This window comes from Botryllus schlosseri, chromosome 2, assembly GCF_051294905.1.
Source record: "Botryllus schlosseri isolate E-star chromosome 2, Bs_hap1, whole genome shotgun sequence".
Taxonomy (NCBI): domain Eukaryota; kingdom Metazoa; phylum Chordata; class Ascidiacea; order Stolidobranchia; family Styelidae; genus Botryllus; species Botryllus schlosseri.
Window position 1 is genome coordinate 18,275,150 of NC_137237.1, and position 249,696 is coordinate 18,524,845.

General features: G+C 40.8%; 12 protein-coding genes and 2 long non-coding RNA genes across 22 annotated transcripts; 7 read left to right on the top strand and 7 right to left on the bottom strand.

Annotated features, from left to right (window-relative positions):
* Window positions 1-8,861: 8,861 nt before the first annotated feature.
* Window positions 8,862-11,865, top strand: LOC145433960 (neo-calmodulin-like). The gene is made up of 4 exons (XM_080311216.1): window positions 8,862-9,508; window positions 9,574-9,702; window positions 10,275-10,409; window positions 10,974-11,865. Exons 1-4 carry the CDS (start codon window positions 9,398-9,400, stop codon window positions 11,322-11,324), a joined length of 726 nt encoding a protein of 241 aa, XP_080167342.1. The 5' UTR covers window positions 8,862-9,397; the 3' UTR covers window positions 11,325-11,865.
* A 9,120-nt stretch (window positions 11,866-20,985) lies between these two features.
* Window positions 20,986-25,280, bottom strand: LOC145433963 (proteasome subunit beta type-2-like). The gene is made up of 4 exons (XM_080311218.1): window positions 25,124-25,280; window positions 24,301-24,494; window positions 23,902-24,114; window positions 20,986-21,271 (listed from the first exon to the last, which is right to left on the bottom strand). The coding sequence occupies exons 1-4, from the start codon at window positions 25,212-25,214 to the stop codon at window positions 21,134-21,136; spliced, it is 636 nt and encodes a 211-aa protein (XP_080167344.1). The 5' UTR covers window positions 25,215-25,280; the 3' UTR covers window positions 20,986-21,133.
* A 1,276-nt stretch (window positions 25,281-26,556) lies between these two features.
* Window positions 26,557-29,838, bottom strand: LOC145433962 (uncharacterized). Its single transcript, XM_080311217.1, has 4 exons — window positions 29,739-29,838; window positions 27,336-27,578; window positions 26,879-27,006; window positions 26,557-26,817 (listed from the first exon to the last, which is right to left on the bottom strand). Exons 1-4 carry the CDS (start codon window positions 29,810-29,812, stop codon window positions 26,558-26,560), a joined length of 705 nt encoding a protein of 234 aa, XP_080167343.1. The 5' UTR covers window positions 29,813-29,838; the 3' UTR covers window position 26,557.
* A 6,087-nt stretch (window positions 29,839-35,925) lies between these two features.
* Window positions 35,926-44,440, top strand: LOC145433964 (uncharacterized). Its single transcript, XM_080311219.1, has 9 exons — window positions 35,926-36,330; window positions 37,987-38,120; window positions 39,525-39,648; window positions 39,708-39,838; window positions 41,785-42,543; window positions 42,606-42,755; window positions 43,149-43,294; window positions 43,705-43,810; window positions 43,886-44,440. The coding sequence occupies exons 1-9, from the start codon at window positions 36,212-36,214 to the stop codon at window positions 43,969-43,971; spliced, it is 1,755 nt and encodes a 584-aa protein (XP_080167345.1). The 5' UTR covers window positions 35,926-36,211; the 3' UTR covers window positions 43,972-44,440.
* A 9,173-nt stretch (window positions 44,441-53,613) lies between these two features.
* On the top strand, window positions 53,614-63,734 carry LOC145433967 (ras-like GTP-binding protein rhoA). Its single transcript, XM_080311224.1, has 4 exons — window positions 53,614-53,978; window positions 58,779-58,866; window positions 62,538-62,782; window positions 63,429-63,734. The coding sequence occupies exons 1-4, from the start codon at window positions 53,817-53,819 to the stop codon at window positions 63,603-63,605; spliced, it is 672 nt and encodes a 223-aa protein (XP_080167350.1). The 5' UTR covers window positions 53,614-53,816; the 3' UTR covers window positions 63,606-63,734.
* Window positions 53,987-58,768, top strand: LOC145433970 (uncharacterized). The gene is made up of 3 exons (XR_013913242.1): window positions 53,987-56,708; window positions 56,781-57,443; window positions 57,518-58,768. It is a non-coding gene; the product is annotated as an uncharacterized LOC145433970 (long non-coding RNA).
* On the bottom strand, window positions 63,673-65,646 carry LOC145433966 (uncharacterized). Its single transcript, XM_080311223.1, has one exon. It carries the CDS (start codon window positions 65,324-65,326, stop codon window positions 64,244-64,246), a length of 1,083 nt encoding a protein of 360 aa, XP_080167349.1. The 5' UTR covers window positions 65,327-65,646; the 3' UTR covers window positions 63,673-64,243.
* A 1,211-nt stretch (window positions 65,647-66,857) lies between these two features.
* LOC145433968 (uncharacterized) lies at window positions 66,858-78,856 on the top strand. Of its 2 annotated transcripts, none has more exons than XM_080311225.1 (5): window positions 66,858-67,188; window positions 69,866-69,947; window positions 76,730-76,792; window positions 78,593-78,673; window positions 78,733-78,856. In XM_080311225.1, exons 1-5 carry the CDS (start codon window positions 66,929-66,931, stop codon window positions 78,802-78,804), a joined length of 558 nt encoding a protein of 185 aa, XP_080167351.1. In that variant the 5' UTR covers window positions 66,858-66,928; the 3' UTR covers window positions 78,805-78,856. The 2 variants fall into 2 exon arrangements, with proteins under 2 accessions (XP_080167351.1, XP_080167352.1); XM_080311226.1 differs by having other exon boundaries at window positions 66,862-67,188; window positions 78,532-78,673.
* On the bottom strand, window positions 78,802-111,455 carry LOC145433965 (trypsin-like). 2 transcript variants are annotated; one of them, XM_080311222.1, is made up of 8 exons: window positions 111,304-111,455; window positions 110,982-111,180; window positions 107,036-107,139; window positions 106,791-106,949; window positions 102,225-102,345; window positions 85,428-85,709; window positions 83,681-83,801; window positions 78,802-82,242 (listed from the first exon to the last, which is right to left on the bottom strand). In XM_080311222.1, the coding sequence occupies exons 1-7, from the start codon at window positions 111,359-111,361 to the stop codon at window positions 83,732-83,734; spliced, it is 993 nt and encodes a 330-aa protein (XP_080167348.1). In that variant the 5' UTR covers window positions 111,362-111,455; the 3' UTR covers window positions 78,802-82,242; window positions 83,681-83,731. The 2 variants fall into 2 exon arrangements, with proteins under 2 accessions (XP_080167348.1, XP_080167347.1); XM_080311221.1 differs by lacking the exons at window positions 78,802-82,242; window positions 83,681-83,801; window positions 106,791-106,949; ... (1 more) ...; window positions 110,982-111,180; window positions 111,304-111,455 and adding an exon at window positions 103,966-106,437 and having other exon boundaries at window positions 85,692-85,709.
* An 8,404-nt stretch (window positions 111,456-119,859) lies between these two features.
* LOC145433997 (trypsin I-P1-like) lies at window positions 119,860-123,895 on the bottom strand. The gene is made up of 6 exons (XM_080311274.1): window positions 123,744-123,895; window positions 123,424-123,622; window positions 121,942-122,045; window positions 121,691-121,849; window positions 121,126-121,246; window positions 119,860-120,403 (listed from the first exon to the last, which is right to left on the bottom strand). The coding sequence occupies exons 1-6, from the start codon at window positions 123,799-123,801 to the stop codon at window positions 120,079-120,081; spliced, it is 966 nt and encodes a 321-aa protein (XP_080167400.1). The 5' UTR covers window positions 123,802-123,895; the 3' UTR covers window positions 119,860-120,078.
* A 1,770-nt stretch (window positions 123,896-125,665) lies between these two features.
* LOC145433991 (serine/threonine-protein kinase DCLK3-like) lies at window positions 125,666-178,887 on the bottom strand. Of its 4 annotated transcripts, XM_080311265.1 has the most exons (22): window positions 178,694-178,887; window positions 176,016-176,140; window positions 175,747-175,800; window positions 174,633-174,757; window positions 171,657-171,779; window positions 146,163-146,311; window positions 142,764-142,922; window positions 142,074-142,153; window positions 141,581-141,689; window positions 140,840-141,009; window positions 140,609-140,776; window positions 139,468-139,686; window positions 137,957-137,983; window positions 137,439-137,580; window positions 136,581-136,679; window positions 131,910-132,119; window positions 131,339-131,516; window positions 130,667-130,773; window positions 129,508-129,654; window positions 129,304-129,436; window positions 128,035-128,202; window positions 125,666-127,455 (listed from the first exon to the last, which is right to left on the bottom strand). In XM_080311265.1, the coding sequence occupies exons 2-22, from the start codon at window positions 176,120-176,122 to the stop codon at window positions 127,259-127,261; spliced, it is 2,871 nt and encodes a 956-aa protein (XP_080167391.1). In that variant the 5' UTR covers window positions 176,123-176,140; window positions 178,694-178,887; the 3' UTR covers window positions 125,666-127,258. The 4 variants fall into 4 exon arrangements, with proteins under 4 accessions (XP_080167391.1, XP_080167388.1, XP_080167390.1 ...); XM_080311262.1 differs by lacking the exons at window positions 171,657-171,779; window positions 174,633-174,757; window positions 175,747-175,800; window positions 176,016-176,140; window positions 178,694-178,887 and adding an exon at window positions 149,673-153,873; XM_080311264.1 differs by lacking the exons at window positions 171,657-171,779; window positions 174,633-174,757; window positions 175,747-175,800; window positions 176,016-176,140; window positions 178,694-178,887 and adding an exon at window positions 148,026-149,635.
* Window positions 178,888-180,511: 1,624 nt separating this feature from the next.
* On the bottom strand, window positions 180,512-196,465 carry LOC145433993 (uncharacterized). 4 transcript variants are annotated; one of them, XM_080311268.1, is made up of 13 exons: window positions 196,165-196,465; window positions 190,546-190,715; window positions 190,321-190,483; window positions 188,252-188,431; window positions 186,655-186,873; window positions 185,670-185,887; window positions 185,494-185,608; window positions 184,498-184,610; window positions 184,251-184,390; window positions 184,058-184,189; window positions 183,387-183,538; window positions 183,173-183,324; window positions 180,512-181,906 (listed from the first exon to the last, which is right to left on the bottom strand). In XM_080311268.1, exons 1-13 carry the CDS (start codon window positions 196,379-196,381, stop codon window positions 181,736-181,738), a joined length of 2,142 nt encoding a protein of 713 aa, XP_080167394.1. In that variant the 5' UTR covers window positions 196,382-196,465; the 3' UTR covers window positions 180,512-181,735. The 4 variants fall into 4 exon arrangements, with proteins under 4 accessions (XP_080167394.1, XP_080167396.1, XP_080167395.1 ...); XM_080311270.1 differs by having other exon boundaries at window positions 184,519-184,610; window positions 196,165-196,464; XM_080311269.1 differs by having other exon boundaries at window positions 184,251-184,402; window positions 184,519-184,610; window positions 196,165-196,464.
* A 150-nt stretch (window positions 196,466-196,615) lies between these two features.
* LOC145434006 (uncharacterized) lies at window positions 196,616-207,215 on the top strand. Its single transcript, XR_013913248.1, has 2 exons — window positions 196,616-200,304; window positions 200,721-207,215. It is a non-coding gene; the product is annotated as an uncharacterized LOC145434006 (long non-coding RNA).
* Window positions 207,216-216,769: 9,554 nt separating this feature from the next.
* Window positions 216,770-235,818, top strand: LOC145433994 (peroxisomal acyl-coenzyme A oxidase 1-like). Its single transcript, XM_080311271.1, has 15 exons — window positions 216,770-216,952; window positions 225,896-226,061; window positions 226,126-226,289; window positions 226,556-226,663; window positions 226,726-226,845; window positions 228,654-228,769; window positions 228,832-229,001; window positions 229,890-230,052; window positions 231,059-231,249; window positions 232,068-232,211; window positions 232,273-232,378; window positions 232,442-232,588; window positions 234,959-235,068; window positions 235,134-235,230; window positions 235,478-235,818. The coding sequence occupies exons 1-15, from the start codon at window positions 216,826-216,828 to the stop codon at window positions 235,538-235,540; spliced, it is 1,992 nt and encodes a 663-aa protein (XP_080167397.1). The 5' UTR covers window positions 216,770-216,825; the 3' UTR covers window positions 235,541-235,818.
* The last annotated feature ends 13,878 nt before the right edge of the window (window positions 235,819-249,696 follow it).

A 249,696-nucleotide genomic window follows, 5' to 3' on the forward strand; every position in this document is an offset into this window, starting at 1 on the left:
TTATATAGAAACTCTTTCTGCCGACATAAATCCGGATTGGTCAATTTTATTATGGTTGACTCCAAGACAGACAGATGGAAGGCAGATCTGCATTTAGCAATCACAGTGAACATACTGTCATTGTAATGACTGGCACACACCGGGTAGTTCATTAAATGTTGACCAATTGCAGAGTTGAACGCTGAGACCTGGTTGTAGGAAGCAGAGTCAACCGCTTCCTTACACCGACGAACAAGTGCAGATCGATCGACAGGCTTGTTTACTGACCTAATCGATTTAGGCACATGTTGGTTCACTCGTTCAGCCAACCGCAAAGATGTGCGACCCACATACCGACTATCACAGTGGCATTGGAATTTATATACAATATTACTTGTTTGTAAAGCAGGGAGCACATCCTTGCGAGTTTGAGGCATGAGCGGCCTAGTCATGAACACCACTCGGGTATTTAGCATAAAATAGCACGATTGCACTGCTGACCGGATTTGATTGGAAAAGCCGACCGACACTGACCCAAGCCAAGGGAGATGTATGTATACTGGGCATTTGTCTGGTCCATGAATTCGTGGCTGTTTGAATTGCGACAGTTTCTTTGTGATGGCAGATTCAATTACGTAGTCTGGATATCCATTGTCAATCAACATGGATTTGATTTTATCAATTTCCGCCACGAGCCGAACATCAGAGCATATCATTAGCGCACGGTGAACTAATGACGAAATCAAATTTAATTTCCGTTGTTTAGGGCAAAATGAGTCCCAGCGAATATAGTGACCGGTAAACGTTGGTTTCCTATAAACTGAAGTAATGAAACCGAGGTTGCTCTTTTCCACCAATACGTCGAGAAAGGCGAGTGAGCCGTCAGACTCTTTTTCGATGGTGAAGTTAAGCGACTCGTGCAAGTTGTTTAGAGAAGCTAAGAAAACATTGCAATCGTCTTCACTGTCGAAAATTGCGAATGTGTCATCAACATATCTAACATACATGCGCGGTTTGATTGCATTTAAGAAAAGTTTGCTTTCTTGGAAACCAACAAATATATTTGCCAAGCTAGGCCCAAGAGGTGACCCCATTGCCAAACCATCTATTTGGAGATACATGTTGTTGTTGAAGCTAAATTCAACCGAACGGGTGGCAGTTTCAAGTAGCTCAATGAAGACATTACGCGGAAAAGGAGGTGGATGTAATGAACTATTATTATACAGCGCATCGGCACAGATATTGAATGTTTCACTCAAGGGGACATTAGTAAAGAGACTGGTGATATCAAAGGAGCTAAGGAATGAGTTCGAGGTATTTATATCAAAGTTTCTGATGTTGTCAACGAAGGTGAATGAATCAATAACGCAATTTGAAGAGTAGAGTTTACGCACATGTTCGATTACCGTATTCAGCCATTTGGCCAAACAATGTTGCGCAGAGCCGACCATCGATAATATCGGGCGAAGCGGTGCGTTGCTCTTATGAACTTTCGGCAGTCCATACATGCGAGGTCTTTGTGAGCCAGATGGCCTCACCATCTCGTACACTTCTTTCGGTAACGCACCTTCTTTCTTTAAATCGAGTAATCTTCTCTGTAACTTTTTCTCCAATTTACCGGTTTGGTCATGTGATTCGGCGGAGCCAAGAAATTTAAATTTGTCCTCATCTTGTAGCAAGTGGTTCATTTTTAAAATGTAATCACACTTATTGAGAATAACGACTCCCGATCCTTTGTCAGGTTTCGTGATGTGGATACTTGAGTTGGAGCGTAGAGACTTAATTGCACGCCAACATTCATTGGACATGAAAAAGTCTCCAACATCCACTGGTGTTCCACAATATGCATGAGCTAGGTCACTCAATTTAGTTCGCAACGCTGAGTACTTGTCGGCATCCTGCGCATTATGATGGCGTAGTTGGCCAATAAGGACTTCAAACTCCGCAAAAATCTCTTCTCGTTTAATATTTTTAGGTGGCAAACAAAAATCCAAGCCATGGGACAGGACGAATTCCTCGGTGCTAGACAATTTATAATCGGATAGATTGAAAATAATTTTCTTGTGTACGTCCGATTTGCCGAATCGATGTCGAAATAAAAACTTTTGATTGCGGTCATACTTCGCCTGGTTTTCTTTCTCTTTCTTAGCATCAATTATTGCCATGTAACGGCAAAAGCGAATGAGGTCGAAGAGTGACAAAATTCTACAAACCTCTCGATTGAGAACACTGCGTTTCTTCTTCAGTCGTACAATTGATAGACGAAGTTTCTCAATTTCATCAAATAGAAACGCTCTTTCAATGTTAGAACTGTGTCGAGCACGAGATTTGTCAATTCTATCTCGGAGGAATCGAGGCAAGGTTCGCAAATTGATGCACTTCTTCAAAAATTCCATTGATGCACGGGATGCTCTTATTCTTCCACGGCATTTAAGTAACAGATTAAGTTTCTTAATCTGAGATGCATTGTACCTTTTCTTCAAATACTTGAAAATATGGTTGGCGGTACTAAACTTGAGTATTGCTTTCACAACTACATTCATTGCAGTAAAGAATTTATTAACTCGAAGACTTTTCGTGTGCCCCTTATCGAGAGTTAACGGCACAATAATAAGCATACAGAGAGAGATTCAAACGAAAACCAAAATGGCAAAGTATGACGTAATAATACAATAATAAAAAATTAACGCTAGGCAAAGTCAGCTGTACCGGTAGTCATAACAAGAGACGAGAGAAAATCAAATTATACTATAATACACGGAAGACAACACACAGACAAATAGCGGTATATATTAATGGGAAATTTTGAGATTATATAGAAACTCTTTCTGCCGACATAAATCCGGATTGGTCAATTTTATTATGGTTGACTCCAAGACAGACAGATGGAAGGCAGATCTGCATTTAGCAATCACAGTGAATATACTGTCATTGTAATGACTGGCACACACCGGGTAGTTCATTAAATGTTGACCAATTGCAGAGTTGAACGCTGAGACCTGGTTGTAGGAAGCAGAGTCAACCGCTTCCTTACACCGACGAACAAGTGCAGATCGATCGACAGGCTTGTTTACTGACCTAATCGATTTAGGCACATGTTGGTTCACTCGTTCAGCCAACCGCAAAGATGTGCGACCCACATACCGACTATCACAGTGGCATTGGAATTTATATACAATATTACTTGTTTGTAAAGCAGAGAGCACATCCTTGCGAGTTTGAGGCATGAGCGGCCTAGTCATGAACACCACTCGGGTATTTAGCATAAAATAGCACGATTGCACTGCTGACCGGATTTGATTGGAAAAGCCGACTGACACTGACCCAAGCCAAGGGAGATGTATGTATACAGGGCATTTGTCTGGTCCATGAATTCGTGGCTGTTTGAATTGCGACAGTTTCTTTGTGATGGCAGATTCAATTACGTAGTCTGGATATCCATTGTCAATCAACATGGATTTGATTTTATCAATTTCCGCCACGAGCCGAACATCAGAGCATATCATTAGCGCACGGTGAACTAATGACGAAATCAAATTTAATTTCCGTTGTTTAGGGCAAAATGAGTCCCAGCGAATATAGTGACCGGTAAACGTTGGTTTCCTATAAACTGAAGTAATGAAACCGAGGTTGCTCTTTTCCACCAATACGTCGAGAAAGGCGAGTGAGCCGTCAGACTCTTTTTCGATGGTGAAGTTAAGCGACTCGTGCAAGTTGTTTAGAGAAGCTAAGAAAACATTGCAATCGTCTTCACTGTCGAAAATTGCGAATGTGTCATCAACATATCTAACATACATGCGCGGTTTGATTGCGTTTGATTTCGTCATTAGTTCACCGTGCGCTAATGATATGCTCTGATGTTCGGCTCGTGGCGGAAATTGATAAAATCAAATCCATGTTGATTGTTGATTATAGTATAATTTGATTTTCTCTCGTCTCTTGTTATGACTACCGGTACAGCTGACTTTGCCTAGCGTTAATTTTTTATTATTGTATTATTACGTCATACTTTGCCATTTTGGTTTTCGTTTGAATCTCTCTCTGTATGCTTATTATTGTGCCGTTAACTCTCGATAAGGGGCACACGAAAAGTCTTCGAGTTAATAAATTCTTTACTGCAATGAATGTAGTTGTGAAAGCAATAACCGATATCATAGGCCGATATTATTATGGAAGGAGTAGAGAACAATTTCACCAAAAATATTATATATTAGGCAAGATGGCACTTGTTCATGCCACAGAAAGCTGAACAACAAACGACAAAGCTGATATTGAAAAGAATTATTGCTTAATTGTGCACATTCGTTGAAAGTTGGGATAACCCAAAAAACAAAACATGATACAGAATTGCAGGTCAGTAAAGAAAAGGTAGATTGTAATGCAGAAAGCATAGTTTCTCTGCATCCTCACCCAGTTAAATTCGTCCTGCAAGGGTAAATCTGTCATATATCACCCTTTATTTCGTCGATTTCTTGAGATTGAGAAGACGGAGCATTGAATTTCCAATAGTTTTGAATTTTTTATTAAATATAAAATATCGGCCGCAATATCGGCCTTCATAGGCCGATATCGATAATCGGGAAAGCTCTAAATATCGGCCTCGATAATCGGCCATTTCGATAATCGGTCGAGCTCTACCGCCAACCCGTGGCCCGCGAGGCAATTTTAGAAATTAGTTATATTATCAAAAATGGATTTCCCAGAATGTGTACTTGCTAGGTCAACCAAAAATTTGATTAGTTCTGAGCGCAACTCTTGGGATGTTGATGACTAAAATATCAGCTACAGCGCATTGGCAGATCCATCGGCCAGTCACATTTCTGGTAGATCTTCGTAAATTACAATAAAGTAGAATATTTTACGGTAGATTCCTCTACAGTAAATATTTTCTTCGCGCTTCGCGCAATATATTGTCACTCAATTTCTTGCTTTTAATATTGTTACCCCCTCCTGAAAATGAAAGAACGCCTGTTTCAGATTGAGTCTAACTATATTCGGAATTACGAGAGAAAGTGTCGTCCAACACGCAACCATGCGTTTGCGCTTGCAGAAAGACCGCCGGCGATAAAACCTATAGGCATAAAATGATTGACGCATGTTGGCCGAAGCTTTCGATATCGATATGTCCAGGCGCAGAATAGTCCTATCTTTGCAAACTGAGCCCAGCGATATAATTGAAAATATTATTGACCGATAAACTTTGAAAAAAAAATTCGCGCTTCGCTTCGTCAGTTGCGTGTGGCCCTTTGGCCGAAAGGTTGGCCCCCTCTGTTACATTGTCTTCGTATATGTGTTCAGAGATCAAGTTTAAGGAATAAAATTAGGGAAATCATGAATAATAATCCTATTACTTTTCCATATATAATAATCGTAATCGACTATACTTCGAGATGTTGCCGTGACGGAAATCGTTTTAGTTATCGCGCGTTTCAGAAGTAATCGTAATCGCAAGCGATTATACTAAAGCGGTCATCGTCCCACGTCAGATCACTATTACGGTTTTGGCAATTTGATGACGGTATTCACACCGCACCTTTAATGTAAAGCCGCAATTGACAGAGCGCTGTGCACTATCTCCACGATCAAACCATGAATTCAAACTTAGTCCGCCAAATTCGTGGTTCACCAATGAATATTTTATTTGCTCAAGTATAGCCTATAATATATTCGGATACGACTATAGTTTATGTTACCGGATCAGTCATGTCGTCGTGTGCTATCATTTGTGTATTCCTTTCTCCTGCCATGTTTCAGTTGTTGACGTCGAATCATTAATAAGAGATGAAGATTGAAATCCGCTGTTATCGTCTGGAATCAAATGTGCTATAGCGAAACATGTTGTACATATTGGGAGAAAATTGGGTACTAGCAGCTCCACCACACAGGTTTTATTAGTAGACCCGGAATCACCGGGTCAATTTTTTTATAACAATGGCGTGACGTAACAGATTTATATAGAGTCAAAGAAATCATAATTACAGACGAACTAACGCTGGCCGTGTTCTTTTATTGGAGGTTGTGGGAGTGAGGCAAGCAATATTCTCCCGTCTGGAGCCGTCAGTGGTGATATTGAAAATGAAGATGAAATTTATGGCATTTGAGCAGCTGTATAAATACAGCCCCACCATTGATTGTATCGAATTTATCGATATATTGTATAGTATTCATCAAATGCGACTATTGTCACATTCAAAAATTTGACCGTTATGACCCTGTGATCCCAGAAAATTATTATCATTATGACACATTTAGAATATATACATTGTGCCTGATTTTGCAAATCCTGCCAGGACTCACGATGACGGGCTGATGGATAACATTGAAGGTAATGAGCGAAAGTCAAACAATTACTGCGTAATGCAGCGCAGTATATCGTTTGTCATAGATGATTTTATGTGAAATTGTTTCGTGAATGCAAGTACAGGATATGACATCATTAAGTATGATATAATTGCTCAATTAACCTATACGCAGTCATGGAAGCTATGGTGAAAGGTTCATCAACAAATCCTCCCTGGCGATGCGCACTATTCTAAGCACCGACAATCTTACATGGGTGATTAACTGATCAGGTAGTCATGGTTGTGGCTAAAATTGAAGTTACGTAGTGAATATCTAGTCATTTACAAGTAGCAATGTTTCTAGGTGCGAAATTGGAGGGTGCAGTTTCGAGACTAAAGCGAAAAGACTAATGACACGATAGATTGTTGCAACTTTTAAAAATATTATATTACTCTCATAAAGTACTTATGGTAACCAATACTAAAACTACTTTCTATATATTGATGTCCAAAGTTTAAAATCTAAGTAGCCAAAATACATAACCACTTGAGTAAGTATTGCAAGTAAAGGAAGCAGACTGAGTAATCCGACGTAGTAGAAGTAGCTCCTTAGATGTTATTACATATATATATTAGGCCTATATATATATGGGGTGATGCACTTTCATTTTAAACATAATCTCATAGTTGAAACAATATTATAGATAGGGATCAATCGTATCATCTGATAGCACGATTAGCCACCAAATACCAGTTATAATTTTATTTGTGTTGACCATAGAGACGAAAAAGCAGTTTGTGATTTTCGTTTCACTAAATATCCCCATATTATAATAACCTTACATGGTCAAACCCATACCAACCAAATCTAACGAACTATTTCCCATATCCATGTTGCACATGGGGTAGCCGTAGAGGTGGCAAACACACGAACGACGGTCACTCGCGCAGTGCATACACGGAGGAGATGTGATTCTTTCGTCAATATCTCATAGGTAGGGGTTTTTTTACCTAAAAAAAGAAAAAATTTGACCTAACAAATCAAAATTTTGACTTATTTTTGACCTAACCAAACTGAATTTTGACTAAATTTTGACCTAACGTATGCAAATTAGGTGTTTTCCCACATAATGTTAAAATTGTACCACTTATCTTCATTTCTGGTTGGAACTGACTGTCCTAACGAAGCAGTTTAGCCTGAAAAAATTTTACAGTGCAACGAGAGATACTTTTTTACATTATTGGGTATGAAGTGCATGCCCTTACTAAGAAGCCTGCCAAGGACGTTCAACAGCAGCAGTTGTTGGCCGACAGCACTCAAGTTGTGCGTACACTGCTGGTGACACACCGTGTTGCTCCATTCTGACAATGTTGTCAACATCACATTTTTTCATCATGCGATTCTTAATATAAAACGATGCACTGCCCAAGAAGTCTTTTTTCAGTTAGGATATTGTGGTACGTTAACCATAACACCATGTCTACTTATTTGTTTTATTTGACCGTTTATGATTCACAATAAGCAGACAATTGGCCGCTTACAACGGTAGGCCTATAAAATAGACTACAAGCAGTAAAATATCAAACAATAAGTTCACCGACAGTGCAAAATCTACGGTACAAACGAAATGCAGACGTCAAAAAATTTTGACTTCATGAAAAATTTTCACAAATTTTGACCTAACGCTACAATTTTGGCAAACTTTTGACAAATTTTGACATGTCAAAATAAAACGCCTTACTGGTAGGCATTTGTGAAATCTCGCAGTCATCTGAAGTGTGTAAATGCATATTATGCGCCTCATAAAACTTGAAACCCGCAACTTTAGTCGGGCTGTATGCCCGAGCAAGAACTACGAATCGTATCTTGACGACGGAAGTATACATGGGGAAAATGCGTAATTACACGTTTTTTCAGTTTCGGTTTATTAGCAATTTTTATCCGTACAATACACCACAAAAATGCGATACAAGGAAAAGATGGAAAGGTGTCGAAACGACTTGGAGTAGTCTTTGGAATCAGACACCCGCCTAGGCGTAGGGCTAGGCGATATAAAGAGAAGGCATGTACACTGAATTAAAAGTAAAAGAAGATAGTATAATAAAAGCAAGCGAAAAAAAAGATGGGGTGGCATGCCACGAGAGGCGAGAACGATGGGTCAGGTCGTAGTCAGGTAATTTTGAGGCCGTACAAGTATTTATTTAGCAGAAATTGCTTGTATTTCGACCTGAATGTGGACATGCTCGTCGACTGTCGGATGGCCTGAGGGATACTGTTCCACACGTCAGGTCCGCAATAGAATATTCATCGCAATACATTTCGTTATTCCTTTTATATTCATCTAACTTTTCGATTGACTCTCGTCGGGAATAATCGTCAATACCGCGGTAAATACAAACGCAGTAGTATGATGGAAATGACAATTTGTACCAAATTTATAGTATTTGTATATACCTTTGTATTGACTATTCTTCCTGTCAAGAGTCAATCGGAAAGATTTGAAGAATGTAAAGGAATAAAGAAATTTATTGCGATGAACAGTCCATTAAGTGTAATTTTCAAGCTCTGTACCACGAGCCATTTAGCCAAAACGCGCAATGCAATATGAAAAATCTTCAAATAGGTAAAACATCGAGATTTCATTCAAACGCAATCTCAGAAACAACTGCGGAATTTGATCGGTCAAGTGCTATTATGTCAATGCCGAGAGATTGAAAGAACGCGACGCGTGGATATGAATTATTTACCGAGTGGGATTGAAAGGAGGCAAGAACAATCAGTAAATGACACTTTGTCCAGAAATACATTCCTGCCTTGTCGCAATACTCGATACGGGAATACCTTAAACGTTGAATTATTTCAAACTCGGACGCAAAACGAATCATTTAGCGAGACAAGTCAAAGGCGCATAGCGAATATTTTCCACCGAGCGCAGTTTTCTGCGTCATTACGTTCACGCTGATTTCATTATCCTTTGCGGAAATGTCCCCAGAGGGATTGCCAGTCAATTAATTATTCATTTACGTAGAGAGAAATACTTTTTCGAGACCTTGATAAAGCCGCTCTCTTCGCGATGCCTTTACTTTTGCGAAAGCACCGGTTCTGGTAACACGTCGTGAGTAATTCGCCCGCTATTATGAGTCCTGGGGAAATGACAAATTTAGAGGAGCCCGATTTAAGACTACGGGAATGCAAGCGATTGTTTGATTCGTTCGACATTAACAAAAAAGGTGTCATCGAGCTGCAGGTATTTGCTGCGATTTTGACATGATATCGACATTTTGACTAATAATATATCTTTTACATTGAAAGGCACTGGGAGATATGCTCAGAACGATTGGAATTGAAGTAGACATTGAATGCATCGAGTCGTCATGTGGAGCGAATCAAAAAGTCGACTTTCCAACAGTGCTGGATATAATAAAATCAATCGATTCAATGGTAAGTATTAAATTGCTTGTAATCGCAAGTCGCATAAAGCAGGGTTTACACTCGCGCTCAGAATATAAAAACGGCGTGAAACCGCGGGCCGGTCGACACATTAGACAGACAAATAGTTCTAGAAATATATGATCAGTATCAGTATCACTTTCACTAACTGACGCAGTCAGAGGCGTAGCCTGGACAATTCATTCGTTTTTGGTGCAAAGCAATAGATATTCATGACGTATAGCGTCTCTTATTTCAAATCCCCCCGTTCCATCCTCCCTACGGCTATGGGTACATATTTTGTACCGTACACTTGAGTGACTCATCATGAATAGCGAATCCATAGCTTTTAGGATGTGGATTGGTCGTTAAAATCATTGTATGACAAAACGTTTATTTACCATGTGGCTCCTTGCAACTTGATATGGATTTGTAATTGCCCATTTGCACCGGCATGGACGAAATTAGAAATATATTTCTCGAGACCGCCGTAGGTCGCACATCCCTGGCATAAAGTATCATCTTACCACCTGGAAAAAACTTAAAAATACATTGTAATAACATTCCGCAATAATTAAATTTAGGAATCTCCAGAAAAGGACGCTATGAAATGCATTTTCCGGGAATTCGACAACGACGCCGACGGATACATCTCAGCGAGCGATCTCGAGAGGCTTTTGTTGAAAATCGGTGAACATACATCGGAACATGATTTACAGGTGGGTACTTTATAGTTTATAATGTGGAGCTTATTAAGTACTAACAACTGACGCAAATTGAGCTGCGTGCCAAGAATCTCCTAGAATTTTTGCTTTCTGTTTTCCAAGTAATGTAGAGAGTAGTTCTATACTTAATGTCGATATGTGAGACTTTCGTGACTTGGATATCATTTTCGGAGAAAATCTGCGTTCACATTTTTTTTACTTTCGGTATAGTGGGATGAAATTTAATAGAAGTGCATAAAATTTGGCTAGAAGTATCATGTGTTGTATATGTGTAAATTATAACTACCCAAACGGATAACAGATATCAATCTCTTCGTAGACATTTTAATGACTTCCTAGCGTAAGTGTTGCAATAAAATCGAAGACGTTTCAAACGCTCAGAGACAATATTTCGGGATCGAATGTTAGTATTCTCCCTCAAACAGAAATACAACTCGTATTATGAAATCTGTTCGCGAGCTGCTGATTCCAATTAGAAAAAAAATATTGCGATTGACAGCCCTTCATATATTAGTTAGCAAGAATGCGGTAGGAAACTCATCGGTGTTCTTTCGACAGGCAATGATAAACGAAGCAGACACTGACGGCGATGGGAAAGTGAGCTTCAACGAATTTATCCAGATCATTTCGTGCCCTAACGTCCCTTCGAAGGTAATAGGAACAGAACAAAAATCGGACTCGATTAAAGACGAAGGCACATCGAACAATATTTTCCTGGCGCCGCCGTCGCGAACATCACCCGATGCGTCGCCGAGGATTTGCAAACGGTCCAACTCTGCAAGAAGGAGCAGAAAATATCCGTCTCCGTCTCGAAGATCTTCATACGTTTCGAAAATGCAAGATCGGGCGTCCGAAATCAAATCGTCCATTGTTGCCAAAAGAATAATCAAAAGGAACTCGTGGAAGTAGTGACGGGTGGAAATGATCTTTGATTGAGATATTTCAAAGCGAAAACGATTTATGTTGGCCGATGGCGAGAAATTCGCACGAATTTCGATGCGACTATGACTCCGATTCAGTTTTGAAGTAAAGCGAATCGCTCCTATTCGGACTGAATAGGGACTCCGGCTCTTCCTTATGCAAGCTATACATGAAAATATAATATCCAATTGGGAGTTGAGAAACTGTTGCTGCGACTCAGATTCTCAAGCCTTCGTGGACTCCGACATATCGAATTCCGCGACACTGACAAATTGAAGTTACGACTCTGACTCGGACTTCCTGTTTGGCTCAGGAAGAATGAATGAACACAAACACGGCTCGAGGGACAGGATACCCCAGAATTGGTGGTTCAATAGCACGAAATAGTTATCATAATTTTGATTCAGTGGATGACGACAAAAGGAGCGAGAAATATCGCATTTTCGACTTCATTTGAATTGGCGGAAATTATATTGAATATATAGCCTATATATTTTATATATATGATAAATGAACAAGAATGCAAAAATGCTATTGTGGTCGATGTCTGAACTATAGCGAGTAGCGACCACTGATTTTATGATGACTCGACTTGACTCGAGTCATTTTCTCAAAATACGAAAATGACTCGACTCGACTCGAGTCAATCTGAGTATTGACTCGACTTGGACTCGAGTCATTGAGCATGACTCGAACCAAGTCACATCACTCGAGACTCAGACAAAGACGATCAAGACCGACATTTCATTGTAATTTCGAAGAATAGTAGAGTAACCGTACTATTGGGATTTCGTCTTTTGGTAGTGGTACTTGAAAATGCGACCAGAAACTGTTAAAATTAAGGAAAATTAGTATATTATAAATGCGAAACATTCGATATCACCAAACAGAGTTATAAAAAGTGGGTTAAACAAGACTTTAAAACAGGAAACCGAGCAATCAACACAATGACTTGGACTTGGACTCGAGTCATAATACCATGACTCGGACTCGACCCTCTAGCCGCTGACTTGGAATCGGACTTGAGTTGGTGGTCAATTGCAAATCACTCGACTGGACTCGAGTCAAAACTATAAAAGTGAGATTGACTTGTGACTCGGAGCCTTGTGACTTGGTAACAACCCTGGACTCGACCCTCTGCTCGCTGACTTGGACTCGGACTTGACTCGGTGGTGAATTGAAAATGACTCGACTTGACTCGAGTCAAAACTATAAAAGTGAGATTGACTTGTGACTCGGAGCCTTGCGACTTGGTAACAACCCTGGACTCGACCCTCTGCTCGCTGACTTGGACTCGGACTTGACTCGGTGGTGAATTGAAAATGACTCGACTTGACTCGAGTCAAAACTATAAAAGTGAGATTGACTTGTGACTCGGAGCCTTGTGACTTGGTAACAACCCTGGACTCGACCCTCTGCTCGCTGACTTGGACTCGGACTTGACTCGATGGTGAATTGAAAATGACTCGACTTGACTCGAGTCAAAACTATAAAAGTGAGATTGACTTGTGACTCGGAGCCTTGTGACCTGATTACAACCACACGACACACCACGACGTATGAAGTTTCGACCAACATGAGACTCCGCGAAGTGTACTGCCGAAAACATCGTCGACGAGAAAATCTTGGCCGAAAATGATCGCCATCTTGGCCGCAACCTTCGATATATGCACAGTATATATATAGGGATATATTCCTATGTGCTTGGGATAGCCTACCATATATTCGTGGTCCAAATTCCGGACACCTTTTAGTGTCCTCTATAGGCTAGGGTACCCGTCTAGGTTAAGTACCTACGGAGGAGTCCTGATTTCTAGTAGGCTAAACAACAAAAAACAGTAGATTATACGGCGCGGGTTTAGATTATATATTGAATTGCATTATATATTTGCATTGACGGCTACTGGCGCGAAATTGGTCGTTACAACAGTCATGCTTCTCAATATCCTCAATAGCGATTCTCACCATCTCTAAAATGAACGATCTGGCTTCGATCCGACGCCATATCCGAAAATTATGAATCAGGCTCTGGCCAAAAATGAAAATATCCGACCGGATATCCAACCCGGCTCCGGTCCATGTCCTGCTCTATTATCTATGCATGCATCCAACCAACCAGAATGGACTACAGCGCTGTATTGTCGTTTATGAGGAAAAAATTAAATCATTCATTACTCGCAACGCAACAACATCTTTTTTAAATACAGTTAGAGCAATGCAGTTTTGTGACTGTGTGTTGTTACCACCGGCGAACCAGCAGTTTGTCAGCTCGCCCCCACGAGAAAACGCTGGTTTTGACCCCCCCCCCCCCATATGCTGATCAACACAACAGCTTCCCCAAATCCAGTTCTCCTTTTCTCCTACGGTGCATATTATCACCTCATTTAACATAAAACGTTTACAAAAATAGACGTTTTCAGTAGTGAAACAAGTCTAGCATTTAGCGATTCACAAGCAAGTCAGAATAAAGTGACGGTGAAATTTGTCTATTTATTTTATCCGCTTACTGCAGGCATTTGGTTTCTAGTCGCGCAAGGCGCGAATATTTTTAAAGTTCATAAATAAATTCTGTCAATCATATTGGTTATTCCATATATTATACTGGTAAATTTTCATCCTCTTTCCGTTCATGTTACCAGAATTATCGGTAGAGCTGGTGAAGGTGACGACTTTGAACATGTAAAACACGTAGTTCTATATCTTATTATCATCAATTTTTTTGGAGGGGGGTTGCGGAGCGGCATTTACTGTCTTGATCGTAACGCCTTGTCTACAAACAGTTTGCGCCCTACTTCCACGCCTCGCAGTTTATGAAATCCTGAACTAAAATAAGTCAAAACCTATTGTTTCGTAATCAATATCCAACACGTCACTTATACACATTGCAGACTGGTTTAAGTGGCAGCTCTCTCAAACATTGGTGCCACGTGCCACTCCTAGTGTTTTTACACTAGATTTAGTGTGTTTGGAGTTGACCTAGTGTTTTAGTGTATTTTTTTAATCAAAATTCTGCAAATCTAGTGTCTTTTCATAAAAAAATATATTTAAATTAAGATGTTATTTTGATGTGCTTTATATAATACATAATTCAAGAAATATTAATTATTATGCGTCTACGCTCGCTCATTTAACAAAATAACAAACCTCATACGTAAATTGCCTTGGTGTCACCCATTTCTATCACTGGCAGAGTGAAGCTACCATAGCCTGATACAGGTTTTCAAGTTCAGAAGGAAACCGATGACAGAAGCGAATATGATAACTTGCCCAAATTTCCCGGCCAATTCATGAATGATTGCATATTCTGCGCAGCCCAGGGATATAATCAGTTATATATCCCGGGTGTTGCCAAGTATGTAAATGTCTTGGGGTACAATATTTGAATTGAAAAATGGTGTGACGTCATAATGCTAAAGTCGAATTTTGCATGGGCACTGGACAGTCATGATTGCCTATAGTGATTTGGCTTCGATGTTTTTAAGTTAGTAAAATGTCCCGGTGTAGTTTTCTTTGATCCTTTTGACTGTGGAAAAGCTGGAAAACCACTTATTGATATGTGATTGTATGACACTCCACCAATTCTTATATCGCTCGATCGGATTCGATCGAATGTAGTGGATATTATTTATATTCACGAGATTCTGTTTTATAGTTAAGTGCCGAAAAAATTTGGATTTGCTATGGGGATATTAAAAATCATCGATATTGTCTGATATGAAAAAAGTTGCATAAATCGTGATGAATTTGTCATTTGAACAAGTGATTTGTGGTACAGAACTTCAGAATAACGCGAAACAATAACTGCATATTGTTAATTTATTCGCTAAAAGCTTTTCGACTAACTCTCATCAGTAGCGAACGTTAGTGATGGGGTGAATCAATTTCGAAATGTAAGAACTATTTTGTCTGTATGACGTAATAATAACAAAAACAAACAACTAGTAGACGGGCAAGATACGGTAGTAACGGCACAAAACAAACGTTAACGAGTACATATTCGGTTATAAATAACCGAAAACACAACACATAACATTAATGAAATATTCCAAGAGTGTAGAGGCGTTCCTTCTGGCGACAGAGAATCGGCTTTCGCAGCTTTATGATCGTAGATTCCAGGACCTTTAAATGAAAAAGAGAACGGCCACGAGCAAGTATAGAAAATTGACTGTCATTGTAATGATCAGCACATTCTGGATGGGATAAGAGATGCTGTCCAATAGCCGAATTACAAGCAGTAACTTGATCATAATCACGCAGTGTGTCAACAGACTGCGATGAAGGAGTTGGAGAAACATTAGTTATTCTAATTTGCCGTGGGACATGCTGGCGAATTCTTTGCTGCAAGCGCTGAGACGTGCGACCTACATACCGACTGTCACATCGGCACGTGTATTCATATATATGTTGCTTTGATTTGTCGCAGGTAGCACATCCTTTTGCGTTGCAGGCATCAGAGATTTCGTCATGAAGATTATCTGAGGTTCTACTTGTGAAAAACAATGCCTCACTGACGATTTAATTTGTTTTTCAAACCTTTTGGACACTTTCCCAATCCATGGAAGATGCAAATAAACAGGACATTTTCTAGGTCCAAACGGTTCAACTTTTCTGAAATCTTTAAGTTTACGATCTATGGTCATTTTAATGATATGATCAGGATAACCATTTGACTGAAAGATTGACCGAATGTTCTCCAATTCAGAATCAAGTATGACTTTACTACAAATCATCAGAGCCCTGTGTACCAGAGTACCAGAGTACCAGAGTCATTTGTTGAGTATTCTCTTAACTTCATTGGTGTTAATCAATGCATCCCCCTCATATTTTATGATTTATACAATAAATTTGCCCTAAATTTCCAAACTAGTGTATTTTTTGTCGATCTAATGTTCTTTAGTTGGCAAATTTGATGTTTTTTTTTACGAACGTCGAGTGGTAATATCGGTTTCAACCGCCGGTTCGCATTATTTTTTCTGTCGGTTCGCCAGACATATTAAAATTGTATACCTTAATTTGAAGATGCGACATGTTGAAGGCTTGCCCATTGATTAAATGAAATAAAACATCAAATTTTAAACTTTTTTTTGTAGTATTCATGGTGTTTGTCGACTACTGCCGATATTCTTCATTATTTTCCATAACTGCCGACTTATAGCACGGCCCACCTCTAGGCTTTTTGTAAGACAACGCTTACGCGGATTGGGTGACGAGCAGGAATTCTGAAGTTGACCTCGGTCGGACTCGAACCCGCACCCATTGGTGTTGCAGCCGCGGATTATACCACCGCGCTATCTCGCCACAAATTTTAAACTGATTCGGTACTCCGTGAGGTAACATTAGGCCTGGAAACATGTTCGAGTTGACTTGAAGCTCAAGCCGTTGCCAGTGACGACATGCGAGCGAGAAGTACGAGCTTACTCTGCAAAGTCTGAACTAATCTGTACAGTTTGCACAATCATTCGTTTTCGTTTCATTCATTTTTTGGATGACCCGGTGTCGCTTTTGTCAGGTGTTTTCGTGCGCGGCGCATTGTAGGCCTATTCGTAGTACGTCTGGCGGTAGTGCGAGACGAGCAAGGTACTTTTGGTGGCACTCCAAAACGCCTCTTCTGTGGATATTGTCGAAGAGAATAATAATATTTGAGGATGCGTAGTAGCTTTATCCAAGGCCGTTGGCGCGACAAATTGTAATCGACTCTCGGCGGTAGCACGGTTATATGGGTAAGGCAATTTTACCTCGTCTCAGCAGATTCACTACCGCAAAATTGAATATCATCATGAACATATTTGATTACGAACAAAACCCTCAACATGTCACGATCTTGTAGCCTACCATACTTGCAAAAAACGGCCGCATACTTTAAATGTTGGGTTGAAATCAATTTTTGAAGTTCCATCGATCCGCAAAATATATTTTGAAATTTTAGCGGTCTGCAAAGCCAAAAAGGTTGGGAACCGCTGGTTTGAAGTAGTGGTTCTTAAATTTTTCCTCCAGCGCCCTTTTTCAAAAATTTGCCCAGGACTTTAGACTACTATTGAAAATATTTCGCGCTTGCATCGCGTGTGAGTACCACTCAACTAATTAACGATATAATAATTGTATGCGCTATATTCGGGATTGAATCAAGATTGTTATAACAACCATCGGGTACGGGCTCAGACCTATACTATCTGGTTCGAGCCCGATGTACAGTACACATCCCGAATTCACCTCTGCAATTGGCAATACGTTAGTTAGTTGTATTGCGTTTTATTTTATTGCTTTGTGTGCAGATATGGCCAGTAACGAAGTAGGCCTACTTCTCGTTTTTCGAAGTACTCAAGTAGTTTTCCGCTACTTACTCAAGTAAAGATAACTTCCCGCTACTTTTACTTCATAATATTTTGTGATCTACTTACTTACTTTTCGCTGTTTTCACTTTGTCAAGTAGAAGTAGTTTAATCCTCCAATCAGAAAGATAGTCTGAGGAATTTCGGGGCTGTTTTCACGGAGTGCCAACATTTAAATTTCATAAAAGTTATGTAAAGCCCATAATTTTCGTTGCGCTTCGTGAACAGAAGATATGGAGTGACAAATGTTTTCACAAAAGTATCGGTGACTATAATTAGGCTACGGGTTGCGTGGCTCCGTTCACACCGCAATGTCGCCCATATGAAATATTTTATCACAGTAAATATGACCCATCATGACATATGAAACTGCCGTTTTGCAATCTAGCAATTAGACCTACCTATCATATAGTAATCTAGCAACCCGTGGCGTGTCCTAATCTGGAAAAAAAGACTATGACTTTTTTGAGTGTTAGACCTGTTTTAGGAGATCAACGTTGAAACTTAATGGACAAAAGACCTGAAATATATTTTCCCCATTTGATCATCATACTTTGTGTTCTAATTAATTTTAGTTCTTTTTTCTGGAGAACATACATGTTGAAGAGTAAAAGCAAGTGCGGTCATGCCTCTATTTTCCGAAAATAAAGCTACACTATATGGCATTTTTACGATCCGCCATATTTTTTTTTATTAAGATATAGGCCTACTAATCACACATCGTATCCGACACAACTTCTCCGTATTGCTCTTCGAGTAAACTAGCGGCCTTGTAATATGGGGGAGGGCGCCATGACATGATATTTTCTGAAACGGCGTGCTCAAAAAAACAGAGGATTAGTATCACATTTTCATATCAATGCTATCATTTGCATCCCATGATGCGGACGAATGCTTATGCTGTCGAAGATTGATACCTCCTGGGATGCATCAATACGAATCAAGCTCTCTGCACCACATATCTCAGTAAGTACTACTTCTACTTGAGTACATTTTTGCGACGCTTCTTCTAATGAGTAGCTTTCTTGACTACTTTGACCACCTCTGCTTGTGTGACTAGCATACAGGGCTGTGGAGTCGGTAAATTTTACCATCGACTCCGGCTCCGACTCCGACTCCACACATTTTCAATATACCGACTCCGACTTCGACTCCGACTCCTGAGTCTTTAAACGTACCGACTCCGACTCCTGGGTCTTTAAGCGTACCGACTCCGACTCCGACTCCCGACTCCGACTCCAGCATTATTACCAATTCACTTCGAAAATTATATGCCACATTGTCGGTTGAATGACTATCATACAACCATTAAACATATGCAAACATATGATTAACGGTGGTATGCTAAATTGTTTCATTGTGGCACAGCTCGAATCATCCACTTTGCAATTAACATGAAAGAAAGATTTGCTAAATATCCTTCCTTTTTCCAGTTTTTATAACATGGACTCTCTAATATCCTGAAACGTATGAATCATTCAAATAATGGCAGATATCCAATCCTGTATAATAAAAATGTAGATAAAAAATCCAAGTGTATAGCTCTTGTGTATGAGTTAGCAACTAATAAAGAGATTGAACTTACTAATTTTGTCATTGCACACTATCCTGATTACAAGCGCACACACTTTTACTACTAATAGACATTGGTCATAAATGGAATTTAGTTAAGTAGTCAAAGACCATAGCCTATGTCTAGTCTACATGCACTTAATCAAGTATTCAAGGATTGGGACTTGTAGTCTTTCTTAATCATTTGTTCGACCCACACAGCTAAGCTACACTTTGTCAAGTGGGAAGCATCGTTTGGTCATATTTACATCATTTTTACAATTTTACAAAACCAGCCGATGCATTCGCTCTGTCGCGGTATCATGGTATAATTCCAAAAATTGCTTCAATTTCGACTGCATTGTTAAAACGCATACTGCGATTTTCTTCCCCTGTGCAACTGAGTTGTAATTTGCAAGTATTGTCTAATTTTATCTATATCAGGTGTGGGCAACTTTTTCGGCCAAAGGGACACATGAGATATACGAACCTTTGCGCGGGCAACTGGAATGTTGATACCTTTTTTTTTAGTCGTACGATAGGAGTGAACCGAATTAGGTAACATTGCAAACAAGACTTATATTAATACGCTCTAAAATTGATAACAATATTTCATGCAACTGTGCAGTGCGCAATCAGGCCGTGGTCGCGCGAAATTTTTTTGCAAGATAATGACTGAATTATATCAATAAATATGTTGCTAGCATACATTGGGGGTCGCATCTGTATACCACTGGGCTCATTTGGCAAGGACAGGATTATTCGGCGTTTAGACATAGTAAAATCGACGGTATCAGTGAACTCTGAACATGCCTCTATCATTTTGTGCAAATGTTTTGTCGACGATCACGCTGCGAGCGCACAAGCGAAGCCGCATGTTGGACGACACGTTATCTCCTAATTGCGAATATAGTTAGACCCAATTCTGTTAATAATATGTAGTATTTATAATTTTCAGAAGGTGGCTCAAATACTGAATGCAAGAAATCTAGTGACAATGAATCATGCGAAGTACCGAGAAAAATTTCAAGTCAAATAAATCTGCTATGAAATATTCTAGTTTATGGTCATATACGAAGATCTGGGATAAATGTGGCTGGCCCCTGGATACGTCAATGCGCCAGAACTGTTGTTTTAGTCATCATCAAATTTCGCGGAACATGCTAATCAAATTTTGGTTGTCCTTGCAATTGTACCTGATGTCATAAATAATTTCGAGAATTATCTCGCGGGCCACACCTAACCTTCTCGTGTGCTAAATTTGGCCTGCGTGCCACGGGCTGGCCGCACCTGATCTGTATGGTTATTAATATCAGTGACTGGTGGTACATAAAAATTCGATTGAAAATTCTCTGAAAGCAAATGTTTTCATGATAGAAAAGTTGGAGTCGGAGTCGAAGTCAGCATCATTCTCACAAACTCCGACTCCAGCTATTATAGTTTTCACGACTCCGACTCCATCAAGCGAAAATACCCAGACTCCGACTCCACAGCCCTGATTGGAACCCAGACATAACGGCTGCGAATAGCGTAATTGCTTAGTGCTATAGTCTACACCTGCAACTTCCTTATGACGCACAGCTTGTCGGGCCTACCACCCGTCACCCGTGCCTTCAACAAAACGTCAACACAACAAACCAAACCATTAACAATCTCATTCACATATTCGCATGACGGCGGCATACAAAACATGAATGAACTCCCTTACATGCTCCATTCGAGTAATACAATAGACTACGGGAATTTACGAATCGCAATCTTCACCAGAGTGAACCGTAGAGAAAATTTATTGAGCCAGTGACGCGGGCACTTATCGATATACTTAAAATGGACTGAGAAAAGCTGGAGAGATTTCAGCCCAAAACCAAGCAACACGAAGTTCAGTCCTAAAGTTGTCTGATCCCTTGAACACTTGCTTCAAACAAACTTGAATGCGGGAACGTCGGTAGTTGGTCGGTCCTTTTGCGGAATCGCTTCATCGAGCGAATGAATTCCCGTGGCGTCCACTATCTTCACTCTGACGGCGGGAATTTGAGCTATAAACCTTTGACGAAGCTGCAAGTGACAATAGGTGTGTGTTATAGTCTCACATTAAGAGCTAAGCATCCGAGAAGTCAGACGCTTCGCAGTTTTCATTAAAATCATGTCTAATTACATAAATACCGGTAGGGTAATTCCATGTCTGATCAACCAAAAAAAATTATTTCGTCACCACATAGTGCTCGAAATTTGCTGAAATTTGGCTCAAAACATCATCGCAATCAATCGCAATTTATTTGAAATGAATTACTTGAGTAATTTTAAAGTTATTGCATGATGAAAAACATGCTTTTCATGCCCATTCAACCGTGAAATTGTAGGGCTGTTTTTAAGTATATTTGGAATTGTCGGTAAATGGGCTGCTTTGACCTTAGAATTTTGTTCTCTTTGTTGTTGTATAAATTGATCTATTCTATCATTCAAGTGCGAAATTAATGATTTTTGGTGCACGGCCCAGAATTTAGCTCAAGTTGAAAGACGGTGCCTCTGGAAATCACTCAAGCATGACAATATTTCAGGAGTCTCCCTCTAATTTCTGTCTACTTGAAAAAAGTTATGAAGGGTGGCAAATGAAAGCTGTTGTAACACAGATACCTTAGAAAACAATTTTTTATGTAATATTTACTTACAAAGTTTTGAAAATAGGGTATATTTCAGGTCATGAAAATGTAGTGATTTTCCTAAAAAATGATGTTCGATATTCTAGTCGCTGTGTTACCTTGAGACAAACTCCAGCATGTTACTCATTTTCTAGAAATTCTTTGTTCCAACAGCTTTCATATGACACCGTTTACAAAATTTTTGATGCAGACAGAAATGAGAGAGAGACCCCTGAAATATTCTTGTTACGCTTCAGTGGTTTCTGGGGTTAATGAGTTATATTTTGGGATGTCAACCAAAAATCAGTAATTTTTGTCCTGTATGATAGAATAGATTAATATATACAACATAACAAATAGAACAACTCTCTAATTGTCAAAATAGCTTATTTACAGATAATTTCAAATCAGCCTAAAGAATTACTTGATTTTCGCGGTTGGATGAGCATAAAAAGCTTGTTTTTTATCATGCAATAACTTGAAAACTACTTATGTAATTCATTTAAAATAAATTGATATTTACTTAGATGTACTTCATGGTGTTTTGAGCCAAATTTCAGAAAAATCTGAAACTTAAGAGATACCCAATCCCTTTTTTGATTAATTTAAAATTGAATTACCCCATGGATTCAGAAGTATTTATGTAAAGTTAATTTAGAGGTACTATCCGTCAATTATTAGTTAACAAAACATGTCAGCCATGTTCCTCTCCAAACAAGCTTTCATATGACATGTTACTTTCCAATTTTCGTGTAGACAGAATTACGCTAGATATAATTGAAGTTCATGTTACGCATGAACGATTTTGAAAAATGTCAGTTTATGAGGTGGGTTTTAACCCTTGACCCCATTTGATTAAGTGACAATTTTCCCTTCAATAGCAAGAGTTTCTTCTATTCTATCATTAGACACCATAATCCACTCTCAAGTACTTGACTATGCTGGTTTATAAACGTTACTGTAACAGGTACTGTAAAACTAATATAACTTCATGGTTGGGTGAGCACAAAATGGCCATTTTTTAAAATGCGATAACTTTGTGATGGGTTGACCAATTTTGACAAAATTAAGTTTGCTGCAGTCAGAACTGGATACCAGATTTACCCCTCCATTTTCATTGCAATCTGAGGACCCAGTGGTGACAAGAGCGGTTGATTTGACATGGACTTACCCGGTAGCAAAAAATATGGTGAAGGGTAATAGGGCGATAAGCAATACAACAAAGATTTATGCAGGCTTGAGGCTTACCATATTTTCCTCACCTAAAAGAGGTAATTTTTGGCCGACAAGTAAAACAATAGCTGAATTGATTTAATGTTTTACATTTCCTTGGTAGTTGCAGGCAAAAGATCCAAAAACAGACACAAAACAAATGAAATCAGATTCAGCCCATGAATACTTTGCGGTTCCCATACTTTTGCCAATAGGAATCATTTTTCACGAGTTTGTAATATTGTTTCAAAGAAATATCATTAAAATTACTAATAGGTCTGCCAAGTACAAACCTGCGACAGATACTCGCATGTAAAAATGCCCAGACAACAGAGATTAAGAATTTCAGAATGTTTTATGGCTACTGCAATTTTTTGAAATGAAACGTTTCGCCTAAAAGTCTTGAATAAGTAGAAGCAACCAACTCTTAATGCAAAAAAGACAGCATTTGCACAATTTTGGAGAGCTGACTATTCACTTTTTTCGAGAAAGAGGACAAATCCTCCTATGGTAGGCCTACAGTTACATCTGAGACCAGAATCTATTGCCAGTAAGTTATGGAAGGAATTAAGGTTAAAGTCTTATTTCCTGTTTTTGACAAATCTACTAGTGTAAAATAGCGATTCCATAATCAAACCGAGACATTAACCAGCCGTTGTAAGCCTCCAACATTTGAGTCATAAACAGAGCTCATTGCAACGCGAGAGAAATATACACTAGATAGACAGATGCATTTATTTTGTCATTGGTACCGGGTACGGACCAGAAGACGACAAGATTAAAATTTCTGACACGGAATAATCATTTGGTAACTTTGTAGCAGTACAAGCCTACCTCTTGCATGCATCTGTTAAGAATGTCGACTGCCTCCGCCCGTGTTAAATTCGGATGATAAAGCCTGTCCAGTATTGAAAGGCAGAAGTACGAGCCGTAACCATGAGCAGCAAATGGCACGTCTATCGCAGACGCAAGGTAGTCCATGAAATACAGCACAGGACCGGTATCCGCATCAACGCCCCCGAGTAGAAGGTTGACATAATAAGGAGTCTGTAAAGAGTAGGACACCCTCTAAAAATAAAGCTAAGCAGTGCGTTCAATTAAAATTGACGTCAGCATCATAAAATAAAACTTCAATATTGCAAGCATGCATATATGTGAGAGCTTACGATACTGTTGCTAAGTCTATATTCCTAATTGCAAAGGCATTAACGTGCGAGTAAATTCATCACTTACGCGGCTACGTAAATATTCCGCCAGATTTCTCCTTGTGAAATTACCAGCAGCTACGGATGACATTTCATAGCCGTTTCTTAATTTGTAGAGGGTCAAATTCTTTTGAATATATTCTGAAAACTGATCGCGATCACCAGGCTCGCCGCATATCGCCATGCATGTGCTCGTTCCCAGTTTGACCATTTTATCCTCATCTGCCAACAACATCGAACTTCCACTTTGAGAAATGATCAAAGAAATTTTGCAATATAAAGGCATACATGAATGGTAGCAGAAAATTTGGTAAATTTAAACTGTGTCAATCACAACAATAACGTGTACCAAGTTCTTTCCCATGTTAGGAACTGATTGATTGGCAAAGGATTAGGAAGGCAGTTTTATTTTTGTCTGTATATCATCGTGGTGATTTGATAATGGGCGATGGCGATGCAAAGATACAGTAAGGTTATCGAATTGCGACCATTTACTAAACAATTCATTCAATCAATAAACGTATGGTGATACAATTGTTACAAGCCGACTAAATACGGTTTATGGTAATACTTCATAATTATGAATGTAGGCCTACAATTGAATGGTAGGCTATATTCATATTGAAATGAACCCAAATACTTTCGGCTTACACTCGTCAGGGGTAATCGACTTCAACTAGTAACGTGAAATATGAATGTGCAAAAGAGATATGTACATGTATTACACAATTTCTTGTGTAATCCCGTATGGAGTATCTGTAACATAGGCTCTAAGAATTAAGTCAGTCTTGCAGGTTCACAAAGAATCAAGAAATATTGGAAAAATAGCACTGATAATGTTCAAGACCAACCTTGTTGGAAAACAACAATGCTTCTTGCTGCAGTAGTATCGGCTGCCAACATCACAAAATCTGGTCCCTTGATGCCGATCACAAATTCCATGATATATGGTTAGCTTCCTAAACTTATATATTCTTACAAGAGTAAAGGATTTTGAATTTATGATCGTTTGTAATTTTGGACTTCACTTCATCCTCATAGCCCTCTATGTCTATGGAATCTCGGTTCATTTTTTGAAATAAATCCTGCGTGATGAGTGCTCACATGTCGAGCAGTCTTAACGAGCGTCTACGTTGTAAATTAACATTGTTTCTTCGCTATAACAAAGAGCAGCTCGCACAGGCCAACAAATCGCCAACCAATAGGCTGCATCTCATACTTGGAACACCACCGTTACTGATATATTTCAGCTGAAATAAAGTGACGGGTATATTTGTCTAGTCATATTCTCTAACACACATGTATTACTCAGCACTAATTCTTCAAGTGTAAACGATTTGAAAGAGAGAGAGAGAGAGAGAGAGAGAGATTTATTGACTCGTCCAACCGAAAAGAAAATCACATTGACATATGAAAGTAAAAACAAAAAAATTGAATTATATTTTCTTGTGGTTGGGTGGAATAATATCATAATTTAACTTAGCATAATGAAACGATTGAAACTTGGATTGCAAATACAAAATGTTGACCTGTAAAATTTCACAAAGCACCACATTCGTACACTATGAACGGTAGCTACGTAAGTAAGTTTAAATATTCGCTTGGGTGAAGGAGTTTAAGTAGCTGGTTCATACACCAGCGATTGCGGTTCGAGACCTGACGGACTGAATGACATAGTACTCCGAGTCTTTTCATCATATCGCAATCGTGTGGTGTATTGATTTGATAAAAAAATTAATGAAATCATGATTATGACAAGCATGTTTCGGAGTGTTGGCGGTTTATCTGGGATGGATATATATCATTGATCTGGACTCGTCCTTCCCTGCGTCGCTGTTCTTTCGGTGCCAAAAATCCCAGGGTAATTATAAGGCCCGCTGAAGGACGAATACAAGGAATTGAATGAAAAGAGCAAGGAATGCATAAGAAAGAAATACAGTCCAAAGGCGAAGATCGGTCACTGTTACATCGGGCATTTGTTCTGATTTTTGGTCGTGTCGACATTCTGCTATCTGTTCAAGTAACCTCGCATTGTGTGTTTTGTTTATGTATCGCATTGTACAATGTATATCTGCATGTACGGAAATTGCGGACAGGTTGGAAAACAGGATCAGGATTTCTACATACTGCAGCAGGATCTGATCGGGAGCAGAAAAAACACTATCTGCTCACTTCAACTTTGTCCGCGAGAGAATATATAGAAATATATTTATGACAATTACCATTCGCATGGTGCCGCTACAGAGTTGGAATCACAGTCAATATACCATAATCATACCACACACTCACTCCTGTTGATTATATTCAGCGGAACACCCCTGCCACGGGGATTCTTTACCCATACCCACCAAAGATATAACGAATAATACAAAGGCAATTCCTATGGCTAGTCTCGTTTCCACGCTATGCGCTCCGAAGTACCATTGGTAAAGCTCATCAGAGTGAAATTTCCTGTCAATCCATCGCGACAGGATTTGACCAGGACTGGCATGATCTGCCCACAGAAATCTCGTTGCAGTCGCGGATGCAGTAACTGGATCAACGCCTAAATATGGAAGATCGGGCTACGAATATGGTTCTCATCTCAAAGCACTGCCTTTTATCACCTTCACATTCCTGGAGCACGGCCTTGAATTGCTCCTCGAATCCACGGTGCTCCGCCGGTGTTTCGCCAAATTCTATTGTTTTGCCATCATAATGAGTAGACATTCGCCTTTTCAAATTCCGTCGATAGCTAGCGAGCATAGGTGAAAAATTAAATTAAATCTTGTTTGCCTAAGTTACACTGTGCTGTACAATATCGCAGTGTAGATGCCCTACCGATCCAGGGATATCTAGAACTAGATATCCCTGTACCGATCGTGTGGAGTATGGACTCTGATCTATCATGATTCGCATTTGGGACTGTGTGAACTGTTTGCCGACTTTGCATCAGATACTACACAGGTAGGAACGTGATTAAGAAATTCAACCATATAGAATGGATATCATTCGTTGTGACAATTCACTGAGCTCGTGTAATTTCAATTGAAGATGAAATCTACAACGGCGTGGAATACCTACCTATGAATAATCTGGAAGGATATCTGACTGCACAGTCCCATTTCTTCAAGCCTTTGAAGGATCCACAACCGTTTATTGCCGTCCGTAACCCACAGATTATCATCGCACTCGATTACTGTCAACATGCTCCGATTTTTGACCGTTAACTCTTCAATCGAAATGTTACCACAAAGACACCGTCGGAACAAGTCAACGACATGAAGTCCAGAGGAGAGTCGAGGCGAACACGTTAATCGGGTGAAGCTGAACAGACGTGAGTTATATATGCATCATAATTGTCAACCTGCATGTGCAACTTATTGATAAACGGTTAACCCAAACGCATTGACGTTAGCGAAAGATGCGGGAAAATTCTCTATGAGTATGGTCATAATACACTTTTACCAGTAAAATTAAGATCTGGGCAGCATTCACACATTAATTAACGTATTTATACAGTAGAGACGCTTTGAAGCTTTCTGACCAAAATGATACACCTAATATCCTTGTATTTCAGTGTTACAAAACAGTGTTGGGATCAAGTCCCTTCTTTCGAGTCACAAGTCATCTCGAGTCATTGTACATTTTGACTCGAGCGAGTCAAGTCAAGTCATAAGTCAAGTCAAATCAAGTTGTATTTTTAACGGGACATGATTGCACTTTGCTAACTGTTTTAAATACAGATGGAGGTCCCCATTTATTCAGAATCTAGGGACGAATAAAGAGTTGATTATACACGCAAAAAGCGCAGTATCACTCACGCATACGTAGAACTGCTAAACTACGCATTACGCAATATAGCGGTATAGGTTCGACAGTGTATAATTATCAGCCAAAATAGAGTATAACATAAGAAACATCAGAAAGTTCAAAAAATGATATGTGGAATACCCTACCCACCTATACATATCCATACCCATGATATGCAATTATAAACGTGAAGGATATTCGTTCGACTAAAATCATGCAAGAGTGTCGGTTAAGGTAACCAAGTTTACGATAATTTAAGCTGTAAGCTCCGATCGCTGCGTTTATGATCAATTTATTTGTGATATAGAAAAGCACGCTCGGTAAACGCACAATAATTGAGTGATTGGCTAGCAATCCGAACTTATACAAGATAGAGCGATTTAGTCGACATCGATTACGTGATGACTTGAAACTGACTCGTAAATTTTGCTTCGAGTCACGACTCAATCTGCATTTCTGAAGCGTCGAGTCAAGTCAAGTCATTTTTGCAAAGTGTCTCGAGCAAGCCATGCAAGTCATACGAAAAAGGTGACCCGAGTCACCCCAACACTGCTACAAAATGAGAGTGTCTTCATCGTACCATAAAGAATGATACTGTTTAATGTTGTGATCCACAACTTCCCATGTCCGTTAGGCTATAAAACTATGTGCTGTTTGGTTTGGAGTAATGCATGTTAAAGTTAGGAACTCAGAGCAGTATTCCCTCTATTTTACCGAATTAAATTCGGTCTGAGCGTAGGTATATCACATATTTTCAGTTACTTTACTTACCACACGACAATGAACCAAAACCCCATACACACAGACACAGTCGTCAGAAGAGAGATGAATCGCCGTGTTCAATGATTGTAATTATAGCCGGACATGATAAGCGTTGTTCTGTCAGTGTTTCATAACCTGTGTGGGTCACTGCTGTGGGCCACTGTGGACAACCGCAGCATGCTGTATGTGGATTGCAAATAGCGATGTAGCGTTGTGCATTATTACATCGCTGAAATATTATTGGATTGCAGATACGGTTAACAATGTCCTCCTTTATGAGGATTTGTCCTCCTTTTTCAGGAAATCGAAAATGTCCTCCGACGACGCGTAAATGTCCTCTTTTTTTGAAATTGGCTTTGATAGCCAGGGTATTGACAGGCTGAACTAAAAAACTCCATAAATGGCACGAAATCTGTAAGACGGACGTTCGAGCGGGTCATTCGGGAGTAGGAATGGAAAAGGACATTTTTTCAGTGAAACCACAGCAGGACCGTTAAAAAGTGGGTAATGTGGGAGTCGAGTCGAGAAGATGACCTTTTTTTAGTCAACATAGCAACCACACAATATTTCCAGAACATATCGAACGAATCGAAAAAAGAACCAGCAGTTTTCTGGTCCGGTTGTCTGAATTTTATGATTTGTAAAACGTATTTTCCTTTCCGGATTCCAAAGTATAGTCACAGATTACCTCGAAATTCATACAAATGAAGTACTATGGACGTGCAGCCATACGTTATACGATCAATCAACCATTCACACAGCAAACAATCAGAAATGGACACGAAATGTTCTTCAACATTCAAATATATTTGCAATGGAATTAGAATCCGCGCAAAATATTTGCTCAAAATCTACTCTGTAACAAAACTGTTGAACTGTGAAGGGAGAAGCTTGTTTATTTTTAATGCTCACCGGATACGAGAAGGTAACGCTTTGCCAAATACGGGAGGTACCGAGTGGCTACAACTCCTGCTGCTTCCTGCCATTGCTAGTAATCAAAATCAGAATATTTATAGAAACATTTACTATTCTTGCGTCACAATTAGGTAAATGGATGGCGTTTGTGCCTTCAGCGCCACCCACGAATATCAAGCGAGGTTGCAGTAGCAGCGGATTTGAGATTCTATTTCAAGGCAAGATCAAGATGCACATACATTTTCGTGACATTCCTGAATCCAACTCCATCAACTCCATCCAAAACCGATGCATGGGAATTGAATATTATTGGAAATTCGATGTCCAACACCAAATTGGAAATTAGCAGTGCAAATTCTCATGATGTTTGAGTAGGGTTGCCATACGTCCGGAATTTCCCGGACATGTCCGGAATTTCGCTGAAAAATCTGCGTGCGGGAGGAATTTCTAAAATATGCCTAAATGTCCGGAATTTTGAAGGGTTGAAGTAGGCTGAAAAGTTTTTCGTAAATCAACATAAACAATATTTTTTTTCAAGCAGATTTATGATATTCAAAATTCTTCTTCGCGCTGCGCGCGAGGTAATGACACGTATATTGATATTAGTGTGGGCACCAGGCACCACTTTCGCAAAAAATGCAATCAAAATAAATATAAATTACCATCATTTACTGAAATAAGTCCAATGGTAATCGCAATTATATGCAAACGGTATAATACTAGAGTTGGTCAACGCCGATTAGATGCTTTAGTCACAGATAGTGGTTCCAAATCTTGGGGTCGTTTACCTTTATCTGGGGATCGCGATGATCACCGTCCTATGCCGGGAGTAAGTTTGGGCAAGTTAAAAATTTTTAGCAATCAGCTTATCAAGTTTTTACCTGGGACACGGAACATTTTAAAGTTTGAAATGAGGTCGCGACTATTAAAGGTTGGAAATCACCGGATGTGCAACCTGCTGGTGCATTTTATGGTAGCCTAATGGGAGAATCAATATTATTGAAGAATTCTTTCATAAAATTTCACAGTCAAATGCATATAGTAATTGTCCAAAAAGTTACATCGATTACCCTATGCTGGGTTAGAGATCAGTGCTCTTTTTTTGGGCTGAAGGGGGCGGAAAAAATGTTGTTTCGGACCTGATTAAAATAAAAACACACAATCAGATAGCCGCGCCAACCTAACAGTAGATAGCAGGGCTGTCAAACACAATCCAGACGGGCCAAACACGGCCCGCCAGACGATTTCATCCGGCCAGTGGAGAAATCTATTGCACACCATAGCAAGTAGCAATCACCAGAGCTCACATTTCAGAGGGCCCAATTCATGACCTATATGTCCCACTCCATTCCTGTATACAGTCGTTTGGCAATGCTTTGCTCGTGTGACGTCATATTGACACTCAATGTGTAATACCTCATTTTTACATCCGCTAGTGGACGCTAAAGAGTGTCCGGAAATTGCTTCACAAAAATATGGTAACCCTATGTTTGAGCCTATAGCTGCAAGTCAGTGTTTTGAAAAATGAACGTTAAGAAGAATAGTTTTCGCATTTACAAGACTACAGCGAAAACCTTCACCAGTGCCTTCGACTAAATCGACTCCCTCTCTCCACTTTATAACCGAGATTGATAGAACTAAGAAGACATAAAAACACAAATTCTCCCAGCAGCTGTGACTAACAGCAGCTGTGACTAACAGAACAATATCTACATTTCTCTTATCGCTTTTGCTAATATCGTATTATCGTATTTCACTATTTTGTATATAGTTCTGTCGTATTACATATATAAGACTGTCAATAATTTCATAGGAGTTATAGCCCAGCTAAGCTGATTTTAAACTTTTGTAACTGGACCTTTGCTAAAGATATTTCAGTTCCACTGCTTTAGAGTATACCGATATATCACAAACAGATATTTAGAACGTTGCTGATTTTTATATAAGATTCAGGGCTGTAATGACTCGAGTCAGACTCGAGTCACGAGTTTTTGGTGACACGACTTGACTCCAGTCATTTTCTTAAAAATGAAAAATGACTCGACTCGACTTGGACTGGAGTCATTGCGCATGACTCGGACCAAGTTATATGACTCGAGACTGGGTCTACCAAGACAGGCATTTCATTGTAATATCGAAGAATAGTAATCACACTATAGTTATTTCGTCTATCGGTACGGGTACTGGAAAATTAGTATATTCTGGAAAATTAGTATATTATGAATGCGAAGCTATGGATATCACCGAGCAGAGCTGTAAAAAGTGGGTTTCACATGACATTATCTCGGAACTGATCAGTCAACCCAATGACCTGGACTCGGACTCGAGTCAAAACACCATGACTCAGACTCGACACTTTAATCCGTGACTTGGACTTGGACTGACTCGGTGGTGAATTGAAAACGACTCGACTTGACTCGAGTCAAAACTATAAAAGTGAGATTGAGATTGACTTGTGACTCGGAACCTCGTTACTTGGTTACAACCCTGATAAGATCCATAATTTAGGGTTACCATCAGTCCTCCTTTAGGAGGATTTGTACCCCTTTTCAGGAAATCGAAAATGTCCCCCGAGGACGCGCAAATGTCCTCATTTTTTATAATTCGTCCTCTTTTGTAGTTTTCAGAGGCAGGCGATTTTAGGCACAAACAAAACACGCCATTAATGACGCCAAATGTAGCATCGGGACGTTCCAGCGGGTCTTTCAAGAATCGAGATGGAAAAATGACCTTTTTTCAGTCAACACCAGATGCATAATTTCCTGTAAAAATTTTCAAATTATCCGTTTTCTCGTCCGATATTTTAGATTTTTTGATTTGTAAAATGTGTCCTCTTTGCATTATCTTCAAATATAGTAACCCTACTTAATGGAGATTTGGTGGCATGCTAAGATGGAACTATAGGAACAACATCAAGTCCGACCTGTAGCAATCATGGGTGTGATATGAAATTAGGTATTGCCGATGCATTACCTATAAGTATTTGACCGAACTATACAGAGGTAGTCAGTAACGAATTACTTCTACTTTTTCGAAGTACTCAAGTAGTTTTCCTCTACTTCTGGTACTTACTCAAGTAGACCTGATTTTCTCTACTTCTACTTCTACTTCGTAATATTTTGTGATCTACTTACTTCCTTTTCGCTATTTACAGTTTGTCAAGTAGAAGTAGTTTAATCCCCCAATACGAAAGACCGCTTGATGAATTTCGGGGCTGTTTTCACGGAGTACCAACATTTAATATTCATAAAGTCAAGTAAAGCCCAGAAATTTTATTGCGCTTCGCGCACAGTAGTTATGGAGTGACAAATATGTTTTTTCACGAAATATCAGTGAATTTAATTTAGGTGCCGGATTGCTATTTGGTTCCGCTCACACCTCATTGTCGCCCATGGTCCACCATAACGTTTCAAACTACCGTTTCGCAATCTAGCAATTACCTATCCTATCGTTATCTAGCAGCCCATGACGTGTCCTGCTAATCTGGAAAATCCGACTTTTGGGAACGTTACACCTGTTTTAGCAGATCACCTTTAAAGCTTCATGGACAAAAGATATGAAATATATTTTCTGCTTTTTAGAAGTGGTATTTGTATTTCACCTTCAATTCCGAGTATCATACTTAGAGTTCTAATTACTTTCAGTTCTTTTGTCTGCAGAACAGACATGTTGAAGCATAAAAGCAAGTGTAGTAATGCCTCTATTTTCCCAAAATAAAGCTACAATAAATATAAATTTTACGATCCACAATATTTGTTATTAACGTATAGTAATCGCGAAAAGGGTTGAAACCGTATCCAATACAACTTCTCCGTATCGCTTTTCGCCTAAACTTGGGGCCTTATGATATGGGGTAGGGCGCCATTCCATGATATGAAGTACTTCTACTTGTACTTGAGTAGATTTTTTCGTCGCTACTTCTACTTCTACTTGAGTAGCTTTCTTGACTACTTTGACCACCTCTGGAACTATATACGCATTGACTCAATGCAATCATGTAATGTGTCAGTGAGGCTAGACTTCCCTGTAATTGATGCCACAGAGCCACATACTTTTCGTCGCTTCGATCGGCGTGTAATGGCATTGTAATGTACTGGAAGATGACAGAAGCTCCGAAAGTTTCCCCGCCCAATGTACGGAGCCCATGCAGCTGTTTTGTTTCAAACACGGATCTTCCAATTTAACCCAAAAGTCATTCTCAATATGACGAACAATAAGAATATGCCCATCGATATCGATTTCACCATCCACTATAATCTATTTCCGCAAAAACACTGAGGTGAATAACTATTAATATGACGCCGAACTGTCGTTGAAACGCAACCAGCGTACTAAAACTGTCAAGTGCTGGCAAGCGCTCAATTAAGGTCGCGGTTTTACAATGTGAGCTAATATATGTTTTTCAAGGAATTCAGGTATTTGCTAATCTGTGATTTTCATTCTGAGGATTTAACTTTTTCCGCATTCTGACGAAGACCGTGGTGCAACCATTCTTATTGGCACATGTGGCTTATTGACTGAAACTATGTCTGGTCGAGTCAGTACTTTCGCAGCGGACCCATGATCAATTGGGAAGATATTCATCTCATCTGCGTGTCACAATGACTTTAATTCAGCAGCATTACACATCCATCGTATCCTGGTGTGTAAGATTCTTCATAAAGTCCGTGTTCAAGATACAAGTTCGTATTACGTATGCTATACTTGTCTTGTAATGGAAAAGGAATTTTTCGTCGTATTATTGAGATGAGTGAGATTTCACTTAATTGGCTGTTTGGATTGTCGAAAACAGTTTCCCCCAAAGAACTCTGCGATGCTACCCCTTTAAAACTAATACACTGTTTGCATTTTTAGTTCACACACGGCGCGACCATTGAAATTTCTCAATACCTTTGATTTTCGTAGAACTGATTAAAGAGATCACGTTCAGAGGGCACGCGGAGAGTGTTCAAATTTGAGAATATATCCCGCCATCTTATCGTACTTACCGATGAAATATATATACATTGTGCGACCTATCGACTTAATGTGAAACCAACATGGTTTGTACTTGCTAAAAAAATAGACAACGAAACTTTCAAGCACAAGTAAAATAAATATGTATATATTGCTGTAATTAAATAAATCATTCTTGACAATATTCAAATCAAAGCAACTACTCAATATTAGCCTATACAACGTATTTCAGTTTCAATCTCAATCTCAGAGATGTAATATGGACTCTAGCGCGTATTGTGTTAAGAAAGATGTCTTGACGGACGTAACAACAGCTTTCAATATCTGGTTGTAAAAATCATGTTTTGGACATGTCTACATGGATGATGCTTAGTTGGAGTGCGTGTTATCCTGCTGCATTTGCGCGGACCGCGATTCACACGAGGACGATAGAGGTGCCAAGATGACTCGTGCTGACCCGACACTATGTGCTACGTGTTGACATGGGATGACTCACGCAGATTAGTGGAGTCGATTTGGTGTGAGATCAAGTTACAATCCTGATAATAGGATAGCAGCGAAGGCCTAACCTAAATATTTACGCTAAAGCTCGTGACACATGCTCTTCTGACGACACCGCTATGCTGGAATACAGGAGGGCGATTATTACGCCACACTCGCTGCGAGTAAACTTCCGTGCATCAAGGATATGATGGACATTGGACATATACGTTTGTACACAAGGGAGACCTTCTCCTTCGAGAGATTATAATGTTGTGAAAGCCATCAAGAGAATCTATGATTATTTCAATGAATGTTTATGGCTACTCCGAAACCAAATTCATATCGCTCTTACATGTGTTTTCGTTGTAAATTTGTAGTCTGATGTCGGGGTTTTCGGTGTACTGTAGCCCATCAATCATCCATAGTTTATTCAAGTATTTTGATAGGCCTATAAATAATATACCATCCGTATTGATGTATTTTAAATTCGGATGCGTCGCGATCAGACAGTTAGGAATTTCTGGAGTGCTGAATATTATCAAAATCGTAAATTCGGCGAGGTGTTATGTTGTTTATTGTATACATAAAGACTGGCACAAGAGCCCCCGGGCAAGATCGCTGTTTTAGTAAATCCTTTATTGGAGACGAGCACTATGCAATGGGTGAAAACAAATCTACATATCGACCATGTTCTGTCGATAGTTTTAAGATTGTCTTCTGGGAATGAAGTATATTTGAAATTCATCTGAATGCTCACTGCTCGGTCACGTCAAAAGATTGACAATACGCTTGTGCGGTCTCGGTGTCTGAGAGAGTATAGCTAAACTTAACTTGTAAAACGTCTAATCGTTCATGACCTCAAGACAATGTAAGCTGCTTTGATATTTTGGGGAGATTACTCACGAAGTGCTGGAGTAAGCGGAAAATATATGTCTGGTCTCATAAAACCGAGAACCATGTGAGGATGGAAACATCATTTTTTTTCCTGGTGTGATGAACCCGATCTCTACTATACGTGATCAGATTAGAATATGTCTATAACGGTAAAACGACTGTGGATTATGAACGATCGGCGTTCGACCAGTTCCTACTGTACAAAATGCAATTTTCTTCATTTACGAGGAGTTACTGCGAAGACAAAAGTAATGAGGTGAGTGAATTTATCTATATCAGGGTCCTAAAATTCTTACAGACAGTGCGACTTGGATGCGTGTCAGCCGTCTCAAATTACGACAGTTAAGTTGCCGGTATAGTATTAGCTTGCTAGAGCGGATCCTCTGTTATTAGCATTTAGCATTATATGTAATATGCACTAGATATTTGAGTATATTAGTGATGTAGCAACATACTAAATAAAATTATTTCTCATGGTGCAGTGAGAATAACGAGTGTGATTCCTGTCAAGTTTTCCTCGTGAAAACACAAACAGGATGGCAAATTGACAGAACGATTTCGGCCCTGTGGGCGGCAAATGCTGAATATGATGTTATTAAATTGAACTGAGGCTGTGAAATGAGTAGATTTCACAATTATTATGACAGAACAAACAATCTGATAACCCGGCGGAAATGAAAAATAATATGGAAAAACTGGAATTTCATGTCGATTATATGTCAGGTCACAGAGTATTAAAACTTCCTTATTTCGCACTTGAGTAGGGTGCCAACTGTTCTAAGATTTGAAAGTTATCATGTTTTTCACATCTCATCGTTTCTACATATGCAGTATCGTTAAAGTAAGCTGTATTGCTGGATTTTAAAGCAGCTGGTCCAATGAAGCCTGACACACTTTGTATCATCAGTGTGTCCAAAACGCGTATTATGAGGCTTAGTGTTTAAATGTAGAGCCTATTACTGTGGCGATTTGCGTAGTGGTATGTTCCGTCACTGCAACACCAATCGATCGTAGGTTCGAGTCCGACCGAGGTCCACTTCAGAATCCCTTCCTATATATTGGAGCTTTTGCCATCCGATCCCCGTAAGCGTCTCATTGAGACGTAGAAATAAAAGTGCGCCGTTCTGTATGACGACAGCTCAGTAACAGTCAATAGAATACAGGCTTGGTGTGAAATAACCACGTCGAAACACCATGAGAAAAACATGTAGGCCCTGACCGTCCGGATAAGTTGACTTCGTCACGAGATCACAATCACAACAGTGAAAACAGCAAAATATTTGCAAATAGATTTCACTGAGTTTGTTTGTCTGTAAGGCTACGGTTTAACTGAATTTCGCAGAAACATACCTCGTCTAACAGAAAATATGTTGGTCGCTGTGATGTTATCGGCAAATGACTGTCGTTTAAGATTTGCAGGATTATTTCGACGGTTATGAAGACAAAAGTCGCAATCCAATATGGTTTCAAGGTGAAATCGATATTTAACGAGATACTGCGATTTGATACATCATCACGACAATAGCCATGATAATGACAGCGTTCGCGGACATTTGTACTTATACACTTCGAAATCGAAGTGCGAACAATAACCTGCAATCTCTTGTGCGTAAAACGAATCAACTATAAGCCCCGCAACGACATTGCGACGTGAGTGATATCGGATGTGCGGGCCGCACATCATCGTCGTTATATCGGGCATGATTGCGCGGGGAACATCTGCGATTAAATCGCGCACATATTGGTAAACATTAGGGAGTTTCATAATCAGCAAAACTTTTTCACATCTTCCACCTTCATGGACAAAGTGATAAGGATCGCTGGGACGAGAAGTCTTTTAAGGCAATTTCGCTTCGATTTAAGGCGAAAAAGTAAGGGAGTAAGGCTTACGCCGTCCGTGTTCATTTCACAGCATGTTACAATTTACATTTTGGGCCATGGCGCTACAGCAAGTTGTCTGCCAGTCCGCTACCGTCCGTCGTACCGACAGTGAAACTCAATCCGCGCCAACAAAGTTGATCACCTTTGAAAATAGAGGAGATAGAGGTATGACTCAGCGTTATTGATAGGGTAACTTTCAAGGATCATGAATATAATAGCCCTGCTTCTATAGGATTTCAAATTGGGTAGGGTGTGGCGTCATTCCACTCATGACATCACGTGACGTGATTTCAGTATTAAAACAGGTGTTGTCGTTCCTAAAATTTCGTTCGGAACCACATGCCACAATAGCTACAAATCACGCCGCAACCACTTTGTGAATAGATATTGCATTCTTATATTATTGCGGGTGAGATCTCACTCCCTTAAAAGCAGTATAAATCACTCCTTATTCGGTACATATTGCTTTGTCTGTTGTTGTTTTTGGTAGTCATGGTGTTTCGACTACTACGGTCTTGTGCACCAGAGCAATTTTCCTTATGATTCATGATTATTATGATTACGAATCTTACAACTTGTAGCACGACCTTTTTTGTTCGTGTTTTTCGCTTTGTCGTATTATGGTTGGACCCAAAATTGTATCACTGCCTCTACATGTGGTCAAACTGAACCTACATTTTTGCTCGATACGCAGATTGGTTGTAACATTATAATATTCTCGCAAGAATACAATGAAATTGTCCGCGAATTTTTTTTGTGAAAGCATCAGTTTTACTGAATAAACATAGGTGTGTATTTCAGAGGGCGTGTTTGATGTAGGCTACATCCACTGTCACTGGCACCAGGTTCAAGTAAAGGTATTGTGGATAGGAACGCGATTATATCCATCAGACATGGGAAAACGCTCTTGCAGTTTTAGGCTGTTGATCTCAGATCCACTTAGGTGATTATCTGATGGAAGTAGAAGTGGGAATGAATCTACCTTACATTCTATATCGAGTTAAATGAGTCAACGTTTCTTTATTGTATAACGACGTACTTGACGCGGTCTTCGAAAAAGCAGACGAGGTACACCGCATCTTGTCTTCAAAATATTATTCACGTTCACGTTCGGTAATTGAAATTAATGAGCATAGAGGGAAATAAAGTAACAGTAAAATAACGGAATTTATAGAGAATGACATAATGACGATTGACGTTGATGAGTTCGGCCATAGGCCTATGGTGCATAGAATAGTTTAGTGACATGGCATTTTGTGCTGTTGATTACATTGGCATGATACTTGAGCCGTTCGAAAATTGAAGAGGATGCTATAATCTCACTCTCTGCAGTCACGAAATATTGCATTCTGCATCAAGAGTAGCACGCAATCTATTACACACTCAAATTTGAATAAAACGAAATTTACTATAACAATTCGCGTGCCTGGCTCCGGTCATTCCTTTCCGCTTCAATGTATACAGGATACACATTACTTATACACAATTTTATACCAAAATTTCCTCACCATTACTATACATACTATAATGTCAATCATTTAAGGACGATATTATATATTATCATTATAGAACAATGCACATTAAAATACCGAGTGTTCAAGAAAGCTTACCTGCGACACGTTACGAGACAGGACCACATCGACTACATCAAAAGTTACAATGGATGTTTCCGTGAATGCTGTTATATTAAAAAGTAAACGCTTCTGCGCTCCGCTAACGAACCTCGATAACAAATCGGTATTCTTCTTTCAGATTTTCTTGCAAATCCTTCAGTTATTTTCATCTCACGAAGCAGTGCTTTCTGATGAACGTAACAAGACATGACGAAGGCGTGGTGCTGGCTCCCTCGGAAGTTCACTCGCACGTCGAAATAATTAGGCCAGGTAACTGCCCTTTCGAGTCGTCTGTGGCTGATGTGATGCGGCCTATGCAAAGTATATATAAGTCTGCTGGATAGATGTTACATATAATGTGCGGTTGTGATATTGACCTCGCGGTGGTGTGGATTTAATATTTGTGGATTACATATGGTTTACACTTCTGGTCTCGCAAAGCATGTGTATCAGGTTCGATTCCTGTTGGCTATAACTGACAAGAACCCAGACGCTGGTTAAGAAAACCACTCTCGGCCCCAAGAACGCGTACTGGACTAGTGGGTGTAGGTTCATTAGGTTGCGACAGGAAGGGCATACGGCGTGTCACTGCAGCCAATTCATTGTGCGGACAATTGAGCACCGATCATCTGCATGTGGCATCCCCACTATTTAGCCGGAGAAGCCCGGATACTTTCTCTGTCCCTCATTAAGTGCATTTGGAAATTTTAGGATCGATAGCGGTCGTTTCGGGGCCTAATCGACATGATTTGTCGTTTCTCATCCACTGTAATACGTAAATGACCAGAGGTGGCTAAAGTAGGCAGCGTTGTTACTCAAGTACAAGTAGAAGTAACGCCGTAAGTTTCTACTGAAAGACTAGTCGAAACTACTACCAGTAGAAGTAGAAAATCCGAAAAGCACTTGAGGAAGTAGATTTGGTCGATGGGTCACATACTTGTAGCAGTTAATCGGGGGGCGTGGGGTGGATGAAGTCAGTGGCTGTTTTCGGAACTACATGACGCATCTTCGCGTCCAACGCAAAATGACAAATGACACCCCAAAAAGGTGCAGTTTTCGAAAATATATTCACTTAACATGATGCATGGGGGCTCTTTCGCACAGTTGTCATGAATATTTTACTCATCTAGGAGAAGCAAGCAAAACTACTTTCTACTTTACAAAATCCAAAGTTTTGCCTGAAGACTGTGGGCACGCAGTGGAAGTAGATATAGTCCAAAAACATAACTACTCCAGGAAGTATTACAAGCAGGAAAAACCTATACTTCAGTACTTGAAAAGAAGTAGAATTACTTCGTTACTGAATGGTATCTCTGAACAAACTGGTGATAATTCACGCAGAAACCCGCTTAATTTTCTTGAACAAATGTACACAAACACATAGCCACAATCCGTTTACAACAGGTGCACGAATATAGCGGATGACCACTGTATACCCGCGATATCGTATCAATCAGTAGTGATCATGTAATGGGTTGTGTCAACTCAAGGAATTTCTGTGTCAGATGTCAGGCGATAAACCAAACTAGCGTCATAAAAAACCTTGCCCGTTACGATTCTTTATTTCGATAATAAAGACGACGGCGCGTTTTTATTTACGAAGATCTGCCTCATCAACTAGAAATTACCCCTCGGGTGAATGGCACTTATCAGATTAGTCGTCCGATTCCATTCATTGCAACGGTTCGCGTTATGAATTTGATCTATAGATAAATTGAAACGTAATCAGAGACATCCTTCGAGGAAGTCAATGTTAGTTTAATAAAGGAAAGAAAGTGTTTTCAAAATCGATTTTCCCTGCAAAAATTAGTTTATCCTGTATTAACATTAACGAGTGCATCATATAGATTATTATTTGTGCACCAAACCCAATTGTAATATATTATGTAACTATTACCAAACGATTATCCGAGTTGACTCCGATCTAAGCTATTATAGGCACATCATAGCTTTCTTTAAAATCGCGATAGGCAGACATTCTTACGATCGACCTATACGTGCTTGCTGGTTTGATGTAATATAAAAATAATATCGAGTGTTATTAGTGTATTATTCCCTCGACTAACGAGCAACACAAGCAAACACATATTGGTATGGGTCTCATGAAACAAGAGGACGCGAAATGTACTTGTACCTCGTGCAGCACCTATACAACCCAATATTCAGCTGCATACCCAAACCCTTTCTTTTTGTTACCCTACCCCTTTATGTAACAGATACCAGGACGACTTCAAAGGCAGAGGTAACGTCTTCCCCGAGACGTTCATCAACAGCACCTTTTACGCAAACGCAATACGGTGCCTCGACAGTCATAAGAGCCAATCCAACTACTTATACAATGAAAAATTCGCAACTTCTGAAAACCATGGCGTCTTCAAGGATAGCAGACGACCGCGAACCAACCGATTCTACCGATTCGTCCGTAAAGATTCCGAAAAACACTGAGGGAAACGTATCGACTAGAAATCCTGCGACAGCTGATGACACCTCTAATGATAGTGCACCAGTTACTTCATTATCTCCGAAAGATTTCCCAGAGCTATCTTCACCAAGCGAAGACGAAATATTGCCGGATGATCTCGACAACAAACAAGCTGGGTGGTCTACATCTACCATCCAAACAGAATCTGCTTGGTCACGAAATGAACCCGTGGACGACAAGGTACTCGCCACGAAAATTCCGTCTGTGACGCAAGCGATTCCAGACACAAACAGATGGATTTTGACGAAAGAGTCATCGTTGTCAGCTAATACCATCGAGCCTAACACAGCGGAATCAGACCCTTCACAATCCGCTACAACACTGTCACTCGAATCATCACCAACAGTATTCAAGTCGTTCAGCATAACAAGCAGACAGAAAAAAACTACTACGACAACGCAACAATCTCAAATAGACAATACTGCGAAGATATTTTCCAAATTCGTTATGCAACAGGCTAAAAAGAGAGGATCTGGAAACGCCAACAGGCCAAGTATGATGTGCCTGTAATTTGTAGTCAAATATCAGTTCTCACGGTCCCAGTTTCAAATTTAGGACGAATAGAAAAACTCATGGCTTGCGGTGTCGAGTGCAAGAATGGCGGGATTTGTAAAATATTTTCGAAACCCCCAGGAACACCGTATTGTCAATGCCACAGGGGGTTTAAAGGCGTGTATTGTGAAACCGCGGATACCGACAAACAAGGTAGGGATTGTTTTTAAAAAGAGCTTCCATCTTTACGGATTTGGAACCCCCGATTTTTCCAAGCTGGTTTATGTTTCATATGAGCTGCGACCCGTATTATTATATACTATATTTATTTATATATATATTCGTGGCACCGCAATTGAGCTGACCGCATTTACGCGGCAATGGCTGGCAAAAGATCGAATGATATGAAATAATATGTTACCGGCAATTTTATTATGGGATTACCCGTTTTACATGTCGTTTAGATCGTAGTTCTGATCGCACCCAACCCAATACGACCGGTTTTTAAATTGGGTATCGCTTACACCGTCGTTCTTTCACTTTCGCGATAAAATAAGAGTTGAAATTCCCGGATTGCTCTATATGTGTTGGTTATTTTCTTCGCAGGAATCACGCGAATCAGCTGGTGGATCATTCTCGTCATCTCGATCGCCGTAATTCTATTTTTTTCGGTCGTCGGGACTTTTCTTGTCTTCTACATTTACAAACGCAAAATGAAAACCTACAACTTGACCAAGACACGTCCGTTCGAGGTGAATAATATTACTTTCGTGTCTCTACCTAAATATGTATACGAAACGATTGCTAATCGAGATCCGTAAAGATGATGCATCATATGCGTTGCTACGAAAGCACAATCGAAATCCACCTTTATCGAAATCAATATCGTCGCGGTGTAATTTGCGTCATCATTACCTCGATATAGGAATGCTCATCGCATCAAGTAATGTGCTGATCGCATGAGCAATTTACCGATGAATGCTACATGTTTAACTTAATCATTTCGCGGCAATGTCGTTTGTTCTGAGATTACTCGAGGTGAAAATACACTCAGTGACGACCAGCGATGTATTATTGCCTGTACTGTATTTGTGTATATCATCCACGTCTTGGAATGTGTGTGTTTATGTTCTGTCGCGTGTTAGCACTCGTTTCCTTCCAGCTCGCATCCGCTTACTCCCGGGATCGCATCGATAATAGGATGAGGCCGAATTTTACGCTTCTAGCCTCCCAGAATCGCCTGGCACAGCCAACCTTGCGCGCTACAGGTATAAAAGGCTTCAACATTCAAGTACCCGGTCTGTGTGGCACTCATTTTAGAAACGCTTTCTTCTCACAATCAGATGATGCAAATAAATCCTGGATATTCTGCTACTTCGACGACGAACGGCGGTGTGAATCGATTTACCGCCTGAGGACATCCAAATAAGTTATATTGCCGAGAGAAAGAATTCTCCTAGCGGTAAATGTCTTCCTAGAATCGGGGATGAGCGGAGTCTACGAATAGGCGCAGAGTTCACCCGATTAAAAATGCTTCATCGGGCTGACGGAGATGAACAAAGAGTGGGGAATTGCGATGAAAAATAACAGTAATAGACGCCGATGGGCTAATCTATACGGCGCTGTATATGTCCCGCAAAACCAAATGGAGGCTGTGAACATGGACAATTCATTTAATATTTATTATAACGCACTGAAAGACGACCGTTTGGCTGTACAATTGTACTTCGCATGGCTATTTTTTTTTATTGATTAGGCCAGATCTATACGACACGGCGTATCAGTTTCGTACATATTTTCACGCGTATGCCAATGACGCGCATCGCGTACCAGACGAGTTCAGCTGAACGATTGCAGTTTTTATCAACGAAAATAAATATTCTTCTATTTCATTGGAACATTTCAAGTGCTTGTATATCGGCGAGAATAAGACATACCGTATACATCACGACGGGAGCTCATTGTTACTTCCAGGCTGTAATTACTTCCTACTCCGAGTAATATAACGAAAGGCCGAGACGGATAGCCGTCAAAAAGTTATCGCTGCTAGCACCGTCACTAGTCAAGGAAGGGTAGGTCATAAGTTGAGCTGAAACAGTTATTGATAGCAGTTATTCCAGCCGATCTCAGCCAGAAGTCTGAATTGGAATAGCATCGAAGAAGTATCAGTTTCCGCTAGGGCGTTAGACAGAATGATGCATAGTTTGTATTGATTGGTCATCAATCTACAGAATCACCAATCAGTCTTCCTAATATCATAAATGTTTTGCGATGCTATATAGCACAGGGGTTCTCAACTGTGGCCTAGGCCCCCGATGCGGCGCAGAGCATTTTCAGGGGCACGATAAAAGGCTTCAGTAATGAATTATAACATGTATTAATTGACAAAAACGGAGAATTGTGACACAGAAAGCACTCATCTATAGGTGTTATTATCATAATGCTAACCAAAAGCATGTTTTTCATCGTATGTTCTATCTCACTGCATGTTGCATAATCTTTTGTGATTGTAACGTAACAAGCAAGGATACGCTTGATATATTGGCGTCGTCTACTACGAAAAATGAAAGCATTGGCGTGGTTTTTTGATGTTTTAACGTATAGGGAGGAGCAAAATCGGTTCACAGCCGATTTGAATGTCCCCTTCCGATTAGTATTGTATAATTACAATTAAAAATTATTTAAATTTCCGAAATAAAGCAACAATTGCGCCTGTTCCGTGAATTAGTCATAATTCTATGGTATATGGGAGTCAGTTAACATGATTATTTGACGTTGTTAATCCAAACATGAGGTGAGGATGGGTAATACAAAGTGCCCGAGATATAACTACGTTGTCGATTCGATTCGAATAATCTGGTTTGATATTAGATATGGTTACCATATTTTGAGATCCGACAAAGAGGAAACTTTTCAAAAATTCTGAAAGCTCTAGTACCGGCTAAAAAAACTGGTGAATTTGAAATTTTTCCACCAAAACTTCTGTGTTGACTAAAAAATGGTCATCAGTTTGACTGGACTGCCCAAAAACACCCGCTTTTTTACGATATTTTTGCGGGGTTGACAATTTTAAAAAATAAAAAAAGTTCGTTATTTTGATCGACTCCCTTATTAGCCACTTTTTCATGGCATTTTAATACTTTTTTTTCCGAAAAAAGAGTACAAATCCCAAAAATATAAGGACATTTAGGCGTCTTCCGAGGACACTTTCAATTTTGTGAAAAAAAGAGGACAAACCTTTTTAAAGAACACGTTTATGGTAACCCTATAATAGATATAACTTATTGGAAGTGCGATTCGATTCCCACCAATTCAAAATGATAAAAGACAGTGATAGAATGAAAAAAAGGAAGATAGCTAGGAATTTTCTTCGCGCTAGGCGCGATTTAGCGTTTATTTAGGCCCAGCCTTTTTTTATATGGGCACCCGTAGCGCCCCAAACAAAAAAATACGCATCATTTATATAAAAAACATGCATTTTTGTGCCGGTCATTACCCGTCACGCGTCAACGACACGCCAAGACTTCTGGAGTGTCAGCCAACAGCAGAGAGAAAGAGTGTGAATACTCCATCGGTTGCGCAGCTATGGCCAATACGCTTGTTTGCTGTTCATCTTTCTGTGGCATGTACCAGTGCTGTCTTGCCAAATATATAATATTTTTGGCGAACTGGTTCTCTGCTGCTTCTATATTAATATCGGCCTATGATATCGGTTATCGGCCTAGTGAGTGTGTCGATAATCGTTATCGGCCTGCCAAAATCAATATCGGTCATCCTCTAGTTCAGGGGTTCTCAACTTCCCTTGTGCAACGGGCCGCATTTTAACAGCAAAAGACGCTGCGGGCCGCAGAATATTATTACCATGTATTTATGGGCTACTATTACATTTAGTCTACTGTAGCCTATTTACCGGGCATTTAGTACATTTTATGCATTCCAAAGCATTAATGGACAACGTTAGTAAGTTTACAGTGACTGTTTTTTTATTTTGTTTGTGAGAATATATATCTTCCAGCGGCGCAAGTAAATCCCTTCATGTAGCCTGCATTACATTCGTTGCCAAGTAGGTATATATGCACCGCAAACCCTAACACCAGAGAACCGAACTCTCTGTTTCAATGCGTGAGCGAGTAAGTATGAAATTACGGTCACTCTTTCGTTACAAAGGCCATTATTACTTTGAACTCTCAGTGATTTGAGAAGAAGTCTGGTGTTCGGGGTATTTTCTGAGCATTGAGCAAACCAATCAAACCTTCTCTCCTTGCCTTCCATGGCTGATGGAGCCCTGCACTAATAGTTACAGAAGTCAGCTTTTTCAAGTTGATGTTTTTCGCATTTCCTCTGCAAATATACTATGTCTACTCCGATAACATGCATCCAGATAATTAGCTATGCAATGTCTGTCGAGTATGTGGATTCGTCCAATGCTAGGCTAAAGTAGTCTACGCGGCAACGTGTTTCAGAACATGCGATGATAAAGATCGACTGGCATTGCTGTTACTCTTCTGGTCACGGTTGAATCAGACAACTGTAGCTTCGAAATTTGTCAGGTCATGTTGTCTTTGCTACTAAGTTCCGGCAACAGCGAATAGTCGCAGTCTGGTAATGTTTTATTGAAATCACACCTTCTCTGGCAGATATCTTAGATTTAGCGATCCAAGCAATTTTGAACGATGCGTCTGTAACGTCGCCGCCAATTTTAACAATGCCCGAAATATAGATTGCTGGGCTTGCCACCTATAGCTAGCAACGTTTTTCTAAGATCAGGCGATAGCCTATATGAAACTCTCGAAGAAACAGACGTGGTATCATTTTAAGCTTGCTTCTTTTCATCGACAAATATGACACATCGGTTTTCCATTTATATCTAAGAAAGCAAATTCATTGCCCACTTGAAGTTACAAACCCTGCCCACGCCGTTTAATTTCTCGTTCCAATTGTCCTTGTTTCTGCTCAAACTATTCGCAGTGTGTGAAACCCTCTTAAAGGTTTACTACGCAGCGGGATTCTCTTGAACCAGAGTCCAGCCGAATACCGATTCAAAACAATAACAATCTAAACTCAAGCATCTATCAAGAAACCAGAACACATCAAAGAATGAGTAATGAAACGAAACCGATACGGTTCGATAAGAGAGCCAAGTAGCTAAATTGATATGTAACAATACTGTGCCAGGAGTAATTGCGTTTATAATGAAAGATGTCGCGGGCCGCAAGATATACGTCTGCGGGCCGCGGGTTGAGAACCCCTGCTCTAGTTTGTAGTTAAATTGTATTCCTTACAACGCATACAGGGCTAACGCCAGATTACGACTTTAAAACAAAGGGATCATAGAAATATACCATATCGTCGCTATTTTAAATATTCAACCCTCCACTCTTGTACTTATGCCAATTCGATTGTTTGCGAATAAAGGTGTTAGTACAACAGAGCCCAATGTTCGGTAGGCCTGATACAACGTAATATACTGTCATGTACAGTGAACACAGGCGTGATAATGAAGTATTCGAGTAAAGAACAAGGGCTTGGATTTTGAGGTAAGATTTTGGAATGATTTGCCTGGTGCGGCCGGCGAGTAGGGCTGGGCACAATGATTCGAGTACTCGAATCTGAATCGAGTGTTAATTTTAATGATTCGAGTCGAGTAGTAAAAGACGATTTTTTCGAGTACTGAAATCATACGCTCCTCGCCACTGAAAGTTAATTTATCAACGAAAATTATAGTTTCGATACTAATTTTCGCTGTTGGAGCCTTGAAACCTTGATTGGGGGTATCGTAGCATACGAAACATATAGTACGAACCTATACGAAGGTTACTGGACGTAGCACATTTCCGAAGTCATGATAATTTCACATTATTGTCACCAAGCGGAATGAAATCGATATGGTCCGAAAAATACCAAAGTATCATTTATGAGATGGATAACAGGCATTATATTCTTTGTGGTGGCATAGACGGTACATATTGAACTTTGACGCATAACATTCTGTTATGACGTCATAATTGTTGGTACTCGATTACTCGACTCGACTCGACTCGAAGCATATTACGTGATTCAGAATCGAATCACTCAGGTACTCGATTTTGCCCAGTCCTGGCCGCGAGCGATCTAAAGGTATGAATCAAGTTGAGTTTGACACCCCTGCACTATTAGGTCAACAAAGGGTGCCTAATAAGGCAGTGACATACAAGTTTCTAACCACAGGTTGCCGACCACTGGTTTAATCAACCGATATATCGAGTGCAGAGGTGCTCGAAATTCAGTCCGCGGGCCGCGACCGGCCACTTTACTTGACCCTTTCACAAAATCTACTGTGTGCAGTTTGACCATGTTGAGATCATGATGGTTTCTATTTATTGTAAGTTTGTGTAACACTTGACGTTGTATAACTTGTGACTACAGTATCCAGTAATACCACCGATTCCCTCAAACGGAAATACATAACTAAGCGTACGAATTCAGCGGTTTCGTGAATTACGCGTTCTGATTGATTTGTGAACTTCTCATCCAATGTATTCTGTTCTGATGAATCAGATTTCAAATGCTGGAGTTTAATCAGTAAACTATATTATACCCAGGACCGTAACTGCCGCACCCCAAAACCCCCAATTGGGGGGGGGGCGAGCTCAAAGGGGGCCCAGAATTATTTCGTGAATTAGCATAAATTATAGAGTATTTTTTGAAAATTCATGCAACTTTTTCAAAAGTTTTTCGCCAAGTTTTTCAAGTCGCCAAATGTCTTGAATTTTGAGTACTCTTCCCCCAAGAAAAAATACGCAAGATTTATAGAAATGAGCATGGCGGCATTGGTCATTACCGCGCCACGATTTACCAAGACATATAAAGTTTTAGGCCATGTAACATGCGCATCCAAGAAGTGGGCCAGGACGATCGGCAGCGAGAAAACCTTGGCCGAACCGCCGGACCGCCCTTATGTTGACCGAAAACTTCGTTATATATACAAAATACAAATAGGTTTAATTGTCCATAGGCGCCTGAATGACTGGCGCCGAATATTCCTGTCTTGGCAATCTGAGCCTCACAAGACAAATGCCATCCCGCAGGGAAAAATTATATGCCAGTGAAGAAATACCAATTTGAAATCGTGTGCGTCTTTTACTGTAGTAGCCTACGTTTGGGCGATTGTATATATTTTGATATAGCAGACAGGAGGTCACTAAATAACATCGTGTTACGGAGTCATATACCAACGGGCTCTACAGTTTCCATGACACCTCACTCAACTCTGTCGGTAAATCTGTTTACGTGAGCAGAGAGGACAAGACATTGATAGCAATAGATGTGCAATTCCCTATCTTTTTGGCCGATTTTATCATGATTTATCGAAAATTTTCGCGCTTAGCGCTGGCTCACTACACAGCACGGCAAATTTCGTGGCAAAAGCGAACAACGTGATTGGGGGTAGGTTTATCACCCTATGGTAGCCCAAGAACCAAGTTTTTTTGGGGGGCCTGGCGAAGTGCTGTTTTGATCCTGCCAACGGGTATTCGCCCGAAGGTGTTTAATTATTATTGAGGGGTCCTACCTTTTCAAACACACCTATCCTGTAAATCTGATTACGTGAGCAGTGCGAGGATAAAAATAATAGCAATATATATGCAATTCCCGATCATAATGGCCTATTCAATCATGAATTATAAAAATATTTCGCGCTTCGCGCGTCTAGGCGAGTAAAGCTGGCCCAGTCAAAGGCGTCCGATGTAGATGACAAGTAGGCTATAACGGTAAACAAGGGATAGCATGAGGGGGTCTGGGGGCTTCGCCCCCAGAGGTTCGGTTCATCATCATTATGTGGGGAGCCCACGACCAACGTTTGGGGGGGGGCTGACGAAGTGCTGTTACGGCCCTGATTATACCACTAGAGCAGTGGTTCTCAACCGGGGGTCCGTGAAGCATTTTCAGGGGGTCTGCGAAGCCTCTAAATTTTTAAAATGATCGTCAACCTACTTTTTATTTATTTTAATTAGGAAAAGCATGAGCCAGTTTCGCTTCATAATTGGTCAGAATTTAGGACTCGCATCATCGAAATGGTCGTCTGAGATAAAATATCCGAATGTGCAAATTCATTTTAATTGTCAATTTGTCAACAGCCTGCTGATGCAAACCTATTGTTGTTTATAGATTTTTGTTGGGGTTTGTGGAAAAATGAAATGTTGGAGATAGCAAGGTCAAGCAAGGTGACTTCTAAAAGTTTGCAAAACATTTTGGATTTGGAGTTATCAGTCTCAGCAAATTGGTAACCATTCGTCTGAAATATAAATTCCTGAATTTTTTTCTTAATCTGCCCCAATGAAGGAATTGAAACCTCGCCACGAAATCCATTTTCTCGTGTATGATATAACCACTAAATAACTTCAATATAAGATGCTAGATAGAAATGACTAGGCTGGACGTGATATGTTCATTAAAAACTCACAACAAATGCTGTCGTCGGAGGCGTTACGCGGTAATATTACATTCGCCACCAATATATCTTTGTGGAACTGGAAATGGATTTTGGCACTCATTCATATCAAATCGAAGACGAGTATTTCCAATACAATAAATACAGCTGGAAAATTCCTTTCGAAATAATAAAAGCCTAGCCAATTTTCACATATAGTATGGAGTTATTTTCAAGAAAAGTCATTTTGTGGCTATTTCTCACTAGCCTACAATTAATATTTGCACAAGACAGATGACGGTTGCACGATAATTGAGATAATTTTGAACGAAAACTTGAGGGGGTCCGCGGGGTCTGTGACGGTCAAAAAGGGGTCCGCGAACACAAAAAGGTTGAGAACCACTGCACTACAGAGATGCCTACCATATATGCTGTCATTTGTCAGCTGAATTTCGCGCTTCCACTTTAACACTGAAGGTTTCCACCATTTTCATTTAGTTATCCTGTTCAGTGTTCACTGGTGAGGAACTGCCTCACATGCCTAATTTGACCGCACGTCACTGGACGAGTGACCATTAGTATATTATAGTGGCCACTGGTCATAGGAATGCATACTGCTGTGCTGATTCTTATCAAACAATTCACGGCGATAAATGAAAATCCAGACCAACTTTGATTGGCTAACAGTGATTTATCAAGATTTTACTCAAAACCAGTACGGAATGTTTGCCGTCCTATTTCCCGAGGTTTTCGAGGGAATTGCGGGTCGTGGAATGATCTTAGGAATTTGAAATTATAAATAGAGCACTGGCTAGTGAACGATATGACATGCACAGCAAATATCGTTACAGTGAGAGATTGAGAGGGGGAATTTAATACTGAATCATCGTTACAACACCAGTTCTTTCTCTATTCGAACATTTTCAAATCTATATAAGATGATATATATATTAACTCGAATATGAGTAAATATGTATACGACGGCTGGTAACCACTGATCTAGTGTGATTATTTTATTTGTGGTTATGTAATTGCGGGTAGATAATCCGGCGCTTCTCCGATATACCCCCGAGATCAAACATATCAAAATTTATAAACGGAAAAATAAATTCGTTTTTTTTTTCGTGTTGGCTACGGAATATTAGGTTTGGAAGTGGGTTAGGGTTATGGTTGGGAGTAGGGTATGCCAATATTAGGGTTGTGGGTGAGAGATATTAGGATTAGGGGATGACATATATTAGGGTTGTGTGAATGACGTGTACTAAGGTTGGGGGTGATAAAATCCTCGAACTAGCGTCCGAAACCCCCAACCCTAATATGTTTTATCCCCCAACCCTAACATCCGTCATCCTACAACCCTAATATCTCCCACTCACAACCCTAATATCCCTCCCCACAACCCTAATATCTCCCACTCACAACCCTAATATCCCTACCCCACAACCCTAATATCTTCGTCTCACAACCCGAATATCCCTCCCCCACAACCCTAATATCTCCCACTCACAACCCTAATATCCCTCCCCACAACCCTGATATCTCCGTCTCACAACCCAAATATCCCTCCCCATAACCCTAATATCTCCCACTCACAACCCTAGTATCCCTCCCCACAACCCTAATATCTCCCACCCAAAGCCCTAATATTGGGATACCCTAACAATAACCCTATCTATCCCAATCCTAACAAGAAAAATAATTTATTTCTCCGTTTATAAATTTTGATCTCGGGGGCATATCGAAGAAGCGCCGATAATAATCCTACCCTTGTGACGTCATCATGAATGGTACTGGTGGCTGAATTCTCGACTCGAAATCGAGACACTCAGATAGACCTATTCGTTTTTGTCCAGCCCCAGCAATATAGAAATAGCATGTAGCTTTGATGAGTCGCCGAAGACGTGTCTGAAGCATTGCCAGAACATCAGCTAGAAACTAATGAATGAACAACAGTTTCCGACTTGGTTATTTTACGTCATACCGATTATCGACCACGCAATAAGTGTAATTAGTATGTAGCGCGACCGGAAAATACATATAGAGATAAAGCTAGCCGCCACGACAAATTTGCACGCTTATAGTTTACCACAGAACTCGTGACTGCATTTGCTGGTGGAGTCATCTTCCGTAGCAAAACTGCCCTTGAAAGAGCGCAGCATATGATGCGTGTTAAGAGTTCGGCGGACCTGTGGTGACATAATGTGATTCACCACTTTCATAACAATATGTACAGATTCCATCACCAAGCAGCTAGCGAATGCGACGTATTCTGAGTAGTATTGTATATAATAGTATCACGCCAGTTAACAGTGTTATAATGTGAACGGAGAACATATATCTGATAGATGCAGATAATATTGACATCGCGTCCTAAGCCAGATAGATATATAGATAGAGGCTTCTCGTTAAATCAGCTTCATTTCCCTCGATCCAGTAAAACGTGAAGGAACGGGCAGAAACGATCACATATAGGTGATGAGCTGAACAAGTGAACAATGAACATGTCATTGTCGTTAACAAAAGCGGTCATATAAACCCGAAATAGCGAGAATCATTAGGATTTCCAATGTCAGGCATATTGAATCTCAAGCAGCGTGGGAACCTTCGCGGTCACAATGCCGGATGACACACATACTTGAACATGTAACCAATACAAAATAATAATTCTGATGTTCTTATTATTATGCAAGAAACAGGCTAATAACTATGAAGTAATCCATCGCTCTTCCCTGCATATTTTACTACATTTTGCGTGGCCGTATGGTACTTCCATATGACATCTGTGAGCTCGGAAAAAGAATTAACTGGAACATATTAGACGGCCTCAGTCTCTTGAAAGTGCTTGATAAAACATCAAGTCAAAGCAGATGCAGAACATGAGATATGAAACAAACGGTCCGTCAGCCGAAGACAGAATTGCCCGCGGAAGCGCCAGCGACTTGCCTAGGCTGAAGGTGGTCGTAGTGGGAGACGGTGGCACTGGAAAAACGTCCCTGCTGGTGGTTTTCACGGACGGCGCATTTCCTGAGGTAAGAAACTGGAATATAGTGTGCTGGTCATATCATATCTAGGACAGGCGATTAGAATGAATGCCCTACCGTACTCTTTCAATATGGTGTTAACATGAAGTTTTATCAATTTTCCCGCTGGAAATATGCTTGGCCACAAATCTTTATCCTGGCGGAAGCCTGCCATGCATTCTGCATTATACGAGAAAACCTACCTGATAGCTGATATTGGTAGTACATGGCGACGCTTGATACCGGAAATGACTTGAAAAATGACAAAGTGTCATCATTCTCGTGATAATCACTTGGTGGTGTCATCACGTAAAACTTTTACGGGCGAATGAGCAGAGGTGGTCAGTAACGAAGTACTTTTTCGAAGTGCTCAAGTAGTTTTCCTCTTCTTCTGGTACTTACTTAAGTAGATCTGATTTTCGCTACTTCTGCTTCTACTTCGTAATTTTTTTTGTGATCTACTTACTTACTTTTCGCTATTTTCAGTTTGTCAAGTAGAAGTAGTTTAATCCTCCAATCAGGAAGATAGCCTGAGGAATTTTGGGGCTGTTTTCAAGGAGTATCAACATTTAATTTTCATAAAAGTTGAGTAAAGCCCATAATTTTCGTCGCGCTCCGCGCTCAGTGGATACGGAGTAACCAGCATGATTTCACGAAAGTTTCGGTGAATATAATTTAGATAGCGGGTTGGCGTGGTTCCGTTCACACCGCAATGTCGCTCTTTGCCCATATAAAACTTTTCATCACAGTATATATATGGCTCATCATAATGTGTGAAACTGATGCTTAGCAATCTAGCATTTCCCTATCATATCGTAATCTAGCAGTTCATGACGTATGCTAATCTGGAAAAGTGGAATCTGACTTTTGTTAGTTTTAGAGCTGTTTTAGCATGCCACCATTGATACTTTCTGGACTAAAGACACATGAAGTACATTTTCCACTTTTATAATTAGTATTTATATTTCACATTCAATTCCCAGTATCATATATTTTGAGTTATAATTGATATCAGTTCTTGTGTCTGGATAAAATACATGTTGAATTATAAAAGCAAGTGTAGTAATACCTTTCATTTCCGGAAATAAAGCTACACAAAATGGCATTTTTACGATCCACCATATTTTTCATTCACGTTTTCTAATCGCGCAAAGTGTTTACTCCGTATCCAATACAACTTCTCCGTATTGTTCTTCGACTAAACTACGGGCCTTATAATATGGGGGAGTGCGCCATTACCATGATATTTTCCAAAACTTGCTGTTCGATTGAACATAGGATTAGTATCGCATTTCCATATAAATATCATCATTTTCATCCCATTATGCGGACGAATGCTTATGCTGTCGAAAATCGAATACCTCGTGATATGCATCAATATGAATTAAGCTCGACACCTTTTCGCATAGCTCAATTTGCACCTTTTGACAACCCATGCGAACGAATTACGATCGTTTTCACAACTACTTACTTACTTGTGTAGATTTAAAGTCGATCAATTCTACTTCTACTTCAAGTAGTTTTAGGTTCCTTGTGGAAGAAGTACTTGTACTTGTACTTGAGTAGATTTTTTTAGCCGCTACTTCTACTTCTACTTGAGTAGCTTTCTTGACTACTTTGACCACCTCTGCGAATGAGGTTGTAGCAAGGATGCCAACTGGCATATTGGAATGCCAAATTTCGCGATTTTGTTATTTTAAAAGACGTTTGGCATAAGACCGAAGCTTGGAATATCGTCTGGACTTGCTCATACAGATCTATATACCGCTATATTTATTTGAAATTGGTTGATAGACTAGACCAGTGATTCCCAACCGCGGCTCTGAGAGCCGCATGCCACTTCAAGGTAGCCTTTTTGCGGCTATGATTGATCTCTAAATATGCCAAAAATATAGTAGACGACAGTTGCTGTCTGTTTCCGTGAATAGTTATAGTCAATTTCTGTATATGAATACTAAAATGAGGGATATTAGTTATGTCTAAAGCGGTCCAAAAGGCCGCTTCAGAAAACCCGGAAACAGAATTCTTGCATACTAGCGTCAAACGCATGGACGAATAGCCTCGAGACAAGAATATATCCTTAGTTCTGCTTTTATGTATATAGTCTCCGTGAAGAGTAAATTTCGACACAATTCTACTAATATCAAAATAACGGCTCATAGTCAACTAGAAATTGCAATAAGTCCAATATTACTCAGCGATAATCCCCCACAAACGTGTGCCTAAAGTGCTGGAATGTATGAAGAGCTATCACATAACGACATGACATTATAGTATGTTGAAGCAATGATATGCATTTTCAGTTTATTTCAATGTATAGCACTCGCAAATCTACGTCTATCAATACTAAAATTACCGATATGGAATTTACAGAAGTCCCTGTTCATTGTGCATGCTTTTGAATTAGCTGGGTGATGAGATCCAGACGTAGGCTTAGGCTATAGCTACCTTTAAATTTTCGTCATAAGTAGCTTACTCGAGTATTCTCATGCGGCTCCATACGTACTCTGAAGTTTGAAATGAGGCCCCGACATTCAAAAAAGTTGGGAGCTACTGGACTAAAAAAATATTGATAAGATCGCGAAGATGGAACGTGTGATATAATATTGCTTTTGAGTGGAGTTGACAATGTGACCCCCAGCTTCTTATTGCCATCCACCAGAAATTGTCATTCATCATCTGATCATATATACAATATTTGTAAACATTCGACTGGCTGACAAATCATGTAGGCCCTTGGTAGGCCATGGTAGGCCATGGTAGGCCATGGTAGGCCCATGTAGGCCCATGGTAGGCCATGGTAGGCCTAAGCCTTTATCAACCGGTGCGCTGATTGATCCATGGATCAATGAATAATTGATCATTCATGTGGCATATTTGTTCTAAAGATGTCAATTGCTTCAAGATGTCACAGACGAAATGGTTGGTTAGTCTTCGGTCAATCTACGGCCAATCAAGTCTAAGGCTTGAATGATATGGCTAAATGCAACAGGTCCATGTCATTGATAGGATGTATGTCAGAAGTTCACATATCGTCGAATTCGATTACGAATTTACGATCGCAACCACAGTCAAAATCCTACATATACTCTGTTTCCATGACTGTCCCCTAATGTCATATCCTTTCACCAGTTCTATTTATACATCATCAACCTTCTTATAACCGAGTCATCAGAGTTACGCGGTATGCCGTGATTCCGCTGTCACGATTTCTTGCGTTAGCATAAAATAACGCTTTGAATACATTGTGCAGGTTGCTTGAGAATCGATCACTTTTAATGAGAATAGGCCTGTATTTGCTTAATTGTAGCACCTAAATTTAAGATTCCTAAATATGCCGCGGAGTGCATCTCAAAAATATGATTGATCTCGCTCCGCTGAGCAGTGAATTATATTCTTTCTGATCGGTATAACAATGAGTGCAATTCCGCATATCATACCATACGGCTGCTTAAATTGGTCGCCATCGAATGGGTGCGCAGTGCGCGTCTATATCACATTGACTTTTCTATATTCAGTAACAGTATATTTCTATATGCTTGATACAGAGTACTCATAGTATTGTCATTTAGTTTCTTGCATTCGTACCTCCAACAACGGATGGTTCGCAGCGTATTAAATTGAGGGTGCTGGTTAGGGTTGTTCAGAATTGACCAACTTTCAAAAAGTCGTGATATTCAGTGTATCCCATGCCTTATATCTTACAAACGTATTCTAGCTACTTTTTACTGTAATTCATCTCTTGCATTTCATCTGTGTGCGTGTTGAGCTGAAAGAAAATCGGTTGAAAATGGATGATTCTCCTATAATCTGAGTACTGCGATTTGACCCACCCCAGTAAATTCAAGAAATATTATGGTTTATGAAACTGCTATAGTTTGGGGTGATATAAATGATAAATCCTTATTTCAGAAAATATTTTGAGTTGAGGCCATCATGCTCATAACTCCCAAGACTTTGGTAGATGTAATGTTATAGCTAAGGAGAAAGTTTTAATATATTGCTTCTCGTAAGCACAGCTTGAATGTCCTCTGACCACAATTTTCTTTCCCAAACAATTCTGATTATGACAGTCCATCATAGATTTACCGAACCGAATTGGTCTATACGTCAGTGGTTCTCAAACCTTTTGTCTTCACGGACCCCTTTTATACCTTCTTGAACCCCAAATAAGTTTTAGTACAAATTTATCTCAATAATCGCGCAACCGTCATCTGTCTTGTCAAGATATTAACAGTTGGCTATAGGGATAAAATGCAATAATTTGAATTTTCATGAAAATAGCGTCATACTGTAGAAATTGTGGATACTTTTACTATTTCAAAGCGAATTCTTCTGCTGTAGTTCTTGAAACACGCGTACGTGTTTTGAAAATCCTCGTGTTCGATTTGATTTAAAGGAGATCCGAAAATACATTTCCACAAAGATAGGCGAATGCAATGTAATAATGACATGTGACGCTTCCGACGACACCTTTGGGTATGATAGCAATAGCAACAAAATTGAGAAACTGATTTTTTAATGAACATATCACGTCCAGCCTAATTTTTTCTATCCAGCAACTCATCTTGAAGTTATTCTGCAATAGTGATTATGTATATGATATCACTAGAGAAAAGGGATTCCGCGATGAGGATTCAGTCGCCTTGGTACAGATTAGGAAACAAAACTTTAGGAAATAATACATTTCAGATGTTTGTTCACTATTGTGCTGTGCTAATGTCAGTGACGCAACTGAAACGAGTTTATCTGACAAAATGATAAAACAGCGTGACATTGTGTTGAAATGAAGTCTTATATATAATTCAGGAGTACGTACCCACCGTTTTCGAGAATTATACGGCTGAAATGAAAACCAACTCAGGAAGCGTTCATCTACTACTCTGGGATACTGCAGGTATAATTACAGCCTTGAAAATTTGTATGCCGATGTATGGACACTGTGGACAGTGCACACGGACACAAATCTGCGTTTATTTAAGTTTGAGAACATTTGTTACGCCACCCGTTTCCTGCTAATGTTATTTACCAAACGTCTGTTTGCGACTATCCACCTTTATTGCAGCTCCGGAGTATTTGGAGCAATCAGTTTGTAATTGCCACACCATTTTAATTCCCGACGTGTCCTAAGATCTCTAAGAAGCGGTCAATGTCAACTATATAGGCTGTAATACTACCTTTCACAGACAGGGCTCAGATTAGATCACCTCACCTCTGTTAATAATTTTTGCCATATGAGCTACCGATTTCGCGTGTGAACAACCGAAATCGTCCAATACGGGAATTTCGCTCGGGGAAGGAGAAATTTAAAACAAAATTTGCCGTAACAAAGCCATATAACCTGGAGTGACTCGGAAGGTTTCTGGGGAATTGTGTTGCAGTTGGTGTTTGTTTACCTTCTGGCACGTCACTTCATACGGTGTTTGGAAGCGTGACCAATATCGTTTGGAATGTTATTCGTGAGAGCCCCAGGTTTCAAAGAGCCAGTCTCAGGGTTGCGCTGGAGGTCAAGATACATACTCAACTCACACATATGATTGGTGATGACTTGCGCGATTTTTTTGACATGTCAAAAAAGGTCAAAATTAGGTCAAAATTGAAACGTTAAGTCAAAAAATGTTTGCAAAGTTAAAACTTTTTTGCAACCTGCATTTCGTAAGTATCGTAGATTTCGCACTGTCGTTGAACTTATCAGCGTTTTACAGCGTGTGGCCTACTTTATAGGACTACCGTTGCAGACGGCCCGCTGTCTGCTCGTTGTGAATCATAAACATTCAAATGAAACAAATAGGTTGACATGGTGTTATGCTCAACGTACCACAATATCCAAACTGAAGCAAGACTGCGTGGGCATGGCATGCTTCTTATATCACAAAACGCATGATGAAAAATTGTGATGTAGACACCATTGCCAGAAGATTTACATTGACAATTGAATGTATTGCTCCTTTGACGAGAAAGGCTCCAGAGTCCAGACCACTGTCATAATATAGATAACTAAGGTAAACCTTAGTTATCTATAGTCATAAACAGACCAAAAATATCTTTTATCGGAGCTACATCGTAATGCAACATTCTTACGGTCGACCGTCACCATCATCAGAACACCCATTCCATACCAATGAAGAGGCCTATACATGATATAACTGTTGAACCAACGGCGATTTCAAGGGTTCCATCCACCTTACATCGTATAAGTCGACCATATTGAGTGCAAATTGTCCGTAGGCTCATACTACGCGTTTTTCGAAAGTATTTACACAATTAAGGCATAAATATACTACAGTTGAAAATTTTTTTAAAGGCATTAAACAAAAAAGTGTTTTAAAACACGATTTGTCTTAAATGCAACCCTATAGTTGTTATGCAATCTGCAATCTATCCCCGTAATATCGACGGGCTCTGTTTCAAATTTATCAGAAGGTAACTGTCTTATTATGAAAGAAGCGATGCCGCAAAATACTTTCCGGCGCTGCTTACTTTTGAAATAGCCTACTTCATTTCCTAGATTGACTTGAAGTATATCGATCTCCCTAGCTCAGAGGCGGGCAACTGTGGATTTGAGAACAGCATTGTCATACAGGCACCACCATGTCTGCTTCTCTCTGATCAATCAACACACGGTGCAATTCTTAATTAAGATTTCAAGGCGTTCGATAAGCCCGGTACCACAAGTTTACCAAAATTCCAATTCATTAGGGTTTAGCAGGTGACGAGATAGCGTGGTTGTTCAACTATGTGGCCCATTTTATCTCGATATTGAATTCATGCGGCCCGCGGCCTCCACGAAGTTTGAAAGTGGCCCCCGACCCGTTTTGAGTTGGCGACCCCTGACATAAGCGATGTCTTACAGAAGCCCAGAAGTGTACCGTGCTACAAGTCGACGGTTACGGAATCAAAAATAAGAAATATCGGCCTGGTGTAAATGACCATTGTAGTCGACAAACACCATCATGATTACCACAAATGACATTAGAGTTGAGTACATCGTAAATGCCGATAATGCTTCGATGAATTTACACGTAAGCTCCACCCTCGCTCGCTGCGCAAGTGCGCAATGGGCATATATGTGTGTGTATAATGACATACAGTCACTGAAATGTGACATATGTAAGCAAGTAGTGGGGAATCTCGGAAGACTGGGGCCGCGGGCCACACTATCATGTAAGACGGAAAACTGTCCGCGGGCCGGACAAAATCCCTTCGCGGGCCGGACAAAATCCCTTCGCGGGCTGCATCCGGCCCGCGGGCCGTATGTTGCCCGCCCCTGCCCTAGCTGAAGCTGTGTTTGATGACTTTTTCATACCTGCTAAACATGTCCATTCCCATTACACGAGATCCTCGTCTAAAGGAAACATCTACCTACCCCCACCCAATAGCAACCTAACTAAGAGATCTATCGACTACTCGGGACCTATCATCTGGAATGCATTACCACCACATATCCGTGAATTGCCCTATAATAGATTCAAAAAAGCCCTACTTGATCACCTCTTGTCACTAACACTGTTGCCCTACCTCGCCCAGACATTGCTTCATTGATCATTTGCCACCATTGTTTAATTTTTTTTCTATTTTCCTTTAACTAAACATTTCTTTACAGCCAGACTGTTCAGAGTCAAGTGTACCTGTTTGATGCTGGTGTGATCAGACTAGATGACCTTCACGGTCTTATCGATCATTCCTATCTAATACCGAATACTGTGCACGCATATTTTCTGTACCACCATCACTGCCGTTTGTTATGTATTTTGGTTCGATGAAAATAAAGACTCTATTACTTTTACTTCAGTAGCATCAGTGAATATGTGAGGACCTCGACTAACTTGTTGAATTTGGCTTTTGTGGATTGAATATAGAAGCAAGTATTTATCGTGCTGCTGCTGCTGATCGGTTAACGCTCCAAGATGAACATTACCGAGAATGGACATTACCGAGAACGGACATTACCGAGAATGGACATTACCGAGAATGGCCAATGCCAAGAATCTAGCTTAATGTAACGGACGTTGTCGAGAAATTTATACCTGAGAATTGATACCGAATGTGGCAACGCCGTGATGCACACACACGACCTGTTCATATGCATTAAATGCCTGCATTGCATATATTGCATTCTCGGTAATGTCCATTCTCGGTGGTGTCCATTTTCGGTAATGTCCATTCTCGGTATTGTCCATTCTCGGTAATGTCCATTCTCGGTATTGTCCTTCTCGGTAATAGCATTCTCGGTATTGACCGGACGCCGTCAAGAACACCTCTCTACCGAATCAGTTACATGTTTAACAGTAATTGTGTCTGTATCTGCCTTGTGCCCAATGCCCATAGTGCTATGAAAATCAAAGCGGATATCCAGTCTGGCACGGGTAAACGGTGGGAGTAAATCAGTAAATGTTAGTCCGTCGCTTCAATCAGTACCTATAAGGACTAAGAAGTAGCCTAGCTCTTGGTTGCAAAAAGGTTGGTGACCCCTGGCGTCGAGAATAGTAGCCTATCCCGACACAGGGAGCTCATTTGTGGAGGACCGATGACACTTTGATAACACTACAAAATATTAATTAATTTCAGGGCAGGAAGATTACGACCGTTTAAGACCACTTTCGTACGATCGCGCCGACGTGATTATTTTATGCTACGACGTCATGAGCGTTTCAAGTTTTGAGAACATTTCGATAAGATGGGGTCCGGAAATCAGGCATTTCTGCCCGGGAACTCCGTGTATTTTAGTCGGGTGCAAAACCGATCTGAGGCAAGACACGGAATTTGTGAGAAGCCTTGAAAGACAAGGTCGAGATCCAGTAACACCAGAAAGAGTGAGGAACTGCGATATTCTTATATTCCGTTACCTCGTATTCTTAATTCAATTTTTCATATTATTGAAAACGGTACATATAAATATATGTATGCCTACCTGTTAAAATGAGGGTACGATCAGACTAGGCGACCTGACAAGGTCATATCAATCATCCCCTGTCCAATAGCGAATGCTGTGCTTGCACTTATTGGTATTGATATTATAGTTGTGAGTTTGCTATGTGAAAATTAATGACCCTCGCATTGGTCTGTAGATTTTGTAAAGTAGAAGGTAGTTTTGACATGTTTGCATCAGCTTTTTTGAGAGGAATTATCATAAAAACTGGGCACAACAGCCCTGACAGTATATTCTAAAGTGGCAGTTATTTGTCGTGCCGTGTTGTGACTCGAATAGCTGTTAAAATCATGCGACTACTTGACCAAATCTACCGTTCGAAACTACTTACTTGAGTACTTCCCTTACCTATATCTTATGCTTCTACGAGAAGTAGTTTTTAGATGTTTTGGAAAGAAAGAATGGTAAAATTATTCCAACTTAGGTACCAGGGCTGGCTACTTCGGCCACCTTTGTAGTGATGCTGAATCATCCGATAGTCGTGCATGTGCCAAGCTTCAATACTACTGTAAAACTCTCCAACACTGCAGGGTGAAAAGATGGCGAACGATATTGGCGCCGTGGCCTTCATGGAATGCTCTGCCAGAACCATGAACAACGTTGATGAAGTCTTCATACTAGCTACAGAATTAGGAATGGATGCCGGATCACCGAATCCCAAGACGCCTGTATTTTTTACTAATTGCTCGAATTGTGCAGTACTATAAATTAACATACGTAACCATTCTGTAATTTATTTCTTTTCCCTGAACACGTACTTGAATCAAAACCCCATTCTATCAATCAATGCTCATATTTTTGTCATTTTACATGAATAAAATCGCTTTATAAATGTTTATATGTTTCATGCCGCACTCTCCATCTAAACAATTATAAGTCACACGTCAGATATGATATTATAGAGAATTCGTGCATTGAACCCTACGAAGTATCGTTGGTGATCACAATGGATAGTTGAATATGCTGCAAACATGCAAGATATCTGTCTTGTGTCAAAAAAATTAAGGATGAAAAGGTAGGCCGAGATTGTCAAGCAGCCTTACTGATAGAGCAAATATCACAATGTCTTATTCAACATTAAGCCTCGGAGCTGTGTTCTGAACACGAATGGGTCAGAAGATAATACACAGAAATACACAGAGAGCAATATAAATTGTCACCGCGCATTTCAGCAGTAATGTTAAAATTTTCGCAGACTTGAAAAAAATTGTGATAATACAAACAAACAATGAATATTCTAATAAACCCCATTACCAAACTATCCCCAAAATTAATGGGAATCCCACCACTGAACGCAGCGAGAAGAGATAAATACATTAGGGCCCGCAGTAACAATTGAAGATAACTAATCGCTTTTGGAATTGAATGGGTTACTTTTAAAATAAGTCCATTCTGCTAGAAACCAAAATGTCATGCCGCCACCTTGGAGCAAATGATACCAAGCATTGTGGTTAAACCAGACAGGAAAAGGACATTCATTTGGTGGATTATTACCGCAGTTACCAGACCATATTATTTGGACTAACCCGCCGATTAAAAGCAGCCAAGCACCAAAAGCTCTTATGGAGGAAGTCCTTATACCGCCAAAGTCCACATGTCCGGACCACTTTACATTGATAAGAGCCATGGAAAACATGTACAAAGATGTTAGAGCATTTATGAGGAACGCAGAAAACATTATTATCGTAGCTGCCGTTGCTGTCCAAATCCAACCAAACTGATCAAGATCCAATTTCGCCAGGTTGAAATCGACGCCACCTATCTTGAAATTTGTCCTTTTGGAAATAATGTTCCGGAATTCAAATATTCTTTGAAATCGATAAGCACCATGAAGTAAGACTGTGATAACAGCAAGTACAATGAGGGAATTCTTCAGATAATGGAATTTTGGGAAGGCGGGTTTCTCGTTTCCAGATTCGTTTTTGCGGACAGTGTGTTTCTTGTTCAGATGATAATCAATGGTGTATATCATAGTCAGAAATATTCCAATGCCGAATAGAGCAGCGGACAGGTTAGCAAATTGCCAAACAAGAACCCAAGGGAATAATTTTGTCAGCATCATCTCCCACAGATCCAATTGTGCGGACTCTGGTGTGTTTGATACATCCCCTTCTGACATCACTGGCTCAATAAGAGGGACGGCATGATGTAACACAGCTCCGACAGCGTTCATCACCCCACACACGAAAAACATTGATCCGAACACCAGCAAAAACTTTTTCGCCTTCGCAAAATCCTGACCCTTTGAAGATAGCAAGGAAGCTTGGAGATTAGCTTTCATTTTTGTGATTTCGCATTTTGCAGATTTATAGAGCTGAAAAGTGCACATGCAGTACACCAGGCATAATGCAAAGACTACATAGTCCGATATAATAGTCCCAGGTGATCCGTCGAGACCCCAGACGTATGATCCATAGATTTCGGCCATGATATGTATCAAATCATAGAATATTTATCTGAAATAATATTAAAATTACCACATTCAACATCCCCCCGCCATGGTTCCATCTATCTGAACATTGCTATTCACAGATTAAGTCCAAGAGTACCGTAATCAGAATGTGAACTTACAATGTAAAAACAAAAACAACAGCTGATAACCACAAGCTTACAATAGAATGAAGAAAATATGCTCTGCAATGAAGTGATTTCACCGATTACACTCAAACATGTTGGAGTATCCAGGCGCACAGGGAATTATGGCAACACATTGTTAGTTCATATGGTCATAGATTTTCTATAACATAACAGATCTGACTGCACAATAACACCACAAACCCCTGAACCTGGCTATAAAATAAGTCTAAATAATCATCTGAACAGCTAAACCATGATATGGTGATTAGTTAGGCCCCAAAACACATTTTGCAATATCGTATGGTACTGTATTCAGCCAACCCACAGGCACGAACTATAGGCCTGTATGGAATCGGTGTCCTGTGCTCACACTATGTTTTATTTTTTTAATATTTTTTATTGAATTACTTCAACTTGGAAAATAATCGCTGCTCACCTGATATATCAAGCAAAATGGCCAGCGATTCCAATCAGGACTATAGGTACCGGTAACTTTCGTATAACAATGCACAATAGCATTGCGCGCGGCCGACTGAATCATGCATTTCCCCCTATTAAGTTTAGTTATCACCGCACGCGCTACTCTCGTTACGTTTGTGAGTTATTAGCAATGAGCAAAACGGTGATGTTCTTGCGGCAACAGGGGTTAAACCCGCTCGATGAGTGACAACGCACTCTGCCAGGCTGACAGCCACCACTGCACCTGAAGCTTATGCCGCTTGCCGGCTTGCGTACAGTTCTTGCCCGTAAAGTACTGGAATGCATTGCATAATATGAAACGAAGTATTTTTCCTAACATCTTATTCTAACAGTAGCTTCGTTTGCTATTTGGCCAATTGGTTACACCTACATAGGCACTATCATAGGTGACGATGATTGATGACTAGTTGCTAATGTAAATTGTAAGCCCAAGCACGATAGCGAACATTATATAATTTTACAGGTAATAATACACCATCTAGCGTAAAGGAACTTCTGTGATTATATTTTGTCAAGAGCGATCGAATGTTTGCCTTTTTTCTGGAATTCGAAAAGGTGCAGACTTCTTTTAAAAATTTCATCAGCTTACCTAATAAAATAAGTCATGAGTAGGTATGGACGAACGCGCTGGTCTTTTTTAGTAATCAGATCAGGGATATCTTGAAACTTTCTTGATATCCCTGTATCAGGTTACCAAATAGGCCATGAGTGCTGTATTTGGGAGAAGGTGCGGGTCTTTGTTTAATAAAGAGTTTTGCCACATAGATATGGGTCGCGGATCATTTTCAAATCGGAAGTTGTCTCGCGACCAAAAAAATGTTGGGAACCCAAATTCTAATATCTCTTCGATTGTGCCATTCTTTCGTCACAATGCGATTCGAGAGTAAAGTAAACTCACAATTACTTATTATAAGCGACTGTATGATATATCGGCAAGGTATTTCATAGAGCAAAATATTTGCGATACACAGCGATGGAATACGACTCTTTAATATTGTCTATTTTCCGTTATTTTGGCAATACTTCACAAGAGAATTCCAAGGAAATAAGCTATGAAGCTAGCGACTACTTGCAGATGTATGATGAATCTGTGAAGAATGTTCGTGCAGAGCATGGCTTGACAAGCACTTTGTGGTTTCTCTTTAACGATCCAGTCATATTCTACACACTGCTACAGATACATCTTGTGTCATTTATTATTACCCGTCGCAGTTTGACCGAAAACTCCAAAGGGTAAGTTGTTTGTCATATTTCGATTCAACACAAATAGCAGTATAAAATATGCAAATGCAGTTTCTTTGTAGAGGCTTGCGGAATCTAGTAGCATATAAGTATGTGTTATCTGCTACGTATAACTTTTATATGTCTCATATTCAGAGGTGGTCAGTAACGAAGTACTTCTACTTTTTCGAAGTACTCAATTAGTTTTCCTCTACTTCTGGTACTTACTCAAGTAAATCTGATTTTCGCTACTTCTACTTCTACTTCTTAATATTTTGTGATCTACTTACTTACTTTTCGCTATTTTCAGTTTGTCAAGTAGAAGTAGTTCAATCTTTCAATCAGGAAGATAGCCTGAGGAATTTCGGAACTGTTTTCACGGAGTATTAACATTAAATTTTCATAAAAGTTTAGTAAAGCAAAGAATTTTCGTCGCGCTTCGCGCGCAGTGGATACGGAGTGACCAGTATGATTTCACGAAAGCATCGGTGAATATAATTTAGGTGGAGGGTTGGCGTGGTTCCGTTCACACCACATTGTCGCCCTTCACCCATATGAAATAATTCATCACAGTATATATGGCTCATCATAACGTTTGAAACTGATGTTTCGCAATCTAGCATTTTCTTGTCATATCGTAATCAAGCATATATATGTCCATGGCGTGTCCTAATCTGGAAGAGTGGACTTTGACTTTTTTTGAGTATTAGAGCTGATTTAGCATACCACCTTTGAAACTTTCTCGACTAAAAACATGAAATACATATTCTGCTTTTAGAAGTAGTATTTATATTTCACTTTCAATTCCCAGTATCATATACTTTGAGTTATAATTGATATCAGTTCTTTTGTCCGAATAACATACATGTTGAAGTATAAAAGCAAGTGCAGTAATGCCTTTAATTTCAGGAAATGAAGCTACACAATATGGTATTTTTACGGTCCGCCATATTTTTTATTACCGTTTACTAATCGCGCAAAGTGTTTAAACCGTATCCTATACAACTTCTCCATATTGCTCTTCGACTAAACTACGGGCCTTATAGGGGGATGGCGCCATACCATGCTATTTTCCAAAACGCGTTGTTCGAGAAAACAGAGGATTAGTATCGCATTTCCTTATCAATACTATCATTTTCACCCCATGACGTGAACGAATGCTTATGCTATCGAAAATTGGATACCTGCTGGTATGCATCAATATGAATCAAGCTCGTCACCCATCACATAGCTCAATTGGCACCTTTTTATAATCCATCCAATCAGGATCGTTTTCACAACTACTTACTTACTTGAGTACTTTTAAAGTCAGTCAATTCTACTTCTACTTCAAGTAGTTTTAGGTTGCTCATGAAAGAAGTACTTCTACTTGTACTTGAGTAGATATTTTCGTCGCTACTTCCACTTCTACTTGAGTAGCTTTCTTGACTACTTTGACCACCTCTGCTCATATTGCACAAGTCTTTGGCCTAATTAATTCTGACCTATTGCGTTTGACCTTCTGATATTTAAGGTGACAATAACCAAAAACGGCACTGCCCAGTGCCAATACCTTTGGCCAGAATCGAAGATCTAAATCACTGGTTCCCGACCTTTTTTGACTCATCGCCCCCTTTTCAAGCTCCACACCGATCATCGCCCCCCAAATTTTGTGAACCGAATAATGAGCATACAAACTGTAGCCTAATCCCCGGCTGGTTGACTTAAAGAAAAAGGTCAACTATTCGGCTCGATGTCGAACTTTCACGCTTTTGCAGCTAGACTTTCGTGGGTTGACTAAGAAAAAGGGTCATTTTGGCTTTTGAATTAGATGATAGTGAGATCCAGAGGTAGGCTAACAGTTAGTAACTACCTTTAAATTGTCATTACATTTACAAGTAGCCTACTCTTGTGTTTCCATGCAGCTCCATACGTACTCTAAAGTTTGAAATACGGATCCGACATCCAAAAAGGCTATGAACAACTGATCTAAATGGACAATAAAATGTTCTGGAAAAGCTACGTAAAAGTGATACAAAACAGATATATATGCTATACCAGTCCATTCCAAGCGGATCAGAGTCAAAAACTGAGATGTCGTTGCTCGTCGTCATTTAATTGATTATTACGACTAAAAGTGGGGGCATTGGCGTAGTTGGAACATCCATCGCCATCGAAGCTGGAAATCCCTGGTCGAGTTTCGACAGTACAGTAGGTGTATTGGCATCCCCCTTACGCCGCTGTTCTTTGACGTGCTTTAAAAAATCATCAAGGTCGAGATGGATGTTATATAGATTAACACACCTTGGCCTAGTGCCCTGATGTAAGTAACAGTATTCGATCTTTATCTTTATTCGACTGATGTCGTTCTTTGGACGCTTTTTCCATGCATTCGCTTCTTTGTGCGCGGTCATTCCGGTTTCATCGGCTTTTTGTCGCCGTAAGAGCGATCGGCACAGACGAAAAGAATCCGAAATCAACATTTGACGCTTCGAAATGTTATAGGCCTACTGCCTAGAATTGGTCTGGGTACCCCTAAAACTCTATGACCGTTGATATATCCTGTACGCCAACTCCCCTTCATTACATGGCATTGTGTCTTATGTGTCGCATTGTACATATAGTGTGTCTTGCTGAGCGGATTATGAAATGTAGTTATATTGGTGGTGACCCGACGCGTCAGCATCTTCAAAAATCTCTCTGTTTTCAGATCAAGATCATTCCTACGTTACGTCGCGGTGCATATTTCAAGATTACTAGGACTGAGTCGCGGCAGCGACGTGGTCACAGAGGTATTCTACATAGAGTTATGTAAACTATGTAAAATTCCGTTTTCCGTAGTGAGCAGGCGTGCAGCGGCATAGAGTCTTATCTGCATCATAATCATTCGATAAACTGACACGGACGGGATTGGTACTGAATAAATCCAATTATAGAGGTCTCGTTTTACCACGAATTTAAAGTTTTTTGTAACTCATTGGAAGAGGAGCTTCCGTCAGTGGTGAAATGTGGAATTAGTTCGCATTTGATTTCGACGCAGCACTGTTAGAAAAATTCAGGTCACTTTACCAGTCTCAGACTGGGCAGCAGTTTTACCAGCTCTAGTAACCTTTTGATACTAAAAGTTTCTGGTAAATTACGCTACTAGTAAATCCTGGTCCTCTTGATTACCAGAATTCTGGTAAGTTACGCTACTAGTAAATCTAGTACTGGTCCTCTTGATTACCAGGATTCTGGTAAATTACGCCACTAGTAAATCTGGTACTGAAGTCACAGCCCATAGCGCCTGATGCATTTATTGGCTTTAGGTTTTCTGATGCTCTTCTCATCCTTCTGTGAATTAATTAAATGTTGCAGCTCGAAGCATTTATTTCCACGATTTTGAAATTTCAGTCATTACTAGGGCGATTCATTTTTGACATGTCAAAAAAAGTCAAAATTTTGTCAAAATTGTTTACGAAGTCAAAAATTTTTTGCAACCTGCATTACGTTTGTATTGCAGATATTTGGACTGTTGGTGAACTTATCATTTGACATTTTTCACGTTGTGGCCTACTTTATAGACAATGTAGTAAAGTATCTTTCATTGAACTAAAACAAATTTTAGTAACAACTGGAATTCTTCATAGGGCCAGATTTCGTTTCATGTAAAAATAAGAAAGTCTTTTTCAGGCCAAAATACTTCGTAAGGACAGATAGTTCGGATACGTCAGGTCAAAATTAGGTTTTTAAAGTCAAAACATATCAAATCTTGTTTTTAGGTCAAAAAAAATCGCCCAAGTCATTGCATTTCTGGTGTGCAGTCATCAGTTGCTTGACCTTGATGAGCACATTCTTTTTCTTTATCACACTCGACCGCGACCCGTCGTCAGATATCTCAGCAAAGATCCTGTGATAAATGAAAGATATATCTAATAAACATATAACTACAAAACTATGTACATGGTATTTCCTAAGATAAATTCAATCTGACCCAGAAGAATTATTTTATGTTGATAATATAATGCGAACTTAACTTCTGGGAGGCTTCTTCCCCCAGACCCCCTGTCAGGATATAAGTTTTCAACGCTACTGATAAGCGACTATAGTGGGTGAGTTCCAATTGCCGGATTGCGCCAGGCGCGAAAATATTCTACAATTCATGATTGAATTGGTCAATAATATCTGGAATTGCTAATATATTGCTATAAAATTTTTATTTTCTCCCTGCCCACGTAATCAGATTTACAGATATCGCTTAGTGAGATGTTGCCTTGGAAAATATAGGACGCGTGAATAATAATTAAACATATTCGGGTGGGTCTGTTGGTATGATAACTAAGTTAGATGATGCTATTTTGTCACTTCCTTACTGCTATGTTAAGATATTAAAATCGCTTGAATGCAAACTAAAAGAGGCACACGATTTTAAATTAATAGTGCTTCGCTGGTACTGCTGCTCACATTGGTTTCACTCTCACTCAGCTTACCTTTGTATGAATTCCAGAGTAGCTATCAGCTCTTGCGGATACTCCATGTTAAACACGTAGAATACGACGCAGAAGTTGTTGGTCGAAAATATTGCGCTTCTCTCCGCAGTTATTTGTTGGTCGAAAATATTGGGCTTCTCTCCGCAGTTATTACAAACTCCTTAGACTTGTAGAGGACTGTGCCTAAAAATAAACAGAAGTGATAGAGTAGTCGGTGCTGCTACTCAAGTATAGACGTAGAAGTAATGTCTTATATAGGGTTACCATATTTTCGTGGCCCAAATTACGAACACTCTTTAGCACCTGACAGCGGGTTGTAAAATGAGTAATGAAAACATAGGACTTGTGAATGAATTATGTTATTAATATTCATTCTTCCATTTTTTCACTATAAAGATTTTATCCTTTGTTTCAAATTACTTCAAATGTTGTTTTCAAAATGAGTTATTTGCCAGTGCCTAATGCATCTGACATGCATCTCACTTCTAGGACTGGTGAATACTAGCGAAGTACATAGTAATAAGAGCAGCCTTGCATTGTCCTTACCATATGTTTGAATAATTTGAACGTTGGTTCTCCAAAGAATGCACAGAGCAGGTCGTGCATCCCGACAGAGGAAGGATATTCTTTATAATCTTCCCATTCTGATAGAAGTGAAAATCTTGACATTATGTGCTTTACTTTCTCCGACTTTGATTCATTAACAGACACGTATGGGAGGCAATACACCGTCCAAATCGACTGGCTCTAAAAATTGAGCTTTTTTCATGTTCCCAACTTCAACTTTAATAAGATGGGAAATGACTTCCTCATGCACATCAGTAGTTTGATCGGCTAGGATTACACAAACATACTTCTCCATTTCTAATTTGACTGTAAAAAGACCAAGTACATGGGTTATACCATAGAAAGCTTGACATATTAAAATAGGAAAATTTGAGTCGATATCGAAAATCACTGAAAATCGAATTACCATAATTACCACAAGCAGACGTGGACTAACAAAAATTAGTAGCTTCACAAGTATCAATGCAAAACTCCATACTTAAGAAATGACAATTCTGACGCTAATATTCAGTTGCAATTCAATAAGTCAGTAATGAATTGATGCTATATTAGTAAATTCGTAAAAAGAATCGAAGCCCCTCATCTCATTTCAAATCCCAAGCCCTTATTTTCCGGCTGGCTAGGTGCCTGTAAGTAAGTACAGATGCTTCACATACCGGTAGCTAAACATGGTCACTTGAATATAAATGAACTAAATTAAAATCATTCCAGCTCTTCATCCATCTATATATAGGTAAAAAAAGCATGGCTTGATATCTCTGCTCACCAGCATCCAGTCTAAATACGAGATTGCAACTGCAACAAATAGACTGAAACGAATTGACTATGTTACATATTCGCGCGCAATGCCTGAGAGCGACTCGAGTGTATCAAACCAACGCACACGCACGCCCAGCGCAATTATTACATCATAGTGCCCTACTCTCACGGCTGACTGCGATTGGTCTACGTCAACAATGCTGTCTGGCAAAACGAGACCAATGAGCGGTTGCGCGGGGAGAGTGATTTACCGAGAATGCTCGCAGCTGGCGTCGGGGCAATGATCCCGCTGTATTACTTCTGACGCAAAAGGTCCCCGGCATTCATAGAAATCCGAATGGCGGTTGAAACATGATAAACCTAATTCTTACGTCAACGTATACAGTTATGTCTCCTATAATCCTGACAAAGACTATATAGGCCTTAGGTTAGGCTTGGTTAGAGCATTCCACTGAAAAACAAAGGTTGTTCTAAATTATACCGGATTTTTCGGGATAAATGTGTTCATCTACTGCAAGTATCAAATAATCTCATATTAGTTTACAACTCTATCCAAATATACATATACTAAGCGATAGTATAGTGCGCACTAGGCCTGTTGCTGTCGCTGCCTATCTCGCCTATTCGCCAAAAGTCACCATCGATTACATTGTAATCCCACCATCATGACCTGCTCACCCATCTGACGTTCTCAACATCCGCCTGCTTTAACAGTAAATTTACCAGAAATCACTGGTAATTATGAGTTGGTATACTGGTTTACCAGTTAAAGAGATGTAAAATTTACCAATTTCTCTAACAGTATACCAGAAATGTCTGGTAATTATCGTTACTAATGAGTTGGTATACTTATTTACCAGTTAAATAGATGTAAAATTTACCAATTTTTCTAACAGTGAGGGCTAAATACACGCTGATTAAGTATGCGATATTAATTTAAGCAAGTATTAACACATATCACAAAGAAATAAGTATCATGTGAACTGGCTATTTAAAAAACTCCGCTTGCATGATAAGGATATAGCCAGAGGTGGTCAGTAACGAAGTACTTCTACTTTTCCGAAGTACTCAAGTAGTTATCCACTACTTCTGGTCAAGTAGATCTTTTATTCGCTACTTCTACTTCAACTTCGTAATATTTTGTGAGCTACTTACTTACTTTCCGCTATTTTCAGTTTGTCAAGTAGAAGCAGTTTAATCCCCCATTAAAAAAAGATAGCCTAAGAAAGTTCGGGGCTGTGCCGGGCTGCCAGAATTTTCGTTGTGCTACGCGCACAGTAGATATGGAGTGACAAATATGTTTTAACGAAAGTATCGCTGAATATAATTTAGATATCGGGTTGCGTGGTTCCGTTCACACCGCATTGTCGCCTATATCAAATATTTCATCCCAGTAAGTATGGCCCCCCATAACGTTTGAAACCATCGTCTCGCAATCTAGCAATTACCTATTATAACTAGGGCTGGGCAAAATGATTCGAGTACTCGAATCTGAATCGAGTGTTAATTTTAATGATTCGAGTCGAGTAGTGAAATACGAATTTTTCGAGTACTGAAATTATACGCTCGTCGCCACTGAAAGTTAATTTATCAACGAGAATTATAGTTTCAATACTCATTTTCACTGTTGAAGCCTTGAAACCTTGATTGGCGGTATCGTAGCATATGAAACATATAGTACAAAGCTACGAAAGTTACTGGACGTAGCACATTTCCAAAATCATGATTATGCCACAGAATTGTCACCAAGTGGAATGAAATCGGATAGACAAAATAATACCAAAGTATCATTTATCAGATGTATAAGAGGCATTATATTCTTTATGGTGGCATAAACGGTACATATTTGAACTTTGACTCATTACATTCAGTTATGACGTCATAATGAGTGATACTCGATTACTCGACTCGACTCGAAGCATATTACGTGATTCAGAATCGAATCACTCAGCTACTCGATTTTGCCCAGCCCTAATTATAACTAGCAGCCCATGACGTGCCCTAATCTGGAAAAGTGAACTTTGACTTTTTTAAACGTTAGACCTGTTTTAGCAGACCACGGTTGAAACTTTCTGGACAAAAGACATAAAATATATTTTCCGCTTTTTAGAAGTCGTGTTTGCATTTTTCTTTCAATTACGAGTATTATTCGTTGAGTTCTAATTACAGTTTCAGTTCTTTTGTCTGGAAAACAAACATGTTGAAGATTAAAAGCAAGCATCGCATTTCCATGTCAACACTCTCATTTACATCCCATGATGTGGACGACTACTTATTCTGTTAAATTGACACCTCCCGGGATGTATCAATATGAATCAAGCCCTCTACACCTTCCGCATAGCTCCACTTGCAGCTTTTGACAGTCCATGCGAACGAATCACGATCCTTCTCACAACTACTTGCTTACTTGAGTAGATTCAAAGTCAGTCAATTCTACTTCTACTTTAACTAGTTTTAGGTTGCTTATGAAAGAAGTACTTCTACTCGTACGTGAGTAGATTTTCTCGTCGCTACTTCTACTTCTACTTGAGTAGCTTTCTTGACTACTTTGACCACCTCTGGATAGTTATTTTCTAAACACACTGTGAACAATGGAATCACTAGTGTTCTTTGCTTTTGTTTTTTTTCCTTATACTTGCTCCTCTGATATCGACTGATGCTTGAGTGACTCCAGCCACGAAGACTTCGGTCATATCGGGTTTCCCAGTCTACCATGTAATATATATTTAGGTAAATAAAAAAAGTATGTCAATAGTGCACGTGTTAGTCTGTGGACATTCCCCATACTGATTTTCATGGTTTGACGAATAAAAGAATTCTTTCTCTCTCTCTCTCTTCCATTTCCGCATCATTCAGTTTAGTTCGGTTCATTAACAATTTCGAAACAATACAAGATAGCAATGATATGAAAATATTGGAATGAGTCGAAACGAATAGATGTAGTCTTACCATCAAACTTCCACCTTGGCCCAGATTTTATAAGTTATAGGAATTCACACAGAATTAAAATAACTGAACACAAAAACGGATAAGCAACGAAAATTAAATGACATGTGTCGGCAGACCAAATATGTATGTCAGATCGTCGTACGGTAATCTCGAACGCCAAACTACATGCAGTCTGTATTAGGCAGCAGAATCTGCTTGTATGTTGTCATGCATGAGGACAACTGGACAGTTGACATGCTCCTCGACCGTCGGATATCCCGGCGAAATACTAGTCCACAATTTTGATCCGTCATACTGTAGGGAGACGCGTTCACTTGTAATTCGTTCGGAAGATATAGGATAATAGGACCGTGGACGACTAGGACGTGCGTGTAATATAAACTTAAACGCTTTGCTTTATGTTACGAGGTTAAATTCTGTGGGCAATCGCCGCAATAGGACTAATACACAGACTTGGCAATTTCTAGATTTCTCATGTCTCTCACGTCTAAGACACCATTGATTTTGAGTGGCGATTTGTTGGTCGTTCTTTAGCACTTTAGCAATGATACGAGGAACCTGATATTGTAGCTTTGGCAGTGGTCAAAGTGCCTCCTTGTCCATACTAGCAGCACCCAAGCAAGGAATGCCCCGTTGTCACAGGCACGGTGTAAAGATGAGGTGCCAGGCAGCGTATAAGTATAGACAAATAACCTACCAGGTTAGTTGTCTAATATAAGGCGGTAGAATAGTCCACATTCCTTCTGATACTTATTATTTTAGCGACTGTATGTGACTCACCCATGGAAAGGGAATTTGCAGCATATTTGACACGTAAATCGTTGTTTTAGGTCGTCGACGACGACTTCCGAGAGCTAGTGGACGTGTTTACTTCTTTGACCTATCACTTCCTGGTAAGTGACAGCATGTAATCATTCTCATGTATTTGGGTGACCGAAACAAGCACCTGACAGAAGCGTTCGCAATGATATTGCTAATAGTTTTACGTCATAGTCCGGAATTGAGTTCATATAGGCCTTGTCCAACCCCAGTGATAATTTCGCATTGCTGATGGTTCGAATTTGACAGAAAGTTGCACGAAAATATAGAAAATCATTCATCATGTTCGTATTACCCCACTCGATTTTGGCGAAACCAGTCAATAGGCAAGGTTGATAGCAGAGTTGTAACCAAGTAGCAAGGTTCCGAGTCACAAGTCAATCTCACTTTTATAGTTTTGACTCGAGTCAAGTCGAGTCATTTTCAATTCAACACCGAGTCAAGTCCGAGTCCAAGTCACGGAGTAGAGTGTCGAGTCCGAGTCATAGTGTTTTGACTCGAGTTCGAGTCCAAGTCATTGTGTTAACTGTTCAGATCCGAGTTAATGCCATGTGAACCCCCCCCCTTTTAGTACTCTGCTCAGTGATATCGAATGGTTCGCATTCATAATATACCGAGATGATATGGCGAGATAGCGCAGTGCTATAATCCGCGGCTGCAACACCAATAGGTTCCGGGATCGAGTCCGACCGAGGTCGACTTCAGAATTCCAATACCTAAGTGTTGTGGGTTTATCTAGGCTCCTCCTCGCCACCTCATCCGCGTATGCGGTGTCTTACAAAAAACCTAGAAGTGGGCCGTGCTACGAGTCGGCAGTTACGGAATAAAAATGAAGAATATCGGCCTGGTGTAAATGACCATAGTAGTCGACAAACACCATGAATACCGCAAAACAAACACAATATACTAAGTTTTCTAACTTTTAATAGTTTCTGGTAGCAATTTCAAGAATACCAGTACTGGAGACGAAATAATAATAGTGTGATAACTTGACTATTCTTTTAAATACAACACAACGAAATGTACGTCTTGGTAGACCCAGTCTCGAGTCATATGACTTGGTCCCAGTCATGAGCAATGACTCGACTCCAAGTCGAGTCGATACACAAATTGACTCGAATCGAGTTTAGTCATTTCTCATTTTTTTAAATGACTCGAGTCAAGTCCAGTTACCGAAAACTCGCAACTCGAGTCTGATTCGAGTCGATTCATGACGCGAGTCATTACAACCCTGGTTGATAGTATTAATATTTAACACCTGTCAGATATTATTGCTATTTGCACTCATAGAGCCGGCGATAACATGTAAAACCCAGAGGTTCCCAATTTGGGGCAATCATTCCCTGTCGGAGGGAGGGGGAATGAACAAATTCCAAGTATATGCTCCACTACGGGCTAACAAAACAAATAAATTAAAATTTTATAAACTTTGGATTATGGAAAAGTAGTTTTGGAATATGTTTGCGCCATTTTTATGGGTGAAATTGTCATAACAGCTGGTCGAAGCATCCCCTGAATCATGGTAACTAAATATGTTTTCGAAAATTCCAGCTATAGGTTAGGGTTATAGTTATAGTCGCGAAGATGCATCTTGCAATTTCGAAAGGGGTCACCTTCGATTACCTTCTAAAAGTATGCGATCTTTCTAATCTACTTTTAGAATTGACTTGGTTTAAGAACTTCATTTACTTTTCCTAGTTGCCTGTCTTAGAAATATGTTTTGGAAATAGCCACTTCTGCTTGAATACCAACGCTGACTATACTTTCACCGCCTCTGATGATCATCCCTATATATATCCTTGCATATTTCCAGGACATGGATGAAAGTATTCAGGAAATCGGTGACGTAATTGACAATTGTTTCTGTTCTCAAGACACTATACAAGAGATGGAGCCACACATTGTCAAAATCTTATCCGCCATTCTTGATTCGCAAGATTTCAACGATTTATGAGGTAGCCAAGTCTTAAGTTACAAAATTCGGATCCGGAATCATCTCTATCTGTATTGTCAGGAAGTTAAATTACAATGGAAAGGGGCTGAAAGAGACTCGATTGCAAAGAGCTGTCAATGGACGCGCGGATGAACAACAGATCACCTTTATTCTGAAATGTTTCAAAACAAGCCTCTCTTCCGCAGTGACTGCGTGGTCTATCTAGGGTTGCATTTAAAACAAAAATCTATCTAAAACAAACACGTTTAAAACAAGGCCCGTGCTGTATTTTTTTAAGCCATGCCGTCACGAATATTCAGTTGTGACGTCATAGTTGAATGACATTTACAATTAAAAATATAGGGTAAATATAGCTCCTTTGACAAAATAGGGTTCCAACCCCTGTCATATACGGACCAAAAATATTCTCAACCAGGACTGCATCGTCATGCAGCATGTTTCCGGTCGGCGGGCATCATAATCAGAACATTCATTCCCTAGCAATGATCTATGTCTACGTACGATAGCTGTCGAACCGACTATTTCGAGGGTTCCAACCATTCCATATCGTGTGCGTCGGCAATTATGGCATAATTATACAAAAACTTATAAAAGACAATTTTTTAAAGGCCTTTGTTCAAAACGCTGTTTAAAACATGTTTTAGACAAAATGTTTTAAACAATCATCTGTTTAAAATGCAATGCAACCCTACGTCTATGGTTGATTCAAAACACGGGCGTTCATATTCTTCACATACAAACGGCATAGCCGGAAAACCCCAGAAAAACTTGGTACCTGAATAGCCTATGTAGCCTATATACTTCTGACTTTGTCAGGAGTAGGGCTGGGCACAATGATTCGAGTACTCGAATCTGAATCGAGTATTAATTTTAATGATTCGAGTCGAGTAGTAAAAGACGAATTTTTCGAGTACTGATATTATACGCTTCTCGCCACTAAAAGTTAATTTATCATCAAAAATTATACCGTCTATACTCTTTTCCACTGTGGAAGCCATGAAACCTTAATTGTCCGTATTGCAGCATAGAAAACAGGGCATGAAGTACAAGTACAAAGCTACGAACGTTACTGGAAATACCACATTTCCGAAGTCATGATCATCCCACAACATTGTCACAAAGTGCAATGGAATCGGGATGGTCGAAAAATACCAAGTATGGTTAATGTGATGGATAGCACGCATTATATTCTTTGTGGTGGCATAAAGAGGTACAAATTTGAACTTTAACATATTACATTCTGTTATGACGTCATAATGAGCGATACTCGAATACTCGACTCGACTCGAAGCAAAATACGTGATTCAGAATCGAATCACTCAGGTACTCGAAAATGCCCAGCCCTAGTCAGGAGCAGGGCGGCGCTCAACGGTTCAAGTATCCACTTTTAGATCGAGTTACATCTTGACGAGAAAACTTACCCATTATCGGTTATACAATGATGTGATTTATAGGTGAGACGACTAAATGCGTCTTGACCTTCGTCGCACGAGACTCGGAGATACATTGCATCGCAATGCAGGGGCATGCAGGGGCGATATAAGAGATCAACATTCTACATATCTTTCGCAGGCGGCAAAAACCGATTCAATCGTCAATTATAAATTTTATTCATAACTAGGGCGGTTTTTTTTTGACCTAAAAAAAAGAAAATTTTGACCTAAAAATTCAAAATTTTGACTTTTTTTGACCTAAAAAAACTGAATTTTGACCAAATTTTGACCTAACGTATGCAAATTAGGTGTTTTCCCAAATAATGTCAAAATTGTACCAGTTATCTACATTTCCGGTTGTAACTGGCTGTCCCAACGAAGTAGTTTGGCCTGAAAAAACGTTTTGGCTTAGAAACAGGCGACTTTGTACATATAGAAAACAATATTTTAACGAAATCTGGCTCTATGAAGAATTCCAGTGGTTGCAATACGTATTATGGCGGAAATAATTTAAAAAAATTGTAGTACAACGAGAGATACTTTCCTATATTCTTGTGTAAAAAGTGCATGTCCTTACTTGCCAAGGACGTTCAACAGCAGCAGTTGGCTGACAACACTCAAGTTGTGCAATGTGCATACACTACTGGTGACGCAATATGTTGCTTCATTCTGACAATGTTGTCTATTACAATTTTTCATCATGCGCTTCTCAATATAAGAATGATGCCCCAGTTAGGATATTGCGGTACGTTGACCATTGACCGTTGATGATTCAGTATGAGCAGACAATGCGCCGTGTACAACAGTAGGCCTATAAAGTAGACTACAAGCTGTAAAATCTCAAATGATACGTTCACAGACACTGCAAAATCTATAATACAAACGAAATAAAGACGTCAAAAAATTTTTGACTTTATGAACAATTTTGACAAATTTTGACCTAACGCTACAATTTTGACAAAATTTTGACAAATTTTGACATGTCAAAAAAAACCGCCCTATTCATAACATAAGCGGAAAAAGTGACATTCCAAGATTTACCGCCTAGCTCATAACTAGGGCTAGGCATTTTCGAGTACCTGAGTGATTCGATTCTGAATCACGTATTTTGCTTCGAGTCGAGTCGAGTATTCGAGTATCGCTCATTATGACGTCATAACAGAATGTAATATGTTAAAGTTCAAATTTGTACCTCTTTATGCCACCACAAAGAATATAATGCGTGCTATCCATCACATTAACCATACTTGGTATTTTTCGACCATCCCGATTCCATTGCACTTTGTGACAATGTTGTGGGATGATCATGACTTCGGAAATGTGGTATTTCCAGTAACGTTCGTAGCTTTGTACTTGTACTTCATGCCCTGTTTTCTATGCTGCAATACGGACAATTAAGGTTTCATGGCTTCCACAGTGGAAAAGAGTATAGACGCTATAATTTTTGATGATAAATTAACTTTTAGTGGCGAGAAGCGTATAATATCAGTACTCGAAAAATTCGTCTTTTACTACTCGACTCGAATCATTAAAATTAATACTCGATTCAGATTCGAGTACTCGAATCATTGTGCCCAGCCCTACTCATAACCCCGTACACAGATTCAAAAAAGGATACTCATGAGTGATAAGAACACTTATATCGCGACGTTCGGATGGAATCGTTTTCCGATACATAAAATCCCACGAACTGTGATATTAATATATTATCTATACCGGTAAGAACTCACAGCGAGAAAGTTAGGCCACCACTGCAAATTTTTTTGCACTTTATCAATTTGCATGTATGTTCATATTGCATATGTTATTAGTTCATTCAAACAACAGTACGAGTAGTACACAACAATGTACTAACACATGCAAGAAGCAGGAGTGCATTGTGACTCCTTGGTGCTTGTTTGTGCCATTCTCCGCATCAGGTCCTGATATCACGGTTACTTCTCCGTTGGTATGTTGCACAATCCACGCAATATAACTTCGGACACTTGTATAGGCACCTGGTCTGCGGGCAAGGGCACAGCCTATCCCGTAGCTTGTTATTCCTTGAAGGGCATAGAGCGATGTGTTGCTTGGTACAGGGCAGGCCAGGGGACCACCGCTATCACCTTGGCAAGAATCGATTCCGCCTGCTTCAAATCTAATGACGGAAATATTGAAATAGAATAGTGTATCGGGAATGAAACCGAAACGTTAACGAAATTGATTAGGACAGTCACACTGCAGTGTCCTGCCTGTGGACCAAGCAAATCTCACGGCTCACTGCGTGACTGCAATCGGGTTACGTCATTCTTTTCATTTGACAAAAAGCATTTTAGGGCACTATTTGACAGTGTTGGGATCAAAAGTCACTACCTTCGAGTCACGAGTCATCTCCAGTCATTGCACATTTTGACTCGAGTCAAGTCAAGTCAGTCGATTTCCGAAAGTGACTCGAGTCAAGTCGAGTCAAGTCAAGTCACGATTCAAGTCAAATTTTCGAAATATGAGTGGTGATGCAAAGTCATTACATTTTGCTAACTGGGTGGAAGACGGATTGTTTGGCCATTTATTTTGAATCAAATAACGAATACAAAGTTAAATATACATGCAAAAAGGCATTGATCGCTCACGCACGCTTAGAACTTATAATAAAATGCGTGAGTAACTGCGTATAGCTACATGCTACAGTCTGTTATTATCAAACAAAATAGTGGATCGAATATGAAGCTTCGAGAAGTCGAAACAAATTGATATGGCACACTACCCATCTACACACCCGCGAGAATATATTAACGCATAAACTATGTTCGTTCAATTTCATTTATACAAGAGGGTTGGTAAAGGTGAGCAATGCGTAATGTAAGCACTGAGACGTCTAAGAAACATATATACGTTGCTATTAGATTAATCTACCACTACGACAACGTAAGCTGTGATTGTTTCGTTCGCGGTCAGTGAATGACTGGTTGCCCTCACAAGTGACATCAACGTACCGCGAACAATCCCAACATACATAAGATAGGGTGATTTAATCGTTACCGTTTACTTGATGACTTGAAATTGACTCGTACATTTTGCTTCGAGTCACGAGTCAATTGACATTTTTGAAGCACCGAGTCAAGTCAAGTCAACTCATTTTTGCAAAGTGACTCGAGTCAAGTCAAGTCATATGAAAAAGTTGACTCGAGTGTGACTAGAGTCAAGTCATGACTAAAGTCATCCCAACACTGCTATTTGGACTGGCTTGCTGAGCGCAAATGTGGTAAATCGGTATCAATCGAAAGCTACCGCGGTACTGATTGCAAAAATAAATAAAAATTATTCTGCTCATGGTCATTGGTATTGTGACGCAACAAGGCCGTCTGAGACAAGATGCCGCAGCTAGGCAGCAAGTGAGGAGCGGCGCAAACCGCAAGCGTATTGACCATTGTTGCGCAAGCGATTGAGCATTAGCACTTTCGCTGCGCGCTTGCTATGAAAAAAATGGCTCAAAGCTCCAGTTTCTCACCCCTGGCCCCCTATGGTATATACCTTATATGATAATATATGCCGGGAATATAGCTACATTATCCTGTAAAAGTTGAATGGTGACTTACCCAGCGCAGATATGATCGTTGGTCACTGTTACTGAGTAGGTGGAGTACCAGCTATTGCAGGTAGACAAGCCGATAATATCTACCTCCGCGTAACGAATTTGAGCAAACGATGTTCCCGTTCCTGTTACAGACACATGCAAGGAAATTCTATTATACAGTAGTAAAATTTCGAGGTTATGCAAATAAATTAGGAAGCGTTCGGAAGTTTTTTACTATCCACAATTTATTTTATAGCAGCACTGTGAACTAATTTCCTTTAATGGAATTGCTATATTCGCACGCCAGCAGCCTCGGTTCGATAAGTCTATCTGCATACAATGGAGAGTAACGAATGAAAGTGGGCATATCCACAGACCTCTTCGAACACGAATGAAATCAGTTTATTTTCATTGGTACCATCGCAATAATTTTAATGGTGGAGTCGATAAGTAACCACAAGAATATCGACTAAGGAAGCATACACACACACTCAGCACCGTCAATTTTTTGTCCAGCCAATAGCGTAGCGCCCAACGCCTGGCGGAAAAGTCATGTAACGGGCGTTCATATTCTTCACATACAAACGGCATAGCCGGAAAACCCCAGAAAAACTTGGTACCTGAATAGCCTATGTATATACTTCTGACTTTGTCAGGAGCAGGGCGGCGCTCAACGGTTCAAGTATCCACTTTTAGATCGAGTTACATCTTGACGAGGAAACTTACCCATTATCGGTTATACAATGATGTGATTTATAGGTGAGACGACTAAATGCGTCTTGACCTTCGTCGCACGAGACTCGGAGATACATTGCATCGCAATGCAGGGGCATGCAGGGGCGATATAAGAGTTCAACATTCTACATATCTTTCGCAGGCGGCAAAAACCGATTCAATCGTCAATTATAAATTTTATTCATAACATAAGCGGAAAAAGTGACATTCCAAGATTTACCGCCTAGCTCATAACTAGGGCTGGGCATTTTCGAGTACCTGAGTGATTCGATTCTGAATCACGTATTTTGCTTCGAGTCGAGTCGAGTATTCGAGTATCGCTCATTATGACGTCATAACAGAATGTAATATGTTAAAGTTCAAATTTGTACCTCTTTATGCCACCACAAAGAATATAATGCGTGCTATCCATCACATTAACCATACTTGGTATTTTTCGACCATCCCGATTCCATTGCACTTTGTGACAATGTTGTGGGATGATCATGACTTCGGAAATGTGGTATTTCCAGTAACGTTCGTAGCTTTGTACTTGTACTTCATGCCCTGTTTTCTATGCTGCAATACGGACAATTAAGGTTTCATGGCTTCCACAGTGGAAAAGAGTATAGACGCTATAATTTTTGATGATAAATTAACTTTTAGTGGCGAGAAGCGTATAATATCAGTACTCGAAAAATTCGTCTTTTACTACTCGACTCGAATCATTAAAATTAATACTCGATTCAGATTCGAGTACTCGAATCATTGTGCCCAGCCCTACTCATAACCCCGTACACAGATTCAAAAAAGGATACTCATGAGTGATAAGAACACTTATATCGCGACGTTCGGATGGAATCGTTTTCCGATACATGAAATCCCACGAACTGTGATATTAATATATTATCTATACCGGTAAGAACTCACAGCGAGAAAGTTAGGCCACCACTGCAAATTTTTTTGCACTTTATCAATTTGCATGTATGTTCATATTGCATATGTTATTAGTTCATTCAAACAACAGTACGAGTAGTACACAACAATGTACTAACACATGCCAGAAGCAGGAGTGCATTGTGACTCCTTGGTGCTTGTTTGTGCCATTCTCCGCATCAGGTCCTGATATCACGGTTACTTCTCCGTTGGTATGTTGCACAATCCACGCAATATAACTTCGGACACTTGTATAGGCACCTGGTCTGCGGGCAAGGGCACAGCCTATCCCGTAGCTTGTTATTCCTTGAAGGGCATAGAGCGATGTGTTGCTTGGTACAGGGCAGGCCAGGGGACCACCGCTATCACCTTGGCAAGAATCGATTCCGCCTGCTTCAAATCTAATGACGGAAATATTGAAATAGAATAGTGTATCGGGAATGAAACCGAAACGTTAACGAAATTGATTAGGACAGTCACACTGCAGTGTCCTGCCTGTGGACCAAGCAAATCTCACGGCTCACTGCGTGACTGCAATCGGGTTACGTCATTCTTTTCATTTGACAAAAAGCATTTTAGGGCACTATTTGACAGTGTTGGGATCAAAAGTCACTACCTTCGAGTCACGAGTCATCTCCAGTCATTGCACATTTTGACTCGAGTCAAGTCAAGTCAGTTGATTTCCGAACGTGACTCGAGTCAAGTCGAGTCAAGTCAAGTCACGATTCAAGTCAAATTTTCGAAATATGAGTGGTGATGCAAAGTCATTACATTTTGCTAACTGGGTGGAAGACGGATTGTTTGGCCATTTATTTTGAATCAAATAACGAATACAAAGTTAAATATACATGCAAAAAGGCATTGATCGCTCACGCACGCTTAGAACTTATAATAAAATGCGTGAGTAACTGCGTATAGCTACATGCTACAGTCTGTTATTATCAAACAAAATAGTGGATCGAATATGAAGCTTCGAGAAGTCGAAACAAATTGATATGGTACACTACCCATCTACACACCCGCGAGAATATATTAACGCATAAACTATGTTCGTTCAATTTCATTTATACAAGAGGGTTGGTAAAGGTGAGCAATGCGTAATGTAAGCACTGAGACGTCTAAGAAACATATATACGTTGCTATTAGATTAATCTACCACTACGACAACGTAAGCTGTGATTGTTTCGTTCGCGGTCAGTGAATGACTGGTTGCCCTCACAAGTGACATCGACGTACCGCGAACAATCCCAACATACATAAGATAGGGTGATTTAATCGTTACCGTTTACTTGATGACTTGAAATTGACTCGTACATTTTGCTTCGAGTCACGAGTCAATTGACATTTTTGAAGCACCGAGTCAAGTCAAGTCAACTCATTTTTGCAAAGTGACTCGAGTCAAGTCAAGTCATATGAAAAAGTTGACTCGAGTGTGACTAGAGTCAAGTCATGACTAAAGTCATCCCAACACTGCTATTTGGACTGGCTTGCTGAGCGCAAATGTGGAAAATCGGTATCAATCGAAAGCTACCGCGGTACTGATTTCAAAAATAAATAAAAATTATTCTGCTCATGGTCATTGGTATTGTGACGCAAGTAGTGTAGTCGATCGCTCTGGGGGTGGCAGGGGTTCTTATGGGCGGGGTGGTGAGGTGCCTGGAAACTCGTATTGGTGATGGTACCCTTTTGACCCCCCCTTCCGCTCGTGATGTGCCATGTGTTCTTATGGGATCTCTGGTGATGGTACCCTTTCGGGTATAGGCTGCGTCGGTGATGTGCCATGAAAACTCGTGTTGGTGATGGTACCCTTTTGACCCCCCCCCCTTCCGCTCGTGATGTGCCATGTGTTCTTATGGGATCTCTGGTGATGGTACCCTTTCGGGTATAGGCTGCGTCGGTGATGTGCCATGAAAACTCGTGTTGGCATATCGTACTTTTGGACCCCCCTATCGCTCGCACATCGTAATGTGTTCTTATGGGCGCGCTCACACATCGTACTTTCAAGTATAGGCTGCGGCGGCGACTCGTATTGAAAACTCGTGTTGGTATATCGTACTTTCGGGTGTAGGCATCTCTCGCACATCGTACTTTCGCATGTCGTACTTTCGCGTATAGGCTGTGTTGGTGATTCGCTATGTGTTCTTATGGTTGCGTCGGCATATCGTACTTTCGGGTGTAGGCATCTCTCGCACATCGTACTTTCGCATGCCGTACTTTCGCGTATAGATTGTGTTGGTGACTCGCCATGTGTTCTTATGGGTGCGGTCGTGATGCGCACTTTCAACCATCTCTCGCGTGGTGTTGAATAGTCACCAACAATAACCGCACAAACGGAAACGTGGCTTGTTGTGAGGATTAAGCAGTGCGACCTATATTTCGAATGACCTGCGCGCTGAATTGTTTCCCGGCCAGTCGCTACTATCGATTATTACACTATTCCATTCAGTGCGAAATAGTTTGTTAAATCTAGGAATCACTTCCAAGGTAATATTTTGGTAATTAGTTTACCGCAGAGCCGGCGTAGACGGCGATTCGAATATCAACAATAACCGCGTTCACAAACTAACACTTCAAAAATGTGTGAAATAGTTTGCAAAACCCCGCAATCGCTGAACCCCGCAATCGCTGACAAGATAACACATCAGGCATAGCCATCTCTCGTGGTGTGGATTTACAGAGGTAGGAATCACGCACAAGTAATATTTTGGTAATTAGTTTGTCACGGAGCCGGCGTAGACGGCGATTCGGTTACCAACAATCAGTAAGTCGCGAAACTGGATTTCACTGGTAAGATTTAATAAGTAACGAATAACAGAGCCATCGCAGACGGTGATTCGAAAACCAACAATTTGACACTTTCTGGTGGTCGCTATATGTTTTGACACTCCGGAATAGTGGTGGACTTTAGTTGTATGATAAGAATCATGTGAATATACAAGTAATGTGTCAATTTGTCAACTTGAAATGAAACTTACTACACAAACCGAGTTGATTCGTATTTGAATGTGTTAATTCGGTACAATTCTAATTATTTTGAGAAATCTTTTTAACGTGATCTTGTGAATCGTACGTAACCTGAATATTACCGACACCGACTTTCAGCCGAATCGAATTATTCACACATTCCACACCGCTGTTTCACACCTATAGAATCAATGCCAACTAGTTGTATGAAAATCAAGAATCACAAGTATGCGCATATAATAATTGTATTCATTATTGAGAAATCAAACCCTTAACAAAAACTCACATCTTATCACTTGTCAACTCTATCATGAAAATCCTCGAACCCGTATTATTAAGAATGTTATAGTACGGCGTCAGAAATCCACTCGCGAGATGTACTAAAGGTAAATCCAAATAATCCAGAATGAAATATTTGGACTTGACATAGTCTGAATTGAGATAGATTGACAAACATGACTACCGACTTTCAACCCAGTCATAGTTAGAGATTATATGCATATTGATTTGAAACAAGTAATGAAACCTTACAACTCTATTCACAGTTTTCCGTTTGTCAAATAGAGTTTCAGTAAATAATTTCACTATGCTATCGCGATATTTTAATGTGTTACTACATACAACAGAATCAATCAATGAAATATTGTCCGTTGTTGAAAACATTTCCAGCTTGACCACCGCTTGCACATAACGCGATCGAGTTCCAATCCGATGAGTTGAATCGGAATCGGAATATGTCGAGCTACTTTGTCATATCGCGATTCGAAGTAGGATTGCCAGACAGACTGGGTAAACTTTCACCCCAATGCGTTTCAGATTAATTTATTCACACGATCACCATCTCGCTGTCTTCACACTTACACAATCGCGTACTGTTCCCACGCACAACTTCGGTACGATATTTCAACTTGTCACAATAACTGATTATTCACATGTTGATTTGAAACAAAAGAAACCTTGAACAAGTTATCTGAGTTTTTTTTTTTGGCACAATTGAGTTAATGGAAATAGTATTACGCCTCGAAATTTTAACATCTTACCATACTCAAAAGAGTCAATGGCAAAAAACCTGGTCAAGTAAATCCGTTTGTAACTTACCCAACCAACTCAACAGTATCCGTATGGAAGTAGTCAAGATTACGCAAGTACATACAATCGCTACAATCTAAAATCCATAGCAAGTTCGGTTGTAGTCATATACCACCAACTCGTCTTTTTTTTTGTTCAACTGTGAAAGTAATTACTACTCGGCATACTCTACAACATAAAGTAATTACTACTCGGTACACGCAACTCGAGATTGGCATATGTTTTACTATACGAGATTTGAAAGTCTGATCAATGTAGTTGAGAATTCATTTCTTACAATCGAACGCGGGCGTTATATCGAAAGTTATCATGCTGTAAACATACTTCGCATTGATTCGACATATGCAATAGCTGATCATGACTTGATTAATAAATTATTCGTGTTAACTAGACCCGGCGTTGTGGTGAAGGTTATTGTGACAGCAACAAACTTTTCAATACCGCTGTTATAAACATATTGAGTTGTAAACTATGTGTGTCTAAAATGTTCTTGATTGGAAAATTATTTAACCTTGGTATTGTAGATATCAGGAAATATTTTACAAATGTAATTGGCTCCAGTAACCAAGACTAAAGATGAAACAACAATTTCCTTTGTTGAACAATAACCGGCACAATACTTTATTGTCGGAATCTGCGGTGAGAATTGAAACACTTTCGCGCATTACCCGGTGTCAAGATATCACACTAGGTGAATTGACATACCGCCGTTTGATTAATGCTTAATCCGTTCGCACCATTGCACACACACACTTTGATCATCACAAAAAACAAATTGGAATATGTTTGCTAGGTACCTCCTATTCAACTATACTTGACTAATACAGAAACCTCTTAAGATTAATAAAATCGAAATATGCGCTACACTGAAATCTACAAAAATGTGGTTGTATTGTTGTTCATAGTCGTGATCATAAATTATCATTTGAATCTTCTAAAGTAATTGTAATCATAAAACGAAACCACTGGCTATCATTACCATAACAAAAGCTTATTGCAGGAATTTTGCTAAATGCATCCCAGTTCGTTAAACTGGAATTATTTGTAGAACGCACACCATCAAAGAAAAACACGTAACTACTAACACGAATTCTAGTTGCAATTGAATTCCTAGTAATTTTCTATGCGTACACAACTATAGTATCGGTTTTCTGGGTCCAAGAACTAAAAGAACATCTTTGAGTTGTCAAAATGACACACATATTTGAAAATATCACTTACCGGATTAAGGCTAAAGCCTCGACAGCACCGACGTGGATTATTATTATTTATTTCGTAATCATTTCAACAAAATTACACACACTGTATAATACATTGGAGGTTTTTTGAGTGACACGAGAGTATATCGGATCACTACGAACTCAAGGATTATTTTACTCACTCGTCGCATTATGGATATTGACCAACGTCGCTTCATCGGTGTGCATCGTTTTTTCTAGATACGAATTATGTTAGCGTAGGAGGAAAATAATTTAGTGTAACAGAAAACAATTTCCAATCTCTTGACTTATGAAAACAATACGCGAGTCTTCATTCAATATTTTGTTTGTGTCAACTAATAGTTACGTTGTATGATACGACTGATGACCCCCGCGACTTTTTCAGACCCCAATATGAAAGATATTTACATCACACGAAATACTCCACTCGACATTCTCACACTACGAAACTAAAGAACGGTTGGTTAGACTCTACAAACTGTTTTGGTATCACAAGAACTTTTTTTACACGAATGGTCACGCATCTAAATATTCAAATAATCCAACAGACAACTATAATACTTACAGAAATATCATAGTTCTTGTAACAAAGTTGTATGTGTACAATGTTTATCGTAAGTCCTACACATTCATGATATCCGACCGAGTTTGACTTTTAGAAAACATTATACCGACATCGCGACATCTTTCAAAATCAAAACCATGGTCACTGCTTGAGATACCTACCATGTCATCACAGTAATCCAGTTACTTCCACAAAAGATTATGTATTCGACTTACGTTCCACAAATCTAACGCGCAAAACAATTTACTTTGCTAACGAAAAGTGCTGAGTCATCGTATGGTTGTCCTCACAACAATGCAACTAAAACATACTATCATACAAAATGGTGGTTATAGTTTGCACACCAACGGTACATCGTACAAGTAACAAGTCTCGAGAATCTGTTAATTGAAAAAAACGTGAAATTGTTTCTCTTGCACCAAGTCGTTATGTTGACGAAAGCGTATATTGTGATATCATGATCAATTTGCATTCGTTGGTCACAAATTGTCACTACTCTAAATAATTCTTTTTCACTCAAACACAAAAGCATATTTGTCACCATTCGTTTTCATCAAGCACGAGTTCAAGAAACTTACTTACCACGACATGAATTGTTATTTTTATGTTGAGTAAATAGGTAATAATTAATTTTAGTAACACTATATCAATGTCATCGAGTTGTGCGAATAGATTTACAGGTGGTCTTGTGGTTTTAATCGAAGCATACAGCATGGTCTAATGTAGACTCTTCTCTCTTGTACAGCAACTCGCTAATCGAAATGCATGCATTCACATTTGAACAACGATCTTGTTTCGTCGCACCAAAAATATGTTCACTGTCACAATACTCTGCACAAGACGTGCAAATCCTTTTCACCCTCGTAATAGTATACCAACGACCACCGACGACAACGTTTAACAATACCAACGACACTGGAAACACTGAACCCACGACACTTACCCAAGTAAAAATACATTTTCCTTTGGCTACATGACGCTCACCAGAGTAAAAAATATCATTATCACCTGGAGATCCACCGTTACCCGAACAACAAAACCATTTTCCTTTGGAGATCTATCGTTTACCCAGTGTAACAATACATTTTCACATGGCGATCCATCGTTTACCCTGAGCAACAAACCTTTTTCACTTGGAAATATATTTTTTCCCTGGGTAACAAACCATTTTCACTTGGAAATATATTTTTTCCCTGAGCAACAAACCCTTTTCACTTGGAAGTATATTTTTTCCTGGGGCAACAAACCATTTTCGTTTAGAAATATATTTTTCCCTGAGTAACAAACCCTTTTCCCTTGGAAATATATTTTTCCCTGGGTACTAAACCATTTTCGTTTGGAAATATATTTCTTTCTCTGAGTAACAACGCCATTTTCTCTTGGAGATGTGATGTTTACCTAAGTAAAAATATCATTTTCGTTTTGAAATCTGACAAACACACGCATCAATTTGGTATTTGTTGTATTGGCGACAGTTTGAAATTGATTACAACGAACAGTGACGAAAATATAAACCGACAACCGGTTTCAGAGTATACCCGCGTCGATCGCATCGCATCTATATCATCGGTTAACCACATGAAATAACAGCATACCATTGTATATCGAAATGTATGTTTTGGAAATTGATTAACCACATGAAATAACAGCATACCATTGTATATCGAAATGTATGATTTGGAAATCGACGGATATTGTATGTCCTGGTGTGTGTGTGTGTGTGTGTGTCCCGGTTCGTGCTTTAGCCTCCCACAGAGTCAATATGTTGAAATTATCAACCTCCATGACTTTGGTAACTGCTTGGTACACGGATAATGGTTGAATTTATGTCCCCGTCGCGCTAACAAATCCGGGTTACTTGTGAGTTTTCTCACACATGTTTACTATATTGTGTCACTCTTTATTGGTCAATAGACATATCCCACCGTTCAGTTTGAAATCGGAAACCCGAGAAAGTATTAACCGGATCCGGATATCAACTCTGAATCGACACACCAATGAACAATATTCAAACATGTTACACCTCGCGTTTCCATGAAAATAACAAGACATTACACATCCAGTATACTTCACGATTGTTCATAGATACCAAGTATTCGCGTAAACGAGGTGTGTGACATTACATACATCATGGATAACATCATGGTCGGCATTACAAGCATCATGGATGACAAATTCATGTTCTCAAGTCTCATACATGCACCGACTCTGTACATTCAATGTGGGGGTAGATGACTTGGAGACAGAAAAACACACATATTTGACAATAACATGGTCTTAGTATGAACCGACATGCATCCAACTTGTGGAAAAATGTGTCGCACACTATTTCACCGAGATTACAACCCTTTCACTGATATTCGTTGGTGCTATCGATACGGTGAACAGCACGTTATGTATAGCGATATCCTCGCAGTCAAATACGCGAACCATGCACAACCATATATCCCGACTTTCGTTGAATATTCACGACACCAACAAATCTGTACATCTCCTTTCCCTCGACATCAATGATAGAATCCCCATCCCAATGCGCAGTACGAATGGTGGGTTCATCGGGTGTAAAATCCAGATCAAATGACACCATGGTCTGCTTTCTCATTTTCAATATTTCCACCACCGCATCTTGTCTGTGTCTTAGCACTACCGTGTGAGGATGGCGAAATCTGTGGGTGGTAAAACGGATGGACATGATATTCTTCGATATGATCAACTGAAACCACGGATGTGGTGGGTTAGAGTCTTGTGGTGATGGTCCGTTTCGAAATGCAAGCGGATGAACTAGACCAAAAGTTTCGAAGATGCGTTTTATAATTGCTCTAGGTGTGAAATAAACATCGCACTCTTGCGGGGGAACAACACGAATTCAGTATTCACACCGCAGAAACACAACGGCTTGGTTAACATCACAAAACCGCAATTGAACTCAAGATTACCATACACGGAATCGTTGTTAACGATGTCTGACTGCGACGTTTCGACGAGTAACGAATTCTCGTATTTAGTATTGATTGTGACACATAGTCAAAACAGCGACAGTTTTCACAACCCGGTACATACATTGAACCAACTGATGTAAGGTGAAACACTACGTTCTCAGCAAAAAAGTTTGTAGGGTATGACCACCACCACCAACCTACAGAATAGTGGGTGAGTAATTAAACTACATATCCCGATTTTACTATATTCCGAGGTCTGGATCACGATTCAAGTCTACCTGAGAATCCGAACTACCCTGTGAAGTTGATATATCAAGTTATGAACCGTGAAAGGGTTGTAATCTCGTTGAAATAGTGTGCGACACATTTTTCCACAAGTTGGATGCATGTCGGTTCATACTAAGACCATGTTATTGTCAAATATGTTTGTTTTTCTGTCTCCAAGTCATCTACCCCCACATTGAATGTACAGAGTCGGTGCATGTATGAGACTTGAGAACATGAATTTGTCATCCATGATGCTTGTAATGCCGACCATGATGTTATCCATGATGTATGTAATGTCACACACCTCGTTTACGCGAATACTTGGTATCTATGAACAATCGTGAAGTATACTGGATGTGTAATCTCTTGTTATTTTCATGGAAACACGAGGTGTAACATGTTTGAATATTGTTCATTGGTGTGTCGATTCAGAGTTGATATCCGGATCCGGTTAATACTTTCTCGGGTTTCCGATTTCAAACTGAACGGTGGGATATGTCTATTGACCAATAAAGAGTGACACAATATAGTAAACATGTGTGAGAAAACTCACAAGTAACCCGGATTTGTTAGCGCGACGGGGACATAAATTCAACCATTATCCGTGTACCAAGCAGTTACCAAAGTCATGGAGGTTGATAATTTCAACATATTGACTCTGTGGGAGGCTAAAGCACGAACCGGGACACACACACACACACACACACCAGGACATACAATATCCGTCGATTTCCAAAACATACATTTCGATATACAATGGTATGCTGTTATTTCATGTGGTTAACCGATGATATAGATGCGATGCGATCGACGCGGGTATACTCTGAAACCGGTTGTCGGTTTATATTTTCGTCACTGTTCGTTGTAATCAATTTCAAACTGTCGCCAATACAACAAATACCAAATTGATGCGTGTGTTTGTCAGATTTCAAAACGAAAATGATATTTTTACTTAGGTAAACATCACATCTCCAAGAGAAAATGGCGTTGTTACTCAGAGAAAGAAATATATTTCCAAACGAAAATGGTTTAGTACCCAGGGAAAAATATATTTCCAAGGGAAAAGGGTTTGTTACTCAGGGAAAAATATATTTCTAAACGAAAATGGTTTGTTGCCCCAGGAAAAAATATACTTCCAAGTGAAAAGGGTTTGTTGCTCAGGGAAAAAATATATTTCCAAGTGAAAATGGTTTGTTACCCAGGGAAAAAATATATTTCCAAGTGAAAAAGGTTTGTTGCTCAGGGTAAACGATGGATCGCCATGTGAAAATGTATTGTTACACTGGGTAAACGATAGATCTCCAAAGGAAAATGGTTTTGTTGTTCGGGTAACGGTGGATCTCCAGGTGATAATGATATTTTTTACTCTGGTGAGCGTCATGTAGCCAAAGGAAAATGTATTTTTACTTGGGTAAGTGTCGTGGGTTCAGTGTTTCCAGTGTAGTTGGTATTGTTAAACGTTGTCGTCGGTGGTCGTTGGTATACTATTACGAGGGTGAAAAGGATTTGCACGTCTTGTGCAGAGTATTGTGACAGTGAACATATTTTTGGTGCGACGAAACAAGATCGTTGTTCAAATGTGAATGCATGCATTTCGATTAGCGAGTTGCTGTACAAGAGAGAAGAGTCTACATTAGACCATGCTGTATGCTTCGATTAAAACCACAAGACCACCTGTAAATCTATTCGCACAACTCGATGACATTGATATAGTGTTACTAAAATTAATTATTACCTATTTACTCAACATAAAAATAACAATTCATGTCGTGGTAAGTAAGTTTCTTGAACTCGTGCTTGATGAAAACGAATGGTGACAAATATGCTTTTGTGTTTGAGTGAAAAAGAATTATTTAGAGTAGTGACAATTTGTGACCAACGAATGCAAATTGATCATGATATCACAATATACGCTTTCGTCAACATAACGACTTGGTGCAAGAGAAACAATTTCACGTTTTTTTCAATTAACAGATTCTCGAGACTTGTTACTTGTACGATGTACCGTTGGTGTGCAAACTATAACCACCATTTTGTATGATAGTATGTTTTAGTTGCATTGTTGTGAGGACAACCATACGATGACTCAGCACTTTTCGTTAGTAAAGTAAATTGTTTTGCGCGTTAGATTTGTGGAACGTAAGTCGAATACATAATCTTTTGTGGAAGTAACTGGATTACTGTGATGACATGGTAGGTATCTCAAGCAGTGACCATGGTTTTGATTTTGAAAGATGTCGCGATGTCGGTATAATGTTTTCTAAAAGTCAAACTCGGTCGGATATCATGAATGTGTAGGACTTACGATAAACATTGTACACATACAACTTTGTTACAAGAACTATGATATTTCTGTAAGTATTATAGTTGTCTGTTGGATTATTTGAATATTTAGATGCGTGACCATTCGTGTAAAAAAAGTTCTTGTGATACCAAAACAGTTTGTAGAGTCTAACCAACCGTTCTTTAGTTTCGTAGTGTGAGAATGTCGAGTGGAGTATTTCGTGTGATGTAAATATCTTTCATATTGGGGTCTGAAAAAGTCGCGGGGGTCATCAGTCGTATCATACAACGTAACTATTAGTTGACACAAACAAAATATTGAATGAAGACTCGCGTATTGTTTTCATAAGTCAAGAGATTGGAAATTGTTTTCTGTTACACTAAATTATTTTCCTCCTACGCTAACATAATTCGTATCTAGAAAAAACGATGCACACCGATGAAGCGACGTTGGTCAATATCCATAATGCGACGAGTGAGTAAAATAATCCTTGAGTTCGTAGTGATCCGATATACTCTCGTGTCACTCAAAAAACCTCCAATGTATTATACAGTGTGTGTAATTTTGTTGAAATGATTACGAAATAAATAATAATAATCCACGTCGGTGCTGTCGAGGCTTTAGCCTTAATCCGGTAAGTGATATTTTCAAATATGTGTGTCATTTTGACAACTCAAAGATGTTCTTTTAGTTCTTGGACCCAGAAAACCGATACTATAGTTGTGTACGCATAGATAATTACTAGGAATTCAATTGCAACTAGAATTCGTGTTAGTAGTTACGTGTTTTTCTTTGATGGTGTGCGTTCTACAAATAATTCCAGTTTAACGAACTGGGATGCATTTAGCAAAATTCCTGCAATAAGCTTTTGTTATGGTAATGATAGCCAGTGGTTTCGTTTTATGATTACAATTACTTTAGAAGATTCAAATGATAATTTATGATCACGACTATGAACAACAATACAACCACATTTTTGTAGATTTCAGTGTAGCGCATATTTCGATTTTATTAATCTTAAGAGGTTTCTGTATTAGTCAAGTATAGTTGAATAGGAGGTACCTAGCAAACATATTCCAATTTGTTTTTTGTGATGATCAAAGTGTGTGTGTGCAATGGTGCGAACGGATTAAGCATTAATCAAGCGGCGGTATGTCAATTCACCTAGTGTGATATCTTGACACCGGGTAATGCGCGAAAGTGTTTCAATTCTCACCGCAGATTCCGACAATAAAGTATTGTGCCGGTTATTGTTCAACAAAGGAAATTGTTGTTTCATCTTTAGTCTTGGTTACTGGAGCCAATTACATTTGTAAAATATTTCCTGATATCTACAATACCAAGGTTAAATAATTTTCCAATCAAGAACATTTTAGACACACATAGTTTACAACTCAATATGTTTATAACAGCGGTATTGAAAAGTTTGTTGCTGTCACAATAACCTTCACCACAACGCCGGGTCTAGTTAACACGAATAATTTATTAATCAAGTCATGATCAGCTATTGCATATGTCGAATCAATGCGAAGTATGTTTACAGCATGATAACTTTCGATATAACGCCCGCATTCGATTGTAAGAAATGAATTCTCAACTACATTGATCAGACTTTCAAATCTCGTATAGTAAAACATATGCCAATCTCGAGTTGCGTGTACCGAGTAGTAATTACTTTATGTTGTAGAGTATGCCGAGTAGTAATTACTTTCACAGTTGAACAAAAAAAAAAAGACGAGTTGGTGGTATATGACTACAACCGAACTTGCTATGGATTTTAGATTGTAGCGATTGTATGTACTTGCGTAATCTTGACTACTTCCATACGGATACTGTTGAGTTGGTTGGGTAAGTTACAAACGGATTTACTTGACCAGGTTTTTTGCCATTGACTCTTTTGAGTATGGTAAGATGTTAAAATTTCGAGGCGTAATACTATTTCCATTAACTCAATTGTGCCAAAAAAAAAAAACTCAGATAACTTGTTCAAGGTTTCTTTTGTTTCAAATCAACATGTGAATAATCAGTTATTGTGACAAGTTGAAATATCGTACCGAAGTTGTGCGTGGGAACAGTACGCGATTGTGTAAGTGTGAAGACAGCGAGATGGTGATCGTGTGAATAAATTAATCTGAAACGCATTGGGGTGAAAGTTTACCCAGTCTGTCTGGCAATCCTACTTCGAATCGCGATATGACAAAGTAGCTCGACATATTCCGATTCCGATTCAACTCATCGCATTGGAACTCGATCGCGTTATGTGCAAGCGGTGGTCAAGCTGGAAATGTTTTCAACAACGGACAATATTTCATTGATTGATTCTGTTGTATGTAGTAACACATTAAAATATCGCGATAGCATAGTGAAATTATTTACTGAAACTCTATTTGACAAACGGAAAACTGTGAATAGAGTTGTAAGGTTTCATTACTTGTTTCAAATCAATATGCATATAATCTCTAACTATGACTGGGTTGAAAGTCGGTAGTCATGTTTGTCAATCTATCTCAATTCAGACTATGTCAAGTCCAAATATTTCATTCTGGATTATTTGGATTTACCTTTAGTACATCTCGCGAGTGGATTTCTGACGCCGTACTATAACATTCTTAATAATACGGGTTCGAGGATTTTCATGATAGAGTTGACAAGTGATAAGATGTGAGTTTTTGTTAAGGGTTTGATTTCTCAATAATGAATACAATTATTATATGCGCATACTTGTGATTCTTGATTTTCATACAACTAGTTGGCATTGATTCTATAGGTGTGAAACAGCGGTGTGGAATGTGTGAATAATTCGATTCGGCTGAAAGTCGGTGTCGGTAATATTCAGGTTACGTACGATTCACAAGATCACGTTAAAAAGATTTCTCAAAATAATTAGAATTGTACCGAATTAACACATTCAAATACGAATCAACTCGGTTTGTGTAGTAAGTTTCATTTCAAGTTGACAAATTGACACATTACTTGTATATTCACATGATTCTTATCATACAACTAAAGTCCACCACTATTCCGGAGTGTCAAAACATATAGCGACCACCAGAAAGTGTCAAATTGTTGGTTTTCGAATCACCGTCTGCGATGGCTCTGTTATTCGTTACTTATTAAATCTTACCAGTGAAATCCAGTTTCGCGACTTACTGATTGTTGGTAACCGAATCGCCGTCTACGCCGGCTCCGTGACAAACTAATTACCAAAATATTACTTGTGCGTGATTCCTACCTCTGTAAATCCACACCACGAGAGATGGCTATGCCTGATGTGTTATCTTGTCAGCGATTGCGGGGTTCAGCGATTGCGGGGTTTTGCAAACTATTTCACACATTTTTGAAGTGTTAGTTTGTGAACGCGGTTATTGTTGATATTCGAATCGCCGTCTACGCCGGCTCTGCGGTAAACTAATTACCAAAATATTACCTTGGAAGTGATTCCTAGATTTAACAAACTATTTCGCACTGAATGGAATAGTGTAATAATCGATAGTAGCGACTGGCCGGGAAACAATTCAGCGCGCAGGTCATTCGAAATATAGGTCGCACTGCTTAATCCTCACAACAAGCCACGTTTCCGTTTGTGCGGTTATTGTTGGTGACTATTCAACACCACGCGAGAGATGGTTGAAAGTGCGCATCACGACCGCACCCATAAGAACACATGGCGAGTCACCAACACAATCTATACGCGAAAGTACGGCATGCGAAAGTACGATGTGCGAGAGATGCCTACACCCGAAAGTACGATATGCCGACGCAACCATAAGAACACATAGCGAATCACCAACACAGCCTATACGCGAAAGTACGACATGCGAAAGTACGATGTGCGAGAGATGCCTACACCCGAAAGTACGATATACCAACACGAGTTTTCAATACGAGTCGCCGCCGCAGCCTATACTTGAAAGTACGATGTGTGAGCGCGCCCATAAGAACACATTACGATGTGCGAGCGATAGGGGGGTCCAAAAGTACGATATGCCAACACGAGTTTTCATGGCACATCACCGACGCAGCCTATACCCGAAAGGGTACCATCACCAGAGATCCCATAAGAACACATGGCACATCACGAGCGGAAGGGGGGGGGGGTCAAAAGGGTACCATCACCAACACGAGTTTTCATGGCACATCACCGACGCAGCCTATACCCGAAAGGGTACCATCACCAGAGATCCCATAAGAACACATGGCACATCACGAGCGGAAGGGGGGGTCAAAAGGGTACCATCACCAACACGAGTTTCCAGGCACCTCACCACCCCGCCCATAAGAACCCCTGCCACCCCCAGAGCGATCGACTACACTACTGACGCAACAAGGCCGTCTGAGACAAGATGCCGCAGCTAGGCAGCAAGTGAGGAGCGGCGCAAACCGCAAGCGTATTGACCATTGTTGCGCCGTCTACGCCGGCTCTGCGGTAAACTAATTACCAAAATATTACCTTGGAAGTGATTCCTAGATTTAACAAACTATTTCGCACTGAATGGAATAGTGTAATAATCGATAGTAGCGACTGGCCGGGAAACAATTCAGCGCGCAGGTCATTCGAAATATAGGTCGCACTGCTTAATCCTCACAACAAGCCACGTTTCCGTTTGTGCGGTTATTGTTGGTGACTATTCAACACCACGCGAGAGATGGTTGAAAGTGCGCATCACGACCGCACCCATAAGAACACATGGCGAGTCACCAACACAATCTATACGCGAAAGTACGGCATGCGAAAGTACGATGTGCGAGAGATGCCTACACCCGAAAGTACGATATGCCGACGCAACCATAAGAACACATAGCGAATCACCAACACAGCCTATACGCGAAAGTACGACATGCGAAAGTACGATGTGCGAGAGATGCCTACACCCGAAAGTACGATATACCAACACGAGTTTTCAATACGAGTCGCCGCCGCAGCCTATACTTGAAAGTACGATGTGTGAGCGCGCCCATAAGAACACATTACGATGTGCGAGCGATAGGGGGGTCCAAAAGTACGATATGCCAACACGAGTTTTCATGGCACATCACCGACGCAGCCTATACCCGAAAGGGTACCATCACCAGAGATCCCATAAGAACACATGGCACATCACGAGCGGAAGGGGGGGGGTCAAAAGGGTACCATCACCAACACGAGTTTTCATGGCACATCACCGACGCAGCCTATACCCGAAAGGGTACCATCACCAGAGATCCCATAAGAACACATGGCACATCACGAGCGGAAGGGGGGGTCAAAAGGGTACCATCACCAACACGAGTTTCCAGGCACCTCACCACCCCGCCCATAAGAACCCCTGCCACCCCCAGAGCGATCGACTACACTACTGACGCAACAAGGCCGTCTGAGACAAGATGCCGCAGCTAGGCAGCAAGTGAGGAGCGGCGCAAACCGCAAGCGTATTGACCATTGTTGCGCAAGCGATTGAGCATTAGCACTTTCGCTGCGCGCTTGCTATGAAAAAAATGGCTCAAAGCTCCAGTTTCTCACCCCTGGCCCCCTATGGTATATACCTTATATGATAATATATACCGGGAATATAGCTACATTATCCTGTAAAAGTTAAATGGTGACTTACCCAGCGCAGATATGATCGTTGGTCACTGTTACTGAGTAGGTGGAGTACCAGCTATTGCAGGTAGACAAGCCGATAATATCTACCTCCGCGTAACGAATTTGAGCAAACGATGTTCCCGTTCCTGTTACAGACACATGCAAGGAAATTCTATTATACAGTAGTAAAATTTCGAGGTTATGCAAATAAATTAGGAAGCGTTCGGAAGTTTTTTACTATCCACAATTTATTTTATAGCAGCACTGTGAACTAATTTCCTTTAATGGAATTGCTATATTCGCACGCCAGCAGCCTCGGTTCGATAAGTCTATCTGCATACAATGGAGAGTAACGAATGAAAGTGAGCATATCCACATACCTCTTCGAACACGAATGAAATCAGTTTATTTTCATTGGTACCATCGCAATAATTTTAATGGTGGAGTCGATAAGTAACCACAAGAATATCGACTAAGGAAGCATACACACACACTCAGCACCGTCAATTTTTTGTCCAGCCAATAGCGTAGCGCCCAACGCCTGGCGGAAAAGTCATGTAACCTGTCGATCGAGAATCCAGCAATAACCAAAAACGAGTTGAGCAAATTATAAATGTATTAGGCAACATACACTTTTTTCGAAGTAACCATTTACTGCAGATCGACAGATGTTGTCATTTACACCATGCTAATGAGCCTGTCCCGAAATTACAATTCATGAACAGCATGTCATGTATAGTGCGACGATTTATTATCATTCTCATCAATTGGACAAACAAGCGGTGCTGATGACATCAGAGTAGAAAAGGAGTCTGGAATTCAGAACCCTGAAAAACGTCATAACATAATTGTGCCCAGAACTATAAGCACACGGATATGTAGAACTTCTATATATCCATGCTATGAGCAATGAGCATAGTCTTCCGTCCAATTCCACTGAACACGATGGTCGTCCATCATCACACGGCATGTATAAGATTGATGATAGGTAGCGATTTGGAAATTTGTGAAGACTCAAAGAGAATCTACGCACGCAAAAGGTTCCCAAGATGAAGAATTGCATCGGCTATGACTGTGCTCCATTATATTCAGCGAGTCAGCTTGATCGTAAAATTAAATCTAACGCTCATTGCCACGGCAGCAGAATTCTTTTAGACGACTGCCGGTTGCGTACCTATGAATCTAGTAAATTTGCCGCGGTGACACCTTTTTAGTTTCTATAACTCAATAAAAAAGAAACCCTAAACACTTTCAGCGTTAGAGAGGAGACTTGGTCGTGGGACATGGTCTGACATTAGCTTTATATTCGCCGGATCTGCTGTGTTTGCAGTTCCAATACGTCACACAAAAGAACCGCGAAGAAATAAGCAGCAACTTCCACTAGTCTTTGTTATGTTCTTGATCTTGTTCGATTTGAACAGCGATTTGCCTTGCGAAAGGCAAAGGGCGTGGCTTGTTGAATATGGGCTTGGCATTAGGTTTCAAGTGAATCGTCACCTTTGTCTTGGTGCATCGTCTTACTTTAATACATTAGAGAAAACGGAGGGAAATTTGGACTGAAAAGATACCAATTTGTCGTTCGAATCAGAAATGTCAATAGTATTACAAGATTGCGGCTTGACCATCTGCGAGGAAATTGCATCCAAAGCAGACGTTCCCTTAGCGGTCATGGAGAAAGCATCGCTCCAATCGAGACCAAAAATGTTTTGCCCACGGTGTTCGTCGAGAACCACCAATTTTAAGCCTACTCGAACTTCCGAACCCACCTGCACAGTTCAGTTTTGTACCCAGTCAATCCCACCATGGCTGAGGGTGCACCAGTGTCCCACTGAGTCGGCAACAGAATGCCGTTGATGCTGGAGTTGATCCAGAGCTGGTTTCCTACGCGTCGATATAGTTGATCGATGTCGAAGGAGAGGAGCGGCACTGAGCAGAAATTGACGGATGTGACCTGTTGCGTGATACTAGGTTTGGTAGACATGCACACATAGGTTTGATATGACCTTTACGACCACATTTCTGACATACTGCATGTCGATATTGACAGTCTTTTCTCTGGTGATCGATGAAACAGCGGCTGCAGGATTTCAGTCTTTCCGGGAAGTTGCCTTGGTTGGATTTGGAAGGTTTTTTCCCCTTCTGATAACTTCCCGTCATCTTGTTGACGATAGAAGTGTCTTTACCGCTACTCTCGCCCTGGATAACCCTATCAGTTTCCAGCGTTCTCACGTATGTTGCGGCTACTTTGAGAACGTCGTCGAGGGATGGATTGGTTTGTGTTAGACAATGCCGTCTCACATCCGCGTGCGGCGTTTCTTTAATGATGAGATCACGCATTATCTCATCAACGTAGCTCTGATCACAGCCATCTCTTGAGCATGTGAAGTTGCAATCCTTGGAGATTCCGCGTAGAGTTGCGATCCAATCAGCGTATGACTGTCCCGGCTGCATTTTGCAATTGTAAAATTCGTACCTGGCTGCTTGCACATGAATTGAGTCTTTGAAGTGTGTAGACAATTTCTCAGTCAACGCGTCGAAAGTTTGCGCACTGACATCAGCAGCACCAAACAAATTACGTAAGAGCGAGTACGTTTCAGGTCCAACCCATGAGAGTAGACACGCTCTTTTCTTCTCCATGTTGGAAATGCCGTAAATTGCTAGGTGATGGTTGAATCGTTGCAGATATTGGTCCCACTTCTCCTTTGATTTTACAAACGAATCAAACTTGAGAGCGGTAGCTTCAGATGTTGACGCACCGGGACTCAACCTCTGCGCTAATTGCGATATGGCTTCCTCGTGCTGCAGCTTTTGCTGTGCCATATCTTCTTTGTGCTGTGCGCGTTGTTGGTCCAAATCTTCTCTGTGCCTAGCATTTTGCTGCTCCAGCTCTTCTTTACGCTGTGCTTTTTGATTTGCCATTGTTTCATGTAGGCTCGACATCATTGCCTGCTGCTTCTCGAGCAGCTTCAGTGTACCTGAATCCATGCTTTATCTTCGTCGCAGAAATAACTTTGAATCCGACTTCTGACACCAATTGTTATGTTCTTGATCTTGTTCGAACAATAACTCAATACGACGAGGTTGCAGTAGGAAATCAGTATATATTAACAGCAGTATGACTTTAAGACAGGCGACACGATCCAGAGTTCAGTTAAATGAAAGACCACGAGACAACAGAACACAGGGTATAAATACAAAGCACGACACACGAGGAAATAATGATTGGCGGTAATTACTAATCCTAGACAAATAAGAAACAAACGATACCAACGTAAAATGCACGAACATAACAGTCTTCGCGGCGCCCAGTTTGGAAGCCGCTGGTATAGACTATCATGAAAAGGGTGTGGAGCAAAGTTGACCATGCCCTAAAATCACAAATACTTCCGGTGTTGGGAACAAGTCACTACTACTTCGATACTTTTAATACTTCGATTCAAGCAGCTATTTATTCTGCATGTATAGTAACGAGTAGAAAGTTATTTATGCTCGCAAAAGTTCGCTGTATCGCTCACACATATGTAGAATTGCTACACTATACTTCGGAAACTATAGTCTGAGTGAATAACAAGGGTGTTCAACCTTTTTGCTATTCACGGCCGCATTTCGATTACATATCTAGCGTACGGACGTATTTCAGTGGACAGTTGTAATGTCACACCTGGGTGCAAAATATCCACGATAAGATGGCTATATTGTAGGACTTCGCACCATGCACAGTCCTTGTGGTGTTCTGTGCCATCACTGTTTTCTTACGACATATCTTGAGCATAAAAGTTTTCAAGTGTAGAAGCAGATCGCCCTCTTAGACTTACATGTTACCACCGAAATCGCGAGTATTGGTGGTATGAAAAGATATTGGCATCCGAAGCCCAGTCGCGTTCAGCGCGACAATATTTTTCAACTTCATAAATCAATTTCAACCAAAAGATTGGAATTTGCTGATATTACTATCAAATATTTATCCATTCTAGCCCCACGTGGACATATTTACCGGTACAGTTGATGGATGGCATAACTCGAAGATTTTGGTCACAAAATTAATTACGATATTGGAATATATATATATTGGAATTTGGAATATATATATATATTGGAATATCACAAAAGCACCAGAAAAACCTTCATTCGTGAGACCCACGTGATTGCAAATTGCCATTTCTTTATGCGCCGCATCATTTTGAATTAAAATATGCTTCAAAAATTTCGGGTCGAATTCGATAATTCAAATTCCATGTTTAATGCCGCCGACACACAACATTATGTGTAGACGGTCGCTCAACGATTGCTCTGCCGCCGCAGGTTGGCCACCCTGGTATATAGCTTCCATCTGCAATTATTATCAGCCGGTAAAACCACGCTGCACAATCGTTTAATTATGATTGGTTACAGTCGCAGGGTGATATCAGCGCGTCGAAAACATGTGTTGCGTATAGAACTATACAGATACTGGGATTAGTCGACACCGACTACTAGTGACCTGTAATTGACTCGAAAATTCCGATTCTACTTACTAGTCACCACTGAATAGGGAAGAGGAAGTTTTATATTGGCCTACCCGACTTCGACTTGCCACTATGCTAATGCTTACCCTGAGTATCCCCGAATCCAGAAACAACGCAGGTGTCTCCGCCAGAGACAGTTAATGTTGACGCCGGTAGGCCAATAGGTTGGATGTAGTTGTTGTAGGTTACATTATCGGTGAAATATATCAAACTTATGTCAGCTTCAAAGGTATTGTCGTTATAACCTTCAATAGATAAACTCGTGCGTAGGTTACTGCTGCGAATGCGAGTGTGTCAGAAACAGAAAAGTCATATCAAAGCACATCGATACCTTCATGATTCCTATACGACGCGGCGTAACGCTCCACAGAATTGCTACTGGGATTGGTGATATCGTGAACTCCAAACTGCAGCCGTAAGCCGGTAATATCCGATCTGTATGGTAGGGTGTTTCGCATCATAATTTCATTCTTTATTCGCAGTAAAATTGGTAAATACACACAATCCGGGTAGCAACTTGCTCCCTAAGGAAAATGTCGAGATTGAGGTAAACTTTAAATAATTAGTAATAGAGTCGCATTATTAATTCGGTACAATATAAGATGAGGTTAGAATACAGACTTGCGGTAGATGGACAATTGGCAAGGGTTGCAGAAGTAGAGATGATTAAAAATGAAGAATCGAAATTACAGAAATTATGCTATGATTTTCGAGGACAAGTGTAAATTTGTCCAGTGGTGCACATAAGGCATTTCGAAGAATATGCATCGTTCCCAATAACGTGATATTCTGGATCATGTCGGATCTAACGTTTCAGGGAATCTTTTGGATATATATCTTGTGAGTTTTTTTCTTACGACAGCCGTAGGGGGAAGGACCCCCGACAATGTGTATATGGTGTATCGCCACATTTTTTCACATTTCATTTTGAGATCTGCGGGTTATGATTATCTTTCTGATCCTCTTTCTTGGATATTTTGATCAGATGAGACGGCAAGTTCAATAAATCTTCTCCTGATTTTGTGGTCAGTTACGACTCAGAATTTTTACTTGGCCAGGGGATGTCGAATTACAATTACACAATAATTCCATAGATTACAAGATCATAGTGCTAGCAGTCCTGCCATCGTCCATCTACGTTTTTGAGAACCAGTTATAAACTCATAGCAATCAAGTGAATCATAATATAGGGCCTCACGTATGCTCAATTGCTCATTGCTCATTGCGTTTCTGAATCGACATGATATTTATAGCCCTAGCCCTAGCCCTAGATAGAAGTTTGTGTTCACGACTACACGACTACGACCACACGACTACACGATCCAGAACCATTCATGGGTTCACACGATCCCTAGATTGCCACCTGATATTATTTTGAATATTTACGTGGTTATCTTAGTATTAAAAGGGGAAATTAATGGTTGGAACGTCATTTATCAAACTGGAACGAACCTAAATGTAGGGTAATAGGTTCATATCAATTCTGCTACCACTGGCAACGAAGAAACATCAGCTGCGGTATGACTCTGCAAAATACACTCTCGTACGTAAGCTCTACAATACATGAAAAGACTGAATTCAAACAATAACTCTTTGAAATGATGTTGCAATGATTTTTTCTAGTCGTTCTAACCAAGCAACCTCTGTGCTGTTCTCCAGTCGAGTTCATAGGTTATTTCACTCCAATACGGTATATAAATGCATCGTTGTGAACTATTGTATAGGATATCAATCATAAAGTAATGCCTATTTCAGATTTGAACATTGATTTCATTACCAAGGCTGTCATAGTGATTAATGATCGGTCATTAGAATTAGAACAGATCTATTTTGCTTTACTGATAAGTGATAAGTGAGCTTTGGGCCCGATTTTTACAAGGTCATGCTTAACTGAAAGTCGAAATTGATTGAAATTGTTTATTTGTGTTACCTTTTTAATTTTGAAGACAAACACGTTGATCAATGCTCAATTGACAGTTGTGACATGCCTGTATTGCATAGAACGCAATGGTTCCTAATCTTTAATAACCTGCAGAATTCTTACGCTAATTTGTAGGCCTTCGATGAGCTCCAGACATTTGCCGGGTCTCAAAAACAAATATCTAACACATTACACATAACTACACATCTCATACATTACTATGGATTACTTGTGCTCTAAATGAACTGTGCAAGTGTGCATCGACAGAGCGCTAAACGAACGAAACTATTAAAACCAAAAGTGCCTTCGTACTGTTCGGTCAAAACCAACCAGCGTCATGCCAGTTGCTTAATTGCAAATAACCTAAAAATATTGGAGATAGAATCGTCATTTCAGAATGACGGGGTTTCGACTTTGAAGCTCAGTCTCCTCTGGGTACGACACTACACTCGACCTATCACCAGAGTTGGATCAATTGTAATTAGTAATTGAGCTGAATGTTATTATTACATTTTTTCATGTAATTGTAATTGTAATTGTAACTGAAGCATTTCAATTTTGTGTAATTGTGATTGTAATTGTAATTGTAATTGAAGCATTTATATTTTGTGTAATTGTAATTTTAATTTGATCAAAATTTTGATCAATTACTATTTCAACTACATTGCTATGGAAACCTGACAATCACAACATAAAATAATCAACCAATAAATCATTTATTCGTCACGCCAGTGCAAATCCGGTACTGACCAGGATGACGACGAAGGGCCGCAACCCGCAAGGCCTTAAGGCCTTAGTACACAGTCGCCACCTGTAATAATTAGCCTATTTACATCGGTGTTCTGTGCGTGCCGCGTTATAACTAGACAATTCAGCCATGCTAAACTGTTTCCCATACATCAGTAGCAACAGAAAACTTTGCGAATTACAATATAGGCTAAGCCAGTGGTTCTCAAACTATGGAGCGTGCCCCCTTGGGCGTCGTGAAAGCATGTGAAGGGGGCGCGAAGCTCCGCGAAGCTCCACTTTGCGCGATTCACCTCCATATTTCATAGTCATTGCTCTCTGCATAGTCCGAATTTCATATTGGAGAATTCTCTCATCAACAGTCATAATCTTCCATACCATCAAACTATATGTAAGGATTGCTAACATTCTGGTTTCACTGTGTGATATGACGATAAGGGGGGCACGAAATATTTCACCGTCATAGAGAGGGGCGTGTCTAAAAAAGTTAATGAACCAGTGGAGTAAACTAAATCTTAATATTTCAAATATGGATGAACAGTAAATAAACTCTTCTGAAACCTGTGCTGAACCAATTCCTACACCATGGTCAGAGTTTTTTTTAAATCTCTGACCAGTAACGAGGCTTTCTAGCAACTATTGCAAAAAGAAAGTCAAGTTTCCAACCAAGGCATTATCAAACTTGATCACGCATTTGCAGAGATGTTATCCCAATCTTACTTCCAATCTTGGCCAAATTTACTGGGGCCAGAAACTTTTCGCACCCTAATGTTCATCAAATGCAATCTAACAGTTTTTGAGCAAGTGAAAATGTAAATGCGAATCAAAATGTTGTAATTCGTAGTTATCACGAGGTTCTTTCCTTATCGGTATCATCCTTATCACTGACGCCTTACCAATTACATTCCATTATCCTCATTCAGCTCTGAGTAGCCTAATCGTTTCATTGCATTTCATTAACTGTCCTGTAGCCTATTCGCTGTTAGTCGCTCAAACTTTTGGTTGTTAACAGTCGCTTGAAACATTTTTCTGTGTTTGTAGTTTTCAGTACTCATGCTTAGGAATAGTTCGAATACGTTAGAGTTTTGTTTTAAATTAAAGGGTATTCTACGTATCATGAATGAAACATGAATAGCTTGAGATTGTTGGTAATTACGTCGCTACAGTTGTCAAAGAACACTTCTCTACCGAGTCAATTACATGTTTAACAGTAATTGTAATTGTAATTTGATATTTTTAGAATTGAGTAATTGTAATTGTAATGTAATTGAAACATGCAAGAAAGTATTTGTAATTGTAATTGTATTGGAACTGATTTTTTGTAATTGATCCAACTCTGCCTATCACCACAACACTCACAATTCAACTACTGATCGCCCATGTTTGTCTGCAGCCAATGATTGCCAAGGTAGGCGTGTCATCACGAATCATGTGTATGGATTGAGTGTGTTACACGGCTGAGAATCATATACCTAACGTTTGTTCCTTAACTCGTAGATCATTACCAAAATATTATTCTATAGCGGATATAGCCTCTCGTCACACTTGATGGAATAGGAAGCAGCACACATGAAGCTTAATTCAACATCGACTTCTTAGCGGAACTTACTCCGTGAAACAATGTGCCGCGCTGAGTACCCAATTATTGCCAATCAGACTTCCACCACAGACAAAGCTATACGATCCACCGGAACGTCTCTTGCTAATTGCCACTTGCCACGGCCATTGGCCTTCACTCGCAGCTGATCCACCAACGATACGACCATGGCCAGTAAAATTTTGCTCACCAATCAGCTCTGATAACGTAACTGCAAAATTGCACTGGAGTGAGATTACATCAACACTATAGATGTAACCTACTTAGACCTACTATTTACGGAAACAGATATCGGCACAATTGAATAATTAAGGCATGTCGGAGGTGAACTTACTCTCTTTCGCCGTGGCGATATTGCCCATAAAAATAAAACATGCTACCGCGAACAACATATAGCTTTCCTTTGGACATCAGTTCGATAAATTACTCACTGAATCGTCGGCTGCAGGCCTGTAGTTCAGAATACGGACAAAGTAACTAGAACAATGAAGCCATTACAACGGAGCGAGTCGGATATCATCGTGCGACGTTTCATTCGGAATGTAGCGTAAACTTTGTAAAAGGTCATTCTTCTTTAAATAAAACCGAAGTGCATTGAACAATGTACGTACACGTACACATTATCAGCGATGCCTGACATTTGAACATTTTTCATCTTTAGGGCTGGTACGTTTCAGCGATTCCGAAACGATTACAACGATTACCCCTGACGAGTGTCAGCCGAAAATAATCGGGTTCATTTCAATATGAATATTTGAATATGCTATTCAATCGTATTTTGAAGTTCTGTATCTCCAAGAAGCTCTTTAGCAACGTCTTTGCTCAGAAACCTAATCCTTGGTCTGGACATAGTTTGATGACATACTTTAAGGCTCAGACAGAGTGTGGAGCATTCGAACCCTGCGATGAAAACATATAAATCTTAAAGGCTACTCCAAGTTGTTTCGAAACCTTCCTATCTTTTCATTGTATCGCAGTCTTGCGATGTTTTGAAACGATGAAAATATTAATAAACCTGATTGATTGATTGAGACCCTAGTTTTTCTCGAAAGTATTCTGTAACTGTGTATTCCAAGTAGTGCGGAGCGGATCGACAAATTCTCTGGTCCGGCTCCGATCCGGTTGTTCAATTCTCTGGTCCGGCTCCGATCCGGCTCCGGCCGTCTCAGGAAAAGTACTGATCCGGCTCCAATCCGGTCCGGCCAAAAATGAAAAAGTCCGGCCAGAAATCCGGCCCTACTCGGTACGGAGGTTCCGTGAATTGATTAATATGCCTCGTTTATGTTCACACTGGCTTGGAGGTTACTTACGTGTGGTTGGTTGGTAGTTATATAGTTATATAAGTCATGCTTATCCATAAAGATTCTGGCCGGATCAAAAAAGTAGTGATCCGGCTCCGATCCGGCTCCGGCCGTAACAGAAAAAGTACTGATCCGGCTCCGATCCGGTCCGGCCAAAATTGTAAAAATCCGGCCGGATATCCAATCCAGCTCCGGTCCATGCTCCGCACTAATTCCAAGACCACTAATGTCTTGATTGGGCTTCATAAGAATTGTAATTACGTTGGCAATTTCTTTTCCAAGTCGTATCCATGCGCCTGAATGCACTTTTAGGAGCGCTGAGATGCCTCTATGCGCCTTTGGAACTATATGCACTCCAGCAATGTTCCCATCGGTTTGATTTATTTAACACATACAACAGTGGTGTTTATCGCCTATTTAGTTCATGTACACCACGACCATGATATTAGTAATGTTCACGATCTTTGCTTTCGTATTCTTTTCCGGATGACTTCCACACTCGCGCGCTCCCAACTTCAGTCTCTCTCACTTTCATGCATCCGGACTCGTTCTTTACTGCCGACTTCTTACTGGCGCGGCTCACCATCCTACTGGGATTTTAGAGACACTGCAATGGCAGTGAGGTTAGCGATGAGGAGCCCAGATAACTCTCCGACACATAAAAGTTGGACCGAACCGGGATTCGAGAACCACTGCCATCGGTTCCGTGACGCTGGCGCTTATCCAACTGCGCCACTCGCTTCCCCCGCAATGTTCCCTTTAATTTTTCACGAGTCTGTGGGCACTCACCAACTCACTGCGCGGTCCCTTTTACAACAGTAACGACTAAAAAATGGTCATCACTGTGAACTGCCAAATTACCCACTTTTCTCGTTCCTTTTATGCTGTTGACTAAACAAAAAGGTCATCACGTCGGCTTTTTTGTGTGCGCTACACATTTTTTTCTGTGCGCGCGCAGACTTTAAAAGCAGTTGCTTTTGTAGATTTTATTTTAAATTCAGGTTGGATTTTTTCTTGTGCGAAGCTTTGATTTTCTGTGCGCAAAGAACGCGTCAGCACTGCGCAATTGCGCACGCGAGCAGCTTACAGAGAACAGTGCACTCCAGTTTATATTTCTTCGCGCTATAGATCGCTCATAGCATATACCCTGGAAATCAGCACCACCCCTATTCCCTTTGTCATTAGCGCTAACCACGAAAGCGTAGACTGCTAGTTTTGTATGCTATCGTTTCGTCATCCAAATATATTTCCGAAGGGCCGAGTATCCTAAACTAGACTAGACTATTCAAACGACATTGGTATTTTGCTATGATTCTGAAAAATGTGCTATGCCTCCACCATATATGTGAATTGTAAATCTCTCGTCGCGCTTTCATCACGAGTCCGTTGCTGACTGTCCGGCAGATTTTAATCGTCATCTGACATTCAATGAGTTAGCTATTCTGGTACTAAACGTCCATATTGAAGATCAATTGTTCATTTGATAAAGTCGATACTGTTTGAAGTCCTGAGGTTGCCAACATACGATATACGCCTTAACCCGGGCCAACGTTTTAGTTATCAGTGGCCTGTATATATACATGTATAAATCCAAGAATATTATAATCAATTACCATCGATTCGTTACTATGTTTATCGGCCCTTAATTACAATGTTTGCAAGCAATATCATTGATATTATCATCTCGTAGTTAAAATCTGCATTGCACAGTGTATGAGTATTCCTCCGACCAGGTTATTTGTGGTTACCGAATATATTTCAACCAAAATTTAAACTCACACTCAGTTTATCCATATGTCCATATTCACACGTTCCAGACTAAGCTGAACTAGAAACCCCTTGGGCGCCGGTACTACACCATTCAAAATTGGTACTTCTTCGCGGGCCACACGAATTTGCTTTGCGTGCCCCAGATTGCGCACCCAAGCCCGAATAGATCGATATCTAACCTGTATCTTATAATTCTGCGGCAGCTGTTATAACTAGGGTTGCATTTATAACTAATGGCGTTTCATAACACATTGTTTAAAACATGTTTTATACAGCGTTTTTAAAAAACGCTATTTTAAAAAGAACATAATTGTCTTTTTTTGAAAGGTTTTATAATTACGCGATATTTGTGTAAATACCCTCGTAATAGCATATAGTATGCCGTATGCGCCTGCGGACGATTTGCCCCCGATAAAGTCGACGTACACGATATGAAATAGTTGGTACCCTCGAAATCGTCGTCGGTATCGGTACAACAGCAGTTATAGATCATTGATACGAAATGGATGTTCTGATGATGATGACCGCCGATCGTAACATTCTGCATTACAGTGTAGAGCAGTAGACCTGGTCAAAGATCTTTTCGGTCCGTTTAAGACAGCCGTCGGAAGACTTTTCGACAAAGGAGTCATATTTACCCTATATTTTCAATTATCAACAACATTCCACTGTGGCGTCACAATTAAACAGTCATGACTAAAAAAAACAGAAAATAAGGAATAAAATACATTTGTTAAACATGCTTGTTTTGAATTGATTATTGTTTTAAATGCAATTCTAGTTATAACTGTTCGTTGGTTACCATATGTTATTATTATTTCACATTTAACGGTGGTGCTCCTCGCCTTTATCAGGCTATGTCGCGACATGAAGGTTTTTTTTGTAATGTTCATAGGTCCTTGTTAGCAGTAATCTCGGGGACCACTTCTTCAATCTTTCGCTCATTCATACGTCAAACTCTCTCACATCCATGCGCCCCCGTCGTTGTCTTCGCTGCCGACTCGTAGCACGGCTCACTTTCGGTCTGGGCTTTTCAATGCACCGCAACCGCCCAGAGAAACCTCCACTGCCAATGGTGACGTGGCGATGGCGCTTAACCAACTGCGCCACTCGCTTCCCTGGTTACCATACGCTCTCATAAGAGGATTTGTCCTCATTCCAAAAATTTTGAATGTCCTTCTTTTTCGCATTTCGTCCACCTTTATAGCCTTGAGGGTCAAGCAATCGTGAAGAACTAGAAAATGTTATAATATATGTGAAATTTGTTTCGATTAAAAGAAGGCAAACTCTAACCGATTATACGCGGGGACGGGTCTTTTTTAGACAACCAATAAATATTAGCAGTAAAATTCCCTGTATTAATGGATGCTACTTCATCTTTGTGACATGTACAAATTGTCCTCTTTTTCTCAGAATATGGTAACGGTGAAGCGAGAGCTCCGTTTATTGCGAGCGAAGTTAGTAACTGGCGAGTAAACGCATCAACCTGCATGCATTGAAAAGGGACGCGCAAACATTCACAAATTGGCAATCAAATAATCACACGATCGACGAGCGCGCCTTGTAGAGCCGCTACACCATCCCCTCCAGCGGCGGGGTTCCTCAGGAACCGTAGCGAGATGGAGGATGCCTGTTGCGTTTCGATCTTCTTGCATTTTGAAGATCGCGCGGTTGCTCGATCTCACTTGGTTGCCGCGGTGGTCTGCCCCGTCTTGCAGGTTGTGCTACTTCCACTGGTTCGTTTAGATCCATATACGCCGGCTTTAGACGATCGACGGACACCACTTCTGTTCTGCCGCCCATGGATAGCGTAAATGATTTCGTCGATTTCTTCAGAACCTTGTACGGTCCGTCGTAAGGTTTGGTCAACGGTGGTCGGTGTGCATCCTTTCGAATGAACACGTATGTGCATTCTTTCAAACTTCCGGGAATTGCGGTTTTTGACGTGCCGTGTCGTGACATAGGACGTGGAAGGAGATTGCGAATCTTTTCTTGTAACGTTGGCAAATCCCGATGTGCGCTTTCTCCTGAAAAAGAAACAAAATCGCCGGGAACCGTCAATGGAGCACCGTACACAAGTTCGGCCGAAGAGGCGTCCAAATCCTCTTTGGGTGTTGTGCGGATGCCTAAAAGAACCCATGGTAGCTCATCCAGCCAGTTTGGACCAGTGAGTCTTGCCATAAGGGAACTTTTCAAATGTCGATGGAAGCGTTCCACGAGGCCATTGGCTTGCGGGTGAAAACTAGTCGTTCTGTGTAGGATCACGCCTAGTAGCTGATTGAGTTGGGCCCATAAATGCGAAGTAAATTGCGGTCCTCGATCGGAGGAAATGTGTGCTGGAATACCGAAGCGCGCCACCCAGTTGGCGATGGATGCCCTAGCGCACGTTAATGTCGTCGAGTCCTCCATTGGTATCGCCTCCGGCCAGCGAGTGAAACGATCTACTACTGTCAGCAGGTACGTTTTACCTTGTGACATTGGCAATGGTCCCACGATGTCAATGTTTACCGACTGAAAACGAGAAGTTGTAGGTGGATAATCCGCTAGCGGTGCCCGGATGTGTGTGTGTACTTTAGCGCGTTGACACGGAACACATTGTTTTGCCCATAATCCGACCTCTTTCTTCAACCCATGCCATACAAATTTTGATGCCACCAGTTTTCGTGTTGTTCTGATCGAAGGATGCGAGAGTCCGTGTACAACTTCAAAGACTTTCCTTCGCCAAGAGCGAGGGACTACTGGACGTGGCGTACCTCTAGAAGTGTCGCAAAGCAAGGTAAGGCCGGCCGTTCCAAGCGGAACGTTTTCGATGCGTAGATTTGATATTGCCGTACGATATGCTTGTACCTCCGGGTCAAGCTGGGCTTTCGCCATTGCCTCATAATCTAAGTCGAGTAACGGGTTCTGTACATTAGAAATTGCAATTCGCGAAAGAGCGTCAGCTACACGATTGTTTTTCCCATCAATGTGCTGAATATCTGTGGTATACTCAGAGATTGCCGACAGGTGACGTTGCTGACGCGCCGACCAAGGCTCTGATATCTTCGCAAATGCGAACGTCAGTGGCTTGTGGTCAGTAAAGGCTGTAAAGTTGCGGCCCTCAAGAAAATACCGGAAATGTCGAATGGCAAGGTGCAGAGCCAACAATTCCCGATCAAAAGCACTGTACTTGAGCTCCGGTGGTCGGAGGTGTTTACTGAAGAACGCTAATGGCCTCCAGCGTTGGTCTATGAATTGCTCCAAAACTGCCCCAACTGCGTATTGCGAGGCATCGACCGTCAAAGCAGTCTTTGCATCTGGTGAAGGATGATGCAGAAGTGTGGAGCTGGCTAGAGCTTCTTTTGCTTTTGCCATTGCAGTGTCCATCTCAGTTGTCCAAAGTAGCGTTTTTGGATTTCCGGAAAGAGCACCATAGAGAGGCATCATGATTTTCGCTGCCTCGGGTATGAATCGATGATAAAAATTGATCATCCCCGTAAATTCCTGAAGGCCTTTCACTGTTGTGGGCCGGGGGAATTTCAAAATTGCGTCTACCTTTCCGGGTAGTGGTTTAGCACCGTGATTATCGACCCGGTGGCCGAGGAAATCTATGACGGGTTTTCCGAACTGGCATTTATCGATGTTTATGACCAGTCCGTGCTTGGATAGCCTTCCGAAAAGTTCGTGAAGATGTCGTTTGTGTTGCGAGAGCGATTCGCTCGCTACCAAGATATCGTCGAGGTAGACAAAGACAAAATCAAGTGACTGGCAAACCATGTCCATCATTCGCTGAAATGTCTGCGCTGCGTTTTTAAGCCCGAATGGCATGCGTAGGAATTCGAACAATCCGAATGGTGTGGTAATAGCCGTTTTCGGAATGTCATCAGGTGCGACGGGAACCTGATGGTAGCCTCGCACCAAGTCGATTTTAGAAAAGACATTTGATCCCGCGAGACGCGCGGTGAAGTCTTGGAGACGTGGGATGGGGTAACGGTCTGGTTGCGTGGCGGTATTAAGACGCCTGTAATCTCCACAAGGCCGCCACCCTCCGGAACCCTTGGGCACCATGTGCAACGGCGAAGACCATTGGCTCGAAGAACGGCGGATGATTCCCAACTCTAGCATTTTATTGAACTCAGTTTGGGCGATGGCGAGTTTATCAGGTGGCAATCGTCTTGCACGAGAATGAATAGGCTGTCCGGTAGTTGAGATGAGATGCTCCACCTTGTGCTTGGGTTGTACATGCGTAAAATGCGGGGTAATAATCTCGGGAAATTCGGCTAAGATTTGCGCGTAGCAAGACCTTCCCGTGCTGACAGAATTAAGACCAAGCGAAACGTGTTCACTAATACCGAGAGGAACGCTGGTTAGGGAATGCAAATGAATAAGGCGATGGTGTTTGACATCAACCAGCAAATCTTGCGCCCTAAGGAAATCTGCTCCCAGCAACGGCTGGGACACGTCAGCCAAGGTAAATTCCCAACCATATTTGCCTGACGGGAAAACCAAAGAAAGACGCTTGGTTCCGTAAGTACGTATGATACTTCCGTTCGCGGCCGTAAGCAGCGGACCAGAGGTTTTGTGTCTCCGTTCGAGCCTGGTGGGTGGGAATACGCTCACTTCCGCCCCGGTATCGACAAGAAAAAGGAAGTTGGACCTCAGGTCTTGCAGGTAAAATAATTTGTTGCCGGTTGCCCCGTTTACTGCGGACAACCGGCTTTGTCGTTTTCCTGCTGCCAAGCACAGGGAGGGCAACATTGTCGTGCCTTCTTGCCAAATCGTCGATGGTAGAAGCAGAAGTTTGAAACCGTGTCCATCGTATTAGGACTGGTCGGTTTGTTCTTACTCAATTTACTAATTCTGTAATCGCTGGATCTCGATAGCCACATTTGATCCGCCCGCTGAGCCAAATCTCGGGGGTTATCTAGATCCTCTTTTGCCAGCACTATCCGTATGTTTTCCGGCATTTGCTGTAAGAATAAGTGTTTGAAAAGGAAGCAGGGGTGATGATCTCCTAGCAGTGCGAGCATTTCGTCCATCATCTCTGTCGGTTTTCTGTCGCCAAGAGGTGACATATTTAACAGACGTGCAGCTCGCTCTCGTGGAGACAAGGCAAAAGACTGTAATAACTTGCTTTTGATCGTGTTATACTTCTCTGCCTGTGGAGGATTGTCCAAGAGTTCTATCAGTCGTTTTGCTGTGGTCTGATCTAAAGCTGAAACTACGTAATAGAATTTGGTTTCATCTGCAGTTACTCCTTTCAAGGCGAACTGTGCTTCCGCCTGTCGAAACCAAACTCGTGGCTCCTCTGCCCAAAAGGTTGGAAGCTTAACAGCTACCGCATTCTGCTTGCCTGCTTGCTGATCCATGCTCGTAGTGCAGGAATACGTTCCTGCTCGTCGGGGTCACCAATGAAGCGAGAGCTCCGTTTATTGCGAGCGAAGTTAGTAACTGGCGAGTAAACGCATCAACCTGCATGCATTGAAAAGGGACGCGCAAACATTCACAAATTGGCAATCAAATAATCACACGATCGACGAGCGCGCCTTGTAGAGCCGCTACAACGGAATGAAATATAATCAAAGTTTTTGAAACTATTTAGTACTTTCCAGATTATATAGTAATACTGATTTTTGTATCAAGCTACTGATATATTTCATGAAACTATGCCCAAACTAAGATGCGAATCCATAGCCCGCGCTGCATTTCACTGAATTCACAGTTTAAAACCATAACCAAATAGCTCTGAGCGTAGTTTCAACTAAATGAAATGATATATATGCTTTTTTATTTCATTCTACGTTACCGTCAAATATCCAATGACAAAGAGCGATGCCGGATTTGAAAAATTGAATCATTTATCACTAGGCGGCGAAATTGCATTTTAATACTGTATATGACGTATAAAAAGAATAAGCACACCCAAATTGCTATAGAATAAGAATAATCATGGGCTCACAGTGAATAATTTCATGTCTACGAAACCGAACACGATTAGACATTTTGCATATCATCAATTTTCACGCAAGATCCATTGTCTATATTGAATAAAGCACCGTTTACTTGACAATATGTTGTACAAAACGATGTAGTAATATAAGCCAGAGCCAGGAGTAAATTGCAGCTCCATGACGCATCGCACTGTTCCCAGGATCCGGTATAAGTTCTATTCCTTCCCCAGTTTCCAAACCGGAGTAGCGAATGATCCAGGCAATGTAACTTTGAACACTTGTGTAGGCACCTGGTCTGCGGGCTTGGGCGCAACCGTCCCCAAAGCTTGTTATTCCTTGAAGAACGTAGAGAGAATCGTTGCTGGTCGACACCGGGCAGATCAGAGGGCCACCGCTGTCGCCTTGGCAAGAATCGATTCCACCTGTTTCATATCTAATTACAAATACAACAAGGACAATCAATCGCTAATGAAACAGATGTGAAATTTATGCATTCTGGGCAATAATTGATACGGATCATCGCATTCGTTCAGTCACTAAAATATCTTATAATTGATCTCTGATCATACAATTTCGATAATCCCGACAACTATACTAGTTTCGACGTGTTGACCTGGGTCCCGGTGACAGATATATTTTCGAATGCGCCCTGACGTCCAAGCTACAAACAGGAAACATCAGAACTCTTCATATTGCTTTTTCCCAACAACTGTTATTGGTGAATATATGCAATATACATGAACCTCCTCCAGTTCAAATAAATACATTTATATACATTTTCGGTTAAAATTCGCCGCAATCACGAGTGATTATGCGGTGCTCATCCGCTGGGACTTAACACACTTCACCATGCGAATGATGAAACATGCACCAAAATACTCAAATGTACCGCACAGTATTGTTGTAGATAACAATTTATCTATAAGCGTACATTTTACAACGAGAGATTATTGGGTATCGGCCCGGTTATACAGGAATGGGTAGCCCTTTGAGCTCACGCGCTGCATTCAGAATATTTAGAGTTATCCCAAACAATAACATATTAAATAGTCATAGCTTTTATTTAATCTCGTGTGACCAAAGAAATTGCGAATTCATGTTTTGTACACTATCTAACAAAAATATATAGTATCCTGTTAAGGAGAGGTGACTTACCCAGCGCAGATGTGATCGTTAGTAACCGTAACTGAGATAGCTGAGTACCAACTGTTGCAGGTCGTTAGATCGATAATATCTACGTTGGCATAACGCATTTGAGCTAATGATGTTCCAGTTCCTGTGACAAATACAAGTGACGGAAAAGATCAGCGATAATAAACATGAAGCGGATCCTGACGTGAATATTTTCATTGAGTTATAGTTACGTAATGTAACTAATTTATTGCAGGCTATCTGTCTTCGAAATCCCTCACCCACATGGTAGCACTATTGTACAGCAAAGTCGACAGTAAGGCTGAGAGGTATCATTTAAAACTTGCCTTCGAAGTGAAGTTCTTCATTAGAGCTTATTGCCTGCGAAACGCTGTGACTGAGTGTGACATGGGCTAATGTAGGCCTACAGGCTTTTATGTGTTTAAAAATAGCCTTCCATGCATGGATATGGAATGCGGATTAATATTTCTATGTCTACTTTTGCCTCCGAAGGAACTTATTGGCAAGCGGAGTGATGAAGTTTTGACATAAATTATACTCTCGAATTCGTCCCTGCTATTATACTTACCCATGGTCTCCCCGAATCCAGAAACAACGCATGTTTCTCCGCCAGAGACAGTGATTGTTGACGCCGGTAGACCAATAGGTTGGACGTAGTAGTTATAAGTTATACTATCAGTGAAATATAACAGACTTATGTCAGCTTCAAACGTATTTCCGTCGTAATCTATGAAGGATAATAACAGCGTAAGATTTTACCGGCTATCCGCCTCTACGTTACAGACGCAACGGCGGCTGTCTCGAAGCGCATAAATATACCTTCGTGATTTCGATAAGTGCTGGCGTATCGGTCCACAGTATGCTCACTCGGATTGGTGATATCATGAACTCCAAATCGCAGCAATAAGCCAGTAATATCTGATCTGAATAATAGGGTATTTCGGATTGTTCTCAGCAGAAATTGGTACGGCATAGCGAAACGTTGTCGTACTGTACTAGTATATACTAATATTAAATAATATCGTGCCGTAACAGAATCATATTGATCGCATGGTAATGTCGTACGTTTATGTTTATCCTAACATCAAATATAAATTTGGGTTAACCATGATCATTGACATGGTGTGATAGCAGGTATGGATGCGATCCCAATAAACGGTGTTTCTTGAACAAATTTTAGAGCGCTACCGGAATCTGACTCTTTACATCTCGCGAGTCGCGACCCGAGCCTCACGTATGGAAAGAAATGCGTTGCTAACGTTGGTATGCTGTGTTTTTAATGACACGTATAAAGAACCAATTGTACGCTACGCAGTTCTATGAAACAATGCAAAGATTAGTGATTCAGTGAGGTTGATGCCATTGGAATTTCTCCATAGTATTTGGATGCACGACTTTTTCGTATTCTCCGGTGTGGAGATAGTCACGGGCTGCTTGCAGGAAAAAAATAAGCTCAAAGGAGCTCTGAATTTTTGAAATTGGAAATCGCTTTTACAAAACAAGCACCAGAAAACAACAAGCGCCCTTATTATAATATTCCGCCAGGGCTCTGGAATATCTATATTATCTAGATATTCCTGTATTCCGTGCAGGTCTAGTACTGCGGAGGGGAAAACTCGAAACAATATGCTTAATGTACAGAATTGAGTCCAACTGTATTACCAATTATGATGGAATGGTACCATCCTAATATCGCATGAAGTCGTTATGGGAGGCTTTAGTTTTTTAGGGCTATGCAAACTGAGCGTGCAGGACTATTTGCCTTTGTCATTTCGGCGCCGAACATCTTCGCCTAGCACACTGGTTCCCGACCATATTCGACTCATCGTCCCCTTATCAAGCTCGACACAAGTTTACGGATTCGAAAAACAAGGACATATAAACAGGAAATTTATTCACCTAACTCTGAACACTGGCGAATTGAGTAAAACAACGGCTCCTTTTAGAGTAGGTGCTCGGAAACCCGGTTTGCGCATCTACTTACCGTCGAGTTGACCTGTGTTCGAGTCGCAAGCAGAATAAGCCGTCTTCACGTGCATATTTTGGCCGTGTTGATTAAGTAGGCTATATCTCACTAGACGTTCTAACATTTTGCCATTTTTGAAGTGTTGTAGGTTTATGATAGGCGCCTCCACGGTGTAAGCGGTGTCTTATAAAAGCCTAGAAATGGGCTTTCGTACAACTGGGAATAAAAATGAATAAAAATTGACCTGGTGTAAATGACTTTCGTATTCGACAAACACGACGGATACCACAAACAACAGGATTCCTACATCAGAAAACTAGATCAATAGCACTTACTCAGTGAAACAGTGAGCTGCACTGAGTACATAATTATTGCCGATCAGACTTCCACCACATACGAAGTAATAGCTTCCTTGAGATCGACTCTTGTAAATTGCCACCTGCCAAGGCCATTGAGCCTCACTTGAAGCCGATCCACCAACAATACGACCATGGTCCGTAAGGTTGTGCTCACCAGTCACCTCAAATGTCAAAACTGCAAAATTGCAACTGTATGAGATTACTAACAATACGAATCTACTTCTCTCTGTACATTACGGCAACGAGTAATCCACCTTATCGTGCATGTACATGATATCATATTCCCACCACCTTACCCTCTTTAGCCGCGACGAGATTGGTCACCAAAAGAATACACGCAAGTTCCAACAACATAGCTTTTACTCCGAGCTGGCTGCGACAAATACCTTACTGATACGCGAAATTGATATTTATCGTCAATCCACCTCATTCAAAGGACAAAGCAAGTAATACAAAGGAACATTTCTAAATAGAGCGGGCTGGGTATCATCGGAAGACGATGTTTGAATTATAGGTCGAATGCAATTTTTGTCCGCTGGAGTAATTCCAAGTACAAGCGGATGATTGTTTTCACTCTTTATTTTCATTGTGCACACAGGAAGCTGTGGTTGTTCTGGCAATATGTAAAATACGACTCTCATTCACTAATCCTTCGGGGCGTCATATCAAAACTATCGATGGTACGTTTTATGGGGGTCACATGAAAATTTATTTGGTTGCAGCGGCCCTGGCTACAGCATAGGGGAGATGTGGTACCGATGGATCAAAAATTGGAAAATGATCGCTGGCCCCAAAATGTTCAGCCGAAAACAGCAGGTCTCTTGCAGGCTCAGGACTTTGATACAAGCTCTACCTATCGCGCACATATAGGTGAATATCTGTCTTTTCAAAAAATATTTATGGACGTTCAAAATTTGTTGCTCGAACGTGTCATCGGTCCCCACCCGGTGGGTCCAATGGCACACGACCCGGGGACCTATGACACATATACCCTAAATACCTCAGATGTGACAACTTTTCTTGCTCAGTATTATGTTCTAAGCTACATAAGCCAAAGAAGCATGTTTGATCGCAACCGTCAAGAAATAGAATAAATATTAACTCAAATGTTGTCATAAAATCACGTTTCGATTTAGGCTCAGACTTATAAATTTGAGGGTACATGCATATTGCCCGAAAATCGACAGTGTGACTTCCAAACACCTCGTTATAGCGATAAAACATCATATGCAATTATTACATAAAGATTTTCTGTACGTAGGCATGTTTCATTTGTTTTATGATTAGTATGCTTGATTATTTTGCTTGATTTGGCTATTGTATCATCGGTCCCCACCCTACGAATTTTATACATGAATCGAAAAAAATTCCACTCAAGGAAAGTCCTGAAAAAATAATAGGTGCCATTATATAGCCTGATACAAGCCCTGCACTTCACAATAAAAATGATTGCTGGTTTGTTCGTGTTGAAGGTTACAAAGAGAAATGTATATGTCGATATAAATTTACTTTACACCCCCCAAAACAAAAAACATCTGTGAGAGACCCCATAGCTCGCGCACGTCGAATTTTTTTGTATGTGAGGAAAGATTTTGCCGGCAAGCAATTGTGGACAAGTTCACGGAGTGTAATCATGGAATTATCATAGAGAATTTTCAAAGTATTTTCGGTCCCAGTGATCCATCGGTACCACATCTCCCCTACAATCCCACAAATGTATTACCATTTTCCCTTTCGCACCAGTAGTCGAGAAATTGTCGGTATTTAATTACAGTCTTCTTCAGAGATGCGGGAACTAGGATTTTTGATTTGAAGAGGTCATCGGAACCAACGTATCCTCAACAAACGGGGAACGTTGTAAAAGGAGTGCCACCGCTTGCTCTACGGACTCGCGCCAGAAATAAAACCTTCATCGCCCATCGGTCAATCACAAGGTAACCAGCAATCGTCATATAGTCGAATGCATAAACGATTTGCAGGACTGAGGACCTGAGATATCGCACACCGCTTTCTATCAATATGGTCGGGTCGACTTGAACTTCGTAGTATTATTGCTGTGTTGTTTGTGCGGCTAGTCATTTTATCTCCCTATGAAAACGAGTTCTGACGAAAATGTCGGCTTTCACATGACTGGTGCTGCCGTGTTCTAAACTAGCTAATCTCCGATTTACTGTGTCACCATGACTAGACCTTACAATAATGACAAATTGAAGCACTGTTACAAGTGTACATCGGTATATTTGTCAAATCGGGAAAGATAGAAAAGGTTTTACAGCAACGTCACAACAAGCAGGACGACAGTACAGTGGAAAAAAGCAGTGTTGCCAATATTGAAAGAGAACAAACTTAAAAATAAATTCTGTAAATAACGAGAAATAATGCAAAGTCATGATATCGCCAAGGGAAATGTGCCGTGGTAGAAGCAATTACAACGATCGTATAATTAAGATTTGGCAGGGCCAGCGAGTTGGCAAATTTATTTCCGGAAACTATGCATTCTCCCTACATAGTCACCGAATATATTGTTAGCGACCACAGTTAACCCTGCAGGTCCGTCAAGGCGAACTAAAACTCACGAGAAAACTATCATCAGAACTTAACGAGCAGGAATTGCATTGAATGTTTCAATCATCACAAATATGTGTGCAGATACACTTGTTTCGACGAGACGATACGGTCGGTCTACTCGCCATTCCCCATGTCAAACACCAGGCAATATCATTAGGGTTACATTTAAAGCAAAGATCAATTTAAAACAAAACTGTTTAAAACATGTTTTTATTGCTTTTTTTAAAGCAATGACGTCACGAATATTCAATTGTCACGTCATAGTGGATTAACATTGACAATTGAACTATAGGATAAATATAGCTCCTTTGACGAAACATCTACGTACTAGAGGTGTTAAACCGCCTATTTTGAGGGTTCCAACCATCCCATATCGTATGCGTCGGCTATATCGGGGGGGGGGGGGGGGGTAATGTCAGTGTGCTCATACGACATGTGTTTTGGAAAGTATTTACACAATTATGGAATAATTTTACCAACTTGAAAAAACACAATTTTTTTTGTAAAAAGACTTTATTTAAAACACTGTTCAAAACATGTTTTAAACAACCATTTGTCTTAAATGCAACCCTAAATATCAGCGAGTTATAATAAATTGTCCATAGATCTATTGCGCGTCAAATCATGTCGGCTCGGTTGTTTTCGTGGAATTGGGTAGTGGATTTGTTGAGTATGTGCGTCTGAACTAAACTAAAATGATGAAGTTTAGAGCGAAGTTCAAGGTATGTAAAGTTTAACATGAAGACTGCAAGACTCAAAAAGACAGTTTACATCCGTTATCGTCGCAATCGAAGCATGCGACGTTGCAGAACTGCGTCGCGGTAGTCAAATCCAATTAGACCTGAATACGTTGTTCTTGATCGTGAAGGGTCGGAACATTTCTTGTATTTATCGCGAGTTTGCAACCATATTTTTGCGAGACAGGTTCCAAACGATACGGTCACATTGCGTTACGGTACATTAGAGAAACCAATGTCGACATCCTGAAATAACGGGCCGGGATGTACACTGTCATATCTTCAAGGCGGAGGAAACACATATCATCAGCATCGCATATTGAACAGTGAAGGAAGGCATCACGCATTACTACATTAAATACTATATTTGATCACGTCAAAGCGTGCTAATAACGACCCCCCTATACATTCACAGGTATGTAGAAAAAACGGCGACAAACACTTCGTCTAAATATCACTTCGTTTGGCACTATCGGTCCTAAAAAAAGTAAAGCGACAGTCGATAGTTAGTTGGCCCCACTGACTCCAAGTTTGCGACGATTCCTGTCAAAGTTCCGCTCGAGATTCATCGTTATCTCGCGCTGCAGATTGATTTTCTTGCAGGCACCCTCGCTGCGGATCCACGGGTGGCTCAGCACCTGTTCGGCGGTGTATCGCCTTTTGGTGTCCACGACCAGCAGCTTGCAAATCAGATCTTTGGCGGCTGCGAAAAGCAAATACGTTTCAAGCATAGCATTTCCGAGTCATGAGACTAAGATAGTAAATATATTTGCGACGTTGGTTATTAAAATATTGAATACGATATTTCGGATGCCTTTTGGAAATCGACGATGCCTCTTTGTTGACATCCTATTGTGCGCAACAGGGAGTGGTATCTTACAATAGGTATACGACACCGTTTACATAAAGCCAGTACCGTACGTGAATGGGACGGAGGAAGACCAGCGAATGGAAAGCTATTCGTGGATGAATGCCGTGTATATATAATGACAACACCGCACGTGAGCGGGATAGGGTAGGACCAGCGAATGCTCGGCTATTGATGGCGTAATGGAGATACATATTACTCGTCACACAAGCATAAGGTGACATAACGTGGAAAATGAGCTGTCACGAAATGAGGCGCAGGAGAGTTGAATTCAACAGCCGAGTTCATACTAGGCGTGACTTCAATTTGATCATATCGCACCATCATCATTATTGACTGTTTGTTTGTTTGTGTTGCTTCTACTTCTAATTAACACCAACGCACGGCCTGTAAGTGATTCGCAGGCACACATACCGTCGGAGATGCTGTCCCAGTACGGGGACAAGAACTCGTACTCTCCCAGCTGGATAATTTCGAACAGCTCTTCCTGGTTGCGGTCATGGGAGCGGAACGGAGGGAAGCCGCAGAGCAAGATGTATGTGATGACTCCAGTCGCCCACATATCGACTTCGAGTCCGTAACCTGTAAAAACAGAGGATTCGGAAATATTGTCGATCGAATCTGTAGAAATTTCGTTTCTAGATAACGCAAACACTCAGGTGAAGTCAAAGCGTATCATAAACAGGGTTGGGCGATCATATAGTTAGCGTTGCTACTCAAGTACAATTTACGAGACTAACGCAAAATGACTAATATAGGTGCACTCTTCAAAACTATGATCAGCTACCGTGACACAGGGGTTGTTTCCGGACGTTTTTTAACAATTTACTCATCAAAATGATTCAAACTTATGCTAAATCTACTTTCTACTTTTCAAAATCGAGATTGTAAAAAATAAGTCGTTTTGCAAAAAACAGTTCAAGGCGCAGTGCAAGTAGTTTAAAAAAATGCGTTAGAGTAAGTAGACGCAACCTACTGGAGTACTCCAACAGTAGAAGTATTCCGTTGTTACCTTCGTTTCACTATTTGTACTTTGCAAAATAGCCTTGGCATAAGTTTGTATCTCTTTTATCAGAGAAATTGTCATATCAAACCCGTGACATAGCCCCCGTATCACGATAACTGTATATATTGTTGAAGATTCTATCTATCTGTAATGTCACAATCGCTTAGATACATATGTTTGTTCGAGGTAGTCATGGTGTTTATCAACTACTATGGCCATTTACACCAGGCCGATATTCTTCATTTCTATTCGGTATATCTGCGTGCTTGTAGCACGGCCCACTTCTAGGCTTTTGTATGACAACGCTTACGCGGATGAAATGGCAAGGAGCCTAGACAAACCTCTAACACCAAGGTAAGAATTCTGAAGTCGACATCGGTCGGACTCGAGGCCGCAACCTATTGGTATTGCAGCTGTGGATTATACCTCTACGCTATCTCGCCACCCCGCTAAGATACATACGCCACTTCCGATCAACTTCTAAAAGTATGCAAGTCCAAGACCAAATCTTATTTTGAACTACTTACTACAATACCTTTCAGGCTTCACATTCTTCTATTCTTCCAAGTAGTTTTGACATGTCTTGGAAATATCTACTGCTACTTGAGGGAGCTGCTTCTACTTCCACGTCAGTACCAACGTTGACTACCTTGACCCCGTCCGACTATCGCACATACCTGTTTCAGCCAAAATCTCGGGAGCCACGTACGTCGGCGTACCGCACACAGTGTAAATTGGTTCGGTGACCTCCATCGCCAAACCGAAATCGGCCAGCTTCAACGTCATACTGCCGTCCTTGTTCCTCGAAACCTGGCAACACAAAATCAACACGGTTTGATGTTAAATCATCGGCTGGTGCAAGGAAATGTAGATTCGGTTACCAGAAGGTTTTCAGGCTTCAAGTCTCTGTGAACGATATTTCTTTCGTGTAAAAACGCAAGGGCTTCGCAAAGGTCGGCTACCATGTTGGCGGCGTCTCTCTCTGTGAACTTTACGCTTTCCGTGATGGCGTCGAACAGGTCGCCGCCCTAGAAACGAGGATTTGTCGGATGAGATCGCTAGCGTGACATGCAACGTTGTCCCAGATAAGGCGACCCATGTCTAGATCAGTGGTTCCTAAAGTTGGCGATATTGAGAGACATGAGGCCAAGAAACGCAAAGGGGAGATTAGTGCAAAACTGTTACAGTCAATTAAATAAGAGCGGCTCCACTTATCCCTGCCTTCAGTTCTCTCAGTTTCGTAGCGACAAGGCGTTGAAGTCCATCCACAAACTACATTACTTGGCAATGCATGCGTGCAAAAATAAGTGTTTTAGCGTCAAAAATTTCGTGAAGTGGAAGGAATATAGAAATTAAACCACTTGAGTAAGGACACAGTAGATAAAACCTTCTTTAGTAATACGGCAGAGTAGAATCACTTCGATAATGACGACATCTGGCTTTCAGTGGGGATACAAAGTTATGTCCAGCTTGATAGTCAACAAAATTTGGGAACCAGCGCGGGCCTAGCTAGCCCAGTGGCTTTCAATCTGGGTTGAGGGGTCCGGGTCGGTAACAGTATGTCTCGTCCAAAGCACGCCACGTGAATCGAATTACTGCGGTAACAACTGTACCCAGTTAGTTCTTGACGCGTCACAGATGTCACAAGATATAACAGCGTTGTCGTTCCATATACATGGTGTGAGTATATCTAATATAAGATATGATACACTATGCGGGCTAGGGGCCGCCTCTACGGTCGTCATGGATACACTTCACGCGCGATTGATTTATAGCACCCAGTAAACTATCCATATAACAAAAACCAACTTTATCGACAGGCGCTCAATAGTGACGTGTAGCGTCTATTTCCAAAGCGTCGCTAATAGTTACTGATACGCCGACCCGGTAAAAACTACAACGCGAGGGGATCACTTAAAACTACATATTCGCGGCTTAGCGTGTCTAATCTCGATTTAATCATAATATACATGGAACAGACTATTTCGCGGGTACAAAGGATATTGATGATACGGCCGCTCAAGTACCACTCCGACATACCTTCACGTACTCCAGCATGAGATAGATCTCGTCCTCGGTCTCGAACTCTTCCACCAGACGCACGATATTCGGGTGAATGCAGTTTTTCATGATAGCGATTTCGTTTTCTGAAATATGTTAAAGGGTTACTCGTCATTCAGTTTCACTCCAATGACGTCACAAAGCAAATCGGTTCGATTCTTAACCGAGTATTATGCTTCCGGGTCGAGTCGTGTATACTCATTACGACGCCACAACAGCATGAATGATGTGGAATGTTCAAATATGTATCTTTATTCTTTATACGTGATGTAGGTCACAGCGATTGTCCATGTTGATGCAACCCAATGGTATGCTATTTGTCGAGGGCCAATAATTGCTTATTACAGTGGTAAGATATTGGTACACAAAAAAGTGCGAAACGAATAACGAGGCGGACTGAACAAGAGAATAGTCGAATTACAGGTTGTTAAGAGGAACCAGCATGAGCTATTGCGGTCTAAACAAGGGGGTCGTTATGTAAAGTGAGTGCGGTGAGATGCAGTAAGCTGCTCTACAGTCCTATAAGCGTCCAGAGAACGACTACGACAATGAATCGTGTCCGTCGACGTTGAAATGGTCAAGATAACGTATGAAGCATTCGCTTGAGATCAGCCTAATTCGAGATGGTGTAGCTTCATACAAGCATATTACCGATCATGTCCTCTTTTCCCTTGAGTTTCGACTTGTCAATGATTTTCATCGCGTATTCCGCCTCCGTATTGCGAAGCCTGGCTTCCTTGACGATTGCGAAATTCCCGTCGCCTATTGTCTTACCGATTTCGTACCGGGTTTCGATGTCGGATCTCGTGATCAAGCCGCGCGAAGGCGCCTAAAATGGAGGATTTCTCCCCTGGTTAGTTTATGAAGCCATATGTTTTAAAAGGTCGATTGCTTCACACGAAAATTGTCGGAAGGAAATGAAGCTGGTGCAACGCAAACCCAACAGTTGAGATTATCTCGCATTTGATAAAATCCGGGCTATATACGGGAAATACGGTTAACGGTATTTAAACCGTATTCCTAAAGTGTGGGATGTTGTTCAATGCATTTGTTACAGGTAAAGGTGGTCAGCAACGAAGTACTTCTACTTTTTCGGATTACACAAATAAAGTACAAAGTAGTTTAGGGGATGTTTGCATCACCTTTACGAGTGACGACAAGAATCGGGACAAAATATTATTGCACTCCACTCTTTCATACCACCACCGCAGTTATGCATTACCTTGAACTTGAGACTTTTTCTTGTCCGATCGGTGTCGTCGACCTTGTAATAAGGTTGCTTCTTCTGAGGATACGGGCTACGGCCGCCGCTGCCATCTTTCCGCCGGCGGTCTCGGTCGCCGCTTTCCCTATCTCTCGCCCTCTCTCGTTCTCGCTCTTCCTTTTCGCGTTTTCGTCTGTCGTCTTCCCGGCGTCGGCGCTCTTCCTCTTCCTGAATTGTCATATGGCTCTCAGAGAATGAGAAGTTGGCAATTCCATCGAGTAGTAGGATTATTACGAATCAAAATCCTTCGCAAATATTCTTTATGATTTTCAAGAGAAACAAACATACGCGGTGTCACGGCTGGCTAGCGTCTGATTACTGAACACTTCTATTTCAGTGGTTCTCAAACTTAGCGGCACGAAGACGCCCGAGAGAAATGATGTTTCCTGAACTAGGAATGAGTTTGATTTGTGCTGAAACTTCCAATTTCCAACGACGGCAATAATATTAATTGTATCACGATATAAATGTCATAGTTGCGTCGCACCATCCATACATCGATGCCAGATTTCGACTAATACCATACCTTGCATCAATCACAAGATGTCTTAGGAATATGAGTAGCTTACTGAATGGTAGTAGCTGTTAGCTGATGCTATTATGGTCTGTCTGTTTAGAATCTGTGCAGAGTGCGTTAAAAGGCACACAGTTATGAATAAATAAGATATTTCCTTAAGGTCATGTCATATGCCAGTTATAATATGCCTTTTGGAACAAGAGGCTTACGAAGTGGCCTACAATGTCGAGCTCCGAGTATTCTCCATTAGGGAGCATTTTGTAGAATGCGAGACAAGAAGCGCATTTTACGGCAGCCCAAGAGTATACTCAATTGAATTATTCTCTTGCGGAAGACTCGCGATCCGTACAGAAAAATTGTTTGTCCCGTGAATAAGTGACAAGTTTGAATGGCGTGTGGCCCGCGTTATTGGTTTTTGATTTAGCTCAGTGGTTCTTAACCTTGCCTCCAGCGCCCCCCAGGGGGCGCTGGCGATTTTGAAGGGGGGCGGAAACGCTCAGGGGGCGATATGGGGGGCGCTGGGCTCAGGGGGGCGGTATGGGGGACGCTGGAGAAAAATGGCTTCGCAGTAGATGATGTGGTAGTAGGACATATCCTTAATGAGTATATTTAGAGCGAATTAACACCGAAAACTTCGTTATCTATAGCCTACAAAAGACATATAGGTTTAATTGTCCATAGGCGCCTAAATGACTGGCACCGAATGTTCCTGTCTTGGCAATCTGAACCTCAGAAGACGAATTCCATCTAGCAGGGAAAAACAATATGCCAGTGAAGAAATACCAATTTGAAATCGTGTGCGTCTTTTAGTTTAGTACGATTGGACGACAGGGATATATAGAACTAGATATCCCCGTTGGGCGATATCCCTGTTGGGCGATTCTATATTTGTTTGGTTTATCTCCCTATGGGGGACTCAAGACCAACGTTTTTTGGGGGGCTGACGAAGTGCTGTTACGGCCCTGGTAACAAATTAATTGTACCTACGGGCACGCCCGAATATGCTGATTATTAATTGCGTGCCGTTTATTTTCCAATACAACAGCTCAGCGCTACTGGTAAATCTGATTAAGTGGGCTGAGAGGATAAAAAGTTTATAGCGACATATATGTAATTACCATGCACCTATTCATTTATGCATTATAGAATATTTTGGCACCTAAAGCGACCAGGCCTAGGCCACACAAACTTTGATGACCATCGAAATCACGCTACGGGGTTATTGGGGCGAAGCCCTCAGAAGTTTGGTTTATCACGCTATGGGTGCGCAAGGCAATCGTTTTTAGGGGAGTTGACGAAGTTCTGTTACGGCCCTCCCTCTTACTCATTGTCTTTGGTACATTCCTTACAATATGAGGTTGGGGGGCGCTGGAGCCCGATAATCTTTGAAAGGGGCGCTGGAGGAAAAAAGGTTAAGAAACACTGATTTAGCTGATGCTCACCTTTGAGCAAAGCTCAAGTCGGGTAAAATCTGGTGTTAGACACCAAAATAGCTAAAATATGTGTATGCTATACTTGCCAGCATTGCACATGATTATCTTTGACAAGTTATTAAACTGAAAATCTTTCCCTTCAGTTCATGACTATTGCCCTGCGTAGAGTCCGAATTTCATATTTGTGACGTCAGTCACCAGTCATAGCCTCATAACATCAAACTATGTGTTGGAATTGCAAGCATTGTGATTAATCTTTTCAATATTTTTTGCTATCACGATAAGAGGGGCGCGAAAAGTTTCACTATCATCAAGAGGGGCGTGTCCAAAAAAGTTTGAGAACCACTGCTCTATTAGAACCATTCCGTCTTATAGCAGAAGGATAGTTGATCAGAAAGTGTACAATGCGTTGTGCAATTGCTTTTCAACCTGTGTGACGGTTCGCACTGGTGCGAATAAACAAAAATTGCAGTGCGAATGACGATGGTAGTACGAATGGTGCAAATGAAAAATCCGGATGAGTACGAATGAAAATCGTGAATAATTGTTGATTTTTCTGACGTAGAATAATTGAAATAAACCAAATAGGAAATTCAAGGGCAGTGTAACTGTTGTAGATGAGACGCAATTGTAAAAACTTATTTAACGTACGACGCACCACTAATCGTAGTTCTCACAAGCCGTAGGGAATTATTATTTTCGCACTATAATTATTACGTAACCAAAAGCCTGGTTTGGAAGCTGGCGTAGTGGCAGATATACAGTATATCAACCCGTCTGAGCCTGCGACAGGCTGTACAAAATGATGTCAAATTGACTTTCTGCTTTCTTTCGCTAAACAATCATCATGTTTTCGTAATAACTGTTCGATTAGCGCGAGGCACGAGGATATAGTAGTAAATACCATCATTACAGACTCTGCAAGTTATTGTAATGCAAATTTTACCTTTTCAATGTGTATCAAAGTATGGACCGCAAAGGGTATCATTTTGGGTCGACACGGTGCCAGAGTTATCTGTTAATATATGTGTAATATTTGTTGAATTTATTGGGAAAAATCCTGCGATAGTTTTTACATATCCAAGGTCAGAGTGTTGGGTACTGTGGCCAGCTAGCGACCCATGCAGAAAATATGGCTTTATCATGAGAATATATGATAAGATTTGTCCGACTGGTTTTTCTGGAAAACATGGTCGAAGACCGTTGAAGAACGTTGGGATGAACAAGTGAGCAACGAGTGTGTGAGCAACGAGCAACTACAGGTCTATAAGACAAGCATTCATTTCGAGATCAACCAATTCTGCATCGGGGCACATCAAGACGTAAAGATTTTTTCAACAAACCCCTGATAAATTGCGGTCCCAAAAACACAAGCGGCGTCAAAACCTTGGCCAAAAAATGACCGGTGCTGGATGGCCAAACCTTTCGATATGGATATGCTACGTTGTCGGCACGGAATAGTAACTTTCTTGCAATCTTAGTGGACAGTGGTTACAGTAGTAGAACTGCGACACGCGAAGGAATTTTATTCACCATCATTTGAAATCGCGTGCGTCAGACATGTTTTGTAAAGCTGTGTTGGGTATAGAATTGTGGTGTGCGCGTTTTGTATGTTATAGCCTACATGTCCGTAAAATCGTAGCATACCACTGTAATATTGAAAATGAATTCTTTTTCATGGGTGAGGCTGTATTTTGGATAGAACGGCAAAACAGATTTTATGACCTGGCCATCCAAGCACTACTAAGACATTCTTGTACAAAATCCAACAACTTGTTTGGCCAAAAAGGGTTTCGGCGAAATAGTTGAAATCAAAACGAAATCAAAAAGTTGCCTTTTTAATGAGACACTTGATAGCTTAAGCTACCTAGTAGACTAGTAGCCAAGTATCTTCATTTTCTTTTTGTATAACAATTTCCGGCTAGTTTGTGCGAATGAAATTTATTTTACAAAAAAAGTGCGAATGGAGTTCAAAAAGGTTTAAAAGCACTGCGTTATGCAATTGGGCTCATGCCTATCGACTAATACAATGGATTTATTAATCTGTGAATTAATTCGGCGGGGACTTTTTGAGATCAAATATACTTATTAATTCTCTAGAACGGCTCTCACTGTAAAGTAGCCGTCGCGGAGCGGACAGATGCCGTAGTGATTCGCACTCTACCCTTTATATATTTGTGGTATGATTTGTAGGATTGCGCCGACAATAGCTTCTTGGAGACACATATCACGAATTTATTTAGTTCTATCAGCACTTTCGATATTCCCGTTTAACCCATTAGTCGAAGCTCATGTAATTACCGTTACGAGAGCACAAGAATCTAATTCCGAACTGCTGGATATTCAGTTAAAAGTTAATTAGTGATAGCCAGGGCGCGGCTGCACGAAGTCTTACTACATGACTTGACTAGTGCGGATGTTAAAACATCCCGCTGGTGTCAAAGACATAAAACATGATGTGGTGCACACGAAGAATTCCACGTAATGAACTGCGATTTTGTGCCACAATATCACCAATCTTCAATTGTGACGGCACAGTTAACAGTCATTGTTATATTGCTCCTTGGGAATCGTAATTGAAAATGCAGGGTCAATATAGCTCTCTTGGCAAAAAATTATCCCTACTCCTGGGTTAACAAGTGTAAAAGCACCCTGATAATATTGATTCGGTGCGATTACCTCTCTTTTTCTTCTCTCCTCTTCATCTCTTCTTTTTCTCTCCTTTTGTTCGGCTTCTTCTCTAATTTTCCTCTCTTCTTCAATACGTTTTTGACGAGCCTGTAGTGGCATAGACCACATGCGGTATTGTATTGATACGAATTATATTGCAATAGTTGCGTTTCCGCATCATCGAGATAATAAATCGAGGGAGACATCAGGTACTATACATTGCAAATATACTATACTCAATCTGATACAACGCAGGAAACAAAACGAAATAACACTGATGCCAGAAATAGGGATGAGTAGGTACAACACTGTAATGTGTGCGCTTTCGGCCCCTTCTACATTTGCCAAAATTCTGCATCTGAGGTGAAGTACCCAACAACCTACATTGAGATTCGACACTGTGTTTTCAGTCGTTGCCATCAGAAATCCGATTTGGTGTGGAAATCAATGTTATATTCATTACAGATCACCGCATCTTCCGTTAATTTCATAGTGATCAAACTGCGAATTTACATAGAATAACACGACGAAAGTATTTGTCGTTGCGTATGTATTGAGTTGATATCTGGTGATCATTGTATATCTATAGGCCTACAACTGCAAGGCTCTATCACTTGAGTCCTCAGGGAAGCGATATCATTTTGGAGGTGTTTATTCATGAATGTTACAGTGTTAATCAGAGAAGAGTGTGTTTTAGAGAATGTGTCTTCTTTATAATGTATGAAGCGCTAAGACAAAATAATACCATTGTACAACAAAATATCATCAAGAGGACTTTTGTCATTTGCTAAAGTGAACCATGCCAAATTGTTGACATATTTTTATTAAATACGATCGTGAATCATGAATACCGATTGAAGATTTTACCTCCTCTTCTTTTCTCTGTCGCTCAGCTTCCCGTCTTTTCCTATCCTCCTCTTCTCTCTTATTTCTCTCGACTTCGTCGAGCCTTTTCCGAGCTTCTTCATCAGCGATTTTCCGCCGATGACTTTCTTCTTCTTTCTCTCTCCTACAAAATATTTCATAGCGATTGAATGGGACAGGTTCGATGAGCAATAGAAACTGATCTCCAATGTGTGAAGTCACATGCACAATAATGCTAAACACACTCAACAGCATAGGTATGGATAGAATAGTTCAAATACTAACTGCAGATAATTCTATGTAATAAAATGGTAATGTGACTGCATAAGCGATAGGCCTATAAGTCTACATGAACGAAGCAAGTTCATGCAGTCACAGGAGATCTGGTGTTAGTGGATAGAAGTTTGATGAAAAGGATGAATGACATTTCAACTGATAAACAAACAGAATGAGATTGTGATTTGCGACGCGAGTCATGTCATTTGTTACGACAACGACGACAAAATAAACATTTATTTAACCTGATTGCGAGTTCAAGGATCCGCCGCCTAAAGAAATAAAATTAAATTTAACATATTTTATCAAACGGAACTTGAGCGACTTCAATACGGACAGTCAAAATGTAACCAGTAACCAGTAACCGGTCCCCTTGTTTGAAATGAGATATACCGTCAAAAATTAGCTCTCGCCAACCGACATGCTACTCCATATGCAGGGGTGGTCAGAGCAGTCAGCATTGGTACTCAAGTAAAAGTAACTTCATAAATTTATACCCAAGTAGAAGTAGAAGTCGAAAACGAAGGCCCAGGAACCATCAAAGTAAGTAGTTTCAAAATAGATCCGGGCGAGGGGTGGCATATCTTTAGCAGTTAATCGGAGGTGGTGACTTCCAAAATTGCAAAGTGCATAGTCGCGACTAACGCAAAACGCCTAGATCAGTGGTTCTCAACCTTTTTGTCTTCGGGGACCCCATTCGGACCATCACGGACCCCCACAAATCCCCCACCCCCAAGTTTCAGATCACATTCATTTCAATTATCGCACAACCGTCCATCTGTGTTGTGCAAATATACTGGAGATAAAGACCAACAAAATGACTTTTCTTGAAAATAGCATCATCATTATGTAGAAATTGGGAAGTCTTTCTGTAGCGAAATCCGCAGCTGCATTTCTTGAAATACTCGGTCGTGTCTTCAAAATCGACGCCGTGGATTTGATATGAACGGGTGCCGAAATCCGTTCCCATAAAGATAGGTGCTGGCGAATGTACTAATTACCCGAAACGCTTTGGGTATATACATATGGCACCAACCAACATTGACAAACAGAACATATATCGTCCAGCCTAGTCATTTCTGTGTAGCAGCTCATCTTGAAGTTCTTCTGGAATAGCGGTTATTTATATCAAAGAAGAAAATGGATTTTTGCAACCATTTTTTTCGGAAACCCCAAGAAAACATCTCTAAACAACAGTATGTTTGTATCAGTAGGCTATTGTCAATTAAGATATGAGTTGACGTGAGTCGCGGGTTTATGCGAGTCCTGAAGTTTGAGCAGTTATGAAATGAAACTGCCTCGTGATTCCTCTAATAAAAAAGATCAAGTAGTAAACCACTCTGCAAATTTGAAGCCCCCCCCCCTCCATGGTTGAGAACCACTGGACTAGAGACTCCACAAATAGGCGCAATTTTCGAAAATAAGTTCAGTTATCGTGATACATCGGTAACATGCTTCGTCCAGTTCTTATAATTTCACACATTAGGTCGCAAACATGCACCAAAACGACTTTCAACTTTACAAAATAAAAGCGTAGGAAGTAAATTATACTGACTGAAAAGTAGTAAGTAGAAATAGACGTAGTCTAACAACATACCCGCTTCAGTAAGTAGCGCAAGTTTTTATTATGTATAAAATGATGATAAAGTATAAGCAGTTTTTCACTGGCCACCTCTGGATTTATGTAGCCATTCTTACACCATCCACAAACGTAATCGTTGGATCTTTACAGTAATACAGTCAGTCGCGTGCTTACCGCAACCTTTCGCGGTCCCTCTCGTCGTCTTCAAGTTGCCGTTTCCTCCTCTCGTCCTCCTCCTGCTGTTTTCTTTGTTGTCTTTCGCGCTCTTCCGACTCCCATTGCTCCCTCTCTCTCCGTCGACGGTCCACGTCGCGCAACGGCGGTTTCACGTCAATCTCGGCTAACACGTCATTTGGCGGGTTGCCGAGACGCCCCCTGCCTCGGCCTCGCCTTCTACAAAAACAGAACAGAGTTAGCAGCTCTCAAAGAACGTGAATGATGTTGCGTTAGCACTGCTTTGAAAACCAGACTGTTTTAATGGCGGCCATATCGACAAGCCCAGTCTCGTGTTGTATTGGTCAGTATGGATTGGAAGATATCGTTTGATGTTGGTTTGGCAACGGATGAATGTTGTGGTTGTAATTACATCATTTGATAGCTAGAGATTGAGATGAGGAGCTGTGTAAAGCACGCATATCCAAAGAAAATGTGACAATCGGAGCGTTGACGGCCTCATCGGTAATGATGAACGCCATCCCAATTTGCTGTACCCTGCGAAACAGGCTACCATTTCCTCACAAATATAAGTATTTAAAGCTAGATGATCGATAACGAAATAATTCTACATTTTCGAATGACTTTATAGCAGGCTTTGCCTGACTGTACTACTCACCCGAGTGGTTATGTTGACTTTTGACGTTTGACGTTGACTGGTTTCGCAATTTGGAATGTATAGCCACCCCCAGTTAACTACTAAAAGTATGCGGACCCTCGACCACATCTACCTTTGTAAATTTACTTACTCTTTAGTACTTTTCAGATCTATTATACTTGAAGTAATTTCTTTTCTTAGAATTTGCCATTTATACTGGTGATTTAGTAAAGATTCACGGTGTCTTGTAAATCACTTCTACGTGTACTTCAGTATCGATTTATCACGTTACTTATACTTGAGAGACAACGCTGCAATTGACCACCTCTAGGTATTTATACCGCACGTGTTCACTTCATATGTGCGACCTACTATATCCAATTGACCACGCCGATAAGACGGCGTCGCAGGGCAGAGATTCAGATCGAACATTTAAGTAACCAAGAAACTTATCGCCCCATACCTTTCTATTCATAAAGCGGGTGAACGCCGATACAATCTCACCTCAACTCCTCCTCCAATTCATCCTGCTCCTTCTCCAACCTTTCCCGCTCCCACCGCTTCGCCTTCTGCCTGTCTTCCTCCTGAAATTTCTTCCGCTCCAGCAGCATGCGACGGCCGCGAGCCTTGTCCTGGCGAGGCGATCTGTTCGCCGGGTTATCAGTTATTCGCCTGGGAAATAACATCATAGATTCGCGTTGGGTTGGGTATGTAAAATATAATTGTGCCTGGTACCGATCACCCTCTGTGGAGTCGCCGAGCCCGGAGTCGGATTTCGTTGCCTTGTTGCTATCCGGAACGGTCAAAGGTTGCTTCTTGTGTCGATTCTTGTTTTGTTTCTCGATATTTTGTTTCATCAGGCTCTGCGCGTACGGCGACTCAGGGTACAGTTCCTCTAGCACTTCCTGCATAAGAAACAAGCCAGGGTTGGAAACGATCGCGATAGTGTATCTGTATAAGTTATACAGTATAACAAGAGCTGGTCGAAGTATAGTGAGCGTTGGTAATGCCGTAATGCAGTAAATTTCTATTCAATTACAATCATATTAGCAATTTCAATGACACGTCAAAATACTTTGAATTGAAGTAGACAATGCAGATCTGAAGAGTATTCATTTGAGTAGTTTCGAAAATAAGGTTAGGTCGATGGGTCGCATACTGTTAGCAGCTGATCGGAGACGGCCAATTTCCAAAAAAAAGCCCGACTAACGAAAAATGAACATGACACTACAGTTATTCAAGCTGTCATAACGATTTCACTCAGAAAAGTGATGCACGCATAACCCAAAACCACTTTATACTTTGTAATATTTAAAGTGTAAAAGCAAGAAGTTTTGCCTAAAAATTGGTAGCCCACAACATTACCACTTGGGTAAGTAGTATAAGCAGAGAAAATCTAGTTCAGTACTCGGAAAAAGTAGAAGTAGTTTGTTACTGACTGACCACCTCTGTTTGTAACTCGGAATGTTGTTATACCTGAACGTCCATGGTAGTCAATTGTTCTTTGCCCACTGCGATGAAGACGTCGTCCTCCCGGAAAAAGTCTGATATGGAACGGACCTCCCTTCCTTTCAGGGTATACAATCTGCAACGCAATATCCTATATTACGGAATTGCGTGACGCTTACGAATTTTGTTTTCATAGTGTACAAGATGGGTTGAGCCTATATGGGCGTGCTTGGAATGAAAATTTGGGTTAGCCTATTTTAACAACATATATTTGACGTCACACCCCATTGAGGCCTAACATTGACTATAGTTGAGTTTTCACCAAATTATTACAGTGCGCGTTACCTCGATATCATAGGAATGAGCCAAAATAAGCAATGGATATTCCAATCCATTAAAGACCGATATCATATATTTCGTAGTAAACCCGCTGTTGGTACGAATGGTAACTGATATGTATACCCTATTATACAGACCGTAAAAATGTTTTATAAGTATATCATCAAGTATAATTCCTTACTTTCGGATATGATCATTTTTCCACTTGGGCTGACCTAATGCTTCAGAGATGTCAGCTACTAGCTGCTCAAAAGTTTGCACCTGAAAAATTGAGCCATCCGTAACATCAGCAATTCTGGACCAATAAGGGAGAGATACGGGCGAGAATCGAGGCGTAATTAAATAGGCAGTGACTCTCATTGTGTATTGGAAAAATCACCCAAGATGTAGGCCGCAATTTATTAAACGATTAAAATATATAAATACGCAGATGACCTGGAGTGGAGGGACGAAATCACAATCAATGTAATAATGCAAATATCTCGGTTGGTCCCAAAGTACCCCATTCAGAAAACAACTGACCTGCGCCCAAACGTAATGTCATCTCAATGAACGGTATTGTAGCTCCAGTATATAGTACCAAATATCTATATTTCTCAGACGCTGGAAATTTTTAATGCGAACGTATTGCGCGACTCATGGAATTGCGACTTTGTTACATAGATATAGTCCTAAAGATTTTTCAGAAGGTATTGGTGGTTTCGCTGAGGGATAGCTTGGCTACATGGGGTCCATAATTTACGTTATTTTTAATATATATAATCATCGATGAAGTAAGTCGCATGGACAAGCCAAACTCTCTTCTAGACTAGAAACGTCAAATGTAACGAGTATATGCACTTGCGCAGAGAAATAAATCCCATAACCTCACCGATCTCCTGTTCAACAGCAGGGTGATCTTTTTGTGAGGTCGTATCTGCCCGGCTCTGACAACCGTAACAACCTTCGGCTTCATGGGCGAGTTATCGGCGTGCGTAGTGTGCGAGTAGTCGGACTTCGGCGGACCGGTTCCGAAGGTATTTGGACGGAACTGTTGAAAAGCGATTGAAGATAATTACGGTGACGACGCAATTTTCTCTGTTTGCTTTAGCCGGACTTGTACAAACTACTGGTTTTTGAAAACTCGCAACAAGGACTAGAACTAGAACTGACGGCCTTCAAAAATCTGTATTTAATTAACTAAATCCCACCAAACTATATTCAATTCCGAAGCAATTTATTAATTTCTATTTCATCAATATCGGATCGGGTCGACTGATAGGGGATGATGGGTTTCGATCACCCAAACCAATCCCCGGCTATGCCACTGCTAGCAGTTATAACTAGCAGCGGTTGCAAGAGCATGGTACAACGGTATCGCGATTCCCGTCAAACGACGGCACGTGCTTTCCAGTTATTCAGCAACTACCGTAATTTTCCGAACATAGTGCGCCCCAATGTATAATACGCACCCTTAAAATGACGTGTATATTCTGGGAATAAGCCTGTACCCATGTATAGTACGCACCATGCATTCGCAGTACATGAGTACATGAATAGTTGCGAATAGTTAGTATTCGATGTTGTTGTTTTGCGATGTCACTGTCGAACAATCATGACATGGTGATCGCTAATCATAATACAATTAACGGCATTGTCTCTAAACGAGAGTAGATAGTAGCCAAAGCCTGTGAGGTCGGCGACGCGATAGCTCAGGTTAGCGACACACGACATCTTGCGCACTAGGCCCATTACAATTACAGATGCGATTGCTCAGGCTATCGGTTATGTCGGGCGCACCAGTCCTGTTGGAGATGCGACTGATTACGCAAGCGATTATATCTTGCGCACATGGCCTCTTGTGTATGCGATTGTTAAGGCCTGTCGTTGACGCGATGAATCAATAAGGATTGCTGCGTACGCTTGTAGCAATCAGCTACCTAATTTCGCTCGCGTACAAACGGCAAACCAACTCATCAAGAGATCGCGTGCTTTGCAGACGACTCTCGGTAATTAGAGACACGCTTTTCGTTAATTGGCAACACGCTTATCTATTTGGCAGCGCGTTACACTCTATAATACGAATTACGGGGACCAATGGCTAGAGGTGATGCGCGAATTAAACAAACATGTGTGATTTCAAGTTTTTGATCGAGGGATTTTTTTCAAGGCTTGCTGTACCCATGTATAATATGCACCCCCATATTTTAGGGCAAAAAATCGGTAAAATTTTGAGCATTATACATGGAAAATTACGGGTATTTCTTTTTAATGCGCCACTTGAAGTAGAACTACAACTATACTCACTTTCCAAATCCAGCATCTAGAACAGGGCTATCAAACCGAAATGTGCTAGCGGGCCATTTTCCTAGTCTTTGATGGCGTCGCGGGCCGCAGCACCATAATGGGGCAATTCAATGTATTTCCAACTACGGTAGGTCTTCTTTGACGGGACATTTGGCATTCCTCAGACACACCGTTAGAATGTGATTTACTATTGTGAATTCACGCCTGGCACGAGAAACAAATCGCACTTTTAAATATTTGAATAAGATTGTTGTTGTACTTGGCATAGTTTGTCAAAATTATTAGTCACAGACACCATGCGAGAGTCCAAATGCATCATGTGACATCGTAAAAGCTGCCGCGTTAAAATTTTGCGGTTAGCGTACATTTGACGTGCCACAGTTATGGTAGAATATTTCATAATTTAACAATCTGGTTTCGGGCTCTTGTTACCTAGGCTATTGATCATGTCATTACCAGAGTCAAATTAAATCAGCGTTAAATTTAAAATCGAATATTGGAACAGATTAATAGCAACTTGGATAGAATGATTATTGGGCCATAGCAATGGAAATCCCGCATCGACGAATGATCCACTGGTGTTACAGCTGTGGAGCGTACCACTACTTCACTCGCCACCTTTAATGGGCGATAATAGCATGGGCCAAGCGAGCCAAGATGACGCAGGCTACGACCTTTTGATATATTACTATTCCCATAACAGTTTGATAGTTCGTAGCGTCCGTGGTTGTACCAAGTCACAATTCCGTCTCTGATTATAACGGTCGATCCGACTCAACTCGTGTCATTTCTTTTTTATCACTCATTCAGTCAAAGTTCGAGTAATTCTACAAAAGGTTGCGCCCAAGTCCAAATCCCAATTTTAAGTCAGGAATCATCAACGGGTCATGTTTTACCGTCATAAATAGGTGTAATGTGACGAAAGAGCTATTCTTCTATCGCATGGTAACTTTCGAAAGTGATGTGATAGTGAAGTTTGATGAGCAGTTTCAGGTTTTTGGACTGCCGACGCGGGCCGCACAAAATGATCTCGCGGGCCGCGTGTTTGAGACCCCTGATTTAGAGCTCTAACTACGCAAAAAATACAGTAGTTAGTTGACCATCAACTAAATAGATTGATAATAGTTTGTACGATTCTGACGTTACAACTGTAGTAGAAGTTGTATAAATTGGAAATAGTGCCAGACACCGAATGAAGTCATAACGTTTCCGCAAGCATACACATGGGATGAACTGCAACCTCCTGTACCACCATAAGCGCATATTGGGACAATAAATTCGACAATCGGCCGCAAAACAAACCAAACGCACGTTAGCCCGACTGCTACCCGTTGAGAGATTGATTTTGCAAGATAGGTCCGAAACATTAGGCACTCGGCCAGAGCGAATATAGCAGAGCGATCAGAAATGAAGTGATGTGTATTTATTGCTCCATTGAAGTCACGATTTTGTCCTTTTATTTGCGAAAAGACGTGCAAACAACCCACCCGCCCTCTATAGCTGCCCCTTAGTAACAAGTTCAAAAGTGTCCCAAAAATGATATCTAGTGAACCTACTCGTACGTTGACACAGCTGACAGCAGCAACATTCTTTAATTTAAATGGTCTGAATCATAACGGAAATTATTGCGGAATTCATCCGGAGTCATTACATACTGGTATTTTGTGGTTATGAATACTTTTTCTCAGGGATACAATCGCATGATATCATAAGACGACTTTCCTCAATTCGTATAAAGTACTTAGAGTTCATCACTGGAAGTTTCAATTCTTCAACTTTTCTCGAAATGCACCAATCGAATAATTTTGCACACTGTGGCCTCTCGCACTGCTCATTAACTCTTAGTATAATCTTATGGTTGATTAACAAAACTCCAGATATGAAACGAGTAAACTAGTGAGTTTTTTTGTAAGATAGAACCAAACGTGACAAAGTTTCAAATAAATGCACGACGCTGTATATAGCTTATGTCGTGTGTACTCACGCTCCCTTTGCCGTGTCTCCCTGCGGGCGGAGGAAACGTTGATCTTACACCGCCTCGTTGAGCGGGATTGGATGTGTATGGACCGTATAAACCGGCATGGGGACGTTCATGCAATGGGTCGACATAGTTGTATTGAGGTATTCGTTGCCCTGTAATGTAAGCATGTATAAAATACTCGATCTGAAAATAGCACATCGTAATAGGAAAGCTGTACAGAGCTCTGTTTACTAAATATAAATATAAAAATAATTCCGAGGCCGGCCTGTATTTAGAAAGTATACCTTTGGGATCTTTCTGATATTCCCATATCGTTGCACCTTTTACATGCCTTGGAACAATCATCAGCGTCACGATTTTTTTAATCAGCGTTTACTTATATGAACGCGATTCGCAGAACAGGGTGGAATTTTAGGAGCATCTGCTTAAGAATCTTTTCAGCATCAATGTCTGCCTGTTGAACTCCTAAACTTGGGTACCATATGGGATGTATTTACCGTAGAGAGTAAACCGCGTTGCTAGCGTATAGTCATCATACTATGGTACATGATGATCGTGTATTACTTCGCCATCAGTGTATATACTGTATACATTTTGTAAAGCACTAATTTATAGAAGAAGATTTAAAAGTGCGTGTTAATTTCCCCACGTCTGCTACAACGAATATTTCATTCTCGTTGCATATACTATATGCGTCACATGAAATTACATCTCTCTGTCTAAATTTTTATCACACTGCTTTTGTTAATTTGATTTTTGACTGCCCGTTACGAAGTAATGATTACTATGCCCCAATCTTTTGTTCAGATATGCTGTATTTTTTCCTCATCACACTCTGTATGCATCGTAAGATTCGTAACTATTTTCTCTGCATGCATTATTTGTGCGAACCAAGGCTTACTAAACTGACGCACTATAGCCCGGATGTAACTGTCTTTTTAATATCGCCGATGCCTTGCTGAAAATGCTACCAAAATCTCTTTAGGTGATATCCATGAATTCATTGTCAATATGTACCGACTTGGATACGTTTTTAAAGAACTAACCCACCGTCTTGAAATCGTACTGCTACAATAGTCATTGGTTACAGAGAAAAACACACAATCGATGTTGACATAAGAGCGTTCTGAGTTTAGCGTCTGAATCACATTAACGTCAATCAGCATTTCAGCGAACGGGGCTCAAATTCAATCGCCAACAGAAGTACAATACCTCATTGAGAATGCAATGAAAGTACCAGTGACAATGAAGTCTCAAAACATTCACCGGTCATCAAGATGTAAAACAAAAAGCCAATGTTGTAATAAAGTGTGAACTGTTGATGCAAAGGATTAGTACAGACCGATAGGTCAAGTGCAAACAATATCATCAAGTGGATGAAGTAATGGCGTGATGTCATCATCGCAGGTAGAAGAGATCTGTCAAAATAAACTAGAACTGCTTTGAAGTCGAAAAGAAAGGGAGTGATCATAGACTGAGCTATAAAAGTAGTTTAAATTTTATTTTTGGATAGCCATTGGCTACATCTGAATTCTAAGGTGCATCTCTTTGACTTGAGCGGACTGGAGACCGCTGCTACACCACCGATTTCTCATCCGCTTCTGTGATCGCGATGCCGAGCGACCAGCAGCCTTGATAGTGCCCCCGTTTACGAAGAATATATGTATAAAAATAATACAAATCCAATTGACAACTACTTTTTACCTGACCTACCAAGTAATTTGGGTTTATATACTGTTGAAGTAGAACTCTGAAAGCTTGCTGGTACTCGGTGACCAGGCACCATGCAGTATTGAACAAAGAGCAACTCTATTTTATGTTTCAATATAGCGGTGAATCGCTTGGCTTTGAATATATTGACATTACCTTCTCGTATCGGATTCGGAAAATCCGCGTATAACTCAGACCCTATTCCGGAATCCCAGAACGCGTACGTTTTTTCTACGCTGAAACCACCATCAATATTGCTCAGCCATTTTGCCATGGCGGACTTGTTCTTCACACAACTCAACACAGAGTCTTCGTGCAACAAGCCCTCCGATATCAGCGAGCTCGATTGTCTGGACTTGGACTGTCTTCTTGAGCTTGGAGTTTTCAGAAGGGACCTTTCTGATTCCCGTGATACCTGCGCTTTTCTGGGTGCGGCCCATTTGCACCCAGGTATCTCCTTCCTTTTCACCGACACAAAGTTAAGTTCCAACTTCTCTCGCACAACAAGTCTTTTCGGTCCGGATTTAATGGCTTTACTGAAGTATTTGGCGTATTTCGAGGTGGGCGACACGTTTTTCAATCTCAACTTCTTCGAGGGTGTTCCAGCTTGTTTTTGGTACGGCGAAAAATCAAATTCAAGAAGGGGCGGTTCGGGTTTGATGTGCTGACCACGACTCAGCAGATTGCGAGTTTTGGTGCTTTTCTCCAGCTCGCTGTGATACTCCACAGGATCCAACAACCGACCGGACCGTACCCCGTGCCGCAGCCTTTGGCACGACCCTAATAGCATGTCTCGATACACTTTCCTACGAGCGGCATGGAGGGCCCGCTCTGTATCACATTCATTTTTTGTCGCCGGCTGTTCTTTCACCGTACATACTGATTCACTTGATGATGATGAGACCCCTTGCTCCGGGTAAGTTTCCTTGAACTTGGATTCAATGTCGCCATGATTTCGTATAACCGATTCTTGTACACTAGAAGAAACCATCATTCTTTACACGGCAGTATCGTAACGACTAGAGTACAGCTGCGATCCCGTTGGGTAGGACACAACTACACTGACACGAATACTTCACTTACGATGCCAACTACCTGCTGTGCAGCTTTCACTATCCACACTTTCCTCATATTGTCCAATTTAGTGTCATGCCGACGGCAGCGTGAAGTGGCAGCGGAAAAGGGTAAGAATATGCCACTTGACGGGTCCTCGTCATCGCCGAAAATTACTTATCTGGTAGTCCTCACACTCGACGTTACAGAAGAGTCGCAATTTCCGAGGACTGAACGTAATAGTTTACGATACTAAGCAATGGCGAAGGCGCTGCTGTAGGCCTACCCGATGGCCTTTACAACATGATATTAACGCCTACCTATGAACGGCACATCACAGTATAACTGCGCATTGCATGATACCACTCAGTGAACTGAAATCCTCGGTTCAACACACCGTAAATCTGGTCCCGAAAAAACGCAACATGACTAAATAAGTACATTGTTTTTTTTTAATTAGAAGTTCATCAAATTTCCCTTTCATGCTGTCGAAATGACAAGACCTTGATCAAGGGAAAGATTTTGACTTGTAGTCGGGGCGTGATAAGTATTGAATGCGTCGCAACGGATGACTCGCCTATACACAAATCTCGATCCTGACTAACCGTATGGCAGTACCTCCCATTTTTTCCTATCAACATATAAGATAATGATGCTCAGGTTATTACTAAAATTATCAAGAGTGTGACAGTATATACTGAAAATTATACCGAAAAGTCGCGGTGGTATCAGAAGAACAGAAATACTTACCTTCTTCGTCACTGTTCATGTCAAGGATTTCGTACGTGGGGTCCTGTCTCCTGTGACGTTTCAACGAGAATTTGATATCCCTCCGTTGTTTATACTTATTGCTGTCTACCGATATATATTTCGTTTTCGGTTTCCAAGTCCGAACCGGCTTCGGAGCACCGTAAAGGTATCGCGATGGTTTCGTTCTAAAACCCTGATAGCGGCTACTGTACAACGGAAGGTCTTCGATCGTATACGACTCCAGGGCGTCCGGTTTATCGCTAGACGGAGCGTGGCGGTCAGGTCTGAACCTCACAACTCTTTGCGGCGGTTTGGGCGACTTCGCTAGATTTTCGTAGGTTTCCTCTCGAGCCCGGGGCGCAAACATTTTTTGAAGAGTAGTCAGAGGTCTGTCGCTTGGGAAATAGCAGTCTTCGTCCGTGAGAAATTCGTTGATCGGTTCTCTCTTTTTGTTATGTCGGAATTGTGATGTGTCCGAAGAATACCCGGTCCGATTCACCAAAGCCGCGTCGTTCGCAGGTCGGAAAACCGGCCGGTAACGGCTGTAGCGGGGAAATGCATATTTCGAGATCTGTTTCGGCGGAATGCTCCTGCGTATTCCGAACATGCTTGTGGAATTGGGTCCCAAGAACCCGGGACGCTTACCCGGGATTGGCTTGGACTCTGATTTGGGCGGTTCGTCCGGAATCTTTTCGGGTTTGCTGTGGCTTTTTAGAATAGCCGAACGCGGAGCTGGTATCGGGGGGTTAGATGCCTTGTTGGCAGCGTTACACTGGTTTCGCGGTATGTCATTGGCCTTCTCAGACTGGTTTTTGACAGTGTTCAATGATTTGGCGTTACCGTGTCGAGTCGGCTGTTGTGATCCTTGTTTTCGTCCTGCCTGTTTCGGAATTGTATTTAAAGTCTGTCGTTTGGGTTCGTCAGCTTCAGGAGGACCCTCCGACGAACTACTGCAGTTCGAACTCGTGTTACCGGTAGTGTAACATTCCGTCGGAATAAGGGGTTTCTTTCGTTTTGACTTCTTGGTGATTTTTTTCTTCCGCAGCACAGCCCTCTGCCTTTTCTCTTTGTTGCCATACACCAGGGAAGCGGGGAAGAAGTTCCGGCCTTTCGATGTGCTCACCTTTTTCGCGATATCACCGTTACTCAGAACCCTCGCCACTTTTCTCTCTCTTTTCCCGGTTTTCAGTTGAACTTGGTTATCCGGAGTGTTGGGGTTATCAGGAGAGGCGACGGTTGACGATTTAGGGGCGGTGATAAAAACGAGTTGTCGCTCGGATGACTCTGCAGGAACGGATTCATTGTTGGAGTTCTTAGTGTCGTTCGTTGCCGGCTTGGGATGTTCGATAATTTCTTTCCGGACTTCGGAATTCTTGTCGTCACGTGACTTTGACTTTCTTAACGTTAAATTTCTAAAGGCCTGCCTCAGGGAAGCTCGTGATATAGAAAACGGCCTTTTCTTGCCGGCAGCTTCTCGGGCAGATTTACTCATAGTCTTGTCGCTTTTTGAGGTTCTTAGTGTCGCCGACTCTGAATCAGTGTCGTTATCAGCATCTTCTTCTTCATCTTCCTCGATAAGCGGTTGCAGTTCAGATACGGCTGTCATAGGTGCACGTTCCATGTCGAACATCGTCGTACTGTCGTCGCTATCTGCATTTACAGATGGAACCAACACGAAAGATCCGCTTTTTTCATCAAAATCCATCTTCGGTATTTTTTGTTCGAAATCCGGATTGGGCAATGCAACACTGGCGTTGGATAACACGCTCGGAGTTTTGGGAACAGCAGGCGACTGTCGGTCTGACTTCGGAGATACTGTAACAGACCGGAGAGTGGAGAGGAAAGCGTATTCGTCGTTTGCGATGTGAGAAAGAGAAACATCGCTGACGAAGGAATCTTGAAAATCTATTTTGGTGACGGCGGCGTACGGTCGGTATCTGCGTCGCAGGCTGTCGTCGAGTTGCTCCTCCAGCAACTTCATCCTCGTCGAATTTCGAGAAGGCGGCAAGCTGCTGGCGTCCGACAACAAGGCATCGAAATCCATAGAACGCGATACCGTAAAGGGTCTCTGCGAATACTGGCTTTGCGTGAACAGGGGCGCCGTAAATTGCTGCTGGTGAAAATTTGGATCCGATTGGTATCGAGGTCCGTCGGCGCTGAACGGAGTCGGTCTCGGGAGCGGAAAATACGGCGGGGTGAAGTAGTAGTCGTTGTGTGAAAACCGTGACATCGCGGTCATTGCGCTTCGCTCCGTTTCGAAGGAATCCGGCATGATTGTCACGGACGGGAACAGGTCGGAATTGATAGACGAACAACGCGATTTATTCCACCCGGCCTTGGGGCATCTCGGTGTCATCTTGACGGCAATCGCAGGCAAATTCGTATCGGACATTGACACAAGTGAGCCGTTACGTGAGCGACTGTTTGTGCCGCCTTCGGGCGGACGGGGACGGTCTACAATACGCGGAAAGGTAACTTTGCTATCGCTGTCTGTGATGTATTCCATCTGCGTGGAAGGCGCGTTGAGATTTTCTCTTCCCGTGTCCGAAGGTTTCTTTCTTACCATCGGGCTGCGGCCGCGATTTTTCCGGCGTGTGGCTTTCGTTTTTTTGCGCGGTGCTTTTACCGCACCTACTATTTCTGAAACTGACTGCTTTCGATACTTTGAGGACTTGCACGCGCCACAAAGTCCGTTTCGGTGATGAGCTTTTTTGGGGCGGTGCTGATTCCATTTTGGCCGTTCGTTTCCGTTGTCTTTCCTGTTCTGATGGTGCCAATAAGTAGACGCTGTCGGCATCTTATCTGTCCCCTGCACTGCTTGCACTAAAGATAGAATCTATTTTCCTGAGCTTTCCTAAAATACTCCTCGTTCGCCGCAATCCACAATAAAACCGAACAGCAGCACACATGCGAATATGCGTACGGCGAGCGTTCAATTTGTATCAAAGCGCGGTGCTCGAAGTCTAATCCAGCCCACTTAATTAGATCTTCACTATGGAAACCAGTATCTGATTCACAAGTACCACTCTTACGATGATATCTTTCATGTAACTCAAAATGTTTATGGCAAACGCAGTTGAAAAGCTGCCGCTTGCTATATTCGATGACTCGATCATCGTTACCATAAGTCAAGTATATTGCACTATTCGACGAACCTATGGTCTCATGACAACCTGCTTAACTTATATGCGATTACAAGTTGACTTCAACATGATATATCCTACGAACATTTTTATCCTACGCAAGGGAAGAACCCGGTCTAGAATATGTAACACACAGCCATACCCACGCCTAAGCTGCATTGTGCTTTATTAGGACATATCCCAATAATGTCATATCGACTCAAATGAAATTATGACATCATTTCAATATACACGAAATCACCATTATATGATCGGTCGCTCTCGGCTCATAGTAACGAAATTTAAGTGGACTTGGAGAAAGGACTGGACACACGCTGCACATATTTAGCTTTACGACGAGAGCTAAGAAACCTCATGACTGATGTGGGACACATAATATACGTATAGGTTCACGCGAGCTGCCGAATATCCACAAGATATGATGCAGGATCTTGCATCTTTCTCGACAGTAATCATATTGCAGGACAAACGCTTCGTTGCTAACAACAAATATTGAACAAAATGCTAAATACATCTACCATTTCTTGCATGTTATAGCCAAGCGAATAGGGACAAAAATGAGTTCGGGTGGATTTTGCGTCTGAATCCAGAGCGCGATATTTTCGGACGCAAATATACAGTACCATCCTGACTGTATTGAGAAAATCTTCGCATTTAGTTAATATTGATACCCATTTGCTCAAGATATATGTCAGGGACTTCATCTACATCGTCAGCAATTGTTGTCAAGCGCCCAATACCATGTCATGCCCAGCCCACGCTTGTGTGATACGTTGGTATGGCACAGATTTGAGTATGGAAACTATTTAGTCACGTTTGAAACAAAATATCGATCATAGGCAACAAACCACAGAATTATATGTCCCCCACCGATCGCCGGGTACGACATGCAGACACACCGCCAAGAAACATGATTAGTACGACATTTCACAAGCACATTATGACACAACATGAAATGGGATATTGTCTGCACCCCAGAACTTGTGAAACGGAATGCGTAAGGCGCACGAAAGCACTGCGCAATGCGGATACACGCGGCTCGAATATGATATTACATCTCAACTTACGTACTCTTCCCCAAACGTACTTCTTACATAGAAACGGGCAATCTTCCATCCCATCATCAGACTCGAGAAAGATCGGCATTATGCTTCTTACCATTCTATTGCACTTCAAGACGGATAAAATTCGGGTTCATTATACTCCGACAACAAATCGAGGTGAAACCTTCGCCTAGGTACCACGATTATACCATACTCGGACGGAAATGCTATTGAAATAACGGTATAAGTGAAAATGCCTACATAATATCCATCACTATTACATGCATTGAAAACTGACGAGTGTCAGCCGAAAATATTCGGGTTCATTTCAATACGAATATACTATGCAATTGTATATTGGAGTTCTGTACCTCCAAGAAAGCTCTTGAAAACCACACCGTACTTATTGAAGGTCACAACAACCATGTTATTACCCCCGCTATACGCACTTTTCCTCTACCTATCATCTTTACTAAGATCTGATGACACTGGTGACAATACTACTGCTATTTTATCATAATTTTATGCATATTTCAAGGGAAATTGGCAACGCAGAAAACTATGACAATACGAGCTCTGTCAGCAACCTCTCGTTGGTTCCTAGCATCGGAACGACCAAAGTGAGTGCTAAGCCTATTGTGCCCTAAAAGCTTTGGCTATACAAGTGAAAGTGACAATAGTCGGAGAGACCACTTGACTTACATACCTCTTATCCGGCAAAACTTAGTTGTTCTATATAGCCTTCCACTACATGATAAATAGTGTTAACATCTCAATTTCAATGAAGTTTACAACACAATATAAAGACCCTGGTTGAAATCTCGAAAGACAGGATAAAAACACATGAAGGATAAAAACACAATACTCTACTTCTCGAAGGGCATGTGTTGCTTCAAAGCATTGTTCATAGGGTGCATTATCGAATATAATCTATGACATGAAACAGTTTTAAGAACACGACACGCTATGGTAAACGGAAACTACGATAGACCGAATAGACTCAAACACAACAATGAAAGGAAACGTATCTTCTAACTCCACCGATTCGCAGATTTATTGAGACTACTCATTTGAGCTGACAATATAAATTTCTAGGTTTGGCTACTAACGAGCTGTATATTTTAATCTATTCATGCTAATAATTAGAATATTGGGCAAGGCTTGCATCCCATTATTTGACTGGGAACGGCGACGTCATTTCCGATTGGACATGAACATTGATCGATATACGGCATATATGATCCACGCTTGGAACTACGGTGTTATTCATCTACCCTGATGGTTTAGTTCAGTGGTTCCCAACCTTTCCAGGCCTTTGACCCCTTCGGTCGATATTCAAGCTAAATCCCCCCCTCAAAGATGAAACTTTATTTGGTAGATATTCTACAGAACCCAGCAATCCTGAAGTCATATTCCCCATAGTTGGGAGTGGGGGGCTCTGGTAAAATTGCAGGTTTATTACAGCACATACAATGTTACTAAGCCCCAAAATGTGCAGTAGGCCTAGACGCGATATCCATTAGTTTGTATAACGCATATATTCCAACCCGATATGGCAGAAGAGTAAGTATATATTATTACTTTCAAACAGGGGCCTTGATCAGGCCTGATGACACTAACAGGCATTTCCATTTTAGTAGAACCCTAACTTTTGATCTCACCGCAAACATCATTGTCTTAAGTTTTAAGATCGAAAGAGCGTTCGCGTACAATTTAGTACACTAGTATAACGAACTACCAAGCACTGCAGCAGTTAGCCGAGATAGCGCACTCTAACGCAGACTTGGACAACTAGATAATTCTAGTTGTCTAATTCCACTAAATTAGAGCGAAATGCCAGTAATCTAATTCTAATCTAATTTGTGAAATGCTTCCATGCTCTAATTCTAATTCTAATCTAATTTGTGAAATGTTCTTATGCTCTAATTCTAATTCTAATCTAATTTATGAAATGTCCGTATTCTCTAATTCTAATTCTAATCTAATTATTGTTTTCCTGAAAATACCTCTTTGTCCGAGGCACATTGCACTATTGCAGTGAGTTGAAAAGTATATCCCCTTGCGCAGGGAAATCCAGTGCCAAGCCGCCATCGCCTTACTTACACCGTGCAGTCATAGTAGATATTATGACGAATATAGGATGCTAGAGTAGCTTGTGGTCTGCGAACAACATTCTAGTTTCTAAAACTTTACGTTAGTACATCGCCATTCTGACTAACATGGGCGATGCCTACGGTTACCAGAAAAGAAGTAATATTTTATTAAAGTATAGTAAAAATCGAGCCAAGCTTGGTGTACAGAAGTTAACCATTCTCATGTTATGGGAATGCACTGCGTTGTTGTTGTTTATTAAACAAAAATATGTGGCGCTTATCGCCTCACGGCCTTTTGCACCACGCACTGTGATTTGATGTGAACTGCATTTTGCTGTATTCATTTCCCATATACAATTTCATTAAATTTCCAAGATTTTGCGAACTAAGTATAGCTCTAATTCTAATTCTAATCTAATCTGGAAAAAGCTTAGTAGCTCTAATTCTAGTTCTAATCTAATTTGGAAAAAGCTGTGTAGCTCTAATTCTAATTCTAATCTAATTTGGAAAAACTGTGCAGCTCTAATTCTAATTCTAATCTAATTTGAAAAAAACTATGGAGCTCTAATTCTAATTCTAATCTAATTCAGAAAAGCTGAAAATTTTCTAGTTGTCCAAGTCTGCTCTAACGAAGACCAATAATATCGCATGGTATTAGACTTAATGCAGTGGTTCTTTAATCAGTGGACCATCGGCCATGGTCACTGGGTTTGTTAGGCAACATGACAACTCTGAGGATGGCCAAAAAGCACTTTGTAAAATACTGGCGAAACGTTTAGTTTTGTTCGTTTATTATTTCATTCCACCAAACAATATTTTAAAAGTCGACATTATTTCACTTCAACGTTATAGTTTACACGTCTGACTTTCAGTACGAACGTCCCCAACAGAAGTTAAACAAATTCGAAATAGTGCATGACTTTTATCACTGATCTAATTATGACTAGTACACAGACTTGTGACAAGTGACAACATAATGACAACCCTAGCAATTTTCACGACACGAAGACATTTTTCGAGATGCGGACCAAAACGAACTTGAAGGGTTGGAGCACTTCGAAATTGATCAAATCGTTAAAGGTTAAGATACAATGAATTAAAGAATGATGTTGTGATTTCGCGTAGCTAGTAATAAGCTGTTTTGTTGTGCAATCCCGCAATTGCGTGGGAGTATGACATCACCCTTGCGTTACATCCTGTCCAGAACGGATGTATTATTGTATATATAATATGGCTTGCCTGTTGTACAAACCTGGGTCTGACAGCGTCGCTAGAAGTTTCGGATCTACCGGTGTTCTTTTGATATTGTTGGCCTGTTGGTCGCTTGCCGAGCTCCCGGCCTTGTTTCGTCCATCACTGTCAAGTCCATCCTGCTTTTGATCCCTTTTTGGCGGCCGAAGCGAACCTATTTTCGATTTGACGTGGGCATATTTCCGATTTCTGCGCTTCTTATTGAAGGTTTTACGCCTTCCTTCAATTTCTAGTTTCACCGCTTGTTTGCCCTCCTCGGAGTCAGACCCGAAGTACGATCCTATATACACAGCCTTCTTTGTCCCCTCAACTGGCGGGAGTTTGATTGGATACTGGCTCTTCATGTGCAGTGATATGGCATCATTACGAGATGTACAGCAGTTATATCTTCAAACCGCGATACACGCGCTTGCGCTCTATTTACTCATACGCTGGTAGGCCTTCACTTCAAGCCAAAAACAGCGTTACGTGAAAGAGGTTAAAGCAATGATGGTACGTCTCGACATGATTACACGTTTGTCGAATGGTTCCCCGTATTTACAAAGAAACGCGTATTTTGCCGAGCACAATCGTTGCTATGTGTGTAGTACCAGGCCTAAATGGATAACGCCCACTTTCGTTTGATTGACGCCTCCTAAATCTACGGGTATGAGTTGGTTTCTGCGATAACCACCATGCTAGCCTTTGGTCATATGATTCTGATTTCAATTGTGGAAGGATCGTACAATGCTGTTGCTTACGGGTGATTTTTGAAGGCAATCTGAACGCTGCGGAAGAGTTACTGCACTACAAAGATTGATCAACACTACGTAATCTCCCAGAAGCATTGATCGTCCTTGGAATTGAATGGCTTTATGGTTTATTACCCCTGTGTCAACAAATAGCGAATTCTTCACCTAGAGATTCCATTGTCCTGAATGACAGGCATAACGCAACATACAACAGACCACTGGACAACAAACATTCAAAATTTTCTTATGTTTACCGTTAAAGTTAGGCGAATGATAGCAATGACAGGCACAAAATAATATCCACGCATTGTTGTCTAAATATTAGTTTTGAGGCTAGGTATAATGGGGAAATAGAGATATATTATGACGGCGATATAGGTCGCCTTTCCTAAAGAGGATATCGATAACGATCACTCTCTTCACCCATATTTGTTGCTGCATGTCGTTAATGCTGCCGAAGTAGATACCGGGCCTTTCTCTCAAAAGCGTACCTGACCTGAAATCCAAGTCCTACATTCAATCCCATAGTTTAAGGTGGTCTGCGAGTTGGCTAAACGACCTCCTGTACTCCGCTTCGTCAGGTTCCGCATACTCGTCATTAGCTGCATCTGATCTTTCCACAACATCGCCCGGCCCTAATATAGGGCCTACTTGTAGGCAGATCGGCTCACTCAGTAGTCGACTCGTGACTGTCATTATTCAGTCTAATGTGTGATTTCGCTTTCAAAGTTCAATCTTTTGATTGGAATGAAGCCCATCGCCATATTTGTACCGCTTGTTGCAATATAGGTGGGCGAGCTGGTCAGATTCTATTAGCTTATACATATTCTACTCGGCGTGACAGTGGGTTTCCGTTAAGGTCGGTTTATTAGATTTAGTACGGGTCCACAGTTATACGATAAATAAAAGCATTTTTACAACTGCAACAAGAGTCGATGAATGCATGCATAGAACTTATGTGGTTTGGTCACTCGCTGCCACGCAAAATGCCAGCAACTATTGGCTATCGTTCCACATCACGAGCATCATCTTGCGGTTAACGAGATGGCATTGCATTCGATTCAATGCGAGGCACAGAATATCATTATAAAATGAACGGCATACTATCTATCGCTTAGCGGAATAAGTGCGTGACATGAAGCCCAAGATAATTCTGTAGAGCACGTAAGGTCTCCGTGCTTGTCTCCGAGCCGGCTACGAACCACTGAGACAGATACGGACGAAACTCTTCATCAAATATTCTGTCGCTAGATGATGATAGGGAGAAGAATCAATGATATTTCACCAACGGACGAAACACCGGGAATGCTCGACAGTCGCGGCGCACATCCACACAGTCACGCACTTGTGGTAAAGCATCACCGACTATCATCCTAGATTCAAGAGAGGTTTTAAAGTCATTATCAAATTTATAATATGGGTGCTATCTCATTTCGACCAACCAACAGCCCCAGCGGGTTTGATATGAATTACCAGCAGATGTTGAACGAAGCATATGATAATTCTAAAATAGTAAACAGCTGTCTGGAATACGATTGCCTAAGTGAAGATGCTTGCCAGTTGTGTATCCGAATGGTAATAGATGTAGTAACGTTAGTAAAAACGACACTACGATTCCACAATTCTCGTGTCCTTGTCAGGGTCAACACGAGATTTAGCATTACAAACATCTGCCCACATCTCTACAATTGCAAAGACGTATCCACGGCAACGAGATATCTTCCAGAGTGTTGTGTATATTAGTTTATATGTCTCTCTGGGAGCGACGCGATTATACGTCATTAGGAACAATTCCAATAGGGAGAGACTCCGATGTTGGTTTAGTATTTGTATTAAACCCATTAACGACGTGTAGCTCATTGAGAGTCTTGTACTTAACAGTGCGTCCACTTCAAAAGCCTAAATCTTTTATCGCGAAAACGTAGTGATCTCCGCCCAGTCGAAGCGATCGGTAGAGTTCAAATCCGAATTTTTGTTTTCAACTTCAAAAACACTTACTCCGGACTTATATGGATGTTGAATATTATCATTTGTCAAATCATGGACTTTATCACGATCGCAACTATGATTTTCGGCGCATTCGGAAGCGCACCTGCCAGTGTTGGGATCACGGCACTACCTTCGAGTCACAAGTCATCTCGAGTATTGCGCATTTTGACTCGAGCCAAGTCGAATCAACTCAAGAGTCCAGTCACAATTCAATTCAAGTCAAATTGAATTTCCGAAGTATGACGGTTGATTAAAAATCTTCACATTTTTTTTAGCTAGCTATTTGAAACACATATCGATTTGACATCAAAAAACGAATTTAATAGTTAAATTATGTGCAAAACCGGCGTTGTGCCGCTCACGCATATGTAGAAGTGCTAATAAATACATAATCAACTGTGTATAGTTACAGTCTGTAATTAGCAGATAAAATAGGGGATCGAATACGAAACCCAGAGAGGTTGAAACATATTGATATGATATGATGCAATACAATTAAAGTAGACTACTACCCATCGACATACACCATACACAATACACATCAGTGACGTGCGGTGAGGTTCATGGCTGGTGAGGCACGCCTCCCCCCCCCCCAACATACAAGCACACACACAAACACGTATACGCACGTAACAATAGCAGCGGGCATAGAGAGCATTTTCTGTGTACACTAATAGCCGTTGCAATTCCATATTTTACAATACATGTAGGACTGATCGCTATTTGTACTACATGGGCAAGTTTAGACAGATTAATTACTTTCTCTTCAAGCAACGGTATGAATTATTCGAGGCACATGAAAATAGCATCCTCAGTTACAAATTTTTTCAGAAAAAAAAAACTAGATTTGCCGAATTTCGAAGGAAAATGTACTAGGCCGAGTCAAAATACACTAGATCTAGTGTAACACTAGGAGTGGCACCACTGACCAAACAACAACAACGCAGGCTATGTAAGCATAGGTATCACATACCACAATTAGGAGTTATAGGTATTGCAGTCGAACACAGCATGAAGGACACAAACAACGACAATGTATCGTAGGCAAGGAGCTATCACATACTACAATTTAAGGTAGCTATGGATGGAAAATATATAACAGCTACATAAGTAAAGGAATGTATTGGCTCCGCATTGCGTATTGCCGTCGCTACTATATAATTCCTAGCTACAAGACTGTTGGATTCCGTTTCACTGCGCTTCGATTGTCCAATTGTTAGCTAATAGTGCACGAGGCAGATTCGTTTGTGCCTCACCTGGCCATTGTTTCTCTGCGATGGCATTTTCTGTAATAAAGCCGATTGTCACCTTCATTAGCGATATTGAGGGGGTTCTGTTGGTCTGACACTGTTAATATTTGGATTTTCGGAATCAGTGTGACGATAGCCTTTGATTGATACCAGTTATCAAAGCGGTTACTGGCTGGAATTGAACCAAATTTTGTGTGTAGGCTTAAATTAGGTAACCTAACAATTTTATCAAGTAGCCAGTACGATTTGAGAAAAAAAATCATTTTTGAAGAGCCCTAACACACAGTCGATAGGAGCACTTGGGCTGCAAGAGATGTCAGTAACCTCAGATCGTATGCCGCTATACACAGTCTATTGACGCTAATTTGCATCACTAGTAACAAAATACTAAATTGCAAATGTATGGCGAAATATTGGACATAAATTCGGCATTTTAAAACAAAAGGGTTTCGATTTCAACATGGAAGCTGTTTCGACCCTGCTTGGCTACGTCACTTCATTTATGTGCATTGAGGTATTTATTAACGTCGGGTAGTAAGTACCGATTCAGGAAGTCTGAGCTATTGTGGCGGTTCCTAAAAAATCACTAAAAAACAAATGACTAGCTGCACACATGTTTGTTAACTGCATACTTTCCAACACCAAACGGAACCATGGTCTATTACCGACAGCTAAATGAATAGGAGAAATATTAGCTTATGATATCACAATCAAGCGGTGTACAGTAATACACTTGAGATAACATCGTACCATACTGCTCATTAACCTGTGCGTCAACCTGTACTGGCCCATAAACGTGCCTTTGTGATAGCTAGCCATCGGCTCATTGTAATTCGGATCTGGTACACCCCTGTACACCCCATCCGAGTGGTACACCCTTTGCAAATTCTGGTACACCCTAGGGCACGTCCGGCCAACCCGTGGCCCGCGGGCCACATGTGGCCCGCGAGAAGGTTTTGAGTGGCACGCGAGGTAATTTCCGAAATTTCTAATATCATCAAAAATGGATTGCACAGATTGTGAACTTGCAAGGCCAACCAAAAATTTGATTAGTCTGGCCGCAACACTTGAGATGTGATGAATAAAATATCAGTTTCGACTCATTGACAGATCCATCAACCATTCACATATTGTTAGCCTATATCTTCGTACACTACAATAAAGCAGAATAATTTGCGATAGATTTATCAAAGGTAAAAATCTCTACAAGCTTAGCGCACTATGTTGTCACTCGATTTCTTGTTTTTAAAATTGTTGCCCTTTTGTGAAAATTGAAGAACACCCAATGTATCAGATTGAGTGTCGTTCAACATATGCGACCTTGCGTTTGCGCTTGCAGTAAGACCGTCGACTTTGAAACCTAGGCACGAAATGATCAACGCATGTTGGTCGCAGCTTTCGATATCGATATGTCCATGCGCCGAATAGCCCAGCCCTCGCAAACTTATCCCAACGATATACAGCAGGCCCGCAATATAGTCAAGTGACAATATTATTGACCTATGAACTTCAAAAAATTGTCGCGCTTCGCGCGGATAGTGGCCCGCGCAAATGTTCGTCAATCGAATTTGGCCCTTTGGCTGAAAAGGTTGGCCAGCCCTGCCCTAGGGTGTACGACAACCCCGGTTGAAGAGCACTGAGATAGATCATTTCGGTTGCGGTCAATTCATTTGTTATGTAACAGTCGATGATTAGTATAACGCAGTGCTCTTCAACCGGGGTGGTCGTACACCCTAGGGTGTACCAGAATTTGCAAAGGGTGTACCACTCGGATGGGGTGTACAGGGGTGTACCAGATCCGAATTACAATGAGCCGATGGCTAGCTATCACAAAGGCAGGTTTATGGGTCAGGACAGGTTGACGCACAGGTTAATGAGCATGCAGCACCGTAACTGCCACACCCCAAACCCCCCAATTGGGGGGGGGGGGGTGAGCTCAAAGGGGGCCCCAAATTATTTCGTGAATTAACATAAATTATAGCGTATTTTTTTTAAATTTATGCAATTTTTTCCAAAATTTTTCGCGCGATTTAAAGTTGCCAATTATGTTCATTATTTGGTACTCTTACCCCAAGAAAAAACACGCAACATTTATAGAAATGGACATATCGGCGTTGGCCATTAACACGTCACCACGCACCAAGATATATAATGATTTAGTACTTATTAGATGCGACTCCAAGAAGTGTGCCAGAACGATCGGCAGCGCGAAAAGCTTGGCCGAAACGGACTGCCCTTACGCAGACTGAAAACTTCGTTATATATACCAAATAATAGGTTAAATTGTCCATAGGCGCCTAAATGACTGGCGCCATATGTTCCTGTCTTTGCAATCTGAACCTCAGAAGACAAATACCATCCAGCAAGAAAAAAATATATGCCAGTGAAGAAATACCAATTTGAAATCGTGTGCGTCTTTTAGTTTAGTACGTTAGAGCAATTTTATATTTTTGATATAGCAGACAGGAGGTCACGAAATAAAATCATGTAACGAAGTCATACCAACGGGTCCGCCCACCCGAAAATGTTTAATTATTATTTATGGGCCCTACAGTTTCCGGTAAATCTGATAACATGAGCAGAGAGGACAAGATATTGATAGCAATATATATGCAATGCAATCTTATTGGCCGATTGTATCATGAATTATCGAAAATTTTCGCGCTTCGAGCTGGCACACTAAACAGTGCAGCAAATTTCTCGACAAAAGCGAACACTGTGATGAGGGGTCGGTTTATCACCCTATGAGAACCCAAAACCCAAGTTATTGTGGGGGGGCGGGGCTGACGAAGTGCTGTTTAGTTCCTGCCAACGGGTATACGCCCAAAGATGTCTAATTATTATTGGGATGTCCTACAATTTTAAAACAGACTTCGCTCAGCTCTACCGGTAAATCTGATTACGTGAGCAGAGAGAGGATCAAAATTTATAGCAATATATATGTAATTCCCGATCATATTGCCCGATTACATTCTTGAATTACTGAAATTATTCGCGCTTCGCGCGTCTAGGCGGGAAAAGCGGTCTCACATAACGTACACCCAGTGAAGATGTGAAATAGCGTCAAAACGCGGATAGCGAAGCCCCCATAAGTTAGGTTTATCACCCCATGGGGGCCCTAGGCCAACGATTTGGGGGGGAGCTGACGAAGTGCTGTTACGGCCCTGTGAGCATGGTACGATGTTATCTCAAGTGTAATACTGTACACCGTTTGATTGTGATGTCATAAGCACAAATCTCCCGTAATCATTTAGCCGTCGGCAATAGACCAATGGCTCCGTTTGGTGTTGGAAAGTATGCAGTTAACAAACATGTGTTCAGCTAGTCATTTGTCTTTTAGTGATTTTTGAGGACTCCGCCGCGATAGCTCAGACTTCTTGAATCGGTACTTCATACCCGACGTTAATAAATACCGCAATGAAAATAAAAAAGTGACGTAGCCAGCCAGGGTCGAAACAGCATCCATGATGAAATCGAAACCCTTTTGTTTTAAAATGCCGATGTTATGTCCAATATTTCGCCATACATTTGTAATTTAATATTTTGTTACTAGTGATGCAAATTAGCGACAATAGACTGTGTATAGCGACATAGGATCTGGGGTTACTGACATCTCATGCAGCCCATGTGCTTCTGTCGACTGTGTGTGGTGTGGGGCAGGCCTGATACGCAGTAGGCTGGTGCGCCTGCTATCATCGCTGATCTGAATTACCGCTTCTGCAGCAGTAGCTTTACCTATTCTCTCCCCAATACTGTTACATTTAGGTTGATTATCGTTCGTAATGTCATGCTGTTTTGGGGCTGACACGAAATAAATTCCAATTTGCGTGACAGGCGGCCTAACTGGCGGCGAATAGACTCTGTGACCAAATACTATTTTATTCAAATCCAAATTTTTGACGGCAATAACTCCGCTTCTACTGGTTGGAATTGAACCAAATTTGAAGAACATCGTTTTTATAGACAACATAATACTTTCATCGGGTGAACAGAAAAATTTCAAATTTTTCGTTATTTATTTTTCCCGTAGCAATGCGGCTACTGGTTGGAATCGAACCAAATTTGGTGTGTAGGCCTAAATTAGGTAACCTAACAATTTTATCAAGTAGCCAGTACGATTTGAGAAAAAAAGTCATTTTTGAAGACCCCTAATGAACAGGGGTGTACGAGTTTTGAGCAAACGTTAAAAGGGTGTACCACTCCGAAAAAGGTTGAAGAGCACTGGTATAACGTACAATCATTGAATTGCTGATTTTTCTCAAAGGTCACTCGAGCATATCGCGAGCAATCCGATTTATTCGACACCGATTACTTGGACCGACGACTTGGAATTAACTCGTAAGTATTGCTCCTAGTCACAAGTCAATCTACATTCCTGAAACGCCGAGTCAAGTCAAGTCAAGTCATTTTAAAGAAAAAGTTGACTCGAGTCACCCCCACACTGTCACATGCATATGAAAACGATGGTTCGAACTGTATAGGTTACGAACTCAGCGTGGCTTGGGGCCGGAGTTACAATATATTCCTCATTAATATTGGTAAGTTTATTCCCTCCGAGCATTTCGACTGACTCTCATCAGGAGCGAACGTCAGTAAATGCGGCTAACCAAATTCGAATTATAGAAAGAATTTTGTCGCTGTTACGCAATGATAACAGTATCTAGAATCCAGATCAGTGCTCTTCAGCCGGCTGTATTGTACACCCGAAGCCAGAGGTTCTCAAAGTATTGGTGGCATTATGAACATGGGTCGTGAGGGGGTAAATTTGAGTCACGGCCGCACCAAAGCGATAGCTTAATGCAGTTGTTGGCAACCCGTGATCCGTGCGAAATTCGTTACTGGCTGGCGAAAAGTTCGTATACTTTTGCATAGTGGTCAAAATCCCCTGATAAAATATTCTCTATATTGGAAACATATGTGCTACTGCCTTACTGGGCCCCCTTTAACGACTTTATAGTGTAGAAGTTGTTAAACTTTTTGCAACTCACGGGGGGTCAATCGTAATGGGCGTCCATTCGCGCAGAAATCTCGTCGAAATCCACAGAAATCGCGAGTATTAAAGTTATGAAAATTTATCTGGATTTTTTATTTTAGCCACGCGGAAATGCCAACATAATTCTTGCGTGAGACGTGCACGATACCAAATTGGTATTCCGATGGCGTGCATCATTTTTCTAAGCGTTTCGCATCTCATATAACAAGCGCATGCACTCCAATTGGAAATTGAAGTCGCACCGAGTCGCAGGAAGCGCGAGTTTATTTGAATTTTTGAGCTCATATGTAAATTCAAATTGCATGAATTACGTGTGGCAGCATAATTTTCTGCGGCCGCAAGTTGACCACCCTTGTTATTGAAGGGTGCTTTTACTTTGTGCATGTCTACCATGTACGCTATGTCGGCTATGTCACAACTATCTCAGTAGAAAATCACCTCCGGAACATACCAATATGCAGTGTGTAATGCTCCTGAGTGTCCGCCTAAATATTTTACGGTAATTTGTAGACCAGGAGCACGGGCATGACGAAAATGCCACGAAACTTTCATCAAATCCGCCAAATCAAGTGTATGATCAAACGTGATCCGAAAAATCGCGCGAAGGGAGGATGTTGCGGCATAAAACCGTTCTGTTAGTCTTATGGAGCTACATTAATTCGAAAGTGGTTTATACGACCTGGGGTGATTTAAAGCAAAGCGTGCAGTTTGTGGGTCTGTCTTTCTAACGCCACACAGCTGTGACATACCCGACATATTACTGCTATTGCTGTGTTACACTAACTCGTTTCGATGTCAAAGTAAAATTTGTCTGATGTTAGGTTTCTCTTTAAAGCTCTTACTTTCCCCGGTAATAAGTGGGCCGGGTAGAGGGAGAAAGAGTTGATGTCCAACTTGCTGCGGGCAAACCACCGACATCACAGCAACGTCTTCCCACTGTCTTGACACAAGTTACTTAGCGGGTAAAATGAACAAAAACTTTATAGAAGTCCAGATCTAAGTAATTTCAACATTTTGCATGCCAAGGGCGCGCGTTGGTTTTCTCGAAACACTAAAAAATGTTAAGTGTAAGTATAGAAGTATAGTCAAAACACAATCACTTGACTAAGTAGTGCAAGTGGGCAAAAAATACAATGCCTACTAGAGTACGCCGAAAAGAAGCACTTCGTCACTCACTACCTCTGGTTGTTTGCACCTTCCCTATTTCGTACATACTGACATTAGAAATTGATTTCCTTCGGTGTGTGAAGCTTGGGTTGCGAAATGTTAATAAACGCCAGATGTAGGTCACGCTTTAAATATTTTGAGAGCCATCACGGCCTGAGGTGTACCGTAACTTTTAAAGGGCATACCACAAGTTTGGACTGAAACAAAAAACGTTTTTGACTTGAAACTGACAGATTTTTTCATAAAAAAAACTAATATTTCAACGAAATCTGGCTCTATGAAGAATTCCAGTTGTTACATCACGTTTTAATTAATGTTAATAATTAGAATTTGTTGCAGTACAACGGAAGATACTTTCCTACATTCTCGGGTAGAAAATGTCTGTCCTTACTAAGTTGCTTGCCAAGAATGGAGAAAGAACGTTCAACAGTAGCAGTTGTTGGCTGACAACACTGAAGCTGTGAGCACACTGCTGTTGACACACCGTGTTGCTTCATTCTGACAACGTGGTCTATACATCACAATATTTCATCATGCGCTTCTTGATATAAGAACTATGCAATGGCCAAGCAGTCTTGCTTCAGTTAGGATATTGTGGTACGTTGACCATAACACCATGTCAACGTATTTGTTTCATTTGACCGTTTATGATTCACAATGAACAGACAATGGGCCGTCTACAACGGTAGACCTATAAAGTAGGCTACAAGCTGTAAAATATCAAATGATAAGTTCACCGACAGTACAAAATCGACGATACAAACGAAATGCAGAGGTCAAAAGTTTTTTGACTTTGTAAACAATTTTGACAAATTTTGTCCTAACGCTACAATTTTGACCAAATTTTGACTTATTTTGACATGTCAAAAAAAATCGCCCTCGTGATGAATGATTCATTATGGAGTAGAACACGATGGAGTCACATGCACCATGCTTGCGACTTGCATGTTCAATTGATTCTCAAGGAGCCTCTGCGATAGTTCAGACTTCTTGGAGCACCGAGCGAGATAGTGTGATGTGGTTGTGCGTCCGGCTTCTCGCTCGGTAGGTCGTGGGTTCGACCGGCCGGGTCAGACCAAAGACTCGAAAACTGGTATCCGCGGCTATCCTGCTAGGCGCTCGGCAATCACGGATAGCATGGAGGAGAAAAAACCGGGGGTGCAGACTAGATGACCTTACTATAAAGGCCGTATCGCATCTCCGTCGTCAAAGCATCTCGATGGTGCAGGCGAAAAAGAATACCATCTCTCTTTCTCTCTCTCTCTCTCTCTCTCTCTCTCTGGATCGGTAAATCCTGCCTGACGATTAAAAATAGTGCAATATGCATAAGCAATATCCATAATAGAGTGTTTACTGTTCAATGACCTTTAACCCTTCACCAAGGTGTCAGCACGAAAATCATCAGGTAATTTACTGCGCATTCTTATGGTGCTAACCCTATAATTCCAGGTTATAGCTTATGCCCGACGATGAATGATATGGAACCCAAAACGGTCAGTAGTTTCTTGCCAATATACTCTTCACTTATTTCCCTTTTCAATCGAGTAGGTCTATGCATGTTGACTAAATGACCGTTCACGCCTTGATAAATTGACCGTGAAAATGCTTTATACATTTGCATACAAACGATATAGAAATCGCACCAATTCTGCTCAACAGTGGGGTTATGAGAAACAGGAAAATATCAAGGTCGAACGAGTGTAACTGTATAGTGTATATGTTCATTGAATTACGAAGTCTTAACATATTGACATGAAATTAATCATCGATGTACTGTCATTTCACAATGCATAATGCGAGCCTTGAGTAATGCGGGCGGCTTATATCGAAAACTATCGGTTTGTTTACTATACCGTGTCATTGGCCAGAGATGGTACTTTCGTCTTCAAAACAATCCTAAATTTCAACAAGCAAATTGTGTAAGAGTCGTTACGGAACCACGTACACACTATGAGTATTGTCGATCTCAATACGACCCTCGAGTCAAGTGCCTAAAATCACACGAATATCCAGTCATTGTATTAGACGAAATTTCACTATACTTCTGACTCAGCAGTGCGAAGTAATGTTAGGGTAACAGGAGAAAAGATTATTCTGCTTTTACCAACACATGACAATTGCAGTTACAGATCCTGGGGACTGTTACAACAATTATCATACAACGAAATATACGATGTCACGGCCTGATATCGTGGTCGGCGGTGAGATTGAGCGGAGATACCGTCGGCACGATGCAACCCTCGATTATATATGACGATATCTTGGGAAAGTCAAGCTCTTATCTCTCAATTCGTTGTAGGAAATTGGAAAATCAAGTACTTGACAAGTTCTTAACTAACCAACGGTATATGTTTGTTTGAAATGGAATACTATAACCCTAAATGTCGGTTTTCACTTCTCAGTGGCGTGTGTTACTGAGTGAGTTACTGACCTAATAAAACGGAAGTAGGCTAGAGGTTGCTTAAATTAAATATTTTGCTATTCATGATTGTAATCAAGCGGGACAATCGAATGATATGCGTGGTCGATTGCGACAAATAATGCTCGAGAAATGCCCTGATTGTAGCTACAGTAATTTGCACAACCATTGTTTATTATGCAGTATGTGAGTATATGATGTTACGATTATAATCAGTATCCGTATGCATTATGATGCTCTACAAAACACGAAGGGATAAACAAGTTTCATAGTTGAAATATAAATTATGTTTTGACAAACAATCGTGAATAAATTAAATGGAGAAACCTATTTAGACCTGTCATGGTTTCGCATAATCAAGAACAACAATGATAATGGAAATTCCTTCGAGCATAACTCCATAAAGCCCGCATCCCAACAGTAGTTAATCTCACATCTATCGAACATATCAATTGTTATGACATTATCAAAGATTAATCACTCCAACATGGGATTACACCAAGTATACGACTGGGAAGATGGACTAAAAATACATTGAAACAAAAGCAACTATTTGAAAAATAACAATTCCTCATTGAGATAAAAGCACAAGACGTCAAACCTATCAATACATCCCTGAAGGCGGTTTTGATAATAAAGAAACACTTCCTTGCCGTAATATATGAGTGGTATACGCCTATCCAACTGCCTAAGCACAGATACAATCATACAATATTATTACACGTTTGTCTGTTTCGGAATGAATTGAAATTGTTAGCCTCCGACACGGTTCACACACTGTAAACTGAAATCTAAGAAAGTAGATTTTCCAGATTTTCACAATGACAAGATTGGACGTAAATCAGTTTGCGGGTCTTTTCGATGCAATACTAAACTTTTACGCCCATTCATTCCAGCTAGCGTAAATAGCAAACGAGCCAAATACACGCATTCGTATGAGCGGATGTGCACCGGGTCGGGTGAGATGGTTTGACTTTGGTAACACCACCCCAAGAAGGCGAAAAACGGGTATCACACTTGAACTGACCCCGCACGTCATCCAACGTATACCGTAACACCTCATTCTATTGAAATATTTAGCTCTTTTGTTCCATCTGGTATAGATGAAAAGGTGGAATCGCGTACAGAGAACGGGCCTCTGAATTGATTTAGCCCGAGCACGCTATGATGAATATCTGGTAATTCCAACTGTTATCCTGCTATTTCATTTATAGTGCACGGTATGATCTCCCAATTACGGACGGGCAACAGATCGAATGCTAAGCTCCTAACGTCACCGTATGTTTAACTTGTGAAGTGCGGGAGGTTCATGATTGGGGAGGCAGATCGCCTTTTAGAATTTAATTCTCAACTTGGCAAGGTGAAAGGGTTAGCTAATTCAGTTGGCCACTTATTAGCACTCTCACAAGCAGACAACGTTAGAAGGTAGTACGTATCTACAATTGAACGAAGGTATGAAAAATACATAACAGCTACATCCGTAAGAGAAGTATTTGCTATATACAAACAATCGGGGGCAAGATTATCTTGTGCTTCCCCTTTGGTTCACTGGGCTGCCATTATACGTAACAAAGTCTTATGTCATTTTGGAACAATAAATATGCAAATTGTATAATTTTGGGTGCAAACATGTTCAGAATTAGACATTCATAGAAACATCAGATGATAAATGTCCCGTTTTCACGATTTTCTTCTACCTATCCTGACGACAAGTGAGAACTGATTGATTGATACTGTCTGACTTGCCTCCCCTGTGTTTACCGCATGATAATTCATTTCGCCTTACGAAATAGTCGAAATAATACACTCACCCTTACCCTATATACACGATACGGGAATGCGAATACCGTTATTCGAATTTTACTGTTCTCGTACTATGTCAGAGAAATAAACAGAGTAACTTACTGAGCGGAGCGAAGCCGTTTTCCTGGGCAAATCCGTATCTGATGCGAATGAACTTCTCGAACGATGCGCACACGTACGATTCTCCGTCCTTGAGTTCCTCGATATCTTGCACCAACGTCCCACCTATAATGCCCGTCTATGTTATATAAATTGTTTATATATGGGGAGAAAGGACGTCAGCGCAGGGTATGGTATGGTATGGTATGGAATGGAATAGGAATTTTCCATACTCCATACCCGCCCAATCGTTCCATACCATACTTGACAATTTTCCATACCATAGCAACATTCTTCCATACCATATTTGATACTTTTTCCATACTTTCGCAACTTGCTCAAACTCTCAAGTGATATTCTATTTTTGATATGTGTGTACAAGTACAGCGGATCAAATGTCCATTTTTCTCGACAATCCGTGGGCCACATATTAGATTCATTAGCCAAGATCAGTATGTCTGTTCCTTTATCAGAGATAACCAAATTTCATATCGTATAGCGTCGCTCCTAGACAAGCTACATATTTTTGAATTATGCAATGATGGTTATGTCAAATAGATATTGCGTGATGATAATGCCGCATAAGCGCAGAAAATTATCTCCAAGTTCAACAAATTGATAAAAATATTCATGTAACTTTTACATTCTCAGAATCTACGATTTTAAAACTCCCTTGGTAGTTTACGGAGTAGCAGTTGCGATATGCGAGCTGCAAGTTGTAACGCGACAGCGGTTGAGTATAACTCGTTTTTATGATTAGATTTGATTTGGATATTCATTATTAATATTATTTCCCTTCATATGCGCGTATAGCGCTACTTTTTTTGTCTTCAAACTTCAAATAGATGTCGACCGGGGTGGGTGAGTGATAAATCGCAATTTGAAATATGAACATGGACAGTGAGCGATTTTCTAAGGTGTGCGATCAATTTGACAATTCGAAAGTAGGAGCATTGTCATGATTCTGGCAAAACTGCCAAAGTATGGAAAAGTATGGAAGTATGGAAACAACATTCCATACCATACTTGTGAAATTTCCATACCATACCATTCTTGCACTCTTCCATATTCCATACCCAAATTTCGTTCCATACCATACCATACTTCCATACCATGCCCTGGTCAGCAGTTGATCGTAAAATTTTGTAGGCTTATAACTGTTAGCGTGATTGCTGAAACGGTTGATGACAAGAATGATCTGCAAACTTTAATTTGGAAGTCTATTTTCGTGTCCACCATCGAGGTGCTGTGACGGTAGTAGGATATACAATGAATGTACCAACTGGGCCATTTAGTCCAATGGATGTAGCGCCACATCAAAGCTCTGTCCCACAAACGTTCCGCGACCATGTCGATTTTGCTCGTGATATGCATGGAAACCAATCCAGCAGCTTCAAGCTTTAAGTATTGCAATTTGTAAAACATATAATGAACGCATCAATAGACCGGTCATACTGCATGATTAGTGCGCAAAGCGATTCGAGGAATATGTTGTTTAATGTGGCATTGACGGTATTTTTCGACTAAAATGGCCATTTACACAAGGCCGATATTATTTATTATGATTCCGTAGCTGTCGACTTGTAGCACCGACCACTTCTAGGCTTTTTTATGACACCGCTTACACGGATCAGATGGCGAGGAGAAGCCTATAAATACTGCTCCAGCACGTAGGAAGGGATTCCGGAGTAGATCTCGGACATATTCGAACCCGCAACCTATCAGTGATGCAGTGTTGGATCACATAACACCACACTGTCTGGCGAGATGGTATTTAGGGTCGTTTAGAGCGGTGGTTCTCAACCTTTTTGTTTTCGCGGATCCCGTTTGGACTGTCGCGGACCCCCGAGGACCCCCTCAAGTTTTCGTTCAAAATTTGCTCAATTATCGTGCAGCAGTCACCTGTCCTGTGCAAATATTAACTGTAGGCTTGTGAGAAACAGCCACAAAAATGACTTTTGGTGAAAATAACATCAAACTTTATGTAGAAATTGGGTATACACTTTTATTATTTCAAAGCGGGTTTTGCAGCTGTATTCATTGTCTTCGATTTGATGTGAACGAGTGCCGAAAATATTTCTACAAAAATAGGCTCTGACGAATGTAATATTAACGCATAACGCTTCCGACGACTCCTTTTGCTGTGATCGCAATATATAAGGCACCAAAATTGAGAAACATAGTTTTTATTGAACATATAACGTCCAGCCTAGTCATTTCTATCTAGTATCACATTTTGAAGTTATTCTGGAATAGTGGTTATGTATATCACAAGAGAAAATGGATTTCTATCCCGTCATTGGGACAAATTCAGAAATTTTTTTAGGAATTTATACTTCAAACGACCCTAACAAAACCTCTCTAAACAGCAATATGTTTGTATCAATAGGCTATTGTCAATTTGGCAATTAAAATAAGTTTGTACTGTAGGATATTTTATCTCAGGCGAACATTTTAATGATGTAAGTCTTGAAGTTTTGGCAATATGAATCGAAACTGTCTCATGCATTCCCTAATTTAAAAAATATTACAAATTAGGTTACCAATCATTTTACAAAAAGGTTTCGCAGACCCCCTGAAAATGCTTCGTTGGGCCCCTATGAGATGAAGATGCGAAACCGGGTTGGGAAGAGAGGGAGAGAGAGATGCGAAGAAAACGCAAAGCTAGTATCACCACCGACATATTTCCTCTCCCCGCTAGGCCAAGTCAACAGGCAAGTCTTCGGGCTGACCCGGCCGTGGGTATACGAACCCATAGCCTACTGATCGAACATAGGACGCTCCACCACCTAATTAACTACGATGTACGTGGCGATGCATGTTCAACACTTTTCTTAGCTGTACATAGTTCTATTACATCCTTTGATGTCTACTATTAGCATCGTTGTTGGTTAATTTCCATCGTTATTGATAATTCTATTCAGCATGTCGTTTGCGTCAGAGTATTACGCACCGAGTTTAATTCAGGCCCCGCCTTACCGATTGGTGTATAGATTTTCCTTACTCCGTACGGAAGTGACATGGACTTAGTGAGATCGGTCAGTAATTCGTCGAAGTGAAGGTAACGATGAGGAGTGATGTGTAGTGTTTTTCCTTTGAAATATCTAAACACAGAAACATCTAGATCAAAGTTGCTGTTGGCAAGGTAAAAGTATTGACGGTTAATTAATTGTGGCCGAACAAATGATCAAAGCGTAAACTATATGTGTTTGGTAAGTTTAAGGGAGACTCGAAGAAACAGTTGACATTGCGGTCAAATTATTCGGAGTAGCCTGGAACTTTATATCCTTTTGCTAAAGGTTTATGTATCCACACGCCCATGTAGTAAGTCACGACAAAGCGAAAAACCACGAGGGGGCGATTTTGTGGTTGGATATGTAAATAAATAAGGCAAGATTCACATCTACATTCATCTGTCGAAGATAACCGCTGCGGGGCTCGAGGATCAAGTGTGAATTTTGATCCATTGGGGATAATTTGACATGATCAAGCTGAATTTGAGAAATAAGGTCAATTTTAGTTCCAATCATCAATTCACATCAAACACCACTAATGGTAATAGATCAAGGCAGACCGTGTCAACTTAACGCAGTAGATTTGTATCTGGAGATCGTGAAAAAGTAAATTGATCACATCTTATATTTAGTTCGATGATCTTTCTATTTCATTGTAATTTATGGGAGTCATGGCTGTGAACGAACTAGAGAGTTAGTTAACGAGGCTTCGAATTCGCGTGTTCTCCATGTGTCACAGCGTAAGAAATTTGTATTTAACAAACATGAAGTGAGTTTCTAAGCTTCAAGATTACAGTGAATGCAAATCCGAGACGAGCTATACCCTATTGCGACCTCGTTATGAAATCAATTCGCACGCATGGACAATTTGATCTCATCGATGGTGTTACAAACTTTTTCATTGCGCCGATGGCTTCTGATAAGAGTATTCCCGTCAAATGGATGTAAGTTTGATTCCAATGCGCCTGCATAACTTATTACTACAGCTATAAATTGCTGAAGTATGAAATCGTTTAAATGTACTCGAGGGGAAAATTGTAAAAAACAATCCTGTAGCGTCAGTAAAAATAGAAATATACCTGTCTCCATTTTTATAAAACGTCACAATTCTGGGTCTTCGAAGGTCGCGGTACCTGGAAAATGTAATGACCACAATTTAAATTGTCGTCATGGCCTTATATCAGATCTCTTGTTTCGCATGGCAACATGTAACTCCAACACACATGGATAGAGTATGTCAAGTGGCCATTGAGCGTGGTAGAATATCTCCTGCTATTCATTATGAATGATTGAACTTGTCAAGTGCGCAAGTTTAACGGCGTTATGACATAGACTATTCCGCACAAACCTGTCGTCCGTAAGATCCTGAAGCTCTTGCGACACGGAAGTGTTTTTTACGAATGGTTTTCTGGACATTGCGGGTGGGTAAAGGGATATTTCGATTGGATGAAACATATTGCTTGCGCGGCTGATCTGAAAATGATACGAAAGCCATAAGATCTCTTCCTCGTCTCTCTAGCAGCGACGACAACATTCGGACATATGCTTACACCTGGTTTTAGTATACAGAAAATTTCAACAAATGGCAAATTGAATACTATGAAATACATTCACCTTAATATATAAACGAAATTATTGCTTTTAATATTTAAATTTGTTGAGGAGTTAAACCCGATAAACGCGTCGCATGTGTTTTTGGTGTACTGTACTTGGTCATAATCAGTACGAGACCGAATAAAGTCTGTCACACTCACACACACCCACACACCCACTCCTTTGCTTGAAGTGAGGAAAACACGGTGAGTTAACCTTCCGGTCAGGTAGAAGTATAACATACCAACGAGCTCGTCTACCATTTCTACGCATATCAACATCCCCGCTTTAACCTATCGGCCACAGAATAATAAACACGCTTGATATCGATACATCGAAATACCAAATTACATCACGTAACGGACTGAGTGCTAAACTTAGAGCGATCCAAGTGAGACAGTAACATATACAAGCTGCGGCAGGGGGGCCGAAGTAAGAATTCACTGCATGGAAATAGTCGGACATTTGGACACGTTTGATCACCCCTGGACTCGGATCTGGAGTTTAAGTATTATGGAACTTCACGTATATATTTATAGCAGGGAATCGGAAGTCGAAGCAAAATTCACGCGACTGATTATCACATATACAGTGGCTTTCAAGCGACTTTCCACATAAAGTTTTCGGCCGGACGACGAAATATATTTCAAATATATCATCAATTACGAAATCTAAGAGGTTGAAGGCTTGGCCCTTAATTACAGAAATTTAGAAATATTTATAGATATTTATGAATTTAGAATGTAATTTTGAACGCTTCCTAACGTTTCTCGTATTCATGGTATTTCGACATCAATGATCATCCTACACATTTTACACGCAAGCATAGGCTTTAGTTTAGTACAGTGGATCCCAACGTGGGCGATATCGAGAAACAGTGGGCGAAAACACCGAAGAGGGCGATTGGGGGGCGCGAAAGCGTGGCAAAAATGTTGAAACGACTATATTTAACTAAACGGCACGAAATGCTCGTGAAAAACGTATTGTTTGGGATTTGCCTAGAAAATCGACTTAAAAAAGGTAAACTCCCACCGATTATACGTGGAGACGGGTCTTTCGTGAGTCATGTCGAAAACATGACATTTTCAGTCAATTCACAGCCCGTTTATATGTCCTCTTTTTCGGTTCCGAAGATATGGGGGGGGGGCGAAAATTTGCGTCGAGCTTGATAAGGGGGCGATGAGTCGAAAAAGGTTGGAAACCACCACCATGGTAGGATTTTTATTTTTTAAAGTTCATCGGTCGGCAAAATTTATTTTAAAATTTTACCTGTGCACAAACTAAAAAGGATGAGAACCACTGACATAGAATTAGACCACTGCGGCCTTAACGCGCGACACCTCGCGTCTTACAGCGGTACCAACACCAACCACCGAATCTTTCATGTTCGTGAAGGACCACCAGCAGTAGTAAAATCGTATATAATGTGTGGGGTATCGATAACAATCAAGCAATTTACAAAGAGATAATTTTAGCCTTGAAAGATTGCGAAAATGTCAACCTCTAAGCTGTGCTATCGATTGATACGAATATAAAATTATACCGGAAAAGATGTCGGACGATGGATAAAATCCTTTTCCTCAACTGGCAACCTTACGGATATCCAGAAGTTTGTGTGGTACACATATTTAATTGTGTCTAAATATGGTATATTCATATGGTAATACATGACGCTATGTCGGATAATTTTCTGAAACCACGGCTAGTGCAAATGTCAAAGAATATGCGAAATGCTAATTCTAAGGGCAAGACATCCGACGCCATCAGGGGTCAAATGGAACATGCTCTTAAAGATATCTCCAGTAACGAAGTACATTTAATACTCCGTGAGGCGTTCTCCTCTCGACTGTGCCTACTCAAATGTTTGTTTTTTTCATCACTTCCACTTCCGCTTCCAGTTTTAGAATATATTCGCAGCATTATATGAATAAAACGGCCAGTCGGACCTCTATAGGTCTACCTATTGTTATTATGGTTATTATTATATCACACTCTTCAATGACCATTCTGCATATGTCAGAAACACGGATCTTGCAATTGCCAATGCTGAAGCTGGCTATTTCAATTCTCGGATACGTCGTGCAGTGTTGTTACACTCACTAATAAGAGCTACCGGTACTAAATTAATTGAACAGTGGCATAAATTGTTATTTAACTTTCAGTACTATTCACATGGGGGCTGCGTGTATTCGAGGAAGAGGATTCAGATAGGAATCTTGCCGCCATTTAATATTGAATTTGTTATTTTTGCGGCATAATAATAAAATAACGGACTGCGGAAGCTCAGGAAATTTCAATTTTGACCGAGCCTCTGTGCATATGATATTTGCATATTCTATACTCAACGTACCAGAAATTCAGCAAATGGCTTAACACTAGATCAAAATTTCACCTTCGATAGATATAGACGTAATCTGGTATTGCACAACTTACTCGTGTTCGGATATATCGTATATCTCTCGCCCACGTTAATAAGATAGCAGAGGTTGATCGTCAAGATTTGAAATCGTTTTCATAATCCACTGTCGACTTTCTTATCGCTCTTGAAGTTTTATTGTACAATATACATACAGACATATATCAGAAGTGAAATCTACAAATAGTCAAACAGCAAACGTAATGCGGTATGACATGAAAGATCAAGTACCTGTATCCATAATTAATAAAACAACCATCAGGTTTAACCATATTATATCGAGGTGATAGAGATAATGCTAATAACAGCTAATCTGATAACTACGCCATAGTGTGCTCGTATCGCCATTTATGTTCCGTATTATATTATTATGTTAGTATATTATGTGATTGTGTTCCTACATTTCGAATATGATTCACACTATTACTGACGTTCGCTACTGATGAGAGTCAGGCGAAAAGCTTTCAGTGAATAGATTGACAATATGAAGTTATTGTTTCGCGTTGTTCTGAAGTTGTGTACCCCAAATGGCTTGTTCATATACTTTCGCAAAAGGAACAGTGACCAACAACTGGAAATCCCTGGTCGGATAAGTTGGTCAGAACTCGGGGTAAAATCATGCAGCCTTTCTGAAGGCTTGTATCAAGAAAAGAGTTGTACCAAAGTTTCTGCTGAGTAATACAAGAGGTTGTAAACGCGGACGTTGAAATTTTGTTCATTATTTTTATATCACCAATTAATTATTCGAGTTTCTACGGACACCGGGGCTGGGGCCTTTTGGGTCATAGTAAGGTATACCACAGAAGTGCGACCAAATATATTTGAATTATATACTTCGTGTAGCTATCATATTGCCCGCGTATTTAACCGGTTGATACCGGCTGGAATTTCCGAAAAATGTTACTTCATTTTTCAAAATTGAAAAATTGTACCTTAACATACAGCGGTTTCGCATTGACGTCCGCGCCTCTGAGAATAGCTATTATATGGTCCATTGTTTCAGAAACCTGAACTGAGTGTGCAGAAAACTGAGTGTGTACTTTTTTGACTTCTCAGAATGTGGTGTCTATTTCACAAACTTGTTCCTGATGATTACTTGAGTGAGAACTCACCTCTATCGATAGATGGTTATAATGTGGTTATGAGCATGTTCGACATTTGCTGCCTTGAGGGATAATTTACGTCAGAGTATTATTACTAAAAATCTTGACATATGTTATGAATGTGCTGGATGATACAACGAATTTTTAATTTACTCAGAATTGCCTCGTGGGCCGGATGAAATCGTCAATGCCAGTTGAAAACAAAATTACAATCGTGCCGCAACATATGCTGACTGTATCTGCATTCTGCATATTTTCAATTATTTAAGGCTCAAGCCTAGACGCCCCAATGGCGAATTATAATAATAATAATAATTTAAAAGCGTATCTATTGCTTTAAAATACATCCAATCTAGTGTCGGCCTGAAGCTAAGCCTGCAATAACTCATGATTTTTCTACGCTGTATAACCGCCGTATAAGCGATTATTATACGCTGACAAGCCGCGTAGTTGGTACATTCCTGTGATACAAAACTATTTGTCAAAGTCGTTCTAAGTCTGTTGAATCTCTGAGTTTTGAACACGGGTTTGCACTGGGCTTTCTTTTACAGCTAATTCTATCCATCAGCGTACTGAAATCAGAACGCTACTTCTAACTCTCAGCAACGGGCACTTCACCATCGTTAGTTACTAAGCGATTGTGCCACTTTAGCTCTAGCTTCTGGTTGTTGTACTTGGTTACAGATGCGTCGTGTGACGTAGTGTAGTTTCCAAAGATATCAGACGGCGATCTTACTCCAATAAAACTTATAAATTATATTGTAAATATATAAAAATACAAAGACACATTAATCAACGAAATAAGTTATGCGTTTTAACTAGATGATAGGAGGCCCGTAGAGCCAAAATTTCGAATCGTCTTTTAAATCTTCTCTAATTTTGGCGTTATAATGCATACCATCCTGAGATGTTGTGTTGCGTATACATGGATCGCAAGCGAAACGCTATTATCCCCGACAACAGCCTTAATTAGTTGCAGTGCAGATCTCATCAATATATACGTAACTTGAGAAAACAATTTTCCGATCGTCGTTAATATCATCCCGCATTGGGTACGTTGGCAGGAAAAGTTGGGGCGTTACGCCCTCGGTTTGTCATTACATTAGCTCGTATATATACATTATGTTTTAAAATGCAATTTCCTCGTTTCAGGTGATGTCAAATGTGTGTTGGTATCAATAGATTTGCGATTGAATTATAGCGCTAGAAGCACCGTGTTATGATGATAACAAATCAAAATTACAGATAGTACATGAGCGGCAAATCAGCACTATTCCGTGAAAATTTATGTCTCTCCATACTTCTATATCGCATTTTTCTTACCCATTAAGCGAATGGGTCTGCAATGGTACGCATATAGTTCTAAACATTTAAGTACAAACGTAATAGTAGATCGAATTGCAACTAGCTTAACAGCTAAAATCTATAAAACCAACAAGAAATGTATAAATAATCACGACACATTCATATTATAGGCGTATGGACAGCAAATTGAAGAACAGCCAAGGAATACTATCCCAGAATCAGAACTAGGAAGACAGTGTCGCATGATCGCGAACTATACAGCGTCGAATTTAAATACACTATTACTATAAAGTGACACCATTTCATTACAGAGTTTTCGCACCGTACGACTCATTGATTGTGGGGCAAGTTAAGTTTCAACACGTACAGAGGCGCAGTCACGAATCGAACAGTCGACAATGAAGTGACACGTTGCTGCCGCGTTGACGACATGATTAGGGCGAAGTCACGATGCTTGATATTCATAACCGGGGAATCGCTTTGAGACTTTTAAACCCCGTTCCTCAGCGCATTGCAAATCCGCGTACATGATTAAGTGTTCCATCGTGCGCCAGATTCCAGACGTTCCCCCGACTGTAGCTTGATTTTAGTCGACAACGGATTTATCTCAAGTATATCTTCGAGATTTCCGGCAAAGATTTTACCAGAGTATTAATCCGAAGAATTATCGCGAATCCAATCCAAATAGTGGAACACGTCCGCGTAGGCGCCTGGTGATCCCCCGCCGCACGGTTCCTTCCCGAAAGAAGTGATACCGGCTAAGTACCACGAGCAGCCATCACCATTTCTTGACTGACATGCTAGTGGACCTCCGGAATCGCCCTGCACAAAAGAAAAGCGTTGAGACATGGAGTGACCACTGCTACAGCAGGGCCCACTATCTAATTCTAAAGGACAATAAATTGTGCCTGTTATATGAACATGTTTCTGAGGTCTCCTTTGACGAGGTTTCACGTTTATGCGCTCGATGATGTGTGCTTGTGTGTGTGTGTGTGTGTGTGTGTGTGTGTGTGTGTGTGTGTGTGTGTGTGTATGTATTTATACATGTATGTATGTATGTATGTATGCATGTGTGCGCGTGCGTGTGTGTGTGTGTGTGTGTGTGTGTGTGTGTATTGTTCAAAAATAACTTTATTCCTGGATTCCAGCGATTCAAGCTGATTAAATAGTCAGGTTACCCTCAAAAACGCTGCACACCAAATTTGGTTCGATTCTAACAAGTATAAGACAAGTACAAGACTCCGCAGATCCAATTAAATTTTTTTATTAGGGAAAATTTTTTAAAAATTCAAACTTTTCTGTCAACCCCATGAAATTGTTGAGCTGTCTTTAAGGACGATGCAAAACAAATTTGACTCAATTCTAACAAATAGAAGGGGAGTTATTTGAGTTAATCGTTGATAATTCTCGGATTATCACCGATCAAGGATAATCCGAGAATTATCAAAGAAAAACTCACATAACTTCGCTTCTACTAGCTGGAATTGGGTCAAATTTTTTTGCATCGTCTTTGATGACAACTCAACAATTTCATGGGGTTGACAGAAATTATTTTCCCTAATAAATTGAAAATTTGAATTGGATCTGGTGAGTCTTATACTCATTAGAATTGAACGAAATTTGGTGTGTAGCGTTTTTAGGGTAACCTGACAATTTAATCAGTGAATGGATGGAATCCGGGAAAAAAGTTATTTTTGAACATCCCTAGCCTGTATACGTATAGTCTACACAGGGAAGGTTAATCGACGAGAGTGCATGTGAGCGATACATTACAACGTACCTCGGTGAAAGCATATCATTGTGTTTTTCAGGTAGCAGCAGTGACTTTCTGCTGAATAAATTTGCCATGTACTGTAAATTAGCGATCGCGTAGGCGTTTCGTCAGATGGAGTGGGATGTATGAGGAACAGGCTATCTCACCGCAATGATTGCGATAAAAAAGTGCGGTAATTGCTGGAATGTCGAACGGAATATGTAGAGCGAGATAGTCCGCTAATATATTGGCCAATTCAATTTGATGAGCACTTTTGTAAGAATAGTTGGCTAAAATCATGATACGATCACAGTGTTGTATAACTCTGCACCTACCCTACAGGCATCGGCACGCGCCAGCTTTCCCGGTCCGGCGCATATGTTTTCTCTCTTGTAAAAGCTTTGGAATATTGAACTGCACTGTTCCGGCGTTTTAATAACCAACGGAACAATTTGTAGAGTCTCGGATGGTTTTTCGCTGAGCGGACCTTATCGTGTGAGAAATCGATTTAGTTCAATGCATCTTCAAAACAAAACCAAGAGCACTCACGCGTCGCTCCAAAGCCTGTTATGTAGCAGGTTTTTCCTAACTGCGTTTTCTTCGTGGGGAGGCAGAGCGGGCGAACGCTGGGCGTGTAATCCGCCGACTTGGCAAGCTTTATAAGAGCGACGTCGTTGCGAATATTAGCCATTCCGATTAATCTGATTAAAAAAGTGTTGTGTAAGTATGAGCTATGAGTGCAGTGCAGCGCAGTCAGTAGATTTCCGAGCAGAACAGCCTGAAACTCCTCGGTGACACAGCCGTCAACAGGACGCGTTTTCTGTCGTTCATAGTGGATGGTGCGAGCCTATTGTTCATGTTCGCGTTATTTATTGGAGCGCCATGTACTTAGATGTTCACTGGGGTTGTTCAAATAGATCTGGCGAATCTTTCGAAGTCCATGACATCACTTTCATATCACACACTGCCTTTGAAACGATCAAATATATCTAGGTCTACTGAATATTGATCAAATCACTATTTCACAGGGTTTGACAGAAATAAAACCTGAAATTGCATCCAATCTTAGGTACAGCACAAATATGGAAATATTTATGGAATCCAAGCTCTTTTGCAGCCAAATAGATTCTCTTGAAAAAGTATAATACAAATCAGAGCTACATATACTATAGCACTCCCTTGCATTCTATACATACGTAATTTCAGGAAATGCATCTTACGAGAACGAAGGATGTCGGATAACTTTGGCCAATTCGCGTACTTGGATAGATTTGTCATGGATATGGCGTCGGTCGGACACGCCGAGATAGATTTTGTTGCTTTCGTCCTGGTCTGTCGATCCTACTTTACGTCTGAAATCACAAACGTCAAAACAATCCATCCGAACGGCAAAGATTGGTGTCAGCTACTCACACCATGCAGTGCGCCGCTGTCAAAACGTAGTTCTTCGATATTAGGGTCCCTCCGCACATCTTGTCCCCGAAGGACACAATCGCGTGCCACGGCGACTGGTCGATGTCGATTGACTCCCCGCAGAACACCCGTGCCAACGGCTGGACATATTGCTAAGATCAATAAAGAGAACGCTATTGCTGCTATAGACATGCGAGCAGCATTCCAAAATGACGTGATATCATGAGAAATGACGTCATTTGCTCACCGTATTTAGACATCGGGTCACCTGAGGTTCAACGCATCCGCACTGCTTTTCTTCGGGTTTCTTTTCTTGCGGTATGATCCCGAATCCGCGGCCCCAAGCGAACTGCGGCTCGTCTGAAATAAATGTGAAGATAAATACAACATATACAACCTTTTACACTGGAGTGGCATTACAGAAACTATTCCGATCGCCGCTGTCTACCACTAGTACTACACCGAAGCATAATTACAACTAGTGCTACAATATTCTACTAAAATACAAATTGGCAAAACAAGTGTGCTTTCCATGCCACACCAAGCAGGGATTCCATGGAGGAAATTGAGTGGTGTCAAGCTCGGACACAAAACTCTAACAAACTTTGCCATGAAGGGTTCCAGAGTTTTGATACAGCTGCTATATGTATGAATTCGGATTATATAGCGCACAGTATTCGATACTTTTAAAAATTACAACATGTATACCAATTAAAATACTCAGAAATACTTTGATTTCAAATAGTGTTCTATCATGATATTATAGGTAAAGGGAGACAAAGGAGCGAGTGCCCGTACAAGAATCGCTGTCTATGGCTGAACTCATAATGCATATGCAAGTTTTCGGGAAAAAGAAGTATTCTGCATGTGGTCAGTCGACGTGACAGGGCTTTTTAAATTTCATGAAACTTTCCCATTTGTATTCAAGTACATTTTAAAGCACTATATAATTCCTATTTTGTCTCAGTTGGTAATGTAACCTTGAACAGACGGAGGGGCACAACTTTTCAACAATAATGAAATGAAATTCTAGACGTCATTTGGTATCACGATCGCTACTGTATTGTCAAATCCAGAATTGAAAAGAGTTCTATTATGACAGCGAATTGCACGCGGACGGGGTTTGTTATGAGCGAGTATCACACAAATATTTCGTCTGATAGTTCCTGATCACGAGTGGCCAATATTGGTGAATATGGAGAAGTTCCCGTGAAATTGAAGAAGCAATATTAACATATTTTACCATGAAGTGGCTGGTACACAGGCGTTACCAACTCAGCATCGTAAGTCTCCACCGGATTCACATCGTTGACAGGCCTAACGTGCGAACTGCCAGCATGTGGTTTCTTCATAGTACGCTGAAAAACATCAGGTTCGTGAACGCTAACCCGCGACCTGCCAGCAATGTGAAAGACCTACCCTTGCGGTGTAATTTATCGGAGTGACTTCGTTGTTCTTGTAGTAACACCAGTATGTGTCCAGCTCACTGCTGTCGTAGCAGCATCCTTTAGCGTCGCATTGGTCCGGCGTAATCCCGCGATATCCGCAATCTTTCCTGTCACTCGCATCCACAGCACAGCTGTCGAGACTTTTCACAGTGTCCGTGTTGGTATCAGTGTTCTGAGGCTCAGCATGCTCTGGGAAAAGCGAGCTCGTTGGTATCAGAAGCGAAATGGTCACATAGGTATTCTTGGTGCTTGTCGACTACTTATGGTCACTTACCAGGCCAATATTTTCATATTTATTCCGTAGCTACCGACTTTTATAGCACGGCCCACTTCTATAGGCTTTTTTATAAGACACCGCTTACACGGATGAGATGGCGAATAGAAGCCTACATAAACCTCCAACACTTAAGGTTAAGGAGGAATTCAGGAGTCGACCTCGGTCGGAATCGAGCCCATTGGCGTGGCAGCTGTGCACTGTGCAGGTGTCCCTGTGCATGGATTTTACCACTACGCTATATCGCCACTTGTCACAAAAGGTAAAGGTCCGGAATGTTGTCAGTTCAGTTTATTAGTATTCTCACCAGTCAGTCAGTCATTAAGTGATGAAACTGCATGTATTTGACCTTGAATGTGGACAAAGGACATTTTCGATGACTTGTCGGATTATCTGTGAAGTATAGGCCTACTGTCCCAAAGTCTAACTAGGTACTTCATATTTGACAGGCCGTGTCTTGTAATTTGTACGATTCCGACGTGAAGGAGTCGTTGAGTTTTTGCCGGAAATTAGCCACAATGGAAGTGATACAAGCTTGCCGATCATCTTCGTACGCTGTCGTATCGAAGCCCAAACCGGTAATCGGTTACTATCTGATTTAGCGCACGTGAGCGACGACATATTATGTCAGCCTCTACACAAAGTATACGATCAGAGATAGAATTATAAATCTACTGCATACCTCTCAAACTTGCGATGAATGTCCGAACGCCATCGATGAGCTCTTGCTCGGCGGTTTTCGACTCCGTATCTTCTGTCGACTCTTGCCTGGTGGACGGGAGAATGTGGCTTTTTTCGCCCAAATACGCATCTATCTTATTCCTTAATTCATTCAACGCCCCGTCCAGTGTCAGTCGTTCGTTTTTCATCAAGCGATTGACAACATACCCGACGTCTTCGGCTGAACGACATAATTTAAATTTAAGAACGCAATAACTCATTATCATTTCTGGACGTTTTAGTCAAAAAGCACAATACCAACAAATGTGAAACGTCTGTCTTCAGGAAACCGACATTCACATGCCAATACCTTCGTTGGAATTCATTTAGTCCTCGACGCAGAGAAATTAACCTCATAGGCACTTTCGTGTATAGAGCGTTGATGATATGTTCAGGTAACAAACTGAGTTTAGAACTTGACAACATCCGCAAAATCTTACTTGATAACGGTTACCCTGAACACGTCATCAACCGCGGCATAGAGAGGAAATTACCTCAATTCAACGCAGAAAAATCAACAGAGCCCACCGAACGAACAATAAAATATGTTTATATCCAATATCCATCTACCTTGGATTGGTCCCATTTCCACCCGCTTTGAAAAACAATTGATTTCTGCGGTCAGTAAGTGTTACGACACAGTCAAAGTCAACGTGAGTTTTACGACTGCTTCCTTCAACACGCAAAGACGTGCTTCCTGCACTTCAACAACGTAATGCAGTGTACGAACATTAGTGCCACTGCGATTGTGGCTACGTGGTCAGAACGTCAAAGCGTTTGCAGGAACGCATAAAGCAACATGTCCCCAGATTTATAAGAACACGTGCATCAGGCTCGGTGAAAAGCTCACCCTTAACTGATCCACTCAAGCTTGATGCTGAGCGACCAAAGGCCATCAATTCTGCCATCGGCAAACACCTGTCGGATAATCCGATTTGTGCGAATAATTATCGAGACGACAGATTTCGCGTCACTGGGAAGGGTCGTTCACACTTCCATTTGTGTGCCTTGGAGTCGACTTTTATCAAAATGCACCAGCCAAAACTCTGTCAACAGAAAGAGTTCGTGTACCACCTGGGAATAGTGCATTGAACGCTCTCTCATTCGAAATTTCATGCTGGTGACATCATATTTTGTGATACGATTGTTAATATACAATGTTCTTTCCAATTCTCTGCTAGTTGCTGACGATTACCCCTGACGAGTGAAAAAATATTCGGGTTCATTTCAATATGAATATACTATTCTATATTTTAAATTGTAAGTTTGCACATGAGAATCAACGTTAACTTATAAGCTGTGCTGTGTCAAAACGGAAGGGAAATGTAGGATGCTGCAGGCCATATTGGGCTGTTTTCAATTGGGCTTGAATTTTCCTACACTGGATGTGTTGACATGACCTTGACATATATTCGATGTGCTTGTTATGCCAACTAAAATTTTGTTAATTCATCTCACTCCTGAAGCGAGGAGTCCTTCATTGACAGAATATTTTGCCGATCCGATGTGATTTAGAAAACATAATTTATATTTTTCTATACTATGGTCGGTATACTCACGCAAGCATTTGAATCGCCTGCCGTTGTCCCACTTGGTGTCGCTTTTGCATATCGTTTTATCTGCGCCTACTTCGACGTAGCCGCTGTTGCATCGAAGTTGACACGTCGATCCGACTAACGTATCCAGAGAGCAGTTGACCGCGCCGTGGCGGACACTGTATATCGCGTCGGAACAGGCCGCTGAACATGATGTTTGTGATTTAGATAAAGTCGTGGTGCGCCCAACAACGTTTCCACCACAAGTTGATATTGATCATTTATTGAAAATGACTCATAATTAGTTGATGCGTCGTATTTTATAATGCGCGTTTGCATCCATTCGAATAAAATAAATAGTATGCAATCTCGCTAATAGTAGAGGTCTTTTTCTCACGCTGATATCAAGATCGAGGTGTGCATGGCTGACTTGACTATAGTATGACTATTCTATGACTAGTGGCTACGCATCATAATTTCGTGAATCGATATAATATATATTTTATATTAGTTGTTATGTACTATATATACAACTATAGTTGACATTGGGTAGTTATTCTGGGGCGTAACATATATCTTCTCGCAAGCACAGACAGGAGCAGTAACATTGCCCCAACACGAAGGCAGAGATTACACCTCGGTTCGCGAGCCCAAAAGAAGCACTGCAGAGTTTCTGTGAGTGGTCACTGGTCAATGCTCACAGCCAGGCCTAAATCAAAACAGAACTGAATGACGAAGCGCCGTGAACGAAACATCTAATGTCTAAACTAAACTCTTTCCGCTAAGTTATACCCTATATTTGACGGTTTCTCGCACCTTCGAATGGGGGCAGGACTATTCGGTGCTTGCAGTTTCGGCACAATCGGTTTCGACGCCAGGACAAACAAGACATATCAAGTTTATGCCAACCTGCGGGTGGTCAACTTAGGTCAAGGTTTTATACGGCATGTCGTTCAAGTTCAGGTCGGTTTAACGCTACCCTTCTTTAGCGCATATTTGCGTCACATATTCGGTTAAAATAGATATGTCTTGACATGTTCACTGTCCACTTGTCCAGGCGCCGAAACAGCCTGTGTCGAAATGGTGGCGCCGCATAGTCTCGTACACTCCTTTCGAATAGTAGTTGGGCCTTGTAAACCTATTGAAATTGCGATAATTGATAATAATTGATATATTTACTCAATTAGTCCAAGATCATGTGCGATGGGGCCGAAATTGGTTACGTTCTTGATTCGCGTGTTGGCCGTTTGGCGGTTGGTATTTACCTCACCGCGGTACAAACCCCGTTTCCCAACTGATCTTCGAAATATCAGAATTCAATAATCATTCACGCAACGCATTATATTTATCGTTCTTGAAAGTATGCGCGGCTAGCGTTACTGCCAAACACCAGATAAATTATCGTAAACAATCTCAAATACAGTGTTCGTGAGGGTATTCACGTCGGGTAGGCTTACAACATGCTTTTTAACGATTCAACAATGGCAGAACGCCATCACTATTATCAAAAATAAAGATGCCCAAAGTATAAACTGTCACTCTATGCCTCCGGGCTGAAGCGTTTTAAGGTATATCCAACCGTTCCTGAAAACCATTACAGGCATCTTAGTAACTTCGCATATCGATGGAAAATAAGATCGGTTTTAGATCCGACCATTGTTCCACTTTGTAGTTTGTAATATCATCTTTCCAAAACCGAACCAAACGATTGGATGAGAGTATCATCTTATAATGTAAATGGTTTTTGAAGAAAACATACACCAACACGTGATAGTGAGCCATACTATCATATCAAAAGTCATTTCCTAAAACAGTAGGGCATTGATTGCCAGGAAAGTACTCCGCCTTGGATTACATGAGGCTATTAAGTGCACCGTATGGATCATATATACTTATATATTTATATATAACAGACGAGTTATGCACATTGCACACATAGGCGCAAAAAAATCCGATAAAACGCTTTCCGTACCAGGATCAACTGTACTTCTACATGACACAGCATTCGCTGCGTCACCCTGTCGTTTCGGAATGAGGCATCGATTTACATATGTCACAAAGCAAGTCATTGACTAAAGATTAGTATGTCTTACGGTGGCAGCCTTCGAATATGCCGTGGCATCCCACAGAGAATGCGGATCGGATTCTTGGTGACGTGTAGTTCCCCTTTGAGAGCCCCGGCTTTGTTCCCTCTTTGCAATGCTTCACGCATATTCTCACTGATTTGAATTTCTGGAATACTGCGATCCCGGCGTTCTAAACGAAAGCTTATAAATTACCGTTTATCTCGACGTCCCCGCAAGTAGGTTTGATAGTACCCAAGCCGGCCTTTGTCGGTTGCTCTCAAGGCCTTCGTTCCGTAGATTTACGTGGACAACAGTGTTCAAACTATTTCTATTCTTAATGCAGTATATTTTAACATCGCCGCCATCGATTTTCAGCTCAAAGTGATTGAAGATGAAGCAATACGGGTTTAACTCTGCGGGACCTGAACAGAGAGAGGTAGGAATTCGTTATTTAAATGAGTCTTGAAAGGGTGTACTAAACGTGTACGGGTATGGTGGTTGAAAGAAGTCAATCCCATTATTATGTACTTGCTTTGTTTGTTTCGTGGGGTGGCGTCGTAATTTTAGAATGAAATCGTGACTGTGCGAGTGTCCGTCCGGTATATGTCACTTCAATTGTTGATGATTCACGCGAAAAATTCCAAGGATAAGCTTTGAATAGATGTAGCTCTCCTGGTTAACGTATGGGGATATGTTTTGATGTGGTATTCAAGTTTTGAGTATATATTGAGTGTATAGGTGTATCTATTTTAATCGCACGGTTCTTAAATGAGGTTTGCTTTGTACACGCGGTAGTTCAAGACAACGAGGTGGGTGATCGGATTGGTACCAATAAACATGTTTTTGATGTCAAAATTTCATATAAAATAGATCAACGGCTCTGATTTCTTTCGCTTTACGACCGCGCAGGAATGTGTCCTTTACCACAAACCCAGCAATTTAGAAGTCGACTCACTGCGAATCCAATTAGTTAATGACGCGAGGCACGCGACGGATTTTGGAATCGAGTCATAATCGTGTTTGTATAAGGCCTCCGCGTTAGTTGAGATATGCTAACATAGTGAACTCTGTGGGCCGCTTATTTATAGTTATTTTGAGAATTACAGAAGAGACAATCCGATGTAAAACTTATGCGCTTCCATTAAATACGAATGTATGTCCACATTGTCCACCAGTCAAATAAGTTACATCATGAGTAAGACCGCATCTGATAGTTATTCCCGTCAGTCGGTGTCACTTGCCAGCGTGGCATGATTGAAGCACGTCATTTATGTCTGTGACATGTTCTCGGAAATCCAATTCATCATAGATTTTGCCGATAAATCCTTGAAATGTAGCGAAAATTAGATAATGATGTTATTGCGGTAACTTTTCTGCATACATAACAATTATGGAATTAGTTAGGAATACGCTGGTTGCTGATATTATAAAATCAATTTATACTGAAATCATGAAGTATGTTTCTGCATACATATCGAGAAACAATGCTATAGTTTCGTAATTATAAACACTCTTCTTCATTAATCCTATCGGTCAGTGTAAAGAAGTATAGACAAGTCTCCTTGATATAGCACATCTCGCATGGTTGTTGTTGATGCCATTAAAAACGCAGGAAACATTGACCTCCGCCTCATGGATACTTGTCTCCAACAAATAAGCTTCGTTCTTAATTCACTATGACTTCATTAACTTTACACACACCAAAAAGAGGAAGGGGTAAAATATCACGCAGAATTACACTTTGACGCTGGCAACAGTATTCGAACCGCTAACCGGCGTCATCATTTTCTCTTAATGTGTGGAAAACCCTTTTCAGAATACGTAGATATTGGACACAGGCGTATATCTAGCGAAGAGAAAATTTGGGGTTTTGAAAAAACTGATAAATCAAACTATTAGACATCTCACATTATGCTTTCACAAACTTCAAACTCGAGTAATTCACGAATTTTTCACATTCTGCTCGGGAATGCCGCTAATTGGGGTAATCAGCCGCACCTCAATTTTACGCCATTATCTTCGCTTCTGTTTGAATATACCATCTCTAACTATACTTTGGCTACATCTTACAACTGCTAGTTAAAAATATGCATCTCGAGTATCCATGCGTACCAGCGTTTTCTTGCAAATGTTCAATAACGTGAGCGCAGATTTTTAATTATTTGACCGGCGACCCGTCAATATACCTACATAGCTAAAACATAGTGTATATCATAATGGAATTGTAGTTGACAGTGGATGGCGCTCTGTTGTTGGTGTCAAATGGAGATATGTAAATGGGACTTTCATTCATTCATTCATTCATTTTTTCATCGATTCAGAAACTCCACAACGTTGCGACACAATGAAACGATAGGAAGGTGTCGAAACGAATTGGACTTCAATCTAGAAACAGACCTCGCTCAGATAACAGTTCGAAATAGAAGAATACATACACTATTCAATTTATACGTGATTACATTTATTATCATCACTGTTTGAATAATGGCGCTTCTGACCCATTAGGTCATTTCCACCACGTGTGTGGCATAAGTATAACATCGACAGAAGTTCACAAGTATTTCCCACACGATAAGATGAATCCCACAACTGGGGTTACGAATTGGGGAGAGGCGAGAACGTTTCTGAAAACACGGTGCTATAACAAGTACACGATGCAGCGAGAAATCGACGGTGGAAATCGAATGGAACGAATGAAATGCGATACGCGATAAAACCATTTATGAGAAAATAAACAGGTCGGATTTTAGTTTAAAGATATATATGTATATATAACCATTACTGATGTCACAGATAAGAGATAATCGAAGTAAACCACATGGTCACTGATGCTAAAACCTTTAAGCTATATGCGTTCGAGAGGTGATCTATTTTGTTACGATGCGGGTATTCTCGTGCACTATGCGGCGGGTCCGAACTATATGCGTTATGTCTGCATAAATTTATAATAAACATTGTGCCTATAATCAGGACTTATGCCCACTGATTATGTGTACTAAGGTCATTAGATCACTCCAGTGAACTGCGCTGCCTTATAAATCCCTTTACATACACCCACCTACAGACAACGATCTATATCTGAAATAGTTCCAAGGATTATGCGTAATCGAATAACTGCCGCTAACGGTACATTCTCAGCCTGCTGCCGCTTATAGCCAAAACACGCGGAATACGAAATATTTATAAGATCGGCAAATATTGCGGTATATTCCATCAATCAAGAATCAAAACAAACATAGCTCGACACCTGTGACAGGATCTCGGCGAGACCTTGACTTTTGTAAGTTTTAATAACGTGGGAACAAATCTGATCCGCCACTGCGCAGTGCAGTGCACCCTGAACTAACATTGAATTCCAGGAATTTTTAATGCGAAGTCCATGGTCATGGAAATGTGTTAACTGACGTGATTAATGATAAGGTTGTAGTGTGCACCATTTACGAGCGCTGCATAGCCAGCGAATATAGTGTTCATTTCGTAAATAAACACACGAGGGTAGGTTGCAAGTATATGATATCACCGGCGGCTATCATTTAGAAGTTGTATCCAGCATTAGCATCGCATTGCCAAAGCCGCGAAACCTTAGCCTGCAGGTATTTAATATTACCGTATTCACTAACCTAATCATAACTTGCAAACATGCGACTTATTTCCGTGCGGATACCAATAACTTATTCAGTGCCAAGTTCCCGTCTATATTAATAACCGGTATAATTAAGATGGCAGCATGCAAGAAACTTGAAGTAAAGAGGCCATACATCAGGGGTCGGCAACCTTTTGCTAGTCACGGGCCAGACATCGATTGTACAACTCTTTGGCGGGCCGGAATTATCATTTTTATTATAATTCACACTCACTTTAGGGGGTCGCCAACTTAAAATAGTCTAGGATCACTTTCCAAACTTGATAGACGCCGCGGGCCTCACGATTTTAATGTAAACACCTAATATTTGGCATCTGATGAGCTTTTAGCTAAGGTGAAAAGGCATTATATCAATGTAACGTGTGGTTGTCTACACGTGTGGTAAAAATATTGTTAAAAAGAATCGCTGCTTCACCTTAATACAGCACTATGAATTATACGTATAGAAAGGAAAGGACGTAGTCCATTTTTGTCGTTGATTTTTTTTTTGCGGCATATACGCCCATTCATAATATAGGCCTACATACACGCGATCTGTGCATACTGCATACGCATGCCATCAGTGCGTGGATGTGCAATATTTGTGCATATGCCGCTGGACGAGGAAGGTGGATTTCTAAGTCTTGCATCCAGCGTTACTAATCAGGTCCTTGATCTGACCCGGCCAGGAATCAAACCCGCGATCTACCGATCAAGAAGCCGGACGCTTCACCTTTACGCTATCTTGACGGTATTTATCGTAGCATGATGTATAGTGTTTAAGTTAATATTTGCATAATACCGTGGCACGACAATTGAGCTAAATTTGAACTTGAGCTGGGGGGTCCGCGGGGGTGCGTGATCGTTCAAAAGGGTTCTGTGAAGACAAAAAGGTTGGGAATCACCGACATAATGGATCTACCTTACGCTCGAGACTGCCAGAGCATCTCCAAGTCATCTTGACACCAGCAAATCGACGACCTATCAGCATCCATGCAGTCGCAGCAAAAGCGCGACCAGCTATCGAGTGCGGGGCATACTACAAAATATACGTCATGCTATTTGGAGGTTTAGATGTTTTTCGGGCCCCCTGAAAGTGCTTCGTGGACCCCCGGTTGATAACCACTGCATTGTGTTGACCATGGCTATATAGTTGCTAGTAAGAGCATCGTGGGCGGGGTGAATTCTGTTTCATCGGCCTGTCGTCTTTTGCGAGCACGCTATATGCAATGTCAAAGTCATTTTTAGCGAAAAATGGCGATGTTGAAAGCGAGAGAAGAAATCTTTGCGGAAACGATCAAGATTTTAAAAAAATAGTATTTCAAGCATTGATATATATTTTCCGAAATCTGAAACCAGGTCGCGGGCCGAAAAAAATACAATGGTCTATTAGGGTGTTTTGATATAGTAGAAATACCACACTATTTCCAAACAGTGCCAACACTGCAGTTTGGAACTCCACGGGAAACGGCGGGCCGCATTCTCTTGATAACTGATTATCATGTCGCGGGCCGGACGATTTCGCTTGGCGGGCCGGATCCGGCCCGCGGGCCGTAGGTTGCCGACCCTTGCCATACATGGACGATTTATAATACGAGCGACAGGGAAGAGATTTGAGGCATATGTAACGTGCATGCCCTAACAACCAAATTTTCATGGGAAACAGATTGCCAGAAGGACAAAGATTCGCCTGCCTGTAATTTTCACGTCATAAACACGATGGCGATGTGCGGCCTTCAAGTATGGCGTAGTAGGCACAATAGCAAACTGTTGTATTAAACCGAAGTAAAGTACATTTGAACATAAACATAAATATACATTGTATGGAATTAACTTCTCAATTGCAGAATCAATATTGTAGACATAGCGACATGACATCGCAGGTCTCAAATGACGTCTGCCGTACGTCACTACTTCTCTCAACATCAAATGTCTGGAGATTCAGATATGAAGCAGAATGATAAATTATTTTAGCATCAATTACGGTAAGAACATATATGTATATATAACCATAGTTTCGCCCGCATATAGTCCATACAGGAGGCCATCCGACCACTGTTAACTTTCGCCGAATATCCATTCATTTACTTCTTTATGCCGTAAGTCGCAACCCACACATGATATACATTACTAGATAGTGACGTATTTCATGATATTGAATAAAAATGACTGTGTAATTGTGTGACTCATAAATTGGCGAATCTATTTGCCTTTCTTCGTATGACACAAACGAAATTACATACACCTACCTCTCGTTATCGACTCAAAGTAGTCGTGATAAAATGTTTGAACGTTTACGTTCCTGAAGAGGCTCAAAACTTCATCGAAGTTATCATTCCACGTCGATTTTTCGGGATAAATAGCTGGGTGGGATCCGTGACCGTCAGTACGGTGTAGCCTTGATATCGTCACCAGCGATATTATTTGAAAGGCACTCCACAGAGATTGCTGTCCTGCTATTTTCATCTTGTATTAGGAAATATAAAGATGTTCCAAGCAAACCTCGCGGTATCGCGTTCTCGCAGATATGTAATGTACGTCGGCAGCGGCGGCGTTTATAAAAAAAAGAGTTCTCTGCGGAGCTCGCTGAAAAAAGGAAGTGGGCTCAATCTTAATATAGAATGATTCATCTGGCGCGCTGCGTCGGAAACAAGTTTGATAGTCTATCACAAGTCTGGCATTGTTGCCGCGTGACGAGTGACATTGATTTTGAAATTTTGCGTAAAACCCAAATGTCCCGCTAATTCACATAAAAACCCGACAATCGCCTGCGTCATGCCGCGTGCGAAACTGTTTTGTTCGATTAGGTAACCGGATATCAGCGTAGTTGACCGGTTGTGATAACAGACCGGTCGTAAAGTGGAATTTTCCCCAATTATTCGGTCATCAAGGCGAGATAATTCTTGATTGGTCGGATGAATGTAGCACGTTTCTGAATCTGGCACCTGCACCTCAAGCCTATCCCCGCGTCGTCCGCTAATCCGCGGAGCGACGTGGCGGTTTGTTTATTGCCAAAGTCGTCATTACGCACTTTGTTGCTTTTGATGTACTTTACCTTTGAATCGGCGGATAATTAATTTTCTGAGACAGAAAGTTCGTCTCATCGCGAGACAGTAAATATTTCCCGAATCTTGCTGTTAGTATTATGCAAGCACTCGAGAACTTCAAATCCGCCGAGCAATCATCACGATTCTGTCGGCAGTTACTTACGCGGGAGAGTTAGTTACAACAGCAATAGGTGGTCGAAATGCGGAACGCAAGGACAGCACTTTCGAATCTTCACAGCGCCTTGCTAAGTTGCTATTAATGAGTTTAGCCTATCACGTTCCCAGTTGCATGGAAACGGCATTGTCATGCATATTATCGACTATCTATCTGTGTTCAACTGCTATGTAACAATAGGGACTGGAGATACTATCGCGCAGCCAGTACAATGGCTTGATTTTGTAACAATGATGATTAAAGCCGTACGGGTGTCTGCTAATCCTTCGCGGAATAAGGCACCGCGAACAGCGCTCGCGAGAACTCAGTAAGTTCACGTGGGTTGAGTTGAATGTCGATAACGGTAATGAGTATCTTACAACCTTTACTATCCAAACGCATGGCTCTGTGGACAGAAGTAGATTTGCTACAATTATACACATTGTGTACTTTATGACAGCATTGTCACGCAAATTTGGCATCGAGGATTACATCATCGTTGTTGTTTCATAATTTAATTAAAATCAAGCACAAGACTCTTAACTCGATCGATTAAGCGTGTAATTATTCACATGAAAAACGAAACAATTCCCAGGCCATTGGTGACGCTGCGTGTGGAGGCTAATTCGCGGATATCGAACAGTCTCTACATTAAATCGCGTAATTTTGAGGGGTCTCGGGCTAAAAACAAATCGGTACGCTTGAACTAGCAAACTTATTACGCCTATGGAAGGGGAGTATGATCCTTCGTGTTTTAGAATTTCTATATCATGCCGGTATAGTGTCTGTCGAAGGCGCGATTGAGAATTTGACGGCATGCTCGAACTTTCGCAAAACCTTTCTCAGTCTCCAAAATTTAATTATGCGCCGAGGACGTGAGTGTTGCGTCCCACGTCATTCCTAAAACCGGTCACGATAACAACTTACTTTCATTATAAATGCGCCGATAAAGATGATATCGGAGGAAAAGCTTCTAAAATGTCAAATATTCGTCAAGTCAGGATCAAATCCATCGAACAAGATGATACATTTTCGAATGCTATGTAAAACGAATACACCAAGTCATTATACGGATGATTATACGATTGGTAATTGCTGTGACCTTATCCAATGCTTTTGCTCTGTTGTGTAGAGTAAGTCAATTTGTCATTTCAAATTCACGTCTTTCAGAATGATTTGTTGACCTGCAAGAGTCAGTCGACTTCCCCTATATTTCTTACTTCTTCCGCATACATGAAAGCATATAGACCAGACGAAAGGTGTTCGTAGCAATGATAATGTCATAAAGAAGACCTATTCGTAACATTGACCGTCCGCGGGACGACTTTATTGTCATTAAAAACCGGGCCATTTTGATAAATGTAAAACCGATTTAGCTATTTTTGCGTCGCAAAGAGGTAGCAGGAGGGCTTATATTTGTAGTGAAATAAAGCAATAAATATCTGTCGGTGTAACGGCATTCAAAGACACACCACAGGATTTCGGGCCTCGATGCGATGTACTGCATGCTGCCACAGACAACGCAGTCGAGATTCTCTTCATCAATACCAAGACAAACAGGGTAACACAACAATGAGGCATCCAGCTACATGTTCCTGTGCTGGAATCGACAAATACAAATACCTTATTCGCAATGCAAAACACTTCGTATCGGCTAACGCGGTCAAATCTGTACAGACTGCATCATGTATGAAAAAGCGGCAAAATTCAACCCGGTTGACTTTACGATGGAATCCATCATAGCGATAGTACAAACTCGATATGACATCATTTCGAAATATGAAGCCGAGAAGGTCGATTCGGTAACGCCAAACTGTACATCGATCTCTAATTCATGAATGTCGCATAAGATCGGTACACGTTCAATATTAGCATGTCTCGTCGAGATATATATAATATTTATATATAGTAAAATTCTGCTAACCAGAAATCACTCTCCAATCTGGTCGCTGTAGATTTGAACCACGCATGGCTGCATACACAGTGTCAAACGTCATTTCATGTTATAAATACGCCCATCGTGGACAGATATAATAAAACACTATTGTGAGGTATCAAATTCTTCATTCAATGCTTCAACTACTTAACGCCATCATTGAACTCGAGCATGGATTCGTGTAATTTTTGCTGTGAATAATTTAACGTTTTGATATGTAGTACTCCTGATGGGATCGTTAAAATGAACCATTTACTCACTACAAAGTACAAACCTTCCACTTCTTGTTTCACCATCATCATTATTAATAATATTAATAATCAATATCATCAACAACGAATAATGCGTACATATATACTCCTCTAGATATATATAGTTTTTGTTGGTCAGTTTTGGTACAAGCATTGTGGCGAAACGTAAGGTTAGGAATTGGCAGATTTCTCACATTCCGTTTCGTTTGGACGTGGCGAGTGATTTGTTGCTGTCAACTGTCAACTTTAAGCAGCCTCGTGCCACGTTACGCCTGTGAATTGAGTGAATTTACGTCAGTAGAGACATTAGGTTTAATGATGAGGGCGGTCAGTCGTCAATGTATAGCCGCTTTAGTGTAAAAATAAACCACGAAATGCTATCATCCGCAAAAAGTCGTTTTAACAAAAATAATACCACCGCAACCGCGGATGACTTCTCTTTGAAAATGGTTAACAGCCGGTTACTATTCAAACGCGTGGCGCGTGCTAGATGGCAGAAATTTTGACCGATTCGATTTAACGGATGTTATTACACTTTAGAGAGGCCACACTGTATGGCGATCGATTTTGGAGTTCCTTGATTAGATTCATAAAGTCCCGGCAGCAGTTTGCCCGTTATTTTCAGCCGTCGCAATCGTATGTTGATTTCTGGAATGCTATAACTTCCATAATCAAATGATATAATGATTTGCATGTCGCCTGAGAGGCACGCGCTTCTATACCAGACCAGTAGACAAATGTCTTAATGTGACCAAATGTTATGCGTCTGTGAATTACACTGCCGAAGCGATTGCTCTGTGGATGTCGGATGCAGGCGATCAAAGAGATGCCAGGGGAACGATGGCAATTCCGACGAAAAGATGGACTTTCCAGATCAATCGACTTCTTGAGTGTTTGAGACTGTCGGACTTCGCAGAATTTCCGATTGCTATGCCGCCATAGTGACATGAGTGGCCGGCACGAATCACATCAATATGACTTGGTGTGACGCATATGTTGAGGTAAGCGGCTAGACAGCATATTGTTAAGAAAGTAGGGTGTGCTCCTAAAATATACTGCGCCTATTCCCTGGAAAATTAGCTAATTTCGTAGCCAAGCCGCGATTATTCCGATGTAAATTCCCGAAACCGGTTGGTACTAATTTTGGCTGTCCACGTGGCACATCGCGCGAATAGCGATCTTCAGTTATTTTTAGCGTTGAACCTTCGCATATTTTAGTAATTTACCAAAAACGTTTGAAATTATTACTGTTTGCAGAGTTTTATGCTTTGAACGTATCACGAAATAAATATTTTGTGTATACAGAAGCTTACCAGCTTACCATATGTGGTGTTGTTGTTGTTGTTGGGGGTGGTGGTGGTGGTGATGGTGTTTTTATGTTCATGGTATCTGGACTACATTGGTCATTTTACCACAGGCCGACATTCTTCATCATGACTCCCGAACTGCCCATTCCCAGGAGGGGCCACTTCCGCTCTAGGCTCCGGTAAGACACCGCTTACATATGATCGCATGATGAGGAAGAGCATGTAGGGAATCCTGGAGTTGAACTAGATCGGAATCGAACTCTCAACCAATTATATGTGATTCCCGTATAGGCCACCCCACATAAACGAAAGTATCACTGAAAACAATAGCAACTCAATTTTTGTATCGCTATGTTTCCCGCTCTTGGTAAACTTAATGTGCGTGGAATGGCATCCCTTTGTGTCATTTCATTGTTGGTAAATACGTGTGCTAAATTGACTGCTTCGAAGTATTCCTTCCCTATTATGTTGCCAGCGCAAGGCAGGCCGTTTGTGACTATTTGTCGCCATCAATCCACGTTGCAGGCCGATACATGGTTAAACGCCATTGACAATATGGCGAAACGCCCGAGATAGCGATCTCATATTATGTTATTCGCGTTTCATCGATGCCATCTCGGCTGTTATCGTGCTACGATCTGAATTGACGTGATACCGTAATGCATTAATTTTACGAAAAACACCACATCATGGACGATCGCCATACCATATTTCCCTACGCTGTCATCGCAGATCGTACCACAAATCTGCCGCGGCTATCGTGGGTTATCCAATCGCGATGAGCCGATGACCCTCGCCTATCTATCACGCTGCCGACCGCGATTACCACTATTATCTTTGCGAATAAGAAGTGATGGAATCGTAAGGATATGACTTGCTAATTGCCTATGGAAAGGCATGACGTATAAGCACGGAAGGAGTGAATCATCCTCGAAATCTGGTTAGATCTCTTCAAGATGTGCGGCGCGCAGTTCCGGTATAATTTGTGATCGAGACGCATTGCTAATTTGGAGACAAAACATTCCTTCATGAGAGTACACTTGTGATGATTTCTTTTACCACGAATTTCAGTCATAATACAATATATCGCTACGCGGACGAAACCATCCAATTATCTACGCTTACCATGCAATTAACAAACAAAAACCTTTTCGGCATATAGGATTCTATGATCCGAAAGTGCGTCCCTCTTTGTAGCACACGTTTTCCGGCGGGTGGTAATCGTGTCTTCTTTTGTAAGTATGTAGTATATTCGGAAGTGTGGCAACTTCTCGAATTTGTTTCACATGCTCGACCTTTTTTGTCTTATAATCGTTATAATACCACTGTGTCTCACAAAAGCCTAGAAGGAAAGTGGGTCTTGCTACAAGGTGGCAGTTGACGAATCATAATAAGCTGTATCGGCCTGGTGTAAAATGAGCATAGCTTTCGAAACACCATGAATACCTAAACAATAAAAACAACCACGGCCTGCGTGGGTTTGAAGTATATGCACATTCGAATACAATACATTCACGTAAATGCGTGATGTTATATCCTACGTAAAATATCATTTTAATTTCCTTTCAATGGATCATTTACTCGTTTCCTAAATGACTTGATCTTCAACGGTGAACGACGAAAACGGGACCAGTACATCCATGACGCCCTCGGGGCAAAAATGGCAAGCGCGTATTGTAAATTTTCTCCCTGAATTTCGGAAATATTTTATCTATCTAACCGGTACAGTAACAAGACCTGATCGCGAAATTTTACTTGATAGCCGGCGCAGGTCAAAGTATCGCTCAGTCACACGCATTTACCGATTTTGCCCGATCTCCACTTTCCTAGAAATCCACCTGTTGTACGGTTTGGCATGTGATTGCACCGACCGTTGAGCCCCTCATTATGACGCGCCACATTCTTGTCCTAGTTTGCGAAGTTGACCTTGAGTCCAGTTTGGCCCAAGTCGGATATATTCGGCGTATATAGGCTGCAGCTTATAGCCAGAGGGGGCAAAAGACGAGATTGCATTCGTCAAATTCTGTTTTTGTGGTCGTTGCTTCGCTATGTATCTGATAGCGGCTATAGCGACAGCTGTTGTTGTGCTTGCCAAAAGTTCTGACTCTACTCCTAGGCGCATATAGGTTCGTTTCAATGTTGGAATTTGTTATTGATTCTTCATTTCTGAATGCGAACACCCATAGTTTCTGGCTCTCCACAGAATTCAACCCATCATGAATAAAACGCAACAGCCAGAACTCTCAATGAACCAATTTTCCGCTTGTCTGTGGGCACCTATAGTCACCTACTCACCCACACCGCGTGTCGTACAGTCAATGAAACTCGTACGGTAGATAATTAATTTGCAAGTAGATATGTGATATGTGCAGCGTATATTTTGATCCCGTAACCGTAAATATTATTTGTCATAATATATTATTTAGTACGAAGGGGTTTCGCATATCGAATATGAAGCGTTGCAATCGACGATGCATGCCAATGAAAACAGCTGTAGTGTCATCGACACATCGTCTGAAATATCCAGAGGTGGTCAAAGTAGTCAGGAAGGCTACTCAAGTAGAAGTATAAGTAGCGACGCAAAAATCTACTCAAGTACCAGTAGAAGTAGTCTTTTTAAAAGCAACCTAAAACTACTTGAAGTAGAAGTAGAATTTCCTGTAAGTAAGTAGTTTTGAAAACGATCATAATACGTGTTCGCGTGGACTGTCAAAAGCTGCAAATTGAGCTATACGGAAGGTGCAGAGAGCTTGATTCATGTTGATGCATCACATGAGGTATCAACTATCAATTGTCCAGAGCATAAGCATTCGTCCGCATCATCGGATGCAAATGATAGTATCGCTATGGAAATGGCTATGGACACCAATCTTCGTTTACCCGAACACCCCGTTTTAGAAAACGTCACGGTGCGGCGCCCTCATCCACATTATAAGGCCCTTATTTAATTCGAATAGCAATACCAAGAAGCTGAATCGGATACGGTGTTAACTCTTTGCGAGATTAGTATACGTTAATAAAAAATATGGTGGATCGTAAAAAGGCCATACCACAGTGTAATTTTATTTTCGGAAAATAGAAGCATTACTACACTTACTTTTAAACTTCAACATGTAAGTTCTCCAGATCCAGACAAAGGAATGGAAACTAATTAGAACTCAAACCAATGATACTGCGAATTAAAAGAGAAATATAAACACTATACTTCTGAAAAGCCGGCAATGTGTTACACGTCTCTTGTCCAGATGGCTTCAACAGTGGTCTGCTAAAACAGGTCTCACGCTAAAAAAATCAGGGACGGCTTTTCCAGATTAGGGCACGCCATGCTGGGCTGCTAGATAGCAATATGATAGGTAAATAATATATTGTGAAACTACTAGTTTCAAAAGTTATTATGGGCCATATTTATTGTGATGAACTATTTCATATGGGCGACAATCCGGTGCGAGTAAACGGAGCCACGCTACCGCTACCAAAATTATAGCTCATTCACCAATACTTTCGTGAAAACATACTTGTCACTCCATATCTAATTTGCGTGAAGCGCGATGAAAAGTCTGGGCTTTCCTTAACTTTTATGAAAATTATATGTTGGTACTCCATGAAAACAGCCCCGAAATTCCTCAGTCTCTCCTTGGAATTGGAGGATTATACTTCTACTTGACAAACTGACGATAGCGAAAAGTAAGTAAGTAGATCACAAAATATTACGAAGTAGAAGTAGCGAAATGATATTTACTTGAGTAAGTACCACAAGTAGTGAACAACTACTTGAGTACTTCGAAAAAGTAGAAGTACTTCGTTACTGACCACCTCAGGTAATATCCTCAGTATATTGCGGGTTTGTATAGTGGATGTGACAAGGAAGCTATCACGCATCATAGCGAAATTTACACAGTCTTGTAAATGTTAAATATTTATCGCCGTGGAGAATAATCATCGCATCCCTAACAAAGGTTGCTTAATGCAGTATTACTCTATTGATTTATATTAAGGTATAGATTTCTAGCTGTCCACGAAGTGTAGTTACACGTATCATACGATTTTCATATTAACAATTCTTAAGCATCGAATTTCCAGATTTCAGCTTAAGATAATTTCGAAACGATGAACATTTAGATACATTAAAGGCAGTTCTGGATTTATCAAGCACACAGATTTAGATCAGATTAAAATTAGAGAGTTTTACGTAACTCATTGATGCCAGATAGTGTACAGTTCGTAATTTAAGCTTTGCGTATCTACTTGTGTTTCCAGTTCAGGGTTGAATATTAAGAACCGGGATTTTCGTGTTTACGATCACTCATCGATATGAAATGTCCATTCCGCAAGGTTGAAGCCGATCGGGCTATGGTCAGCAATATGTCATACGTGAAGACCAGGCTATAAAAGGGGACCCTCGACAGGGTTGTAATCACTCGAGTCATGACTCGACTCGAGTCAGACTCGAGTCGCGATTTTTGGGTGACTCGACTTGACTCGACTCATTTCCCAAAACTGAAAAATGACTCGAATCGAGTCAATTTGTGTATTGACTCGACTTGTACTCGAATCATTTCGCATGACTCGCACCAAGTCATGTAACTCGAGACTAGGTCTACCAAGACAGGCATTTCATTGTAATTTTAGAAGAATAGTAAAGTTATTACACTACTATTTTTTCGTCTATCAGTGCTGGTATACTTGAAAATGCTACCAGAAACTGTTAAAATTTAGGAAAATTAATATATTATGAACGCGAAGCATTCGATATCAGCGAGTAGAGTTGTAAAAAGTGGGTTTCACATAGCATTAGCGTGAAACTGAACAGTGAACATAATGACTTGGACTCGGGTCAAAACACTATGACTCGGACTCGACACTCTTCTCCGTGACTTGGACTCGGACTTGACTCGGTGGTGAATTGAAAATGACTTGACTTGACTTGACTCGAGTCAAAACTATATAAGTGAGATTGACTTGCGACTCGGAGCCTTGTGACTTGGTTACAACCCTGGCCCTCTATCAGCGAAACTTTTGAAAGCAATCTGTAGATTCGAAGGGCGTGTTAAGTTCTCAGTCTTCGTAGAACCGTAAACAGTTATGACGTCCTAACTCAATGTACGATGTCCTCATACGAATCGCAACACAATCCTGAACTTGTATTTTTTACTCTAATATATATAAAGTGTTATAACAATATTCAATATTCGTCAGATTATATTTTCAACCGCACAATTTAAGACACACGCAATGCGACGTAATGAAAAGATAAAAGGATGCCGAACGACCAGTTGCGGTTGCAGTAGCGATCTCTTAAACTGGCATCCACCCCGGCCAAGTGCCCGATTTCACAGTTCCTTTTTCGATGCTTGTCTCTATTCCGCGGCTCTATCTTGCTCTTTCCATTCCTTGTGAGTGCGTTCCTTCATCGGGTCTTTTTTGGGCTTTTTTTGCCGAGAGAGCATTACATTTACATGACATCGATTTTGTTATATATATGCCTACTGTATTTATATAATGAATCAGAGTAAAGAGCAGAGAGAGAGCATTGCATGACAACGATGGGGGAGCTAGTGGCGCAGTTCGTTGAACGCATGCGCTACAACACCAATGTAAGCGAGTTCGAATCCAGGTTTGGGTAAGTATCTATGTGTCGGAGGTGTATCCGGGCTCCTGATCGCCGACCTCACTGCGTATCTGTCCTACGAAAAGCCCAGACGGATCAAGTAAAGTCGAGCTTTGAATGTCAGCAACAAAAAAAGCCTGACGAGGAGGCAAGGAAGCGAGAGAGAAAGATGGTGAATGGATGCATTACTGGAAGTCACCCGCAAAGCGTACCGAAAAGCAAAAAGACAGCAACGAATATTACAACACTCAAAATCATGGCGCAAATGACATGAATAGGCGATAGGTTCAATAAAACGAACAAACATAATTCCAACCAGTGGTTCTTATAACCGTGGGGGGTGGTATTGGTTACGAACCTGCCGTGTTCCACAACTTAAGCCCGGATTTCAAGGCCCAAGTACACACAACTTTTCAGAACCAGCATCATGCATCCAGAATTCACGTCATAATTTTAACAAAAGACAAAAGACGGCCAGCCTATAACTTCCAAGGTCTGGTGTGCATTAAGAACCTGCCTGAGCGACAAACTTATCAAATATTCACCCGAGTTCTCTGAGCCACTCTCAGGGTTTCTATTGGGGTCAAAACAAACACTCAATTGATACATATGATTTGTGATGATTGCGGCTTTCTTGGCCATCATTGATGGCAGGTAATTAGGCCCGATCCGCAGTCGAATCGTGACCGTTGTGGCGCTAATTCGTATGCAGTGACGTTCCCAGGGGAGATTGGAATTTGAAATCGAAACCCCGTTCTTCGAAAATGCGAATTCTATGATAGAATCTCTATCTCAAATATTTGTAGGTCATTTGCGAACAATCGGTATCAGGCTGTTGCGTATGGGTCGGACAATACGATGGTACTTTCCAAGGTGAAGCCTCGCACTGGTATCTGAAAGGGAACAACAGAATCACAATGATTGCCGAATGCCCATAAATAATAATCATTATAACGTTTTCGTTTTGTGTGACAATTATATTTTAATGGTTTTGTTACTTTAACAGTCTGTTGATGCACATTGCACAGTTTATTTATTTTTTGCCAGTAGGCCTCGATAGTAATGTATTAGATCTGTAGTTAGATAGGTATTCTTGTAGACTTTTGTTTTTATGACTCAAGCGAAAATTTAGAGCTCCGCGAAGGCTTGCAAATGAGCGTAAGTGTTTCCCAAGTTAGTAAAGGTTCAGAACCACTGGTTTAGAAGTCGAATTAATCCAATAGAAGCTGTCTAATATCATATATATACATTAATTCTGAATGGTATAATGATATCGGGATAATATTTGTGACTCATATCAATAAGAGTAAAAAATGCTTCCATAATTGTAAGTATGGGCTGCTTCTTCATGAATAACGATAAAAGGACAACGGTTTTCGTACACCTCATCATCAGTAATACGTTATAACTACGAAGATGCTATCACACACATTACCAAAAATTTACGGTCGTCGATAGCAAATAAACTACTTCGCACTATCGCCAACTGATCCTTAAACATAACGAAGCCAGACACGAGGCGGTGATAATATATTCCCAGTAAATGTCATGTAACGTATGATTGCATACCTTTGTTACCATTCTAAATTTAACTCAAATATCATTCTCAATTATTCTTATTTAAGTTCGGGTATGAAATGTTAATAAAGACTGCGAAAGTTTGACGTGAAACCAAATTCTAGCTCCTCGGGACGGGAACTCAACAATTTATCACTATATATAGTTAGTAACTACAAATTCGATCAACTACATAATTATATATCGCGTCGCATCCCACGTGAGAGATTTCACTCTTTGATGATATGAGGCACTTGAAGTATGCACCTGCAATCCTGCATATTGCCGTTGGTGGCTTGGAGACACCGGCTTCCATAATTGTAAGTATGGGCTGTTTCTTCATGTACGGGTTCGTGTTGCTACAAACTCAATCGATTCAAACTTGGTATTATAGTAAATATCAACTTTTGTTCTTCCGATTATACGTAAACAAATAATTGTTGTCTCGTTTATGTCTTCGTGGAATGATGGAATGCAGGAAACATCTTGACAACTGAGGTTACATACTTGAATATTTTGATGATTACAGTGGTCATACACTGTCGTTGTCTCGCATTAAAATCTACATATATATTATTGGAATCAACTCTTGAAACGACGAAATCAGTAAGTTAAGTTCCCAACGTGATTCTTTCAAATCGATTAAAAATTGATATTGACTTGGCCAATGTTTAGAAAGTTAGATTAGATAGCGATCCACGAAATCCAATATTGTTTGTTGAATAAGGTTAGTTTCCGCGAAAGCAAGTGTACGAACATTGTGGATATCTGCACTGACGCGGCATAATTTACATCTACATTTTTTCGCGCACATATCGACATTTACGAATCAATTGTTATGAAAAGTTCGTGTCACGGCCGATGTAACAAGAGACAAAGACGATACGAATATAGCTTGATATGATCAGCGTTTAGCAGAATTGAAGCGCATTTTACAATACCACACCTCGCCTGAATTAGTGATGGTTTCATGAATTTGCCTTATGCGAACTCTTATCATTATAGGTTTGAAATTACAGATAATCCAGAACATTAGACTAAATTGACCATTTGACTATCGAGAACTTGTTCCCTGCAATGGCACAGGTCCGTTGCACATGCTGCTAAAGTGTATAATTCTTACATCGCCTACTATAGTATATCGTACTGAGCTGAGCTGAGCTGAGATGTTCTGTTCACTGCATCACCAGGTCATGATGCTCATAGTTTGGTCAAATGTTAATATGTAATTTGCCCAGCCTATATGCCTCATCAGATTGGAGAATGGAAGGGACACGGAGCAAGCGGCGAATTCCCGCTTATGAAACGGATATCTAGTACAAACCGATGCTTACGCCGGATAGAGGTTTATAAAGCGGTAATTTTAGAAATGGATAGGACTGGGAGAATTGCTGCGTGCGGCGTCGACTCGACAAAAGAACAGTGAAATCATTAAACCTCAAGATCCGCACCACACATATGCTGTCACTCGAGTTTACAGGCATTACGCAATGACTGCATTGCATGCCGCCAGTAATTGCAGTGTAGCAGTACAATACCAAAATGAAATGAAGAAGTGAGTAAGAATGATATCATTATACCAGTATTTTCAAAACAATTTATTTTATGAAAGCGGGGCCCGCGTAATGCCTACAATACGTCTATTGTATATTATATTATACGAAATTTATGCAATACTTTGTGTACCACTCAATAGTATTGAAATCTAAACCCGAATATTTTCGAATGACACTCGTCAGGGGTAATCGTCAGCAACTAGTAGAGAAAACAAAGAAAAAATTATTTACCAATGTTAATGTTACGATACAGTGAAGACCAATGTGATTTTACGACGACCCAACTTCTCCCCAAAGCACGCAAGGGCGTTCTTCCCGCATTTCAACGAAGTATTGTAATCTGTCAATATAAGTGTGAGTGCCACTGAGATCGTGGCGACGTGGGAAAAACGAGACAACGTTTGCAGAACGATTGCATAAAACTGCACGTCTTTCAAATTATTAGAACACGAGAGACTTCTCTGAAGACTTCTCGAGAAGACAGATTCCGCGTGGTAGAGAGAGGCCGTTGCTTTTTTCCTTGGTGTGCCTCGGAGTCGACTTTCATCAAATTCTACCGACCTGGTTTGTGCCATCACAAGAGTTCGTGTGTATTATATAAATCGCACATTGCGATTAAGCCGTCTGTTCGTCCCGAATATTCGAATCTTCATGCTTGTGACGTCATGTCCGGTGATATGACTGTTGGCATACAGAGTTCCTTTGAATTCTCTATCATAGTTGTTACGATTACCCCTGACGGGTGTCACTCGAAAATGATTGGATTTAATTCAAAATGAAGAAATTGTGCAATTATATTATGCATATATGTACCTCCAAGAGCATCTTCAATACCTCGTCTTTGCGTCCCGCATTATTTTCCGTCAGGGTAATACTTAATTTTTGTTCACCTGCCATTGTAATTATGTGATGATATCTCTGTTCGAATACGCCTTTCCCATTCTAAATGAATGGTTGGACCTTCTCAAAAGTTCATTTGGAACCCACATGCACTACCAATGGTCTCGAATAGGCGACGATGAATGTGATGTTGCTAATTTCGCTTGTACACCTTGATCAGCGAATCGTAGCCCAGAAGTTGATTACTATACACGAAAAATCGGAAATTCTTATCACGAGCTCGCGCGGGCATGCAGCTGTGTTATTGATTGAACAAATCGCATAATGTGGACCAGGTCGAACGTTGAACCCCCTATACCATACCCTTATACCTAAAAGGACGGAATAGCTTACAATGCGGAAAAATTTGATGACGGAGGAAACCAGTGTCAAGTTTACACGAAGCAATATCATATTTCATATGGAAGGTGTATAAGCATACTAAATGAAAGTGTATGAGCAGTGTCAGAGTTCATAACAAATGCGCTTTATCTGAATGTAATTTAATCGCGTACTTCATTTTCTGGAAATATAGTGGATTCCCGTATTTCCTTGGGTATACTGTTACATTTTCGTCTAGCGCGGCATTTCTCTTTAAACGGGAAAATGTGTGCGTTCAATGGTATATGTTTTATAACTGCAAGTTAGAAGTCGGTGATCAGCGATAATATCCGGGTCAGTGGTTTTTAACCTTTTTAGCGTGGAGAACCGTTAAAATATAAAAGCAAACCTGGGACTTGATGGTTAAGCTTAAATCGATAATAACCCTTCATTTCTAGAGAGAGAGAGAGAGAGAGAGAAAGAGTCTTTATTTTCATCCAACCAAAATACATAAGATAAAACTGATGGCAATGATGGTGATACAGAAAATATGCATGCACAGCACAGTATTCGGTATCAGATAGGAATGATTGATACGACCGTGAAGGTCAACTAGCCTGATCACACCCGCATCAAACAGGTACACTTGACTCTATAACAGTGGTTCCCAACCTTTTTTCCTAATTCCTCACTTCCGAATTATTCCGAGCCTTCATTCCCCACCTGAAATCTCTATATACACCCTTTCAAAATACTACCTCCAATAAAATATGACAAGACTTGGCTTAGTAAATACGTGTTATTTTTGATTGCTAAGATTCTTAAATTACCACAGCAATGAACTATGGTATTCTGGTAACCATAAACGAGCCCCCGTAAATATGCATCTAGTATCTACCCGGGCGGGCAGCCAACAGGAGGCTTTTGAAAATATTCTAAATTTTGCGAGGTAGCATCAATTTCATGCGTAAATGACAAATATTACATGGGTCGGATAAACTTCCTGATGTTGACGAGCTGATGCATGTGATAGATTAAAGCCGCAATAAACTACACTTTCGCATGCTACTAAAAGAACTTGAAATCAAATAAATATGTAGTTTCATTAGTAACGAGTCCGGATGTGCTATCAATTAACGCGTCCGCAATCTCTCTTGAATACATATCCAGAAATATGAGCTCCTATTACAACGAATCAGGATATTTCAATCGCTCCATTTCGTGTACAAATGAATGAAAACATATGCTAGAGATCGCGTGCCGTTTTCCAGGCGATTCTCGCTAATTGGAGGCACTGATAATACGAATTGCTGAATTGCAAATGAGCTAAAAAAACTATTAGAGATACGATCGGCATTTCAAAGGGACATTTATTAAAGGAGATTATTACTGTAAAGATCTGTTCAAAGGTTAGTCTATTCCAGGGATATCTAGAACTAGATATCCCTGGTCTATTCCCCACAAGAAACCCCGATCCCCACCGGTTGGGAACCACTGCTCTATACTGTGCCTATACATCTACAAATGTATGCAACTCAAAAGCAATTACTGGAAACATCAATCCTGAAGGAGCCACTTGCAATCGCTGAAACCACAATTATCAATTATCAGTCAAGGCAAGCAAGCGTTACGACGGGAGTTGCGTATCAATCCGTAGGTCCCACAAATTTCAACGACTACTTCACCCCGGAGACAAAAGCGCACAAGTACAGCACACGCGCGTCAACGAAGAACAACTACCATATGATTAGGACTGAATACAAGAATATGCATTGCTCTATCAAGTATGCCGGACCCCAATTGTGGAGCCATAGTGTTCTATATGGTGTTGACACAGGCAAATCTCACGCCTCAGTGAAATTGTATCACGTCACAATTTCCATTTGGCTACAGGCAATTTGACGGTCATTTTTGACCGGCTTGCCGAGCATTAAATTTGGTAAAACGGGTATCAATCGAAAGCTGAGTCTGCACTGATTACGAAAATATTAATTTTATTCCGCTCGTGGCCCTGAAACTCCCACAATCAGCCTCGAATTTTTCATTGTTATGGAGATTGGCCTTGGGACGCATCAATGCTGTCTGGCTAAACGAGAGAGTAGCTCAAGAGAAAAAGAGCTAGACAGCATTGTTGCGTCCCAATGCCAATCTAATCTCTATAACAATGAAAAATTCGAGGCTGATTGTGGGAGTTCCAGGGCTACGAGCGGAATAAAATTAACATTTTCGTAATCAGTGCAGAGTAAGCTTTCGATTGATACCCGTTTTACCTAATTTAATGCTCGGCAAGCCGGTCAAAAATGACCGTCAAATTGCCTGTATCCAAATGCAAATTGTGACGAGATACAATTTCACTGAGACGCGAGATTTGCCTGCGTCGACACCATATAGGACACTATGGTGGAAGAGCGTCTCACCTGCAATCCGACAGTCGTCGAGCATGTCGGCATTCAAGTCGAAATACAAGCAATTTCTTCTAAATAAACACTAGCCAGTCTTCAGGATTATCGGACCACGACCTAACATCGACCTCGCCGTCCGCCACATGCCACTTCATTTTGTCGCTTGCGTCTTATATTCTCTGCATTATTTTTCATTCAGTGTGCATGCCTCTTATTTACTTCGCCTACGCCAGTGGTTCTTAACCTTTTTTCCTCCAGCGCCCCCTTTCAAAAATTATCGTGCTCCAGCGCCCCCCAACCTCATATTGTAAGGAATGTAATAAAGACCATGAGTAAGAGGGAGGGCCGTAACAGCACTTCGTCAACCCCCTAAAAACGATTGCCTTGCGCACCCATAGAACCCCATAGCGTGATTTCGATGGTCAGCAAAGTTTGTGTGGCCTGGTCGCCCTAGGTACCGAAATTTTCTATAATGCATGAATGGATAGGTGGTATTTACATATATAAGTCGCTATAAACTTTTTATCCTCTCAGCCCACGTAATCAGATTTCCCAGTAGCGCTGAGTGAGCTGTTGTATAGGAAAATAAAGGGCACGTAATTAATAATTAAACATATTCGGGCGTGCCCGTAGGTACAATTAATTCGTTACCAGAGCCGTAACAGCACTTCGTCAGCCCCCCCCCCAAACAAAAAACGTTGGTCTTGGAACGCCATCGGGTGATAAACCAAACTTCCGGGGGGCTTCGCCCCCAGACCCCCATTCGGCTGTCCGCTATTTGCTGATACTAGTCATCTACATTGGGCGTCCATTCACTGAGGCAGCTAATCTCGCCTAGACGCGCGAAGCGCGAAAAATTTCACTAATTGATTGGTTGATTGAATTGGTTAATATGATCGGGAATTGCATGTATATTGAGATCAATTTTTATCCTCTCTCTGCTCACGTAAACAGATTTACCGGTAAAACTGAGTGATGTGTGATTGAAAAGGTAGGACCCCTCAATAATAATTATACATCTTCGGGCGTATACCCGTTGGCAGGAACGAAACGGCACTTCGTCAGGCCCCCGAAAAAACTTGGGTCTTGGGCTCCCATGGGGTGATAAACCGACCGCCCCCCATAACGTTGTTCGCTTTTGTCACGGAATCAACTGCACTCAGTGCACTGTTTAGCGAGCCAGTGCGAAGCGCGAAAACTTTCGATAATTCATGCTAAAATCGGTCATTAAGATCGGGGATTGCATTTATACTGCTATCAATTTCTTGTCCGCTCTGCTCACGTTACCAGATTTACCGATAGAGCTGGGTGAGGTGCAATGTTCCCTCTAGGCTGCGCACGTGCGCAGTACTGACACGGTCTCTGCGCACAGAAAATCTACGTTGCGCACAACAAATCCGAAGTTATGACCTTCTTTTAGTCGTTACGCACTGTTGTCCAAGGGTCAGCGCAGTGAGTTGTTGAGTGTGCGCAGACTCATCAAAACTTAAAGCGAACATTGTGATGTGTCTTGGAACCTGTAGGGTCCGTAACTAATAATTAAACATATTCGGACGGGAGAACCGGTTGGTATGACTTCGTTGCATGATGCTATTTCATGACCTCTTGTCTGCTATATCTAAAAATATAGAATCGCCCAACAGGGATATCGCCCAACAGGAATATCCCTGTCGCCAAATCGTACTAAACTAAAAGACGCACACGATTTCAAATTGGTATTTCTTCACTGGCATATAATTTTTCCCTGCCTGATGGAATTCGTCTTCTAGGGTTCAGATTGCCAAGACAGGAACATTCGGTGCCAGTCATTTAGGCGCCCATGGACAATTATACCTATATGTATTTTGAAGGCTATATATAACGAAGTTTTCGGTGTTAATTTGCTCCGAACACTCATTAAGGATATGTCCTACCACCACATCATCTACTGCGAAGCCATTTTTCTCCAGCGCCCCCCATACCACCCCTGAGCCCCCCATATCGCCCCCCGGGCGTTTCCGCCCCCTTCAAAATCGCCAGCGCCCCTTGGGCGGCGCTGGGGGCAAGGTTAAGAACCACTGGCCTAGGCTAAGGAGGGTGTCTGATCTTAAAGGCTACTACAAGTTGTTTCGACACCTTCCTATCTTTTCATTATATCGCAGTCTTGTGATGTTTTGAAACGATGAAAATATTAATAAACCTTATTGATTGATTGAGGTTGGTTAATAGTTATCTATAGTGATACTTTGGATACCTGAGTGATACTTGTGATACCTGCGATACCTGAGTATAGCAACAGGGCCCTCGGCTGCGTTCTGCAGCTTTGCATTTGCATTTGCAGTTGGATTAAAACTTGAATGGTAATGGTGCTGCGCCGATCGACCTGGCATCGGTAGAGTGGTGTTGACTGTTGTTGTAAATTTATAATTGTATATATGAAATAACGAAAATATGCATGCGATTCGGCAATGTCGGCAAGTCGTTACTGATTTAAGGCTCTTCTCGGTTTAGCGGCTTTATCCTCTAATCATTTTCGTCAGTTACTTTAATCCCGTACTGCTATACGTGCACAACTGCACTGCAGATGAATCAGAAGCAGTGACGTGCGGCGAGGTTCATGGTTGGTGAGGCAGCTGAGGTGAGGTCCCATGCCTTCACAGTAGGGATGGTGTGAACCTCTGAATCTGAAAGGTTTTGGTTCGTGTGAACGTGAACCTTTTCGAAAGGTTCTATGTGAACGCGAACGTGAACCTCATGACGTCATATTGCTAATTACAACCCTACATTTCAATGATGTGATAGCCCATATTTACGTACATTGTATTCATGATACCTAGCGTCGCCTCGGGTCACACAATGGCACAATGCTGAACTATACATATTGACGTTTTGAACATCGCCACATGTATCAACTGGGGCAATCAAATGATATAATAATTCCATAAAATCAATGTCTCCCTTGACTTTGCCAACCATTTCGACGAGGACTTGCGAGGGGATATAAGCTTGAGCCGTAACAGTCTAGCTAGGCCAGACCGGACAATGTACTCGGCATCTGAGTATTGCTACGTTGATATTGAGCACAGCGTAAAACGGGGGTATATACTTGCTACGGATATTATCCCATTGACAAGTCATACAGCTACAAGCAACAAGCCAACCCCCCCATCGCACGGATTTGGTTTTTGTGGTACAATAAACATATGAAATCGAGATTGACCCCGTAGGCCTGCTAGATTTTTTACATCAGACAACGATATCAATTTCATCGATTGTTTGGATAACCATCATTCGCTGACTACCTACATGTAGTGTATTTCGCTCTTGATGTTTTGTGACTGCGGGTCAAGCTCACAGCAGAGAGTCACTAAATATTCACAAACGGAAATATGGATATTTCGAGCAAACTTTTGTAACAAAGCAAGTAAAATTTTTGAGATTGTCAAGACGCATGTTCGTTTAGTGTTGAATTTTTATGCTGCCAGCGCCATGCAGAGAGTGGCCCTCAGTTGAAATGCAATAAATTTCAACCAAAGGTGTTATAATGACGTGAAAATTGTAATATATGAAAAAGGTTCACAGTGCAGAACCTACCAAGGTTCGTTTGTGAACTTGAACCTCGAAATTTCTGAGGTTCACACACAGAACGCGAACGTGAACCTCGCGTTCACACCATCCCTACTTCACAGTCTACTACCTCTTTTTCTGGTATAGGCTACATCCCACGTTACACATTAGAAGAGGAGATGTGTAAAGACTGGGCCTATACTCCAAGTCGTTTCAACACCTTCTTATCTTTTCTTTGTATCGCAGTTCTGTGGTGTTTTAAAATGATAAAAATATTTATAAACTGATACTGATACTGAATTCTCATTTTATAGTGTACCTGTTAATCTAGTTAACATTGAAAATCATGAAGTCGTCGCAAAAGGTTAATCCGGATCTTCAGAAGGAAAGAGATACGAGAACATTCAATTTGGAGGAATTATCTGACATTCTTGGTGGTGGACATGAGCAACGTTTGAGGAAAAATCAGATTGGTATGTGCTGTGGAACTATTGGCATTCATAACCAGATGTCTGCAAACTGCAAATTGCAGTAATCAGAGTGGTAATACTATTAGAAGGGTTAGTGCAATCTTGGCGTGAAAAATATGAACAGTAGTTAGTTGCAGAATATGATCACTCGAACTTGGTTCTGCAAGATTTGACTATTGTCTACCAAAAATGTTAAATTCTCAGTCAGACTGCAGAGTGCAGAACCAGCCATGTAATTGCATACCGTACTTTAAGAGGGTAGTACAAAATGATTAAGGTTAGGGTACCAGTATGGTAAGATACGGGTTGGAGGTGATGGATATTAGGCCGGTTGGGTATCCTAACATTAGGGTTGTAAGGAACTTATTCCAGCCCTAATATGCTTTTCCCAACCCTAACATTACGGTACCCCAACCCTATCTCCCTATCTCCCTCACCCACCTCCAACCCTAATATAGGGCAAGTTTTTGTTGCACTAAAAACCTGAGAAAATTGCATTTATTTTTTTAATTTTAACAAAAGTTGCAGAAGTTGCATTTATACAATTTTTTGAAATCATGAGGGTATGAGATACTCGAAAGGTTCCAGCAGTTTTAAATTTGCATGGTGTCTGCTTGTTCCGTTTCTTCCTTCGCTATTCAATCGATCATGGTAACATTTTTATTTACATAGGGTTCGCACAATTTACCAGTTAGTTCAGGGAGTTTCATGACTAACGGAATAGTGGGTATGCCGCAAACCCGAAAAAATTGCTAGGTAAACACGGCATACCCAGTATACCTGCGTCTGGCGCCTATGGTGGGCCGCATTGTCACTTGAAATCCATTAATTTAGTCTTTAATATAGTTTTATAGCATATTTTGCGCAATACTTGATAAAAGTTGCAGAAAAAAGTTGCATGAAAAATATAGACAAAAGCTGCAAAAAGTTGCAACATAAAACTCCTCCAAACAGATTAAAACACCATACTACATACATTATGAGTATTTACGAAGCTTCCAGAAGCTGTAAAAAAAAGTTGCAAAGGTTGCAAAAACTTGCCCTACTAATAACCCTCTCCCCAACCCTAATATCCGTCACCCCCAGCCCTAATACCCCTTTCCCAAACCCTCTATTTTACATACAATACAGCACCCTCTCCCTAACCCACCTCCAACCCTAATAAGAACCCCCTTCCCCAACCCTAATATCCATCACCCCCAGCATTAATATTACGGTATCCTAACCACAACCTTCCCCCTAACCCACCCACCTCCTACCCTAATCTTACGATACCCTACCCGCCTTCAACCTTAACGTACCCATTTACCCCACCCTAACATCCCTAAATCAAACGCGAAAAAGAATTAATCTTGTCTTTTATTAATTTTGGTATGTTCAAGGGAATCATTTATTGGTGATTATGGTGATCAGTGTTTGATGTCTGGTCATTATCGAAGAAGCGCCGAAATGCTTGCAAAACAGCTTTGTGCAGAACTTGTACCCTGCAAAACCATGTTATGTGCTCGGTTTCGTCTGTACCCCTACGAAGATTGTCACCTTACTACTGTAAACATAAAATTTTGAAAGTTGATTTACGATATTCATTCAAAGTGTCAAAATTTACTCACAAATACTTTTGCCCAATATTTTCATTGATTTTTTTCTGCTAAAGATGTTCTCTCATTATACAAGATCCTCATGAAAGGGAAACATCTATACTTACCCCGACCTAGTAGTAATCTAACTAAGACTATTGCCTACTCAGTACCTATATCATTTGGAATGTGCTACTGCAGGGGGGTAATTCAGGGGTTTCTGGTCGGGAACAGACATACTTGCTAAGTAAATACATATAGTAAGGGCATTTTATGAAATATTTCACAAATCTGTGAACTATATTGTTACCAAACAATTTCTTCACCAATATGTCTGTCAAGGTCTCTTATAACTCGTGTTAAAATGTTGAAGTTCAACTCTTGTGGGAAACCCAGAAAAAAAATCTGTTAAAATTGACAAATTTGAAAAAATAAAATAAAATTAAAAAATTGAAAAATATATCTTCATCGGCTATAAGTAACTAAGGATGGGTTTAATAATGGTTTTTCATACTTCTCAATTGATTGTTAAAATTTACATGTTAGTACAGACTGTTTTGTGGAAATATATGTAAAAGTAATGGCACTGACGGCATAGTTAAACCGTCATAAGTACACTGTTCAGTAATTCGATACCGAATGATTCAACAAATTCTGTGTATGTTCTGTAATACTGGGTAAAACACACATATATAGGCTTAAAACCAGTACAGTAATTCCTCAAATACAGTACTAAGCCATACAGCAAGGGCTAAAACGCTATTTTCTGTATCATTCCGTTCTGTAAGATGGACGCAATTGGACCAAAGTAAAAAAGTGACTATGGACCGAGCACGGCCTTATGTGAGTTCATCGTCGATTGTTACTGAATGGCAGAGATGAGCGGATTTGAAATTTCTATGTCCTAATCCAAATCCGAACCTTCAAATCCAAATCCTAATCCATAACTTTTTCATATTCAAGTCCATGTCCAATCCTAATCCGATTCCAACTGGAAATTCAGAAAAAATACTAATTTATGCAATGGAGGAATTCGAAATTTTTCTGTCACAACCAACGATTCACTTGATTCAAGATAACTTAGTAACCATAAGTACATTAATAACTGATCTGAATAAAGTTTGTCGCCATTCGCCACACGTCATTTCAATCTCCCAGAAAATCGGTCAATCCAATCCGAAATCCTAATCCGTTCTGAAAAAAATTTCTAATCCAAATCCGACAAAATTTCACAAATCCTGTTTTTTCAAAACCTAATCCTAATCCATGCTCATCTCTGCTGAATGGATCGTCGCTGTTTCACCATAATTAATGCTCTATGGCTCATGGATCAGCCTCTCATCTATCCACGTAACACACTATGAGCAGCGGTTTGGGTATTTAAAGCCAACGATCCTGAGTTTCAACATTCCAACTGGAATGGCTGGATGAAGAGAATCAATGCTAATAATGCAAAACAGCGAACACAGATCGAGTCCCTTCCAGTTATTGAAGGAGACCCCGATGACTTCAAAACCTTATTCACCACTCTTAAAGAGTGCACACATTGCGCTGGGGTCGCTATAGTGACCGTCGATCGTTCGATTCGACAGAAGGCTATAGATATAACGAAGCAGACAAATTTACCAGTCATTCCGAGGTTGGGTGGTGTTCACTTATTGAAATGTTATCTTGGATCAATTGGTAACAACATGGAATATTCTCGGCTACTAGATGTGATCCAGTTGATCTATGCTGGAAGCACAACAACCAGCAACATCATGGATGGAGGATGTTTTGACAAGGCAATCCGTGCTCACCTCCTCATCGATGCAGCTATCTATCATCATAACATGGAAATTGCGTTAACTGAGGATAAGCGTGCTGGCGAAGTGAAGTCCTTTGTGGAAAAGGTGGCTGACGGGAAAATGGTAGCAAGACACTCTGACCCTGCAGTGCGAGTATTTGAGCAAAGGTTTGAAGAAATGTTCAATCGATTCGCAAAAAGAGGAAGATAACCTGCACTCTGGGTGGAGTACCACCACATGGTAGATATGCCCAAGGTTTTTTATCAGAACCGAGTGACTCACAGATCACAATGGAAATCTGTCCTGCAATGTTACCAAGATGCTTCACACCTGCAGGCCATCATCAGTGGTTCTCAAACTTTTTGCGACACGCCCCTTGATGATAGTAAAAATTTTCGCCCCCCTCTTATCGTCGCATCAAAAAAATATTTAAAAGAGCAACCTGTATGTTTGCAATCCCAATGCATTGTTTGGTGGCGCGGGAGGTAATATGACTGTTCACTGTTCAGACACTTTTCAAATATGGAGTTCCAGTTGAATACTTTGAATAATTTATTAAACAAAGCCGTGTGCAATGATAACATGTAGCACATAGATATTTTAACAATTTTGGTACCTAACCCATTCTATTGCACTTGAGCTTAGCTCGGACGGACCTGACCACAACTTAAATCAAAGACCAATGCCAGCTCCACGCAGGGTTGTAATGACTCGAGTCATTTTCTGAAAATACGAAAATGACTCGACTCGAGTTGATCTATGTATTGACTCAACTTGGACTCGAGTCATAGCGCATGACTCGAACCAAATCATTTGACTCGAGACTCAGACGGCCAAGACCGACATTTCATTGTAATTTCGAGGAATAGTAAAGTAGCTACCCTATTGGGATTTCGTCTATGGGTACTGATACTTGAAAATGAACCAAAAACTGATAAAAGAGAGGAAGATTAGTATATTACAAATGCGAACCATTCGATATCACCAAGCAGAGTTATAAAAGTGGGTTTAACAAGACTTTAACTGGAAACCGAACAGTCCACACAATGCCTTGAACTCGTACTCGAGTCATAATACCATGACTCGGACTCGACCTTCTGCTCGATGACTTGGACTCGGACTTGACTCAGTGGTGAATTGAAAATGACTCGGCTTGACTCGAGTCAAAACTATAAACGGGAGATTGACTTGTGACTCGGTTACAACCCTGCCTACACGCATTTACCAGTTACACGTCATTCAGGGAGATCTTCTTATTAGTGCAAGGTTCGGTATCACTCAAAATCTAGCATCAGTGTGTGGATGGTACGGCGGAATTATGACATTTCAAATCGAGATATAGGCACAATTAGGGTTCTTGCCATTGTTGAAACTTGGAAGTTTCAGCTCAAATTAAACCCATTCCGAGTTCAAGAAAACCATTACTCTCAGGCGGCTTCGAGCCTCACCTCAGATGCTTCCACGACCCCCACCGCCAGTTTGAGAACCACTGCATTAGAACGTCTGCCGCCCACGGGAAACCACGTTGGTGAACCGAGCAGAAGAAGAATGAGCAACAGCTTTTCTGGCCACAGATGTTGCGTGATCACTCTCAGTCATCTGTCAGATGTCAACCGGCGAATGGAGGAGGACGTCAGTAGACATTTACCCATTCACAGAGACCTTACCAAGACACAGACGAAGCGAGATGCAGGGGCCATTGAATTCGAAATACTGAGGGAGCAGCTGAAGTTAGGAGGGCTATTGGCCATGCAGATCAACCTGGATGGAAAATCAGTGACGTCGACCATGGTTGTAATTTCAAAGGTGAAAGCCCTGTCATCGCAAAGAACATGTTCTAAGGTTTACGAGATGAACATTTACATTGACTCATTGAAGTTGTTCAACCGACTGATCATTTTCAGTTTTTCACCCAGCGGGATATGGATGTTGCGACAAGCTTACAGTATGAACAAGGCTACCAAAGTCGAATTTTCGAATACAACCCTGTAGGCCTTAACTGACCCACTTGACTTGACTAACCAACCATCCTGTACCCTCAAAATTGATGATGGATGGCTTCTGTACATGGTGAAGTGGGAACAACGTCAGACATCACAGGTTATTGCCAACAATTAGCCTACCCAAGCTACGTGCAGTACCTGGGCCGTTGCTTTCAGAATATCATTGTGGTCATTGACGGTTACAACAGTTCACCGAAAGATACAACATGTTCTCAAACAAGACAGCGGCAGAAATGATCAAACCATATACACTACCTGTAAAAGAGGGTGCAGCTGCACAACGTCAACTCCACGAGTAGCCTATCTGCAGACCCGGGATTGGATTCTTTTACAGAACATGACGGATGGACAATAGGCGTGCATGGATATGAGCCAGTTCCAACACTGGAGCCGTTGGCTCCTGATGAGCTATTGTAGTTCACAAGCTGTAGTTGTCATAAAGATTGCAACGACCGAATATACAGCTGCAAGAAGGATCAGGTCACCTGTATTTCGGCCTGTGGAGTATATAAAGGGCTTATAATGCAAAAATTGCAGTCCCGACGATGTTGAGTCCGAAGAAGGCATAGACATTGCCTGTTGAAATGTCTGATATTGTGCATGAGAAACAAGCTACCTCTTCTGTGAACACTGGACATAGCTATGTGAAATAAAGACTATTTTGCGCATGAAGAGGGAAGTGGATGTGGCGTTTTTCACAAAGCAGTGCCGGTAATGAAATATAAGTGTTAACAATCAATTGAGAAACATGGAAAACTATTAATAAACCCGTTTTTAGCTACTTATGGGCGATAAAGATTTTTTTTAATTTTATTTATTTATTTTTAATTCGTCAAATTTAACAGCTTTTTGGGGGGGTTTCCCACAAGAGTTGAACTTCAACATTTTAACACATGTTAGTACACACCTTAACAAACATACTGGTGAAGAAATTTATTGGTAACAATATAGTTCACAGATTTTCATAAGTTTCCCTTACTAATACAATATATAAACATATAAGGTGGTATAATACCACAATTGAAGTGAAAAGAAATTACGACCATAGTTAACTCTACCGTACCTCGGATTCACGTTTGTTCACAAAAATTATGAGGCATTGCCATGATCATTGGTTTTCTTTACTTGTGTCGTCACAATCAAACCTTGGTTTTAACGTCCTTACGAAACAAGGTCTTACCAAATTTTATTGGAGGGAGCAGTTTTAAGGATTGGATAGAGGAGTTTTAGGTTGTGGGAATTAAAGACCCGACAAAAATCAGAAGAGGAATGAAGGAAGAAAGGTTGGAAACCACTGCGCTACCGCAACATATCCGTAATCAGATGTCTTGCTAAATGATAGATTTAATGCAAATTTACCTGATTAGCTCTTATCATCATATTGACACTGATACTATACGTCTATACCAGAGGTCTCAAACTCAAATGTGCTCGCGAGCCAATTTCTTAGTTTTGATGACGCCGCGGGCCGCGCCACTAATAATAGGGATATTCAACGCAGAATTTCCAAGTATATAGGCCTTATTTGACTGGAACTTGAGGACAGGCATTCCAGAAACATCATGAATATGTAATTTACTATTGTACTATTCACGCTTGACACGGAAAAAATCATTATTTCAAATATTTGAATAAAATTGATTGCATGTCGGCCATTATTTGTTCAAATAATGAGTTATAGACAATTAGACATCATGCGAGACGATGCATCATGACCAATGTTCCCTCTAAGCTACGCACGTGCGCAATTGCGCAGTGCTGACAAGGTCTCTGCGCACAGAAAGTCTAAGTTGCTGCGCACAAAAAATCCGAAGTGATGACCTTTTTTTTTAGTCGATACGCACTGTTGTCCAAGGGTCTGGGCAGATGCGTCAACAATTAGAGAGAGCATTGATCATGACATCGTCAAACTGTCGGGTTTTAATATTGCAGCTAGTGGACCTTTGACGTGCCACAATTTTATGTAGAATATTTCAAAATCTACTGAAGATTGATCTGATATCAGAGCATTTGAGCGGTGTAGCCTAATCCGGGCTATGATGTAGTGATAAGTAGGCTATTGTTACTATGTCATTGCCAAAGTCAAATTAAATCAGCGTCAGATTTTGCCTTCGAATAATTTTGGAACATATCAATAACAACTTGAATATAATCATTGTTAAGCCATAGTAATAGCATTGTTTCTTAACCTTAGCGATCGTATACCTCGTGCTTCCAATAAGATTTCTCGTATCCCCTGTTCATTTCCAACACAATTTCTGAATGTACCTATATTAAAATTAGAAAGCCCATACACGTAAAATCGCGCCTAGCGCGAATACCATTTTCCAGTTGAGTAAATTGGTCAAGAAAATATTCACCAGCATATAGGCCTAATTCCACAATGCATCTCGTAACCCATGATGTTGTGCTCCGTGCCACGAAGGGGTCTACGGACCCTGGTTAAGAATAGAAATGTCCAATCGCCGATGAATTCATTGGTGTTACAGCTGTGGAGCGTACTACTACCTTACTCGCCACCGATAATAACATGGATAAAGAGATCAGACAACACCTAGCATGTAACCAACTATACGTCACGGGGGTCACATATAATGCCAATGGTTGCCATACTGACCTGATTAGATAGCTATATATACCCTATTCAACGCAAGCTACTACCTTTTGATATATAACTATTCCCCATGACAGTTTCATAGATTGTTACGTCCGTAGGATTGCCAAGTCACCGTTTCGCGTCGCAAATCTTCCTCCGATTTTAACGTTTGACTCGACTCCACTCGAGTCATTTTTATTTAATCACCCAGTCAATCCGAAATCGAGTAATTTTACGAAAGATCGCACCAAACCAAATCACATTATTTTCAGTCACGAATCATCAACGGGTCATGTTTTATCATCATGAACTGGAAATGTTGCGTAATAGCTGATCTTATACCGCATGGTAGCTTTTAAAAGTGATGTGATAGTGTAGTTTGTTGAGATTTCAGTGTCTTTATAGCAGTTTTAGGTTGAACTTCAAGTTCTTATATCTAAAAAAGATGTGGCACTGGAATATATTGTCGAATACTTGAAATTCCAAAATGCCGTCGCGGGCCGCGTATTTGAGACCTCTGATCTATACCTAACCCAGACTTGCTCTTGATTTTATATGTTTACTGCTATAAGTTGCCTATAATTACTATTATGCAGAGAAAGTGTACTAGTTTGACACGGGTGTGATCAGACTAGTTAATCACCAAGGTCGTATTGAACATTCCTATATGATACCAAATACTGTGTTATGGTTTTTGTCTTCCCACATCATTGTTGTTGCTGTTTGCTTGTTATGTAATTCGGTTGGATGAAAATAAAACTCTTTCTCTCTCTCTCTCTCTCTCTCCCACCCAATGTTTAGAATATTAGCATTTTCTGTAGCCCTATCGATGTGACTGGCACGAAAGCCTACAATGTTTCAATAATGCGGCCTCCCTGTGAATCTTTTGGACGATAGAACCATAGAAAGTTAGTTCGATCCATGTGCATATCCTATCAAACGTAATTAATTTTTAATTAATGAACGAGTCCATTCCTTATCAGCTGCAGCGGTCGAGAATGATGTCGAATATAACGGACCTGACCCAGCATTCCTGTCGAGAATGGAACGGTTTGAAGAGTGGATGAGAAGGTCTTCTTTACTTGTCCGAAAGAAGGATGATCTTGGGGAGCTGATACAAGACCACAAGGATTTTGTCAATTACAACACGTGCGTGAATGATATCGTCAGTGATGACTGAATGATAATGGTTCATATTGTGTATTCCATGTAGGTATGTTACGAAGAAGAGACCCAACGTCTTTTTCGATTTGCACTTTGGTATGTTTGTGCCGACATTGATGGGTCAGGCGTCTGAGGAACAGAAAGAAAAATGGTTGATCCCATCGCTGAATCATGAAATGATTGGAACTTATGCCCAAACTGAGATGGGACATGGTTAGTCCTATTGTAATTGCTCCGTTTACTGCTCTAAATTGTCAGTGTTATGATGCAATGTCATCGATGATTGCAAACATTGTCAAACTTTGGCAAAAGGACAACTTCAGAAAAGCAAACAACTACGCTTGGTGCCTACATATGATTACCTCGTCATACTTTGGTTGATTATTAATCTGCATTGTCAAACAGTAGATTTTGGGGTCATAGGATCATAGTAACCCGTACGGGTTTGCTTGCCACTGTTGAGCTTTAACCTACTTTAGGCACATTCCTACGAGGATTAGAAACGACTGCGCATTACGATGCGACAAGGCAGGAATTTATTCTTCACTCACCGACAACGACATCCATCAAATGGTGGCCTGGAACATGTAAGCTGCCTGTGTCTCTCATGGACTTTCAAAATATTAATATTAATATGAAATATGTTCAGTGGGAAAGACAGCAACACATGCTGTCGTGATGGCGCAGCTTTATACAAAAGGCGTTTGTCACGGAATTCATGCATTTATGTTGCAACTTCGTAGTCTTGAAGATCACAGGTCGTTGCCAGGTGTGGACTTTAGCCATTTGTGTTTCTGTTTGTCTAACCTTGCGCCGCAAACTGCGATTCAATGTGTGATGATGTACTATTGTTGTCACAAGTGATGTCTTACCAGACCATGACCTCAGCGGCTTTCGACAAAGCCAATTTGTGGTTCTATGTGCCTTCGATGCACAATGGGCAACTCACCTCGAGACAATGCAAATTATGACTCAAGTCAAGTCACGTAAATATTCACTTCGACTCGTGCCAAGTCATCTGAAATTTTCCGATTTTGAGTCAATTCCAAGTCACTAAATATTTTCATTATCAAGTCAATCAATAGTTAATGTGCAGATGCATAAGCAAATGCATATATGCTTGCACTAGATCACGGATTACTTTTGTAAGTTGCTGAGAACGCTGCTTACAGTAGCTCATGAATACTCTGCTAGTATATGCTATTTCAATGTAAGCGCCTTATATTGTCTGGAAGGATATATAAAATCTATAGGCTGTCTGTATAGAGGACTAAGAATGTTTGAACATGTAGGGTAAATTTGATACATAATTTCATCAAATTGGCACAGAAAAGGCAAACTTCTGTTTTTCGTAAAAAAATTATCTATTATATGTGTAGACCTACTATATTTGTGTTCTTAGGATTCTATGCACTGCACTCCTATCTCTAAATTCCACACAGTGTGGATTTGAATACGACAACCAACTTCTGATTAGAAAAGTATGTCATAATTCCAAAACTATTGCCCATCATTGGCGCTTGTAAATCGTATTGACAATGTCGCATATGGTAGCCTACTGCCCAATATGGATGCAGATTTCAGGCATATGTGACACGCTTTGCAGAGCCTCTGCTAATTTTGCACTTAACTATAACCTACTTCATGGGTTAACCGTGTCAAAAAATTAAATGGAAATTGATCTGGTAAAAAAGGATTAGTACTGATGACATGGTCATTGGTCACGTGGTCACTTCTCACTGCGGCCGAGAAAATTAGAATGCTTTGTGAAGTGCAATATTTAGCGATTTTACATGACTCGACAATTTGACTCCTGGCCAGGAGTCCATATCATATTTCTCATACTTCAAGTCCAAGTCGAGCCAATTTAGGGTAGTGACTCGAGTCAAATCATTCGAGAAATGTGACTCTAGTCAAGTCATGACATGGTCATCCTTGCACTGCTATGACTACAGCCTGATCTACAGTGGTGATCAGTTTCAAAGTTCTACTTTATTGAAGTACTCACGTGGGCATTGTCTTCATTGATTACGTATCCAAATGCTTGTGTCTTTCCACTTTTACTTTATACATTCTTGATTTCATCAAGCGTCACATTTATGACTGAAATCGTCTTACAACCGGGCGAGGCATCACGGTGGGACAATTGTAATTTTGAAAATTGCACTATTCTGGTGCAGTAGTATCACCAAAGCACACCGGTATTGCAATTTTGAAAGCTGTTAGCGGTGATTGACGCGTCTACCGTATCCGTATCTTCAGACTACTGAGTACTATCAAGTATCAATGACTTCTTTGACCACCTTTGGTCCTTTGCTATTAGGCCAAATTTGATTGTGAAAAACATGAATATTCCCATTATAATCCTTGAATTAGTCATGTTATTCTGTTTCAATTACACTCTTCCAACTGCTGGTCAGTAATAAAGTAGACCTACTTTTGATATTCCTGCTTCAGTCTTTGTATGAAGATAACCGTGGAGTTTTGGATTCTCTTGGATTCGTGGATTCTCTTGGAGTTTTGAAAGCTGTTGTGTCGTTTGGAACCATTCTGAACCCTGTGTTTACCACTTTTTAGGCATAACCCTTGGAGATATCGGGCCAAAGTTTGGTTACAATGAAAACGACAACGGATTCCTGAAAATGGATCATGTCAGAATACCTTTGGGCAATATGTTGATGAAGAACGCTCAGGTATGTTTACGTTTTGCCGCTTTCAGTCCTCGTATATTTCTCTGTAATTGTCCGTTTCCAAGGTCTTGCCTGACGGCACCTATGTGAAAGCGTCTAGGAAGGAACTGACGTATGGCACGATGACGCTTGTGAGAAGCTTTATCGTGAGGAACTCTGCATTTTTTCTGGCGGAAGCCTGCACCATCGCTATCAGATACAGCTCCGTGAGGCGGCAAAGCGAAATGAGGCCTGGGTATGTGTTCGACGCTCCGGCTATGACTTTTAATTCTCGGGTAATTGTCAATTTCGGAATTATTTAGATGTCACTGGCACCGGCCTAAAAGTCTTTGTTTTTGTTTTCCCTTTATACGTATCTAGTTTTTATTTTTGTTATATCTGTTATTTCAGTTTTATGGCCACACCATAACATTTTAATTATATATAAAGTATATACCTTCAAATATGGTATATCAAATGTATGATCAAACTTCGATTTGGAAATCTTAGTCTGAAATAGCCGATGTGAATCTTAATGGATCAGACTTATGATGAAGTTTTGCAAGTCAAGTGCAACATGAAATTGACGAGAAATGGAACAATTCCTGGCAAATTGGTCTACAAGCTCAGCCCATCACCCATGTCATCAGACAGCCCTAGTAGCTCAGTGGTTAGACCGCTGGTATTGCATACAAGAGATCGCAGGTACTGTCCCCGATCCCCATGACCCAGCCACTGACAAGCAAAACTAGTCTGGGTGAATTGGCAACGCCACACTCGGTAGAAACCGAAGAACACTGTTTGAATCCCTCCTCATTTGTCAAACAACGTTACAACATCACTGTCAGCTGCTCAATTTACAACACCTGTCGAATAATGCTCAATAGCTTGAATATTGACCAGCTGTTCCAAAACATATTTCAAAATTTGGCTGGGTGAACCCTTGGCAAGTATATTGGTATTTCGCGGCCCTATAGGAATCAAAGAATGCTATAGGTAAAATGAGAACGATTCACTGATAGCAAGTAGGGCATTATAGTAGATCCTTTGTAAACCGATGTGAAATCGTAATATATTATATCACAAGTACCAGGCATCCATCCTGTCGAAAGATTTGTGTTACCTAACGAATGTTGCATTCCAGAGAGCCCGAGCCACAAGTTCTTGACTACCCGACGCAGCAACACAAGCTGTTCACGTTGCTGGCGACGTCGTATGCTTTCTTCTTCGTACAGCAGAAAATGGTGGACATGTACGGTAGGATTAATGAAGAAATCGGAAAGGGCGAGTTCGGGAACATGCAAGAGGTCAGTTGGTAATAACGCTGCTTCCTTAGCATTAATCATAATTTTCTGCATCAGAGATGTTTGTACTGAAATTAATAGTATGAACCCCTGATACTTCTCAGTTTTTCGATTACCGCTACTCAGAGGTGGTCAGTGACAAAGTACTCAATTAGGCTATGCCAACTTCACTTGCACTAAAGTGTATATGTTTCAAACTAGTACTTGTATTTCACTACTTTTGAAGCAGAAGTATTTTCTTATGTACACTTTATGTCTTGTAAAGTAGTTTGGGGATATGCTCGTGTCATGGCGATAAGTGAAATTGTCATGACAGCCGCATCATCTGAAGTGAATATTTTTTGAAAAGTGCAAACCAAATCCACTTTTGAAATTTCCTACCTGGGTACTTTTGAGACCTCTCAATTTTTCTGGTATTTTACCTGAAGTAGTTTTGGCATATCAGCGAAACCGCTACTTGAACTTGAAATGGAGTAGAAATCTACTGGAGAATTGTTTATTGTTATTGGAATTGAACTTGCTGACCTCCAGGCTAACATTGAACTGTGTTTGCACAAAAGCAAACTTTTTAAATTTTTATTTGACTGATAGACACGCTAGTGAAGGAACTACCAATGCGTTGAAGTTGAAGGCATTTTTATTTTTAATGGAAGGCATTAACGGTGTGTGCTGCGAGATATAGGTACCGGATTAATTTGTTTCGTTTAGTGCAATGATTTAAGACTATCACTGAATCGGTTTTGATGGACCAGCGATATCTTTTGATCAATTCCAGTGTTCGCGAATTAATGTCTTGTTAGAATAGATCTCTTGCGTTGTGAGCCTCAATTCTACTGTGCGGGCTACCAACGTAGGGTTGACGGCCGGAGTGCGGCACTGAAGTCAAAGCATTATATATATTAGTTGCTGATGTTCTGCCATTTTTGTAGAAGTTTTGAATCGGATGCAGAGCCAAACTGGCTGCGAAACTTGACTATACGATGCGTTTATTGTATGTTGTCTATCGCAGTTACACTCCGTGTCGTCCGGTTTGAAGGCTTTCACGACCGCTGTGACGAACAGCGGCATAGAAGTGTGCAGAATGTCTTGCGGCGGCCACGGCTACTCTGTCGCGAGCGGTCTGCCCGACTTGTATGCCTATTTCACGCCGAACTGCACTTACGAAGGAGAAAACACGGTGTTGTTGCTGCAAACTGCCAGGTCAGTCGCATACCGGGGTGGTCAGTAACAAAGTAATTCTGGATTTTCGGAGTACTCAAGTTTGTTTTGCCTACTTGCAGTAGTGTTTATGTTTTAGACCACTGTTACTTCTAATTATAGTTTTTTGGAAAAACTACTTTGTACAATTTTGATTTTGAAAAGTAGAATGAAGTTTTGACATACAATTGAATCGCTTGAAATTGCCGAAATAAGTGAAATATAGCTTGAATCACGGTAATTGAATCTATTTTCGAACACTCTACCTTTGTGTAGTGTCATTTTCCGTTAGTCGCTAAGATGCATCTCTCAATCTCGAAAGTAGCCGCCTCTAACTGACCACTAAAATTGTGCGACCATTCGGCCAAATCTTGTCTTTAAAACTACTTTCACAAGTACTTTATATGCGAAGTTTATTACAAAGACCACAACATAAATTGCTACAAGGGCACAACAGCAAGGCAACAACAAAAGTCGACCTCTCTCTGCACCGTTGCATCTGATCTGCCAGCCAATTGTACATGTACAGTACACGTCCGTCCGCCTAAACTCGAATCAATCACACGTGTGATACTCAGCTGCCGAGGCGACACTAATCTTGAGCTACACAAAGGCACACCTTCTATTTTCTACTTCGGCTTGAATTAGTTTTGTCACTTCTTGGATCCGCTTCTTCTACTTGTAATTGAGTATAAATTTTCGTCTTTACTTCTACATCTACTATGGTAGCATTGCTGTTCTACTTTGATCACCCCTAGTCACTTATATAGTCACCGTTTCCGATTTGTAAAAGGCCCAACCCTTTACCATCACCTCTTTAGGTACTTGATCAAGTGCTTCAGAGACAGGAATTTATCTGGCGACTCTATCGACTACCTCAGGAAAGGCGCGTGGCGTAGACCCGCCAACGTGGACCTGACGGACATTGGCTTGCTGTGTAGACTGTACGAACAGCGCGCCAGAGGGTAAGCGATTGTCTTAATGTTGATATATCACTGTGTTGTGACATTGTGTTCCGTATGGCAGCCTGGTCACTTTTTCGGCGGAAAAAGTGGATGAAGCAATGCGGAAGGGCGAAGATATGGTCGGCGCGTTGAACAAAGCCTCTCTCCATACCGTCCGCGGTGCTAATGTGAGTCAGCAACGTTCGGAAAATACGCTTCTCCTTTGCCGACTGTTTCGTGCTATGTTTCAGGCTCATTGCCACTATTACGTTGTCAAGTCGTTTGCGGACAAGTTACAGTCGTTGGAGATGTCAGCACCTTTGAGGGTTGTGCTAACAGATCTGGCGAGGTTGTATGCATTGGACGGCATTGCGAAGTGCAGCGGCGAATTCATGGAGGTAATCTGCGTGTTTTGTGGTGATAAATAAAATTTGCTGTTTTCAGTGGTCGTCGTGGTCAGTAACAAAGTAGCCTACTCAGGCGCGTTGCCAGCCGAAAATAAGGGGGAGGGGGTTTGAAATAAAAGGGGGGGTCTATATTTTTTAGAATTTAGTATATATAGCATCAATTCATTAGGGTTAAGTACATGCATAAATAACGATTATACTACATCCTCGTGTTGGCGATTATACGCGTATGATAAGCTTGTCGACGAGTCCGGAAGTGCTGTTAATTAGCGACTTCCTGATCTGTCGTGAACAATTAAATATGCGCGCTTTTCAACACGCGTCCTACAATTAAATACGCGCGCTTATCAATGCGTCTTACGAAGCCTCGGCGACGATTTGCGCAAATCAAAATGTACGAGTTTTTATGGAATATGGGCTATAATGACGCCGATTTCAGGTTGTTCAAACCTTACCTCTTTTATAAGTCAAGCCTTGGCACACAGCTTCTTATGGTCGTTGTCGTCTGTTGTACGGTGCGCGGACTCCTTTACAGGAAAGTAACAAGCTCGTGAACACCCGGAATCATTGAAATTTTGTTTATTTGAATGTTTTTCATTCTGTTCATGTTTTTCATTCTGCGTTCTCTCTCTCTCTTTCCCCTGCCTGCCCAGCACACGTGTAAGCTATAGCTCTCTAGACCAGTGGTTCCCAACCTGGGGGCGTGCCCCCCCCAAGGGGTGCGCGAAGAGGTGGTCAACTGAAAAAAATTTTCGCGCTTTGCGCGATTTACCTCCAATTCACGCGTCGTTCTCTATATATAGACCGAATTTCAGATTTTTAAATTCTCTCATCAACAGTCATAACCTTCCATGCAATCAAACAATCTTTTGAAGTTGCTAGCATCCCGGTTGGATTTTGTGATATGACGATAAAAGGGGCGCGAAATTTTTCACTATCATAGAGGTGGCGTATCTAAAAAAAGGTTGGGAACCACTGCTCTAGACAAACAAAATGTTAGGCAAATCATACTATGACTTGAAGCCGACTTACACAGAGATCGCACTTTTTGTGATCAGACGAAATTGCCATAGCCACTTGTCTGTGCGTGGCACTCATTGGCTACTAACTATCCAACACGACATACTTGGAAACAAAGCAAAGTAACCGCAGGAGAGATCGTGTGAAGCGCGAGGAAATAGTTTGAAATTTCTTTTGCAAAAAAACAAATAATAATTGCATTAGGCGACCGCTCGATTGGTCTAGTGCAGTGTGCAGTGGTTCCCAACCGATAGGGAATTCACCACTGGTGGGAATTCAATGGTTTCTGGTGGGGAATAGATACATTTGTTAAACATTATATACAGGATAGTCTCTGCATATTTATGGAGACACATGCGCAATTACCGTTACCTGGTAACTGCTCTGAAATGTATGTATGGAATACGCGTTGTTCACATAAACTCATTTTTAACTCTGGATAGCCAATCACGGAGTCACAAACACATCCAGGACGACAAGTATGACGTGAACTAACGCTTTCGCTAAAGTTTTAGGGTTACCAGTATCGGTTCACAATGCGATTCCAGTTGCAATTTTAGGCGATTGTCTTCTTCTTTTTTTTATTCACATAATTGATGCTTTTAACAACTTGGGTCATTTGCGCCCAGCACTGAAATTGCATTAACGTCAATGTCTTTGCGGTCTTTTTCTGGTCATTTGCTGCCATCTTTCCAGAGTTCGGCTCTCTCTTTCTCTGAGCTTTTCAAGGCGCTGTGTGTAGAGCGGGATCGGCAATGAGGAGCCCTGATAAACCTCCGACACATAGAAACATAGCAGAGCCGAGACTCGAACCGCCAACCATTAGTGCACCGTTTAACCAACTACGCCACTCGCTTCCGTGGCGGTCGTTTTGCGTACGTGGTTGTGTGTCTTGTGTACTCAAACAAGCAAATAGCTGCTCCGTAATGACAATAGTTAAAAGGAAATACAACGATAGTTTTGGGTAGTGGGGGAATGAAGACTCGGCATAAATCTGAAGTGGGGAATGAACACAAAAAGATTGGGAACCACTGCTCTAGTGCAACCGCGACTGAAACTTACACCCTTTGTGTTCTTTACTTTGTGAGGCGCTGTTTTTGTTTTCTAATATCAAGTTGACTCTATGTAATAGTGGCACACTTGGCGGTACCTTACTTTTAAAGCAGCATAATTTTGTATGAAAGTATCATTTTAATAGAGTTGCTTAGCGGTTATATTGGTGTTCCAGCTGCTATTCTGGCTAGACATCTTCTGCATCATGTATGTATACTACTCAATAAACTATGAGTGAATGCGTGACTGTTTAATTCATAGCAATCCATTTTGATTTTGCGTTTTCAGGAGAATCTTCTGTCTGCGGCCGAAGTGAAGAAATGTCACCAATTGGTCGCCGAATTACTTCCGATCATCCGTCCCAACGCCGTATCTCTGGTGGATGCTTTTGAGTTCTCGTACGTGCCCTAACTATTGCGCCGTTCGCTATGCCCACATTCACCTTGCACTTGTGTTTTCACAGGGATGACATGCTCATGTCCGTGCTTGGCCGCTACGACGGAAATGTCTACGAGAATCTTCTGAAATGGGCGATGAAATCGGACTTGAATAAAACTGATGTGAGTGGACACTGGACATGTTCTGTCTAATATTTTCAAAGGGGTCGTATTTGACTTTGAAATTTGACTGGTTCTGAGCAAGGCCGTTTCGATCTAGGTGTCTAGTTGAAGTAAAATTGACACGTAATTTACCGAATTGGCGCGTAGTATTGTCCATTGGAAAAGTGCAAAGTCTTCAGTTAGAGTCACACCTCCGATCTCTCCGAACTGGTGATGCCCATTTGATAAGACTTCATTCGTGTTCCAGGTCATTCCGGCGTATGAGAAGCATATCAGACCGCTTTTGAAGAGAAACCAAGCCAAATTATGAGATCCGCATTTTATTAAAATCGTATTGAGAACACAAATCTGCTTGTAATTATGCGACTTAACTATGCTTTTGAATGCCTAATTCTCTATAGAGTAACGATAATTTTACTGGCGCAAGATTTATCACAAGGTACGGTTTGGGGCAGTGTTTTCGCTCTACTACTTCTGTTTATTTATAAATATTCTGCAGTTTCATTCTGAATGAGTATCCTAACGCGATATTGTCTGATCTATCACGCTTGTTCTGTGCAATAAAGATTAATTTACGTAGCTTAAGAATTTAGTTATTTGTCACGGTCAGCCGGGTATTTGTGCGGTCGCACGTCCACTTCCTACAGACAGATATATCGGGCAGTTTGGTTATATATATTCAACACTACTCAAACGCAGTCTTGGAATCCCAATTCCGTGATGTTCGACATTTCTCCACTTCAGTTTTGCAGAATTCGAGCGGGATTTTTTGCAATTCGACAGCGTAATCTCAAGATGTATTTTGAGAATATTCAATCATCCATGTTGCGTCAGAGCGGAATTTGCCTGCTGCGAGATTGTATTGACACATGCAAGTGTAATTTCAAGATATAGTTTTGAATATGTATGTAAGGCTTCGTGTTGCGGAAGTTGCTACGGATTTTACTATGAGCCAGTAGCATAGGGTTACCGTATTTTGTGGATCTAATTCCGGACATTCTTCAGCGCCCACCAGCGGATTTCACAATGACGTATGAACTCATTGTCAGTCAATATGACGTCACACTAGCAAAACGTCGACTCAGACTTGGACAACTAGATAATTCCAGTTGTCTAATTTCGCTAAATTAGAGCGAAATGCCAGTAATCTAATTCTAATCTAATTTGGAAAAGCTGAAAATTTTCTAGTTGTCCAAGTATATGGTTGGACAACTAGATAATACTAGTTGTATAATTTCACTAAATTAGAGCGAAATGCCGGTAATCTAATTCTAATCTAATTTGGAAAAGCTGAAAATTTTCTAGTCCAAGTCTGATCGACTGTACGGGAGTGAAGTGGAACATAGGTTTTGAATTGGGCCATCTCTAATGTGAGCTCTGGTTATTGCTTGGGTCAGCAACAGATTTCTTCGCGGGTTGGATGAAATCGTCTGCATGGTGGACGTTATCCGGTCCGCTGGTTGTGTGTTTGACAGTTCTGCTATACTGTTAGGTTGGTGCGGTTATCTGGTAGGCCTGAGCCGGATCAGTACTTTTTTGATACGACCAGAATCTTTATGGATAGGCATGACTTTTGTAACTAAATAACTACCAACCAACCAAACGGAGGTAACTGCCAAGCCAGTGCGAAAATAAACGTGCCATATTTATAAATTCACCGAACCACCGTACCGTGTAGGGTCGGACTTTTTCAATTTTGGCCGGAGCCGGATCAGTACTTTTTCCTGATACAGCCGGAGCCGGACCAGAGAATGGAAAAGTCGGACCAGAGAATTAGTCGATCCGCTCCGCACTATTATCTGGTTGTGTGTTGTAAGTTCTAACCAGGTCCAAAACAACATTTTTTCAGCCCCTTCCGCCGAAAAAGCACTAATATTGGGCCCTCCATAGGGTAATCCATGCAACTTCTTGTGGGCTTACTACATGCATCTACTTCAGTGGTTCCCAACCTTTTTCCATCCACGTACCACTTCGAGGTTTTATGCGGTGCTCGCGTACCACCTACATAAGTTACGCGCGCCGTAGGGTAGGCGGGCAAAAATGTTTTCACCATTTAAGGCGTCATAATCACGTATTTGATCTATGTGGGGAGTAATAAGAATAACTAGGGCGAATTTTCACCTAAAAACGGAGGATTTTGACCTAAAAACACTTAATTTTGACCCAATTTTGACATCACGTATGCAAAGTAGGTGTTTTCGCACATATTGTTAAAATTGTACTACTTATTTTCATTTTTGGTTGGGACTGTCTGTCCTTACGAAGTAGCTCGGCCTGAAAAAGCGTTTCTGACTTAAAAACGGACAAATTTTTACATGAAAGAACTTTATTTTAACGATATCTGGCCCTATGAAGAATTCCAGTCGTTACACCACGTTAGAATTTGTTGTGGTACAACGAAAAATACTTTCCTACATTTTCGGGTAGAAAGTGTCTGACCTTACTAAGTAGCTTGGCAAGAATGGAGAAAGGACGTTCAACAGCAGCAGTTGTTCGCTGACAACACTGAAGTTGTGCGTGCACTGCTGGTGACACACCATATTGCTTTATTCTGACAATGTTGTCTACACTCTACAAGTCTACATCATTATTTTTGATCATGCGCTTCTTGATATGAGAACCATGCAATGCGCAAGCAGTCTTGCTCCAGTCGGAATATTGCGGTACGTTGACCATAACACCATGTCAATTGTCAACCTATTTGTTTCGTTTGACCGTTTATGATTCACGATGAGCAGACAATGGTCCGTCTACGACGGTAGGCCTATAAAGTAGGCTACAAGCTGTAAAATATCAAATAAGTTCACCGACAGTACAAAATCTTCGATACAAACGAAATGAAGGGGTCTAAAAATTTCGATTTTGTAAACAATTTTGACAATTTTTTGACCTAACGCTGCAATTTTGACAAAATTATGACTTATTGTGACATGTCAAAAAAATCCCCCTAGTAATAGCAGATTCTATTAAACTAGTCATTATCAGCCACGGTTGATGGGATGAAGGGAATTGTATTTTCACCACTAGTCAAAAAAAATTAAAATCAACCCCACCTGAACTAATAACTCCCCTCGGAGAAAAAAAACACAGAATCTACTCGAGTACCACCTGGAAGACCTTCGCGTACCACTAGCAGAGATGAGCGGATTTGAAATTTTTATGTCCTAATCCAATCCAAATCCGAACCTTCAAATCCAAATCCAAATCCTAATCCATAACTTTTTCATATTCAAGTCCATGTCCAATCCTAATCCGATTCCAACTGGAAATTCAGAAAAAATACTAATTTATGCAATAGGGGAATTCGAAATTTTTCTGTCACAACCAACGATTCACTTGATTCAAGATAACTTAGTAACCATAAGTACATTAATAACTGATCTGAATAAAGTTTGTCGCCATTCGCCACACGTCATTTCAATCTCCCAGAAAATCGGTCAATCCAATCCGAAATCCTAATCCGTTCTGAAAAAAATGTCTAATCCAAATCCAATCCAAATCCGACAAAATTTCACAAATCCTGTTTTTTCAAAACCTAATCCTAATCCATGCTCATCTCTGACCACTAGTGGTACGCATACCACAGGTTGGGAACCAGTGATCTACTTGTTAAAATTTGTGAATAAATTCTGTCAATAATATTGGATCTTCCCCATATACTACTATAAAATACATCATTAGGTTACACATCCGGTGGTTTCCAACCTTTTATGACCGCGAGATCATTTCCAATATGAAAATGTTCCGTAGTCCAGCTCAAAAAGTGATAGGTTGATTAATAAAAAAGTCACCTTGCCCAGACTTATACTCACGGCCTATTTTGGAAGCTGATGACGTCCAACATCTTCGCGATCCAGGGTTGTAATGACTCGAGTCGCGATTTTTCAGTGACTCGATTTGACTCGAGTCAATCTCGCAAATGCGTAAAATGACTCGACTCGACTCGAGTCAACTTTTGTATTGACTCGACTTGTACTCAAGTCATTGTGCATGACTTGAACCAAGTCATTGACTCGAGACTAGGACATCCAAAACAGACAATTCATTGAAATTTTGAAGATTAAAAGGTTAACACATCATTGGTATTTCGTCCATCAGTCCTGATACATGGAATATAGGACTATAATCTGTCAAGACGGAGGAAAATTGCTATATTACTAAATCGAGCCATTCTATATCAGTCAAGCACAGTTGAAAAAAGTGGGTTGAACCGGCTTAAACTGAAAAGTGAACCGTGAACATAATGACTTGGACTCGGACTCGAGTCAAAACACCATGACTCGGACTCGACCCTCTACTACAGTGGTTCCAAACCTTTTTACACTCACGTACCATTTCGAGGTTTTATGCAGTGCTCGCGTACCACCTACATAAGTTACGCGCGCCGAAGGCAGTCAAAATGTTTCCAACGCTATGAGCTGCCCAAGGCAGCGAAACAGAAAATAAACTGCCCATTTTAAGGCGCAGTACATGATTTAGTGCAGAGGTTGGTAACGTTTTTGCTAATCACGGCCGCCGATTACTTATGTAGCCTACGGCCGCATTCTCGGGTAAAGCCGTAATGAACTAACTGGACGCAAAATACCTATGGCAAACTGTCCATTTCCGGTGAACTCTGGGCTATTCTACTTTTCATATCGCCATATTATACGCACCGAACTCGCGATTGGTAATGTTATGAACAGTCACTGGGACTGGGTATGGTCGCACGAAGCGTGACAATTTCTCAGTTTCAGGAATGGATTCCGTCATTAATAGTAGCAGAGCAGTATCACATATTACTGTCAAATATTTATCCTTTTTCAAACCACGTGATCAGATTCACCGGTAAAATTGATAGAGGTATTGTTTTCGAAAATATAGGTATATAAATGCATCTTCAGGTGGGCCAATCGTTGTTTGTAACTTTGTTACATGCTGTTATTTCTTGACTCCCCACCAGGATTATCGGTATAGTGAAAATATATTGGAATCGCCCAAATGTACCAAAAACAAATTTCTGTCGTGAGAAGCACACGATTCCTATTCCGGCTCAGATTGCAAAGGGCGCCACTATATCAAAATCGAAAAACGAAGCTGCATTGAATCGCGCGAAGCGCGAAGAAAATTTCTAGATTAATTCAAATCTCTCGAAAATTCGGAAGTGAATTCGTAATTTCAATTTGCATGTTGTCGACGGCCGTCAACACATACTAATTAAATTACGTGCCGACGGCCGCAGGTTGCCCACACCTGCTTTATAGTGGATCCATTTAAAAGTTTTGTGGTCAAATATATTTGAACGGAATTTTGTTAGGTAAGAATCCCAATGCTTTACGACTAGATCCCTTCCCCGTAGGCCATCATTGGTGGGATTGCCACTACCCACGACGACGACCTTACCACGACGGCTTTAGAAAACTCAAATTCAACCCCGCCTGAACTAATAACTCCCTTCGGTCGAAAAATTAACAGAATCTACTCGCGTACCACCTGGAAGACCTTCGCCTACCACTAGTGGTACGCGTACCACAGGTTGGGAACCACTGCTCTACTAGATGACTTGGACTCGGACTTGACTCGGTGGTGAATTGAAAATGACTCGACTTGACTCGAGTCAAAACTATAAAAGTGAGATTGACTTGTGACTCGGAACCTTGTGACTTGGTTATAACCCTGTCGCGATCTCCAGAATAAAGGCAAACGACTCCCCAGGTTCAGAACGACTGTATTTGACTAAGCTATAAAGCATCCAAACGGCCTTAACCAACTCTAGGAATTTTCAGTTATCTTATAATTGAGATTGCAAGACGTATTTCAGCAAATGACGGTTATTTTTATTTATTTTTGATTCCTTTATTTTGGGTAGGTGGTGCATGGATCCCATAATAATATTAATATACGTATTACTAAATCGCGCACAGCGCTAAGAAAAATTTCACATAGCATAAATCTGCTTAAATATACCCTACTTCAAGTCTTCAAAATTCCGGACATTTAGGCATATTTTAGAATTTCCTCTCGGACGCAGTTTTTACAGTGAAATTCCGGGCGTATGGCAACCCTGAGGAGCATCATTATACCATTTCAAGGTGGCTCAAGGTTGTAATGAATCGGCCCGCGTCGCTTTTTTTGTGACTCGAACATGGCTAGCGACTAGGGTTGTGTTTAAAACAAAAATCAATTAAAAAAAAAACAAGTTTAAAACATGTGTTTTATTGTATTTTTTAAGCACTGATGCCACGAATATTCAATTATGACGTCAAAATGGATTGTCATTGCCAATTGTAAATATACTTTCTTTGTAGAGATAGGCTTCCAGCCCCTGTCATATACGGACAAAAAATATTTTTAACCAGGACTACATCGTCATGCGACATTTTTACGGTCGGCGGTCATAATCATCAGGACTTGCATTCCGCACCAATGATCTGATTATTTCGCGGGCTCCAACCATCCCATATCGTATACGTGAGCTATATTGGATAGTAATCGTCCGTAGGCCCATAGAGCATGTTTTTGGAAAGTATTTACACTTATGGCATAATTATTATACAATTTGAAAAAAATTAATTCCTTTGTTTAAAACGCTGTTTAAAACACGTTTCCAACAAAGTATTTTAAACAACCATTTGTTTTAAATGCAAGCTTATTCGCGACAATAAACTACGACTTGACCCGGATATGTTGTACCATCATTCGAACCTGGAATCGGAACTCTGTTCTTATACCATGACTTAGAGTTAGACCAGTGGTTTCCAACCTTTTTCGACTCATCGCCCCCTTTTCAAGCTCAACGGCGATCATCGCTCCCCTGATTGTGTTAACCGAAAAATTGGTATACAGTCTGTAATCATCGGCGGGTTGACTAAAAAAAAAAGGTCATTTCTCCGAAGAGACTCCAATAGAGCAGTTTTAACGTGTCATCGCCCCCCTATCGCCCCCTTCGCTATTTTCGCCCCCTGTCGCCCCCTTTGTCCATTTTCGCCCCCCTATCGCTCCCTTCGTCATTTTCGCCCCCCTAGGCCGCCAAATCTCCCCCTGGGGGGCGATATCGCCCACGTTGGGAACCACTGAGTTAGACTTACCTCGATGACGCTGTACAACGTCAATGTGATTCGACTCCAAAGTTAAATTTTGAGCATGACGTGCGACTCGAAACCTCGGGATTTCGCTATATCCTTGGAGTAGCTAGAGTACTTGAAGTGCCTTGTTCCAAAGTTAAATTTTGTAATGGCCATTCCATAGTAAGTTTTGTCACAATCACAATACATATAATATACAATAATACTCGAGTTACCATATATTGGGAATCTGAAAAGACGACACTTTTTCAAAATTTTCAGACTTAGAATACTGGAGTAAAATCCTGAAAAAATAGTATTTTTTTCCGACTTCGTGGTCAGTTGACTAAACGAAAGGTCATCTTTCCAAATCAAATCCCGAATTACCGGCTTTCTATGGGGTTTTCCGTTGGTTGACTAAAAATAGGTCATTTTTCTGGCTCAAGTCCCGAAAACCACGTCGCACCGTTACTTGGCCACTGATTTCCTATATCTTGACCAAAATTCTCAAAGAGGTCGTTTATAGGCGTCCTCCGAGAACACTTTCAAAAAAGTAAAAAAATAGAACAAATCCTCTAAGACAGTGGTCGGGAACCTATGGCTCGCGAGCCATATATGGCTCTTTCGGCTATAAGATATGACTCTTTGACATATTTTTAATTTTTTAAATAATTTGATTGATATTGCATGAACTTGCTATAAATTTTCTTAACGGGCAGCATAAACATGTATTTGACAGGTCAAGGCAGTGGCGTATCCAGGATTAAGGGCTCGGACCCTTTACAAAATCCTCACATTTACGTTGCTGTAGCGCCAGCGACCAATATCCCGCGAATTCCATGTACCCGGACTCACGCGATGCGTAATCTTGGATTGCGCCTTACGATGGTTGATCAAGAGAATAGCAGACACAGGGACGCCTATATGACAATCTGGTTTTCAAATACACATTGTCTTCCTGATCTACGCCGAGAGATGAACTGCCTTGGAAGTAACAGTCTGATTACAAATCCAAATTACAAACAACGCTTCGCTATCCAAGTCCAAATCGATAAGTAGCCTTCTAGTACTGCCGTTAAAATGTAGAAGTGTAGTGCAACGTTCATGTTACCGCCGAATTGAGAAGTCGATCACTATTTATTTTCGGAATCAGTGCTATAGTTATATTAAATTAATATCAGTTATTATAAATTCAGAGCTATTTGCGATGAATTGCGCTATCGCAGGATGAGTATTGAGTAGCCTACGAGTTTTCACAGATCAAATATGACGCCTGCGACGAATCCCATGTAGTTAGTTCGAATTAGTACTACCGTGACGTCACGAATTTTCAATTGTGACGTAACAATTGATTGACATGCATGGCTCTTTGGGAGTTAAAATGGAAAATAATTCGTATAATTCGTCAAAATTATGAGATATAGACGCCATGCCAGAGGACAAATGCATCATGTCATCATAGCATCTGTCGCGTTATAATTTTGCAGCTAGTAGACATTTGACGTGCTACAAGCTACAAGTATACAATATTCGATAATTTAACAAAAATAGATGTGATACGCTCATACCACAGTATTTGAGCAGTGTAGCCTTGAGGTTCGGGTATAGTTAGCTATTGAATGGGGTTACAACAATGTTCCCTACAATTTTTGACGAGTCTGCGCACACTCACAATCTCACTGCGCAGACCCTCGGACAGCAGTGCGTAACGACTAAAAAAAGGTCATCACTTCGGATTTTCTGTGCGCAGAGACCATGTCATCACTGCGCATTTGCACACGTGCGCAGCTTGGAGCGAACATTGGCTACAATGCACGACCAAAACTTTGCGCAACTAGCCTAGGACTCAATCCCTTAAAATTGCAGTCGCAAAGTCTACTTTGTCGCAGTTCCTTGCCAGGTGTCATTTTAAATACAGCGCATCACTTCATGTAGTTTCACACCAGTCAATTCGCACAGTCTTGTCGTTGGTAGCCTAATCCAATGACTAATTACAACGACTGTTTTATTGACTCTCCCTATGTCACGGTGAGATGTCAGGTGCGTCTGTTCGTTCCTATTGTAGTGCATTGTTTACCTCGTACGATACTCGCGAAAATGAAAACATGTCGTATCGACTGAACAAACAAGATCCACAAATTTCTATTGTATGGATCGCGGAATGTTTTTATTGAATGTCACTTATAGTCGCTAGCTCCTCCCAGATATGGACTAAATGTCCTGACAAAATAATGAATCAAAGGATTAATACCCTAATGGACATAATTTTGTAAAGCTCGATTATTGTTTCACTTGTTGAGAAAGCATACTTACATATGTAGACTAGCGGCGTTATATACCACAAGGTGAAGAGTACGCTGGCCCTTACAAGCCCTCGGGTCCAATGGCATAGGCTGTGTGGCGAGATAAAGTTTGTTCAAGTTTACGAATGTCGATGAGATAGTTAAGACCCACTATTGACTGAGACCCTAATATTTCATGCGCAGTAAACGACGACTTGGCATCGTGGATATCGAACCTATTGCATGAGACAGCAGTTTAGCTAGTCAGGCCTGTCTGTCTTCTTGTCGCCACGTGTGTGTACCAGTGATGAGCGTCGGAGCGGAGTCGGAGTGGATTCGGAGCGGAGTTTTGCCGATTTTGTGACAGTCGGAGCGAAGTCGCAGTATACTACAGATATTTTTTCGGAGAATTTCGGAGCATTGTAACTTTTGTCTCCGATATCTTTCGATAGCTCTGCCAAGAATACACTATTGATTATGATTACAAACCAAAGCACAGACAGTTGACACCTTGTAAAGTTGTAATATGACAGGTTACCTGCAAAAATGATTGCCAAGTACATAAAAATCAGCCATCTGCACTGCAATTGGGGACTGGAGAGTAGACAATACTATGAGGCCAATCATATTATCATATTAATTTAGTAAAATACATTACCAAGTGTACCATGCTTGCCACTGTTTCGGATACTTGACGAGATTCGTCGGAGCATAGTTTCCTATAGTCGGAGTATCTCGGAGTCTGGGATTGAGCTGTTCGGAGTCGGAGGGAGTTTTCCTCAGACACTAAAGTTGTCGGAGGGATTCGGAGTCTCGAAAAGCACTATCCGTTCATCACTGGTGTGTACTGTGTAATGCGCAGTGTGCAGTCCAGTCGAGCGGCCGATTTTAAGAGTTGCAATTCTCGCAAATACTTACTACGCGCAGAAGCCAACTCATAATTTTAACACTGGCATTCCGTCACTGACTTTAATTATGACATTCTGCTGGTCTAAATAATCCTGAGAGTCCGATGTAAGATTGTAAGGCGGTGGCCACGCAACTTGTGCGCCCTCTTATAAATACCACTCATCTACGTACGAAAGGTCAGTCGGACAATTGGATGCTCCCTGATCGGCCGCTGTGACAAGTGTTCGCCCGATCCAGATGAAACGTGTCAAACTTCCAAGCTTATTTGAAAGTCAACGTGACTTCATTGTTATATTTAGGGCTGCATTTAAAACAAACATGTTTAAAACAAGGCCCTTGTTTAAAACATCCTTTTTATTGTTTTTTGTTTTTGTTTTTTAAAGCCATGACGTGACGAATACTCAATTGTGACGTCATAGTGGCTTGTTATTGACAATTGAAAATATAGGGTAAAGATAGCTCTTTTGACGAAATATCTGTACTATTGCTTTTGAACCGACTATTTTGAGGGTTCCGACCATCCCATAACGATATACATCTGCTATATCGGGTGGTATTTGTCCGTAGGCTTATACAACATGTTTTTTATTGTTTTTTTTCTCAAGCCATGACCTCACGACCATTCAATTGTGGCGTCATAGTTGATTGACATTGACAATTGAAAATACAGGGTAAATATAGCTCGTTTGACGAAATATCTGTACTATTGCTGTTGAACCGACTGTTTTGAGGGTTCCAACCATCCCATATCGATATACATCGGCTATATCGGGTGGTAATTGTCCGTTGGCTCATACAACATGTTTTTGAAAGTATTTACACAATTATGCCATAATTTTACAACTTAACAACACAATTTTTTTTAAAGGCATTTGTTTAAAACGCTGTTTAAAACATGTTTTAAACAAAGTGTTTTAAAACACCGTTTGTTTTAAATACAACCCTAGTTATATTAGAATGATTAATTCTCACTTTGATATCTCAAGCAGACCACTAATTTAGCTAGGGTCCCCGAATCTTTGAGAAGTAACTCAACAAAAAAGAGAGGAGAATAAGACCGCCCGTGTTCATTTGCTGGAATTGAATCCCGAATTAAGGATTTAGTGGCAAGGAATCACTGACAACTTTCCAGACGTGATCAAAGCAGTCATCTATTCAAGAAGAAGTAGAGGTAACGCTCTAAATTCCTACTAAGTTGCAAGTAGTAGTAATTTCCAAGATCGTCAAACTACTTCAAGTGGAAGTATAAAATAAAAGATATGAAAAGTACTCAAGTAAATAGTTTTGAAAAGTAGATACTGTCGAGGGTTCGTATACTTTTAGCAGTTAATCGGTGGATACTTTCAAAATTGCAAGATGTATCTTTGCGATATCGCGCTAAATGACGAAGAATGACGCTATTTAAATATAGGTAAAATGTTAGAAAATATACTTAACAGTTACTGTGATGACGATTTCACGCGGCTCTTATGAGGATCTCACATATAATAGTGATACAAAATTTTCCCAAAACCACTTTCTACTTTGCTGGATCCAAAGTAGGTGAGTTGTCTAAAATATTGTTCAGACAGACGTGGAAGAGGTCTAAAAACATGTATTGCAAGTATGCAAGTATTGCAAGTAGGCAAAATCCACTTAAATACCAAAGTATAAGTTATAATGTAATGAGTAGTAAGTACACCCATTTGATTCTAGTCTTCAGTCAGATTTAGGGGGCGTGTAGAAAAGTACTGTTAATTGAGGGCGCGCTAAGGAGAAAAAGTCACTGCAGTAGTCAGTTGTACTCAGCTGCGAGAGTCCAAAATCGACATGTAGAGCGGGGATACAACAAACACAGAGGGATATCCTGGACAACGCATTTTGGTATACAATAGGACGCAGTGTTATTCTCCAACGGTACTTTTCCGACTCCAGTATAGTTTCAATCAACTTAACTGAAAAGTTTCTATTTCTTTCAAAAAATAGAATTGATAACATAATGTATCCAGAAAAGTACCTTTTCCAACTTTTCGTCGTAAGACTGTAACTTTTACCAATATTGCCTGGCATTTAGTTTGAGAGGTGGAAGGTTATTTCGTGGCAGGGAGCAGTATGATATTAACACAGCCCGGTCTTCTCAGTTCATTGTTTTGTAGAGAATTTAGTCCATATCATAGTGCAGGCTCATGTTCGGAGATACAACGGACATAGTGTCCAATGTACCCTCGGATGGCGGGGGAATCAAAAGAAAACATGAAAATATGCATATTGAAATGGTACAAACAGAACTATATTTATAATTCATAATTCTACTATAAACTTTCGCGCTGTACGAGTTTCCCAATCGGTGGAAATTCCTTACCGCATTTTCACAACAGTAGTATATAGGCTACTCTCGAGCATAATGTGTGAGCCGACGGTTATTAATTGATAAGTTTCCCCTTTGCACTTGCTGATTTCGTATGGAAACTACTGTTTATTCCGGAATTATAATTTTATTCCTGCAACTACTAAAAAGCCTGCGTGATGGAAACGGCTTGTCATTGTCCATACGTTTCGACTGGTCGTAGAGCGCCCTATAGTTTAGATCAGGGGTGGGCAATTATTTTCCTTCTCGGGCCAAATGAGAAGTAGAAAATACGTTGGCGGGCCGAGTGAAAAATTTTAGCTATATTCCCAAGCGTATTTTAATTTTATTTCTAAATTGCATTGCTTATAAATGTTGCTCAGTGAATGTGTTGATGTTTGGTAATGAGAAAGTGACGTTAAATTCAAAAATATGTATTCGCTGTCATGATTCGAAACAATGTTATACATTATACATCTTTAACTTTCTGTAAATCCCTATCCACGTTCTTCTATTAAGACTCTGAAACAGTGGCTCTGAAACTTTTTTAGGCACGGAGACCTTATCATGATATCACAAAATATTAAAAAGATGCAACCAGAATGCTAGCATAATCCCAACGGATAGTTTGATGGTATGGAAGGTTATGGCTGTTGATGAGAGAGCTCTGAAATATAAAAGTTGGACAATATACGGAGCAATAACTGTAAGCTGGGGGCTAATCGCGCCGGGCGCGCAATTTTTTTTCAATAAACTTCGGCTTGGCGCCCCCCTTCTGATGCTTTCACGCCCCCAGTTTGAGAACCACAGTACTGAAATGTATAATTGTATATGCAATGGTACAAAGCTTATTTTCTTAGTCGCTGCCTTATCCGAACAGAATTGCAGCCTAAATAAATAGCCTTGATGTTGAGCGAAGCTTGCAGTTTTTCTGAACTTCGCTGTCCCTTGACCGAGTGTTCCGTGTTTTTGTCATAGAACCAACTTTAATTAAGATCCTTAATCTCTGCGTGATGCTCGGCAAAAACTAAAAGGACGGGTTTACCCCCGACTCAAGTTTATAAATATTTAAGTCTAAATCTTCTTTAAATTTCAGTTTTCGGCTTTCATTTTTTGGCATGCCCGTTTATCCTTTATGGATGATAAATATGATGAGACATATAGTGATCGCGAGCACTGATTGACTGGCTTGTTTCATGAATTAGGGATTTGGAAACGTATCATGTAACAATTTGAAACGCATACCATATAATGCGCAATGTGACAATGGCAACAAAGAAGGTTTAAAAAAACTAAACGGTATGGAAAGAGTGATTTCGTGTGACTTTAATTGCTACTCATACTTTGCCACATGCCTTTATTTTGAATCTGGATTACGCATGCGAGGTAGGCCTACGTAGACAGCGTAATCGTGGCATATTAATTACCAGGTTTCAAAATAAACGAATTTCCTCTATAGTTGATAGTTTGATACAACCTATGGTTTCAGTCATTCACGAAGCAAGTTTTATGTTTTGAATTCCAAGCAACTTTTCGCGGGCCGCACAAAATAGCCTCGCGGGCCGCACTTTGCCCAGGTCTGGTTTAGATAAAGATCTTGATCACCACTGTAAAACATAGTTGGATATTTCCCGGGTAAAATTCGGCCAAAGGAGGGGGTTAGAAGTGTCAAATATGAATTTGCAGGAGACAGTTTACTTACAACACATGCCAATTTAGTCCGAATACACGACTGGATCACGCCGGAATTCAAGCCTTAATAACATGAACCGATGTAACCTATACAGTATACACGGATCAATTTAATTACTCAAAATCATTACCCGCCCTTGACACGGTAGACTGGACTTTGAAGGGGCACTTCAGTCCCCGTAGTGCTGGACAAGTGACATAGCTTTTTGATATC

Coding starts and splice junctions, on each gene's coding strand:
- LOC145433960 (XM_080311216.1), top strand. CDS start 9,398: ATGAGTCCTGGGGAAATGACAAATTTAGAGGAGCCCGATTTAAGACTA. Junction 9,509..9,573: donor AAGGTGTCATCGAGCTGCAG/GTATTTGCTGCG, acceptor TTACATTGAAAG/GCACTGGGAGATATGCTCAG. Junction 9,703..10,274: donor TAAAATCAATCGATTCAATG/GTAAGTATTAAA, acceptor AATTAAATTTAG/GAATCTCCAGAAAAGGACGC.
- LOC145433963 (XM_080311218.1), bottom strand. CDS start 25,214: ATGGAATTTGTGATCGGCATCAAGGGACCAGATTTTGTGATGTTGGCA. Junction 24,495..25,123: donor CATTGTTGTTTTCCAACAAG/GTTGGTCTTGAA, acceptor TGTTGTTGGCAG/ATGAGGATAAAATGGTCAAA. Junction 21,272..23,901: donor TTAACAGATGCATGCAAGAG/GTAGGCTTGTAC, acceptor TGTCACTTGCAG/CTTCGTCAAAGGTTTATAGC.
- LOC145433962 (XM_080311217.1), bottom strand. CDS start 29,812: ATGGCAGGAAGCAGCAGGAGTTGTAGCCACTCGGTACCTCCCGTATTT. Junction 27,007..27,335: donor TCCTTCCAGATTATTCATAG/GTAGGTATTCCA, acceptor TATGCTCGCTAG/CTATCGACGGAATTTGAAAA. Junction 26,818..26,878: donor CGTGCTCCAGGAATGTGAAG/GTGATAAAAGGC, acceptor TTCCATATTTAG/GCGTTGATCCAGTTACTGCA.
- LOC145433964 (XM_080311219.1), top strand. CDS start 36,212: ATGTCTATAACGGTAAAACGACTGTGGATTATGAACGATCGGCGTTCG. Junction 39,839..41,784: donor CGTCGAAATAATTAGGCCAG/GTAACTGCCCTT, acceptor TTTATGTAACAG/ATACCAGGACGACTTCAAAG. Junction 42,544..42,605: donor TGGAAACGCCAACAGGCCAA/GTATGATGTGCC, acceptor TTTCAAATTTAG/GACGAATAGAAAAACTCATG.
- LOC145433967 (XM_080311224.1), top strand. CDS start 53,817: ATGCAGAACATGAGATATGAAACAAACGGTCCGTCAGCCGAAGACAGA. Junction 53,979..58,778: donor CGGACGGCGCATTTCCTGAG/GTAAGAAACTGG, acceptor TATATAATTCAG/GAGTACGTACCCACCGTTTT. Junction 62,783..63,428: donor ATCCAGTAACACCAGAAAGA/GTGAGGAACTGC, acceptor CCAACACTGCAG/GGTGAAAAGATGGCGAACGA.
- LOC145433966 (XM_080311223.1), bottom strand. CDS start 65,326: ATGGCCGAAATCTATGGATCATACGTCTGGGGTCTCGACGGATCACCT.
- LOC145433968 (XM_080311225.1), top strand. CDS start 66,929: ATGGAATACGACTCTTTAATATTGTCTATTTTCCGTTATTTTGGCAAT. Junction 69,948..76,729: donor GCAGCGACGTGGTCACAGAG/GTATTCTACATA, acceptor TCGTTGTTTTAG/GTCGTCGACGACGACTTCCG. Junction 78,674..78,732: donor AGATTTCAACGATTTATGAG/GTAGCCAAGTCT, acceptor CTGTATTGTCAG/GAAGTTAAATTACAATGGAA.
- LOC145433965 (XM_080311221.1), bottom strand. CDS start 105,184: ATGGATTCAGGTACACTGAAGCTGCTCGAGAAGCAGCAGGCAATGATG.
- LOC145433997 (XM_080311274.1), bottom strand. CDS start 123,801: ATGTTGTTGGAACTTGCGTGTATTCTTTTGGTGACCAATCTCGTCGCG. Junction 121,850..121,941: donor CACTTATCGAAATCACGAAG/GTATATTTATGC, acceptor TATCCTTCATAG/ATTACGACGGAAATACGTTT. Junction 120,404..121,125: donor AACGATCACATCTGCGCTGG/GTAAGTCACCTC, acceptor ATTTGTAATTAG/ATATGAAACAGGTGGAATCG.
- LOC145433991 (XM_080311262.1), bottom strand. CDS start 152,469: ATGCCGACAGCGTCTACTTATTGGCACCATCAGAACAGGAAAGACAAC. Junction 142,923..146,162: donor GGAGACACGGCAAAGGGAGC/GTGAGTACACAC, acceptor GCTTTTCAACAG/TTCCGTCCAAATACCTTCGG. Junction 130,774..131,338: donor GGGAAAAGAGGACATGATCG/GTAATATGCTTG, acceptor AACATATTTCAG/AAAACGAAATCGCTATCATG.
- LOC145433993 (XM_080311267.1), bottom strand. CDS start 196,381: ATGAAAATAGCAGGACAGCAATCTCTGTGGAGTGCCTTTCAAATAATA. Junction 184,611..185,493: donor TGTGTACCAGCCACTTCATG/GTAAAATATGTT, acceptor CATTTATTTCAG/ACGAGCCGCAGTTCGCTTGG. Junction 184,190..184,250: donor ACAGCGGCGCACTGCATGGT/GTGAGTAGCTGA, acceptor TTGTGATTTCAG/ACGTAAAGTAGGATCGACAG.
- LOC145433994 (XM_080311271.1), top strand. CDS start 216,826: ATGAAGTCGTCGCAAAAGGTTAATCCGGATCTTCAGAAGGAAAGAGAT. Junction 226,062..226,125: donor GATTTTGTCAATTACAACAC/GTGCGTGAATGA, acceptor TATTCCATGTAG/GTATGTTACGAAGAAGAGAC. Junction 226,664..226,725: donor CAAATGGTGGCCTGGAACAT/GTAAGCTGCCTG, acceptor AAATATGTTCAG/TGGGAAAGACAGCAACACAT.